Source organism: Scyliorhinus torazame, chromosome 13, assembly GCF_047496885.1.
Source record: "Scyliorhinus torazame isolate Kashiwa2021f chromosome 13, sScyTor2.1, whole genome shotgun sequence".
NCBI lineage: Eukaryota > Metazoa > Chordata > Chondrichthyes > Carcharhiniformes > Scyliorhinidae > Scyliorhinus > Scyliorhinus torazame.
In genome coordinates, this window is record NC_092719.1 from 143430551 (window position 1) to 143717566 (window position 287016).

General features: G+C 47.5%; 1 protein-coding gene and 1 pseudogene across 6 annotated transcripts; both read left to right on the top strand.

Moving 5' to 3' along the window:
* The first annotated feature begins 22681 nt into the window (after positions 1 to 22681).
* On the top strand, positions 22682 to 196836 carry shq1 (SHQ1, H/ACA ribonucleoprotein assembly factor). Of its 6 annotated transcripts, XM_072472235.1 has the most exons (14): positions 22682 to 23048; positions 24748 to 24961; positions 45980 to 46159; positions 46383 to 46447; positions 53940 to 54062; positions 56535 to 56683; positions 72205 to 72317; positions 79716 to 79849; positions 84869 to 85023; positions 85690 to 85743; positions 88661 to 88784; positions 112591 to 112711; positions 155057 to 155176; positions 195951 to 196836. In XM_072472235.1, the coding sequence occupies exons 3-14, from the start codon at positions 46017 to 46019 to the stop codon at positions 196639 to 196641; spliced, it is 1992 nt and encodes a 663-aa protein (XP_072328336.1). In that variant the 5' UTR covers positions 22682 to 23048; positions 24748 to 24961; positions 45980 to 46016; the 3' UTR covers positions 196642 to 196836. The 6 variants fall into 6 exon arrangements, with proteins under 6 accessions (XP_072328336.1, XP_072328335.1, XP_072328341.1 ...); XM_072472234.1 differs by lacking the exon at positions 24748 to 24961; XM_072472236.1 differs by lacking the exon at positions 24748 to 24961 and having other exon boundaries at positions 22695 to 22786.
* Positions 196837 to 227916: 31080 nt separating this feature from the next.
* On the top strand, positions 227917 to 228185 carry LOC140387731 (large ribosomal subunit protein eL38 pseudogene; annotated as a pseudogene).
* The last annotated feature ends 58831 nt before the right edge of the window (positions 228186 to 287016 follow it).

Here is a 287016-nt window from a genome sequence, read left to right on the forward strand (position 1 = left end):
CTGGGCAGGAGGGTGCGGGGGTGTATTGAAAGGTATCTGGAGGCTAACGACAACGGGGAGGTGCAGGTGGGAGTAGTATGGGAGGCGCTGAAGGCGGTGGTCAGGGGAGAGTTCATCATCAGGGCTCACAGGGTGAAGAGAGAGGGCAGGAAGAGGTTAGTGGGGGAGATTTTAAGGGTGGACAGGAGCTATGCAGAGGCTCCTGATGAGGGACTACTCAGGGAGAGACAAAGTCTCCAGACGGAGTTCGACCTGTTGACCACAGGGAAGGCAGAGGCGCAGTGGGGGAAGGCACAGGGGGCGATATATGAATATGGGGAGAAGGCGAGCCAGATGCTGGCACACCAGCTCCGTAAGAGGATGGCAGCGAGGGAAATAGGTGGAGTCAAAGATGGCAGGGGAACTACGGTGCGGAGTGCAGGGAACGTGAATGAGATTTTTAAGGCCTTTTACGAGGAACTGTATAGGAAAAGAGGGGATGCGGCGATTCTTGGATCAGTTGAGGTTCCCAAGGGTGGAGGTGCAGGAGGTGGCTGGTTTGGGGGCACCAATTGGAGTGGAGGAGCTGGTTAAAGGACTGGTGAGCATGCAGGCAGGGATGGCCCCGGGGCCGGATGGAACTCCCGGTGGAGTTCTACAGGAAGTATGTAGACCTGTTAGCCCCGTTGCTGGTAAGGACCTTCAATGAATCAAGGGAGTGGGGGACCCTGCCTCCGACAATGTCGGAGGCGACGATCTCTTTGATCTTGAAGCGGGATAAGGACCCACTGCAATGTGGGTCGTATAGACCGATCTCGCTCCTTAATGTAGATGCTAAGTTGCTGGCAAAAATGTTGGCCATGAGGATTGAGGACTGTGTCCCGGGGGTGATTCACGAGGACCAGACGGGATTCGTAAAGGATAGGCAGTTAAACACTAATGTGCGAAGGCTCCTAAATGTGATAATGTTGCCATCGGTGGAGGGAGAAGCGGACATCGTGACAGCCATGAACGCGGAGAAGGCCTTTGATCGGGTAGAGTGGGAGTATCTCTGGGAAGTGTTGAGGAGGTTTGGGTTCGGGGGAGGGTTTATTAGTTGGGTTAAGCTCCTGTATAAAGCCCCGGTGGCGAGTGTGGTCACGAACCGGCGGAGGTCGGAGTATTTCCGGCTGTATCGAGGGACGAGGCAGGGGTGCCCCCTGTCCCCTCTGCTGTTCGCATTAGCAATTTAACCTTTGGCCATGGCGTTAAGGGAGTCGGGGAAATGGAAGGGGGTGGTTCGAGGGGGAGAGGAACATCGAGTGTCGCTGTACGCAGACGACCTGTTGCTGTATGTGACGGATCCAGTGGAGGGGATGGTTGAGGTAATGCAGATCCTACGGGAGTTTGGAGACTTTTCGGGCTATAAGCTCAATGTGGGAAAGAGTGAGCTCTTTGTGATCCATCCGGGGGCCCAGGGAAGAGGGATAAAGGACCTACCGTTGAGGAGGGCGGAAAGGAGCTTTCGATATTTGGGGATTCAGGTAGCGAGGAGCTGGGGGGCACTGCACAAACTTAATTTGTCACGGTTGGTTGGTGGAACAGATGGAGGAGGATTTTAAAAGGTGGGACATGTTGCCACTCTCGCTGGCGGGTAGGGTACAGTCGGTTAAAATGGTGGTCCTCCCGAGATTTCTTTTTGTATTCCAATGCCTCCCAATTGTGATTACTAAAGCCTTTTTTAAGAGGGTAAGCAGGAGCATTACGGGATTTTTGTGGGCGAGCAAGACCCCGCGGGTAAGGAGGGGGTTCTTGGAGCATAGCAGAGATAGAGGAGGGTTGGCATTGCCGAATGTGGGTGGTTATTATTGGGCAGCCAACGTGGCAATGATCCGTAAGTGGGTGATGGAGGGAGAGGGGGCGGCGTGGAAGAGGTTGGAGATGGCGTCCTGCAAAGGAACGAGCTTGGGGGCACTGGTGACGGCACCGCTGCCGCTCTCGCCGACAAGGTATACCACGAGCCCGTTGGTGGTGGCAACGCTAAAGATCTGGGGGAGACGGCACAGGGGTGCGACGGGAGCCTCGGTGGGGTCCCCGATCAGAGACAACCATCGGTTTGTCCCAGGAAGGATGTACGGGGGATTTCAGAGCTGGCATCGGGAAGGGATTAGAAGAATGGGGGACCTGTTCATTGACGGGACGTTTGCGAGCTTAGGGGCGCTGGAGGAGAAGTTTGGGCTACCCCCGGGAAGCGCTTTCAGGTACATGCAAGTGAGGGCATTTGTGAGGCGGCAGGTGAGGGAATTTCCGCTACTCCCGGCACAGGGGATTCAAGATAGGGTGATCTCGGGCGTATGGGTCGGGGAGGGCAAGGTGTCGGCGATATACCAGGAGATGAAAGAGGGGGAGGCTTTGGTAGAGGAGCTGAAGGGTAAATGGGAGGAGGAGTTGGGGGTGGAGATTGAGGAGGGGCTATGGGCTGACGCCCGAAGTAGGGTTAATTCCTCTTCCTCGTGTGCCAGGCTTAGCCTGATACAATTTAAGGTGGTTCATAGAGCGCATATGATGGGGGCGAGGCTGAGCAGGTTCTTTGGGGTGGAGGACAGATGTGGGAGGTGCGCAGGAAGTCCGGCGAACCATGTCCACATGTTTTGGTCATGCCCGGCACTGGAGGGGTTCTGGAGGGGAGTGGCGGGAACAGTATCTAAGGTGGTGAAAGTCCGGGTCAAGCCAAGCTGGGAGCTAGCACTATTTGGAGTAGTGGACGAGCCGGGAGTGCAGGAGGCGAAAGAGGCCGGCATTCTGGCCTTTGCGTCCCTCGTAGCCCGGCGAAGGATCTTGCTAATGTGGAAGGAGGCGAAGCCCCCCAGCGTGGAGGCCTGGATAAATGATATGGCAGGGTTTATCAAGTTGGAAAGGGTAAAGTTTGCCTTGAGAGGGTCTGCGCAGGGGTTCTACAGGTGGTGGCAACCGTTCCTAGACCATCTCGCGGAGCGTTAGATGAAGGTCGGACAGCAGCAGCAACCCAGGGGGGGGGGGGAGGGGGGACATCATTCGGGGGGGGGGGGGGAGGGGAGGGAGGGGAGTGGAAGGGGGGTTTCTCTGGGGGGCATTTGAGCAATAAAACACATGAATGATCCGGAAACTGACATGTACGGGAAGAATCCAATGTACAAAGTTTTGTATCTTATTGACTTGCCATGTTCATGTCTTGCCACGCGAGTTCTTTTTCTTTTCTTTGTTGGGGGGGGGGGGGGGGGGGTTTGTCTGTAAGGTGGAAAATATTGTTATTGAAAAATTCTTAATAAAAACATTTTTTTAAAAAAATGAAAGGTCTCTGGTAGCACTGCACTCACAGCTTCTACTTGTGCTTCTCCGACAGAACTATTCTGATTAAAGCTACTTCTGCAAGGAAATCATATGCTCCGTGATATATAAAAGCAAGACCAGGGATGTTGTTTCATGTGCAACATAAGAAAATGCAAAATTCAGAAGTTCATCTGCACCTGTAAGGAGAAAAAAATAGGTTGGCGTTGAATGTGTTGTAGATGTATCTCAAAACATAAAAGTAAAAGTGATGTACCGTCAATTTACCAACCGACGAGAATGGTGAAACAATCAAGGCTTTATTGCACAAGATGTTGTGCCTCCTGCAGCTGGAACCAAAATGGGAGCAGCGCAGGAGAGCAGACACTTTTATACGTTGCCTGCTGAAAGGAGCCAGCAGGCTGGGATTTACTGTGGTAATTGTAATACAGTGGCAGTACCGTAATACATGCAATGTGTTACCAGTGGTGTTTACCACATTCACCCCCTGTTTAAAAAGAAGTCTGGCGGGGATGAAGAAAACATTACAGATTGAGTCTGTCGGGGGCTCTGACCCTCCGCTGCGATCGCCTCAGTCCTCGTGGTGATGTGGGCGCCGATGTGGTCACCTGCAACTCCGGGAGCGTGTTGTCCTCTCCTTCATCACCCATTAGTGGATCCAGTGAGGGGACGGATCCTGCTGGGGTGGGGGTTGCAGTGAGGTTTGCTGGTGGGAGGGTGGGTGGCACAGGGGTGAACGAGGCAACCGGGGAGGGGAGCGGTATCAGGTCAGGGATTGTGGGTGCAGAACTAGTGGGTGCCAGGTCCCGGAGGGAGATTGTGTCCTGTCGCCCTTCGGGGTGTGCCACGTAGGCGTACTGTGGGTTTGTGTGGAGGAGGTGGACTTTTTCAACCAAGGGATCCGATTTATGGCTCCGCACATGCTTCCGAAGGAGGATGGATCCAGGAACTCCATGTTGGGAGCGAGACCCCGGAGGTAGACTTCCTAGGGAGGGGTCTCATTAGTAGCGGTGCACAGGAGAGACCGGATGGAGTGGAGCGCATCAGGGAGGACCGCCTGCCAGCGGGAGCCTGGGAGGTTTCTAGACCGAAGGGCCAGCAGGACAACCTTCCAGACCGTGCCGTTCACCCTCTCCACCTGCCCATTTCCCCGGGGGTTGTAGCTGGTCGTCCTGCTCGAGGCGATACCCTTGCTGAGCAGGAACTGATGCAGCTCATCACTCATCGCTATGGATGTAGGTTGGGAAACCGAACAGGGTGAAGATGCTGTGCAGGGCCTTGATGACCGTGGCAGAAGTCATGTCGGGGGATGGGAGTGCGAAAGGGAACAGGGAGCACTCATCAATTACGTTGAGGAAGTACACGTTGCGGTCGGTGGAGGAGAGGGGCCCTTTGAAGTCCATGCTGAGGCGCTCAAAGGGGCGGGAGGCCTTCACCAGGTGCGATCTATCTGGCCGGTAGAAGTGCGGCTTGCACTCCGCGCAGACCTGGCAGTCTCTGGTGACAGTCCTGACCTCCTCAATGGTGTAGGGCAGGTTGCGGGCCTTGACAAAATGGAAGAACCGGGTGACCCCCGGGTGGCAGAGGTCGTTGTGGAGAGCTCGGTGTCGGTCCACTTGTGCGCTGGCACATGAACCGCGTGACAGGGCATCTGGGGGCTCATTGAGCTTTCCCGGGCGATACAAGATCTCATAGTTATAGGTGGAGAGCTCGATCCTCCACCTCAGGATCTTGTCATTTTTGATCTTGCCCCGCTGCGTATTGGTAAACATGAAGGCAACCGACCGTTGGTCAGTGAGGAGAGTGAATCTCCTGCTGGCCAGGTAATGCCGCCAATGTCGCACAGCTTCCACAATGGCTTGGGCCTCCTTTTCGACAGAGGAGTGCCGGATTTCGGAGGCAAGGAGGATGCGGGAAAAGAAAGCCACGGGTCTGCCCGCTTAGCTGAGGGTCGCGGCCAGAGCTACGTCTGATGCATCGCTCTCCTCCTGAAAGAGGAGGGTCTCGTCGACCGCGTGCATCGTGGCCTTGGTGATGTCCGCCTTCATGTGGTTGAAGGCCTGGCGGGCCTCAGCCGTCAGGGGAAAAACTGTGGACTTGATGAGTGGGCGGGCCTTGTCCGCATAATTCGGGACCCACTGGGCGTAATATGAGAAAAACCCCAGGCATCATTTCAGGGCCTTGGGTCAGTGGGGAAGAGGGAGTTCCAGGAGGGGGCGCATGCAGTCGGGGTCGGGCCCTAGGACTCCATTTTCACTACGTAGCCAAGGATGGCTAGGCGGTTTGTGTGGAACACGCATTTCTCCTTATTGTAGGTGAGGCTAAGGAGTTTGGCGGTATGAAGAAATTTTTGAAGGTTTGCGTCGTGGTCCTGCTGATCGTGGCCGCAGATGGTGATGTTATCTAGGTACGGGAAGGTGGCCCGCAGCCCATTCTGGTCAACCATTCGGTCCATCTCTCGCTGGAAGACCGAGACCCCATTGGTGACACCGAAGGGAACTCTAAGGAAATGATAGAGGCGGCCCACTGCTTTGAACGCAGTGTATTGGTGGTCCCCCGGGCGGATGGAGAGCTGGTGGTAGGCAGACTTCAAGTCTACTGTGGAGAAGACTCGATACTGCGCAATCTGATTGACCATGTCAGATATGCGTGGAAGGGGGTACGCGTCGAGCTGCGTGTACTGGTTGATGGTCTGACTGTAGTCAATGACCATCCTGTGCTTCTCCCCAGTCTTCACTACCACCACTTGAGCTCTCCAGGGGCTGTTGCTGGCCTCAATGATCCCCTCCCGCAGAAGCCGTTGGACCTCTGACCTGATGAAGGTCCTGTCATGGGCACTGGTCCGTCTGCTCATAGTGGCGATGGGCTTACAGTCCGGGGTGAGGTTTGCAAAAAGTGAAGGTGGATCGACCTTAAGGGTCGTGAGGCCGCATACGGTGAGGGGGGGGCAGGGGTCCACCGAATTTCAAAGTAAGGCTTTGGAGGTGGCATTGAAAATCAAGACCTAGTAACAGGACCGCGCAGAGATGGGGGAGGACGTAGAGCCTGAAGTTACTGTACTCTACGCCCTGAACGGTGAAGGTCGCGACACAGCCCCCCCGGATTTGCACGGAATGGGATCCGGAGGCCAGGGAGATTTTCTGGGTGACGGGGAGTACCGGGATGGACCAGCGCATTACCGTAGCAGGGTGAATGCAACTCTCTGTGCTTGCGATTCAAAGAGGTAGGTCGTCTCGTGCCCGTTGATCTTTACCGTCGTCGTAGCGGTCGCGAGGTTGTGGGGCCGAGACTGATCAAGGGTGATGGAGGCGAGCTGCGGAAGGTGTTGGGAGGTCCCGGGCTGATCAGCGGTGGCGGAGGTATCAGCGGGCAGTGAATGGCTAGATGAGCAGGGGTCCTGAGGCGCAGTCCAAAATGACGCCGAAGATGGCGGCGCCCACGGGCCACAGGTGGCCTGTGGTGGAGAAGATGGCGGCGCCCTTGGATCGCACGTGGGGGGCTGTAGCAATGTCGGGCCTGGAAACAGCGGCGGCCGACCGGGCCTGGCAATCGGAAACAAAGTGGATGGCGGCGCCCACGGGCCACAGGTGGCCTGTGGTGGAGAAGATGGCGGCACCCTTGGATCGCACGTGGGGGGCTGTAGCAATGTCGGGCCTGGAAACAGCGGCGGCCGACCGGGCCTGGCAATCGGAAACAAAGTGGCCGTTCTTCCCGCACCCGTTGCAGGTCGCGCTCCACGTTGGGCAGCGCTGCCTGGGATGTTTGCTCTGGCCACAAAAATAACATTTGGGCCCTCCTGAGTTGGCTGGATGCCGCGCGGCGCAGGCTTGTGGTGTACTTGAGTCGGCAGTTGGTGTGGCCCACGATGCCCACGAGGGTGCCGCGCGCTCGGAGGTGTAGGCCTCCAGATTACGAGAGGCCACTTCTAGTGAATTAGCAAGCTGCACAGTCTCTGCAAGATCGAGCGTACCCCCTTCTAATAGTCACTGGCGAATGTACGTAGACTTAATGCCCGTGACATAAGTGTCTCTGATTAGTAGTTTGGTGTGTTGGACTGCCGAAACTGCCTGGCAGTCACAGTTCCTACCAAGAATCCGCAGAGCCCGCAAGAAATCTTCCTGAGTCTCCCCCGGGAGTTGCCATCTCGTGGCCAGGAGGTGCCTGCCGTACACTTGATTCACCGACTTAATGTATTGTCCCTTTAGTAGCGTCATCGCTTCTGTGTAGGTGGGCGCATCCCAGGTGAGGGGGAAAACTTGAGATCTCACCGTGAGTAGAGGACTTGGAGCTTCTGTGGGTCCAAGAGTTTTTCAGTGTTTGCTCTGACGTAACCTTCAAAGCAGGCTAGCCAGTGCTCGAAGGTGGACGTGGCGTTGGCTGCGTGAGGGCTCTGCTCCAGGTGATCAGGCTTGATTATGATGTTCATCTTTTAAAAGCTTGTGCAATAAATTGATGTACTGTCAATTTACCACGAGACGAGAATGGTGAAACAATTGAGGCTTTATTGTACAAGATGTTGAGCCTCCTGCAGCTGGAACCAGAATGGGAGCAGTGCAGGAGAGCATACACTTTTATACGTCGCCTGCTGGGAGGAGCCAGCAGGCTGGGATTTACTGTGGTACCTGTAAAACAGTAGCAGTACCGTAATACATGCAATGTGTTACCAGTGGTGTTTACCACAAAAAGGAGTAGAAAGCTCGGAGGGAAATTAATGGACCGGATATAATGATGGCGAATCAAACCGTGTTTACCATCATTGTTTGCACTGAGTGCTGAATTTGGTGCATTTGAGTGCTATAGTAAGAGTTTGGTGACCGAGGGAGTGCTGAATTTGGTGCATTTGAGTGCTATAGTAAGAGTTTGGTGACCGAGGGAGTTAGGTGAGGAGGGAGTAAGGTGCTCCTTATATTTTGTTTCCGACATTTCCGCAAAGAGTGAGAAGAGAGCCAGGAGTTTACAGAAAGTGTAGCTGACTGGGAGCAGAGTCGGAGGGCGGAGATCTAGTTAGTCCACAGGGCAGCTATATTCTGTCAGGTAAGAGGGGATGGAGGCGAGGCCAGTTGCATGCTCCTCCTGTAGGATGTGGGTAGTGAGGGATACCACCGATGTCCCCACTGTCTATACCTGCGGGAAGTGCACCCAACTTCAGCTCCTCAAAGACCGTGTTAGGGAACTGGAGCTGAAGATGGATGAACTTCGGATCATCCGGGAGGCAGAGGGGGGTGATTGAGAAGAGTTACAGGGAGGTAATCACACCCAAGGTACAGGACAAGAATAGCTGGGTTACCTTCAGGGGGAAAAAAACAAACAGGCAGACAGTGCAGGGATCCCTCGTGGCCATTCCCCTTCAAAACAAGTATACCGTTTTGGATGCTGTTGGGGGGGATGACCTACCGGGGGAAGGCCCTAGCGGCCAGGTCTCTGGCACTGAGTCTGGCTCTGGGGCTCAGAAGGGAAGGGGGAGAATAGAAAAGCAATAGTTGTAGGAGATTCAATGGTTAGGGGAATAGATAGGAGATTCTGTGGTCGCGAGCGAGACTCCCGGAAGGTATGTTGCCTCCCGGGTGCCAGGCTCAGGGATGTCTCGGATCGTGTCTTCAGGATCCTTAAGGGGGAGGGCGAGCAGCCAGAAGTCGTGGTGCACATTGGTACCAACGACATAGGTAGGAAAAGGGGTGTGGAGGTAATAAACAAGTTTAGGGAGTTAGGCTGGAAGTTAAAAGTCATGACAGACAGAGTTGTCATCTCTGGTTTGTTGCCGGTGCCACATGATAGCGAGGCTAGGAATAGGGAGAGAGTGCAGTTGAACACGTGGCTGCAGGAATGGTGTAGGAGGGAGGGCTTCAGGTATTTGGATAATTGGAGCGCATTCTGGGGAAGGTGGGACCTGTACAAGCAGGTCGGGTTGCATCTGAACCAGAGGGGCACCAATATCCTAGGAGGGAGGTTTTCTAGTACTCATCGGGAGGGTTTAAACTAATTTGGCAGGGGAATGGGAACCGGATTTGTAGTCCAGCAACTAAGGTAGCCGATATTCAGGACGCCAAAGCCTGCAGTGAGGCAGTGGGGAAGGGAACACTGACAAAGGAGAGTACTTGCAGGCACGGAGATGGGTTGAAGTGTGTACACTTCAACGCAAGAAGCATCAGGAATAAGGTGGGTGAACTTAAGGCATGGATCGGTACTTGGGACTACGATGTGGTGGCCATCACGGAAACTTGGATAGAAGAGGGGCAGAAATGGTTGTTGGAGGTCTCTGGTTATAGATGTTTCAATAAGATTAGGGAGGGGGGTAAAAGAGGTGGGGGGGGTGGCATTGTTAATTAGAGATAGTATAACAGCTGCAGAAAGGCAGTTTGAGGAGTATCACCCTAATGAGGTAGTATGGGTTGAAGTCAGAAATAGGAAAGGAGCAGTCACCTTGTTAGGAGTTTTCTATAGGCCCCCCAATAGTAGCAGAGATGTGGAGGAACAGATTGGGAAACAAATTTTGGAAAGGTGCAGAAGTCACAGGGTAGTAGTCATGGGTGACTTTAACTTCCCAAATATTGAATGGAAACTCTTTAGATCAAATAGTTTGGATGGGGTGGTGTTTGTGCAGTGTGTCCAGGAAGCTTTTCTAACACAGTATGTAGATTGTCTGACCAGAGGAGGGGCAATATTAGATTTAGTACTTGGTAATGAACCAGGGCAAGTGATAGATTTGTTAGTGGGGGAGCATTTTGGAGATAGTGACCACAATTCTGTGACTTTCACTTTAGTAATGGAGAGGGATAGTTGCGTGCAACAGGGCAAGGTTTACAATAGGGGGAAGGGTAAATACAATGTTGTCAGACAAGAATTGAAATGCATAAGTTGGGAACATAGGCTGTCAGGGAAGGACACAAGTGAAATGTGGAACTTGTTCAAGGAACAGGTACTACGTGTCCTTGATATGTATGTCCCTGTCAGGCAGGGAAGAGATGGTCGAGTGAGGGAACCATGGTTGACAAGAGAGGTTGAATGTCTTGTTAAGAGGAAAAAGGAGACTTATGTAAGGCTGAGGAAACAAGGTTCAGACAGGGCATTGGAGGGATACAAGATAGCCAGGAGGGAACTGAAGAAAGGGATTAGGAGAGCTAAGAGAGGGCATGAACAATCTTTGGCGGGTAGGATCAAGGAAAACCCCAAGGCCTTTTACACATATGTGAGAAATATGAGAATGACTAGAGCGAGGGTAGGTCCAATCAAGGACAGTAGCGGGAGATTGTGTATTGAGTCTGAAGAGATAGGAGAGGTCTTGAACGAGTACTTTTCTTCTGTATTTACAAATGAGAGGGGCGATATTGTTGGAGAGGACAGTGTGAAACAGACTGGTAAGCTCGAGGAAATACTTGTTAGGAAGGAAGATGTGTTGGGCATTTTGAAAAACTTGAGGATAGACAAGTCTCCCGGGCCTGACGGGATATATCCAAGGATTCTATGGGAAGCAAGAGATGAAATTGCAGAGCCATTGGCAATGATCTTTTCGTCCTCACTGTCAACAGGGGTGGTACCAGGGGATTGGAGAGTGGCGAATGTCGTGCCCATGTTCAAAAAAGGGACTAGGGATAACCCTGGGAATTACAGGCCAGTTAGTCTTACTTCAGTGGTAGGCAAAGTAATGGAAAGGGTACTGAAGGATAGGATTTCTGAGCATCTGGAAATACACTGCTTGATTGGGGATAGTCAGCACAGATTTGTGAGGGGTAGGTCTTGCCTTACAAATCTTATTGAATTCTTTGAGGAGGTGACCAAGCATGTGGATGAAGGTAAAGCAGTGGATGTAGTGTACATGGATTTGATAAGGTTCCCCATGGTAGGCTTCTGCAGAAAGTAAGGAGGCATGGGATAGTGGGAAATTTGGCCAGTTGGATAGCGAACTGGCTAACCGATAGAAGTCAGAGAGTGGTGGTGGATGGCAAATATTCAGCCTGGATCCCAGTTACCAGTGGCGTACCGCAGGGATCAGTTCTGGGTCCTCTGCTGTTTGTGATTTTCATTAATGACTTGGATGAGGGAGTTGAAGGGTGGGTCAGTAAATTTGCAGACGATACGAAGATTGGTGGAGTTGTGGATAGTAAGGAGGGCTGTTGTCGGCTGCAAAGAGACATAGATAGGATGCAGAGCTGGGTTGAGAAGTGGCAGATGGAGTTTAACCCTGAAAAGTGTGAGGTTGTCCATTTTGGAAGGACAAATATGAATGCGGAATACAGGGTTAACGGTAGAGTTCTTGGCAATGTGGAGGAGCAGAGGGATCTTGGGGTCTATGTTCATACATCTTTGAAAGTTGCCACTCAAGTGGATAGAGCTGTGAAGAAGGCCTATGGTGTGCTCGCGTTCAGAAACAGAGGGATTGAATTTAAGAGCCGTGAGGCGATGATGCAGCTGTACAAAACTTTGGTAAGGCCACATTTGGAGTACTGTGTACAGTTCTGGTCACCTCATTTTAGGAAGGATGTGGAAGCTTTGGAAAAGGTGCAAAGAAGATTTACCAGGATGTTACCTGGAATGGAGAGTAGGTCTTACGAGGAAAGGTTGAAGGTGCTAGGACTTTTCTCATTAGAACGGAGAAGGATGAGGGGCGACTTGATAGAGGTTTATAAGATGATCAGGGGAATAGATAGAGTAGACAGTCAGAGACTTTTTCCCCGGGTGGAACAAACCATTACAAGGGGACATAAATTTAAGGTGAAAGGTGGAAGATATAGGAGGGATATCAGAGGTAGGTTCTTTACCCAGAGAGTAGTGGGGGCATGGAATGCACTGCCTGTGGAAGTAGTTGAGTCGGAAACATTAGGGACCTTCAAGCAGCTATTGGATAGGTACATGGATTACGGTAAAATGATATAGTGTAGATTTATTTGTTCTTAAGGGCAGCACGGTAGCATTGTGGATAGCACAATTGCTTCACAGCTCAGGGTCCCAAGTTTGATTCCGGCTTGGGTCACTGTCTGTGCGGAGTCTGCACGTCCTCCCCGTGTCTGCGTGGGTTTCCTCCGGGTGCTCCGGTTTCCTCCCACAGTCCAAAGATGTGCAGGGTAGGTGGATTGGCCATGATAAATTGCCCTTAGTGTTCGGTGGAGGTGTTGAGTTTGGGTGGGGTGCTCTTTCCAAGAGCCGGTGCAGACTCAGGGGGCCGAATGGCCTCCTTCTGCACTGTAAATTCAATGATAATCTATGATTAATCTAGGACAAAGGTTCGGCACAACATCGTGGGCCGAAGGGCCTGTTCTGTGCTGTATTTTCTATGTTCTATTCCTGGAAATTGACAGCAGCGTCTGATGTTGGCACATAACAGTTAAATACAGAAATGTGATCCTTAGCGATTCCTCATTCCTCCACAGGATACACTGTTCAAGCCCTCACAGATGGGAATGAATTAGGATTATTGAATTAGCATGAACTTCCACTTTTTTACACTATTATCCTGATGGTTAAAAACACTTGAAAAGCTTTGCCTTGTTGAATGAGGTGCAACTGAGATTTCATTTCTTAAATCATGATGTGGAGATGCCACCGTTGGACTGGGGTGGGCACAGTAAGAGGTCTTACAACACCAGGTTTAAGTCCAAGGTTTGTTTGGAATCACTAGCTTTCGGAGCGCAGTTCCTTCATCAGGTGAATGAAGAGGTGAATTCCACAAACACATGTATAAATTATTTCGGTCACCAGTAGCCCAACCCTAATTGCCCTTAAACCGAGTGGCCTGCTGAGCCATTTCAAAAGGCAATGTGTCTGGATTCACATGTAGGCCAGAGAAGCAAAGGACAGCAAATTTCCTTCCTTAAAGGGCATTCGTGAACTAGATGGGGGGTTTATGACAATCAGTTATAGTTTCACTATTTCTGAGATGAGTTTTATCTTCATCATTTTATTTACTGAGGTCAAGTTCCACCAGTTGGTCCGGTGAGATTTGGACCCATCTCCCCAGTGCATTAGCATGCACCTCTTGGTTGTGAGTTCAGTGACATTACCACTACACCACCATCTCTGAACAAGCTCTCTGAGCCTGAAATAGCTAATTTTATATTTGAAATGACCGAGCAAGACGCTCCGTTCCATGGTTATTTTGGATGGGCAAATAAATTGCTGTCATTAACACCCGCATCCCACAAAGAATAAAAATATTTTTTCTCAATTCAGTGAAAAGAAATTCCATAGATTTATAAAATGGTAGAAAATACTTTTAAGAAATCTTTTTGTTTATGGTATTAAATGTCTGACTGTCATGGATTTGCTTAGTAACAGCAGTAACATGAATTTAACAATACATAATAGGATGCAATCTGCCTAACAACAGGTAGAAATCTACCTAGCGACAGCAGTATCCAGTTTTCAAAAGGTCGGATGAGATGTACCTTTCCCAGTAATGAGATTAGTAGGCATCTAGATAGAATCAGGTTTGAATCACATATTAGTATAAACAGCTTACTCGATGGGCCAAATGGCCGCCTTCTGCACTGTAAATTCTGTGATTCTATGATTCTTACCTGGACAATTGGAAAATCAATGTGGCATACACATGTTAATTTCTAGAGTCAAGGAATTTGATAAGAAGCAGACAGCCAAATACCCAGAATGCAATATCAAAGGGGAGAAATTGCATAATTATTAGCACCCTCAGAAGCAGTGAGGCCAATTTACATCTAGCAGCCTGAAGGTGAGTTTTACATCTAGCAGCCAAAAGGGCCAGTTTTACATTTAACTTTATTTAAGTCTTATTGCCAAAGCATTGCAGAAACCTTCGTAAAGGGAGTTTAAATATATTTGCTGGATCCGAAAAACTTGATCATCAACCCTGTATTGTGAGGTAAATATAATCTGGATTTGATTCATAGATTTATTTAATGTGAATGTTGTTTGGGGAAAGGGGATGTTTTAAGGAGTTCAGGGATCATAGATATGTTTTGGAACAAAGGGTATGTTCTACATAAACATCCTGCATGTTCAGTGATTCATATATTTAATGTCTCAGAGTAGTGTAGTCCTGTTCGTGTGTATTTCTCTTTTCTTTCATTTAATAAATATTTAATAAATAGTCTTTAATAATTGTTACACGATGACTGGGCTGTTAAGTTTCCCTGGGATCTCACTTGACCCCTAACACTATTCCAAGAAACAAAACTATATACCCCCACGAACCGGTGTTCCAAGTTGGGATACCCTCACAGATAACATCAGCATGGTTTGGGACACTACCTTAATCCCATGTGTATGGCCAAAACTTTATTTCACTTTTACAAAATCATAAAAAGGACATGATAAAACTTGCTTGCTACTTGCTGCTTGCTGCTTGCTGTCTTTGAGAATTCTTTGATGTGATTGTCAGCTTTACTAACTTAATATCATCACTGCTGCTGAATACCAGAGATCCCCTATAACTGGACCCTTATATCAGGAAAGGTGACATTCACACCACAGAGCTCACGTGTAGAAAGCTTTCTTCGAGGACACCAGCAAGTGCCATCACTCCAGCACTGGCCACATAATCTGGACAAAGTCTGTTTTCTTTGTGTAAAGAGAGACATTAGCAGCACAGATATATTTTCCTAGCATTTTATAGGAGGGAGGCTGTGAGTTTTCACTTGAGTTCACTTTGATCTACCCTTCCTCCCTTTTCCAACTCCTTCTCTCCTACCTCTTGTGTGTGTAATATGTATGTATATATAACCTGAAATAAGTAAGTGAATAAGCAAGTGCTGTAAGTTTTGTTCCACTGTTAACTATTGTTTCCCTATAACAAAGCCGATGGACTGATGATTCTTAGATGATGACAATGGTACCCAACCCAAAAGTGACCCATGGATGGACAATGCCAAGTGGAAGAATTTAAGATACTTAAAACAAACAACCATAACACAAAACTGGGTTAGGTTTTTCATTCAATCTTGCTTAATTAGATCTCTGCTGGAATGCAAGTTCATGAGTGTGTCAAGTAAAATTGGACTTACTTTAGTGAACAACACTGTGGTTCAACCTTTTGATATGTAATAAGAACATCTGAGCTGATTGACCACGTTAAAGAACTTGTTAACAGCCGTAGACATAAATAACTAATTATGGAATAGATACAAATAATGAAACTTTTGGGAGTTAGTTTGGTGGCGAAGATGTAATGTTACAGGGAGGGTGAAACTGGTCGGGATGAACAGCCTGAGATGCAGTATGAAAGGGAGTAATTAATCAAGGCCAGAAGGGATGTGTGAAGTTCTCAAGAAGCGAATGGCACTGCATATCACTATAGCAATAAAGGCTGGATTCTCAAGCCAAGGTTTAGACAAAAAAAAATTGTTTTATAAGGTACATTGAAATAAAGTAAACTATTACAGGGTGAAAATCCCTTGTCAGCTGTGTGTGCATGGCAGCTGTCCTATCTGATCTGTACAGGTACTTGCTATCGACATGGTCGTTCATATGTTTTTGCTGCATGACTAGCATGTTACTGTTAAGGAATGGGTTAAGAGACATTCCAATTAGATGTTTCATTTATTTTAAGTATCCAATAATTGGCACTGATATGTAAAGGAGTCACAGGTGGCTCTTGAGGCTTGTGATGTGGTGATAGAGTTTTGTATAGTGTTCAAGGAAAATAAAGATGTTTGTGAAAAGGAGCAAAACTTTTGACTCTTTACTCAATAGCAGGCAGAAGCTAACAGTTATCTTCTACTTACAGTAAACTCAACATCACACCCATAGTGCCTGCAGTTGATCCTTATTGATTAGATAGTGATAACATCAACTATCTATTGAAGATTAAAATTCATCCAGGTCTTCATCTGAATTCTTAGCAGACACCATTCTCATTCTAAGGAATACATGTGAATGCTCTGGGTTGGCTAATCCTCTGATTTTCCTTTTCATTGTTGAAGCAAGTTATGATAGATGAGTTTGAAAATTTTGACCATAAATCAATCAGACAATATCCCATGTGGATCATCCTCAAGACCCTGTGGAAAGAGGGTCTGGTGGATCTTGTTGGAAGGTTGCCTGAAGAGACTGCTCATCCCAGATCTGTCAGACAAGCATGAAGATAGTGAAGTGAAGTACCATTCATTGACACTAATTGAGTCTAATGCCATGGCACACTGTTCTCGAAGAGGCTGTGCTGAGAAAGCAACTACTGACTACCTCTTCATGGAATGTGCATTTTCAACAAAAATCTGGAATGATATGCAGTGCTTTTTGTAAAGTTTCACATGGCTCCAGAATGCATGTCTTTTTGTTCAGTTTACCACAAAGGAACCTCATTTCAGTACTCAAAGATTCTCAAAACTCCAATGGTCCCATTCCCCATGAATCTTGCTCCCAATGCTCCAACACTGTGACCTCCCCATTATCACCACAGCTTCAGACACTTTCTCCCATATTCCCAGATCACAACATCACTCCTCAGTACTACTCTCCCAGGACAGACACAACTGTCTATAGTATTCCACCCTGACATCATTGCCCACTCTATAACCCCTCTTAGAGTGCCCTCACAGCCCACAATCCTCATTCTGCCCCTGTTACATACCAGGGCTCTCCTACTCCTTTCAGACCACTGATGTCTTATACCCTGAGGGTTCCCTGTGTGTTTCACCCTTCCCAGTACTCTCGAGCATATAACCACAGAAATGGCTTCAGAATTCACACCCCAATACAATACTGCCCTTCTTAAATTGACACCATGTCACGCTTCAACATCACTTGCCCAACTTCCACCCCTCAGAAATTATCTCACACCAAGTGATACACTTGCCTAAAGGTCCCAGGCCATGCATGCTGCACTCACTGTCCAGCACCAGCCTTCAAGCTCTATCTAGCCATCATTATTACTACATAAGCAACTTGCTACCCCCTCCCCCACATGCATTCAGGAGCACATTTCCAACCATCTTCCTCTACATCCTGGGATTGAAAATAATGGAAGTGATAGAATTTGATACAAATAATCAAACATATAGATACAATCACAGCTAATAATTTACAGCTTCAATGCATAAATGAACACAATTATGGAATTTGACCCAAAACTTCCATTAATGTTCCACCGATACTGCATAACAAATACATTTGGATTATATCCTCAAACTCACCAGAAGTGCCAGGCGCCATTATATTAAAATTTCTGTTTATGGTATCCAATGTCAGTCAGTGTAAAACCTATTCCTGCAACATTTTTCTGTGATACTATTTTTCATGTTCATTATTATAATTTCCAGCCCAATTTCCTCTCCCTACTTTGGATTAGTTAATTTCTCTCACCAGTCCTCGCCTTCCCCAGTCTATTCCACCTCTCAAGTCGCCAAACTGAGATTGTCATTAAACCACTCATTTCCCTCACTCCACCTCCCTGAGCTTCATAATTACTGTTTCCCAACATGTACTCAGCAAAACAATAAAAGTACACAAAACATTTTAATACATCAATGGCCAGTGCTGGGATAATGGCTTTTGAAATTAATAAATCTTGGTTCCTTGGTCTCCAAACAACAAAATAAATAAATTATATGGAACTTCGGCTGCAAAGGAAAAATACAATAAATGAATAATAGAATAGGCGATCAACGGTTAAATAAATAAACATCAGTAAATATGGCTGCAAACAATTCATTCAATAAATAACTCAATTAATTGTAAAGCCATAAATGATAAATTAAGTAGAATTATTAAGAAATAAATATGTTGTGAATAACTAAATAATTAAACATGGATGACTGATACCAAAATAATAACATCATGAGGAAAGATCAAATTATTTTCTTTCCTCCCCCAACTTCCTCTCTTTCGCTTCCTGTATTCTGGTCCCACGACTTACTCAATTTCACATCTCCTTAACCATTCTGCCCATGTACACTTATATCCATCTTGGAGTAATGTTGCCCCTGAAATCAGAATCTTAAGTCAGATTCTAAGGGATCTACCAAGCCATGGGTGACATAAATAACACAAGGTAGGTTTTTTGACTTTCAAATACCAGAAGCAAATGCAGAGGTCACCAGAAGTGAACTGCTATCTTGTCCTGTGCTCAGTTAATATAATAGTTCAGAGTGCCAGGTTCTGTGTTAGACATGTGCAGCGAGGTAGCCTAGTGGTAGGAGCCAAAAATTGCAGTTTGTGAACACTTGATTGGAAAGTGGCAGAATAAGAGGCAGCTTTCAAAAGGGCTGTACAGGCACTTCAGCCTGTTGACATGCTTTCTGAAGACTGAAAAGGGAGACTGATAAGTCACAGCCAAATATGAATGGACAGATGTTGACAGTCAGAGGTATATTGTTAGCATAGTTCATTTTATTTCAGATTTGATTGTGTGGAAAGAAACTGGTGCCTGCTCTAAAGTTGGTAAAGTAAATAATTTGCCAAGCTCTCTTTCCTGATTGTAACTGATAGTCAATTAAAATACAATCTTCTGAATTCAGCTTCAATAACCCAACATTTTCTGATTGATTATTTGGAGGCTAGTCACTAATTAGATTTTTGGAACAGTAAAACTGTGGCTTAAAGCTTCAGCATTAATCAAAACTGTCTATATCTCCTGACTTGTCAATTTACTCTGCTGAACTGAACAATCTATTCTTTTTCAAAGGATATAAGATTGTCTAATCTGCTAAAATGGCATGTCTTGTGGCACAGTGAGTAGAGCCTCTGCCCTGAATCAGGAAGTCTTGGGTCAAGTCTCACTCAGGACCCGATGGCCAAGGAAAATGTGGCCAAACAGGTTGAATATCATAAGCAAAATACTGCTGATGCTGGAATCTGAAACATGAACAGAAGATGCTGGAAAAACTCAGCAGCTCTGGTAGCATCGGTAAGGAGAGAAAACTGAGTTAACGTTTCAAGCCGATTTAGCTCTTTGTCAGAACTAAAGAGAGGGAGAACGTGGTTTAAGGTGGAGGAAAAAGGTCACAATCGAAAGCTGTCAAACTCAATATTGAGTCCGGAGGGTTGCAACATGCTCAAGTAGAAGATGAAGTGCTGCTCCTCTAGCTTGTACCAGGCTTCACTGGAGAATTGCAGTAGGCCAAGGACATGAGAGTGAAGTGCTGGGTTAAAAATGGCACACAACAGGGAGGTTGGGGTCATGCCTGTGGACTGAGCGAAGATGTTCCTTCCAACTGGCATTTAGTCTCCCAATGTAGAGGAGACCACATTGGGAGCAGCAAATACAACACAATGGACCAAATTGAAGGAAGTACAAGTGAAATGCTGTTTAACCTGAACGGAGTATTTGGGGCCTTAATTGTGGGGAGGGAGGAGGTAAAAAGGCAGGTATTTCACCTTCTACAATTGCAAAGGAAGGTGCAGTGGGGAGTTGTGCATGGTGGAAGCGTGGACCAGGATGTCACGGAAGGAGTGGTCCCTGCGTAAATCAGGCAGGGCGGGATGAGGGGTGATTATCAACCTGCAAATCCTTCTATCACATGCCATTGGTCGGTAGTAAGAGTGGGAGAGATTCTTGGTCAGCCATGTGATGGAAAGAAATTTGGAGCCTCTCCCATTATGATCCAGACTACATCATGCATGTCAAAGTGCCATAGCAGTTTACACTCCTTGTGTAATCACACAACCACCAACCTACTAAGAAATGTGCTCTTACCCTCTCACTGCCATTTCATCAGCTGCAATTTCTGGTAGTTTGAAGAGTCTGTATTGCAAATAAACTCTTCTGTCAGCTTTAATTATGGTCAAATACAAGATGTACTAGACTGTATTTCCTTGGTGCAAGTGCAATCGGGATTTAATCATTTCAGAAATTAGACTATATAATTACAGATAAAAGTAATCTATTGAGAACTTATTTTACACAGTTAACAATACTCCCACAAGTGAGGCAAACCCAATAACTCAGAAGAAGTAGAATAGGAATAAAAATGGAGCAGAACTATAATAAACTAATTTGTGGGTTGAGTGACATCATGAAAGACACATCTTCTTGAAACAGATATCAAAATATTCCTTCTCCAGGTTGCTGATTGTAAAGATCTTTATGATTTGTTATTCCTTGATTGTTCACCTTAGTGTTCACTTTCACTTAGTTCTGATTGCAATCAGAGCATCTCCAGCAATGGCTTCTCTTCCTGTCCCCATTCAAAAAAGTGGATTGTTCACTGAGAGTCGCGGATCCAAATCAATATTCTTCTTAGGTAAGACCACCATGAACTGATCCTTAAGATTAGTATTGTTACAGGGGTAATTTGGCCTCTGTGACTGGACCATTCAAAGTTTCCTTAAAGCCACTGTGATGCAACACGGGACATGTTGCACAGGATCTACTGCCTTGTTGAACCCAATAGGGTACTCTCCCTCAAATTCACTCCCTCCACCCCTCAACGGTTAAAGTTTCAGCAGTACCTTCCAAGCCCATGACATCTACCACCAAGATGGACAGGGGCAGCAGATACATTGGAATACCACCAGCCGCAAGGTCCCCATCCAAGCCACAATAATTCTGACTTGAAATGTTCCTTTACTGTCGCGAGGTGAAACACTGAGAAACCCTCCCTAACAGCATTAAGGATGTACCTGCAACACATGGACTGCAGTTTGAGAAGACGGGTCACCATTACCTTCTCAAGGGCAATTAGGAGCGGACAGAAATGCTTGCCTAGCCAGCGACGCTCACATCCCATGAATTAATAAAATGTCAAAACTCCTTGGTCAGTGGCTTGTGGTCACTGATCACGTATACTGTCATTCCAGTAAATGGTGTTCTACTAGTTTCATCAGTATCACTGAAAATAATGTTTGTGTCTAGGCAGTCCTTTCTATCTAGCAGAGGTTGTACACTTGTGCTATCGAGGAGCTTATAGTACAATTTGTACTTATAGTCACCATGTGGGACCAGGATTCGTTCTTGTTATTATAAGGGAGACTTGTACCCACATAAATTCAGACTTAAATAGTTGAACCTTTGCAAGCTTAAAATCTCTTGTTCCTATTTGGTATACGTGAAGCAGAATTAGGTTACATTGTTCACTCCATAGAATCCCTACAGACTGAATGAGGCAATTCGGCCTGCACCGACCCTCTGAAAGAGCTTCTTACCCAGACCCACTCCCTTGCCCTATTCCCGCAATCCTGCACATTGATCATGGCTGATCTACTTAACCTGCACATCTTCGGACACTAAGGGGCAATTCAGTATGGTCAATCCACCTAAACTGCACATCTTTGGACACTAAGAGGCAATTTAGCATGGCAAATCCATCTAACCTGCACATATTTGGACTGTGGGAGGAAACCGGAGTACCCGGAGGAAACCCATGCAGTCATGGGGAGACGGTGCAAACTTCACGCAGACAGTCACCCAAATAAAATAACAAGTTACCTTGCAGTCATTTCAGAAGCTGCACAGTAAGCTGTATTCTTGTACCAAACAAGAGAATAGAATAAGAAAATGAAGAAATCCCCAGAGAACTCACATGATGAATCCCATGATGGTGCCGAAATGCACCTACAGTCAACAAGTTGCCTCATGTCACATTCCACTCACTTAATACCTCTGCCCATTGTCATAGTCATAGAGTGATACAGTACAGAAACAGGCCCTTTGGCCCAGCATGTCTACACCTACCACCAAATACCGTTGAGTAAATATTTAGTTCCTGTTCTTCTTACAAAGATCCCAAACCCTCCCGATCATTGTAAGCTTCCTCTCTGAGAACTCTATTCCGCCATGAACACTTGAATTCACTGGTGTACATTCATCCCCACTCCCTTTGCCCATTATTCGTGGTGTCGATTTATCTCAGGTCCCACATTCTGGAATTCCCTCCCTAAACTCTTCTGTCTCTCCAGCTCCTCCTTTAATATCTCTTCAGCTAGGCTTTCCAACACTCCCAACATCTCGCACTTTTCACCTTGAGGCGGAAGTTGTTTATCGACTTCTTTAAGGAGTATTGAGTTGTCAGGAGGGGGGTGGGAGTTTACTTTGGGTTTGGTGGGGGGATAGGCTGGAGAAGGGAGACGAGTACCAGGGCTTCAGGGGGGAATGCAAGGAGGGGTTTTGTTTTGTTCCCTGTAGCCGTGGTTGGCTTTTGTGAATATGTATATATTAAAAATGCTTCAATAAAATGTCTTTCAAAAACAATCTGTGGCTTTGTGTCATTTTTTTGTCTGATCACACCTCTATTATTTTAGTTAGAGGTGATATAAACACACGCGCACAGTTGTTAGGTTGGCTGTTAGCTTACAAATCAATGATGAATACATTTCAAAAGCAAAAACCAACACGGCAAAGGTTGTGGATATCTGAGAGTTTTTCAGGCGTGCATGTGAGGAGTGGAAGGCCATTCTAAAGTCAATTTAATTTCCTTGCGTGGTGGAAAAAGGATACTCCTCGCCTCTGGGTGGCGTGGTTGCCTACTCGACAGAGGTGGGTTCTTCTTTTTGCAGATAGTGTATCGTTGGAAGGAAGGACCGTGAAGCACTGAAGTGAACACGTTAGACGAGTCAGGTGGAGAAGAGAATCGGCGGTAACAGAACGCAGGACGTTCAGGTAATGGAACACTGAGGAGCAGGACATTCGGCTAATGGAACACTGAGGAGCGGGACATTCGGAGGGACAAAGGGAAACGGAACGTTCGGACAGCCAGACATTCCAGTCATGTCATTGCTTGCGGATCCACACTGAGGTTGGGAGCTGCTCGCTGACTCTGTGCTGGAGCTGAGGCTGAGGCGGCCTGCCGGCAGCGACTGGGCTCCACCGTCCGACACTGAAGCGTGCTGCAGTCGTGTGCTCGGGTCCGAGTTAATCGAAGGTAATGCGTTCGAAAGATATCGATATCACGCCGATTGCACTAGTGCAGGAGAGTAAACTCCGGGCACAAAGTTGTGAGATAGGAAGGTCTATTGAGTCGAAAGATCAAGAATGAAACCTGCACAGTCTCCGGTTTATATGCTTTCTGTTTGACACGCTTAAAAACCATTGGTGCAGCAGTGACTGTAAACTTAGCGCAGCTCACGATGCTGGCGTATAAAGAACGCTTAAAGTTAATAACTGGTAATGTCTTGACGTGTAATATTAAACTGACTGCTGTTCAGTCTTGGTGAATGGAATGCAAAATTGTCATGTATTTCAGTGAGGCTCAATGTGTCACAAGTCTCCCAATTCATTCATGATTTTTGCATTGACAGTCATTTGATCTTGTGGCTCCACCTTAGAATATGTCATCCTCATTTAATATCTGCTTCAACGACAAGCTGAGGAACTATATGTATGCATAATATGCTTAGTGTGAACTCTAATAATCGTTCCTCCAGTTTTTCATATTGAAAATGAGCATTTAAGTCCAGCACTGATATTTATTTTAGAAAGCAAAAGAACACAAGAAACAGGAGCACAAGTCGGCTGTCTGACCCTCGCCCAGCTCTGCCATTCAGTCAGATCATGGCTCACCTACCATGATTCTACTTTCTGCTGTAGCCCCAAACCTCCAGACTTCCCAAGTGCCTGAGCATCTGTCTGTGCCAGCCTTGAATATACTCAGTAACTGAGTATTCACAGTTTGCTGGGGTAGAGAATTCCAAAGGTTTCTAACCCTCTGAATGAAGAAATGTTTCCTCCTCCTCTCAATTCAAAATGACTGCATCCCTCATTCTGAGATGACTCTCCAGCTGGGGGAAGGTTTCTCAGCGCCTCCTCTGTCAAAGCCTCCAAATAATTTTCCAAGTTTCAATAAGGTAAGTGGAAACATATAATAGGTTCTAGTCATCCCAGCACAAATCTCTTTTTATTTTAGTGCCCCATCTTTGATGGCACTATTTTGATGAATTTTAACTTTAGCAGGGAGTAATTTGGCTTTTGGGATGGTGGTGGTGGCTTTGACTTTGGAATATAGTAATGGTTATAATTGTGAAATTTTGAAACATTTTTCTTTTCCAAATCACAGTTTATTGTTCAGTAAATATAGAATGCAAGGGAGGGGATTGTTTGAATACATTCAAAGTCTTTGATCTGCTCACGACCCAGAATGAGGCTTGCTGCATTTGGTGGCTGAATGGGTTTTCAGTGTCTGTTGTTGCTTTAGGACTGTGAGTACCATTCTCAAATCCTCTGCTTTCGCTCTCCAGATTTTCTGTTGGAATTGCTTTGGTGAGACCAGGCTGTCCATCTGATTTCCAGTCACTTCCACTACTTTGGTACACTTCTGCTTTGGGTCACAGTCCAGTTGGTGGCTTCAGTGCTGATGCATTACTGCATGACATTAGTGTAGGTGACCCTGGATAGTTGAAGTGAAATTGCGCTAAGTATTGGCCCTGCTTTCTTGGAGAAGGATGTTTGAAGAGATCCGTGCTGCAGTGTATAAGTCAAATATCACAGCTCCCACGATTTTCTCAGAACAATAGGCGAACACTTCTGTGAACATGTGATGCAAGAACTGGGTTCCATAAGCTTTTGTGCACTGTATTCCCTGTCCCCCGTCAATCATATAACAGACTGTGTCTTATCTCACACAGATTCTCCCTGCTTTTCTCACTCTATATCTTGAACAGCTGCTGTGTGTGTGTCAGTCAATTAAAATGGGCCGTGATTGTTTATTTCTGGTCCTTCAGTCCCTGGAGAGTGGTAAGGTCAATTCGTGTCACAGCTAAATCTGCTCATCTGGCAACAGTCAATATTTCCTTTGCCCACGACGGTGCTGGAGCTCCGGAGGTCCATTCTTGAATTGAGGTACGACCATATTTTAAATAACACGCGTCTTATCCGTTGGCTTCAGCCAGATGTTTATAATTCTAGACCGCATAATCGATCAGCATACATATGGGCTCACTGACTGGAATTGGGGCTCCCAGAGAACGATGCGTGTTTTACCCAGTTCGTATTTCACTTGCTAGCCAGTCTGAACCACTTGACTTGTTATTGATTGATTGTCAGATCCCCTCAAGCGTTTTTGGGATCCAAGATTTATTGCTGCCTCCCATTTCCTACATGTTGACATACCAGATTTGTTGTCCCTTGACTAATCCCTGCCCTGTTTACACTAATTACTCTGGAGGAGTAGCTTGAGATATTCCACTCGATGTAGTTGCAGCTAATCTTTGTCCCAGTATGTTGATGGTCAGGACCAGTACCATGTGGCTGACCTCCAGAGGCTCTTGATTCAACTCCAGAGCCTCTGCGAAGCCAGGAGAAAATTGCAGCAGTATTTTCTGAATCTCGTGGTAGATAAGAATACATTTGAAATTGTTTTCCTTTTTCGAGCAGCTTGCCATCAGCTATGTACCACATTAGAAAAGTGTGTACGGTAGAAATCGCTGTACGCATGCTTCTTCGGTTCTGCACATGTTGAGCACTGTGCTCCTCCGAAATTGACCAAGACTTTGATGAAACCTCCGCACACTCGAGAATTCATGACTACTTCCCCAAAATACACACGTCTTTGATCATTTACTCCTTTCTTAGTTTGCCACCAGGCTGTATGAGTGTAGCTTGAAATTTTTGTTTTCCGGTTCTCCAGAGTTTCTTCAGAGCAGTTTTTAGTTCTGCCAATTGTATTCCTCTTCGATTCAGCAGAAAGGGTGTATTCCACTGTCATTCTGGATTTCTTGGATTATCCTCTGACAGTTCATCCAATATTTTATTTTCCCGTCGGGGCAACACGGTAGCATTGTGGATAGTACAATTGCTTCACAGCTCCAGGGTCCCAGGTTCGATTCCTGCTTGGGTCACTGTCTGTGCGGAGTCTGCACATCCTCCCCGTGTGTGCGTGGGTTTCCTCCGGGTGCTCCGGTTTCCTCCCACAGTCCAAAGATGTGCAGGTTAGGGGATTGGCCATGATAAATTGCCCTTAGTGTCCAAAATTGCCCTTAGTGTTGTGTGGGGTTACTGGGTTATGGGGATAGGGTGGAGGTGTTAACCTTGGGTAGGGTGCTCTTTCCAAGAGCCGGTGCAGACTCGATGGGCCGAATGGCCTCCTGCACTGTAAATTCTATGATCTATGATCAAATGTGATGGGAGAAGACCGTCTGGTTCATTTTAAAACTTGCCTGTTCCATCATGGTACAGTGCAGATGGATTATCACCCCCATCCCCACCCCTCCAGCACACAATTTGTCTGTTCCATCATGGTGCAGTGAATATGCAGCATCATCCCCACCCCTCCAGCACGCAATTCCCTCCAAGAGACTCCGGGGGGGGGGGGGGGGGGGGGGGGGCAGAGGAAATGACGATGGGTCCAATCTAGAAAAAGAATACTCTGGGGAAATCCCCCTCATCCCACCAAGGTTATCTGGGCCTGGTTTAGCACAGTGGGCTAAATAGCTGGCTTGCAATGCAGAACACTGCCAGTAGCGCGGGTTCAATTCCTGATCCAGCATCCCCGAACAGGCGCCGGAATGTGGTGACTAGGGGCTTTTCACGGTAACTTAATTGAAGCCCACTTGTGACAATAAGTTCTTCTTATTATTATTATTATCATGAGGGATTGAACTGCAGCAATCAGTGATTGCTGATATGAGTTTTCAGTGATGCAAACACTGTTTCCAGGCTGGTGTATTGAGCACCACCAGGAGCTCAGCCAGCCCCTTTTTTGAATGCTTGGACTCGTGGGCTGGCAACTTACTCCAGAGGGCCAATTTTCATGTATGGAATAATCTGTCTGAACTGTACGGAACAATACTTTTCACTGTACCTCGGTGCACATGACAATAAACAAATCCAATCCAATCCAACCCTCTGAGCTGGTGTGAAGTCTTCCTGACAGCAAACTGGTATGCTTTTGGAACTTAGACTCATGTCGCTCTGTCCCCTTTTAGCCTATTTGGCTCAAATGCCTGCCCGTATGGACAGAATCAAATCCCTCAATACATTAAAAATCTCAAATCTGTGCTTTGGAAGTTTTCCCAAACGGAGTATAAAATGTGTGCTGAGTGACAGGAACGTCACGTTTGATGGCAGGATGAGCCCTAATGCACAGGACTATAGAGCAAGTGCCCGACTCTGACCCGTATTTCAACAGTGCACGACTGCCCTTGTATTTGACTGAACGATTGATCCTTCATCGTCGTCTTAGAGAATCAATCGCAGGCAAAGGGAGAGAATCCTTTTCCTAGCTGTTACATAATGATTTCCTTCCTCAGTAATTTGTCCGAAAATGTTCGGAGTGAAAGTCGAGTTGTGTTCGGTCCTTCGGCCCTCTTGACCTCTAATTTGTAACTTTTGAGAGAAAATCAAGGTAAAGCACTAAATCGTGCAGGAGGAGCCCCGGCAAAATTGGAAGGAAGGCTAATGAATGTGGACCCCGAGTGGAGAATGTGCCAGCTTCAATTTTAAAAGTCTCTCGGTTCCAGTCGGACAAATGAAGAGAATTTATTTGAGTAATACATTTGAAAATCGAAAAGACTGAGTTTGAGTCTTTATTTAACATTGCAGGAAAGGAAGCTGTGTTTGTCACTATTTGATGTGTATTGTATCAGTCATTAACCCCCTCCATTGAGCCTCTGCTAATTCCCCTATGGTGCTTTTAGAACTTGGCATGAAACGTATTTGTACCCTTGCAGTATTTGGTATTTTGTACCGGCAACTGAGCACAGTGATCGAATGAGCCAGCAGGCAGTGCTGAGCTGTAGTCAAGGAACTTGTCAGTTTTTGATGCATTTTTCCACATGTTCACCTGTCATATTTTATGCGTGTAGGAAGAAAGATGTGAGCTGAGAGAATCGTTGTGATTTATCTCACTGCTGCCAGTTGACTTTTGCTTCTGCTAATCTTTGTTCTAAAGACACCTGATTTGGAGTTGGAGCCTCGGGATATTAAGTGAGTGAGAGAGTTGTCAGTCAGATAGGTAAGCAGTCAGTATTTCCGGCGGGTGCATTGAGAGCAATCGGGTTAATTCTTCGCCTGGGAATGGTAGTTCTCACAATATATATTTAAGATCATGTTTCAGTTCATCACCCACTGTCTGTGGAACGTTTTCCTTGGACTCGGCTTGCCACTAAATATCTGGGGAGTGGATGATCGTAATGCATGTAACTTATGTCAGTCATCAAGAAGTCAAAATCTTTTCTCAAAGAAGCTGTTAAAACACAGATTTTCAACTCTTGAGCGTAGATTTGTGTCTGAAGGGAAAGAGGTTGACGCTGGTTAACTGCAGTGGCAAGCGCAAAATCTTCGGCTCTGTCGAGAGTCAGAAAGCAATGAAGGAGTGAGCAGGTTGAAGCTTTCTTTGGGGCAAGTTAAGGTTCACTCCCAAGATGTGACCGAGCTTTCTACAATTACTCAACTGGGAAGTACAAACCAAGCGTGGGATGTGACCTGTCCTCCTCATTTAAAAAAATAACTTTAAAGTGCCCAATTCATTTTCTATTCCAATTCAGGGTCAATTTAGCGTGGCCAATCCACCTAACCTGCACATCTTTGGGTTGTGGGGGCGAAACACGGGGAGAATGTGCAAACGCCACACGGACAGCGACCCAGAGACGGGATCGAACCCTGGGACCTCATCGCCGTGAGGCAGCAATGCTAACCACTGTGCCACCGTGCTGCCCTCTGTCATCCTTATTTTAACGCATTAAGCGCTGCTATCATTCTGGGCAGTCCGTGCTCGAAACCTCTCCAAGGCCAGTGTGTGTCAGCCTTTCAGAGATCCAATGTTCCCTCTCATTTTTTCCATCTGTGTGCAGAGTGTATTTTGGTCTGTGCATTGATATCAAGGTAATATGTAGATGTGTGCAACCGGTAGAAATATATAAAAATAATGTATATTTTTTAAAGTTGCTATAGGTATGGAAGAACAGGAACGATTCCTCCCATCGACATGGCAACATGCTAGTCCAGAAATTCCGATTTACTGAATTCAACATTCAATTTGCCATTGTGGCATTTGAACTCGACCTCTAGATTTTAACTCCAGTCCCATAACCACGACAAGACTGTACGTGAGGGAGACATTTGTTTTTATTTTTTTTTTTTTTTTTTTTTTTTTTTTTTTATAAATGTTTTATTGAAATTTTTTTCCCCAAACAACAATTTTTCCCCTCTTACAAAGCAAACGCAACAATAACAATACAGAAATTTTAAACAATACACAAGTAACAAAACCCCTTTATCTTTGACCTAAACTAAACCCCCCCTCCCCCCCCCCCCCCCCCCCCCTGGGTTGCTGCTGCTGGTCATCTGTCTTCCCTCTAACGTTCCCCTAGGTAGTCGAGAAATGGCTGCCACCGCCTGGTGAACCCTTGAGCCGATCCTCTCAGGGCAAACTTTATCTGCTCCAGTTTAATGAACCCCGCCATATCATTTACCCAGGCCTCCAGTCCGGGGGGTTTCGCCTCCTTCCACATGAGTAGGATCCTGCGCCGGGCTACTAGGGACGCAAAGGCCACAACGTCGGCCTCTTTCGCCTCCTGCACTCCCGGCTCTTCCGCAACTCCAAATAGAGCTAACCCCCAGCCTGGTTTGACCCGGGCCTTCACCACCCGCGAAATCACTCCCGTCACTCCCTTCCAATACCCTTCCAGTGCCGGGCATGCCCAAAACATATGTGCGTGGTTTGCCGGGCTCCCGCCACACCTCCCACATTTGTCCTCCACTCCAAAGAACCTGCTCAATCTTGCTCCCGTTATGTGTGCTCTATGTAGCACCTTAAATTGAATCAGGCTAAGCCTGGCGCATGAGGAAGAGGAATTTACCCTGCTTAGGGCATCAGCCCACATACCCTCCTCTATCTCCTCCCCTAGTTCTTCTTCCCACTTTCCTTTTAGTTCGCCCACCGACTCCTCCCCCTCTTCCCTCATCTCTCGGTAAATCTCTGACACCTTGCCCTCTCCGACCCACACCCCTGAAAGCACCCTGTCCTGTATCCCCTGTGTCGGGAGCAATGGAAATTCCCTCACCTGTTGTCTAGTAAATGCCCTCACCTGCATATATCTCAAGAAATTTCCCCGGGGCAACTTATACTTTTCCTCCAATGCTCCCAAGCTCGCAAAAGTCCCATCTATAAATAAATCTCCCACCCTCCTAATTCCCAACTGGAACCAGCTCTGAAATCCTCCATCCATTCTTCCTGGGGCGAACCTATGGTTGTTCCTGATTGGGGACCCCACCAGGGCTCCCCGCACCCCTCTCTGTCGCCTCCACTGTCCCCAGATATTTAATGTTGCCGCCACCACCGGGTTCGTGGTAAACTTTTTAGGTGAGATCGGTAGCGGCGCCGTCACCAGCGCCTCTAAACTCGTCCCTTTACAGGACTTTCTCTCCAGTCTTTCCCACGCCGCTCCCTCACCCTCCATCATCCATTTACGTATCATTGCCACATTGGCGGCCCAATAGTAATCGCCCAAGTTCGGTAGTGCCAATCCTCCTCTGTCCCTACTACGCTGAAGGAACCCCCTCCTTACTCTCGGAACTTTCCCTGCCCACACGAAGCTCGTGATGCTCCTGTCTATTTTATTAAAAAAGGTCTTAGTGATTAGGATAGGGAGACATTGAAATACAAATAAGAACCTCGGGAGGACCATCATCTTAATTGCTTGCACCCTGCCCGCCAGCGATAGAGGCTGCATGTCCCACCTCTTGAAGTCCTCCTCCATTTGTTCTACCAACCGTGTCAGATTAAGTCTGTGCAAGGTTCCCCAGCTCCTAGCGATCTGAATCCCCAGGTATCGGAAGTTTCTTTCCACTTTCCTTAGAGGCAAGCCTTCTATCTCTCTACTCTGGTCCCCTGGATGTATCACAAATAATTCACTCTTCCCCATGTTTAGCCTATACCCCGAGAAATGACATTTGTTTTTATGTTGTAGCTTGTACTTTAGTGGTTTGACAGAAGAGAGGTTGAATTGGTCGCGATGGCTTGAGAGAAGATGAGGATCGTTTTGCTTCAATTTGACCAGCTCCAAATAGGAGTTAAGGCTGTTTACCCTTTTGAATTGATGGAAAATGTGGAAAAGGCGACTTGTATTTTTATTCTCCTTTTATTGAATGCTTTCTTTGCTCAAAACTGCCATGAATAGTGAGGAAAATAGGTCAGCAACGTGCAGAGGTGAAGTGTTCCTGTGAATTTGGAGAGTGAAAGTCTGAGATGCTTTGTCCCTGTAAATCAAAAGAATATTGATCGGAAAACTGCATCTGGGAACTGGGGCAGAGAGCATTGTGGGGAAGAGAGAATGGGATCCCAGGAGGGAGAATGAGAGTTGAGGTGATTTTTTTGGGGGGGAAATTGTGATATTTATTCCACATAACTGTTTTATTTTTAAGATTAAAAATGCATGAATTGTGAAGTTATAAACCAGTTCACCATTTACTAATAAACTGTCTCTTGCAGTGCATACAAAATTAAGCTGGGGAGAGGTGGTATTTCGAAATATGCGTTGTTTAATATATCCCTTGAGATAATCATGCAACGCTTTGGGATTTGGGCCACGAATAAAAACAGAAAGTGCTGGGTGAATTCAGCAGGTCTGGCAGCAGCTGTGGAGAGAGAAACACGGTTAATGTTTTGAGTCCATATGACTTCTGTTTCTCTCTCCACAGCTGCTGCCAGACCTGCTGAATTCACCCAGCATTTTCTGTTTTTATTACAGCAAGAAATGGAGATTGATCTCTTCGGTTTTCTGAAGTATAAATCTATCCCATAGTGTTTACACCAGAAACTGTTAGTTACCCTGGTTGGCATGACAGTTGTGTCTTATTAGTTTTTTGAAAGAAAAAGTATAGACATTGGAGAGAAGTCATTGTCATGGTGACAGGATTGGGAGTGTGTCCATTCTGGCCGACTCTAGTAGAAGTCTGATTGATGTGACTGAGATTTGTCTTTCTGCATTGACCCTTTGAACAAATGGCTGGCTGCTGCAGTGAGTGGGTTTACAGCCGCTATTTAGAAAGAAGGTGCTGAGTTCCTGGCTGTGCTGAGTTCCTGGCTGTATGTTGATGTTACTGGGCAAATGGCGAATAGTTTATTGGACGATGTACCTCATTGTCACTGGGCTCCTGAATCTCAGTTTGGCTTCCTTTCGAAGGGTGAATGCCCAGGTTTTTTTCCCCCTGAGTTAACCACAGAGTCGTTCCCCTCCCACCCTGAATTAGCTGAGGATTTTTACCCCTGAATTCTCTTGGGCATAATGCCGCTTTATGTTTGGGCTAGGGGTGGGTGTTACCCATGGGTGTTATCCGTTTAATCTGTTAACTGCACAGTATCAATGCAGATTGTCACCTCCATGTACATCCCAACAATGCTGAGTTGCAACAGGGCTGTAGGGGATTGGGGCAACTTGTTTTTAAAAAAATGAAAAGTAAGTTTTCAACATGCAGGTTAAGACATCATAGAAGTTTTAGAATTCAGCCAGGAAAAATTGGATGTCATTAGAATTTATTCCAGTGATTTGTCACTGCAATTTTACAGTGGGTGGGTGGAAATGTTCCTGATGTTAAAGTGAGGCCTTTTTTTTGGCAATCGTCCAAAAAAGCTGGAATATTCGAGCCCATAACTAGCTCTGGTGGACTCTGCAGCCCTGCGAAGGCAGTTTGAATCTTTAGACATTTGCGGCCAGCAATAAATAACGGAGAGTGTAATTAATTTTGTGTCCGATCACTTCTCTAGCAGGACTCTTTAATTGCTGCCCTCGGGCAGCGTATTTTTTCACTTAGTTGGAAACCTGGTTGATTCTCAGGGGAAGTGTGATGGTGTCTGACTGCTGTCATTTTGGATTAGATGTTTTGAGAGGAGCTGGAGAAAGAAGCTGCTCTGCTGGAGTTTAATTGTGCGTGACATCTGTGTGATGATCCTGCCAACAGAAAGCAGATAGTTCTGTTATCAAGTGTTGAGGTGCTGCAAAAGCGTGAGCAGTAATGGGTTTAAATAAATTCTGCCTTTGCTTGCTGAATTGAGGCACTGAAATGTTTCAACGTTTTTAAAAGAAAAATGACCACCATTGGAAATAGAGGTGATTTGTGTGATTTACCCCAGTTTCAGCAACTGGTTGAGGCTTCTCCCCTTTTGGAAAGGTTATTCACTTCCATTCGAAATTTTGTGTGGTGAGGACAGAAGATAACCTACAATTGATTTGTTATGGAGTCTTCGTTCACTGACAATCAGAGAGAGTTTTATTTTTTTTGAATTTGGAGTACCCAATACATTTTTTCCAACTAAGGGGCAATTTAGCGTGGCGAATCCACCTAGCCTGCACATGCTTGGCTTGTGGGGGCGAAACCCACGCAAACATGGGGAGAATGTGCAAACTCCACATTGGCAGTGACCCAGAGCCGGACTCGAACCTGGGACCTCGGCACCGTAAGGCAGCAGTGCTAACCACTGCGCCGCCCTGCTGATCAGAGAGAGTTTTAGACCGAACGTTTTTGGCCTTGTTTACAATTTGACTTCAAGAAAACTGAACGCTCACATTTGATTGACAACACCAGTTTCAACATAGACACTTGTGACTCTCAGAATCTGCCTTGCCGCCATCTTGAATCCTCCATTATCGCTGCGCCACTAAGTGGAAATTCCTTCCAATTAACTATTCGGAAGATAAAAGTCATTAATTTGAGACTCTGCCACAGTTTCTGCTCCTTGCCACTGCTTCCGGCTGACTCAAAGTGTGAACATCCTCCGGTGTCCTGTTGGACGCGGAGTTGAGTTTCACACTCCATATTCTGTCAATCGCTTTCACCATTATAATATCACCTGCAGAATACCTGGCCTTTGATTTGCTCTTGCTGCCACAGCTTTTATTGTCGAATCCATTTGAGTTTCTGGCGTTGTTAATGAACATTGTCTGGGACAGGGTGGGATGTGAACCCTCAACTTTTCTTTAGGCCGTGCGGAGGCATTGCTCAAGTCCACCTGAGTCCGAAACTAGTACCCATCACTGGTGAAAAAACAGAAATGTAACTTGACGTTAACTGTTCTGTGTCACTAGATTTGCTTTTCTCTCCAGAATTTCCTGTTCCTTCCACCATGGACACTCTGTTTGAGGTATTGTCATCGACTTTGGCTGAAAATGAAGCTTTTCAGAGCGGGTTTGCCAGTATTATTGTCGTGGATGTTCTGAGCCTCCAGAATGTGGCAGCGATGATTGATTTGGCTTGACATAATTGATTACTTTCACCTTGGTAAATGACAGCAGTATGAGGAGCTTCAGCACTTCGGTATCCATCTACCGTTCCTGACCCTCCCCAGCCAGCAATTTGGAGCAGCTTTTAAGAGGCTGGGTTGGTTGACACGGAGCTGGCAGGAGTTGCATGAGCTGGTCAAGGGACCGCGGGCCACAGCTTGGCTGCTGCTGGGCTGTGTGTGGAAGTGCTGTTATGAAGCTCTTGAAATAAGTCACTTGGCATGATTTTAGATTAATTCCCTGGCTCAACCTACTGGCAGTGGAGAACAACAACGGGTCTGATCGCAAGAAGCTTTATGGCTGCACCCACCAAGAAGAAAACAATGTTTCAGTCGATCAGGTGAGGAAAAAGCTAAATTGCTGAAGTGATCTGGCCTGATCAGTGACTTCACAGCTGAGTGTGTGGAAGTCATGAAGGATCCTCGCTTGGTTTAATTTGCAGTGTGTACATTGACTTGGCCTCGACTAAAGAACTCTTTTTAGCAAAAGGATGTGGTTCTGTCCGATTTGATGATGCCCAGTATCCACCCAGAATGGAGCAACTGATTTCATAGAATTTACAGTGCAGAAGGAGGCCATTCGGCCCATCGAGTCTGCACCGGCTCTTGGAAAGGGCACCCTACCCAAGGTCAACATCTCCACCCTATCCCCATAACCCAGTAACCCCACCCAACACTAAGGGCAATTTTGGCCACTAAGGGCAAATTACCATGGCCAATCCACCTAACCTGCACATCTTTGGACTGTGGGAGGAAACCGGAGCACCCGGAGGAAACCCATGCACACACGGGAAGGATGTGCAGACTCCGCACAGACAGAGACCCAAGCCGGAATCGAACCTGGGACCCTGGAGCTGTGAAGCAATTGTGCTATCCACAATGCTACCGTGCTGCCCTGAATGGCGGTAGGAATTTGGTGTAGGCCCACAAAAGCTGGATTGAGCAATGGTCATCTGGTTCAGTTTTGGAATCTGCTACCAAGGCTGAATCATTAAAAGTGGGGAAGAATTTGTACAATGTTCACTCCCTAACCTACGTAATCAAAACTGTCAAAAGATATAGAAATTGGGATATACTTTCTAGTGCCCTCTCTACCTTGTGGGCGATGAGTGTTAATTGAAGTGGCTTTCTTCAGATAATGAAGTTTTGACACCCAACACAAATTGCGATTTAAAACAAAAACAAAAAATCTCATCTGCCAAATCTCAGCATGAATAATAACATCTGCAAGAGCTTTGAGCAATTACTATGGAGTGTAACATTAAATTCCATAGTGTTCCGCAGACTATACCTTCGCGACAGGGAGGTTTTGAACTTGATCAAATGCTAATTACTGTACACTGAAACTCCGTGCAACTCCAGTGCGAATTAGGCTGCCAGCAGATGTCCTAGAAAGCTCCGTGCAAGTACAGGATAATAATCCCCTCAAGAGATGCTGTACTCCTTGTTTAGTGAAGTGGCCTATCATGGACACAAAGCCAAATCCATTTAAAGGTGTGAGCTGTCACTATATTTGAGATCTGTTTATATCTGTGCTGACAAAGAGTGTCAAATTTCCACCTTGCAAATCGAAGATCCCGGAGTTTAGGTCGGCTCTCATTTTAGCATGTCTGTTATATTAATCTAGTGTTCAGGAAGTGTCGTTACTAGAAGTTACTGCTGTCAGTGGGAGTTGTTATTTGATAATTATAGATTACTCCACTCCACTGTCCTTTCACCTTTTGGGAACCATTTAGAAATCATGCTAAACCAATGGAATGAAAGATAAATACCTGTTTACACGGTCAACCACATGCCTTTATTCTTAAACTTATCAAGGCTGAAAATCCTTCTAATTGGATAGTGACGAGCTGGGACATATTTCTCTCCTGTTTGACACTAATTACCACTTTTCATATGCAAGCGCTTAATTTGAGCACAGGAATGATGTTACCCCAGTCTATTTGTGCTGTCCTCGTGTCTTTGTGGATTTCCTCGGGGTGCTCCACTTTCCTCCCACCGTTCAAAAGAGGTGCAGATTAGGTGGATTGGCCATGAACAATGCACGGGGTTTGCAGGGTTAGGGCAGGGAGTGGGTCTAGTTGGTGCGCTCTTTCGGAAGGCAGGTATAGACTCGATGGACCGAATGGCCGCCTCCTGCATTTTAGGGATTCTATGGGGGTTAAGCCGAGCACAATTGTTGCTGTGATTTTCTGAATAGGGCGACACAAACATCCAAGATAGCAAAATGAGAACTAAAGAATGAATTGACAGACCACGTGGCTTGGGCTATTGTTAGGAAAACAAAGATAGTTTTAAGGGATTTATATTTGCATTGGTAAACATTAGCCATAAGGGATAGTTTTAAGTGGTTTAATTTAACGTTTCTGTGCCTAGAAGGGTAAACCTATTGTTAAATTCATGCTGGACAATGATGTTTGTGTGTGTGGGGGTTGGTTAAATTCCATTGTGTTCTCTTGTGCTTCAAGAATGATATGGTGAAGAATAAGTAAACCTGCGGTGGTTGCTTAGCAACTGGGCAGAAAAACTTTTAAAGTTTCAGTTCAGCTAAGTTGATTACAGTTGAAGATGGGCAGTGAGAGAGAAGGCACTCTAGCAGCTCTGCTAGACCAGAAGCAGTTGGTTTTAGAGGGCTAAAGGGGGAACCTCTCGCTCAGCCTTGTGCGAAGAAGAGCCATACTATGGAGTAATGGTTAAGAAAAAGATGACAGAACCCCAAGTCCAGCTAGTTAAGGGAACTGGAGAAATTAAGAGGAGCTTCCAAGAAGTCTGAAGTTAATGGAACAGAGGAAACTGGGAGCCAGAACAGATTATTGTTCAGTAATGTCACACAGCTCGAAATGACATTGGATTGTGAGAGGCCGTAAAGGTACGTGCAGTATCTCTAAGGGTTGTGAGAAATTACTACAATTTGGGATACATTATTTGAAATGATTGTGGAAACCATTGGCTGGACCTCTTGTGTTTGTGTAAAAACCTTTTAAGACAAAGGAAAGCTGAGGGGAGAGGTGTAAAACCTGAAAGTAGAAACAGCGGAGGGAAATCATAATTTTAAAAGCAAGATTTGAAAGTGTGACTTTTGAAAGCAGAATTTGAAATCGTTCATGTGGAAGCTGAAGATCAGCGAGACAAGGTGGTTCATGGTGTAAGAATCATCTGGGGGATTTTGAGGAGAAATCCACAGACATTCGCTTGGGGTCAGAGAGGAGTGTGTTACCACAGTCATCTTGTATGCTTAAAGGGGACTTTGTCTTAATTAGACCATTGTAGTTTAAAATGCACTTTGTAATCCGTGTTAATCTTAATATCTGGGTGTAGTTGTTAAGTTAAGGGGGGAGTAAAGGAGTATTATATAATCTCATTTTTCATGTTCAATAAATGATTCTGTTCCACCACATTTTATTAAAAAAAAGGTTGTGGTCTTTGGAGCCAGGGTTTCATCCTGGGATCAACCACATCATCTTTATTGATTAAACAAAAAAGATTTGCAATTGTGGGAGCTCAGCAGAGTACATAGTCCTATATTGCATTATATCACACTTCACAATGATCAGATGTAACTCTTTGTAAAACCTTCCAATAATACTGAAGCCGGGCCAGCTGTTGCAGGTATTTTAACTGAACTCTTTCCTTGTGGTGGTTTTACCTGCTTCGTTCCTGATCAGTTGAACATCAGCTGGCCATAGCCTATTGGAAAACTTCCTGTGCCTGAGGAGGGAGCTGTCAGTCAGCGACTCTCTCCAGAGAAATCCTTTGACATGGTACCTGCCACCAGAACTCAAGATGACATGTTCCAGGCAGTCGCGGTTTACTCACCAATCAAAAGGTCTTCATGACACTTGGCAGGTTTCCTGCAGAGCAGATTTGACTTGACAATCCACGCTTCGGGCATGATACATTTGTAATGTCCGGTTCTTCTAATACCCTGCCAAAGGCTTGGGGAGGTTCAATAAACACTCCAACTCTTTGGGGTGACTGCCTGTTCACATTAACCTGAACAATAGGCCACCTCGGGCCTCAGTGATATTCCCACATGTACATGTCAATGCGATTTGATACTTGGGCAGAGGGAAACCCAGTTTACAGTCATCAAATTTGAAGAAGGTGCTCACAAACAATTAAAAATATATAATTTCCTGTGATCTCTACCAGAATAGCTCTCTCTTTTGTCAAAATGGATAGAATTAAAATAGCAAGTAAGCATGAAACGACGTGGAAGATGACATTTACCAGTTTCTGTGAATTAAATACATTCAGCCGAGTGGGTCTTCGCTGCTATTTATTCTCTCTGCAAACTGCCTCCTACTTCCTCCCTGACTTGTTTCTTCACCTACTCCTTAAATGCATCCAAACATTTAATCCCCGACGTAGTGAGTTCTGCATCTTCAGCAATTTCCCCATTTGGTTTCTTTGTGACTGTTTTATATTTATGATGCCCTCGTTCTGATCTCTCCTGCAGAAAGAAAAACGTTCTCAATGTCCACCCGATCAAATCCTTTTGTTACCATTAAAGACCTGTGAGATTGCCCCTTCACCCTTTTTTCCCCTTTTCTAGAGCAAAGAGCCCTTCTTTTGAATGGCTTGTGGAGATTCAAATGGAAATTCTCTGCTCCCTCTGGCTTTTCAGTTTGGGTATTGTTTCTTTCATCCTATTTTTAAGCTATCGAATCGGAGTGATTACGGCAAAGAAGAAGGCCATTCGGCCCATCATGCTTGTGCTGGCTGTCTGCGAAAGCAATTCCCCTCATGCCACTCCTGTCTTTTCCTCACAACCCTGCAATGATTCCTTTATAAGGCATGTTCAGTCTTTTCTTCATAAGTATAACTTCTCAATTGTGGAAGAAAATATTTTTTTTTTTCTTCTTTTTTTTAAAATATGTTTTATTGAAATTTTTTTCCCAAACAACAATTTTTCCCCTCTTACAAAGCAAACGCAACAATAACAATACAGAAATTTTTAACAATACACAAGTAACAAAACCCCTTTATCTTTGAACTAAACTAAACCGCCCCCCCCCCTCCTTCCCCCTGGGTTGCTGCTGCTGGTCATCTGTCTTCCCTCTAACGTTCCCCTAGGTAGTCGAGAAATGGCTGCCACCGCCTGGTGAACCCTTGAGCCGATCCTCTCAGGGCAAACTTTATCTGCTCCAGTTTAATGAACCCCGCCATATAATTTACCCAGGCCTCCAGTCCGGGGGGTTTCGCCTCATTCCACATGAGTAGGATCCTGCGCCGGGCTACTAGGGACGCAAAGGCCACAACGTCGGCCTCTTTCGCCTCCTGCACTCCCGGCTCTTCCGCAACTCCAAATAGAGCTAACCCCCAGCCTGATTTGACCCGGGCCTTCACCACCCGCGAAATCACTCCCGTCACTCCCTTCCAATACCCTTCCAGTGCCGGACACGCCCAAAACATATGTGCGTGGTTTGCCGGGCTCCCGCCACACCTCCCACATTTGTCCTCCACTCCAAAGAACCTGCTCAATCTTGCTCCCGTTATGTGTGTTCTTTGTAGCACCTTAAATTGAATCAGGCTAAGCCTGGCGCATGAGGAAGAGGAATTTACCCTTCTTAGGGCATCAGCCCACATACCCTCCTCTATCTCCTCCCCTAGTTCTTCTTCCCACTTTCCTTTTAGTTCGCCCACCGACTCCTCCCCCTCTTCCCTCATCTCTCGGTAAATCTCTGACACCTTGCCCTCTCCGACCCAAACCCCTGAAAGCACCCTGTCCTGTATCCCCTGTGTCGGGAGCAACGGAAATTCCCTCACCTGTTGTCTACTAAACGCCCTCACCTGCATATATCTCAAGAAATTTCCCCGGGGCAACTTATACTTTTCCTCCAATGCTCCCAAGCTCGCAAAAGTCCCATCTATAAATAAATCTCCCACCCTCCTAATTCCCAACTGGTACCAGCTCTGAAATCCTCCATCCATTCTTCCTGGGGCGAACCTATGGTTGTTCCTGATTGGGGACCCCACCAGGGCTCCCCGCACCCCTCTCTGTCGCCTCCACTGTCCCCAGATATTCAGTGTTGCCGCCACCACCGGGTTCGTGGTAAACGTTTTAGGTGAGATCGGTAGCGGCGCCGTCACCTGCGCCTCTAAACTCGTCCCTTTACAGGACTTTCTCTCCAGTCTTTTCCACGCCGCTCCCTCACCCTCCATCATCCATTTACGTATCATTGCCACATTGGCGGCCCAATAGTAATCGCCCAAGTTCGGTAGTGCCAATCCTCCTCTGTCCCTACTACGCTGAAGGAACCCCCTCCTTACTCTCGGAACTTTCCCTGCCCACACGAAGCTCGTGATGCTCCTGTCTATTTTATTAAAAAAGGTCTTGGTGATTAGTATTGGGAGACATTGAAATACAAATAAGAACCTCGGGAGGACCATCATCTTAATTGCTTGCACCCTGCCCGCCAGCGATAGAGGCTGCATGTCCCACCTCTTGAAGTCCTCCTCCATTTGTTCTACCAACCGTGTCAGATTAAGTCTGTGCAAGGTTCCCCAGCTCCTAGCGATCTGAATCCCCGGGTATCGGAAGTTTCTTTCCACTTTCCTTAGAGGCAAGCCTTCTATCTCTCTACTCTGGTCCCCTGGATGTATCACAAATAATTCACTCTTCCCCATGTTTAGCCTATACCCCGAGCAAACCCCGAACCCCCTCAAAATTCGCAAAACCTCTATCATCCCCCCCCGCTGGGTCCGACACGTATAACAATAGGTCATCCGCGTATAACGAGACTCGGTGTTCTTCTCCCCCTCTAATCACCCCTCTCCATTTCCTGGAGTCTCTCAACGCCATGGCCAGAGGTTCAATTGCCAACGCAAACAACAATGGAGACAGCGGGCATCCCTGTCTTGTTCCCCTATATAGTCGGAAATACTCCGATCTATGTCGACCTGTAACTACGCTTGCCGTTGGAGCCTCATAAAGAAGTCTAACCCAGCTAATAAACCCGTCCCCAAACCCAAACCTCCTTAACACTTCCCATAAATACTCCCACTCCACCCTATCAAATGCCTTCTCTGCGTCCATTGCCGCCACTATCTCTGCCTCCCCCTCCACTGGGGGCATCATTATCACCCCTAATAGTCGTCGCACGTTAACATTCAGTTGTCTCCCTTTTACGAACCCTGTCTGGTCTTCGTGCACCACCCCCGGGACACAGTCCTCTATCCTCGATGCCAGTACCTTTGCCAACAATTTGGCGTCCACGTTCAATAATGAAATGGGTCTATAGGACCCGCACTGCAACGGATCTTTATCCCTCTTCAAAATTAACGATATCGTCGCCTCCGACATCGTCGGGGGTAGAGTCCCCCCTTTCCTGGCCTCATTGAACGTCCTCACCATCAACGGGGCCAACAAGTCCACATATTTTCTGTAATACTCCACCGGGAACCCGTCTGGTCCTGGGGCCTTCCCTGCTTGCATGCTTCCCAGTCCCTTAATAACCTCGTCCACCCCAATCGGTGCCCCCAGGCCTACCACCCCCCGCTCCTCCACTTTCGGGAACCTCAATTGGTCCAGGAACTGCCGCATCCCCTCCTCTCTGGAGGTTGAGACCTATACAGTTCCTCATAGAAGGTCTTGAACACCTCATTTATCTTTCCTGCCCTTCGCACTGTGTCTCCCCTTTCGTCTCTAATTCCTCCTATCTCCCTCGCTGCTGCCCTCTTTCGCAATTGATGAGCCAACAGGCGACTCGCCTTTTCCCCATATTCATACCTCCTCCCCTGTGCCTTCCTCCACAGTACCTCCGCCTCTCTGGTGGTCAGAAGGTCAAATTCCGTCTGGAGTCGTCTCCTCTCCCTGTACAATTCCTCCTCCGGGGTCTCTGCAAATTCCCTATCCACCCTTAAAATCTCCCCCAGTAATCTTTCCCTTTCCTTGGCCTCTGTTTTCCTTTTGTGGGCCCCAATGGAGATCAGCTCTCCTCTGACCACCACTTTTAGTGCTTCCCATACCACTCCCACAGGGACCTCGCCGTTGTCATTGACCTCCAGGTATCTCTCAATACACCCCCGCACTCTTGCACACACTCCCTCATCCGCCATCAGTCCCACATCTAATCGCCAGAGTGTTCTCTGCTCCCTTTCCTCTCCTAATTCCAGGTCCACCCAATGTGGGGCATGATCCGAAACCGCTATGGCTGAGTACTCCGCTTCTTCCACCCTAGAGATCAACGACCTTCCCAAAACAAAAAAATCTATCCGGGAGTACACTTTATGGACATGGGAGAAGAAGGAAAACTCCCTAGCCCTAGGTCTAAGAAATCGCCATGGATCCACTCCCCCCATTTGGTCCATAAACCCCTTCAGTACCTTGGCCGCTGCCGGCCTTCTTCCGGTCCTTGAGCTGGATCTATCTAGCCCCGGGTCCAGCACCGTATTAAAGTCCCCTCCTAAAATCAAGTTTCCTACCTCCAGGTCCGGTATACGCCCCAGCATCCGTCTCATAAATCCCGCATCGTCCCAGTTTGGGGCATACACATTAACCAACACGATCTCCATTCCCTCCAGCCTGCCACTCACCATTACATATCTACCTCCGCTATCTGCTACAATGTTCTTTGCTTCAAATGCTACCCGTTTCCCCACCAAAATGGCCACCCCTCTATTCTTTGCGTCCAGTCCTGAGTGGAACACCTGTCCCACCCATCCTTTCCTTAGCCTAACTTGGTCCGCCACCTTTAGGTGCGTCTCTTGGAGCATAACCACGTCTGCCCTTAGTCCTTTCAAATGCGCGAGCACTCGGGGCCCTTTTTATCGGTCCGTTCAGGCCTCTCACGTTCCACGTGATCAGCCTCACTAGGGGGCTACCTGCCCCCCTCCCGTGTCGACTAGCCATTACCTTCTCTAGGCCAGTCCCATATCCCGCCTCGGCGCTCCCGCTCGCTCCCCCAGCGTCGCACACCATCCCCGCCCACCCACGCTTTAGCCATTTCCTTTTGGATTTCCGCAGCAGCAACCCAGTTGTCCCCCCCTCCCCCTCCCTCCCCCCCTCCCCGCTAGATCTCTTTCTAGCATGTTTGCTCCCCCCATATTACTTCCGTAAGTCAGCTGACTTCAACTGACCCCGGCTACTCCTGCTCACTCCTCGACCCCCCCGTGTGGGGAACTCCCATCTGCCTTGCGCCTGTCTTCCCGCCTTATTCTTTCTGGCGCGGGAACATCCCTTTACCTGACCCGCCTCTTATGGCGCAGCTCCCTTTCCCCTCCCCCTCCCCTTCCCCATTCTCCAACTATGTCCCGTCTTTCCCCCCTCACCGGCGCCCACATTTCCCCAATGTCTCCCCCCTTCCCAATTTACTTCTCAATTAACTTCAACCATAACATTAACAATAACATTTCCTGCAGCATCAGTCCCTCAGTTCCGATCCAATTTCTCTTCTTTGATGAAGGTCCGTGCTTCCTCCGCCGTCTCGAAATAATGGTGTCTCTCCTGATACGTGACCCATAGTCTTGCCGGCTGCAGCATCCCGAACTTCACCTTCCTTTTATGCAACACCTCTTTGGCTCGGTTGAAGCTCGCCCTCCTTCTCGCCACCTCCGCACTCCAATCCTGGTATACCCGTACCACTGCATTCTCCCATCTGCTACTCCGCACCTTTTTAGCCCATCTCAGGACCTCTTCTCTATCCTTAAGGCGGTAAAATTGCACGATTATCGCCCTGGGTGGTTCTCCCGCTTTTGGTCTTCTCGCCGGAATCCGATTTGCCCACTCCACCTCCAAGGGGCCCATAGGGGCCTCAGCACCCATCAGTGAGCTCAGCATCGTACTTGCGTACGCTCCACAGTCCACTCCTTCCACACCCTCAGGGAGACCCAGTATCCGAAGGTTCTTCCTTCGCGCTCCATTTTCTAGGGCTTCGATCCTTTCAGTACACTTTTTATGAAGTGCCACGTGCGTCTGTGTCTTAACCGCCAGGCCCAGGATCTCGTCCTCAATATCTGTCACCTTCTGCTCCACCACGCGGAGCTCTGTCTCCTGGGTCTTTAATGTCCCCTTGAGCCCCTCAATTGCCTGTAGCAACGGGGTCAGCACCTCCCTCTTCAGCAGCTCCACGCACCATCTCACAACTTCATCCTGCTAAGGCCCCCATGTCGCCTGCGCTCTCTCCGCCGCCATCTTGTACTTCTCGCTTTCTGACCCTTTGGTCGACGATTCCTCGCGCTGCAGCCGCCGCCGCCGGTTTTTTCCTCCTTCGTTTGGGGGGGGACTCCCTTCTCACACACCCCACACCGGGTTGCGTCGTCGAAAAATTCCCCGTTGGGGCTCTTAAAAGAGCCCGAAGGTCCGTCGGAGCTGGAGCCGCCGAAGCGTGCGGCTAGCTAGGCATCACCGCAACCGGAAGTCCCTTCAGTGGCCTTGATGAGGTCTTTTCACAGTTGTTCCCTCTGCTGCTAGAATTCACTTTTGATACAGGCCCTCAAGTCAGCTTGCAGCTTTAAGCTTGCCCTTCCCCCGCCTGCATGCTGGAAGAGGCCCTGTTTATCCTGCAGTTGCAGCCAAATCTTTTACTGTTTCTGCCGTGTCTGGCAACCCAGAGACATACCCTTCCTGGGGGACACTGTCGGGGGAATATTGCAACCTTCTTCCCACACCGGGAAATGTCAAACAAATGCCGTGGGGGCCCTGTAAAAGAGCCCAAAAGTCCGTTCCAAGCAGGAGCTGCCGAATATGCGACCTAGCTCTGCGTAGCCGCACCCGGAAGTCTGGAAGAAAATATTAAACACACCAAACAGTCAAGACGCAAATTCCGTTCTAATCTCATTCGATGGCCAAGTAACTGGAGTTATTCCAGTTTATTTCTGATCCTTTCAACCATCACTGCCAAAAAAGCCATTGGTTCAACTCAAATCTTTTCTGGACCTTGCCCACTATTTCTCCAATTACCATAAATTGTCAATTTAGCTACTGGTTCCATATTTCTAAGTGAAAGTACAGTGAACCTTTACTTAGAGTTTAAATGAGCTTACAGTTGAGCAAATTAGTTGTAAACCTAAATTTAGTCGGAGATGGAAAACAATGGATTGTTGTGAGGAAGAAACATTTTGGTCCCTCAGTTTCTTTGTGGTGGAGCCCTGGTTAGTTTTCCCCTTGTTCCCCTGCCCAAACTGATGGAGGAATGACCTGTGTTACCTTCACCGTTCTCTGGAAGAGTTAAGTTCGCCCCGCACAGACTGTTGATCATATGTCTGCTCTGCGCTGCTCTGTACCACAATGGGCAGTGTGCTGAGAAGCAGAGCCATTCAGGACCAACGTAGCTGTGACACATACTTGACACGACCTCATTAGGCATGGTGCAGGCTAAATGACTATCAGATCCTATTATTTCGGCTGGTTGCATGCCCTGAGCTATTTGTTCAACCTCTTGAACTTTGAATGGTATAGAGGTGAAACCCCCAAAGCAAATGGCATGTGGAGATTCAAGTGAAAATTCTCTGTTCCCTCAGGCTTTTCAGCTTGGGTTGTTTTTCACCTTGGAAATGTCATGTTTTTATTTAACATCTCCACACTCATTCCACTTTATACTTCGTGTTGACAGCTCTTTTAAATTTGGAGCAGGTTTCAGTCATCTTCCAACATAAGTGACTGCTTCTCCCAACATGATTTATGCTGTGATTTCTTACAGGAATTGTGCAATTTTCCTGCATTTATCTGGAGCAATTATGATCACGCCTGCCTTTGAATTAAGTCAAGAGCCTAATTTCCTCACCATTATAATCCATGTCCCGTATGCAAAAGTTAATGAAGTTGACCTGTATATTGATGGAGTGGACTTCAAATTTTATGCGAAGCCATACTTCTTAAGGCAAGTACTGCAGCAGTGGGATTTGAGTACATTGTTTTAATTGCTTCAGTCCTCTTGCTAAATTTTGTTGTGCTATAATTTTTGTTACTGTATGTTGGCAAGCTCATTTATCACTTTGCTAATGTGGGATGTATTATTACGTTTAAGGCACTTTATAAATATGAGTTGCTGACACAGCATTTTTAACCTTCTAACCTCGAGCATCTGCTCTCTGTGAAAACAGGTTAACTCTTCCAGGAAGGCTAGTGGAGGATGGCAGAGAAAAGGCTTCTTATGACGCTGATACAGGTAGGGGTGTCAAATATATCACCTGTGCTAGCTTTAATCTCTTAAAATGATTTCACCTGGTTGTAAGGATGTAAAATATGATAATGGAATCATGAACTGTTGTGCTATCATTGCTGGCTTTGATGTGTTTTGAACTCAGACCAAAAGCATCTGTGTCTTTATGATACGAGATATCTTTTCAGCTTTCTTCTAGAATTTGACCTGGAAGTAACTAATTAAACTTTTGGGCATGTTAACTGTGAGTTGACAGATTTATTATATCTCCAGTAGAGTTTTCTTACCGATTCATTATACAGTCTTTAATTAATGTGTGGGCTGTATATTTGTCCCCAAGGTGAGATACAGTAATTTTGGGGAAAGCACTGATTTCCGCCTTTAACTCCAGTATTGAGTTGAACCAATGGCTTTTTTGGCAGTGATGGTTGAAATAATCAGAAATAAACTGGAATAACTCCAGTTACTTGGCCATCGAAAGAGATTAGAATGGAATTTGCATCTTGACTGTTTGGTGTGTTTAATATTTTCTACACCGGCTCTGAGCCAATTGTGAGCAGGTTGTGTGTCTTTTGTTTCCAGTGCATTTCCATTTGAAATAACAACTAATCCTTCTAAAGAATGTTAGGATACTGGAGCAGACCCCAACTTTTGCAGAAAAGCAGACACCAACTTCTTGTTAGGATACGGAACGAGAACCCAAACAATTTTTCAATTTGTAAAACTGAACGGAAAGGATACTTCACCCCAGGAGTGCTGACTCTGACGAATGGGTATTTTTTATGTTTAAGAACCATTTAACCACATTAACATCAAATGAATACCTTTACAATTATCAGTCAAACAATAATTTAAAAAAATATATTTTTAATCAAGGTATTTTACAAATATATGCACAGAATATCAGCAGAATGACACACAAACCGCAACCCTCCATCCCCCCCCCCGACACCAACACCCTGTCATGTCCCTCCTTCCCCATTTGAACCCCCTTATCCCTCCCCCACCAAAAAAACACCGTCCCCCTTGCTGACTTCTCAATTCTCCTTTAAGAATTCGATGAACTGTTTCCACCTCCGGGGGCAAACCCCTCTACCGACCCCTGCAGAGTGAACCTGACCTTTTCCAACCTCAGAAATTCTGCCAGGTCGCTCACCCACACCCCTGTTTTCTGCGGGTCCAAGTTCCGCCAACCCAACAGAATCTGTCTCCAGGCTATCAGGCAGGCAAAGGCCTCCTCCCCCGACTCCGGGTCTTCAGACCCACCAAATATTGCCACCTCCCCCCCCCCCCCCCCCGCGCACCGCCCACTTCTATTCTCCACCCTGCAAAGAACCTACTCATCCTCACCACCGTCATGTGGGCCCTATGCACCACTTTAAACTGGATGAAGCTCAGCCTTGCACACAACGAGAATGCGTTCACCCTCTGCAAGGCCTCAGCCCACGTCCCAGCCCGTACTTCCCCACCCAGCTCCTCCTCCGCAAACAATTCTTAAATAAAAGGAACAGCTCGAACTTACTATCTACACCTGTACTAATTCCAGTACCACAAAACAGTTCAAATCCACTTATAAATAAAGTTAACAAAACAGGTTGCTTGCAAATCTGTGTAGAGACTTTGGGAGAGAGAAACCGTTTCAAGAGCACATCCAGTACATTTCTGCTCAATCTAACAGCATTTGGCAAAACTGCTGTTCAACGTAAAATCCTATAACGTACTTCAAAACTACAGACAGACCTGGCTCGTCCCATTAATTGTAGCCCACTAAGTTCCGTGACCTGCTTAGCTACGAGTAAATACTACTCCATCATAAATTATCTACATTCCAGGGAATGTCCAGCAACCACAACACTATCCCATTAACCTTTTTATCTGTAACCAAGCAAGTGATTGGAATGAATGATTACCTCACTTTTATGACTCTTTAATTACAACTTTTGTAGACACTGCATGTATGCATTTTATACCAGGGTTTGTAATAACATTACTGTCACAAATATGAAATATATAACAATTTCTACAGTTGTCCCAAGAGACATAACTCATTTGGTAGCACGGAACTTGAATATTGCAGAAAAAAAAGAGGCAAAACTTTGATTAAAAATGTCTTATTATTTTCAGCGACACATAATATGTTGACACCGGTGACACATCCCAAAGGGATCATTTTTCACTTTGTCAGTGAAGCAACTGGAGTTTTCCCTTCACCAAATGGATTAAAGCTGCTCAAGTCCTGGAATGGGATGTGTAAATAAAACTGGAGGAAATAAGGCAGCCGGTGATGTAGGCAGTGAATTAGGTTCCGAGAACTGAGCCTTATCATATTGAGCAGTCCAGACAGAAATGACTCCAACCCGTGCCTTCTGGCACAGTGGGGATAGAAGCAATTTGTTGGGCAGTTTAATTGGCAATACTCTCCCCAAGCCCTCATTAATTTCCTCCAGCTGGTGTCAGAGTGAACGAGCAAATGAGAAATGACAGTGAATGTTAGAAATGCTCATCCGCGAGAAAATAACTTGGATGAACATGCTGTGGATCACGATGTTGAAACACTATACCTAACTGTCAATCTGAAAGAGGATCTGCTTCTGCAACATTCTCTACTTTTCTGTGTTATAGTCTTTGCATGTCTTCAGTGGAATTAACAAATGAGTCTCCCTTTGTGTTGACTTTAAATTGTAGTGTGAAATGTGTTTGTGTACAGAACCAGTAGTTATCTTGTCACTATTCATGAAATTAGCTTTTTATTCCAACTTTATGTAATGGACTGAATGTACCTTCCCCAGCTGCTATGGTGGGATATGACCTCCCGTCTCTGGGACATTAGCGCAAACCTCTAAGTTACCAGCCCAGTGACATGAAGACTATGCTACTAGAGCCATAGTGAGGAAATACCACTAAACTCACTAAACAAACATACTTCCTTTTGTCCTACTCTTATCAATTTTGTCATTTAACAGTTTCCTATTCTCCACATAATCACTTCATGGATCATTCTTTTTCTTAGCCTGTGTATGCGGTCTCTTCGCTCTACCGCTGCCCCCCTTCCCCCTGATCACTTTTTCAATTGCTTCTTGTAAGCTGACCATCTGTAATATTTACTAGGCCTGAAAAGCAAAATGGCGATGTATCAACGTCTGACTATCTTCCCTTTTTCCACAATTGCTGCCTAGCCTGCAGTATTTTTCAGTTTGGGGCAGCCCTTTGGAATGTTTGATCCATGTTGTGCAACACAAGGAGCCTTTTAGAAGAAATGTGATCATTCAACACAGGAGCAGGAGATGGGTTGATTTTTCTGGGTGTGGGTGTGTGTATAAGATATCTTCATCTGGAGGACAGGAGCTACATTTCAATTTGAGAATTTACCTTCCTTTCTTCACCAAACTGATGCCATGTTGAACAGTAACCTCATGTAACTCGTAAATGGGGTGTACGATCAGGTTGAAACGGTTTTGTTAAAGCTGATGAAGCCAACAAAATGACTTGAAATGTACAATGCAGAATCAGACCACTTGGTCCAACTGAACCAAGCCAGTTTTTATAATCCACGTGTGGGGAATAAAGGCATTAAAACAGGTGATTATATTGAATGGTGCAGCAGGCTCGATGGGCTGAATGGTCTACTCCTGCAATGTTCCTATGGGCCCCCTAACACTTCATCTGATGCTGTTAGCAGCTTGAAATATTTAAGCTGCAATAGTTGTTACGGATTCAAGTCAGCTCCAGCAATGTTATATGGTCCCATAAGATATCTGAGCGTCTTTTAAGGGAATTGACGCTTGGATGATCCCAAAGGGTTGGCAACCCCCTACTTCCTTATGGCTTGAGCTTTTGAATGTGTAGCTATTGAATTTGTCTGAGAGTGCACCAAATAAATGCTTTGGGAGACCAGGTTTTACATGCACCACTAAACTGCTTTATTTCACAGGAACTCAATGCACAGGGAATCTGTTGCAGTCAAATTCACTTGAGGTACTGTGTATCTTGACATAATAAAAATCTTAAAGCCAAGATTTTGGCCATTGGTCCAAATGTCACCTTTAATTCAATGTCACTTTTTGGCTTAATTAAGCTCCTCTGAAGGACCTTGGGCATTTTACTACCTGAAAAGCACTACATAAATATGTTGTTGGAATGATTTAAAAAAAAAAAACAATGCTATACTTTCTCACACCCATGGGTTATCTTTATTAATGACTGTCCTCACAGCCTTGTCTGGATTACCTATTGGCACCACTCGATCAGCTTTGAGTCAAAACTGACTGCCAGTCCATTTGTGGAATTCTCCAGCCGAATTTGGCAATGACCCCAGCTGAGTTGTTGCATTGATCATTTTGAATGATTCTGGCTACATCTGAAGCTGAGCCAGATTGTTGGAGGGGTTGTTTGACCCTGTCATGAGTTTCTGGTCACATGTCTGCTCCATCACAATTAGTTGCATGAATTATACAGTTTTTCCAGCAATGATCACTTAGTTTTTCTTTTACAGCTTTTCTATCTATCTTTCAGATTGGCTCCCTCCTCTGCAATCTGGCCTGACTGTGGCCTTGGCCTAACTCATTTGCAGCTGAAGCCCTCATCCATGTTTCTACAGTCGTCAAACCTGAAAGTAACAGTGCCCTCCTGGCTCTTCCCACACCTCATTCTCAATCAACCTATGCTTCTCTCTCTTCTTCCCCCCCGGTGATAAAATCTTCATCACAGATATTAAAGCTCTTCATGCCCTCGCTTCACACTATCTCTGAAACCTCTTCCTGCAATACAAATCTTTGGTCTCCCTGTTCAAATTCTGCAATTTTGTGCATCCCCAATTTTTAATCGCTCCATAAAAATAAAGAAATAATCTTTATTGTCACAAGTAGGCTTACATTAACACTGCAATGAAGTTACTGGGAAAAGCCCCTAGTCGCCACACTCCGGTGCCTGTTCGGATACACAGAAGGAGAATTCAGAATGTCCAAATTACCTAACAGCATGTCTTTCAGGACTTGTGGGAGGAAACCGGCGCACCCGGCGGGAACCCACGTAGACACGGGGAGGACGTGCAGACTCCACACAGACAGTGACCCAAGCCGGGAATCGAACCTGGGACCCTGGAGCTGTGAAGCAACAGTGCTAACCACTGTGCTACCGTGCCACCTGCCATTGACGGCCAGGCTTACAGCTGCCCTGACTGTCGGGTTTGGAATTTCCTCCCTCAACCTCTGTGCCTCTACCTCCGTCAAGTCATTGAAGATGCTCATTTAAAGTTACCTCTTTTAGCAATCTTTTGATCATTTGTTTCTGGCCTGATATCTCCCTTGGCTTTTTTTTTATTGATAACACATACTTTTATCTTGGTATTATTTGCTACGGGCACTACACCAGTGTTGTTCGTTGATGGGCTGTCATCCGCTTTCTTCATGCATAGTGGTTCAGATGCCATGTTTGAATTGTAATTTGTATTCGTCAACCCTGCTGTCCGTTTAACCTTTTCAGAACTTTTTCACTCTATCAGCATTTTTAACACACCATTAGAACCACAACAATGAGTCATAAATTAAATTGTTGCATCGGAATAAAATAATTTAAAACTATGGATTTGAAAAGAGCAATGTTCTCGACCCCAACCATCTTCAGTTGCTTCATCAATGACCTTCATAAGGTCAGAAGTGGGAATGTTCATTGATGATTGTTGCTCAGCACCATTCAAGACTCCTCAGATACTGAAACAGTCCATGCCCAAATGCAGCAAGACCTGGACAATATCCAGGGTTGGATGGACAAGTGGCCAGTAACATTCATGCTACACAAGTGCCAGGCAATGACCATCTCCAACAAGTGAGAATCTGACCATCTCCCCATGACATTCAATGGCAGTGCCATCGCTAATTCCCCCATATAAACATCCTGGGGGCTACCATGGACCAGAAACTAAACTGGATGAGCCAAATAGATCCTGTGACTACAAGAGCAGGTGAGAGATTAGGAATCCTGTGGTGAGTAACGCCCCTCCGGACTCCCCAAACAAAGCCTGTTCACAATCTACCAAGGCACATTCAGGAGTGTGATGGAATACCTTCCACTTGCCTGGATGTGTGCAACTCCAACAATGCTCAAGAAGTGCAACACCGTCCAGGACCAAAGAGTCTGCTTGGCTGGCATCCCTTCCACAAACATTGAATCGCTTCACCACCAACGCACAGTAGCAGCAGTGTGTACCATCTACAAGATGCACTGCAGGAACTCACTAAAGCTTCTTCGGCAGCACCTTCCAAACCCATGACTGCAACCATCTAGAAGGGCAACAAACACATGGAAGGAAACACCACTACCCGAAGGTTCTGCTCCAAGCCACTCAGCATCCTGACTTGGAACTATATCGCCGTACCTTCATTGTTGCAAGGTCAAAATCCTGAAACTCCTTCCCTAACAGCACTGTGGGTGTACCTACGCCACATGGACTGCAGCGGTTCAAGAAAGTAGCTCACCACTGCGAGGGTAATTTGGGATGAGCAATAAATGGCCTAGCCATCCACATACCATGAATTAATTAAAACATCTATTGCTATTTAGTGATGTTTAAGAATTCAATAGCTTTCTAGGTGGTTCAAATGGCATTGCTATTTTGGCAGTAACCAAACAGCTGTGACTGCATTTTGACTTTAGATGAAAGATTAGAAAATAATTTTAAATAGATTACAGGAAAGAGAGAAGATTGTAAAATTATTAAACTGGATTTCAATGCAGAGCTGAATTGATGAAGGAAGTTCGGGTTCCTTCTGTTTAATATGTTTAAGGTTTTATATGGCAATAATGAATCTGCCTTAAGATGGCACCGTAGACATCCAAGAATGATGTTAGCGTAGCTAATTAAAGTTATTCATTTTTTTCTAGCACTTCTGTAAGGTTCCTTTGGAGCACATGGTGTCTGCTGGCACCATCGTGGCCTTCCATGCCCGTTGGGCACCACAGGGACTAAGGTGTTTTATCAACGCCTTTACTGACATTTTGATTATATTTTTTAAGTTTCCATTGCCATTTGTTTTTGTTCGATGCAGTATCACTTTAAGAACCAACCTGTTCCTTTAATTTCTCCTTCAGTTTGTTTAATTTGGTTTAATTGGTTTAACCCAAAGTAGTATAAGGTTCCCAGCTACTTAACAATTTATTTACCAGGCGACCTTCTGTAATGAAATGTAGTTCTTTAATCTCTTCTTATGGTTAGTGTAGCCTACACTTGTCAGTTAATACTGAAACACTATAAATCACTTTGGTGCATTAATCGCCCACCATATTTTCAGTGCTGTTGTCTTCAAATAGGAGTATTCTTCATTTGAAGTGATGGAGATTTTAAATCCTGATAAAAGGAAGAAATAACTCGACGTGGAAAACATGAGGCAATGGTAGTAAATGGAATGTCTCAGTTCTGTAATATAAATGAATTTCATTGTACTGTTTGCCAAAGGTTACCGTCCCTTATTCATATTGTTGACTTTTGTGCTTTTGTTTCTAGGGACCTTAACTATAAAGGTTCCAAAAGAGACTCCAGACGAACACTTTGAGGGGTTGAATATGCTGACTGTGCTTCTTGCACCGAAAGGTTCAAGATCTGCAAAGCCACTGCTGGAAGAGATCGGTATGTTTTTTGCAATCAGATGTGTGCCTTCACCTGACCCTCTCCCTCTCCATTTGATCTTTAAGTAAAACTGTTATAAAAGCTGCGACTGATTGATAATATCCACTGATTGGATAGTTACTGAAGTGCCCTTGCCCAGCCTCCGGAACATTATTGCAACGGGATTTGCTTGGTGGGCTATCAGTCGGTCAAAACGTTGATTGTTTCTCTTGACATTTTTGACAATTGCTGTGTGACATCTTGAACTAATTCAGTTAGTCCTTTTCTCCCATGAGATCAACTGGAATAATGGAACCATAGAAAATGATTTGTGATTGTGCCTTAGGGAGCCTATTTAATTTACTGAATTTGAGATGATGCAGTTAATTGTATTTAAAATTAGCTACTGGTACTGGCCATTGGAATTAGAAATGATACTGGCAGCAATGGCAGTAGTTGTGTACAAATCTCTGGTGCTGAATTAACAGACTCAAACTTAGTTTTAGTGACTGCACTCTGGCTTGGTTGATCTTTTCCTGATTTGTACCAGCTCCACCTCCTAAACTGACCTCCATTGACAGCATCACAATAAGCAGTGAAAGGAGGACAAATAGCACTGTGAATTGAATTGTGTAACAGTTGCCGCTTCCTTTAAAGGGCGATACACTTGAATGCTAGTGTCTGAGTTATTTAAAACTGTTTACCATTTTGAATTTAACCCTGATTGTTCAGTACCCTCTTTTGTAGGCAGGACGGCGGCGCAGTGGCTAGCACTGCTGCCTAATCGGGCCGAGGACCCGGGTTCGATCCTGGCCCCGGGTCACTGTCCGTGTGGCATTTGGACATTCACCATGCGTCTGCCTGAGTCTCACCCCCACAACCCAAAAAGTAGTGCAGGGTAGATGGATTGGCCACGCTAAATTGCCCCTTGGTGGGGGGGGGGGGGGGGGGGGGGGGGGGGGGGGGCGCGTGGAATTGGGTGCTCTAAATTTATTTTAAAAGAAGAATCCTCTTTTGCTTTTGGAGTTGGAAGGTGGCACCACAAAATTATGACCACATGATCCGCATATTAAGAAGTTATGCCTGACTCTGAATCCAATTTTATGCCAGGAAATTTAGGAAACCAAAATAAAATTCAATATTAGCCAGAGTCAACACGCAATTATTGAAGGAACCATTTTGTGTCAGAACATTTCACCCTGAGCATGCTAAGTACAATATGAGAATTGTCTATTTTAGTTTTTGAAATAATAGTACACTTTTTAAGTTCTGACAGTTCATACAAAGTTTCATCAGATTTCTCAAGCGTTCGGTTTAGTTACTAAAATTATGTTTTCTTAGTATATATTAGCCCATTGGATAATCTCAGGTATGTGATCATAAAGTTTTCATCCCATTGAGCTTCTTCTAAATTCCATTAGATCATGGCATTCGGAACCATGACTCCATTTAACCCCCAGTTGCTTCTTCTCCCCTGCTTCCCTTGTGTAATGCAAGTCTATTGGAAGTGTCTGAAACATTTCAGTTTACCCACAGTGGGGAGCTTTCTGAATGAAAGATTTCCTTTGTGTATTTTCTTTTAAGTATTCCCTAATTCCTATATGATCTGGCTCTACCTTTTAAGGTTATGTTCCATGTTCTGGCTTCACCAACACAGGAATAGCTTTTCTGTATTGCTGTCAAACGTCTTTATCATTTTAAATACTTTGTTTTGACCACCCCAGAGCCTTCTAAACTCGAGGGAATACAAACCAACTTTATGCAACCTGTCCTTGTAATCCAGCCTTTTGAGTCCTGGTATCCAGTAAATTTGCGCTGTACCCTGTCCAAGACCAGTACATATCATAGATTATCATAGCATTTACAGTGCAGAAGGAGGCCATTCAGCCCGTCGAGTCTGCACCGGCTCTTGGAAAGAGCACCCTACCCAAGGTCAACACCTCCAACCTATCCCCATAACCCAGTAACCCCACCCAACACTAAGGGCAATTTTGGACACTATGGGCAATTTATCATGGCCAATCCACCTAACCTGCACATCTTTGGACTGTGGGAGGAAACCGGAGCACCCGGAGGAAACCCATGTACACACTGGGAGGATGTGCGGACTCCGCACAGACAGTGACCCAAGCCGGAATCGAACCTGGGACCCTGGAGTTGTGAAGCAATTGTGCTATCCACAATGCTACCATGCTGCCCCTTAATATCTCTGATGTATGGTCTCCAGATAGAAGGTGAATCGGGGCGAGTGTTTGAATTTATAAATTACATAGTCCCATCAGAATTCTAAATAGGCATGCGTACTCTGTACCTGCACTCAGACCATTTGTTGGCATTTTGGATAAGTTGAAATATGCTCCCTGTGAATGTGTGGATGAAGTATGGTGGTTGCTGAGCTGTCGCTGCCTTGTTATAAAGTTACAATTGTTTTCCACCTTTGTTCAGTCTTTCCGAGCAGAGTGGATTGAAATGTTCTTGCAATTTCTTTTGCAGGACCCTCCATCATTGCCGAAGAGGAGGAAGAAGAATTTGACTGGGAAATTGAGCAAAGTCCCTTTGTTCATTTGGAAGGCAATGTTATAAACTCCAGCTGTTTCTATGGCTTTGCGAACCTGAGATCAGGAGTCTTCGAAAGATTGCAGGCAGGTTTTTAGTGTGCTATCAATCTGGCCGGATGACCGATACTATTGAGTGTTCACTCCTGTTTCACTGTGTTGCTGCCATGACTAGGACAAGTCTGTGGCTTCAGTCTTGGGAGACTGAGATTAGAGAGAAGTGTTTTATCAGATCGAATGCCATTGAGCAACACAATTTTTCAGAATCCGTGGAGAGCTGTTCATAGAATAGAATCCGTAAAGTGCAGAAGGAGGCCATTCGGCCCATCGAGTCTGCACCGGCTCTTGGAAAGAGCACCCTATCCGAGGTCCACACCTCTACCCTATCCCCATAACCCAGTAACCCCACCCAACACTAAGGGCAATTTTGGACATTAAGGGCAATTTATCACGGCCAATCCACCTAACCTGCACATCTTTGGACTGTGGGAGGAAACCGGAGCACCCGGAGGAAACCCATGCACACACTGGGAGGATGTGCAGACTCCGCACAGACAGTGACCCAAGCCGGAATCGAACCTGGGACCCTGGAGCTGTGAAGCAATTGTGCTATCCACAAGGCTACCGTGCTGCCCCAAATGTGCACATCTGACTCTTAAGGGGCAATTTAGCATGACCAATCCACCTAACCTGCACATCTTTGAACTGTGGGAAGAAGCTCCACACAGACTGTCCCCCAAGGCTTGAATTGAACCTGGGTCACTGGTGCTGTGAGGCAGCAGTGCTGCCCACTGTGTCACACCGTTACACTCAATGTCGTAAGAAAAGCAGAATTATATTACTGAATGTCAAAACACAGCATTATTTAAATGTTGAAGTATTTGTCTTTACACGCTGATAAATTGTGAGATTTAATCAATCAGCAAAACTTACATTGTGCAGTCTGAGAATGTGAGGTGTACCTGCTGTCTGAAGATTCATCTTCAGCTGTAATGTTCTTCATTTCAGTTCAATATCATTTTTCAAATGATTATTATGAACATTTGTGCCTCATTGAAGTATTATTCATTTTGAGTATTTGAAGTGGTTGTGTTAATCTGAGCAATCGGAATGTGCATATGACGGACTTGGTGTAGCTTTGGCAGTTGATGAATTTCATAAATGCATTCAGCCAACATTCATGTGTGCAACAGGCTGTGCGAGGGTCTGTGTTTTTTATAAATAAATTTAGAGTACCCAATTATATATTTTTCCAATTAAGGCGCAATTTAGCATGGCCAATCCACCTAACCTGCACATCTTTGAGTTGTGGGGGTGAAACCCACGCAGGCACTAGGAGAAAGTGCAAACTCCACACACCTGGAGTGACCTGGGCCGGGATCTAACCCGGGCCGTTGCCGCCGTGAGGTAGCAGTGCTAACCACTGCCCTACCATATTGCCCTGTCTTTTTTAACAGTACTGATACTTTTCAGCCAACTAATTCCTTTCCTCTCGATTTGTTGATGGTCAAAATGTTGGCGCAGAATGACTTTGCGTTTATGAAGCAGAGAAAGGGAGGAGGAGAGGACATTGCAAGGAGAAGCAGAAAGGGAGTGTTAGGAAAGAAGGGGGAGGTGAGAGAATGTTCAAAAAACACTAATTTGAAAGATGGTGTGAATTTGTTTCATTGTGGGGGGAAATGGACCACGGTTTACCGTCATTGGCTATTTTAACCACTGAAAAAATGCTTTGTCAGCTGAGTTTTTTAAACTTCTCAGAATTCAAATTATGTTTTGAAATTGTTGGGGAGGTGGTTAACTCATACCTTAAGAATGCTGAAAATAGTCTTGAATACAAATGCTCATCGTAATACAGATGCATTACTGTGTCATATATTCTTTAACAGCAGTCTTCCTCTCCTGTCTACTGGGCCTTGCAGGCACCCGCCCTTCTATTTTTCTCTCTCAGATGAAAAATGTGCATGCATCTCAAACATGGTACATGTACGAGGTGTTCAATTTATTAATGAACTAGATCTAAACCATGTTGATGTATGTCAAGAGACTTTGCAATGCCAATACCCACAGAGCACCACCTGGGGGAGCCAACGTGCAGATGGTGTTAAAACAGTAACTTGCATTTTATCTTGCAGCTTCAATGAAACAACATGTCCCTGGGGTGTAACACAAGAGGGCCAGCAATCAGACACTGAGCGGAAATCAGGGGCGGGGGGGGAGATGGAGGGCCTAACGGCAGGTGGCATCGCAAGGAATTTCGTTTCTGAGGAAGTTTTTTGTCGGTGAGGAAAAAAATTGTCAACATCTAACTCCAGAGTGCAGAACTGTGGCAATGCCATCGATCCAGGGGATTGCTGGTGCACAGCTGTCTGGACTCTGAAGCACGTGAATTGGGATACAGCATAGCTTGTACAGGTGGGGTGGAGGCAAACCAAGGTATGATTTTGCATGTGAATGTAAATTTGATAATGTGCGAACAATGAGGAGCCTGTAGAGATGATTACTTTTTATTTCTTCATGGGGTGTCGCTGGCTAGATCAGCATTTATTGGCCTTGAGAATATGGTGGTGAGCTGCCACAGTCCATGTAACTGTATGAACACCCACAGGGCGTTTGGCCTAGGTCGATGTCAACTGGTTTGTCCGGTTTTGTTCCTTCGAGCCATCAAAGCAGTTTGATACAACTGGCTTGCTCGGCCGTTTCAGAGAGCATTTAAGAGTCGACCACATTGCTGTGGGTCGGGAGTCACATGTAAGTGATGCAATATCAATTATCACAAAGACGAGAATAGTGGAACAATCGAGGCTTTAATGAACAAGATGTTGTGCCTCCTGAGCTGGAACCAGAATGGCTGCAGCACAGAAGAGCACATTTATACGCCGCCTGCTGGGCAGAGGCAGCAGGCAGGGATTTACCATTGTACCTCTAATATACGGGCAGTGCCGTGATACATATAATATACTACTAGTGGTGACTACCACATTCACCCCCTGTTTAAAAAAAGAGTCCGGCGGGGTGGTGGAAAATATTACAAGTTAAGTCTGTCGGGGGCCTTGACCCTCCTCTGCGATCGCCTCAGTCCTGGTGGTGATGTGGGTGCCAACTTGGTCACCTGCGACTCCTGGAGCATGTTGTCCTCGTCTTCGTCACCCCTGAGTGGAACCAGTGGGAGGACGGATCCTGCTGGAGTGGGGGCTGCGGTGAGGTTCGCTGGAGGGAGGGTGAGTGGCGCAGGGGTGAATGAGGCAGCCGCGGGGGGCGCAGTGTCAGGTCGGGGGTTGTGGGTGGGGTTCCCGCGGGTCCCAGAGGGAGACTGTGTCTTGGCACCCGTCGGGGTGTGCCACATAGGCGGACTGCGGGTTAACATGTAAGAGGTGGACTTTTCCGACCAAGTGGTCCAACTTATGGGTCCTCGCATGCTTCCGGAGGAGGACGGTGCCAGGAACTGTCAGCCATGTTGGAAGCGAGATCCCGGAGGTGGACTTCCTGGGGAAGGCAAACACACGTTCGTGAGGGGTCTCATTTGTCGGGGTGCAGAGGAGTGAACGGATGGAGTGGAGCGCGTCAGGGAGGACCTCCTTCCAGCAGGAGACCGGGAGATTTTTAGACCGCAGGGCCATCAGGACGGCCTTCCAGTCCGTCCCGCTCTCCCTATCCATCTGCCCGTTTCCCCGAGGGTTGTAACTGGTCGTCCTGCTCGAGGCGATGCCCTTGCTGAGCAGGAACTGACAAAGCTCATCACTCATGAAAGAGGATCCCCGATCACTGTGGATATAGGTGGGGAAACCGAACAGAGTGAAGATGCTGTGCAGGGCTTTGATTACCGTGACAGAAGTCATATCGGGGCATGGGATGGCGAAAGGGAACCGGGAGTACTCCTCAATCACGTTCAGAAAGTACATGTTGCGGTCGGTGGAGGGGAGGGGCCCTTTGAAGTCCACGCTGAGGTGTTCAAAGGGGCGGGAGGCCTTCAACAGGTGCGCTCTATCTGGCCGGTAGAAGTGCGGCTAGCATTCTGCGCAGACTTGGCAGTCTCTGGTGATGTCCTGACCTCCTCAATGGAATAGGGCAGGTTGCGAGCCTTGATGAAATGGAAGAACTGGGTGACCCCCGGGTGGCAGAGGTCATAGTGGAGAGCCCGGAGTCGGTCCACTTGTGCGCTGGCACATGTACGGATAGGGCATCAGGGGGCTCATTGAGCTTCCCCGTGTGATACAAAATCTCGTAATTATAGGTGGAGAGCTCGATCCTCCACCTCAAGATCTTGTCATTTGTTATCTTGCCCCGCTGTGTATTAAACGTGAAGGCAACCATCCGCTGGTCAGCGAGGAGAGTGAATCTCCTGCCGGCCAGGTAATGCCTCCAATGTCGCACAGCTTCCACAATGGCTCGGGCCTCCTTTTCGACAGAGGAGTGCCGGATTTCGGAGGCATGGAGGGTACGGGAAAAGTAAGCCACGTGTCTGCCCGCCTGGTTGAGGGTGGGGGCCAGAGCTACGTCCAATGCATCGCTCTCCACCTGAAAGGGGAGGGTCTCGTTGACCGCGTGCATCGTGGCCTTGGCGATGTCTGCCTTGATGCGGTTGAAGGCCTGGCGGGCCTCAGCCGCCAGGCGGGAAACTGTGGACTGAATGAGCGGGTGGGCCTTGTCTGCATAATTAGGGACCCCATGGGCGTAGTAGGAGAAAAACCCCAGGTATCGTTTCAGGGCCTTGGGGCAGTGGGGGAGAGGGAGTTCCAGGGGCGCATGCGGTCGTGGTCGGGCCCTAGAACTCCATTTTCCACGACATAGCCAAGGATGGCTAAGCAGTTGGTGCGGAACACGCATTTCTCCTTATTGTATGATGCTTGGAGGTCCCGGACTGGTCAGCGGTAGCGGAGGTAGCGGCAGGCGATGAACGGCCAGACGAGCAGGAGTCCTGAGGCGCTGTCCAAAATGGTGCCGAAGATGGCGGCGCCCACGTGGCGCACATGGACAGCATCAAAGATGGCGCCCACGGGCCGCACGTGGCTTGCGGTGGGGAAGGTGGCGGCGCCCACGGGCCGCACGTGGCTTGCGATGGGGAAAATGGCTGCGCCCCTGGGTCGCACGTGGGGGGTGTAGGTACACCTGGACTGGAAACCGGCGACTGACCGGGCCTGCCAAACAAAAGCGAAGTGTCCTTTCTTCCCACACCCGTTGCAGGTCACGCTCCGCACCGGGCAGCGCTGCCTGGGGTGTTTGTTTTGCCCGCAAAAATAACACTTGGACCCCCCAGAGTTGGCTGGCTGCCGCGCGACGCAGGCTTGCGGTGCGGTTCGCTGGAGGGAGGGTGAGCTGGTGTTGGTAGTTGGTGGGGCCCATGATGGTGCCGCGCGGTCAGGGGCGTAGGACTGAACTTTACGGGAGGCCACTTCTAACGAATTAGCGAGCTGCCTAGTTCCCGCAAGATCGAGCGTACCCCCTTCCAGTAGGCACTGGCGGACGTACACAGGCTTCATGCCCGTGACGTAAGCGTCTCTATTTAAAAGTTCTGTGTGCTGGACTGCTGAAACTACCTAGGATGTGCAGGGCATGCCAGAAATCGTCCAGAGAATCCACGGGGAGTTGCTGTCTCGTGGCCAGGAGGTGCCTGGCGTTTACTTGATTTACAGGTCGAACGTAACGTCCCTTCAGGAACTCCATCACTTCGGAGTAGGTGCCGCATCCCGGATGAAGGGAAAATGTCAGGGCTCACCCGTGAATAGAGGACCTGGAGCTTCCGCGAGTCTGAGGGTTCTTAAGCGGCTGTCCTGAGGTAGCTTTCGAAGCAGGTTAGCCAGTGGTCAAAGGTGGACGTAGCATTGGCTGCTTGGGGCTCAGCTGCAGGCGATCAGGCTTGATGCGGAGATCCATCGTTTAAAAAAAACTTGCTCAATAAATTGATGCAATATCAATTACCACAAAGACGAGAATGGTGGAACAATCGAGGATTTATTGAAGAAGTTGTTGTGCCTCCTGTAGCTGGAACCAGAATGGCTGCAGCACAGAAGAGCACACACATTTATACACCGCCTACTGGGCGGAGCCAGCAGGCAGGGATTTACCATTGTACCTCTAATATATGGGCAGTGCCGTAATACATATATACTACTAGTGGTGACTACCACAGTAGGCCAGTTAAGGGTCGCAGACTTCCTTCCCTAAAGGATGATAGTGAACCAGATGAGTTTTACAACAATCGACAATAGTTCCATGTGCCCCGTTACTGATTGAGACTAGTTTTTAACTCCAGATTTAGGAATTGAATCTAAATTCCATTGGGCATCCTGATTGGTGTGATTTGCTCCCTTGCCTGGGCCCCTGGATTACCAGCCATGTTGTGTTGCCACTATAATCCCACTTAAGTAAGTAATTAGAGTCAGAGAGCCTTGGTCTGAAACAGAAGGCCAGTAGCAAAGATCTGAATTGGCCACACTAAATTGACGCTTATTTTGGAAACAATATGAATTGAGTACTTTAAATGTATTTTTAAAAAAAGAATATGTGACGCTCAATTCGCTCGGAGTCATCCAGGCCAGGAATAGGTTGCAAACTGACCTAAATGGAAGAGTTACAAGTGAGAACTAAGCAAAACAAATTTTCATTTTTGCGAGATGGTTCATTCTCATACAGTTTTTAGTTTGACAGAACAACATGACAGCAATGTTGTCCATCCTGCCCTAGCCCGTATTCCCATAATCTAACCTGCACATCCCTGGGCACGAAGGGGCAATTTTAGTATGGTCAATCCACCTAACCTGCACATCTTTGGACTGTGGGAGGAAACCGGAGTTCCCGGAGGAAACCCATGCAGACACTGGAGAATGTAGAAGCTCCACACTGACAATCACCCGAGGCCCGAATTGAATCTGGGTCCCTGGCATGTGAGGCAGCAGTGCTAACCACTGTGCCACCATGCTGCCAATTGCCGGCATCTTGTGTGTGAGAAGCAACAATTATATGGGACATTTTGGCTCCATTGCTGCAGACATTAAAATTGTACCAGGGCTGTGCAATGGGAGGATAGGTAGTGGAGGACAATGAATTGCACAGCAGTCTTCTGGATATTGAACTTTTAAGTGAGTGATATTTCCTTTGTAGAAGCCGGGCTCTCTCCCTGAATCTAACGGGAAGGACTGGGGTGTGTGTGTGTCCCTTTTGTCGGGCCATTTCTTCTACTTTTTTGCTGTTGAGTGATTCTCCATTGGGCCTGATCGTAAAAATGGCTGCTGCTTTCTTTCTCTTTCACCCACCATTACTGAGTGCAAGAAATAATTTCCTGTCCTATTAACAGTACGTTAATATATTGTTAAGGTACACCGTTGAAGGACATTGTTTAATGAAGCACTTTGATCACCTATAAATAGGGGACAGCTGAGACACTGGGAGTTGGAAGGAGAGGTCATTAAATGATCAGTGAAGAGAAGCTCTGTGTCTTGGTTTTGACTTCATCAACAGACTTGAATTCTGTTGAAATGTGATTCTCAAAATGGATGGGAAAATCTTGATTAGAACAAGAACAAAGAAAAGTACAGCACAGGAACAGGCCCTTCGGCCCTGCAAGCCTACGCCGACCATGCTGCCCGTCTAAATTAAAATCTTCTACACTTCCAGGACCTGTATCCTCTACACCTCCAGGGCCCGTATCCCTCTATTCCTTTTCATGTGTTTGTCAAGATGCCCCTTAAATGTCACTCGTCCCTGCTTCCACCACCTTCTCCGGCAGCGAGTTCCAGGCACCCACTACCCTCTGTGTAAAAAAATAAAAAAAAACGTGCCTCGTGCACTCTTCTAAACCTTGCCCCTTGCACCTTAAACCTATGCCCCCTAGTAATTGACCCCTCTACCCTGGGAAAAAGTCTCTGACTATCCACTCTGTCTACACCCCTCATAATTTTGTAGACCTGTCTATGCCACTCATAATTTTGTAGACCCGGGAGCAGTATCTGTTTGAAATGATTTGTGAACAGTGATGATTCCATGAACTGGTCCACAATAACTTTGAGTGCCTTTGTCGTAATGAAACATCCCAAGGTGCTTTACAGGAGAATTATATGACACCAAGGCAAATGAGATAATTGGTCAGGTGACCACAAGCTTGGTCAAAGAAGAAGGTTTTAAGAAGTGCCTAAAGGAGGAAAACGAGTTAGAGAGGAGAAGAAATATCAGGAGGATATTCCAGAGCCTTGTCGAACATCTCGACCACCAATTGGTGGAGCAGTTAAAATCAAGGCCAGAATTCGATGAATGCTGATATCTCAGAGGATTGTAGGGCTGAAGATTCCAGCGGGAGAGAGCGTGGGGTGGAGCGGGTTTGAAGCAAGTAAAAGAGATGGGCAAAGGTGCTGAGTGGGCAAGAACCCCAAAAGGCATTCACCTGAGGAAGGAGCTGCGCTCCGAAAGCTAGTGATTCGAAACAAACCTGTTGGACTTTAACATGGTGTTGTAAGACTTATTACTGTGCCCAAAAGGGAAGGTCTGAGATAGGTTGGAATACAGGAGAGCTAAAATGACAAAGGTAATGATGTTGCAAATGATGCGAATATCTAGTTCGTGGTTTAAGTATATCATTTTTGTTTTCAAAATCCTAGTTTAACTGTAAAAATGGATAAATATAATGAAAGCAAGCTTAGTGCCTGTACATTTGAATAGTTGGGGCCATGTTGACTTAAAGGTTAACAGCTAGAGAGACTGAGCAGGTGGACTTACATAAGATGAGAACTAAGAGCAGGAGTTGGCAATTCAGCCCCTCGAGACTTCCGCCATTCACTATGGTCATGGTTGATCTCATCTCAGCCTCAACTCCACTTTCCTGCCCGTCCTCCATCACCCTTCATCCCGTTACTAATTAAAAATCTAATTATCTCCTCAAATTTTCTCAATGCCGTGGCATCCACTGCACTCTGGGGTAGTGAATTCCAAAGATTCATGACCCTTTGAAAAGTAATTTCTCCTCATCTCTGTTTTAAATCTGCTACCCCTTATCCTGAACCTCTCATTCTAGATTGCCCCACAAGAGTAATCATCCGCTCTACCTCCACTTTGTCAATAACTTTTATCATCTTGCATACCTCAATTGGATCTCCTCTCAGTCTTCTAAACTCGAGAGAGTTTGGACCTACCATGCTCAATCTCTCTTCATAAGACAAACCTCTCGTCTCTGGATTCAGTCTAGTGAACATCCTCTGAACAGCTTCTAATGCAACCTCATCCTTCTGCAAATATGGGGACAAAAACTGTATGCTCCAGGTGCAGTATCACCAATGCCATGTACAGTTGCAGCAACACTTCCCTACTTTCAAACCCTATTCCTTTAGCTATAACTACCAAAATTCTATTTGCCTTCCTTATTACCTGCTGTACCTGCATGCTAGTTTTCTGCAATTCATGCACGAGGACACCCCAGATCCCGCTGCACTGAAGCATTCTAAAGTTCCTCTCCATTTAGATAGTAAGTTGCCTTTCTGTTTTTCTGACCAAAGTGGATAACCTGTTTGCTGGGTGAGGTTTTGAGTTGCAGTTTGGACCTTGTGTGGTTTGCAGCTCGCTGAGAGAAGGTAGCCAAAATAAATGACGGTTGGACACATGCTGTAAGCAGAGTAAAACGCCAACTACTTTGATTGACTGGAAGGCAGAAGGGGCTTAATCTCAGTTTCAATTTTGAGGGAACTGAATCTGGACGATTGCCTAGTTTGAAGCTGCTGGCACATTCTAGACTGAGCCTCAAGTGTCTTACTGCAAAAGAAGGAAAGCAGCAGATTAGCTTGGAAGTATCGGCAAGTAACCAGAACAAGGGACGGAGGCATCCACAGTCAAAAGATGATAAATGAAAACTTTTCATCTGTGAACTTTGGAGCTGAGGAGAATTCTCCAGGGCACTGTGACTTACTGATGGGTGGTCCCTGCAGAAGTAAATGATTTAAGATTGATATGTCTTACAAGAGAATTCTTGGGGGAAGCAAGAAATAAAGCTAAGTGGTTATAAACCATATTGTTAAGTTAACAATGTTTGGAGTTTTTTTAAAAAATTGTTTTAATTTTTATACAATGGTGTTTTGCTTAAACAAAGTGAGATCCTGTGGTGTCTTTCTGTTGATTAAAATGAGGGTCTCAGATTATATTTGAAATGTTAACGATCCCTAACTGGATTTAAATAGGCTGAGGTTATGATGTGAAATTGTTGAAGTCTGTGTTGGGTCTGGAGGGCTGGAAAATGGCGAGTGGAAAGAGGACGTGCTGATCCTTGAACTAATGCTGAGCTTGGTTGGAACTGTGCAAGAAGCTGAAGTCTGAGCGGGAGTGGGTGAAGAATTAAAATGATAGCTGACTGGAGTCCTGTTTGCAGAATGAATGGTGCTGATCTCATAGTCATAGAACATACAGTGCAGAAGGAGGCCATTCGGCCCATCTAGTCTGCACCGACCCACTCAAACCCTCACTTCCACCCTATCCCCGCAACCCAATTACCCCATCTAACCTTTTTGGTCACTAAGGGCAATTTAGCATGGCCAATCCACCTAACCTGCACGTCTTTGGACTGTGGGAGGAAACCGGAGCACCCGGAGGACACCCCTGCAGACACGGGGAGAACGTGCAGATCCACACAGACAGTGACCCAGCAGGGAATTGAACCTTGGACCCTGGCGCTGTGAAGCCACAGTGCTATCCACTTGTGCTATCGTGCTGCCCACTGGATCTGTAAAGCGGTCTCTCCCAATCCATGTTTGGTCACCCCAGTGTCAGCTGGCCACACTCTGACCAGTGTGTGCAATATATTAAATTGCAAGAAGTACAAGTAAATCACTATCAGGACTCTATTCCATTCCCCCAGTTGCTCAACGACCTTTGCATTCATTTGGAGGATTCAACCTTCCATACCAGCGCTTCCAATATGTCTAAGAATGCACTGCTGAGGAATTTTTAAAAATTTGTTCATGAAATGTGGGCGACACTGTCTCGGCCAGTGTTTATTTCCCATCCTTACTTCACCTTGACGGCAGTGGTGAGCTGTCACCTTGAACCACAGCAGCACTCGCAGTGCTGTTGGAAAGGGAGTTCCTGGTTTTTGACCCTGCGACAGTGGAAGAACAGCAATATGGCTCCCAAGTCAGCAAGGTGAGTGACGTTCCATGCATCTGCTGTTCTTGTCTCTCTAGGTGGTAGGGGTTGTGGGTTTGGACGGTACTTTCGAAGGAGCTGCAGTGCGTCTTGTAGATCGTGCACACTGCTGCCACTGCATCAGTGCTGAAGGGAGTGTCTGTTCTCCGACAACCATCTTCCTTTGTGCTAGGTATGATTCCAACCAGTGGAGAGTTTTCCTGTTGGCTCCAGTTTTGCTGGAGCTCCTTGATGCCACACTTGGTCAAATGCTGCATTGATGTCAAGGGCAGTCATTCTGACCTCACCTCTTCTGTCCATCTTTGGACTAAGACTGTAATGAGGTCAGGAGCTGAATGACCCTGGCTGAAACAAAACCGCGTGTCAGTGAGCAGGTTTTTGCTGAGTAAGTATTGCTTGATAGCCCTGTCGGCGATGCTTTCCATCGCTTTGCCAATGGAGAGGTTGTGTATCGACAGGGAAAGCGTTGCACGTTTTGTTCTTTTTTTAATGCGTTGCTGCTAGCTCAGCAGTGTTGGGTGAGAATGAGAGGCAAACGAACACAGACTTCACCCACTGACTGGACGTAACCCATCTATCTGCTGAATTACAAACAGTCTTTTAAAAAACTCGAGAATGTCGACAAAAAATATACGGTAGTTGAGGCTGGCTTGAGCATTAGACCACATCATGGTGATTAGCTGTGACCAGACTTGCTACTGAGAGTGCATTTCCTGCCAGATGTAAGGTGCGGAGATGGTGAGAAGAACATCTTGAGTCTGGCTGGGCGCAGTTGAACCTATTGCATTGATTTGAAATTGTTTGTGTAATTTGTAAAGTTTGTGTTCTTTTTTGTGAATAAAATGTTTTTAATGTACGGCTGTATTTCAGACTAACTTTCAGTAAGATATTCATGTTCATTTGAGCAGCACAAGGTATCAGGTTATCGGAAATGCTGATACACAGTGCCTATTAATTGGTAATCCGTTTCAGGAAAGTAGATTTAACTGTTTATAACCTTAAGCTAATCATGCTTGTACTTGTCAAAGTTTCTTTTTAGTATATAAATTGCAGTTAATTGATTTGGGCTGTATCTTAAAGGAAATAATATCAGGGAGTAACTGAGCAGCTTGTGCAAGGCAGTTATGTGAAATCCTTGAGTGACTTTGTGAACTGCAAGCCTTTAAAAGAAGGAGAGTTTATAGAATCGTAATGCAGAAGGAGGCCATTCGGCCCATCGACTGCACCAGCCCTCTGAAAAAACGGCCCATTCCCCCACCCAACCTTTGGACACTTAAGAGGCAATTTAGCATGACCAATCCACATCTTGGGACTGCGGGAGGGAAGAAACCGGAGCACCCGGAGGAAACCCACACAGACACGGGGAGAATGTGCAAACTCCAGACAGTCACCCAATATCGGAATCTAACCAGGATCCCTGGCGCTGTGAGGCAGCAGTGCTCACCATTGTGCCACCGCGCCGCAGTCATTGCAGGCCTAATCATTGCAGGACCACATAGCTATGCAGGAAATAAACACTTGCATTTCTGGGTGTTGTTCATGTTCTTGGGGCATCCCAGAGTGCGTTTCTGCAGGTGAAGTACTTTTGAAGTAATAAAAATAATCTTGATTGTCACAAGTAGGCTTACATTAACATTGCAAGAAGTTAATGTGAAAAGCCCCTGGTCGCCACATTCCGGCGCCTGTTCGGATACACGGAGAATTTTGAATGGCCAAACTAACAGCACGTCTTTCGGGACTTGTGGGAGGAAACCGGAGCAGCCGGAGGAAACCCACGCAGACACAGGGAGAATGTGTGGACTCCGCACTGACAGTGACCCAAGCTGGGAATCGAACCTGGGACCCTGGAGCTGTGAAGCAACAGTGTTGAGCACTGTGCCACCCGTGTGTAGACACTGTTGTAATATCTGAATATTTAATATATATAGTACTTATTGTTCAGTGTGTCTCAAGTTAATGACCTGGAAAAGCATGAGCAAAAGGAAACTGGTTTATCAGTTGAGACTTTTTGCAACATTTATCTATCTGATATTTGCAGCTGTATGCCTATTGGTGTCTGTCATAATCTCCACGCATGTATATAATGAAGTGCAGAAGGCAGTGATTAATACACAGGATGACCAGTAAGCACACAGCACAGTGCAGCCAATCACCAGACAGGACACCACCACTATAAAACCAGAGGGCACTAGGTTTCCCGCTCTCTCTGGACCCAGCCACTGAGACAGTCAGAGTCCACCAGCTAGCCAGTGCAAACACCATGCGGTAGCTAGTAAGTCTGGTCAGGCTAGTACAAGGTCTCCAGTCAGTTATGTATAGAGTCGACCCACAGTTGAATATGTATATTCGTTCTATCGTTCAATAAAACAGTGTTGGATCTTCTACAGTTATAGAGGTCTGTTTCTCGCATCACTGTATCAAGTGCAGTCCACACCGAACCGACCTGCCTAACAAACCAGTGTCGTGATACTCTCATATGGTACAAAGTGTGCCATATCCTCGGGCAGCAATGTGCCCAGATCTGCCTTTTAACCTGCATGACGTGGGCAGTAGGTGCAGCTTCCTGTGAGCACTCAGTAGCTTCAAGCCTTCTTACAATTAAAATAATTTACTGCTGTTGTGTGCCTTGCCTGACTTCTAGCAAGGGAAACAACAATCTCCTGTTATTAGTCAGTCTGAGCTAAAAAGAGATTTGCACTTCAAAAAAAGAATCTTGTTACGTACATGGCGCTGTGCAGAGAGAAAATATCCACCCAAATTACACCAGTATCATCTGTGTAAAAAAAGAGAACGCTTAGTAACATTGGAAGTGCTGATGTTGATTGCACAGTGACAAAATGGGTGTGAGAACAACAAAAGAGTCAGCCAGGCTCCAAATGTTAGCTCTGTTCTTTCTCCACAGATGCTGTCAGACCTGCTGGGATTGTCCAGCGTTTCCTGTTTTTTTTTTTTTACCGTTTGTTTCTGTAATAGAAATGAACTGTTGTGTACAGCATTTTTAAACATTCTCTTGGTAATGTCCAGGTTACCATAGAGTTTGTAGGATTTGCCAGGGACAACACACTGTTCTTGTTACAGGGTTGTGTGTGCTTCTGTAAGTCAAGTCCAGTGTGTTCAGCTACTATTTGCAATATAATGTTGCCTTTAAAAAAAAACATACCTTCACGTCTTTGAAGAGACACTTTTTAAATTGGGCAACTTGTTATAAAAGGGTGTGGGAATTAGCAAGGCTATTGAAATGATTCTGCCAAGCCTGTTTTCAGAACTGTGGGGCCATAACGAATTGTCTCCCCAAAGTCACATTGGTGGGTTACCCGAAAGATGCGCTGGGGAATCCATCTTGGAAGTTCCCGCGTAAGGATTTACCCAGCAATTGTCCAGATGGGCCAACATTCCCTGGACAATTCGGCTGGGAAATCATTTGAGAAAGCAATTAAATTGCTAACTTTGGATGGTTTTGCCAATTTTGCACTCTGATATGTATTAAGACATAGAATTTGCAGTGCTGAAGTAGGCCATTCAGCCCATCGAGTCTGCACCCGCCCTTGGAAAGGGCACCCTACTTATGCTCACACCTCAACCCCCAACCCAGTAACCCACCTAACCTTTTGGACACTAAGGGGCAATTTATCATGGCCAATCCACCTAACCTGCACATCTTTGGACTGTGGGGGGAAACCGGAGCACCCGGAGGAAACCGACGCACACACTGGGAGAACGTGCAGACTCCGCACAGACAGTGACCCAAGCCGGGAATCGAACCTGGGACCCTGGAGCTGTGAAGCAACTATGCTAACCACTGTGTTACCGCGCTGCCCCTCATTGCTAACTTTGGATGGTTCTGCTAGTTTTGCACTCAGTCATTCTGTAAGAGTTTGAGGGTGGGAAAAAGCACCTCTAACCTTGAGAAACTATTTTAAAGACCCAAACTCAGCCTACACATGACACTGCCCCCCCCCCCCCCCCCCCAAACGTTGTACCCGACCCCCTGTCAATGTCTAAACCCCAGCCCGCCATCCTATTCACTTACCTTTCTGGCTTGCTATTTTCAATGGGACCTTTAAACTCACCTGCTTTATGGAATCAAGTACCATAAAAGGGGGGGGGGGTGTCCTCTCTGCTCCTTTTGAACTTTGCTACTGGAGTCACTGACCCGCTTCGCTTCTTCAGTCTCACCTGGCCTGAGTCAGGAAGGTCGGGCAAGACGGGCGCTTTGGAATTCAAGCGCCGGTAAGTCAACACAGAGCAAAGCATTGGCCCTTAACTTCCTCGGAGTGGCAATCTGCCACTGATTGCCACTTTGAGGGAGTTATGGGCCAATGTTTTGCTGACTGATGAGGCTTAATGTGATGCTAGTAATGATTTCTGATCTGCATTAAGCCATTGATAATCTAAAGATTTAATTTCAGTCGCAATTCTTGTAGCATGGTAAACAGACTGAGAGCATCTCACCAGATATCTTGTTGTCATGATGGCTTTGTGTACCTCACCAGCACGAACTCAGTGATGTGATTGACCTGAAGGAACCAGATCGCACAACAATAGTTGAACGTCGACAGAAACGGTTAACTGCTGAAGAGACAAAGTTTGATTCTGATCATTATCTGTAAGTGAATAACGTGAACTTAAACTGAGAACTTCAGGGATATTCACCCCAAGACTGATTTAGTTCCAAGGTATGGAACTAACGTCACATTCTCTCTCTCTCTCTCTCTCTCTCTCTCTCTCTCTCTCTCTCTCTCTTTCATCTTATTCTTTCTCTGTCTTCAGAAGTGTCCCTATTTGAAATTGTATTGCTGTCTGACCACCTTGTGCTCTCTGTCTTACTCCCTTTCTCCATACTTTGTTTCGCTTTCACTCTTTTTTTCCCTCTTTAATTTAGATTTCTTGTAAATGTGTGGATTATAATATGCACATATTCGGCAGAACTGGTGTTTATCAGAATTTCTGATCTCAATGCAAAGGAATGTTTGCCACTATCTTTCCCATCAGACCTCTGAACTCTACTATTCAGTATGCAGAGCAGAGCAGTCCTCAAATGCTTGGATCCAACTATGATTGTAACAATCTAAAATGTTCAGAAAAGAATCCAAGGGTTTTTTGTTCTTCCTGGTGATGTGTTGTAATTTTAATCTTTCAATCAACTGCAGCCAATTTGGTGGGTATGTTGGAGTTCAATCTCCGGTTAAGACTGGTTGTAATAGACTAGTTATGTAGCAAAGTTATGCAAGTGTGACAAGTAGTGAATAGATTCTGCTCAGCTGACATGCGTGATCAACTCTTTCTCTTTCCTCTTCTGTGTCTCATGTCTTCACGACCCTTCAAACCACCCAAGAATTACGGCAAGGGTCTACCTTGAGGCGATTCTGTGATACCTACGCACTGAGTCTCCCCAAAGGGGGGGGGGGGGAAGCTTGTCTTTCATGTCACCGATCTTCCATTAACTTATGGCTTTGCAAGTGCCTTTCTGATCAATCAAGCGTTTACATCATCCTTACCTTACTTCACCTTAAGATGTTCTCCCTGATCACTTCCACCCTCCCCAGAAATATTCCATTGCCAGTTGACTACTAACTTTGAGGTTTCATTATTCATGTGTGCCATTGTCATTTATTTATGCCTAAAGCTGTTCACAATAGCCGTTCAGTCCACCGGTCCTTATTTCCCATTAAGTAAGAATACTTAATATTCTTATCAAATAGAATCGTTGAACCATCTTGATTCACTAAAGTAATTCTGCTGCTGACATTCCAATAGGTTTGTACATTCCAGCTGTCATCCTAATTAAGCAGAGTCAAATGAAAGGTCTAACACAGCTTTGTGGTATGGCTATTTAAAATGTCTGTCCAGTTGGTTTCTCATGAGTGCAGAGGCCTGGTTTGAACACCGTCCTTCCCGGTCCATCTACAGCTGTCACCACCTGAGAATAATGATCCCACCAGCTTGCTTTCTACAGATACAAAACCATAAGTGCGCACGCACACACACACGCACACACACACATCTTTCTCTCTCTCTCTCGTACACAGCAGGGCAGCATGTGGTTTAGTGGTTAGCACTGGGACTGCGGCGCTAAGGACCCTGGTTCGAATCCCGGCCGTGGGTCACTGTCCGTCTGGAGTTAGCACATTCTCCCCATGTCTACGTGGGTCTCACCCCCACAACCCAAATATGTGCACGTTAGATGATTGGCCACGCTAAATTGCCCCTTTAATTGGAAAAATAATAATTGGGTACTCTTAAATTTATCTATAAAAGGAAATACATACATGAGCTAGAATTAATTTTGCTCGTAATTGCACGTTTAAAAATTGTTATTGTACAAGTCTGCACTGTAAATTTGCTTAAAACACACATGCTTGCTTCTCAAGTCAAACTGAATAATGTAAAATGATAACTTGCCAGGTCTTCACAAATATCCAAAGTTGTGTGATCCACCCAGCACATTATTGAGACTGGTTCTATGACGGCCCTCAGTAATATTTTGTGGAGATTTTTAGTGGTCCGGCTATTGATATCTAATACTATGTTTATATTACAAAATTAGAGTCTTGAAAAATTCATCCAGATTCTATTTGCCTTGTGTCACACCTTGTCTCCTGCAGAGTGCACTGGTCACCTGTTGACAGATAAGACTGTCGTAAAGTTTGACTAGGCTGATTTTTTGAAAGTATAATTTTTGTTAGGTATGTGTTTCAGTTGAGTAATGCTAATTGCAAAGTTGTTCACTCATCAGGGGAGTTGTGGGTGTTTCTTGTTTCCTAATGTTTTGCTAAAGAACTTAATTTTGAAGTTTTTTCCAAAAATATTTTTATCAAACAGATTTTCAACATTTTTACAATTTGCAACAACCCCACAGACCCCCCCCCCCACCTGCCGCGGCAACCAACGGTAACATACTCTCCAAAATGCAGGATAAACAAACCCCCAAAAATTATAGAACCCATCGCTCGCCCCCCTCCCTTTGAGCAGATCTCAATTTCTCCAGCGTCAAAAACTACAACGGATGCCCCGCCCGCCATGCCGAGGCACAGGGTGAAGACACTGACCCCCACCCCAACAAGACCAGCCTGCTAGCAAACAGCGAGGCAATGGCTAAAACATCTGCTCCCGCACCAGCCTACAGCTATGGCCAGTCTGACACCCAGAATATGGCTTCTTGGGTACCGGGCTCCACGCCCAAATGTAAAAGCCCCGAAATGGTGCTGAACACCATCCTCCAAAACCTTTTCGGCTTCGGACAGGACCAAAACATATATACACGGCTCGCCCTCCAGCAACGAGCAAGCAGGTGCTATCGGGAAGATCAAGAATACCTTCCTCGCAAAGTCCTGCACCTATACCTGAAACCTTCGCCCTGCGCCAGCCCAAACTTCTCGCCCAGCTCCTCCAGACTCGCAAATCGTTCTCCCAGAGACAGATCCTTTATTTCCTTGATTCTTCCTCCTCTCCCCATCCCTGGAACCTTGCGTCCATCCTCCCCCAACCCAGCTCCCAACCTAACCTACCTCCAAATATTCAGTGTGGCCACCACCACCGAACTCACCGAATACTCTCCTGGGGTCATCGGGAGTGGTTCCATTGCCAGTGCCCACCACCTCAACCCCCTGCAAGAGCCTGCCTCCATCCACAAAGCCCCCACTTCCTCCTCCATCCCTGAATCTTCTGCGTTTGTCGCCCTATAGTAATACATCAAATTTGGGAGATCTCGGCCCCTGGCCTGCTGTCCCGTCTACAATATCACCTTCCTAATCCTAGCTACCTTCCCCGCCCAAAGAAACAAGGAGGCCAGCCCGTCCATCCCCCATTTATAAAAAAAAAAAGACCAGCAGGCACTGAAAAAAAGAACAAGAATCGCGGCAAAACATTCATCTTTACTGCCTGCATCCGGCCCGCCAATGACCAAGTGAAATTCTCCCACCTCAGCAAATCAGCTTTCTCCGTCTCCACCAAGCTGGGAAATTAAATTTCCGAAGCCCTGCCCAATATCCGGGCCACCTGCACCCCAAAATACCTAAAGTGAGACGCTGCCAAACAAAATGACAGCACCCCCCCCCCCCCCCACCCCCACACCCCGAGGCAAACCCTCACCTTTCCCTAAATTCAATTTGTACCCTGAAACCGTCCCAAACCTCCGAAGCAACCCCATTGTGCTCCCCACTGATGAGCTCAGCTCTGAAATATACCACAAGAAGTCATCAGCATATAAGGACACCCACCCTCCCTCTATCTCCTTCCACAATCCCTAGCTCCTTAGCGTCAAGGGTTCTATCCCAATGCAAACTGGAGGTGGTATATGGGGCATCCCTGCCTCGTATCCTGGTGCAATGCAATATGCTCTGAATTCATACTATTCATGTACACGCTCGCCATCGGCTCCTTAAATAGCTGCTGCACCCACGCCACAAACTACGGCCCAAATGTCTACAATACCAACATCAAATAACTCCACTCCACCCGATCAAACGCTTTCTCCGCATCAAATGCCACCACCTCCTCCGTCTCCTTTCCCTCTGCTATGAAAGCACTACATTCACCAGTCTCCTCACATTCAAGGACAACTGCCTGTCCTTTATGAACCCTGTCTGATTCTTCCCAATCACCTTCGGAAGGCACCTCTCCAACCTTGACGGGAACGCCTTTGGCAATGTCTTGGCTTCTACATTCAGCAGAGATATGGGCCTGTATGATCCACATTCCACTGGATCCTGGTCCTTCTTAAGCAACAACAAGATGGAGCCCTGCCCCATCGTTTGCGGCAAGACACCCCTGTCCATCACGTCCTCTAACATTCCCACCATCAACAGTGCCAGCCTATCATTAAATCTTTTATACAATTCGACTGGGAACCCATCTGGCCCCGACCCCTTCCCTGCCTTCATCCTTCCAATCGCCACCTTCATCTCCTCCACCTCCTTCGGCTCCTCCAGCCCTGCCCTCCCCACCTCAGGCACTCTAACCCACCCAAAAAACTCCCTCACCTCCTGCTCTTCCTCTGGTGGCTCCCCATAGAACTCTTCGAACAGCTTATTAATCTGTTCCGGAGCCACCACCAACTCCCCCATCCTTTTTAAAAATAAAATTAGTGCCCAATTCATTTTTTTCCAATTATGGGGCAATTTAGCCTGTTCAATCCACCTAGCCTGCACATCTTTGGGTTGTGGGGGCGAAACCCACGCAAACACGGGGAGAATGTGCAAACTCCTCACGGACAGTGACCCAGAGCCGGGATCGAACCTGAGACCTCGGCGCCATGACGCAGCAGAGCTAACCCACTGCGCCACTGTGCTGCCCCAACTCCCTCATCCTGTCCCGCACCTGAACTATCCCCTGCGCCGTGGCCTCCGTATGGAACGGACTTGAAGTGACAATGCTACTATGCCACCGCCTCCCCCAAACTCCTTCTTTGCCAGGAGCCCCGGGTTTGGGTCTCCCACATACCTCCCATCCACCTCCAAAATCTCCTCGGTATCAGTTGCTGCCGTTCGTTCCTCCTCCTTATCCACCTTAGCCTTAAACAAGATCACCTCCCTCCCCCCACCACAGCCTTCAGAGTCTCCCAGACCTCCCCCGTGCAATTGAACCCCAAATACTCCTCAATCACCGTCCCTACCTTGTCACAGAAGTTCCAATCGGCAGCAACCCCACATCCATCCTCCACCCCAGCTTCTGGGCTGCCCCTTCTCCAATACTACGTCCATCAAATCCAAGATCACAATTACAGAGTACTCCGACCTTTTAATGCCTTCCAACTGCGTCTTTCCCACCACAAAGAAGTCAATCCTTGAAAACACCTTGTGCACCGGGGAGAAAAATGAATACTCCCAATCCCTTGGGTGTAAAAAATCTCCATGGGTCGTCCCCCCCCCCCACCATCTCATGAACCCAGCCAACTCCCCCCGCCGGCCGCTCCCCATAGCTGCGTCAGCGAGTGCGGCTGTGACCTGTCCACCCTCGGCGAAGCACTATGTTCCAATTCCCCCTACTATCAACTCATGGGCACCCAACACTCTCTTCACGAACCCCGCATCATCCCAATTGGAGCCATTTTTGCGTACCAGTGCCACCAACCTCTCCGCCAACGCACCCATCACTATCACGTACCCTCCCCCTGATCCGCCACCATCTTCTCTATCTGAAACCTCGCCCTCTTTTTTTTTTTTCCCTCCAAGCTCACCACTTCCCGAGCCTAACTATCAAACCCTGAATGAAACATCTGACTCACCCATCCATCCCCTCCTAAGCCTCATCTGATTCTTCACCCTCAAACGGGTCTCCTGCAACATCACTCCATCAGCTTTTAAACTCTTCAAATGTGCAAAAACTCTCACCCTCTTCACCAGTCCATCTAACCCCCTCACGTTCCACGTCACTATTCTGACCAGAGATTCACCCCCCACCCCTCATATCCGCCATCACCTTTACCCCAGGCCCTGCCCATCTGGCCAGACCTGCCTCGCCCTTTTGTTACCGTCGAGTTCTCTTTCTCCCCCCCCCCCCCCCCCCCCCCCCATCCACTTCCTCTTGCAAACACCTCACTCCCTCTTGCAATCATCTCACCCCATCATTCATGCCTCCCAGGTCCATCGAAACCTGCTCGATCAGGCTCCAGTGACTGCGGCCCCTCCCCCACCACACTCCCGTTCACTCGCCAATCTATGTTTCCTAGTGTGGTGATGCCTGCCAGGGCCTCCCCTTCCCCATCTCCCTCCCCTCCTCCCTCAAACCAAGAAACAATACAGAGCCGCACCCAAAAAGACAAGAAATACAACACGTGGCGCTAAATCCCCCCATTTAAGAGTCCGAAACAAAATCCTAATCAAATAGAAAATCACCCATAAGAAAACACTGTTGCCGTCCCCACCAACCAAGTCCTAATCCCAACTCTCACCTCGGTCCCAGTCCTTCAGCCTTAACGAACGCTCCGCTGTCTCAAAATAAAAGTCCTTTGAGTTGTGAGACACTCAGCTTTGCTGCGTTGACCATTCCAAATCTCACTCCACTTTATACAATGCCATCTTCACCTGTCCGCCTCCTCGGCAACTCCACCGTCAGTTCTTGGTATATGCGTATACCAGCGCCTTCCCACTTCACATTTCGTATCTGTTTCGCCCAGCTCAAAACCTTCTCCTTTGCGTGGTAGCCGTGGAAGCAGACTATGGCCACCCTTGGTAGCTCATTCACTTTAGGCTTTGGCCTTAGCGCCCGATGTACCCTGTCCAACTTGTAGCGGTAGGGTTTTTCTCCCTCCCCCATCAACTCAGCAAATATCTTTGCAAAGTACTCGGTCAGTGTCGGGGCCCTCCATCCCCTCGGGGAAGCCCAAGATTCTCAGAGTTTGTCTCCTCGACCTGCTCTCCAGGTCCTCCACCTTAGCTCCGCAACAGCAGCAGCCAGAGCAGTGGCACCTCGGCTGGCTCAGATGTTCAGCAGGGAGGGTCAAAGCGCAGAAGAGCAATAGTCATAGGGGACTCTATAGTCAGGGGCACAGATAGGCGCTTCTGTGGACGTGAAAGAGACTCCAGGATGGTATGTTGCCTCCCTGGTGCCGTTGGGTAAACCAATCCACCTAACCACATCTTTTGGTTGTGGGGGTGAAACCCGTGCAGACACGGGGAAAATGCGCAAACTCCACACAGGCAGTGACCCGGGGCCAGGATAGAACCCAGGTCCTCGGCACCGTAGGCAGCAGTGCTAACCACCGCCACTGTGCCGCCCCTTCGGCTGAGGTTATTGATAAAGGCCCCACCATCTCAGCCTTACCCCTCGTCTGAGGTGTGGTGATCCTCAGATTAAATTACCACCAGTCAGCTCTCCGGCTCAAAGGGGAACGCAGCCTATGGTCATCTGGGATTATGGTGACTTTACCTTACCTATAGCAGGTTGATAGACATTCCCAAAATGCCCTTATGACAAATAAATAGACATATAGAAAAAAATCATGCTCATAGTTTTAACTCTTCAGTGAAGTTCAGTTTACTGATAAATGTTTGTGTGCCTTCAGTGCGGATCTGTTTGAGGATGATGCGATTCAGCACTTACTGATGTATGAACCCTGGTGGGCGAACACTCTGGAGACAAAAGAAGTGAAGAAAACCCAAAATGAACAACATTTGATGGATCCAGGAAGCCAGTTTGGTGAGTGGGTGATGGTTACTCTAAACCAGCAAACAAACTGATCACAGTATATTTACTTCCTGTTTTGTACTGCTGCATCTGTCTTCGTCCAAGTTCAAGCTGGGCAACACCTAACGTTGGTGTCGAAATTGTAGAATAAACTCGCCGTATTTGTGTCTAAAGCTATAACCAAAACTTTCTGTGACAAAGATCATTCAGAACAATTTGTTGCAGCATTCAGTTAAGCACCTTGATCGATCCTGAAATTATATTAATCACAATTGCATCATTGGTTTTCAAATCCTGGCATGCCTAATTGTGATTAATTATACTTAATGGAAATACTCCTGAGCATAAGTGATCATTTCAAGCCCGAGGCTGTAACCTTTCTGGTGAATTGGCTTACAACATTGCACAACAGATGATTTTGAAGTAAGCAATCTGTTACATGTGCACTGCTGAACTATTTGCCTAATTATTGAGTTTTTCCTTCCAAGAGAATCTCTGGAACAGGCTGTGAAAATTGCAGAAAAAACCATTGCAGTAGTTTAGTCACATCTTCGTTTTATCTCTGTGAAAAGATTTCAGTTATTTACATCAGAGTTGGACAATTCGATACCAGCTAGGATGAACACAAAAGGTCACTAACCGTTCTGTTTCCAGTGTTTTAAAGCATCATCGCAAAACCTATGTTGATAGATCACAATATTTGTGAAGTGAAGTAGGTGCAAATGATCAAGTCTGTTAAATGTTTATAAAAGTCTTACTTGTTCACATCAGACCAGATAAGTTACCAACATTGCTGTGCTTACTGTATGTGACATTCCACAAGTCAGTAACTCAATGACGATTGTTAGCAATGCATTAATATTACTTGGTTCTCAGAGCAAATAGCTTCTGATTTAAGGTTTGCAGCTACATCCTATAAATGTTCAAAAGGGAGGTGATGGCATGGTAGTAAAGTCACTGGACCTGTAATCCAGAGGCCCAGGCTAATGCTCTGGGGAAAAAGGGTTCAAATCCCACCATGGCAGCTGTTTGAATTTAAATTCAATTAAAAAATAGAACATTAGAATTCCTACAGCGCAGAACCATTTGGTCCATCCAGTCTGCACTGACCCTCTGAAAGAACACCCCACCTAGGCCCATTTCCCTGCCGTAACCCCACCTAACCTGCAGACCCTTGGACAATAAGGGGCAATTTAGCACGGCCAATCCACCTAACCTGCACATCTTTGGACTGTGGGAAGAAACCGGAGCAGCTGGAGAAAACCCACAGATGCCCTTTCCATCATAAGGTCAGAAGTGGGATGTTTGCGGATGACTGAACAATGTTCAGCACCATTCACAACTCCTCAGATAAAGAAGCAGTCCATGTCCAAATGCAGCAAGACCTGGACAATATCCAGGCTTGGGCTGACAAGTGGCAAGTTACATTTGTGCCACACAAGTGCTGGGCAATGACCATTTCTTACAAGAGAGGATCTAACCATCGCCCCGTGACATTCAATGGCATTACCATCGCTGTATCTCCCAAAATCAACAACCTGGGGGTTACCATTGATCAGAAACTGAACTGGAATAGCCATATTAATGCTGTGGCTACCAGGGCAGGTCAAAGGCTAGGTATTCTACAGCGAATAACTCACTTCCTGACCCCCCCCCCCCCAAGCCTGTCCACCATCTACAAGGTACAAGTCAGGAGTATAATGGAATAGTCTCCACTTACCTGGATGAGTGCAGCTCCAACAACACTCCAGAATCTCAACACCAGCCAGGACAAAGCCTGCTTGATTGCGCCCCCTTCTGCAAACATTCAAACCCTTCACTGATGAACAATGGCAGCTGTGTGTACCATTTACAAGATGCAGTGCAGTAACTCACCAAGGTTCCTTAGGCAGCACCGTCCAAACCCACGACTACTACCATCTAGAAGGACAAGAGCAGCAGATACCTGGGAACCCCACCACCTGGAGGGCCCCCCCCCCTCCCCCAAGTGCATCACCACTCTGACCTGGAAATATATCACCGTTCCATCACTGTCGTTGGGTCAAAATCCTGGAACTTCCTCCCAAATAGCACAGTGGGTATACCTACACCTCAAGAACAGCAGCAGTTCAAGAAGGCAACTCACCACCTACTTCTGAAGGGCAACTAGGGACGGGAAATAAATGCTGGCCTAACCAGTGACGCCCACACCCCGAAAATGAATTTTTAAAAAAAACACTGGGAGAAGGTTCAAACTCCACACAGTCACCCAAGGTCGGAATTGAACCTGGATCCCAGATGCTGTGAGGCAGCAGTGCTAACCACTGTGCTACCATGCTGCATTGGAAAATCTGAAATTACAAGCATGCGTCAGTAATAGTGACCATGCCTCGGTGGCCACGAACATGCCCCTGGTATGTTTTAAAAGCGTTGGACCACATGTAAGTAGTGAAACAGTACGGTTGTAGTAACCGATTACTGGTGGCCCAATGTTAACATGCCTCGTTGCTGTATATATGTTTCCTATGTATTCATAACTAATTATTTTGTTTGCCCACTTGTTTTATTTTTCTGGTTGTATTTTTTATTAATTTGCTTTTTGCAATGTTGTCACAATCGAAACCAAAAATTTTTTTTTTTAAGGGGGAAAATGTAGCGCAGTGTTAGCATTGCTGCCTCGCTGTGCCGAGGATCCGGATTTGATCCCGGCCCTGGGTCACTGTCTGTGTGGAGTTTGCACATTCTCCCCGCGCCTGTGTGGGTCTCACCCCACAGCCCAAAAAGATGTGCAGGCTAGGTGGATTGGCCACGCTATGTTTGTTGTAACAAAGGGAATCCTGGGACTGGGAGAAGGAACCCAGAGAGGGGGGCCCAGTGAGAGAGGCACCGACAGGAACCACTTGGGAGAGAGAGACTACTAAGGTAAGGAACCAAGGCAAAGGCTCCAGGCAGCAATAACACTGCTGTTAGCAAGCTACAGGTAGTGAGGGCTCGGGAGAAGGCCTGGAGAGCTGGAATGGTAGCGGAAAGTCGGTGAATCCATGTTGGGGTGTTCTGTTCGGCCTGGCGGAAGAGCTGGAGTTACTATGAGGAGGTGCTGGAGTGCAGTCTTGGGAAGCGAGTGGAACAAAGTCGCAGGAGAAGAGATTAAACTATCAGGAGGCAAATATTTGTTGAGGCACACCAAGTCGGAACAACGTTTGGAACAAATTAAAGGGCCAGACCTTCAAGACTGAAGACTTGTAATCCTTCATGAGGCAGACCGAATTTTAACTTGCTTGTACAACTGACATCTGGGTAGATTGCTGAGAAATCAGTGTGATCTGTCTTGCTCGCTGCTGACGTCAACCAACGCCTGTCAATTCACATGTACCTCATGTTAGTTCTGAACATTAGAATTTAAAATAAATGTTATAAGTCGTTTTACTTTACTGACTTCAGAGTGATGTTTATTTTTTCTTAAAATCTGTGGAACCTTGTGGCTTTACTCTCGGTGAGTATCTGCAATCTCCAACTTTGTCTACTTCGAGCAACATATTACTGGTCCCCAACTGGATCTTAATACCAGTGAATTATTTATTGTATTGTATAAATCGGAGCCCTTTCTGGGAGGACAGACATCATTCACGGTTGCTGGATGCCTGAGGTGAATCTTGTTTAATTTGTTGTGAAGGCTGATTTTGCTGTGTGTCTTTGGGGAGAAGTATAAAATCAGACAAGCTGAGACCGATGTGTTTCCTTCTACTCAGCAGTGTTGTGGTGATGTGTTGTGTGCACTGTGGTGTCTTAATCTTTTGTTTCATTGGCTGGCATAATGCCTTGGATTGATTTCTTTAAAGGAAAGAAACAGCTAGAGGTGTAAAGATGCTGCATTTTAAAATGTTTTCAGAAGTAACCAAAGTGGATGCGATGGCACTTTGAGTTCCTTTTGATTAAAATTGTCTATCTGTGATGTATTCCAAAATGTAGAGAAAAAGGGTCCAAATTTGAGAAAGCAGGGAGAGGGAGAATGACACATTCTGCAATGTTCTTCATGCTGTTACTGTTGCAGACCGCAGACTTCATTTTTGCTGTAACCGACAAGCTTGTGGTCATAGCTTTTCACAAGTGGGGTTTCAATCATGTGACAATTGGCTTTTTAATTATTCATTCATAGGATGTGGGCATGGCTGGATCAGCATTTATTGCTCATCCCTAGTTGTCCTTCAGAAGGTGGTGGCGAGCTGCATTCTTGAACTGCTGCAGGCCCTGAGGTGTAGGTACACCCACAATGTTGTCGGGGAGGGAGGGGTGGCATGCAATGGGGGGGGGGCAATCCATATTAACAAAGGAGATTCGATCTCCCACGACGTCCTTGGCACCCGCCTGACATAACTTCCGTTAGTCCTTCTTTGTTCCCGGAAGTTTCTGGAGTCAGGAAGCCTGGTGGCTTATTGTCCTTATGCCTTGTAGAGTGTTCAGACAATGGACAGTGTGAAGTCCATCAAGGGAACTTCCCAGACATTTCCCTTGGTAATCCACATTGAGACTTCTAGAAAGCTGGCCAATTTATACATCAGGTTACTGCTTAAATTGGCTGCAACACCATTGGAATTTCTAGACCGCCAAAGGAACGTACTTTTGGTTGCCTCGGCCCTAGGCTCTGCTATTCCCTCTTTAAACCTGTCTGGCTCTCTCCTTCCCTTTGCTCCTTTTAAGGCATTTACCTCGTATCTCAAATGGCTCAATGACATATATTTTGATTTGTAATGCCTCTGTGAAGCACCCTTGGAAATTATATTAAACGGTGCTATATAAAGGACAGTTATTCTGCCATTTCAGTTAACAAAACTTAATGTTACTGGACACCTTTTAAAATGTTTTTTTTTAAAAAGAGGACTTTCTAAAACTTGGTTTAAAAACTGATTCGGGAGTGTTACTAAAAATGAGTGCAAGACGGAGAGCTTCAACAGTGATTCTTTTTATCAAAATATTCAGGTTCTTTATCAGCAATGCTCGGGTTTACACTATCGAATGACTCTTGTTAAAAATATATTTGTCTCTTACCCTCAGTCAAATTTTCTAAAGATGAAAAAGAGCAGTTGCGAAACTTCAGCAACAAGAGTTACCTGCTGGATAGAAGGTCTTGCCAGAATGTTTACCTCGGCCTGCTCGACATTCTCCTTGCATATGCTTATGAAGTCCGCAGTACTGAAGGGGAATCCAATGTGAGTCCAGCTGCTAATTCATACTTGTTAATTTTTTTTAAACTCCGGTTTGGGCTCATTAGAATGAGCAATGTCGGTGCTGGGGAAGCAGTGTTATTTTTCAGCGTTGGGCATCAACCGTCAACATCAGCCACTGAGAGTCAACTTCAAGGCCAGTCAGTTTATTTCCGACCTGCTTATCAAGTCCTTTGTAGAATTCTACTACCATAACCGTGCAAAGTTTTAACTTTATCTTTTAATGAAGTTTCTTTTCTGATGTCGTGCACAATGTACAAAGAGAACTTCAGTATTTATTTTCGAAAGCAGATCGTTGTAGCAACTCTTGTTCCATTTCTCACGTTGAGCCATTTTTATGTGCTGCCTGGCTGAGAGATTGTCCTGGTCCACCAACATAACTTAAGATTGTGTTGACATATTGCACCAAGGGCCCCTCATGGATCGCAGGGAGAGAGGGCAGTTGTCTCGTTGTGGGCTGGATTTCATTCATATTTCAGAAGGGGAAGGATTCAGGGCATTCTGTGCTACTTGTCTGTCTGCAGCTTCCTGCCACCCCCTCATTCGGACAACTGGTATTTAAGAAACATTTAGGATGTTCAGAGCAAAGTTAAAAGATGTTGAAGTGTTTCAAGTGGACAATCTTTTTATGCAGTCATTTTCTTTTTCCAGACTGAATCCTCATGGAACATCTGGAAACTGAGCGGGACACTGTGTTGGCTTGAAGTAAGAGAGATGCCTTTTTATGTCATTTGTGCTGCCTCGTGCATAGACTTTGGAAAATCAGTTAATTTAAGAGCTCCCAGCTGTACCCAGCAACTAAATAAATGTTCAGTCATCAAAGCTTATCTCTCTAGAACATTAACTCTGCAATCGTGGATATAAGAACCTAAATGGGTACCAAGTTGCTACGAGTCATTGATCGACTGGAGTGACAGATGGCAAATGCCTCTTTAGTTGTTGGATAAAAGCCAAAAGAGAGTCACTGAAGATTGATAATGCTTTGGTTATCTACTGTACAAGGTTGATATGGGAGAGTTTCTCAGAACAGCGAGAGACAACAGCCCATGTTTGAGTGCCTGTTTGCTTACCTTTTGAATTAGGTGAGCTGTGCACTTGCATATTTAGTTTTCAATATGGATGTGTATTCATTGGCCGTTGATCTGCGAGAAAAAAATATTTTCCCAATATATCCCCTTTCTCTCCAAGGAGTGATATTCCCAGGGTATACACCCCAAGACTTCCTTTATCTCGCCCAATTGACAATTATTCTTGTATGAGCATGGTCACTAACTGTGATCAGACTATTTGACTGTTGCAGGCTGTTTGCGTCCTCTCCTGCAATCTACGCGTTCTGCCGGTTTAGATTGTACCAGATGCTTCGGTCATACTCTACAGATTTAAATTGATTTGCAAAAGAAACAAAAGTGATGTGAGAAAAAATATATTGCACACCATGCGTGGTTCGGGTCTGGAAAGCAGTGTCCGGAGGACTGGTGGAGGCAGGTTTAATCAAGGCATTCAATGTTTCTGTTTGAATAATCAATGTGCGTGGGGTATGGGGAAAAGGCAGGGATTGGCATTAAAGCCATGATGCTCATTTGGAGAGCCGGTGCAGACATGAGGAATCAAATGGTCTCCTTCTGTGCTGTAACAATTCAGTGATGCTGTATACAAACTATGCCTGTGGGCAGCCACTCACTCCCTACAAACCAAAGTGAAATTTAGGAACACAATATCAACATGATCCTTCTGGGCATTTGTTATAATGGTTCACAAAATTAATTTGAGTCATCGTTTGCTTTCTCCATCTTCAAGTAACAGAAGAATAAACTGTGTGCGTTCAGGCTTCAAGTACAAATCCAAGTTGTTCAAAGTAAAAAGTAGACAGCAGTAGAAAACCAATAAAAGGTTTTGGTTGATTACATGGCCTTCGAATTGCATCTATTCATGAGCAGTCCAAAGCTTGGAGCTTGCTGATAGGTGCAAATACCTCCTTTTGAAATTCAGAAATTGCGAAGTCGAGCTATCCTCCTGGTAGTAGAACAAATCTTAAATTCAAACAAATGTTTTCTGCACTCCCAACTATTTGCAAGACCCAAACTTGGCAAACCATTATTGTATGCTGATTGTTTTCAGGACTAAACATGTCATTAGAGGCTTCAACTTGTTTTGCAATCAGAAAGTGTTTGCTTATCAGTAATGCCTCACTGCCTGACTATGAAAGGCCATGGCTGTTGTTTGATGAGAACTACAGCTCAATTGCCTGACCACGGAACCCGCAACGTGGGAACAGTAACTTGCATCATTTATATTCTACCATTAACATAATGAAATGTTCACCAGAAGCATTGCCAAGTAAAGGTTGTGGGGCTGAATGAATTTACAACGGTAGGAAGGGTGAGGCATGAGTGCATTTGGAAACCAGGTTGAGAAAAATTAAGGCATTGCCGGACCAGATGCCAGTATAGATCGGCAAGCACGGGGGGATTAGGTGAACAAGACTTGTGCGAGCTTGGATATGGGCAGTATGAACTGAAGTTTATAGCATGTAAGAGATGGGACGCTGGCCAAGTGTACATTAAAATATTCAAGTCCAGAGGTAACAAAAGTCTGGATGAAGATTTCAGCAGCAGATTGAGGTGGGCAAAGTTGGGCCATGTTTTGTATGGTGATGTTCTTGTGATTAGTAATAGGTCTCATTCTCTATTACTCTTCATATATTTGCATTTTTTAAGAAAAGGTCAGCAGATAATGAACAAGAAAGCTGCCTTTATTAACTCCATTTTCTTCTTGTAAAAGTACATGCTAATTGTTGTGCATCCACTGCTGTTACAGATAAAATCACCAGTGCCCGATAGGCCAGGGACCCAACTGAATTAGTTTGTACGACACTGTAGCCCACCAGCAGTGAGACAGTTCAGTGTTTTCCACATTTTTCCACTGCGCAGGAAGCTGCCTGAATTTGTTGAATTCAAATAGTTGGTATTGACTCCGGTCTCTATTTATGAAAGTGCGATTGATGTTGGAGCAATTAATGCAAATCTACAATTCAACTGCAGTGTAATGTGGCAGTGTGACACTCTGTGCTTCCCCCTGTTATTTCCAAAAAGCACCCTCCCCCTCCCCACCTCTTTGATCTAACCTTTGCACTGACAATGCGAGTGGCTGCTGGAAGGTTCAACAAATATCCTGAGAAAGGGGGAGAAATTTACGTTTTGTTTCCTTCCTCAAAATACATGGCCGGTGCTGGGCCTCTCCCTCAGATCATGTGACTTGAGTTCAGAAGTTCAATGTGAACCCAAGACTGTGCTGCCAGGTGAAACCCACTTGCTGTGCATAAACACAGCTGGAATAATTGAAACCCTCTGCAGTGTAACCCAAGGTTTTTACTTTTTTAATTCACGCATTCAAGCTTTTGGTGAATTAAGATTGGTCGTTTTCACATTGTTATTTCAGTCGCATGCAATGTCCTTGGTCGTATTTACAGTCTGCCATTGTAGATAAAAACCGTCATTCATCTTTACCTTTCCTGAAATAAAATTCTTGATGGTTGTACTTGACCTGGCTTGAAAGTAAACGCAGTCTGGTCTTTATGATACAGATGTATATCAATGGATATTTTTTTTTCTCTACAATACAGACGTACCGTTCTCTTCAAGAAGTTCTTGTATCCTTCAGCAGAAGAGTTTTGTGTTATCCCTTTTACAGACACTTCCAGTTGGCTTTGAAAGCTGTTGAGGATGCAGTGTTAATACTTCAGCTGGGTAAGAATCATTTGTAAAAGTGAACTGAACCTGTTAAAAAGGATAAGAAATTACTGTCACGGTTCGATCACCAAAGATGTTCAGTGTGTCTGTCGTATCAGTCTTGAAGTGAAGCATATTGATCTGTGTAGAGACCTTTTTCTTCTCTTTTAAAATTTAGAGTACCCAATTCTTTTTTTTCCCAATTAAGGGGCAATTATGCGTGGCCAATCCACATGACCTGCACACCTTTTGAGTTGTGGGGGTGAAACCCACACAGACACGGGGAAAATGTGCAAAGTCCACACACAGTGACCCGGGGCCAGGACCGAACCTGGTTCCTCAGTGCCCCAGGCAACAATGCTCACCACTGTGCCACCGTGCTGCCCTGATCTGTGTAGAGACCTGCCTGTGGGACTATAGTCGGGGCCCAATCATGGTCTACAGTGAGGAGTGGGGAATTGTTTGTTTTTTTGCAACATGGAATAAGAGCAGGATGATTCCTCCCTTTGATCATTTTGATTGAAGAGATTATGTATGATCGACATGCAGCTGACAGTCTAAAATTGCTATGTAGATAACAGAACTGTGTTTTTCATTCTGAAGAATGAATCTTATAGTTGGATACTTGCACATGTTTCCCATGCAACTGCCCCCACTCCCTATTTTCTCATCATGCTCCCCCCTTTTTGCTATGGGGGGATTCTTGTCCCATTTCTATCCAATAGTATTCCTCATTGAGACATTTGAATATAGAATTCCTGGTGAGGTTTAATGCAGAACCTATTCACTTGACTCGTGATCCTGAATAATTGGCTCAAAGAGGACAGTTCAAATCATGATGCTCGTTCAGATAGAAACAGGGTTAAATGTTAAAATACAAATGCTCCTGATTTAAAAAAACAAACAAAAAACAACAACTCCTGAATCAGAAAGGAAGTTTAGATCTTTTTAAATCTCGGTGTTACTTAGAGGGCAGTTTTGTTGGCATTGTTGATCTCTGTTCATTTCCTTTGCCAGCCTCAGTTGCAGGCATTGCGTCAGACACTAATGACACCCAGCATTATTTCCCCACTGCCTCTTTTAACCACGGCACTGCCTCTGTTCTGTCAGATCTTTTGTCTAATATCGAGTCTTGGAAAAGTTGCAGTATTTCCAGTTAAATATTTGTGAAGGCAGAAATCATTCTCTTTGGGCCCAGTCATGAACTCCATCGCCAATCCAATAGAGAACCATGTTACTTACCACCTTGCCATCCTATTTGACCCCAGTTTGAGTTTCCGACCTCCTACCTACTCCATCACCCAGGCAACCTCGTCCCACTTGCATTTCTACATCCGTCTTTTTGCTGCTCAATCCCTTATTCATGCCTTTTTACCTCCAGACTCGACCACTCCAGTGTTGTCCTGGCTGATCCTGCAGGCTTCCCATCTCCCGTAAACCTCAATTTATCCAACATATTCTGTCCCACGCCAAATTCTGCTTACCTAGCATCAATCCATGGCTTCCTAAAGCACCAAATTTACAACTGCGATCTTCATGTTTAAATCCCTCATAACTTTGAGCTTCCTTTTCTCTGTGACGTCCTCCACCCCTACCCCCACCTCAGACTCTGCTTGCCTCCAATGGTATTCTTTTCTACCTTCCTCCATCCCTTTGCCCCACTATTGGCAACCATATCTTCTCCTGTATCAGGGCCACCCTCTGGTATTCCCTGGACAAGCTCCTCTGCTCTCTGGTCTTCGTCTCATCATTAAGTCCCTTCTACACAGTCACTATTTTGATCACCTTCATTTGGCTCTGCCCGTTTCCTTTCTGATTATGCCCTGTTTAAAGTTTGTTACCTTAAAAATGGGTAATGGTGATGTCTGTAACCTGGTTTGTGGAACCAATTTCGAGGATAGCTGGGACAACTCCATGAACCAGTTCGCAAATGGATGTTTTGGTAAAAAGACATAGACAAATCTAAGTTAATTTTCCATACAGGATGAGGTATGTGACGAATGGCATTTGCTAGATTATGGAATTCTGATAGTTTGACTGCGTTTTTAATAAAGTTGACTAAATTAACAAGTTTGATTTCTTTGTAAAATTCCTAAAATTGTGAACGACGACATGAGTTTCAAGGTCCTGAATGCTGATGCATATTTGACAAAGCCTTTACCTAATTGTTATAGAAATTAATGTTTCTTGTATAAAGATGAAAAATTACCATCATGAAATCTGTGCAATGAGAGCTACAGAATTTAAATATAAAACAGAAAAAAAAGTCACTTCTATTTACGGTTTTAATGCAGCTGAAAGTGATATAATTTTGTTGTTGTATCTTATAATTATGAATATTCATAATTATGAATATTCTGTCAGTAAACAATGTAGTAGAAATCATGTTTATATGCAAAACTCTTTCTCTTAGAGTTTTAGAGTAGAAACCACATCTTACAAAGATCATTTGGCCACATTATTTCAGCTGCGCTTTGAAAGATGGAACCTTGGTCTTTTAAGAAAACATTTTGCGAATGTCTTTGCCCTCGTAATTAAACTCTACAGAAGTGCAGACTATGAGTATATAGACATAAGCCATTTGATGTTCCTCCAAGTACTTGGCCATGTCCCAGGTTAATTCACTGCTCAACTGAATAGCTTGCCCAAATACCCTCAAGAAATAAACTGCAAAAGCTCTGGGTCACAAGCAACATATTGTAGCTGAAAATATTAGGTTTCATGTTTAGATATTTTATTTGAAAGCGCTTCGGGTGCTTGTAACGTATAATGGCGGTTGTGTGCATTGTCCGAATGATGTACTTGGACATGACGATAGAAGAACACCCTCTTTTGTAATCGTTTTATTTCTTACATCGGTTGTCTTTGCAGCTTCTCTGATTAAGTGGCAAAAAAACATGACTTATGCTCGGTGCAGGCGCCACTGGATTAGCTCTGTGCCAACTCCTTTCACACGTACAGTGTTTGGTGTGGAGGTAATTTGCAGAGTTGTAAACATTGGCTCGTCTCAGAAGCAGACGAGGGAGGAAAGAAAATTAACGGCCCTGGTTCTGGACCTCTCATTTCTCCACCTGCCTGTGCACTGTGTCCGAAGCCTTAGTTCAGCTCGGTCTTGGAGAAGTGGGGAAAAGGAAAGAAAGTGATGCAGTGAGGGTAGCATAAAAGAAATGGCAGCATGTACAGGCTCAGTGAATGTTTTTAAAAATATGTTCTTGTATGTGAGTGCAATCAATTTCTTTATTCGCTCCTTCCTGTGGTGAAAGGACATGGAGGTCAACATCTTCACCTCGGGCAATAGCAACTGCCGAAGATGAGCGCAAGAGAGCCTGGAAATTAGAGGCTTGAATGTTCCATCCCCAAATCAGTAGAATTCAGATTATCAGTTTAGTAGCAGCAAGGAGGAAACCTACCTTTTCGTCAAGAAGCTGTTTATAAGTCCTTGGAGCATCCTGCAGCACTTCATAAGAACATAAGAAATAGGAGCAGGAGTAGACCACATGTTCTGTTGCGCCTCCCCCCGCCATTTAATTAAACACTGGCCGACCTTCTGGCACAACTCTACTTTCTCACCCACTCCCCATATCCCTTGACTCCCTGAGACCCCTCTTCACAGCTATTGAAGTGTAATCACTATCCCAATGTAGACCATCTTTTAATGGTTGTTTGGTAGTACAGAACTTGTGTATTACTGAAAAGAGAGACACAATATCAAAAGTTTTCATCTTGCACTCATTAGGACAGCTGTGCAACATGAGCTGAAAGTGAAGGGAGCAACAATTTATACTGCATGAGAAGAGAGTGATGATTGGTTGGCAAGTGAACTCTGCACTCGGTGGACTGTCTTTGCCTGGTTCATTCCCCATGACAATGCCTTTGACCGATCAGAGTCCAACCTGTCTGGTTTGAATTTGAAGCAAAAGCTTGGCAGTTAACTTTTCTCTACTGCATTCTCCATGGCAACATCTGTACCAATCACCAGTCCACTTGCCAACCGAGCAACATTCTCTTCTCATGCAGTATAAACTGTTATTGTTGGTTCATCTTGAACAGCTGCCCTGATGAGTGCAAGATGACAACTTTGATAATGTGCTCTTTTTTTTCAGCGGTCTTTTAATGCCGAGAACTTTTGATCATAAAACTTGCATTAAGCAATATGAATAACAGCCAAGCGGGAATTTGGTGCTGGAATTGCGATACACGTTCATGCTTATCCCTGCAGCACCTCAGCACAAGTTCAGGATAACAATGTTTTCTCTTTCACTGTACAGTCCGAATTAAGTTGCTTGTTTTCAACTCCATTTGACGGCAATAAACCATCTCGATTCAAATTGTTGCTGAGAACAATTCAGTTTTTCTGGTTCATGCTGTTATTTGGAAGGGGTCAAGAAGAGTATGAAAAACATGCAAAATGATCAATAAAGTACTGGTTCTAATTATACATGAATAGTGGGTAAGAAAACACTCGGAACACTAAATGACAACCTCTGGTTTTTTGGCCTTTAGTCTTGAGATTGGTTGAATTTTATATTCATGTTTATATTTGGTTCTCACGTTGTGATTGAAAACATGACTCAAAACTTGGTTAGTGACCGCTTTCAACAACAGCAACAGAGTGCGCTTGAGTGCTGCCCTAATGGTAGAGAGAAAACAGAAGCTAAAGTGAGGAGAGTAGTCCATTGAACAAATGAGTAAAGAATAGAGTTTTATATTTAAATGAATAAAATATCCCCCCCCTCCCCCACCACCACCCTTAAATGAGGTAAATTAGCCCTTAAAACAAAGTCATCCATGTGCTGACAGAAACCATAAGAGAGAAATACTGCATTGTGTGGTGACCAGGAATGAGCTTTATATAATAGTCCAGTCTGACTCTTGCATTATAGTCTCCGTTTAACCTCATGGGGCTGTATTCAATTTTACAAGCTACAAATCCTTGCACTTTATTAGCTTTATAAAAGAATTGCCTAACCCCAGTGACTGGATAGTTTTTTTAACTTGGTTCTCTTGAGATGATCCCAAAGTCTTCTGATTTGTTACAGTGAACCAGTTTCTAGATTTGGTGAGGAAACCCATGCAGACACAGGGAGAAAGTGCAAACTCTACACACAATCATCCAAGGCCGTGCTAACCACTGTGCCACCGGGCCGCCCCATGCTGAGTGCCACTACTTAATTTCTGTATCCGGTAAAACATCTTTTTCCTTCTGCAACGTACACTGGGTTATGTTGGTATTTACTGAAAAGTGCCCAAAGTTAACATTTGCGCAGGGACAGTGGGAGTGCACCTGCATTTCAATGTGTTTTACCTGAAGAAACCTTGGTAGACTAGTGGTCCAACAGCGCTGGATTGCCCCTTGGAGCCTTTCCCATCACTTGTGTGAATGCAGTTCCATTTAATTTTTGTTTTATTTAGGGGTGGCAGCACAGTGGCGCATTGGTTAGCATTGCTGCCTCATGGCGCCGAGGTCCCAGATTCGATCCCTGCTCCGGGTCACTGTCCATGTGGAGTTTGCCCACTCTCCCTGTGTTTGCGTGGGTTTCACCCCCACAACCCAAAGATGTGCAGGTGAGGTGGATTGGACACGCTAAATTGCCCCTCAATTGGAAAAAATGAATTGGGTACTCTAAATTTTTTTTAAAAATATTATTACAATAACCCAATTGAAGTAATTGCAGAAATCTGGTCTTTGAGATGTTTGATTGTGATGTATCAAGAATGATTCCCTGGGACTCAGAAACATATGAGGTCAGCGGACAGTAATTTTGTGCCTACTGGGGCAAGTAGAAATTAAGCTGAAGGGAAGTGGGCAACTAATTGCCCTACTCTTTGACAAATGCCCCGGATGTGTTTTATTTTCATTTCAGATGTGCTACTAGATGTGCCGTGAGGCTAGGCAGTTCTCATTGGTTGAGGGGGAAGATTGAAAAGCAAGAATTACAGAGGCGTGCAAAAAAGTTTCGTCCATGAAAACCTAAGATCGACAAGGGGGAAATCGAGTAATCAACTTAACACGAAAATATCCATCCTGCTTTTCATCTCCCTCTGCCCACGTGTTCTCCTCCCCATTTATATTGAAAGGACTTTTTTGGTGCAGTGAGATTGAACCATTGAAGAATTCATTGGTGGGGTGGAAAGGTGCTGAGATCTTATTAATTTTTCCTATCTACCTCCTGAATAATTGATCATCTATTGCAACGAGCTAAGATGGTAATAGCCATCAAAATGACTCACCAGAGTCTTCATTTGTGGTTGTGTACTGTTTGTCCGCTGCACAACACCACTGTGCAAAGGGATGGCCATCTACAGATGTCGGAAAGCCATCAAATTGAGAATTTCATCCCATCTACAGCTGAAATGGACAGGTTCTTTATGACGCTGCAGAAGGAAGCTTGCCAGTGGGACTAACTGTTCCTGCTACCTGAACCAGTGGAGAGGAACCCAGCATCCCAAGCATTTCCTCTATTGATTGATATCTTTACATGCTCAAAGAAATAAGTGGATGAATTTCCTACTCACACTCACGCTGGCACGTCAGAAATTGATGTCTCAGAATCGACAGAAACATCAGTGACAAATGCCCTCCCCCAAAACTGAACGTTCACTATGTAAATTTCCAATGGTACACTGCTGCCTTGGTTTAAAAGTTCAAATCTGCTCCGAATGTCACATTTGGAACTGGTGACGAAAGCTTTCTGCTGAATCTCATTTACCTGAGCCAGGAAACCAAGCAATTAGGAGTGTCACAGCCAGTGACACAAACAGGAAGGTGGCTGCAATAATGCAAACCTGCAAAAGAATCCTATTAAAGATCGCAATGCGTCAGTTTTAATGTTTTCTATGAAACTGCAAATACTAATTTATTTGAGAAAAGTGTTACTTGTTGGGAGTAATTTCAAGAGAAACAAAGTTGAAAGAATTTCTCAATAATAATAATAGTGCTACAATTAAAGAAGATGCGATGCGCTTCTATTGAGTTTGTAGTCCTGAAGCAAAAGATATGTAATGGTTTTGGACTGTTCATGACTCACGGTTCAGCGGACAGATAATCAACCTGGGAATCCTTCCGCCACTTACCTATCATTGCCCTAGGGGGAAAAGTGTGAGAAGATATTCAAATCAAAAATCAGATCAACCATGATCTCATTGAATGGCGGAGAAGACGCGGTGGGCCAAATGGCCGAATCTTATTTCTTATGATCACTTAAGATGACACCTCCAGGGAGCATGTTGGCGCCCAGTGGTTAGCACCGCTGTCTCACGGCACCAAGGTCCCAGGTTCGATCCCGGCTCTGGGTCACTGTCCGTGTGGAGTTTGCATATTCTCCACGTGCTTGTGTGGGTTTCACCCCCGCAACCCAAAGATGTGCAGGGTAGGTGGATTGGCCACTCTAAATTGCCCCTTCATTGGAAAAAATTATTTGGGTACTCTAAATTTGTATATTTTTTTAAATGATGCTTCCTAATTTGTGATTAAATTCCCCTTGATGGTCTCCAATCATTCTGTCCATTTCTTAAGGTGGGAAGGCAAGTGGTGAGGATGACAGAGTCTGCATAAAGATATAGACCGGTTAAGTGAGTGGGCAAAAATCTGGCAGATGGAACATAATGTAGGAAAATGTGAGGTTATGCACTTTGGTAGGAAGAATAGAGAAGCTGAATATTATTTAAATGGAGTAAGCTGCAGCATAGAGAGATTTGGGGTCCTCATTCATAAATCACAAATAACAAACAGCGAGGAAAGGGGTGTAAAATAATGATGCATAGGATTAGAGTCTTTAACTCGTAACTTCCTCAGAGTGGCAATCTCTGGCAGATTTTCACTCTTGACTGATTTACCAATGCTGGGATTCTGAAGCTGCTGTCTTGCCTAATCTCCCTCACTCAGGCTGGATGAGACAGGAGCAGCGATACGCACCCCCGGCAGCAACGTCATGGAATAACTGGGGCGCAGACAAAGAAGTCACTTTTACGGAGGGTGGGCGGTGTCTGCATCCTGTGCGAGGCTGGGTCTGGGTGTTTAAATAATTATTCTGGAGTTAGAAGTGTAGAAGTGATATTTTTCTCTCTAACTCTTTCAGAGTAACTATCAGGGTAAAGCTGACAGAACCATCCAAAGTTAACCATTTAAATTGCTTTGTCGGATGATTCCCAGCCCAGCGCAGTTGTCCAAAGGAAGTTAGCACTTCTGGGAAATTGCCGGATAAACCCTCACTTGGGAACTTTCTAAAGGGATTCCCCAGCACATCATAGAGAGACAGAGAGAGAGAGAGAGAGAGAGACAGAGAGAGAGAGAGAGACAGAGAGAGAGAGAGACAGAGAAGAGAGAGAGAGAGAAGAGAGAGAGAGAAGAGAGAGAGAGACAGAGAGAGAGAGACAGAGAGAGAGAGACAGAGAGAGAGAGACAGAGAGAGAGAGACAGAGAGAGAGAGACAGAGAGAGAGAGACAGAGAGAGAGAGACAGAGAGAGAGAGACAGAGAGAGAGAGACAGAGAGAGAGAGACAGAGAGAGAGAGACAGAGAGAGAGAGACAGAGAGAGAGAGACAGAGAGAGAGAGACAGAGAGAGAGAGACAGAGAGAGAGAGACAGAGAGAGAGAGACAGAGAGAGAGAGACAGAGAGAGAGAGACAGAGAGAGACAGAGAGAGAGAGAGACAGAGAGAGAGAGAGACAGAGAGAGACAGAGACAGAGACAGAGAGAGACAGAGACAGAGAGAGACAGAGACAGAGAGAGACAGAGAGAGAGAGAGACAGAGAGAGAGACACCGAGAGAGAGAGACACCGAGAGAGAGACACCGAGAGAGAGGGAGACACCGAGAGAGAGGGAGACACCGAGAGAGAGGGAGACACACCGAGAGAGAGGGAGACACACCGAGAGAGAGAGAGACACACCGAGAGAGAGAGAGAGACACACCGAGAGAGAGAGAGAGACACACCGAGAGAGAGAGAGAGACACACCGAGAGAGAGAGAGACACACCGAGAGAGAGAGAGAGACACACCGAGAGAGAGAGAGACACACCGAGAGAGAGACACACCGAGAGAGAGACACACACAGACACACACACAGGCGCACACACAGACACACACACAGACACACACACAGAGAGAGACACAGACAGAGAGAGAGACACACACACCGAGCGAGACACAGACACACACACAGAGACACAGACACACACACACACAGAGACACACACAGAGAGAGACACAGACACAGAGAGAGAGAGAGACACAGACACACAGAGAGAGAGAGACACAGACACACAGAGAGAGAGACCGAGACCATCTTGATGGTCCAACGGCTTCTGCCGGGTTCTGTCCGGAAAAACCTCACCTGGCAGGACACAATCACTGTCCCTGGTCAATCGATTGGCCACCAGCCAACCAATCAAAATAAACCCCTCATATCTCCCGTGTGCCATCAAATTCTGTGCTCTACTGCCCAAAATATACAACTTCATAACGCAGTGTACCATTTTGCAACTTTTAAGTTCCATACTTCCTCTAATCGACTTAAAGGTATGTCTCAATTTGCGATCCATGGACCAAAAATTATAAAAAAGTATTGGAACTAAAGGAATCAACGGGAAACGCCCTTACAAAGTATACTGGCATTGGAAACAGTCCAGATAAGGTTCACTAGGTTGAGCCTCGTTATGGAAGGATTTTAATCTGAGGAGGTTGAGTACGTTGGGCCTGTACTCATTGGTGTTTAGAAGAATGAGAGGCAACCTTATTGAGACATGAGATTCATAGAATTTACAGTGCAGAAGGAGGCCATTCGGCCCATCAAGTCTGCACCGGCTCTTGGAAAGAGCACCCTACACAAGCCCACACGTCCACCCTATCCCCATAACCCAGTAACCCCACCCAGCACTAAGGGCAATTTTGGTCAATAAGGGCAATTTTAGCATGGCCAATCTACCTAACCTGCAGATCTTTGGACTGGGAGGAAACCGGAGCACCCGGAGGAAACACACGCGCACACGAGGAGAACGTGCAGACTCCGCACAGACCGTGACCCAAGCCGGGAATCGAACCTGGGACCCTGGAGCTGTGAAGCAATTGCGCTAACCACTTTGCTACCGCGCTGCCCTCAGCTGCTTGACAAGATCGATGCTGAGTTGCTTCCCCTTGTGGGAGATTTTAGGATCAGAGTGCACAAACTCAGAGGAGTGGGTCGCCCATTTTAGACATGGATGAGGAAGAATTTCTTCTCTCGGAGGGTAGTGAATCTGTGGAATTCTTCACAGAAGGCTGGAGAGGCTGGGTCGTGAAGTATGTTCAGCATTGAAATAGACAGGTTTAAATCAGTGAGGGATTCCAGGGTGATGAGAACAAGGCGGGAAAGTGGAGTTGAGGACTATCATCCGATCAGTCATGATCTTATTGAATGGCTGGCGGGGCAGACTCGATGGTCTGAATTGCCCATTTCTGCTCCTACATATAATGGGCTTGTGGCATGTTCCCCATGAATATTACCAGACTATTTAACTTTGGGCATCAGAGGCCAGATTACTCACCTGAAATGCACATGCTCGTCCTTTCCTGCTCAAGCTAACAGGGCCATAACAAACCGGAAACCTGGCTAATGGTCTGTCCTTAGATGGGTATCACAAAGGAGATCTGTGCGGCCTCATATACTGCTCAGCTGAGATCAGCTAGCTCAGCAGAGCGTTCTGTATTTGCAGATAACTGTATGCACTCTTCTGTTTACTACCTCAGTTACTTGGGGATTTAAGCAATTAATTAATCTCAAATAAAAGTAATTATCAAGTCCCTCGTTTTGCCTTTTCCAGACCTTGCTTCTCTTCAGGAAAGACGACATGACCACGCTATGACCTGCCAGGCATTAGGTTTGAGTGGCAGTAACTAGGTTCTTCTTGAGAGCTAATTTATTCTCTCAATCATGCTGAAAGTAATGAGACTTGACCTGTGAAGGAAGCCTGTGCACATGGCTGTAGATCGATCTTTTGCCACTCAGTGCATGAATGTATTGTTTGAATACCAACCTCTTGTGTTTCCGTGCTTGGCGCAGGGTTTTTACATGAAATAATTAAGCAGTGATCACTTCTAACGAGAAAAATAGCTGCCTTGTTTCTTCCCAATATGAATGTCTAGGAATTGCCCACTAACTAGAAGATTTCCATTCGTCCCTGGTCTCTCTCGCCCTGGAAATTTGCTAAGAAATACTGTTTATAAAACAATCATTTTTTAATCTTGAGCTTTTAAGTTATAACAGACCAAAGCTTTCTAAAGCAGGGCACCTTCACTGTGCGGTCTGTTGAGACTTTTTCCTGCGACCTTTGGTGTGAATAAAATTTGTGCTGCAATTTGCAGGAAGTGAGTTAAATGATGGTGAGGGCAAGAGGTTGTCTTAATGAACGAGAGCACCGACAGTGTGTCTTCTCAAACTGAGATTTGAAGATTGTGAAAGAAATGGAAGAAAAACTGAGAAACAATGTAATCAAATCGAATCTGGTACAGAAAGGTAGATAGAGAGGCGGGGGGGGAGGTGGATTTGCTTCAGAGAGAAAGGAGACAAAGGAAATATAAGAAAATGCATTTAAAATTTTACGACAAGTCAGATCTCTAACCACAAGAGTGGGACTCTGGTTTAAATTGTTCCCTTTCTTGACAGGACAGATGGATTGGCAATTCAGTAACAATTATTACATTGGCGAAAGGACACTTGCACTATTAATTATAAGCTGTAACTTTCTGCAGTGGATTTAATAGGCAATTAACGTGAAACTTGAGCCAGGTCTTAAAAGTAACGAGGCAGTTTAGGGGGAGAAGCTGCGTGTGCGAGGCAAATGGGAGAGTGGCACTCATCAACCAGCAACATACAAAATAGGAGCAGAAATAGGACATTTTGCCCTTGGAGCCTGCGGCGCCATTCAATAAGATCATGGCTGATCAGTTTGTGTTTCGAGTTTTACATCACCATCACCCCCTGATACCCTTTTATTCACTTGGCTAACAATCATCTTCCTCCTCCTTAGAAATATTCAATGGCCCCGTCTCCACTGTCTTCTGAGAGAGTTCCAGAGTCTCACAACCCTCTGAGAAAGAATTCTGCAGTTTTGCAACTCGTATCTTCATGGCTTGAATTGCTGGCATGTTAATTGTATACTGGTTGTGTATTTAATTGTGTTCAGGGCTTGGGAGTATTAACTAGGGATTCACTTGTTCCCCTTAAATAAGGACTGCTATATTTTATTGATCCCTTTGATCACCTTTCGTTTTAATCTTTTAAGTTTCTTTTGCAATTTTATTTGATGCAATATCTCTTCTTTTTTCCCACCTCCCGCCCAATTCTCTGACACATTCTCCATCCAATCCTCCAACTCTCGTGTCCCCCACACTCCGCCGATTAGTTTCCCTCCCCCTCCAACCTGACCAAACACACCGCTGCTCCCCCCCCGCCACCAGACATCCTCCGACTCGTCCCGTTCCCCCACCACCCCCATCCTGATCCTCCGGCTTGTCCTGTTTCCCCACCCCCATCCCGATCTTCTGGCTCGCTCCACCTTCCATCCTCCGGCTCATTTATCCACCCCGCCTTCAAACTCGCTCCCGCCTGCCAAACCCTATGACGTCCTCTTTCCTCTCTCCCGCACCCCCCCCCCCCCAAACTCTTTCTCTCGTTTCCACCCACCACGCCCCTGACTCGTTCTCTCCTTCCCCCCCCTATTGCACCTCCTGACTTTACCCCCCCCCCCCGACTGTACCATTTTACCACCCTACCCAGATTGGACCCTACTCTCTTTTCCCCCCCCCACACTTCTGCAACCTAGCATCTTGCCACCTTACCCACCCTGCCAGCCTACGCACTCATTCACTAACACAGTAGAAAGCTATTTAAATGTCCCAAAGATTTTTGGGGTAATTTTGATTGAAGAGTTGCTGAAATACAGCAGATAATGTGGTCAAAAGGGAATGCAGCCTGATTTCCTCATGACCCTACCTCATGAAGAGATGGGCACTTCAAATTTTTGAAGAGGCCCAGTTCCGAAGCCTGAGGGAGATTAGAGGAGCTACAGCACTGTTTAAAAAAGGAATAGGAGTGACGTCACTGCTCAGCAATGATTTTCACTCCTTAGAAGTTTTGGCCTAATTACTAACGTTAAATGTGATTCTGTGTTTGGGCAGCACTTATTGAACAATCTGTCGTGCGCTAACAACCTATTTCAGGTTATTGGTGGGGCTCACAATGTAGCTCACTCCTGCTTGGTCGGAACTAAAAACATTCATCTGCAGGGCCCTGTCCTCTGTAGGCAAAAAGAATATGTCCAGACATTGCACCTTTTATGAATAAACAAAAGCATGGAACGACAATAGCTCCCTGACGCATTTACCATAGCTATGCCTCAACCAATCAGAGCCAACTTGCTAACCAATCAGCATCCCTTTTCACATGCAGTACAACTTGTTGCTCCCTTTGAAATGGCATCCTTGCATCTTACCTGATAAGTGCAAGATAAAAATATTCGACGGCATATATATTTCTTTTCAGAAATGCTTGTTCTGTATTGCCAAACAACTCTTTGAACAACATGTAAATAAAAAAAATACTGCCCATCTAAGCTTGACTAGTTTGGAGTATAATGTAAGCAACTGTGAAATTGTCCATTTTGACAGGAAGAATTATGAAGAAGCTTATTGTCTAAATGGTGAGAGATTGCAGAGGGATCTGGGATCCTAGTGCATGAATCGCAAAATGCTAGTCTGCAGGTATAGCAAGTAATTAGGAAAGCTAATAGAATGTAATTGTTTATTGCGTGGGGAATTTAGTGGAAAAGTAGGGAGGTTCTGCTTCAGTTGTACAAGCAGTGGTGACATCACATCTGGAGTATTGTGTACATGATTGATCTCATTTAAGGAAAGATGTAAATGCATTAGAAGCAATTCGGAGGTTTCCCAGACTAATATAAGAAATGGGCAGTTTGTCTTATGAGGGAAGGTTGGAGGGGTTAGGTTTGTATCCACTAGTGTTGAGAAGAATAAGAGGTGACTTGATTGAAACCTTTAGGATTTTGAGGGTTATTGACAGGGTGGATGTGGAGAGGATGTTTCCTCTTGGCGAAGAATCTAGAACTAGGGGTTATTGTTTAAAAATAAGGGGTCACTCATTTTAGATAATCTTTTCTCTTGAGGGCAGTGAGTCTGGAACTCTTCCTCAAAAGGCAGTGGAAACAGAATCTTGGTATAATTTTAAGGCAGAGCTAGATAGTTTCTTGATGAACAAAGGGGAGGTGAAAGTTTCTTGATTAACAAGGGGGGGGGGTGAAGGTTGCAATCAGATCAGGCATGATTTTATTAAATGGTGTAGGCTCGAGGGGCTGAGTGGCCTACTGCTCCTAATTTATATGTTCGTAATATTGCAGAGCTGTTGTGCTGGAATAATTATGCTTAGGTTGTGTAAAAAATGACTTCTAGATGTGGCAGCCAGCCAGAGACTCTTAAACACATTATTCAATTGATCTTTATTGATTGGGACATCCTGACGTGGCTACTCCATGAATCTACTTCTGAATAGGGTAGTTGAGTGTGACTTTCTCAGGTATTAGATGTTTTTGCATTAATCTTTTGAGCAATTTCCCAAGCAGACGTTATCCCACCTCCTTCAATCCCACTGATGACTTGTAAGTTCACTCTGTCGGGTGGCATTGTGTTTGGTGAGCTATGAAGAAGATCGAGCCAATCCCTGGTTATCAAATGAGTGGATTCCAACCTGGGACGATGGCAGCCCTAGTAATGGTCTCAACAAACAGGCGAGGGTTCCCATTGCTGGTTCCTATTCGGTGACCTTTCCTGGAATTACATGCATTGGTATTGGAGGAAGAAAGTATTGTGTTCTGATAATCACCTATCAGACAGGAAAGCTTTTTTGCAGAAGGAAGCACTTAATTACCTTAGCTTGACAGACTCTCAAAACGTTACTTGGGAATTCACATAGCGTTTTAGACATCCGGAGGTGAAGGTGGAAAGATTTGAAGACCCACTTTGAGATTTGACCATGAGCTGTTCATGCCCAGTCCATGGCAGGCATGAGGTGTTAAAAATGCACTTTGTAATGTGTATAATTTAGAACCATATCTGAACTGTTTATAGTTGGGTTATTTGCTAAATAATCTCTTGATGGATGGAGCTTTTACTGAAATCAGTTCCGTTTTGGGTCGAATGATCAGATTTTGCTAACTAATTCTGAAGTTAAGTGGTTTTGTTTCCTGCTGAAATAACATGTACATTTAAAGATTTTTGACGTGGCATTTGTTCACCTATATCTTTACCAGATAAGCAAGATTAATGGATGCACCATGTCTCACCCGTCCCTGCTCTAATTTGTAAAGAATCCCACAATGTTACCTGGGAGAGTGCCTCAAAATCCTTAAGGATAATTTGAAACTGGCTCTTAGTGTATATTTGTTTGGCATGTACAACCCAGTAAAGGAACCACACTAGTCATTGCGTAAACAATTAATACAGAACATTTATTAAAGTAAAAGAAAAGGAAAAGCACGTCAAAAGACAAATATACACAAGGCCACTTAAGTATATGAATAAGTATACACACTGTTTTATCTGAAGTTGCTTCTTGTTCTCACAATATACTTGGGTTCCCTGAACTCACTGAGGCATCCCTTTTCCCCAGTATCCAACTTTAGTAACTCTGTAGTCAAATTTAGCTAATAGTTACCAGACAATACCCCTTAGGTGACCAAGTATGGGAAAATGCTTTTTCCTTGTTTATCTGAGGCACAAAACTGCTAATTTTAGAGGAGAATATCTGCTGTGGCCAAGTGTTAGATGGAACAGGCCTCGGATCATGGATGGAATTGGCCTGTCTGACATGTGGGTGCTAGCAGTTATACTGTTATACTCTTCAGCCTCTTTGATATCCCACTCTGTGGATTTCGTTGTCTGCATGTCTCATTGTTTGCTTTTAGAAGTTATCATTTGTTTATTCCCACATATCTCTTGTAAACACTGTTTCGGAGATGACCATTCACACCTCAATGTAACAATAATAATCTTTATTCGTAGACTTGTATTAACATTGCAATGAAGTTACTGTGACAATCCCCTCGTCGCCACACTCCGGCGCCTGTTCAGGTACACAGAAGGAGAATTCAGAATGTCCAATTCGCCTAACAAGCACATCTTTCGGGACTTGTGGGAGGAAACCGGAGCACCCGGAGCAAACACACTCAGACACTGGGAGAATGTGCAGTCTTCAAACTCCAGTGACCCAAGCTGGGAATCAAACCTGGATCCCTACTGCTGTGAAGCAACGGTGCTAACCACTGTGCTACTGTGCCGCTCCATTGTCTCTAGATGCCTGCTAATCTTGTTACTGGTTACAAACCACATTTCATTAGTCCTCGAGAAGCCTGCTAGGGTTGTTACTTGTCTGTTATTTTGTTTTCACCCGAAGTTCGCTGTTCACCTCGTTAGTATGCCAAATTCCTAACAAGTTACAGTGGCTACCTACGTAATATGAAAACTACTTTTCTTCATTTACAGGATGTGGGCTTCACTGGCGAGCCAGCATTTGTTGCGCAGTCCTATTAAAAAAAAAAAAATTCCAATTAGGGGCAATTTAGCATGGCCAATCCACCTACCCTGCTCATCTTTTGGATTGTGGGAGTGAGACCCACGCATTCATTGGGAGAATGTGCAAACTCCACATGGATAGTGACCTCGGGCCAGGATCGAACTTGGGTCCTTGGTGCCGCGAGGCAGCAGTGCTAACCACTGCGCCACCGTGCTATCCTGTTGCGCATTCCTAATTACTCTTTAAGATGGTGGTGACCTACCACCTTGGACCTGTGCAGTCCCTGAGGTGCAGGTATACCCACAGTGCTATTCGGGAGGGAGCTCCAGAGTATTGACCCTGCAACAGCAAAAGACCGCCAATATATTTCAAAGTCTGGATGGTGAGTGGCTTGGAGGGGAACTTCAGGTGGTGGTGTTCAATAGCTGCTGTTTAAGGAGCCTTGGTGAGTTCCTGCAGTGTATCTTGTAGATGGTACCCACTGCCAGGTTTGACTTCTATTTTGGGTTAATGTTAACAGTATTGGCTTCTATGAAGCTGTTTGAATAATCTGAATGCTGCCTGATTGAGTGCAGATTGGCCAGAATGCAAAACTCCTGTTGCTGAATCACTAGTAGGTAAGGTAGGTAAACTAGGGCATGGTTGAGTTTGTGACAACCTGGCTTCTCCTTACCGAATGCACTTCATACATACATGTGAATTAGGAGCAGGAGTAGACCATTTGGGCCCTTGAGGCTACTCTGACATTTTATGAGATCATGGCTGATCCGATTGTGGCCTTGACTCCACTTTCCTGTCTACGCCTAATACCACTTGGCTCCCTTATCAATCAAGAATTTATCTAACTCGGGCTCCAAAGTGGTTTGTTACCTGTAGAGAAAGTAATCTGCTACTCAAGTTAGTTACAGTATGCGCTCTGGAAGAAGGCTCGAAGTCGTCCCAAAGTTTTATAGAAGGTTTATTGAGCAACACAACTTAAATAACTGCGTGAGCTCTTACTTAAAGAACTGCACTAATAGAAAGGTTGCAACTTTTCTAAGCTCTACAACTAAGCCTGACCACACTAGCAGCCCTGAGCTAAATTTCTGTTCCTGTTCTCCCCTCAGTCAAATCAGCCAAAGAGGCAGAGGGCTGTCTGCGTCCTGCTTTTATACATGCCTGTGCTGCCCCCTGGTGGTCTTTCCATTACCCATCAGCCCCTTCTGTACATACCCATGTAAAGATCACTACATCCCCCCTTTTCACTTTTTTTTTCATAGTTGCCGAGCTGTAACTAAAAACAAAAATCAAACACAGTTAGTTTCTTGCACAAATACAGAACAGAGAGCAATGATTGTATCAGTCCATGTTCACAAGTTCAGGCGGTTGGGTGCCGTCTGATTCGGGTAGACCTCCTGAGCGGGCATGGAGACCCAGAGGTTTTTATGTCCATTTGGCACCAACTGCTGGAGTCCCAGGATGTCGCATGATAAAGTCCTGCAGATCTAACGTCGGAAATACAGGTTGACGAGGTGGAACCTTTAGCAGGTCTTGCCGATTGCGCCGAAGCAGTATTCCATCATCAGACTTCACAACGTAAGATCGTGGGGATACTTGGCGGAGCACCATCGCCATGTTAGTCCAGCCAAGTGTCGCAATCTAACCCTGTCGTTGAGCACTAACGGATGCAGCACTTTTGCATGCCGGTCTGCTTTTGTCCATGATGTTGGTGATGCATCTTGTCCAGGACTGGCAAGTGATCTGGATTGGCGAAGTGTAACGCCGGTAGCGTTGTTCTCACATCTCGATTGATGATTGAAGAGCATTTGAGCCGGTGACAGCCCAGAGCTCAAAGGCGACGAACGGTATGACAATAGGGCCAGGTGTATGTCGGACTTCGAGTCGACGGCTTTGCTGATCAGTTGCTTAATAATGTGGACACCTTTCTCCAGCCTGCCATTCGATTGAGGAAAGTGTGGTCTCGACGTCACGTGCTTGAAGTTGTACTGTTTTGCGAATTCCAACCACTCCCAGCTGGCAAAGCAAGGACCATTGTCGGACATGACCGTCTGTGGAATGCCATGCCGCGAGAAGGTTTCCTTGCAGGCTTTGATAACCGATTGTAATGTGAGATCTGGGAGTTTCAGTACTTCTGGAAAGTTGGGAGTAATAATCGATGAGAAGAACATAGTGTCGACCCATGGAATGAAACAAGTCAATACCAACTTTGTCCCACGGTGACGTAGCCATCTCATGCTGCTGTGGCTCCTTGCATTGTGCCGGTCGATGTTTCTGACACGTGTCACATGTGAGCACCATGTTTGTTATGTCCTCGTTTATCCCAGGCCAATACATGGATTGCCGTGCTCTGCTTTCGCACTTTTTGGCACCAAGGTGCCCCTCCTGAATCCTGCGGAGCATGCCCGCCCGGAGCGCCAGTGGAATGACTATTCTGTCATTTCGTAGTATGATGCCATCCACCACGGACAGTTCAGTTCGGATGTTTTGGAACTGTGGGCACCGCCCTCTTGGCCAGCCATGCTGAAGGTTGTGCATGACCTGAAGCAGGGTCGCATGTTCCCGTGTCGCCTGACTAATTTGCTGCAGCCTCTCGTCCGTTGCCAGGAGTGTCTCCCTGCACCATTGTGCATGAGCTTACACATCATTAATGGAAGCCGGAGGCGGACTGTCAGCATCAATGGCTCGGGATAAGTGGTCCGCTATTATTAGGTCCTTCCCAGGAGTGTAGACCAGCATGAAGTCGTACCTCCGCAACTTCACCATGCGTTGTAGGCGCGGCGTCATGTCAGTGAGATCTTTGTTGATGATGTTGACCAGTGGCCTATGATTGGTCTCCATGAGAAATGTGGGAAGACCATACACATAGTGGTGGAATTTTGCCACACCCGTGATCAATCCGAGGCACTCCTCTATTTGTGCATACCTGCACTTGGTGGCGGTCATCGCTCGAGAAGCGTAAGCCACTGGTACCCAGTCCTGATCATTCTGTTGAAGTAGCACCGTACCAATTCCATGTTGACTGGCATCGGTGGAGATCTTTGTGGGTTTTGCTGGGTCAAAGAATGCCACCATTGGAGCTGCCACTCATTCGTATTGGTGACGTGGAGTCCAGTCAAACTCCGTGTCCTTCCATATCACTTGCCATAACGCTGTAGTCCGTGCTGCTAGGTTTGATATGAACTTGCCTAGGACGTTGATGAGTCCCAGAAACCAGAGCACCGCTTTTTTGTCACGTGGCTGCTGCATGCTCTGAATTGTTGCGATCTTCTCAGCGTCTGGCTTCACCCCGTGCTCTGATATCGTGTCACCCAGGAAGGTCAGAGACGAACGTGCAAAGGTGCACTTGGCTTGGTTGAGCTTCAGCCCAAATTGGTGGATTCTTTGGAAGACTTGTTTTAACCTAACAATGTGGTCTTCCTCTGTCGTTGACCATATTATGTTGTCATCAACATGTACACGGACGCCATCAATGCCTTCCGTCATCTGCTCCATAATTCGGTGAAATATTTTGGATGCAGATATAAATCCCGAAAGGCATTCTATTATAACAATATCATCCAAACGGCGTGTTGAAGGTACACAGCAGTCGACTGGAATCATCGAGCTGCATCTGCCAGAAGCCTTGTGAGGCATCAAGTTTGGTGAATATGCGAGCCTTCGCCATTTCACTCATTATCTCCTCTCGCTTGGGAATAGGGTAGTGTTCCCTGAGAGATTTTTTGTTCAAGTCCTTGGGATCTAAACCGATTCTGAGTTCACCGGACGGCTTCTTGACACACAACAACGAGCTGACCCAGTCAGTCGGCTGTGTGACCTGTGAGATGATGCCTTGAGATTGGAGACGTTGGAGTCCTGCTTTTAGCTTGTCTTGCAACGGAGCTGGCCCCCTCCTTGGTGCATGAATGACCGGTGTTGCATCGTCTTTGAGCAGGATTTTGTACTTGTAGGGTAACGTACCCATGCCAGAAAAGACGTCAGGATACTCACTGAGAAGCAGCTGGATGGCATCGGCCAGTCGTGATGAGTCAACCGTGTTCATGAAAATCCTTTGTATCAGCCACAAATCCTTGCAGGCTTGAGCACCTAACAATGACGTTCTTTTGTTGTCCACGAACTCAAAACGTAGTCCTTTCGTGACTTTCTTATGAACTACTTGTAGGTGGCATGATCCTCTCGAGGTGATCTGGTTGCCATTGTAGTCTGTTAACTTGCATGCAGCAGGTATCACCTCGTGTGTCCCTGGGATGATGCGAGATCTTTGCTTGTCATCAAGTTTGCGGATGCTCCCGTGTCAAGCTTGAATGTAATTGGGAAGTTGTTCACTTGCACCGTGGAACTCCATTCGCTTGTGGATTCAACGGTATGCACGTATTGAGGCTGTGTGATCAGTTTGTGCGGTTCCTCTGTGGCATTTATGATTCCAACGCTGTAAGTGTTCTCCCAGGAGTGGAACACTTGGTGGTCGGAAAAATTTTCTTCGGGTGTCTTCCATTGCATCTACTGTACGAACCTTGAAGTTTCCATGCCTTTGCATTGGAGAGAAATATTTGGCTGTGGACTGACACTGGGAGGCAAAATGATTCATCTTGGAGCACTTTTAACACCTTTTCCCTGGTGCAAGACATTTCCCTTTTAAATGGGTGGTGCCACATCGCTAGCACGTCATGACCTCCGTGACATCACGCGTCGGCAGCGATCGCGCATGCGCAACTCGCTCTTCTGGCTGGGGCTGGTACTTTGCATATTGCATGCGCAGCTTCATGCGCATACCGGGTTCTTGCGTGATCGCGTTTCTCCTGACCGCGCACTTTCTCCATGTTTTTTTTTCAAGAAACTCTAGGTACTGTTTTTTCTGCTCTTGCTGTAAGCATTTTGCTATTGTGGTTTTTAAAGTTAAATCCTTTTGCTGCATTAAAGATTCCCTTAATTTTCGTCTGAAAGACCATAGATTAATTGATTCCTGATGATGGAATCTGTTACATCAGCATAGTTACAACCTTGTGCTAGCAAGCGGAGATCTGTGACATAATTGGAGATTGTTTCCCCATTTTTTTGGAATCTGTTACGCAGGTTAAATCGTCCCATGATTTCATTTGATTGTGATTTACAGTGCTCATCAAATTTTGCCATTATCACTTGATATTTAGTTTTATCTTCAGTATCACCATACATAAACGAGTTATAAATGTCTACCGCCTGCCGTTGAGAGTAATATTCCAATCTTTCTCTCGTTGGTGGCTGCATTTAGGGCAGTAGCTGCCATGTATATCTGAGCACAGTACAAAGTCTTACAACACCAGGTTAAAGTCCAACAGGTTTGTTTCAATGTCACTAGCTTTCGGAGCGCTGCTCTTTCCTCCGGTGAATGAAGAGGTATGTTCCAGAAACATATAGAAAGACAGATTCAACCTACCAACTGTCCTGGCTTGACACAATTCACACCTCTTTAACCTGGGGTTACCCCATCTCTGGATCTGTCAAGATTTAATCACCTGCTAATGCTCGCATTCCAAGCATTGTCTGGCATCTTTGAATCTGTCTATATATATGTTTCTGGAACATACCTCTTCATTCACCTGAGGAAGGAGCAGCGCTCCGAAAGCTAGTGGCATTGAAACAAACCTGTTGGACTTTAACCTGGTGTTGTAAGACTTCGTACTGTGCTCACCCCAGTCCAACGCCGGCATCTCCACATCATGTATATCTGAAGTTGCTGTTGATACATTTTCCAGTTACTATTTAAATTACCGGTAGTTTACAGCAACTCTGGAAGTGGCGTGTGGTCCATCGCTTCGGTAGGTTGTTTGGAATCAAAATGCTGCGAAGTCTTCCACTGTCGAGCGGCCGGCTGGTTGCTTTTGCTGCTTGCTTTGGTTCTTTCTGGTCTCTAACCTAATCTATCTAGTGCTGTCCAATTAGAGCCACTCCAGTACCATGTTTTGTTACCTGTAGAGAAGGTAATCTGTGCTACTCAACTCCGTTACAGTAGACGCTCTGGAAGAAGGCTCAAAGTCATCCAGAAGTTTTATAGAAGGATTATTGAGCAACACAACTTAAATAACTGTGTGAGCTCTTACTTAAAGAACTGCACTAGTAGAAAGGTTACAACTTTTCTATGCTCTACAACCAAGCCTGACCACACTAGCAGCCCTGAGCTAAATTTCTGTTCCTGTTCTCCTCACAGTCAAATCAGCCAAAGAGGCAGAGGGCTGTAAACGTCCCACTTTTATACACGCCAGTGCTGCTCCCTGGTGGTCTTTCCATTACCCATCAGCCCCTTCTGTACATACCCATGTAAAGATCACTACACAAAGTATTCAATAACACAGCCCTCGCTGAGCAGTAGAATGTCACAGACCCACTGAGAAGGAAAAAACTTTTTGTTACCTCTGTCTTAAATGGGAGATTTCTAAATTGTTTCCCCCCCATTCTATTCTCTCCCATTAGGGGAAACATCCACCCAGCATCCACCCTGTCAAAACCTTTCAGGATCTTGTAAGTTTCATAAGGTCACCTCTCATTCTTCTAAACCCTAGTGGCCACAAGCCCACCCTGTCCATCCTTTCTTCATAAGATACCCACCCCCGCAAGCCCAATCTCAAGAATTAGTCGAGTTATACACGATGGCTGTTTGTAGAAAGTGCACTTTGTGGAGATTTGAGATGACGTAGCTCGAACTGCAGAATGATGAACTGAGAAAAATACTACCGGAGTTCTCCATTGCTCTTCAGTTAAATTTGGGAATAAAGAATGCAATGAAACACTTTTATGTTATTATAAGGAAGTTAGATTTTCAGAAATGTCTAGATGATAGTAGGCACCATGAGGTGTCCACGTCTTTACGGCTAAAATGAAAATAATTGGAACTATTTTGAAATTCGATAGAGCCTGATATCTTCTGAATTTTTCTTTCCATCTTCAAAATGCACGATTAAGTAATCTTACCCCCGCAAGGAACAAAACGCTGCGGAAATCTTGTTCTGTCAGTTCTGCAAATCCTCCCATTACATTGATGTAAAACCACGCCACCAAATTAGAAACCAACTGACTGGAAAATAACCCCCATTTATTTGAACATCCGAAAGCTGTTTATCTCTTTATCGATTTTTGTGGTTTAGTTGTGAGCAAAGCACCTTGATTTTATCTGGTGTTTGATCGTGCAAATGATTGGTTCAGTGGAAATAGCATCTCAAACTTTTTTTAAATGTTGCTGAAAATAGTGTTGTTTATTCAGAGTTTTACTTAAATACTTCTCTTTGCACCAGGTAAGTCTGCAGTTCTGAAGTGCCTGCTAGGCATCCATAAGATCTTCCGCGAGAGTGACCCTGCATACCTCCTTAATGACCTCTACATCACGGACTACTGCATTTGGATCCAGAAAGTCAAGTGAGTTTCCTAACTAAATGGTTACAATTTAGTAGTTGGAGTAAGCTGCAAGGGCATTTCCATAGCCAACCGACAGTAAATTTGTGACCCACCTTGCATAAGTACTTTTAGTCACTTGCATGGCTCTGTTGGGTTGCTGGGTGACGCTGTTTACCTTGTAGCATATGTATAAGGAAAGGTGGCTGCCAAAATATGCCATATTACATTTATTGTTGCACTGTACCACATAATTTTTTTCAAACTGGTTACTTTTTTTCTTTTGAGGACTGCAGGTTTTATTTCTGTTCAAGTTGCCTTTTTTTCTCTAACAATTTACTGCTGTCTTGAAAATCCTTCAAACATTTTGACGTTCCCTTTGCTGCACAATATTTTCACACAAAATAGGCATGAGAAAATGTCACTTTGCTCTTCAAACAGCTGTCTACCATGTGACAATATGAAGGTTCTTTATGAAATTGAGAAATGTGGCAGGTAGCCAAGTCTACAGCCAAAGGTTCCAGTCTTGCTGTCAGATTGTGCGAGAGACGAAGCTCGAAAGTGACAGTCTTGGAAGGCTGCTCACAAGATCCTTGCAAGCAGACTTCAGTTTTAAGTTACTGGCCATATGTTGGGAGTATGAATGAATACTTGCAACAACAAATAAAAAGAAGTTTGATAGTTCGACCGTCAGAATGACGTGTAGCACCTCGGAGGATAAATTGTTCTTAAATCTGAAACTTTATTATGTTCAATATGAAGTACGATTTTATTGCTTAGTGAATTGGTACTTATGTTTTAACATTAATGACATTACTTTCACATCAGCACATAATTCCATATCATGGTATAATTAATGAATCATTGAATTGGCTGGTGCATGTCAGAACTTTCATCTGTCTAGTATGGATTTGATCTGCTGCCTAAGTCTACAATTGCCCAGAATAATATAGACTTTAAAGTTGATCATCAGAGCATTCGGTACAAAGTGCGTTTGTGCACTTGTGTGTGCGTGTGTCTGTGTGAGAGCAGCCACTCCAGTTACACATGCAAAAGTGACTTTTGGTTACACATTCCTGTATGTAAATAAAATGCCATTTCTAGAATGGTGAAGCCTTTGTCTCTCCGATTTTGAAGACCTGGTGTTGCTCATGGTAAACCAGGTAAGTTGTCACATAACAAGAAGAACATTAAACCGTATTTTCTGTCAACAAATTTGCCATCATCAATACCATACAAAATGAGACTTCCGGTGGCATTTGGTGGCTCCCGCTCGAGGTGGAATTTTCTAGTCCTTTTCCACCGCATTTGAGGGCTGTTTGATGGTGAATGGTGTGTAAGCACTGAAGGATTGCAATGCTCCTCTGGTGGGGCCCGTTTATGGCTTATCGGACGAGGAGTGTAACGAAGAAGAGGCAGCAGCTTGACCGTGAGAAAAGTCATGGTGCAACACAGAAAAAGATGGCGGTAGGCCCTGGGGCATTGTTGCCCGCCTTGTGGTCTACTGAGCAGCTCGTGGTGGATCAGGTACACAGGGCTGCGGGTGATCTGTCGAGGGCGATGGTGGCGACGCTGCATCATTTTCTTGATCAGGAGAAGATCATGAAATGGACGAGACATGGAACGCATGGGAGGGCCGGACCCGTAGCGGTTTGGGAGGCCGAGGGCAAAGGGGTTTTCGTACTTTTCACATGTGCACTGGGTGTACCCCCGGACAGATTTCTTTGTGCTGAATAAGGCGCTGTTGGCAGGGTGGTTGGTTTGGAGTACTCGTCTTCTGCTGCACTGGGTGGATCTGTGGTGGTGCATGGGGGAGGCTCAGCAGCCACAGTGGAGGCTGGAGGTGGAATTGCTGGCGGACAAGGGAGTCTGTGGGAGGGTCAGGCGGCCATTCGAAATTATGTGGAGCTGAATAATATAGGGGAGGACACGTCCTCCTCGCTGTGGGAGCCATTGAAAGGGGTAGTAAGGGCAGAATTTATGTCATAGGGAGTGAGAACGGGAGGAGAGGCGAAGGTTAGTTGAGGACATCCTGAGGGTGGACCAGAGATGTTCGGTGGCGCCGGAGGAGGCGTTGCCAAAGGAGAGACAGGCTTCAAACGGAGTTTGGGCTGGTGTCCACGGGGAAAGTGGTCGGGCAGCTGCGCAGGACCAGAGGGGCAGTCTGAGTATGGGGAAATGCGAGCAGGATGTTGGCGCATCAGTTGAGGAAGTAGGTGGCGGCGAGAGACGGGTGAGGGATGAGATAAGCATGCTGGTGTCAGAGCCAGTGGGGGTGAATAGGATCTTTGAGGCCTTCTATCGAAGGTTGTATGAATCGGAGCCTCCGACCGGGGAGGAGGGTGAAAGGGGAGGAGTGTATGAGGCAGTTCTTGGATGGGCTGAATTTCCCAAGAGTGGAGGAGGAGAAATGCAGGGATTGGGGGCCCCGATTGGGCTGGGGAGATGATGGACTGTGTGGTTCAATACCGGGGGAAAGACACTGGGCCCATATAGGTTTCCAACCAAGTTTTATAAGGAGTTCGGGCTGGACTGGAGCCTCTGCTTGTTATAATAGAAAGGGGAGAAACTCTTTCCAGCACCCCCACCCCCCAAGTTGTCGCAGGCCTCAATATCACTGAATTTAAAGAAGGACAGGGAGGGGCAGGAAGTGGAAGTGGCAATGGGCGCAGAGAAGATGTTTGACCGGGTTGAGTGGGCATATTTGTTGGAGGTGTTGGGTTGGTTTGGGTGCGGGCAGGGGTTTGTGGATTGAGTTTGACTGTTGTATAAGGCACTAAAGGCTAGTGTCCGGATGATTAGGATTAGTTTGAAATACTTTGGGCTACAGCAGGGGTCGGGGCAGGGGTGCTAGCTCTCCTGCTGTTTTTTGCTCTGGCGCTAGAGCCCTTGGCAATGGCGTTTAGGGCATTGATAGGTAGAGGGGGGATTGAGTGTGGAGGGGTTAAGCACAGTCTCTCTGTATGCAGATAACCTCCTTTTGTGCACTTATGACCCGATGGGGAGTTTCGATAGGATCATGAGGATCCTGGGAAAATGGCTATTTTGGCAGACAGATGGTGCGGAGTTGGGGCTGCATAAGTTGAACTTGCGGTGGTTGGTGGAGAGTATGAAGGTGGTCTTCAGGAGGTGGGATGTGTTGCCTTTGTCTTTGGCAGGACATGTACAGACTGTGTTTCTGTTCGTATTTCAGAACCTCCCCATCTGTTAGTCCTTTTTTAGAAAGATGAATGGGATGATTTCTAGGTTTGTGTGGGTGGAGACGGCCCCTCGGGTGAGGAGGGTGTTTCTGGAAAGGGATCGGCTTTGCCGGGCCTGTTGAATTACTACTGGGCAGTAAACATTGTACCGCTTAGGAAATGAGCGGTGGAGGAGGGGTCAGTCTGGGGGCAGGTGCAGGCAGCAATGTGTAGGGGGACCAGTTCGAGGGCACTGTTGGTGCCCCTTACGTTCTCGTCGTTCCGATACTCCGTGAGCCCGATGGTAGCATAAGCGTTGAGGGTTTGGAACCAGTGTAGGCAGCATTTCAGATTGGAAGGCCTGTTTCTGTGGGTGTCGATGTGTGACAACCATAGGTTTGCGCCGGCGGGGCGAGACGCAAGGTTCCAGGGATGGCGTCAGGTGGGGATAGAGTACTTCAGGGACTTGTTTGTGGGAGGAATGTTTGCAGGCCTATATGAGCCTGAGGAGACTTTATCAGTTGCCTGGGAAACCGGTTCAGGTACCTGCAGGTGAGGGACTTTGTAAGGGAAGAGGTGCCGTCTTTTCCGGAGCTGCCACCTCTGGTGCTGCAAGACAAGTTGTTGTCTGAGGATAACTTTGGGGAGGGGAGATATATATGGAGAGCTGATGGATAGGGAGGGCGCTCCTGTGGAGGAAGTCACACGCAAGTGGGAGGAAGAATTGGGGTTGGAGTTGGGGGCTGTGGTGTGGAGGGAAGCTCTGCAGAGGGTGAGTACTTCCTCGTCGTGTGCGAGGTTAAGTCTCATCCAGTTTAAGGTGGTGCACAGAGCCCACATGATAGTCTCGAGAATGAGCCGGTTCTTTTTGGAGGTGGATGATAGGTGTGTGCGGGGGTAGGGGGGGGGGGGACACACGGACCATGCGCGCGTGTTTTGGGCGTGTCCAAGGTTGAGGGGGTTTTGGAAGGAGTTTTCAGGTGTGATGTATCCCGAGTCCGGAGGTGGCGATATTGTGTCTTGGTCTTTGCCTTCCTGATAGCCCGGAAACGGATTTTATTGAGTTGCCGGGACTCTGAGCCACCAAAGGCGAGGGTTAAGTTCAGTTTGCCATGCGTGGAGTGGTAGAGGGGTTTCCCTGAGGGGAAAGCTGTTTATCGACTTCTCAGTGAGATGACGCAAAATGTGCTAACCGTGAATTTAAAATGACGCATGGAGGCAAAATAGGACAAATGTCTCAATTTTCTATAGAAGCATCTATACTATGCTGATGCATTTAGCTGAAGCCTAAAACTGACGAGCTTTAGTGGAGTGATATCAGGTTATGTTTACTATCAATAATTCAAATATAAGACCAACAGGAAGTCCCTGTTTCCGCTTCCCATTGCAAGTCCCCATGGCCAGATTTTGGTGCAACAGGGGCACCTAACAGCAGCCACTGGTTAAACCTGCCACTGCAGTCTTCAGTTGAAAAGTCAGTTGCCCATAATGTGTGAACTGTGGGAAATGGAGCATCTGGGACCTGACTGAACAGGGTAACTAACATGATATCTCCTTAACCAATCTGATTTAAGAATTGGGAAGTAGACAGGGGAAAGACTTGAGAATGAGGATAAGTTTTAAGGCGGGTGTGGTCGTCCCCACTAGTGGTATATTATATGTATTACGGTACTGCCTGTATATTAGAGGCCCAGTAGGCAGAGTATAAGTGTGTGTGCTTTTCTGTGCTGCAGCTATTCTGGTTCCAGCTACAGGAGGCACAACATCTTGTTCAATAAAGCCTCAATTGTTCCACCATTCTTGTCTTGTAATTGACGATGCATCAATTTATTGAACAAGATTTTTTAAACGATGGATCTCCGCATCAAGCCTGATCGCCTACAGCTGAGCCCTCAAGCAGTCCACCTTCGACCACTGGCTAGCCTGCTTCGAAGGCTACCTCGGAGCAGCCGCTGAAGAACCCACGAACACGCAGAGGCTCCAAGTTCTCTATTCAGGGGTGAGCCCTGACATTTTTCCCCTCATCCGGGATGCGTCCACCTACTCCGAAGCGATGGTGCTCCTGAATGGACATTACGTTCGACCGGTGAACCAAGTGTACGCCAGGAACCTCCTGGCCACGAGACATCAACTCCCCGGGGAGACTCTGGACGATTTCTTGTGTGCCCTGCAGATCCTAGGTAGGAACTGTGACTGCCAGGCAGTTTCGGCAGTCCAGCACACAGAACTTTTAATTAGAGACGCTTACGTCACGGGCATGAAACCTGCGTACGTCCGCCAGCGGCTACTGGAAGGGGGTACGTTCGATCTTGCGGGGACGAGGCAGCTCGCTAATTCGTCAGAAGTGACCTCCCGTAACGTTCAGTCCTACGCCCCCGACCATTCAGTCCTACACCCCCGAACGCACAGCACCCTTGTGGGCATTGTGGGCCCCACCAGCTGCCGACTCCAGCTCACCGCAAGCCTGCGCCGCGCGGCAGCCAGCCAACTCTGGGGGCCCCCCAGTGTTATTTGTGCGGGCAAAGCAAACACCCCAGGCAGCGCTGCCCGGCGTGGAGCGCGACCTGCAACGGGTGTGGGAAGAAAGGACACTTTGTTTCTGTTTTCCTCGGCCCAGTCGGTCGCCGCTGTTTCCAGGCCCGGTGTGTCTACACCCCCATGTGCGACCCAGGGACGCAGCCATTTTCCCCTTCGCAAGCCACGTGCGGCCCGTGGGCGCCGCCATCTTCCTCACCGCAAGCCACGTGCGGCCCGTGGGCACCGCCATCTTCGGCGCCATTTTGGACTGCGTCTCAGGGCCCCTGTTCATCTGGTCGTTCATCGCCTACCGCTACCTCCACCACCGCTGACCATCCCGGTACCTCCCAGTATCTTCCGCAGCTCGCCTCTATCACCCTGGATCAGTCCCGGCCCCGCAACCTCGCGACCGCGACGCCGATGACGGTGAAGATCAATGGGCACGAGACTACCTGCTTCTTTGACTCCGGGAGCACAGACAACTTCATCCACCCCACTACGGTAAGGCACTGCTCCCTCCCGGTACACCCCATCACCCAGAAAATCTCCCTGGCCTCGGGATCCCATTCCGTTTGTTGTTGAAAACTCACCACTATTCTTAGAAGTTCTCCATACCAAAAAGGGCCGACATTCTGAATGGTGAACAGGGATTCTCACTCCCTGACTCCGACGCAGGCTTCGGTGGGTGCTATTCAGGTCGAACTATATTTTCAAGTTACCCCCCCGGTATAACCCATACCTTCACCGAAGAATTCATCTACTTACCACTTAGTAGCATCGATCCTGGGTCCCGCATTGCTAAGTAAGTAAAGTAGACTTTGGAATAACCACTATTTCAGGTTAAATTAAGTTATTTTAATATTATATATTTTTTTAAAGCTGCAATTACTGTCTTTTCAGAAAAGTGAAAAGATCTTGCTTCTGGATCCTTCTGGTTGGTTGAAGGGACCTTCAGGGCCCAACTTGACAATCAATCTTTTTAAAATCTGGTCTTCTTTCGATGTATTCGCTAGTGAGCTTGGTTGCTGTGTCCTATCTTTCCCATGTACCGAGCTGTGAGAGCTGGCTCTGCTGGCTGTCTCTGAGCTGACGTTGCCTACTCTTTAAATTCTGGTCTTCCTTAGATGTATTAGCTATTTTAGCTCGGCTGCCTTGCCCTGTCCCATTCCCATGGCCGAGCTGACTGTAATCTGACTCTGAGCTGCTTGTTCCTGCTCTGCTTCTCCACCTCTCTGCTTCTCTCTGAGTTCTGGTAGTTCCTGCTCTGGTCGCTGGGTTTATATTCTCTTTCTAACAGTTATTAAGTTTTTCTGACTTTATTATAAAGTAACTTTTATTTCACTTTGAATGTAAAAGGTACCTTTAATCTAAATTTTTCTAACACGACTAAGTATTCATTTTGACATGACCTCAGCTCATACATCTCTGATTGTATTGTTTCCTTTGTGATGTTCAAAGTTCCTTTGTGATATTCAAAAATGCTTTAGTTTCAAGAGAGGTGTGAATTTTGGTTCCTGTCATTTCTATAGTTTTATTTTCCAATTGTGACCCCAGCTCATAATTTTGACTTTGATTTTGGCTTTAAATTATGTCTCTCGTAGACTGATAGTCTCCAATTTTCTTTTAATTTACCTGGTGTTAGCAGAATTTCACACTTATATTTTTGCCCCCCTAGTCATTCTTTTCCATCTGCTGATTTTACTTCAATGAAGGTGTGAATCATTGCTTTTAGCGTAATGCTGAAAATCCACTTGGTTATAACTTGAGTACATTTATCACCTAGCTCAACTGAAACCCTCATCCATGCTTTTCCAGATGCTTACTAAGATGGTTAATTTCAATGAAGGTGTGAACCATTCTTTTTAGCTTCATATAAAAATCCTGTTTGTTTTGTTTGCTTAGCCTGCTTGAGAGAGAGAGAATCTGCATTTTACAATCCTGCTCTTTGCAGCTGCTGTTAACCCTTCGTGGGATCTTTTGCTGTATCCTCTCATGTTTCTCTCAGACCAGATATTGCCAGACTTCCATGTTTCAAATGACACATCTTTCCATATTATCAATTACAGTTGAAATCCGGGGGTACGCGACCCTCACTGTCCAGGGTGTAGAGTTCAGCAACTTCCGGCTCTACGTCCTCCCCCACCTCTGCGCTGCCCTGTTACTCGGCCTGGATTTTCAGTACCATCTCCAAAGCCTGACTTTAAAATTTGGCGGACTCCTACCCCCCCTCACCATCTGTGGCCTCACGACCCTTAAGGTCGATCCACCTTCCCTGTTTGCGAACCTCACCCCGGACTGCAAACCCGTCGCCACTAGGAGCAGACGGACCAGTGCCCAGGACAGGACCTTCATCAGGCCAGAGGTCCAACGGCTTCTGCGGGAGGGGGTCATTGAGGCCAGCAACAAGTGGGGAGCTCAAGTAGTGGTAGTGAAGACTGGGGAGAAGCACTGGATGGTCATTGACTACAGTCAGAACATCAATCGGTACACGCAGCTCGACGCGTACCCCCTCCCACGCATATTTGACATGGTCAATCAGATTGCGCAGTATCGAATCTTTTCCACAGTGGACTTGAAGTCTGCCTACCACCAGCTCCCCATCCGCCCGGAGGACCGCCAATACACTGCATTCGAAGCAGATGGCCGCCTCTATCACTTCCTTCGAGTTCCTTTCGGCGTCACTAATGGGGGCTCGGTCTTCCAGCGAGAGATGGACCGAATGGTTGACCGGTACGGACTGCGGGCCACTTTCCCGTACCTAGATAACGTCGCTATGTACGGCCACGATCAGCAGGGGCCACAACGCAAACCTCCAGAAATTCCTCCAAACCGCCAAACTCGGGCTGTTTAGCACAGGGCTAAATCGCTGGCTTTGAAAGCAGACCAAGGCAGGCCAGCAGCACGGTTCAATTCCCGTAACAGCCTCCCCAAACAGGCGCCGGAATGTGGTGACTAGGGGCTTTTCACAGTAACTTCATTTGAAGCCTACTTGTGACAATAAGCGATTTTCATTTCATTTCATTTTCAACTCCTTAATCTCACATACAATAAGGAGAAATGCGTGTTCCGCACCAACCGCTCCGCCATCCTTGGCTGTGTAGTGGAAAATGGAGTCCTAGGGCCCGAAATCGACCGCTTGCGCCCCCTCTTGGAACTCCCTCTTCCCCCACTGAAACGATGCCTGGGGTTTTTCTCCTGCTATGCCCAGTGGGTCCCTAATTATGCGGACAAGGCCCGCCCACTCATTCAGTCCACAGTTTTTCCCCTGACAGCGGAGGCCCGCCAGGCCTTCAACCGCATCGAGGCAGACATCGCCAAGGCCACGATGCACACGATTGGCGAGTCCCTCCCCTTTCAGGTGGAGAGCGATGCATCGGGCGTAGCTCTGCTGCCACCCTCAACCAGGCGGGCAGGCCCGTGGCCTTCTTTTCCCGCACCCTCCATGCCTCTGAAATTCGGCACTCCTCTGTCGAAAAGGAAGCCCAAGCCATTGTGGAAGCTGTGCGGCATTGGAGGCATTACATGGCCGGCAGGAGATTCATTCTCCTCACTGACCAACGATCGGTTGCCTTTATGTTTAATAATACACAGAGGAGCAAGATAAAAAATGACAAGATCATGAGGTGGACGATCGAGCTCTCCACCTATAATTACGAGATTTTGTATCGCCCGGGGAAGCTCAACGAGCCCCCTGATACCCAATCCCACGGTACATGTGCCAGCGCACAAGTGGACCGACTCCGGGCTCTCCATCATGACTTTTGCCACCCGGGGGTCACCAGGTTCTTCCATTTTATCAAGGCCCGCAACCTGCCCTACTCCATTGAGGAGGTCAGGACCGTCACCAGAGACTGCCAGTCTGCGCAAAGTGCAAGCCGCACTTTTACCGGCCAGATAGAGCGCACCTGGTGAAGGCCTCCCGCTCCTTTAGACGCCTCAGTTGGACTTCAAAGGGCCCCTCCCCTCCACCGATTGCAACACTTATTTCCTGAACGTGATTGATGAGTACTCCCAGTTCCCTATCGCCATCACATGCCCCGATATGACTTCTGCCACAGTAATCAAATCCCTGCACAGCATCTTCACTCTGTTCGGTTTCCCCACCTGTATCCACAGTGATCGGGGATCCTCTTTCATGAGCGATGAGCTGCGTCAGTTCCTGCTCAGCAAGGGCATCGCCTCGAGCAGGACGACCAGTTACAACCCTCGGGGAAACGGGCAGGTGGAGAGGGAGAACGGGACGGTCCTGCTGGCCCTGCGGTCTAAACATCTCCCAGTCTCTCGCTGGCAGGAAGTCCTTCCCAACGCGCTCCACTCCATCCGTTCGCTCCTCTGCACCGTGACTAATGAGACCCCTCAGGAACGCGTGTTTGCCTTCCCCAGGAAGTCCACCTCCGGGGTCTCACTCCCAACATGGCTGACAGTTCCTGGACCCGTCCTCCTCCCGAAGCATCTGCGGACCCATAAGTCAGACCCTTTGGCCGAAAAAGTCCACCTCTTACATGCAAACCTGCAGTACGCCTACGTGGCACACCCCGACGGGCGCCAAGACACAGTCTCCCTCCTGGACCTGGCACCCGCGGGATCCCCACCCCTGACCTGACACCGCCACCCCCCCTGGTTGCCTCATTCACCCCTGCGCCACTCACCCTTCCTCCAGCAAACCTCACCGCAGCCCCCACCCCAGCAGGATCCGTCCTCCCACTGGTTCCACTCGGGTGACGAGGACAACACGCTCCCGGAGGTGATCAGTTAGACACCCACATCACCACCAGGACTGAGGTGATCGCAGAGGAGGGTCAAGGCCCCCGACAGACTTAACTTGTAATGTTTTCCACCACCCCTGCCGGACTCTTTTTAACAGGGGGTGAATGTGGTAGTCACCACTAGTGGTATATTTTATGTATTGCGGCACTGCCCATATATTAGAGGTACAATGGTAAATCCCTGCCTGCTGGCTCCGCCCAGCAGGCGGCGTATAAATGTGTGTGCTCTTCTGTGCTGCAGCTATTCTGGTTCCAGCTACAGGAGGCACAACATCTTGTTCAATAAAGCCTCGATTGTTCCACCATTCTCGTCTTGTGGTAATTGACGGTGCATCAGCGGGTAATTTCAGTGTTGAATAAGGTACAGAAAGAGAAGTCAAAGAGGAAAAGACGGGATTGACTTAGGGAGAGTGGAAAAGAAGTTTTTGAAGTACAAGGGACTGACAATTTGATAATTTAAAAAACCTCCTCAGAAGTTCAAACATTGAGGCCCAAGGCATTCGCTGCTAATTATATGTAAATAGTGCAGCAGCTTCAAGTGAGGAACCGATGCACAGTTAGATATGAACATCCAAAAGTTGTACATCAAGTTTCACCGTTCTGCCGCAAGCTTCACGACAACCACGCCTCCCTGTTCGCCTCTCCATTGGAATGTATTGACTGTGAAGGTGCCATATTTGTCTGGCTGAAAGCAAGGAGCGATATAGGATCAGAAGGCATAGAATCTGTGTGGGTAGAGTTGAGGAATCGCAAAGGTAAAAAGACCCTGATGGGAGTTATGTACAGGCAGGATGTGGGGCAGAAAATAATTCAGGAGATAGAAAGGCATGTAAAAAAGGCAATATTACAATAATCATGGGGGACTTCAAAATGCAGGTGGCCTGGGAAAATCAGGTTGGTAGTGGATCCCAAGAAAAGGAATTTGTGGAATATCTAAGAGATGTTTTTTTCATGCAGCTTGTGACAGAGTCTACAAAGGAACAGGCAATTCTGGATTTGGTGATGTGTAATGAGGCAGATTCGGGAACTTAAAGTGAAGGAACCCTTAGGGAGCAGTGACCACAATATGATAGAATTTACCCTGCAGTTTGAGAGGGAGAAGCTGCAATCAGATGTAAAGGTATTACAATTAAATAAGGGTAACTACAAAGACATGAGGGGGGAGCTGGCCAGAGTTGATTGGATAAGGAGCCTAGCAGAGAAGATAGTGGAACAGCAATGGGAGGAGATTTTGGGGGTTATTAGGGAGGCACAGCAGAAATTCATCCCAAGGAGGAGGAAACATGCTAAGGGGAGGACAAGGCATCCATGGCTGACGAGGGATGTCAAGGACAACATAAAAGCTAAAAGAAAAAGGCATACAAAGTGGCAAGAATTAGTGGGAAGGTAGAGGATTGGGAAGCCTTTAAAAGCAAGCAGTAGACAACTAAAAAAGCAATAAGGGGGGAGAGGATGAAGTATGAGGGCAAGCTAGCTAGTAATATAAAAGAAGATAGGAAGAGTTTTTTCAATATATAAAAGGTAAGAGAGAGTCAAAAATAGACATTGGACCACTGGAAAATGTGGCTGGAGAAGTAATAATAGGAAACAAAGAAATGGCAGATGAACTGAATAGTTACTTTGCATCAGTCTTCACGGTGGAAGACACCAGTGGGATGCCAGAGCTCCAGGAGAACCAGGGGGCAGAGGTGAGTGCAGTGATCATTACTAAGGAGAAGGTTCTGGGGAAACTGAAAGGTCTGAAGGGGGATAAGTCACCTGGACCAGATGGACTCCACCCCAGGGTCCTAAAAGAGATAGCTGAGGAAATTGTGGGGGCATTGGCATTGGTGATGATCTTTCAGGAATCACTGGAGGCAGGAAGGGTACCAGAGGACTAGAAAGTGGCTAATGTATCACCACTGTTTAAGAAGGGAGGGAGGCAGAAGACGGGAAATTATAGGCCGGTTAGCATGACTTCGATCATTGGTAAGATTTTAGAGTCTTTTACTAAAGATGAGATAGCAAAGTACTTGGAAGTGCAAGGTAAAATAGGACTGAGTCAGCACGGCTTTGTCAAAGGGAGGCCGTGTCTGACAAATCTGTTAGAATTTTTTGAAGAGGTAAGAAGGAAGTTAGACAAAGGAGAACCAGTGGACATGATTTATTTAGATTTCCAGAAGGCCTTTGACAAGGTGCCGCATAGGAGACTGTTAAAAGCCCATGGTGTTCAGGGTAAGATCCTGGCATGGATAGAGGATTGGCTAACTGGCAGAAGGCAGAGAGTGGGGATAAGGGGTCTTTTTCAGGATGGCAGGCGGTGACTAGTGGTGTGCCTCAGGAGTCTGTGCTGGGACCACAACTTTTCACAATATACATTAATGATCTGGAAGAAGGAACTGAAGGCACTGTTGCTAAGTTTGCAGATGATACAAAGATCTGTAGAAGGACAGGTAGTATTGAGGAAGCAAGGGGGCTGCAGAAGGATTTGGACAAGCTAGGAGAGTGGGCAATGAAGTGGCAAATGAAATAAAATATGGAAAAGTGTGAGGTTATGCACTTTGGAAGGAGGAATTTAGGCATAGACTATTTTGTAAATGGGGAAATGCTTAGGAAATCAAAAGCACAAAGGGATTTGGGAATCCTTGTTCACGATTCTCTTAAGGTTAATGTGCAGGTTCAGTCGGCATTTAAGAAGGCAAATGCAATGTTAGCATTCATGTCAAGAGGGCTAGAATACAAGATCCGGGATATACTTCTGAGGCTGTATAAGGCTCTGGTCAGACCCCATTTGGAGTATTGAGAGAAGTTTTGGGCCCCGTATCGAAGGAAGAATGTGCTGGCCTTGGAAATGGTCCAGAGGAGGTTCGCCAGAATGATCCCTGGAATGAAGAACTTGTCGTATGAGAAACCGTTGAGGACTCTGGGTCTGTACTCGTTAGAGTTTAGAAGGATAAGGAGGTATCTTATTGAAACTTATAGAATATTGCGAGGCTTGGATAGAGTGAACGTGGAGAGGATGTTTCCACTTGTCGGGAAAACTAGAACCAGAGGACACCATCACAGACTAAAGGGACGATCCTTTAAAACAGAGATGAGGAGGAATTTAGGAAGTACTTCAGCCAGAAGCTGGTGAATCTGTGGAACTCTTTACCGCAGAAGGCTGTGGAGGCCAAATCACTGAGTGTCTTTAAGACAGAGATAGATAGGTTCTTGATTAATAAGAGGATCAGGGGTAATGGGGGTGAGAAAATATCAGCCACGATGGAATGCTGTTGTAGACTCGATGGCCGGGTGGCCTAAATTTGCTCCTATGTCTTATGGTCTTATGATACAAACTAACCCTGCCACAGATATTGTGGGCTAGTAATTAGTAGTGTAAGCACCTTTTTAACAACATGGTTAATTACTGCCAACCGACCCCTCTGACACTGAAAATTAATTAGTACTGATGTACCCCCTCATTCCCCTTCAAGTGTTTTTAAAGTTTTCAAGGAGATTTTAAAAATGTCAAATTTTAAGTGCTAGATTTTCATTTAATATTTCATGAGTTTTTCCTTTCTTTCTCTCCCTGATACTGATCCTTCTCTCTCTCGCTCTCTCTCTCTCTCTCTCTCTCTCTCTCTCTCTCTCTCTCTCTCTCTCTCTCTCTCTATCTGTGCCTTATTTGGCATTGAACTTGCCCTCTCTGCATCGCCCTCCGTCTCAGTGTCTACTTCCCAATCATGAAGTCCGGTTTGTCAAGAAAAGGTACCCTACTCGCCCAGGTGCCCTGTTTCACTCGTCGCACCATTATCAACAACTTTGCAGGCAAATGGTTTTAAAGTTGAAGGATACAGGGACAAATCTGCCGACAGCTGTTATACATTTGACTACACATTGCCATGGGCCAGAATTTGGTATATTTACTCAGCGGATAAGGTGTGGCTTTTTTTAAGATGCTGCTCACTGTTGGTCCGAAGCTTTAATTACTGTAAATAGACATGAGCTAAGATCACTCCGCTTAATTGTTGTTTCTGGGATTGGAATATGTTTCACAGTTTTAGTGTTCTATCTAAAGCACCAGCAACGTGAGACATTTGTACTCTGGGCATCACATTTTAAATGTATTATTGCCATCTTGTATGTGCTGATGGCAGTAAGTTGAATGACCTGTTTCACGGTAAGGCCAGCAAGCCTCATTGTTGCATAATTACTGGATGGAATTTTGTTGCTTTCAAGGTGCAGGCCACAACTTTAACTTAATCTTTATTTTGTTATGTGTGTTTTGGTACGGATAAGTGGCCGCAGGCATCTCTTCTCCAATACGGCACGGTAGCATGGTGGTTAGCACATTTGCCTCACAGCTCCAGGGTCCCAGGTTCGATTCCCAGGCTTGGTTCACTGTCTGTGCGGAGTCTGCACGTTCTCCCGTGTCTGCGTGGGTTTCCTCCGGGTGCTCCGGTTTCCTCCCACAGTCCAAAGATGTGCAGGTTAGGTGGATTGGCCATGCTAAATTGCCCTTAGTGTTCACAATTGCCCTTAGTGTTGGGTGGGGTTACTGGGCTATCGGGATAGGGTGGAGATGTGGACTTGGGTAGGGTGCTCTTTCAAAGAGCCGGTGCAGACTTGATGGGCTAAATGGCCTCCTTCTGCCCTGTAAATTCTAATAGATTTGGTTTGTTCTTTTTTTGAGTTTGACACAGTGCGACAGGCAGGAAATGGACTATTTATATTGTGCTGTTCAAAGATGTCATCTGGGTTTGTTGACTACAAGTTGGAAGAGAGGGCAGTTAAATAACAGGAGAGATATTGCAGATTAATTGTCCAATATTTGATCGCGGTCTTTGATTTCTTACGACTGGTATTCTGAGATTTTCACACTTTGAACGTTAAAATGCACAATTCTGTGATCCCAGAGCACCAGTAGTCTGCTCAGAATCCATATAGTAAAGACATAAATCAGTACTTACAACTCCTAATTTAAGCTCTTCAGGTCTGCAGTATTTGCTCCTTTTCTGGGAGTATGTTTTGGCGATCTTTCAGGTTTTGCACTTGATTTTAGACCTGTATTCTTTCTACTTGGAGGAGAATTCTGGAAGCGTTAAGAATTTGGCGTTGAGTTTCAGTAAGTGTTAATCTCAGGAGAAACCCAAATGCTTTCTGGCTGAACTCCACACTTCAATACAGATATCAGAAGAACACCCCTTGCTCCTCAGTTGTGACATTTCCATTACCTATATGAGTGGGTCGAAATTCATATATTTCATATTCTGCTGTGATCAATTTAGTAGTAAGACTTTTTTTTGCCGTGAATTGATCTATTAGGTACTAAATAATCACAATGGATATGACTGCATCAATTTGGGATGGATTGAAGCTAATTGAAAGAGACGTTAAGGAGGCTGATGAATACCTCACGTTAATACACAAGCCACCCCAGAATAAAAAAGAATACTGTATTTAGGAGGAGTGATCTACTCTTAACACTTAAGAAAATGCAGTTCCTATTGGAAAATATTAATTATAAACTGTGGGTAAATTTAAATCTGGTCCAAGTTCAATGGGACTGTAATCTTTTTCCTTCTATCTGGGTGGCACAGGGGTTAGCACTGCTGCCTCCCAGCGACAGGAACCTGGGTTCAATTCTGACCTTGGGTGAATGTCTGTGTGGAGTTTGCATGGGTTTCCTCCCTCAGTCCAAAGATGTGTAGGTTTGGTGGATTGGCCATGATAAATTGCCCCTTAGAGTCAGAAGTGACCAAAGGTTAGGCAGGGTTACGGGTTTGCCGGGCAGTGGGCCTAGGTAGGGTAGGCTTTCAGAGGGTCGGTGCAGTCTTAATGGGCCGAATGGCCTCCTTCACTGTAGGGATTCCATGAAAGTCAGTGTTTTGTGCTGATAGTATTCTGGAGGCTTGGTTAACTTGCCAACTTGTTCGACTGAGGTTGGCAGGACTCCATTCACAGTTTTGTGCTGAGTTCGGATTATTATCATTGTCACTTTGCCGTACTTGAGAACTTGCTGTGTGCAAATTGGTTGCCAAGTTTCTACCTTATAACCGTGACCATGCTTTTGTTTGTTGACTGTACAGTGCCGTGGGACATCCTGTGGTCGTAAAAGGCAGTAAATAAAAGTTGACTTTTTTTTTTTTGCATCTGTGATAGTGACTGTTTGTTTCTGTATTTTTCAGGGATTTATCCACAAATGTGGTGCACTTTAGTTTGTTTCTAACTTTCCAACTTCGCCTCTTCCACTTTTATCAGTTAAGAATTCATCTTTCTTGAGCTTTTACAACTGTCTAGCCTTCGAACACCTTCTGGTTTTGGCATCAAAGCATAACCGTTGTTGTCCTTCATTTCACAATGTCCATTTTCTACTTATTTGTTATTTTCACGAACCAAATGGTGAATGTTTCCCATGTAGATTGATCCTGATATGACATCCAAATATGACAAGTGTCAGGGGCAGCAATGGTTATGTTTTAATTGGTTTGTTGAAAGCCAGTGTTATTTTGATGTTGCACTTCTTGTCTTTGCAGTTAAACAATAATGAGGCAGGTAGAATTGTAATGGATAATTTCTCTTCCTTATCTACAAATTCATATCCTATCGACTTTGTAACCTCTAAGTCTGATTTTACACTACCAAACGCTGATTGGAGCATTTTGTTTGTTCTGAGAATCATGGGTAATTTGCCAAATTATCAGTATTTTTAAAAAATATGTTTATTCAAATTTTCCAACAATTTTTAACCAGCCCCCCCCCCATAACAAAAAGAAAGAAACACAAACACAACAGTCAAAAATTATACTAAACTTATACATTGGGTTTCCCCCATATACAGTAACCCCCCCATATGACATTCCAAGGTACCCATAGAGAAACCCCCCCCATCCATCCGAATTCCCCCCCCCCCCCCCCGAAAGAGACCCCCCCCCCCTTGAGTTGCTGCTGCTGCTGACCTCCTCCTAATGCTCCGCGAGATAGTCTAGGAACGGTGCCACCGCCTGAAGAACCCTTGCACCGACCCTCGTAAGGCAAACTTTATCCTCTCCAGCTTAATGAACTCTGCCATGTCATTTATTCAGGCTTCCACACTGGGGGGCTTCGCTTCCTTCCATAATAACAAGATCCTCCGCCGGGCTACCAGGGATGCAAAGGCCAGGATACCGGCCTCTTTCGCCTCCTGCACTCCCGGTTCGTCCGTTATCCCAAATAGTGCCAACCCCCGACTCAGCTTGACCTGGACTTTCACCACCTTGGACATAGTCCTCGCGAAACCCGTCCAAAACCCATCCAGTGCCGGGCACGACCAGAACATGTGGACATGATTCGCTGGGCTTCCCGTGCACCTCCCACATCTGTCCTCCACCCCAACGAACCTACTCAATCTCGCCCCTGTCATATGCGCTCTGTGAGTAACCTTGAATTGTATTAGGCTGAACCTGGTGCAAGAGGAGGAAGAGTTAAACCTACTCAGGGCATCAGCCCACCGACCCTCATCTATCTCCTCCTCCCACTGGCCCTTTAACTCCTCTACCGAGACCTCCTCCGCTTCTTTCAGCTCCTGGTAGATCGCCGAAACCCTGCCTTCTCCAACCCATACACCCAAAATCACCCTGTCCTGAGTCCCCTGTGCCGGGAGCAGCGGGAATTCCCTCACCTGCCGCCTCACAGACGCCCTCACTTGCATATACCTGAAAGCATTTCCCGGGGGTAACCCAAACTTCTCCTCCAGCGCCCCTAGGCTCGTAAACGTCCCATCTATAAACAGGCCCGCCATTCTTCTAATCCCTGCCCGATGCCAGCTCCGAAACCCCCCATCCATCCTTCCCGGGACGAACCGATGGTTCTCCCGAATCGGGGACCAAACCGAGGCTCCCACCTCGCCCCTGTGTCGTCTCCACTGCCCCCAGATCTTCAACGTCGCCACCACCACCGGACCTGTGGTGTACCTTGTCGGCGAGAGCGGCAGCGGTGCCATCGCCAGCGCCCTCAGGCTCGTGCCCATATAGGACGCCATCTCCAACCTCTTCCACGCCGCTCCCGCTCCCTCCATTACCCACTTGCGGATCATCGCCACATTGGCAGCCCAATAATAGCCGCACAAATTCAGCAGAGCCAGCCCTCCCCTGTCCCTACTACGCTCCAAAAACACCCTCTTTACCCTTGGGGTCTTATTTGCCCACACAAAACCCATGATGCTCCTACCTACCCGTTTGAAAAAGGCCTTGGGAATCATAATGGGAAGACACTGGAACACAAAGAGAAATCTCGGGAGGACCATAATTTTAACTGACTGCACCCTGCCCGCTAGCGAGAGTGGCAGCACATCCAATCTTTTGAAATCCTCCTCCATCTGCTCCACCAACCGCATCAAATTGAGCTTGTGCAGAGCCCCCCAACTCCCAGCCACCTGGATCCCTAAGTACCGAAAGCTCCTTTCCGCCCTCTTCAACCGAAGGTCGTCTATCCCCCTTTCCCTGGTCCCCTGGATGCACCACAAAGAGCTCACTTTTCCCTACGTTGAGCTTATAGCCCGAGAAGTCCCCAAACTCCCTTAAGATCCGCATGACCTTCGCCATCCCCTCCACTGGATCTGCCACATACAGCAACAGGTCATCCGCATACAGCGACACCCGATGTTCCTCTCCCCCTCGGACCAGTCCCCTCCATTTCCTGGACTCCCTTAGTGCCATGGCCAGAGGCTCAATTGCCAATGCAAACAACAAGGGGGACAGGGGGCACCCCTGCCTCGTCCCTCGGTACAGCCGAAAGTACTCCGACCTCCGCCGATTTGTAGCCACACTCACCACCGGGGCTCTATATAGCAACCTGACCCAGCTGATGAACCCCTCCCCGAACCCAAACCTCCGCAGCACTTCCCAAAGATACTCCCACTCCACCCGGTCGAAGGCCTTCTCTGCGTCCATAGCAGCCACTACCTCCGCTTCTCCCTCCACCGAGGGCATCATAATCACATTGAGGAGCCTCCGCACATTGGTGTTTAGTTGTCTGCCCTTTACAAATCCCGTCTGGTCCTCATGAATCACCCCCGGGGCACAGTCCTCAATTCTCGTAGCCAGCACTTTTGCCAGCAACTTAGCATCCACATTGAGGAGCGAGATCGGTCTATACGACCCACATTGCAGTGGGTCCTTGTCCCGCTTCAGGATCAGAGAGATCAGCGCCCGGACATTGTCGGGGGCAACGTCCCCCCCCCCCCCCCCCCCCCCGCCTTATTGAAAGTTCCCACTAGCAACGGGCCTAGCAGGTCCACTTATTTCCTGTAAAACTCGACCGGGAACCCATCTGGCCCCGGGGCCTTCCCCGCCTGCATGCTCCCCAATCCTTTAACCAGCTCCTCCAGCCCAATCGGCGCCCCCAAACCAGCCACCTCCTCCTCCTCCACCCTTGGGAACCTCAGCTGATCCAAAAATCGTCGCATCCCCTCTTCCCCCGCTGGGGGCTCAGATCTGTACAGATCCCCATAGAAGTCCATAAATACCTTGTTTATTCTCTCCGCACCGTATTCCCCCCGCTATCCTTGACGCCACCTATCTCCCTCGCTGCCTCCCTCTTACGAAGCTGGTGTGCCAGCATCCGACTCGCCTTCTCCCCATTCTCATATGTCGCCCCCTGTGCTTTCCTCCACTGTGCCTCTGCTTTCCCTGTGGTCAACAGGTCAAAGTCCGTCTGGAGGTTCCGCCGCTCCCTGAGTAGCCCCTCCTCGGGGGCCTCTGCATATCTCCTGTCCACCCTTAAGATCTCCCCCACCGAGGACTTCCGGTTGCGGCGATGCACTGCTAAGCCGCACGTTTCGGCAGCTCCCGTTCTAACGGTCTTTTTGGCTCTTTTCGGGAGCCCCAACGGAAATTTTTTCAGACCAAACCCAGTGTGGGGTGACGAAGGAAGGTGTCCCCCCGGGTGTGTATGGAAAAGACCAGTGGCAGTGGCCAGATTGCGAAGGATCCTCTGGAGCAGCGGCAGAGAAGAGAAGGAAGAAGCAAGATGGCGGTGGATGGAGCCCAGGCGACATGGGGCCCAGGCGACATGGGGCCCGGACCAGCAGGAATTCCTCCGACGGTGTGTGGAGGAACTAAAGAAGGAGGTGCTGGCGCCGATGTTATTGGCAATCGATGGGTTGAAAGAAACACAAAAGGCCCAGGCAATAGAGCTCCGTGGAGTAAAGGTAAAGGCAGCCGAAAACGAGGATGAGATACTGGGCCTTGTGGTAAAAACAGAGACGCATGAGGCGCTACATAAGAGGTGTATCGAAAGGTTCGAAGCCTTGGAGAACAGCTCGAGGAGGAAGAACCTCCGGATTCTAGGTCTCCCCGAAGGAACGGAGGGAGCTGACGTTGGGCCCCCTGGAGGTGGAAGGGGCTCACCGAGTCCTTGTGAGAAGACCAAAGGCTGGCGAACTACCAAGGGCGATAGTGGTGAGATTTCACCGCTTCACGGACAGAGAGGCTGTCTTGAGCTGGGCCAAGAAGGTACGGAGGGGAGGCAGTTGGGAGAATGCGGTGATACGAGTGTATCAGGACTGGAGCGCGGAGGTGGCGAGAAGGAGGACGAGCTTCAATCGGGCCAAGGCGGTGCTTCACAGGAAGAAAATAAAATTTGGGATACTGCAGCCGGCGTGATTGTGGGTCACGCACCAGGGCAAGCACTACTACTTCGAAACGGCGGATGAGGCATGGACCTTCATCCAAGAAGTGAAACTGGACTAGAACTGAGAGACTGATGTTGGGGGGAGAGACAACAAAGTTGTTGTACAGAAATGTAAATTGGGGAATGGGAGGTTTATAGTATTGAAACGATAGACAGGGAACTTTTCTCCTCTTGGGGGGGGGGGGGGTGAACGGAGAAATGTGGGCGCCGGTGGAAAAAGGGACGGAGAGGGGGGATGGAGAACGAGCGAACTGCGCCAAAGGGGGCGGGGCCGATAGGAAAGCGCGGGTTTTTTTCCCGCGCTATGGAGATGATGGCGGGAAGATAGGCGCAGGAAGGAAGAGTTCCACGCACGGGGGTCAAGGAGAGAACGGGGAAGCCGGCGTCAGTTAAAGTTAGCTGACTTTCGGAAGCATCATGGGGGGAGTAACCATGCTAGATGGGGATCTAGCTGGGCGGGGGGCTAACTGGGTTGCTGCTGCTGAGAGCAAGGGGGAGCTGGCAAGAGAAGAGGTGGTCGGGACGGGAAGGCGCTGCCTGGGGGATGGGTGGGTGCGCGGGACCCGGACGGAGGGCTGGCCTAGAATAGGGGATGACTAGTGGCGGGGGGGGTGGGGGGGGGGATGGTTTCCCCAATTACGTGGAATGCGAGAGGCCTGGATGGGCCGATTTAAGAGGGCCCGAGTGTTCGCGCACTTAAAAAGACTGAAGGCGGATGTAGTCATGCTTCAGGAGACGCATCTGAAGGTGGCGGATCGGGTTAGGTTAAGGAAAGGATGGGTGGGACAGGTGTTCCACTCAGGGTTGGACGCGAAAAATAGGAGGATGGCGATATTGGTGGGAAAACGGGTGTCGTTTGAGGCTAGGGGGGTAGATACGTGATGGTGAGTGGTAGATTGCAGGGAAAGGAGGTCGTGCTGGTAAATGTATATGACGCGGGATTTATGAAGCGGATGCTGGGACGTATCCCGGACCTGGAGGTGGGAAGCCTGGTAATGGGGGGGGGGGGGGATTTCAATACTGTGCTGGATCCAGGGCCGGAAGAAGGCCGGCAGCGGCCAAGGTGCTTAGGGGGTTCATGGAGCAAATGGGGGGAGTGGATCCGTGGAGATTTGCTAGGCCGTTGGCCAAAGAGTTCTCCTTTTTCTCCCATGTTCACAAGGTATACTCCCGGATAGATTTCTGTGTTTTGAGTAGGGCACTGATCTCGAAGGTGGCAGGAACGGAGTATTCGGCCATAGCCATTTCAGACCATGCCCCGCACTGTGTGGATCTGGAATTGCGAGAGGCGAGGGAGCAGCACCCACTCTGGCGACTGGATGTGGGTCTATTGGCGGATGAGGGGGACTGTGGAAGGGTGCGGGGATGTATTGAGAGGTACCTAGAGGCCAATGACGATGGTGAGGTCCAGGTGGGGGTAGTATGGGAAGCGCTGAAAGCGGTGGTTAGGGGAGAGTTGATCTCCATTAGAGCTCGCAAGGAGAAACAGGAGGGCAGAGAGAGGGAGAGATTAGTGGGGGAGATTTTGAGGGTGGATAAAAGATATGCGGAGGCCCCAGACGAAGGACTATATAGAGAGAGGCGAAGACTTCAGACGGAGTTTGACCTGCTGACCACAGGAAAGGCAGAGGCACAGTGGAGGAAGGCACAGGGGATGAGATATGAGTATGGGGAAAAGGCGAGCCGGCTGCTGGCCCACCAACTTCATAAGAGGATAGCGGCGAGGGAAATTGGGGGAGTTAGGGATGAAACGGGAACTACGGAGTGGAGAGTAAGGAAGGTAAATGAGGTGTTTAAGACCTTTTATGAGAGGCTATATAAGTCCCAACCCCCTGAGGGAAAAGAGGGGATGCAACAGTTTCTGGACCAACTAAGGTTCCCGAGGGTGGAGGAGCAGGAGGTGGCAGGTCTGGGGGCGCCAATTGAGGTGGATGAGGTGACTAAAGGGCTGGGGAATATGCAGCCAGGGAAGGCCCTGGGACCAGATGGGTTCCCGGCGGAATTTTACAGGAAATATGTGGACTTGTTGGCCCCGCTGCTGGCGAGAACCTTTAACGAGGCCAGAGAAGGGGGGACTTTACCCCCGACAATGTCGGAGGCGACAATATCACTGATCCTGAAGCGGGATAAAGATCCGCTGCAATGCGGGTCATATAGGCCTATCTCACTCCTGAATGTAGACACCAAGCTGCTGGCAAAAGTGCTGGCGACGAGGATTGAGGATTGTGTCCCAGGGGTGGTGCATGAAGACCAGACGGGGTTTGTAAAGGGGAGACAACTGAATGTCAACGTTCGACAGCTGCTGGGGGTGATAATGATGCCCCCAGCGGAGGGGGAGGCAGAGATAGTGGTGGCGATGGATGCGGAGAAGGCATTCGATAGGGTAGAGTGGGAGTATTTATGGGAGGTGTTAAGGAGGTTTGGGTTCGGGGAGGGGTTTGACAGTTGGGTCAGACTCCTATATGGGGCCCCAGTGGCAAGTGTAGTCACAAACTGGCAAAGATCGGAGTATTTCCGGTTACATAGGGGAACAAGGCAGGGGTGTCCCCTGCCCCCATTACTGTTCGCGTTGGCAGTTGAACCACTGGCCATAGCGTTGAGAGACTCTAAGAAATGGAGAGGGGTGGTTAGAGGGGGAGAGGAACATAGAGTGTCACTCTACGCAGATGACCGACTGCTATATGTGGCGGATCCTGTAGAGGGGATGTCAGAGGTTATGCAGATATTGAGGGAGTTTGGAGTTTTTTTGGGATACAGGCTAAATATGGGGAAGAGCGAGCTTTTTGTAATACACCCTGGGACCAGGGAAGAGGTATAGACGCCCTGCCGTTAAGGAGAGTGGAAAGGAGCTTCCGATATTTGGGGATCCAGATAGCTAGGAGCTGGGGAACTCTACACAAACTTAATCTGACGCGGCTGGTAGAGCAGATGGAGGAGGATTTCAAGAGGTGGGATATGCTGCCGCTCTCACTGGCGGGCAGAGTGCAGGTGGTAAAAATGATGGTTCTCCCAAGGTTTCTTTTCGTGTTTCAATGTCTCCCCATTCTGATCACGAAGGCCTTTTTCAAGAAAATAGACAGGAGCGTTATGAGTTTTGTGTGGGCAGGGAAGACCCCAAGTGTAAGGAGGGTGTTCCTGCAGCGTAGCAGGGACAGAGGGGGACTGGCGTTGCCGAACCTGGACGACTACTACTGGGCTGCCAATGTGGCGATGATTTGTAAGTGGATGAGGGAGGGAGAGGGGGCGGCGTGGAAGAGGCTGGAGATGGCGCCCTGTAAGGGAACGAGCCTAAAGGCGCTGGGGACGGCGCCGCTGGCGCTCTCCCAGAAAAGGTATACCACAAACCCAGTGGTGGTGACAACCTTAAGGATCTGGGGGCAGTGGAGGCGACACAGGGGGGTGACGGGGGCCTCGGTGTGGTCCCCGATCAGGAACAACCATAGGTTTGTCCCAGGAAAGATGGACGGAGGGTTCCAGAGCTGGCAACAGGCAGGAATTAGAAGACTGAGAGATTTGTTTATAGATGGGACGTTTGCGAGCCCTGGAGCGCTGGAGGAAAAATATGAGTTGCCCACGGGGAACAATTTTAGATACATGCAAGTGAGGGCGTTTACGAGGCAACAGGTGAGGGAATTTCCGCTGCTCCCGACACAGGGGATGGTATGGATGGGGCAGTGGTGGCAGTTAGAATTGGTCGATTGTTGAAATAACTTTTGGGGACGTGTTGGTCTTCTTCGTGTTGTTAAGATCCCATTAGAGAGAGGATTTTTAAGAGCTACGAATTCCCCGTGACCTATGCAAAGAATTACATGGCAAGATTTCATGTATTAAGTCTTTCATTTTAACAAACCAACTGAAATCAACTTGACTAAACATTATTTAATAACCAATTAATACACTAACTACAGAAAAGGTAACTCTTAACACAACCAAAACCCCCACACAACTTTTAGACATTAAGCCCAAATCTGAAGCAGAAAGGTGGTCTTGCTTTTAAAGTTCACAACTCCTGGCTTTTCAACAGACTCTCTTCTCCATTTTACATTGGATTTTTCAAGAATCCTTTCAAAAGCCCCTTCACTCATTCCTCCTCTGCATAATTAAATTGACTTCCATTAGCAAGGCATCCTGTGGCGACTTTTGGTTTTTAAATCTCTACAAATTACATCTCTTCAAACGGGGAATGCAATTCCTCCAGAATTCTGCACTCACAGCAATAGCTTTCCTGCTCCTCTCGCCCTTCTCTCCAACTCTCGCCCTTCTCTCCCTCGCTCCCCTTCTCTCCGTCACTCTCCCTCTCTCGCCCTTCTCTCCCTCTCTCGCCCTTCTCTCCCTCTCTCGCCCTTCTCTCCTACTTTCCCTCTCTCGCCCTACTTTCCGTCTCCCTCGCCCTTCTCTCCCCCTCTTGCCCTTCCCTCCCTCTCTCCCCTTCTCCTACTTTCCCTCTCTCGCCCTACTTTCCGTCTCCCTCGCCCTTCTCTCCCCCTCTTGCCCTTCTCTCCGTCACTCGATCTCTCGCCCTTCTCTCCCTTCTCGCCCTACTTTCTGTCTCCCTCGCCCTTCTGTCCCTCGCTCGCGCTCTCTCTCGTGCGCTTTCTCTCCCTCTCTCGCGCTTTCTCTCCCTCTCTCGCGCTTTCTCTCCCTCTCTCGCGCTTTCTCTCCCTCTCTCGCGCTCTCTCTCCCTCTCTCGCGCTCTCTCTTCCTCTCTCTCGCGCTCGCTCTCCCTCTCTCGCACTCTCTCTCCCTCTTGCGCTCTCTCTCCCTCTTGCGCTCTCTCTCCCTCTTGCGCTCTCTCTCCCTCTTGCGCTCTCTCTCCCTCTCTCGCGCTCTCTCCCTCTCTCGCGCTCTCTCCCTCTCTCGCGCGCTCTCTCTCTCTCTCTCTCTCTCTATCTCTCTCTCTCGCGCTCGCCCTCTCTCGCGCTCTCTCTCCCTCTCTCACGCTCTCTCGCGCTCTTCTCTCTCCCTCGCTCTTCTCGGTCCCTCGGGCTTTTCTCTCCCTCACTCTTCTCTCTCTCTCTCCCTCGCTCTTCTCTCTCTCTCCCTCGCTCTTCTCTCTCCCTCGCTCTTCTCTCTCTTTCCCTCGCTCTTCTCTTTCTCTCCCTCGCTCTTCTCTCTCCCCCTCGCTCTTTCTCCCTCGCTCGCTCTTCTCTCTCCCTCGCTCGCTCTTCTCTCTCCCTCGTTCGCTCTTCTCTCTCCCTCGTTCGCTCTTCTCTCTCCCTCGCTCGCTCTTCTCTCTCCCTCGCTCGCTCTTCTCTCTCCCTCGCTCGCTCTTCTCTCTCCCTCGCTCGCTCTTCTCTCTCCCTCGCTCGCTCTTCTCTCTCCCTCGCTCGCTCTTCTCTCTCCCTCGCTCGCTCTTCTCTCTCCCTCGCTCGCTCTTCTCTACTCCCCTTTGCGCTCTGCTCGTGCTCGCTCTTCTCTGTTCGCGCTCGCTCTTCTCTGTTCGCGCTCGCTCTTCTCTGCTCGCGCTCGCTCTTCTCTGCTCGCGCTCGCTCTTCTCTGCTCGCGCTCGCTCTTCTCTGCTCGCGCTCGCTCTTCTCTGCTCGCGCTCGCTCTTCTCTGCTCGCGCTCGCTCTTCTCTGCTCGCGCTCGCTCTTCTCTGCTCGCGCTCGCTCTTCTCTGCTCGCGCTCGCTCTTCTCTGCTCGCGCTCGCCCTTCTCTGCTCGCGCTCGCCCTTCTCTCCCTCTCTCGCCCTTCTCTCCTACTTTCCCTCTCTCGCCCTACTTTCCGTCTCCCTCGCCCTTCTCTCCCCCTCTTGCCCTTCCCTCCCTCTCTCCCCTTCTCCTACTTTCCCTCTCTCGCCCTACTTTCCGTCTCCCTCGCCCTTCTCTCCCCCTCTCGCCCTTCTCTCCGTCACTCGATCTCTCGCCCTTCTCTCCCTTCTCGCCCTACTTTCTGTCTCCCTCGCCCTTCTGTCCCTCTCTCGCGCTCTCTCTCGTGCGCGTTCTCTCCCTCTCTCGTGCTTTCTCTCCCTCTCTCGCGCTTTCTCTCCCTCTCTCGTGCTTTCTCTCCCTCTCTCGTGCTTTCTCTCCCTCTCGCGCTTTCTCTCCCTCTCTCGCGCTTTCTCTCCCTCTCTCGCGCTTTCTCTCCCTCTCTCGCGCTTTCTCTCCCTCTCTCGCGCTTTCTCTCCCTCTCTCGCGCTTTCTCTCCCTCTCTCGCGCTTTCTCTCCCTCTCTCGCGCTTTCTCTCCCTCTCTCGCGCTTTCTCTCCCTCTCGCGCGCTTTCTCTCGGGCTTTCTCTCGCGCTTTTTCTCGCGCTTTCTCTCCCTCTCTCGCGCTCTCTCTCGCGCTCTCTCTCGCGCTCTCTCTCGCCCTCTCTCTCGCCCTCTCTCTCGCCCTCTCTCTCGCCCTCTCTCTCGCCCTCTCTCTCGCTCTCTCTCCCTCTCTCGCACTCTCTCTTCCTCTCTCGCAATCTCTCTCCCTCTCGCGCTCTCTCTCCCTCTCGCGCTCTCTCTCTCTTGCGCTCTCTCTCCCTCTCTTGCGCTCTCTCTCCCTCTCTTGCGCTCTCTCTCCCTCTCTCGCGCTCTCTCTCCCTCTCTCGCGATCTCTCTCCCTCTCTCGTGCTCTCTCTCCCTCTCTCGCGCTCTCTCTCCCCCTCGCGCGCTCTCTCGCCCTCTCTCTCCCTCTCTCTCCCCCTCTCGCCCGCTCTCACCCTCTCTCGCCTGCTCTCCCTCTCTAGCGCGCTCTCTCTCTCTCTCTCTCTCGTGCTTTCTCTCCCTCTCTCGCGCTTTCTCTCCCTCTCGCGCTTTCTCTCCCTCTCACGCTTTCTCTCCCTCTCGCGCTTTCTCTCCCTCTCGCGCTTTCTCTCCCTCTCGCGCTTTCTCTCCCTCTCTCGCGCTTTCTCTCCCTCTCTCGCGCTTTCTCTCCCTCTCTCGCGCTTTCTCTCCCTCTCTCGCGCTTTCTCTCCCTCTCTCGCGCTTTCTCTCCCTCTCTCGCGCTTTCTCTCCCTCTCTCGCGCTTTCTCTCCCTCTCTCGCGCTTTCTCTCCCTCTCTCGCGCTTTCTCTCCCTCTCTCGCGCTTTCTCTCCCTCTCTCGCGCTTTCTCTCCCTCTCGCGCTTTCTCTCCCTCTCTCGCGCTTTCTCTCCCTCTCTCGCGCTTTCTCTCGCGCTCTCTCTCCCTCTCTCGCACTCTCCCTCGCGCTATCTCTCCCTCTCTCGCACTCTCTCTTCCTCTCTCTCGCGCTCGCTCTCTCTCTCGCGCGCACTCCCCCTCTTGCGCTCTCTCTCCCTCTTGCGCTCTCTCTCCCTCTTGCGCTCTCTCTCCCTCTTGCGCTCTCTCTCCCTCTTGCGCTCTCTCTCCCTCTTGCGCTCTCTCTCCCTCTTGCGCTCTCTCTCCCTCTTGCGCTCTCTCTCCCTCTCTCGCGCTCTCTCTCCCTCTCTCGCGCTCTCTCCCTCTCTCGCGCTCTCTCTCCCTCTCTCGCGCTCTCTCTCCCTCTCTCGCGCTCTCTCTCCCTCTCTCGCCTGCTCTCCCTCTCTCGCGCGCTCTCCCTCTCTCGCGCGCTCTCTCTCTCTCTCTCTCTCTCTCTCTCTCTCGCGCTCGCCCTCTCTCGCGCTCTCTCTCCCTCTCTCACGCTCTCTCCCTCGCTCTTCTCTCTCCCTCGCTCTTCTCTCTCCCTCGCTCTTCTCGGTCCCTCGGGCTTTTCTCTCCCTCACTCTTCCCTCTCTCTCCCTCGCTCTTCTCTCTCCCTCGCTCTTCTCTCTCCCTCGCTCTTCTCTCTCCCTCGCTCTTCTCTCTCTCTCCCTCGCTCTTCTCTCTCTTTCCCTCGCTCTTCTCTCTCTTTCCCTCGCTCTTCTCTCTCTCTCCCTCGCTCTTCTATCTCCCCCTCGCTCTTTCTCCCTCACTCGCTCTTCTCTCTCCCCCGGTCGCTCTTCTCTCTCCCTCGCTCGCTTTTCTCTCTCCCTCGCTCGCTCTTCTCTCTCAACTTCGCTCGCTCTTCTCTCTCCCTCGCTCGCTCTTCTCTACTCCCCTTTGCGCTCTGCTCGCGCTCGCTCTTCTCTGCTCGCGCTCGCTCTTCTCTGCTCGCGCTCGCTCTTCTCTGCTCGCGCTCGCTCTTCTCTGCTCGCGCTCGCTCTTCTCTGCTCGCGCTTGCTCGGTCGCGCTCAATCTTTGCGCTCCGCTCGCGCTCGCTCTTTGCGTTCCGCTCGCGCTCGCTCTTTGCGCTCCGCTCGCGCTCGCTCTTTGCGCTCCGCTCGCGCTCGCTCTTTGCGCTCCGCTCGCTCTTTGCGCTCCGCTCGCGCACACAGTAAGGCCAGCTTGCCCTCCTTTTCTTTCTGGTGTTGAATCGGGAACTTGACTTTAAATACACTTTGATTTGAGCCTTTAACCCCAAAGTAACCAGGTCAAATGGACTTACTGCCGGACATAATTAGTAGGAGGTCATGTGCCCCTCTCCACTGGCTCATTTTGCCTTGGATTAACAGGGACAGTTTAAAACATAACCATCTTATGATGTCCAGCAGTCATAAGTGCGTTGCAAATCCAATTGTCAATCTTTTACCGTTTTATATGATGGAAATATTATTTATTCTTAATGGTAAAAGTGCTTGAAACTAGTCAGAATGCTCGTACTTTAAATCCCACATTCAACATCTTTTGGGAGCAACCTGATCTGCTTTCTCTTCATAATAATAATAATCTTGATTGTCACAAATAGGCTTACATTAACACTGCAATTAAGTTACTGTGAAAAGCCCCTAGTCGTCACATTCTGCCACCTGTTCGGGTACACTAAGGGAGAATTCAGAATATCCAATTCACCTAACAGCATGTCTTTCGGGATTTGTGGGAGGAAACCCACACAGACACGGGGAGGACGTGCAGACTCTGCACAGACAGTGACCCAAGCCGGAATAGAACCTGGGACCCTGATGCTGTTGAGCAACAGTGCTAACCACTGTGCTACCGTGCCGCCCATTGAAATGCACCTGGCGTTTAGTGCCGTCCGCATGTGGAATTACTCTTCACGCTTTTCTGAGCAAATGAAGATATTCGGCTGCACAAAGTCTGCACAGTGGCATGTTTCACATTCTGCTGTATCACCCCTTTTGGAGTTTGTGCTAACCCTCTTTGAAATTGTTCATCGGTTTTGGCTTTTCTGAGTGACGGGTGTATGCATCACTTAATGCTCTAAGGAGCACATTGGAAATTTGTCAGGCAGCCCATCTGTCCAGATCTTGGTGAATATGTTCACAATACAAAACTGCCTGCCCTTCACTTCTGGGGAATAAATAGCGAATGTCATTCAGAGGCAGTGCAATTATGACTGGCGTGGGAAGTGGATCAGGAACAATCATACAGTGAGATGTAAAGCTCTGAAGTTGGTATTGAAGCACCTTGTTGGGGAAGAACAGAGAGAATGTTGCGCCTAATCTGTGCTGTGCCCAGGTTAGATGCCAATGGGAGCTAGTGTGTGCCAAATGAGGGGGAAATATTCTGTTGCCAGTATGAGGACGAGAAGGGGATAGTTAATGGGACACATAAATTTAGTTCCTAAATCTGAAGCAGTGTGCAGCAGTTATGAATCCTTTAGCTTGTTCTAGATGCTGGAACAAAGTGGGGCAAAGGGCGCGCCAGGCTTCAGAGACAGGACAGAGCTTGGCAGCTCAGCCAACTATTTCTCCAGTGAATCTATTTATGCTTGATAGTTGCTGTACCAGGATTATACAAGCCCTGGATTGGTATTCGATTTGGGCAGTTCTGCAGCATCGGTGCCTTTACTGGGATTTCTTTGCAACAGCCTGAAAGGTCAGCCTGGTGCTGTTAGCGGGGCTGGTTTAGCACAGTGGGCTAAGACAGCTGGCTTGTAATGCAGGACAAGACCAGCAGCACGGGTTCAATTCTCGTTCCAGCCTCCCCGAACAGGCACCGAAATGTGGCGACTAGGGGCTTTTCACAGTAACTTCATTGAAGCCTACTTGTGACAATAAGCGGTTATTAATTAATAACTATTTTAATTGATAGTGGTTAAATGTGGAGACAACGTTCCATTGTACCAAATTGATCATCAAAGGCAGAGGATTTACAGCCAATTGGCGCTTTAATGTTGTTCAGCTGCTTATTTTACTTTCTGGGTTTTGTTGTTGTAAACTCACCACTTTTCTTAGACATCCCCCTATACCAAAAAGGGCCGACATTCTAAATGGTGAACAGGGATTCTCACTCCCTGACTCCGATGCAGGCTTCAGTGGGTGCTGTTCAGGTCAAACTATGTTTGCAAGTTATCCCCCGGTATAACCCATACCTTCACCGAAGGTTTCATCTACTTACCACTTAGTAGCACCGCTCCTGGGTCCCGCATTGCTAAGTAAGTAAAGTAGACTTTTGAATAACCACTATTTCAGGTTAAAAGTTATTTTATTATTATATTTTTTTCTTTTAAAAGCTGCAATTACTGTCTTTACAGAAAGGAAAAAGATCTTGCTTCTGGTTGGTTGAAGGGACCTCCAGGCCCAACTTGACAATCAATCTTTTTCAAATCTGGTCTTCTTTACATGTATTCGCTGATGAGCTCGGTTGCTGTGTCCTATCTTTCCCATGTACCGAGCTGTGAGAGCTGGCTCTGTTGGCTGTCTCTGAGCTGACTCTGCCTACTCTTTAAATTCTGGTCTTCCTTAGATGTATTAGCTATTTTAGCTCGGCTGCTTTGCCCTGTCCCTTTCCCATGGCCGAGCTGACTGTAATCTGACTCTGAGCTGCTTGTTCCTGCTCTGCTTCTCCGCCTCTCTGAGTTCTGGTTCTGGCTGCTGTTCCTTTTCTTCGGATTTATATATTTTTCTAACAGTTATCTAGTTTTTATGACTTTATTGTAAAGTAACTCTTATTTTCTTTGATTGTAAAAAGTATCTTTGATCTAAATATTTGATCTAAATAATACAACATAGATCTGATTACATTGTTTCCTTTGTGATGTTCAAAATGCTTTGACTTCAAGAGGTGTAACTTTTAATTCCTGTCATTTCTATAGTTTTATTTTCCAATTGTGTCCTCGGCTCATAATTTTGACTTTGATTTTAGCTTTAAATTATGTTTCTCGTAGACTGATAGTCTCTAGTTTTCTTTAATTTACCAGGTATTAGTAAAATTTCACACCTAGAATTGTCACCAAATTCAACTGAACCTCATCCTTTCCTTTCCAGCTGCTTACTAAGATAGTTACTTTCAATGAAGGTGTGAGCCATTGTTTTTGGCTTCATTCAAAATCCTGTGTGTTTGCTAAGCCTGCTTGACTAAAGCTATCTGCATTTTACAATCCTCTCCTGGCAGCTGCTGTTAACCCTTTGTGGGATTTGCCCTGTACTCTCTCATGTTTCTCTCAGACTAAGATATTGCCAGACTTCCATGGTTTGAATGACACACCTTTCCATATTTTCAAAAACAGTTTGGACTCTGTAAGGTTTTAATTTCATCAAACCTTTCATCAGAGTCATGATTGAAAGACATTGAACCCTTGGTCCCTCTCTTCATAGTTATTGCATCAGGACGGATCTTGTAGAATTGAGATGCACCATTACCGAATCTTCTGATTTGTCCTTGTATCTGCATGGTCTTATTATCTGAAAAATCTTGATTAGCAGATTTTAGACCATCCAATCTGGCCTGCCAGTATGACGTTCAGCACTAATTTCAAGAAGTCGAGAGAACCACACTGAACATTTCCAAGCCTTGCCTCAACACTCGAATGATTCAGTGTTCACCGCTGGCACTCAAACCTTCACGTATGCCCCGCAATCTCATGTACAAAGCCAAGTTTTGGTTAATGGTTTTGGTTCGAAAGCTGGCTTTTGCTTTCGGGATTTGTTCACCAGCATTGGAAAGAAACGTGAATTGTAATGGGGACCTCACACAGGGGATTTCGGAAGAAAAGCTGAAACGCAAACATATTGGCCAGGTCAGTGAGGCAGAGGTACTGATTTGCTGTGGGAAAGTTTCGGGTCGATGTTTAGAAGTATTTGTTAACACACAAGGCGCTCAAGGTCCAGAGTGGTTCGGATGGAGCTTGTTTGAGGCCAACAAATCAAACAGCTAGGGAGGAAGATTGTAGAATTGGTACGTTGGAAGGATGATTAAGTTGAAAGCTTCTCTGATTACCTCCTCTTGTGCAGAGAGGAGAACAATTCATGAGTGTAATTCTGTGATCTGTCCACAGATTTCAAAATTGAAAACTCCAAATTGACTGCAAGTTGTTTGTTTTGCCAGGAAAATATAATTATTGTAAAGAACCCTAATCTCTGCAATCTGCTCTTCTCAATCAACGACGATTGACTGCAAAGTTGGCAATGCCAATTGATTTTTCACATTTATATGCAGGCATTGCCCAAGTGTTTAATGTTTAATGTATGTCAGCCCTTTTTATTAGCAGTATTAACATCCAGGAAGTCAGTGTCTGGAAGACTAATAATTAATTCTCTCTTTTTCTCTCTCTGCCCTTGGAATGCAGCCAGTGTAGTGCCCTCAAAGCCATGCTGACTGTGACCAAATCTTTCCACAGGCATAGTCCAAGTTCAAATTTTCTGCCCTGTAGGGATTTGCAACTACTTCACTATGTGGCTCTAATATATTTAATGCATACCTCCCACAGTCCAAAGACGTGCAGGTTAGGTGGATTGGCCATGATAAATTGCCCTTAGTGGCTAAAAAAGGTTCGGAAGGGTTATTGGGTTACGGGGATAGGGTGGAAGTGAGGGCTGAAGTGGGTTGGTGCAGTCTCGATGGGCCGAATGGCCTCCTGCACTGTATGTTCTGTGTACACTCCATCTCGTAGTTATTGACAGCTAGGGGCTGCATGCGGCGCAGTGGTTAGCACTGGGACTGCAGCGCTGAGGACCCAGGTTCGAATCCCGGTCCAGGGTCGCTGTCCGTGTGGAGTTTGGATGTTCTCCCTGTGTCTGCCCCCACAACCCAAAGATGTGCAGGTCTGGTGGATTGGCCACACTAAATTTCCCCCTAATTGGGGAAAAAAATAATTGGGTACTCTAAGTTTAAAAGAAAAAAATAGTTATTGACAGCTTGTTGCAAATAAGTTCCATTAGGTTTCACAAGGATAGGTTTGCTCCTGCCTGTCTGCAACTAGATATCTCAGATCCGCAATGAGAGGGTCTAGTTTATTGTACAGTACAAAGATTTGGGTAGGGATCCAGCGTTGCAGCTCCTGGCTGGCTTGTATATTAATGATGTGGAGATGCCGGCGTTGGACTGGGGTGAGCACAGTACGAAGTCTTACAACACCAGGTTAAAGTCCAACAGGTTTGTTTCGATGTCACTAGCTTTCGGAGCGCTGCTCCTTCCTCAGGTGAATGAAGAGGTCTGTTCCAGAAACACATATATAGACAAATTCAAAGATGCCAAACAATGCTAGGAATGCGAGCATTAGCAGGTGATTAAATCTTTACAGATCCAGAGATCGGGTAACCCCAGGTTAAAGAGGTGTGAATTATCTCAAGCCAGGACAGTTGGTAGGATTTCGCAGGCCAGATGGTGGGGGATGAATGTAATGCGACATGAATCCCAGGTCCCGGTTGAGGCCGCACTCATGTGTGCGGAACTTGGCTATAAGTTTCTGCTCGGCGATTCTGCGTTGTCGCGGGTCCTGAAGGCCGCCTTGGAGAACGCTTACCCGGAGATCAGAGGCTGAATGCCCTTGACTGCTGAAGTGTTCCCCGACTGGAAGGGAACATTCCTGCCCGGTGATTGTTGCGCGATGTCCGTTCATTCGTTGTCGCAGCGTCTGCATGGTCTCGCCAATGTACCACGCTTCGGGACATCCTTTCCTGCAGCGTATGAGGTAGACAACTTTGGCCGAGTCGCACGAGTATGTACCGCGTACCTGGTGGGTGGTGTTCTCACGTGTAATAGTGGTATCCATGTCGATGATCTGGCACGTCTTGCAGAGATTGCCATGACAGGGTTGTGTGGTGTCGTGGTCACTGTTCTGAAGACTGGGTAATTTGCTGCACACAATGGTTCGTTTGAGGTTGCGCGGTTGTTTGAAGGCAAGTAGTGGGGGTGTGGGGATGACCTTGGCAAGGTGTTCATCGTCATCAATGACGTGTTGAAGGCTGTGAAGAAGATGACGTAGTTTCTCCGCTCCGGGGAAGTACTGGACGACGAAGGGTATTCTGTCGGTTGTGTCCCATGTTTGTCTTCTGAGGAGGTCGGTCCGGTTTTTCGCTGTGGCGCGTTGGAACTGTCGATCGATGAGTCGAGTGCCATATCCCGTTCGTACGAGGGCATCTTTCAACGTCTGTAGATGTCTGTTACGCTCCTCCTCGTCTGAGCAGATCCTGTGTATACGGAGCGCTTGTCCATAGGAGATGGCTTCTTTAATGTGTTTAGGGTGGAAGCTGGAGAAGTGGAGCATCGTGAGGTTATCCGTGGGTTTGCGGTAAAGCGAAGTGCTGAGGTGACCGTCCTTGATGGAGACGAGTATGTCCAAGAATGCAACTGATTTTGGAGAGTAGTCCATGGTGAGTCTGATGGTTGGATGGAACTTATTAATGTCATCGTGTAGTCGTTTCAGTGATTCTGTATATTAATGGAACCTATCTTGAGAGACTTTAGTCTTCAGTTTGGCTGATAACGGTTAAGGTTCGAACTGTAAATAAAGATGAAAATGGTTTTTGAGAGTATTTTTATCTCGACAAACTGAGTACTTACAAGCATTGTGTATGAGAAATAATCAAACCAAAGGGAAACTTTCAGTCATTTAGGCTGCAATTTGAATATTTATCCGTTGAGTCTCAGCGCAGCACTTCTAACTGGCATCTTTTTGCTGCAAGACTGAATATAACACAGACCACATTTTCTTAAAAGGGTCAACGCTTTCAGGATTTCTTTTTTGACAGGATTGTTGGGAGAGGGGTCAGGAGACACGTTGTATTGAAGGGCTGTGTCTTAAAGAAAACTGCGCCCACGCAAATCTTTTGAACTTTTCAAAAGGTAAAGGCACCGAGAAGAAAGGTGGTTGCAATGGCCATCAGCCGGTCTATGTAACTCCCCCAACGATTGTAACCCCGAATCAGCAACAGTAAACCCCCTTGCATCCATTGTGTTGGCATGACCCTGTTCATGGGTGCTTGCTAAGTGCTTGAGTGGTGAATACCGGGAGAGAGTTGTTTGCTGTCAGATCCATCAGAGGCTGACTAAATCAGCTGTGGCTGGAAAGAGAAAGCCGTTCGAAAGGATTTCTTGCTCGGCAGGAGGATAGTTCGGAGTCTTTTCATTGTCAAACAAGAAGACGAATGAAGTGGGGCAGGGGAGCCGCCTGTTTGTTCCTTTTGTAATTTCACGTGGCAACAAGTTGCAATAAGTCCAATCCTAATCATTCATGTCTGACCTGACCTTTTCAGGTGTTTTCTCTGTCCGCCTTTGAGAACTATTGACAGGGCACATGCACACAACTTTTAAAAATCTGGTTCAGATTACAAGGGGGCTTCATGGATGCACTCTTGGATCAGATTATCAGATTCTTAGCAGTGAGAATCTTTCAGATGTTTGGAATGTCCAGTCCACTTGCGGGTATAACCGATGCAATTGAGCCTGACTGTGTATGCAGGAGTCCCAAATTTCTAACAGAGGATTGGCTTACATTGAGTGTATGTGACTTGACCAGACTTCCAGAATGGGGGACGCCTACGGCATCATTTAATATCAAAGCCTCTTTATATAAAAATAACACTGATTCACCTTTTGATTCACCTTCGCTTACAAGCTAAATATTCTCTCAATATGGAATTCCTGCCGGGGAGTGCTTATTGCCGGCATTGAATGAAGAAAGGTTTCAGCTGAGTTTGAGATGCTTAGGTTCCACTAAAGGGTGGCCATTTCACATACTCACTGCATGACCGCTGGAGCTGGGCTGAGGATGAATCATTGCTTCAGTGGAGGAGGTAATTTAAAAAGAAAGGTCACTGCAAACTTGCTTGCAAACTTGGTGAATTGTCTTCATCTGGAATATTTCTCTTTCAAGTACTGGAAGGTATTTTACTGGCACACGTTTCTGTTGTCTGGCTGAATCACCACTTCAATTTAAAATGGTAGCATGTGGAATATAAGGCACATGCCGTCCCATTGCTTAAATCGATAAACTAACCATTTGCAGTTGCATTTTGACGCACATTCTTGTGCAGTGTTAACTTGAGTTAAGGACGCAGGTGCATATGGGAAAGGGGCTTCATTCCATTGCTCCCATCAGTTCACTAAAAGCATGTCTGGTGAAATAAGTCTCTATTGATTGATGGAAGTACTCACTGAGTGTGTTGCATATAAATCAACGAGCTGCCCTGTTCCTGAGGGAAGCTGTTAATCTTGTCTGTGCTAATCAGGCGCCAGGTTGCCGATATCTGTTTTCTGGTATCTTTTCTGTTCAGTTTGACATTATCATTCATTTAAAAGGAAAGTACTTCACCTTTATATCAAAATGGATTTAAAAGCGGTAATAAATCAACTTTGAAAATATAAGGTGTATCAACGTGTTGAGTTATGGCCACTGTTATTTACTGGAGAAGAAGATTGAGATTGTAAATCTATTATGATGTTGCATTTACCTCTTTTTGTTTTTACAGGTCATTTTTTGCTATTTTATTACCATAGAGAGCAAAGTTATGCTGAAGGAGAATATTTTGACTCGGATGAAGCTTGTTTTTTTTTAATTCTTGCCTGATGTAGTTGAATGAGAGCAACTAGAATAAATGGGGAGGGGTTGGGGGAGATGGTTTGCGAGGGGGGGTGAGGAGGAAGGTGAATATACAGAAGTGAAAAGGGAATAAAATAATTTATTTGGATTTAAGACCCTAATGATCAATCTCATCGTATTGTGAGCAGAACCCGCCCTCAGGTGCACAATAATGATGTGGTTTGAAAAGAATTAGCTTTGACACGGCTACAGGTGGATCTATTTGCTAATCAGGTTAATGGTTTTGCGAAGATCGAAGTCACTCATGGCACTTTTTTTTTTGAAGTTGCGAAATATTTTTGTATTGCCGTTGTATTTTCTCTCCAAAATAAATTGGAGTACTCCCTTTTTTTTTCCTCCAAGAGATCACTCAACACATGAAGAATGGGTGACCTGTGTGTATTTTTCTTTTCTTTTTGGCTTGATTCTCCCAATATCCAAACAGTAACTGAAATGTTGCAGTTCCCACCTCCTGACAGTGGAGGTCCTCAGTGAATTACAATTTCTTTCTTGGCTCAAATTCATTGTTGATCACGAACACCCATTCTTGGCATTCGATATTTCCTTTGTTTCCTGCCTCCCACACCCACACTTTTTTAACACACTAAAGACAACTTGGGGATACTATCTGGAACACTGGAGGAACCAAGACTGCTGTTGGGCATGTTGTTGCATTGTATGCGTGATATGCCTTCAATAAGCACACAACGAGTGATGAATGTAACTGAGGTTTTAATACACGAAACAGCAAGCCTCCTGGCCTCTGACCCAAACTGGGTCAGAGGCGGAGACTTGCCACATTTGTCCATGAGGAGGAGCCACAGGCGGAGCCAGCCTGGACAAGCCCAGGCATGTACAACACAACACAATGCAATGCAATACCATGGTTTACCACATTCACCCCCTGTTTAAAAAAGAGTCCGACGGGGGTGAAGTGGTCTTAAAGGTCAAGTCTGTCGGGGACCTTGACCTTCCGCCGTGATCGCCTCAGTCCCGTCTGTGATGTGGGCACCGGTGTCGAGACCTGCGCGTCCGGGTGCATGTTGTCGTCTTCTTCACCCAGATGTTGAGCTGGTGAAGGGGGGGGCGGTGTATGGGCGGAGGTGGTGGTAAGGTCGCCGGTGGGCCTGCGGTTGCTAGTTCGTGAGGTAGGTGGGCAAGGGCGGGGGAAGACGGTGTAGGGTTGGGGGTGGTGGTGATGGTCGCTGGGGAACCTGCAGGTGCCAAATCCCGATGGGAGCGGTGTCCTGTTGCCCGTCCTGATGTGCCATGTCATATTGTGGATTTGCATGGAGGAGCAGGACCTTCTTGACGAGGGGGTCGGTTTTATGGCTCCTCGCATTCTCCCGGAGAAGGAAGGGCCCTGGGACTGCAGGCCAGGACGGGAGCGAGACCCCGGAGGTGGATTTCCCGGGGAAAGCAAACATACGCTCGTGAGGAGTCTCATTGGTGGCTGTACACAGGAGCGACCGGATGGAGTGGAGCACGTCGGAGAGGACCTCCTGCCAATGGGAGACTGGGAGACTTCTAGACCGTAAGGCCAGGAGGACGGCCTTCCAGACCGTCGCGTTCTCCCTCTCCACCTGTCCGTTTCCCCGGGGGTTATAGCTGGTCATTCTGCTGGAGGCGATGCCCTTGCTGAGCAGGAACTGACGCAACTCGTGGCTCATGAAGGAGGATCACTGTGGGTGCAGGCGGGGAATCCGAACAGGGTGAAAAGACTGTGCAGAGCCTTGATGACGGAGGCAGAGGTCATGTCAGGACATGGGATAGCAAAGGGTAATCTTGAGTACTCTTCAACGATGTTGAGGAAGTACAGGTATGGTCAGTGAAGGGGAGGGGTCCTTGGAAATCGATGCTGAGGCGCTCAAAGGGGCGGGAGGCCTTTACCAGGTGTGCTCTGTCTGGCCGATAGAAGTGCGGTTTACATTCCACGCAGACCTGGCAGTCCCTGGTCACGGACCTGACCTCCTCGATGGAGTAAGGTAGGTTGTGAGCCTTGATGAAGTGAAAAATACGGGTGACCCCCGGGTGACAGAGGTCATTATGGAGGCCCTGGAGTCGGTCTACCTGTGCGCTGGCACATGTACCGTGGGATAGGTCATCTGGGGGCTCATTGAGCATCCCGGGTCGATACAAGATATCGTAGCTGTAGGTGGAGAGCTCGATCCTCCACCTCAGAATCGTGTCAGTCTTGATCTTGCCCCACTGTGTGTTATTGAACATGAAGGCAACCAGCCGTTGGTCAGTGAGGAGAGTGAATCGCCTGCCGGCCAGGTAATGCCTCCAATGTCGCACAGTTTCTACGATGGCTTGGGTTTCCTTTTCGACGGAGGAGTGTCGGATTTCGGAGGCATGGAGGGTACGGGAGAAGAAAGCCACGGGCCTGCCCGCCTGGTTGAGTGTAGCGGCCAGAGCAGTCAGACGCATCGCTCTCCACCTGGAATGGAATGGACTCGTCCACAGCGTGCATCGCGGCTTTGGCAATATCGGCCTTGATGCGATTAAAGGCCAGTCGGGCCTCAGCCGTCAGGGGAAAAACGGTGGATTTGATCAGTGGACGGACCTTGTCCGCATAATTGGGGACCCACTGGGCATAGTACGAGAAGAACCCCAGGCATCTCTTCAGAACTTTGGGGCAGTGGGGGAGGGGGAGTTCCAGGAGGGGGCGCATGCGGTCGGGGTCGGGCCCTAGGACTCCGTGTTCCACAACGTAGCCGAGGATGACTAGGCGGGTTGTGCGGAAGACGCATTTCTCTCTATTATAGGTTAGGTTCAGGGGTTTAGCGGTGTGGAGGAAGCGCCGGAGGTTCTCATCATGGTGCTGCTGGTCATGGCGCAAATGGTGACATTGTCTGAGTACGGCAAAGTGGCCCGCAGCCCGTACTGGTCAACCATTCAGTCCATTTCCTGTTGGAAGACCGAGACCCCATTGGTGACGCCGAAGGGGACGCTAAGGAAGTGGTAGAGGCGGCCATCTGCCTCTAAGGCAGTGTATTGTCGGTCCTCCAGGCGGATAGGGAGCTGGTGGTACATGGACTTCAAGTCAACCATGGCGAAGACTCGATACTGCGCAATCTGATTGACCATGTCAAATATGTGGGGGAGGGGGTACGCATCGAGCTGCGTGTACCGGTTGATGGTCTGGCTGTAATCGATGACCATCCGGTGCTTCTCCCCAGTCTTGACGACCACCACTTGGGCTCTCCAGGGGCTGTTACTAGCCTCAATGATCCCATCTCGCAGGAGTCGCTGGACCTCCGACCTGATAAGGGCTCTGTCCCGGGCACTGTATCGTCTGCTCCTGGCAGCGACGGGCTTACAGTCCGGGGTGAGATTTGCAAAGAGCGAGAATGGGGTGACCTTAAGGGTCGCGAGGCTACAGACGGCGAGTGGGGGGCAGGGGTCTGCCGAACTTTAAAGTAAGGCTCTGGAGGTGGCACTGGAAGTCGAGCCCCGGTAATAGGGCAGCGCAGAGATGGGGAAGGACGTAGAGTGTGAAGTTAGCGTACTCTACGCCTTGTACAGTAAGGGTGGTGACACACTACCCCCGGATTTCTACTGCGTGGGATCCGGAAGCCAGGGAGATTTTCTGGGTCACGGGTAGGATTGGGAGGGAGCAGCGCCTTACCGTGTCTTTGTGTATGAAGCTGTCGGTGCTCCCGGAGTCGAAAAGGCAGGCCGTCTCGTACCCGTTGATCCGGACGGTCATCGCAGACTTCGCGAGGTGGTGCGGCCGGGACTGATCGAGCGTGATGGAGGCAAGCTTCGGAAGGCGGTTGGTAGGCCGGTCGGAGGTAGCGGCGGCCAGGCAGTCGAGTGATCTGGGCTCCTGGGAGGCTGTGGAGTGGTCCCAAGATCGCGGCCCCCACGAGTCACGCGTGGTGGGTGGCAGCGGCGATGGTGTCCATGATGGCGGCCCCCATGGCAGCGGAGATGGCGGCCCCTGTGGGTCACGTGTGGCGGTTGGAGGATGCGTTAAAGTTGGCGGCCCCCACGAGTCGCACATGGCGGGTGGCGCGGCAGCTGGGTGCGGCCCCGACAGGCAGCAGGCAGCGTTGCTGGGCCTAGAAGTTTTAGGGGGAGATCGGGCCTGGCAGGCTTTTGCAAAGTGGCCCTTCTTCCCACAGCCGTTGCAAGTTGTGTTCCGTGCAGGGCAGCGTTGTCTGGGGTGATTACTTTGGCTGCAAAAGTAGCATCTCGGGCCTCCAGCGTTGGCAGGCCGCTGCGCGGCACAGGCTTGAGTCGCACCCGGGTCGGTTGGTGGCTATGCCTACGAGGGTGCCGAGCGGTCAGAGGTGTAGGCTTCCATGTTTTGGGAGGCCACCTCCAGCGAGTTGGAGAGTTGCAGTGTCTCTGGGAGGCCGAGTGTCCCCCCTTCTAGTAACCACTGGCGGATATAGTTTGATTTCATGCCCCCCGACATAGGCGTCCCTGATAAGCAGCTCCGCGTGTTGGGTAGCCGATATCGCCTGGCAGTTACAGTTCCGGCAGAGTATACGCAAGGCACGCAGGAATTCTGCAAGGGATTCCCCAGGGCGTTGCCATCTCGTGGCGAGGAGGTGCCCAGCATACACCTTGTTAACAGATTTCACGTTTTGTCCCTTCAGCATTATTGCGTCCGCATGCGAGGGGGCGTCCCTGATGAGAAGAAAGACTTGCGGGCTCACCCGTGCATGGCGGATCTGCTTCTTCTGGAGGTCTGTGAAGTCTTCGGTGAAGGATGCGAGGTACGCTTCGAAGCAGCTTAGTCAGTGCTCAAAAGTTTCTGTGGCGTCGGCTGCCTGTGGGTCCAGCTCAAGGCGATCGCGTTTATCTTAAAGTTTAGTGTATTAAATTGATGTGCCTTCAATAAGCACACGACGAGTGATGAATGTAACTTTAATACACTAAACAGCAAGCCTCCTGGCCTCTGGTCCCGAACTGGGTCGGGGGCGGAGACTTGCCGCCTTTATACATGAGCCCGAGGGGAGGAGCCACAGGCAGAGCCAGCCTGGACAAGCCCAGGCATGTACAACACTATGCAATACAATGGTTTACCGCAATGTGCACCTTGTCCTCAAATGTCTGATCTTTCATAGAAGAATCCTGACAGTGCAGAACGAGGCCATTCAGCCCATCGTGTCTGTACCGACCCTCCGAATGAGCACCCCACCCAGGCCAACTGCACCACCATATACCCGTAGCCCCAGTTAACCTGCACATCTTAGGACACTAAGGGGCAATTTGACATGGCCAGTCCACCTAGCCTGGACAACTTTGGACTGTGGGAGGAACCCGGAGAAAACTCACGCAGACACTGAGAACGTGCAAACTCTACACAGTCACCCAAGGTGGGGATCAAACCCGGGTCCCTGGCGCTGTGAGGCAGCAATGCTAACCTTTCAATCTGGGAAGATGATTGATCTCGTGCTAGCGTTTTCATTTACGTTCAAACGGGAATTTTGGAAATTTCTAAACTTTGTATAGCTCCTTGTTCACTTTCGGATTTGAGAGAGAGCTTCCAACTCTGATAAGCAGGGACCTCAGCAACCAGAGCGGATGATGGCCCTGCTGATTACTCAGAGATCAAAGAATTGGATGTTCTGCTGGAGTATCGATGAGTAATAGACTTTCTATTATAGTCTAGAACGTGGCCAAGCAACCCAGTGATCAAGTTGTTAATTCTGCTTTTTGATTTCCAAGTGTCGAGCAAATTTCCAAGCTCAGCAATGTTGGAACAATATCCAGACGCAAGGAGAGAATTCCAAGCTTCACTGCTGGTATTGTTTGGTGATTTTATGGATTGTTGAAGAATGCTGTTTAATGCATCTGCTTTTGTATTCATGACATGAATGCTGTTTCTGGCTTAAATCCGATCGTTTCTTACAGAGCTAGCTCACTGATGGCTTATTTCCCAAATGGGACTATAATATCAACAGCGTACAATTATACAGCACAATACTATAGAAATTGTTCCCAAGTGCTTCATAGAGGTGAGGGAAATAATGGACACAGAGCCAAGACCCAGCAGATATTAGAAGAGGTGACTTTTCTGGTGGTCCTTAATGGAACAGGCAGTGGAGAGGCAGATGGATTGCAGGTGGGAATTCCAGAGCTTGGGATTTTGGTGACTGATGGCACTGCCGGCAGTTTCTGGATAAATAGGAGGAGAACGGCATCAAAGGTTAGCCAGGTTTGGAGAGCATGAGGGGGAAGGAGTTGTAGTTGATAGAGGAGGTTCTGAAGTAGCAATGAGAAAGGCCAAAGAGAAATCTAATGGTGTGAGTATTAAATCTTTTGTTGTTGGTTACCAAGGGCAGGGGTGATTGGTGAGCAGGACTTGTTGCAGGAAAGGATATGGGCTGAAGTTTGTGGAGAGAAAAGGCTAGATGGGAATATTGAAGTAGGCAGGTCTGCAAAGAACAGTACAGCACAGGAACAGGCCCTCCAAGCCTGTACCGGTCATGATACCAATCGTGAAGGTTTCTGCAGCAGATTAGCTGAAGCAAGGATGGAGGTGGGTGTTGCTGTGGAAGTGGAATTAGGTGGCCTTTATGATGCAGAGACTTTGGGCTAAAACCCGAGTAGGATGACAAGGTTGCAAAGAGTTTGCTTCAAAGTGAATTTAGCAAGGGGTAGGAATGGGTGTAGAGGGTACAGACTGTGGTGTAGGAAAAATGCCATGACTGTGAGCTCATCTGTATTTAGCTGGAGGAGATTGTAACCCATGCCTGACTGCAAAAAGGGAATTGTTGGAGGGGTCGAGTTGTGTGTTATAGGTGAATCAGTGGAAGCTGGCCCAATGTCTGCAGAAAGCTCCAGGTCACAAGAGGACACAGAGGGCAGTGTGAATGATGAGGGGCCTTTGGGGGCGATGGTGCCTGGATGAGAAGAGATCTGTCAGAGAAAGAGAGCGAACCCTAACTCACTGGGCAGTGACGAAGAGTAGCAATATCTGTTGTGTTTCTTGTCCCTTTCCACACAAGGATACTGAGGCCAATTGGAACACTCCAATTTACACAGTCGCCTGCTTGAGATCATCTTTGTCAGTCAGTAGAGTACAAGTGGAACTGGAGACTTCCCTGATCTGTATGACACAGAAATGCACAGGGAAGGTTAATGGTATTAAATTCTACATTTGCCACATTGGAGGTTTGCAGAGTCCGAGTTATTACAGCACAGAAAGAGGCCAATCAGGCCGCAATGACTGCATGGGTTCTCTGCAGGAGCAATTACATAGTGCCACTCTCTGCCTTCCGTCCCATAGCCTGGAATATTTTTATTTTCAAATTAAAAATCCAATTCCCTTTGGAATGCCTCGATTGACCCTGCCTCTATCACACTCTCAGGCAGTGAATTCCAGACCTCGCTGCATGAAAAATGTTTTTCCCCACATCACCACTGTTTCTTTTTCCAATTACCTCACATCTGTGTCCCCTCGTTCTTATCCTTCCACCAATGGGAGCGGTTTCTCCCTAGCCACTCAGCCCAAAACCCTCGTGGTTTTGAATGTCTCTATCAAATCTCCTCTTGGCCTTCTTTTCTCCAACAAAAACTGTCTCAACCTCTATGTAACTGAAGTTCCTCATCCCTGGAACCATTCTCCTGAATCTTTTCTACACCCTCTCTAGAGCCTACACCTTCCTTAAGTGTGGTGCCTGGAATTAGACAAAATACTGCATTTGAGGCCAGTGTTTTACAGAGGTTCTGTATAAACTCCTTCATTTTATACTCTACACCCCTATTCATAAATCCCAGGATACTATGTGCTTTATTAACCACGTTCTTAGCCTGTCCTGTCACCTTTAATGTTTATGGACATACCCATAGAATCCCTACAGTGCAGACGGAGGCCATTTGGCCCATCGTGGCTGCACCGATCCTCTGAAAGGCTCCCACCCCATCCCCCTAACCCCACCTGAGCTGCACATCTTTGGATTGTGGTGGTGGGGGGGGGGGGGGGGGGTGCAGAGCACCCGGAGGAAACCCATGCAAACTCCACATAGACATTCATCCAAGGTTGGAATTGAACCTGGATCCCTGGCACTGTGGGGCAGCAGTGCTAACTGCTGTGCCACCATGGCCACTCTGGTCACTCTGCTCCTGTACCCACATGGAATTGTACCCTTTATTGTTGTCTCTTTATGTCCTTCCATCAAAATGCCCATTCCACCAAGTCGTCCGTGTCCCTTTGAAGTTCTAATCCACCTTCCAAGTTCACAATGCTCCCAAGTTTCATATCACCTATAAGTTTTGAAATTATGCCTTACAAGGGCGGCATGTGGGGCACAGTGGTTAGCACTGCAGCCTACGGCTCTGAGGACCCGGGTTCGCATCTCGGCCCTGGGTCACTGTCCGTGTGCAGTTTGCACATTCTCCCTTTATCTGCATGAGTTTCACCCCCACAACCCAAAGGTGGATTGGCTACGCTAAATTGCCCCTTAATTGGAAAAAAAATAATAATTGGGTACTCTAAATTTATACCTTATACACAAAGGTCTTGGTCATTAATATATATCTGGAAGAGCAAGGGTCACAACACTGACTCCTGGGAGCTTCCACCTATCATTCAGCCAATTTTGTATACATGTTGCTGCTATCCCTTTTGTTCCATGAGCTCTAACTTGGTGAAAAAATCTGTTGTGTGGCACTCTGACTTTTGGAAGCCCATGAACACCACATCAAAGGTACACCCTCATCAGATCTCCGTGTACGTCATCAAAAACACAAGCAAGTTAGTTCAGCAGGCTTTGCTCTTAACCAATCCATGCTTGCTTTCCTTAATTAACCCACGGTTGCGTGCATAGAATGTAGGTCAGTGAACTATTACTATTGTACCAAAAGAGATTATAGCCAGGGTTTGATGCAGCCATGACAATGGGTTCGTCTGTTATGAATAACTTGGCTCCTATCAGGATTTTCAGAATTTACAAGAAAGCTTCATTATTTGGTTTGAAGGTTGCAAATGTTTCTCTCGAGTAAATCTACAGCCTTTCTGCATGAACAAATGTTCACTTACTAACAGTGCAGCCTGAGGCCATATCCCATGCTGGGTGGAGCAGGAAAAGAGGAATAAAAGAAAACAACCCTAATTTCCGCACCCCCCCCCCCCCCCCTCCCAAACACACTCCTCATGCACTCACCATGCCCCTTGCCCCCCATGCCAACCTATGGCCCTTGACATGGTCCCTCATATGCCCCATGCCAAACTATGCAGCTTTGCCCAATCCCCATAGCCCTTGAGAGCCCCCATAACAAAGTAGTGCAAACTCATGCCATCCCATGGCCAGCCTTTGCCCTGCCCATTTACCCAGTATCCACCATGGGCAAACCTCAGGACCCCATATAGTAACAAGCATTTGATTTCATAGTCCCACTTCAAAGTCTTCATAAACACTTGGAGCTGTCAATCAAACTGTGAACTGGCAGGCAGCCAGCTGTGATAATAGGTTGTGAAATTAGTCATGCAGCACTGATCCTGTAGTGGAAGCCCTAAGGCTCATGTCAACAGAGTAAAATCGCAAGCCCTGATTTTTCAACCCTGCATATTTTTTTTGCCCAAGTATCTAAAAGCCTTGACAGCTTGTGGGAAACCACTGTATTGCATTGTATTGTATTGTTACATGCCTGGACTTGTCCCGGCTGACTCTGCCTGTTGCTCCTCCCCTCGGGCTCATGTATAAAGGTGACTAGTCTCCGCCTCCGATCCAGTTCGGGATCACAGGCCAGGAGGCTTGCTGTTTAGTGTATTAAAGCCTCAGTTATGTTCACCACTCGTCGTGTGTTATTGATGGTGTATCAATTTAATACACTAAACTTCTAAGATGAACTCGCCACTCAAGCCTGATCGCCTTGAGCTGGACCCACAGGCAGCCGACGCCACAGAAACGTTTGAACACTGGCTAAGCTGCTTCGAAGCGTACCTCGCATCCTTCACCGAAGACTTCACAGACCTCCAGAAGAAGCAGATCCTCCACGCACGGGTGAGCCCAAGAGTCTTTCTTCTCATCAGGGACGCCCCCTCGTATGCGGAGGCAATAATGCTGCTGAAGGGACAATATGTGAAGTCCATTAACGAGGTGTATGCTCGGCACCTCCTTGCCACGAGATGACAACGCTCTGGGGAATCACTTGCAGAATTCCTGCGTGCTCTGCGGGTACTCTGCCGGATTGCCAGGCAATTATAGGCTACCCAGCTCGCCGAGCTGCTGATCAGGGACGTTTATGTCGCAGGCATGAAATCAAACTATATCCGCCAGCGATTGCTAGAAGGGGTACACTCGACCTCCCACAGACAGTGCAACTCTCAAACTCGCTGGAGGTGGCCTCCCAGAACATGGAGGCCTACACCTCCGACCGCGCGGCACCCTCGTGGACCTCGTGGGTGCCGCCATCATCCGACCCGGGTGTGACGCAAGCCTGTGCCGCGCAGCGGACCGCCAACGCCGGAAGCCCGAGCTGCTACTTTTGCGGCCAGGGTAATCGCCCTGAACAACGCTGCCCTGCACGGAACGCGACTTGCAACAGGCGTGGGAGGAAGGGCCACTTTGCAAAAGCCTGCCAGGCCCGATCTCCCCTTAAAACTTCTAGGCCCAGCAGCGCTGCCTGCTGCCTGTTGGGGCAGACCCCAGCTCCCGCGCCACCCGCCATGTGCGACCCTTGGGCGCTGCCACCTTCACCGCCATCTTCAATTTCGGCCGCCGCATGCGACCCATGGGGGCCACCATCTTTAATGCAATTGTGTTCTCCACCCGCCACGTGCGACCCACGGGGGCCGTCATCTTGGACGCCATCGCCGCTGCCACTCGCCACGCATGACCCATGGGTGCCGCCATCTTGGGACCACTCCGCAGCATCCCGGAAGCCCGGTTCACCCAACCGTACGCTAGCTGCCGCTACCTCTGACCGGCCTGCCAATTGCCTTCCGAAGCTCGCCTCCATCACGCTTGACTAGTCCCGGCCTCATTGCCTCATGAAGTCTACGATGACCGTCCGGATCAACGGGCACGAGACGGCCTGTCTTTTCGCCTCCGGGAGGACAGACAGGTTCTTACACCCAGATATGGTAAGGCGCTGCTCCCTCCCAATCTTACCCGCGACCCAGAAAATCTCCCTGGCTTCCAGATCCCATGCAGTAGAAATCCGGGGGTACTGTGTCGCGACCCTTACTGGACAAGGCGTAGAGTATGCTAACTTCAAGCTCTTCGTCCTTCCCCATCTCTGCGCTGCCCTATTACTGGGGCTCAACTTCCAATGCCACCTCCAAAGTCTTACTTTAAAGTTTGGTGGCCCCCACACCCCCCACCGTCTGTATTTCGCGACCCTCATGGTCGCCCGCTCTTCGCAAATCTCCCCCGGACTGTAAGTCCGTTGCTACTAGGAGCAGACGATACAGTGCCCGGGACAGGGCCTTTATCAGGTCGGAGGTCCAGCGACTCCTGCGAGAGGGTATCAGTGAGGCTAGTGCCAGCCCCTGGAGAGCCCAAGTGGTGGTCGTCAAGACTGGGGTGAAGCCACCGGATGGTCATCGATTACAGCCAGACCATCAACCGGTACACGCAGCTCGATGCGTATCCCCTCCCACGTATATCTGACATGGTCAACCAGATTACGCAGCATCGAGTCTTCTCCACGGTTGACTTGAAGTCCACGTACCACCAGCTCCCTATCCGCCCGGAGGACTGCCAGTACACTGCCTTCGAGGCAGATGGCCGCCTCTATCACTTCCTCAGGGTTCCCTTCGGCGTACCAATGGGGTCTTGGTCTTCCAAAGAGAAATGGACCGAATGGTTGACAAGTACGGGCTGCGGGCCACATTCCCGTACTTAAACAATGTCACCAACTGCGGCCATGACCAGCAGGACCACGACGAAAACCTTCGGCACTTCCTCCACACCGCTAAACTCCTGAACCTCACCTGTAATAAGGAAAAATGCGTTTTCCGCACAACCTGCCTAGCCATCCTTGGCGACGTTGTCGAAAACGGAGTCCTAGGGCCTGACCCCGACTGCATGCGCCCCCTCCTAGAACTCCACCTTCCCCACTGCCCCAAGGCCCTGAAGAGATGCCTGGGGTTCTTCTCGTACTATGCCCAGTGGGTCCCCAATTATGCGGACAAGGTCCGTCCACTTATCAAATCCACCCATTTTTCCCTGACGGCTGAGGCCCGACTGGCCTTCAATCACATCAAGGCAGATATTGCCAAAGCCGCGATGCACGCTGTGGACGAGTCCATTTCATTCCAGGTGGAGAGCGATGCGTCGGACTGTGCTCAGGCCGCTACCCTCAACCAGGTGGGCAGGCCCGTGGCTTTCTTCTCCCGTACCCTCCATGCCTCCGAAATTCGACACTTCTCTGTCGAAAAGGAAGCCCAAGCCATCGTAAAAGCTGTGCGACATTGGAGGCATTACCTGGCCGGCAGGCGATTCACTCTCCTCACTGACCAACGGTTGGTTGCCGGCATGTTCAATAACACACAGCGGGGCAAGATCAAGAATGACAAGATTCTGAGGTGGAGGATTGAGCTCTCCACCTACAACTACGATATCGTGTATCGACCTGGGAAGCTCAATGAGTCCCCAGATGCCCTATCCCGCGGTACATGTGCCAGCGCACAAGTAGACCGACTCCGGGTCCTCCACAATGACCTCTGTCACCCGGGGGTCACCTGTTTTTTTCACTTCATCAAGGCTTGCAACCTGCCTTACTCCATCGAGGAGGTCAGGACCGTGACCAGGGACTGCCTGGTCTGCGCAGAGTGCAAACCGCACTTCTATCGGCCAGACAGAGTGTCACCTGGTAAAGGCCTCTCGCCCCTTTGAGTGCCTCAGCATCGATGTAAAAGGGCCCCTCCCCTCCAAGGATCGTAACGTGTACTTCCTCAATATTGTTGGCGAGTACTCAAGTTTCCCCTTTGCCATCCCATGCCCTGACATGACCTCTGCCACCGTCATCAAGGCCCTGCACAGTCTTTTCACCTTGTTCGGGCTCCCCAGCTACATCCATAGCGATCGGGGTTCCTCCTTCATGAGCGACGAGTTGCATCAGTTCCTGCTCAACAAGGGCATCGCCTCCAGCAGGACGGCCAGCTACGACCCCCGGGGAAACGGACAGGTGGTGAGGGAGAATGCAACGGTCTGGAAGGCTGGCCCTATGGTCTAGAGGTCTCACAGTCTCCCCCTGGCAGGAGGTCCTGTCCAATGCACGCCACTCTCATCTGGTCGCTCCTGTGTACTGCCACCAACAAGACGCTTCACGAACGGATGTTTGCCTTCCCCAGGAAGTCCACCTCCGGGGTCTCGCTCCCGTCCTGGCTGACAGTCCCAGGGCCCGTCCTCTTCCGGAAGCATGAGAGGAGCCATAAATCAGATCCCCTCGTCGAGAAGGTCCTGCTCCTCCATGCCAATCCACAATATGCCTACATGGCACATCAGGACGGGCGACAGGACACAGTCTCCCTTCGGGATTTGGCACCTTCAGGCTCCCCAGCGACCATCACCACCACCCCCGACCCTACACCGTCTTCCCCCACCTCTACTCACCTACCTCAAGAACTGGCACCCGCAGGCCCACCAGTGACTATCACCACACCTCCGCCCATACACCGCCCCCCCCCCCCTCCACCGACTCAACAACTGGGTGAAGAAGAGGACAACACGGTCCCGGACGCGGAGGTCTCGACACCGGTGCTCACACCACAGCCGGGACTGAGGCGATCATGGCGGAAGGTCAAGGCCCCCGACAGACTTGACTTTTAAGAACACTTCACCCCCGCTGGACTCTATTTTTTTTTTTAAAACAGGGGGTGAATGTGGTAAACCACTGTATTGTATTGTGTTGTTACATGCCTGGGCTTGTCCCCGGCTGGCTCCGCCTGTGGCTCCTCCCCTCGGGCTCATATATAAAGGTGGCTGGTCTCCGCCTCTGATCCAGTTCGGGATCAGAGGCCAGGAGGCTTGCTGTTTAGTGTGTTAAAGCCTCAGTTACATTCATCATTCGTCGTGTGTTTATTGATGGCATATCACCGCTCCAATGAGTCTTTATGCACATTCATGTCCACTTTTATCAATCCCAAAGGTATCGCTGGACCATATCCAAAAGAACTCCAATCAGTTTTGACCTTCTCCTCTCAGGTGTAATGTTCACATGTTGTAATTTCCATTTGCTGCTTGCAAATATCAGGTCAGACTGAAGGCAGCCGCACATTAACATGGCCAGCTGCCTCCCTGAACCACAGATGTGCATGGTTAAATTTTGCCCCTGTTCCCCTCCCCCCATCCCTCAAAAATGGTGGGGGCTGTGTTTTGGGGGTGGGATTCAGGCCACTGGAGCCATTTTCGCCAAGACGGAGAGCGTCCCAAAGCAAAAGTCGGGCCCTGGTATTCTCTTGGCACTTCTTGAATGCGTTCGACCCCCTGGAACAAATCTGAAAGTATGTTGACATTTGGGCATCTCTATAAATTGCCATTGTCGCATAAACATACCACCACATCTTGTACCTTAATCTTTTCCTCTTCCCAGAGTGTTGCCCACCCCTTTCACATCAAATTAGAGTTAATAGACTAGTTTCATCTGTTTTATGGATTTTTTGTTTTCGACTATGATCAGGTCTGCATCTCTCTTTCATTGTGGCTATTTCTGCTGCCCATGCTTTGGATCTGCTGCGTACTCTTCTCTCTTCAGTTAGAACCTTTCCTTCCAAGTCTCACCAGGTTACTGAGTGAAAGGCAGGGAGCCAAGGCAATGTTTAGCAGTAAATTCAATACTGCAACTAATGTTACATTTGCTATTTCAAAAGGATACTCAATTAGCGTGTTATTAGCGAGCTGGCCTTGAATGGATACTAACAGATGGGAAATGATATTTTTGGAGCTGGCAAGTTATAGGATCTATTGCATAAGTGTGTCCGATGTGCTCCAAGTTCCAGATGCAGGTGCTTGCAACACAAGTTTGTATTTTGGATTCGGGCAAAACTTAACTTGAGCAAAAAGCTGTTTGATGAACCTTGTTCATATTGTCAGAACTTTGGGGAAAGTGTTTTGCAATGATAGCCATGTAATAAAAGTAGAGAAATATAATTTAATCAAATTATATCAAGTACCATTGTGGAATTGAGTTGAAAAGATGGATCATGTGATTTTAAGAGGCTAATGAGCAAACGTGGTAATTGAATACAACAGCATGAGGTGTTCTCCAATTGATGCCACAAATGGGATATGTTTACTGTTTGTAAGAAGCAAGGGATGGACTAATAGCTCGTGTTACGGAGCAGTATTATGCTCTTGTAACTATAAACTGATGTGTAAACGTTTTTGTGCTATCTGGTTTCGATCAGTGAGAGAGAAAGCAGGTTTGTGCTGTAATTTTCTGATCACAAAGCCTTGGGAAGCTGAACCCAGAAAATTCCTGAAATTATCCAGGAATCGCCTCAAAACTAACCTTTCACCAGAATGTCCGGGTTTGGGATCCAACTGGCTGTTGAACAGAGGCAGCGTTCAAATCTGGCAAACTGGTTTATTGACACTGACTCTTGCTTCCTTATATGGTTGGTCGTCTCTGCTGAATAAAGTGAAGTTTGAAGCCAAAACCAGTTCATTTGTGACTGGTGGGACATGAGGGAAACTTGTGTACGGTGGTAACCCTAAGGATTCTGGGGGTTGGGACACTTCCTTCGAATTTAAATGCAGTAACTAAAGCTCCAAAAGGAGATTGGATTTGGATAAATTCGCAACACTGTTTTGAAATATTGAATCCATCATTAAAATAATGCTTATTGCGCTGTTTCAGTTTTGCTTCCTTGCTGTAGAATTTAGTCTCCATTTCCTCTCCTTTTTCCGCATCCCCTTGTGCTCCCGAGCTGCATCCTGAAACATCCAAATGTTTGTTTAAACCTAATTTGTGACTGGAGAACCAGGAATCAAATCTGTGCAGGTACATAACAAGACCGTGGGTGGGTGGGGAGGGTGAGAACTGCCCTATTTTGAGTAACATCTGCCATTTGGCCATTTTTTTCCCCCCCAAAATAAAATTCCTCTAATTCAGTGGAGCCATGTTTAAATTTGTGTGGAAAAATGGCTAATCTGGCAGCATTGTTTGGCTAATCTGGCAGCATTGTTTGGCTAATCTGGCAGCATTGTTCGGTAATCTTGCAGCATTGGCTCAGATATCGGACAGCATGGCAAAGTCTAAGGACCACCCTCACTCCTCAGGCTATCTCCATTCATGTAGGCCTGACATATAGCAGAACTAATTTGAAACTTTTAGTTAGGACCTGCTAATTTATAGTGACAAATTATTTTGGAATTCATGAAGAAAGCATGAATTTGAGTATAATTTCTCGCATATAGAGTCATTTATGGGGGAGACTGTGACCGTTCGGCCCATTGAATCCATGTTGGCTTCACATAGAGCAGCCCAGTCAGTCCCACTTCATGCTTGGTACCTGTAATCCGATTTATTTCCAACAAGCACGCATCCAATTTTCTTTTAAATCATTGTTTCTGCTTCCACCAACCTTGTGGGCAGCCAGTTTCAGATCATCGCCACTCGCTGCGTGTAAATGTTCTTCCTCTCGTTCCCCCTCCATTTCTCACCCAAAATCTTAAATCCGTATCCCAAAGTCCTTGTACAATCAGCAAGTGGGAAGGGTCTTTCCTTGTCTACCTTATCGAAGCCTGTCATAATCTTGTACACCTCTTTCAAATTTCCCTTCAATCCCCTTTGTTCTAAGAAGAATAATCGCAGCCATTCCAACCTAAACTTACAGCTAAAACTCCCCATCCCTGGAACCATTCTGGTAAATCTCCTCTTCACATCTTCCCTACAGTGTGGTGACCAGACTTGCATGCAGTACTCTAGTTGGGGCCTAACCAGAGCTTTTATATCAGTACAACAAAGCTTTCCTGCTTTTGTACTCAATGCCTCGAAATCCAAGATCCCATATGCTTTGCTAACCACCCTCTCTATACCTTCAAAGTTTGATGCACATGCACCACCAGGTCCCTCTGTCCCTGTACAACTACAGAATGCTGCCATCTTTGGCCTCTTCTGCCAAAATACATCACCTCACGATTCTCTGTATTCAATTCCATCAGCCACTTGTCTTGTCTGTTCTGCTAACTTATTCATGTCCTGTTGCAGGCAATTCGTATCACTCTCATTGTTTGCCACCATCTATCACCACCCAGTACTTTCTGTCCTTGTATTAAATGTCTTGCCCTCGTCATATCAAGCCACTTAAAACACCAAATTGGGCTGTGCAGGCACATGCAATTTTGTACGGTGCTGGAATTTCGGGTGGAATGCACGTGTCTGTAATCACTGATTTAAAAGTGACTTTTCCAGTTATTTGTCCATTTTTCGTACTTTATCGTGTATCAGTCAGTTGCTTCAGTGGGATCGATGTTTTTCTACCAAGTTTGTGCAAATTCCTGTAGTGACTGCCTTTTCATCTGGCACTCTAACCACTGAAATCTGATCTTGGATTTTACAACATAACTTGCTGGCGTTCAGCCAGCAGAGTACTTGTTCATTGTCGAGAGTGTGGAGCTTCTTAAATAAACAGAGGATTAATTGTATTTGTGGCATGTCATTCAAGTGACAGGAGAGGTTGTAATCAGTCAACACTTGTGTTTGCCCTCCAGCGAGGTGAATTACAGCAGCCTGAGTAAACACAAACGCTGGAGAGAGGCGCCAGTATCTTTTCACACCATTGCTTTGTATAACATTGAAATATAGCTGCTTTTGTTTTAAATTGAAGGGCGGGTTAGCAAGTTCAGATTTTTTTTCAAGGACACTGGAAGACTGCAAAGGATTTGCCTGGTTGTTTTCTTCCAATTATATACTTTTTTATTGAGTCAGTTCTAATCATGCTGCATTGCAAAGTGTGGGAGTGCAAAGTTTAAGGATGCTTTTGCACAAGGCCAAAGTCAGGTGGGCATAGCTGGACCCACCTGTATTGGTGCCACATAACTGTTTTTAACCCAGGGGTAAAATATGCTGCCCGAGTGGCTGGCAGATGCCAGGCGGATCCGGACATTGGTATTGGGCAATCGGCCGCTTATCTCCTGGTTGCAGCCAGTTGCACAAGATCAGAGATTTCGGGACCTGTTATTGTTTTTTTTATATAAATTTAGAGTACCCAATTATTATTTTTTTCCAATTAAGGGGCAATTTTGCGTGGCCAATCCACCTAACCCGCACATCTTTGGGTTGTGGGGGTGAAGCCCACGCAGACACAGGGAGAATGTGCAAACTCCACACGGACAGTGACCCAGGGCCGGGATTCGAACTCGGGAGCTCAGCGCCTTAGGCAGCAATGCTAACCATTGTGCCACGTGCCGCCCCTGGGCCTGTTATTGTTGGCCCAAACCTTGCACAGTGAGAAGGCAGTTAAAGACACAAGTAACATTTCTACTGATGCCTTATTGCACAGCTCAAAAAAGCCCAAAGCACTTCACACAAAATGATTGAATAACCTTGAACTGTTGTATATGTTGTGTTGTTTACTCTGTTACTCCATATGCGAGGATATTTACTTCCAACTTTTAAGTGCAAGCTAGTTTTTCAAAGCTTCTGTAGCTCTTTGACAGGGAATTTTTTCCTCTTAAAATGTACCTGGGACAGGCACTGCTGGCTAGTCTTTTATTGGAACCTCCCTGCATCGGCCAGCATTCTGTTAAAACCTGGAAGCTACTATTTTGCCAGTTCCTGTCACGTGTTGTTTTCCATTGGCCTGACAAAAGGTCAAATGTTTTTGAAGAATAATTTTTATCTATTCTGTTTTTGTGGTGTAAATGGGAAATGGGTCATCGACAAGAAAAATGGGCAACTCCTCTCCCATTTGTCTTTGCATTCATATTGAAATCATATTGACCCCTGTCACAAACTCCTATTTTCTACCACAACAGTAACCCCTCCCTGATCACTATCTCAGGAGAACCATTTTATTCATATTGTTGTTCTCTTATTCCCCTCCAAGCTGCGTTTCCATCCCCATAGCCTCTCCCGTCATGGTGCCCACCAGTTTCCAGATGTGTAACATTAGCTGATTACCGAATATCTCAACTTTAAAATTTTTATCCTGGTGTTTAAATTCCTCACCCCTATCTCAGTAACCTCCTTCGGCTCTAGAACCCTCTTGACTGCAGAGTCTGTATATCCACTTTCGCCCATCGTTGAAGGTTGTGCTTTCAGCTGCTGAAGCGGCATGCTTTTGGAATTCCCTCCCTAAATCTCTGCACATCTATCCGCTTCTTAAAGAATTCCTTAAAGCCCGTCTCTGTGACCAAACATTTGGTTACCCCTTTTCAATGTTTCTTTTCAGTGTCCGTATTCCCTCATACCTCAATGATGCATTTTGGAATTTTTTTGCATCTCTGTAAATGCGAGTTATAACTATCTGGAATAGTAATAAAGCTCGGGCTCTCAACAGCATGAGTGTTGGTATTTATAAAGGCTTTACCAGCACCCCCACTTCTACGCTGAGTAGCCCCTAAAAGTTCCAAAGCAGTCGTTTTGCGATGCAACAGTAGCTGCTTGTACTTTATTGGAGGGTGAGGGGGCTTGGTGGCACCACAAAAGCAGAATTGTGATTCATGTCACTGCACAGACGTCACTCAGACCAGTCAGTCATCCCCATTTTTTAAAATTAAAAAACAATAATTTTAGAGTACCCAATTATTATTTTTTTCCCAATTAAGGGCCAATTTAGCGAGGCCAATCCACCCACCTTGCACATCTTTGAGTTGTGGGGGTGAAACCCACGCAGACGCGCGGAGAATGGGCAAACTGCACACGGACAGTGACCCAGAGCCGGGAGGCAGCAGTGCTAACCACTGTGCCACTCTATCCCTTTTTTTTTAAGCAGAAAGAATACAGAGTGGTGGCACAAGAAGCCACATGGGGTTTGTTTTCCAACTAAAGGAAATTAAAACTGAAATGGCTGTAACATAATTTTGCAACTTGCACAGGGGAAAGAGTTCTCACTTGGTTCAATGCATGGAAGTGGGTACAGACAACCAGTACAGCATTTTGAGGTTGGGTCTGTTTGAATGATGTTGCTTGATGGACGGGCAGGAATATTTTTTTCCCCTCCTGTTGGTATCTTAAAAAGTTCAAATGGAACAGTTTCATCAATGATCGAAAGTGCAGCATGTTTGGAACTGCATTCAAGCATTTCTGATCCACATTGACTAATTCTTGAAGACTGCTACGGTTTAGCACCCATGCTGTCTCAGAAATGTGGTATGTTTGGACTATGTAAAGGCGTACTATAATCCAATTGCTTTATTTTTACAGGACTTTTTGTGAACCGATGATACTTTAAATGAAATGAAATGAAAATCGTTTATTGTCACAAGTAGGCTTCAAATGAAGTTACTGTGAAAAAGCCCCTAGTCGCCACATTCCGGTGCCTGTTCGGGGAGGCTGATACGGGAATTGAACCGTGCTGCTGGCCTGCCTTGGTCTGCTTTCAAAGCCAGTGATTTAGCCCTGTGCTAAACCAGCCCCTAATCCCTTTTAAGTAACTATAGACCAGTGAGTCTTACTTCTGTTGTGGGCAAAATCTTGGAAAGGTTTATAAGAGATAAGATGTATAATCATCTGGAAAGGAATAATTTGATTAGAGATAGTCAACACGGTTTTGTGAAGGGTAGGTCGTGCCTCACAAACCTTATTGAGTTCTTTGAGAAGGTGACCAAACAGATGGATGAGGGTAAAGCAATTGATGTGGTGTATATGGATTTCAGTAAAGCGTTTGATAAGGTTCCCTACGGTAGGCTACTGCAGAAAATATGGAGGCATGGGATTTAGGGTGATTTAGCAGTTTGGACCAGAAATTGGCTAGCTGGAAGAAGACAGAGGGTGGTGGTTGATGGGAAATGTTCAAACTAGAGTCCAGTTACTAATGGTGCACCACAAGGATCTGTTTTTGGGCCACTGCTGTTTGTCATTTTTATAAATGACCTGGAGGAGGGCGTAGAAGGATGGGTGAGTAAATTTGCAGATGACACTAAAGTCGGTGGAGTTGTGGACAGTGCGGAAGGATGTTACAAGTTACAGAGGGACATAGATAAGCTGCAGCGCTGGGCTGAGAGGTGGCAAATGGAGTTTAATGCAGAAAAGTGTGAGGTGATTCATTTTGGAAGGAATAACAGGAAGACAGAGTACTGGGCTAATGGTAAGATTCTTGGCAGTGTGGATGAGCAGAGAGATCTCGGTGTCCATGTACATAGATCCCTAAATGTTGCCACCCAGGTTGAGAGGGTTGTTAAGAAGGCGTACGGTGTGTTAGCTTTTATTGGTAGAGGGATTGAGTTTCGGAGCCATGAGGTCATGTTGCAGCTGTACAAAACTCTGGTGCGGCCGCATTTGGAGTATTGCGTGCAATTCTAGTCGCCGCATTATAGGAAGGATGTGGAAGCATTGGAAAGGGTGCAGAGGAGATTTACCAGAATGTTGCCTGGTATGGAGGGAAGATCTTATGAGGAAAGGCTGAGGGACTTGAGGCTGTTTTTGTTAGAGAGAAAAAGGTTAAGAGGTGACTTAATTGAGGCATACAAGATGATCAGAGGATTAGATAGGGTGGACAGTGAGAGCCTTTTTCCTCGGATGGTGATGTCTAGCACGAGGGAACATAGCTTTAAATTGAGGGGAGATAGATATAAGACAGATGTCAGAGGTAGGTTCTTTACTCAGAAAGTAGTTCGGGCGTGGAATGCCCTGCCTGCAACAGTAGTGGACTCGCCAACACTAAGGGCATTTAACTGGTCATTGGATAGACACATGGACGATAAGGGAATAGTGTAGGTGGGCTTTAGAGTGGTTTCACAGGTCGGCGCAACATCGAGGGCCGAAGGGCCTGTACTGCGCTGTAATGTTCTATTAAGTATTATTGAAATTCCACCATTCTTCAAGAAAGAAAATGTAATGCTGCATGTTACTCAAAAGGTTGCATGTTACTGCAGTTCTGTAGGGCATTGGTGAGGCCACACTTGGAGTATTGTGTGCAGTTTGGTGTCCTTATCTGAGGAAGGATGTTCTTGCTGTGGAGGGAGTGCAGTAAAGGTTTACCAGGCTGATTCCTGGAATGAGGAACTGTCATATGAGGCGAGATCAAGCCTGTTAGGATGATATTCATTGGAGTTTAGAAGAGTAAGAGGGGATCTCATCGAAACTTATAAAATTCTAGCAGGATTAGACAGAGTAGATTCAGAAAGAATGTTCCTGATGGTGGTGGGGGAGTCCAGAACTAGGGGTCATAGTTTGAAGAAAAGGGGTAGACCTTTTCGGACTGAGGTGAGGAGAAGTGCCTTCACCCAGGAAGTGGTGAATCTGTGAAATTCATCACCACAGAAAGTAGTTGAGGCGAAAACATTGTGTAATTTCAAGAAGGAATTAGATATAGCTCTTGTAGCTAAAGGGATCAAAGTTTTTTTGGGGGGGGAAGACGGGATCAGGGTTTTGAACTTAATGATCAGTCATGATCATGATGATTGGCGGAGCAGGCTCGAAGGGCCCCCTCCTGCTTCTACTTTCTATGTATGTTGCTATGTAAAAGATTAATAGCTCGCGGTATATTGATTGTGACTGTTGAGTCAATTTAATTCAAACTGTTATTTTAATGATTTAGCAGGTCAACACTGTGGGACATATTTGCATTTTAAAAGGCTCTGTGCCATGTGCGATCTAAAATTCAATGCTGCTGATTATTCATCTCAGAACAAATTAAAATGATATTTTTGTGACATTAATCCCTGAATGTAGTTGGCAGTCAAGAAGGCATAAAATGATGGAAAGTGGGAGGGCAGGAAATAATTGAATGAAATGACAAACGCCAGCAATTAAATGAAGCAAATAAACTTGGATATCACAGAAGGTCCAGCAACATCTGCAAAGAAAATGGGATAACATTTCAGGTGTGGGGACCCTCCATTAGAATTGGAACTTGGGAGAGGAGTAAACTTCTAATTAAGCAACGACCAAAGCAAGCTGGGTGGAAGGCAACAGGCAGAAATCAGATATCAGGAAAGCTCACTCCTCTCACAGAGTAGTTAATGACTTAACTGAATCGCCAATCGGTCTGAAGAAGTGATTATTTCCAAGGCAGTGCAAAGCCATTAAATGAGCGGAGGATGGATAGCAATTCCAAAAATGGGAATTGTAGCACATCGGTATAAGTAAGAATTATACCCATAGCACAGACCAACATCCGAGCTGCGGGAGGGTGTTCATCGAAACCACTAATCCACAGCCCTTCGCTGTGCTGATGGGCCTACCATGCTCCTGAGAAAATGGGGCAAATAATTAAGACCCGAGTTTGATAAAGGTAAAGTGTGCTCTCTGGATGCCGAGAGGTAAATGGACAGGTATTGAATCTGCACTAATTGCCCAGGAAAATGCCAGAGGAGAGGTAAATGGAAGATGGTAAAAGAATGCACATGGTCTGCTGGATGGGCTGGCCTGGCCAATCGACCAAGAGGAGAAGACGAGATGTGCCTTATGATGGTGTACTGTTGTCGGCAGAAATGATGGAAAATCATCTGGTGAATCTCGAACCTTTTGGTTGAGGATGAGACAGTCACTATCATTGTTCTGAGGGAGAAAAAAATCAGAGGCAAGGACGAACAGTGAAGTGAATGTGAGAGGAATCACCGGGAGTATGTAATCACTGGCACCCTGCGAAGCAATGGTGTTTACTTGAGGGTTGTGGTCGAGAGAAAGATACGGTTGTTGATCAGAAGGAGATGGTTAGTGTCCAGGTAGAGAGGTCTTTTCAACATATGCCAACAGCGCCACTGCTGCCATTCTGATATTCAGCTAAGAGCAGAGGGCTGGATTCTCCAAAAATGGAACTATGTCCCCACGCTGGTGTATGAACGCTGGCGTTTTACTCCAGACTTTACTGAAAAAAATATAGAACAATTCACCCACCTGCAGGGGGCTAGCAGGGACCGGGGGGCTTGAAGCAGCTTTGGCTGTGGATATGGGCCCCTGCACTTCCGGTTCAGAGTCTGTGCATGCGCACGGCACACACCATGGCGGACTTGGACCGCGGACCATCACTGAGAAAGAAGGTCCCCCCCGATCGGCCTTGCGTCGCCTCATCCGCCCCGCCCGATTGCTGCCCCGGCCACCCATAAGGACCCCCCACCAGGGCGGCCGTGGACTGAGTCCCGACCGGCCAGACGTGGTTAGAACCACGACGTCGGGAAATCAGCTGGTCAGGATCGGAGTATCGCTGGGTGGGGCTCTGGCAATGGCCGCACGCCGTGATTCGCAGACGAGCGATTCTCCGGGGACCGGAGAATCGCGGGAGCGGCGCCTGGGGAGTGGCGCTGGGCCCGATTCGTGCATGAAAGTCGATTCTCCGCCAACCTCGATTTCGCTGGGGGAATCCAGCCCAGAGAGTTTGGAAAGAGGTCAGTTCAGAAGCAAGTAGTTTAGGGTGAGTAAGGGTGCTGAAAAACCTGGGTGGTCTATCTTATGGCAGTTTCTACAGGAAAGGTGAGCAGATGAGGAAGTGAAGGAGAGGTCTAGGAAGACTGAGCAAGTTGGGGATTGTGAGGGCTTAAATTTGCACAGAGAAGCCACCTTGCTGAAGATGAAAGCAGAAACATGAAGGGAGCAGCAGAAGGGCTGAGCACCATGTCACTCATCCATGGCTACAAATTTACTCTAAGTGACATGAATCTACAATTTTATTTCTAATGCTTAGAAACGAAAATTATAGCATTTGGATTGTAATGCAGAACCAGCAGAGCTTCGTTTTTGTAAATCGGGAGTTCAAATAGTCAAACATATTGCCCTTTTCATTTGTCCATAAGAATATCAATCACTTGAGTAGGGCTCTTGAGACGGATATTAACATTTCACAAAGCCTGTTTCATAATGCAGTAGTCATCGTGTTTGTCCAACTAGTGAAGGTCCCTTGTTCGATATAGAAAGACACTTGATTACCTGATAGAAAGGTGAGGTGATTGCATAAGTCAGTTGCCAGCAGTAACCAGATTTCGCAGTTTTGAGCACCCATTTAAGAGAGGATAGTTGAGCCATGGAAACCAGGCTGCTATTCGTGACATCAGTATTGCTGCCCTGAATGGAGATAATTTGGTAATTGCTCCATCACGTCAATCCGGTTTGGAGGCTGCACTGCTGCAAATCCCACATCATTACTATTATGTAACTCTCCTCCACTCACTGTTCTGCTGGGGAAGTCACCCTGCTTTTATTGGCAGAAGTTGCTATGATTTTGGGCATGCATTTGTTTTGTAGCATTTTGTGGAGTATTTTTTCAAAAATAAGCTTTATTTGCCTCGCTGGTTGCCGAGGAAATGATTTTGCTGTACAATACACTGTTTGCAGTGAGTCTTGCTGTGAGTTCCACCCCGCCTCCAGCTCATTGTGTGATGCTAATACAGGTGGAGTGCCTCAAAATCGGCAACCTCGGCACCGAATCTTTGCCGGATTTCGGACCTTGATGGGGTTCTGGATCGAGCAGTTTTTGCCAAGTCAGGTCGGATCAAGGGTTACTCAGACCACTATCCAGCTTGGGAAAAGACAGGCACACAAAGCCGATAACAAAGCCCCCCAAATGTCCGATGGCACCCATTTCTTGAAAGTGCAAGATAAACAATGCCCATGAATTGTAGAACCCTTCCATCCTCCCCCTCAACTCAAACTTCACCTACCCGAGTGCAAGAAATTCCAGCAGGTCCCCCCTCCAAACCAAGGCACGGGGTGGAGAAGCTGACCTCCACTCGAACAGGACATGAAAGCTAAAGCATCTGCCCCTGCACACGCCTGCAGCCCGGGCTGGTCTGACACCCCGAAAATGGCCTCTAGGGACCCTGGTTCCAAACTCACATGTACCACCCCGGAGGTGACGTTAAAAACCCCTCTCCAATATCGCTCCAGCTTCAGGTAAGACCAAAACATGTGAACATATTTTGCGGGGCTCCACCCACAACGCTCACATACATCCTGCCCCCCTCAAAGAGTCGACTCATCCTCGCCCTCGTGAGATGCGCCCTATATGTGACCTCCAACTGTATCAGCGCCAACCTCGTGCACGAGGTTGAGGCGTTTACCCTCTCCGCGGAGCGCCTCACACGACAGACCGTTGTCCATAACTTCCCCCAGCTCTTCCTCCCATTTGGCTTTAATCCCCTCCAAGTATACCTCATCTTCCCCCAGATTCACCCCATAAATCGGGGACACCACCCCTTCTCCATTCCCCCTGTCGTCAATACCACTTCCAACAACGTGGAGGCCGGTGTACTAGGGAAGCTCTGAACCTCCTTCTTGGCAAAATCCCGGAGCTGCAGGTATCCAAATATTTCCCCCTGCCCTAGTCCATATTCCCCCCCCAACTCCTCAAGCCTCGCAAAACGTCCTCTCAGGAACAGGTTTTTAAATACCCTGACTCCCCTCTCCTCCCATCTCTGAAACCTCCCGTCCCACTTCCTTGGCTCAAACCTATGGTGCCCCCTAATCGGCATCTTTCTTGCCCCGCCCACAAATTGAAATGCTGCCTCAACTGCCTCCAAATCCTCAGCGCTACCACCACACCGGACTCCCAGAATAATTACCCGAAGCCATCGTAAGAAAAATGCCTGGTTTTCAGATATTGCCGGTCCTTGAATAGCCAGATTTGAGACACTACCTCTTGATGCTTGTCAACAAACTCTATGTAGTTTCCATGGAATTAAGTTGAGGATAAATGGATATGGGTGGGATAAATGGGGGGGGGGGGGGGGGGGTGGAATCTATGACTGCATTCATTGGAGTTAAGGGGATGCAAAAATGTAACAGAATTACAATATTCCAAATGTTTGTATGATATTATAGGTTAACTGATAATCTGAGAGTACCATTGATAATCAAATGGGTAATATTCGCACAGAATTGCCAAAAGGTGTAGAAAAAAAAAATTTGACAAAATAATTTTCACTAAAAACGATTGGGATCTGGAGTGCGGCTAATCGAGAGATATGGGGAATTAGCTGACCATTTCAAACAGAAAGATGTGCTACCAGAATCAGCAGGAAATGGGATTGGAGTAGGTGGTTATTGGCACAGAAAGGGTATAATGGATGCTTGATCACTGATCACCTGCTGTGCCCAAATTGCTATCATTCAATTCGTACAGACCTGACCTAATTTGACTAATATTTACACATTGTTCATAATATTCAGGCCAGGGAAACGTCTGAGATTGATCCTAAAATTGAGCTCTCAAAATCTGGGTTAAGAACTTGTGTATACATTCTCCCCGTGTTTGTGTGGGTTTCCATAAGACCATAAGACATAGGAGCGGAAGTAAGGCCATTCGGCCCATCGAGTCCACTCCACCATTCATTCATGGCTGATTTCAACTCCATTTACCCACTCTCTCTCCATAGCCCTTAATTCCTCGAGAAATCAAGAATTTATCAACTTCTGTCTTACAGGCACTCAACGTCCCGGCCTCCACCGCCTTCTGTGGCAATGAATTCCACAGACCCACCACTCTCTGGCTGAAGAATTTCTCCTCGTCTCTGTTCTAAAGTGACTCCCTTTTATTCTAAGGCTGTGCCCCCGGGTCCTAGTCTCCCCTGCTAATGGAAACAACTTCCCTACATCCACCCTATCTAAGCCATTCATTATCTTGTAAGTTTCTATTAGATCTCCCCTCAACCTCCTAAACTCCAATGAATATAATCCCAGGATCCTCAGACGTTCATCGTATGTTAGGCCTACCATTCCTGGGATCATCCGTGTGAATCTCCGCTGGACCCGCTCCAGCGCCAGTATGTCCTTCCTGAGGTGTGGGGCCCAAAATTGCTCACAGTATTCTAAATGGGGCCTAACTAATGCTTTATAAAGCTTCAGAAGTACATCCCTGCTTTTGTATTCCAAGCCTCTTGAGATGAATGACAACATTGCATTTGCTTTCTTAATTACGGACTCAACCTGCAAGTTTACCTTTAGAGAATCCTGGACTAGGACTCCCAAGTCCCTTTGCACTTCAGCATTATGAATTTTGTCACCGTTTAGAAAATAGTCCATGCCTCTATTCTTTTTTCCAAAGTGCAAGACCTCGCACTTGCCCACGTTGAATTTCATCAGCCATTTCTTGGACCACTCTCCTAAACTGTCTAAATCTTTCTGCAGCCTCCCCACCTCCTCCATACTACCTGCCCCTCCACCTATCTTTGTATCATCGGCAAACTTAGCCAGAATGCCCCCAGTCCTGTCATCTAGATCGTTAATATATAAAGAGAACACCTGTGGCCCCAACACTGAACCCTGCAGGACACCACTCGTCACCGGTTGCCATTCCGAAAAAGAACCTTTTATCCCAACTCTCTGCCTTCTGCCTGACAGCCAATCGTCAATCCATGTTAGCACCTTGCCTCGAATACCATGGGCCCTTATTTTACTCAGCAGTCTCCCGTGAGGCACCTTATCAAAGGCCTTTTGGAAGTCAAGATAGATAACATCCATTGGCTCTCCTTGGTCTAACCTATTTGTTATCTCTTCAAAGAACTCTAACAGGTTTGTCAGGCACGATCTCCCCTTACTAAATCCATGCTGACTTGTCCTAATCCGACCCTGCACTTCCAAGAATTTAGAAATCTCATCCTTAACAATGGATTCTAGAATCTTGCCAACAACTGAGGTTAGGCTAATTGGCCTATAATTTTCCATCTTTTTCCTTGTTCCCTTCTTGAACAGGGGGGTTACAACAGCGATTTTCCAATCCTCTGGGACTTTCCCTGACTCCAGTGACTTTCGAAAGATCATAACTAACGCCTCCACTATTTCTTCAGCTATCTCCTTTAGAACTCTAGGATGTAGCCCATCTGGGCCTGGGGATTTATCAATTTTTAGACCTCTTAGTTTCTCTAGCACTTTCTCCTTTGTGATGGCTACCATATTCAACTCTGCCCCCTGACTCTCCGGAATTGTTGGGATATTACTCATGTCTTCTACTGTGAAGACTGACGCAAAGTACTTATTCAGTTCCTCAGCTATTTCCTTGTCTCCCATCACAAAATTACCAGCGTCATTTTGGAGCGGCCCAATGTCAACTTTTGCCTCCCGTTTGTTTTTAATGTATTTAAAGAAACTTTTACTATCATTCTTAATGTTACTGGCTAGCCTACCTTCAAATTTGATCCTCTCTTTCCTTATTTCTCTCTTTGTTATCCTCGGTTTGTTCGCCCCCACAACCCAAAGATGTGCAGGCTAGGTGGATTGGCCACGCTAAATTGCCCCTTAATTGGAAAAAATGAATTGGGTACTCTAAATTTAAAAAAAAAAAGAACTTGTGTATATGACACTCACTGATGAATTTGTTTGCTATATTGTAATGTATGTCATTTCTGGGCATCCAGATTCCTTCTTAATTGCCCAAAACATTCAGTGTACAATTGGTGATTTATAACTCTAATTCTGACCATATGAAACCAAGATGAAAACCTAATTGCTAGTGTACAAATATCTGCATCATGCTGCTAGTGTACGTTGCAGTCTGATCCGACATCAGGATTTTGGCTGCTATTCCGTTTTCTACATCTTGAATGATAGCATTCCATAAGGAGATGGTTTTGTGGAAAGATTGGAATATTGAGCTCTTCTGTGTCAATGATGTGGAGATGCCGGCGTTGGACTGGAGTGAGCTCAGTAAGAAGTCTTACAACACCAGGTTAAAGTCCAACAAGTTTGTTTCGATGTCACTAGCTTTCGGAGCACTGCTCCTTCCTCAGGTGAATGAAGAGGTATGTTCCAGAAATATATAGAAAGACAGATTCAACCTACCAACTGTCCTGGCTTGACACAATTCACACCTTTAACCTGGGGTTACCCCATCTCTGGATCTGTCAAGATTTCATCACCTGCTAATGCTCGCATTCCAAGCATTGTCTGGCATCTTTGAATCTGTCTATATATATGTTTCTGGAACATACCTCTACATTCACCTGAGGAAGGAACAGTGCTCCGAAAGCTAGTGACATCGAAACAAACCTGTTGGACTTTAACCTGGTGTTGTAAAACTTCTTACTGTGCTCACCCCAGTCCAACGCCGGCATCTCCACATCATGGCTACCATCGACACCGCAAACTGCCGGCTCAAAGTGGAGAGGATCTCCAGGAAGATCGCGCATATAGACACTGACATTAAGTTTCTACAAAGATGCAAGAAAGCAGACAAGATCCCGAAAGGGCAACAGATCACAAACCCACTCAAGTCGACCTACAACACAGTCTACGCTGAGAGAATCTGCCGTCGCACCTCTCTCACACTCCTCAACCACCTTGTACGCCAGCTCTACAGCAGACGACGCAACCTGGAAACCAAGATAGAGGCCACATTCTCAACTTGTGCTCAGGACGCAGCAGACCAGCTGCGGAACACCGCCAAACAGATGAGACAACAATACTATGCCACCGATATGCATACTAAAAACAGGAAGCTTGAGAAACTCGGCATCACCACCAGCAGCAAGCAAGCCACCCCCGGTACCACAGAAGAAAACAATACAGGGAAATCTATTGTCAACTTGTCAGACTACACCCTTCAACCAGACGAAATCGATGTCCTCAGCAGAGGGCTCAATTTCTGCACCACCACCAAAATGGACCCCATCAGTCTCGCGGCAGACACTGAGGAATTCATCAGGCGAATGAGGCTCTGGGAATTCTTCCACAGACCCCAAGAGGCCAACAGCGAACCCAAGCAGACTATCAATGAACCAGAACAGCAGACCGAGAGATCTGCGGTGCGGCAACCGAAGAGGAAAGAGTCGAATTGGACCCCTCCGGAAGGCCGCTGCCCTAGACTCGACATGTATGCTCAAGCCGTCAGGAGTCGCGTCAATGCCAGATTCATCAGTCGCATTCACAAGGCAGCCCCGAACGTCACCCAAGCACAACACAATGCCATCCACGCTCTCAAGACCAACTGCAGCATCGTCATCAAACCAGCAGACAAAGGAGGGGCCACTGTCATACTGAACAGAACGGACTACTGCAAAGAAGTATACCGACAACTGAACAACCAGGAACACTACAGACAGTTACCCGCAGATCCGACCAAGGAACACATACGCCAACTTAACAGACTGATGAAGACCTTGGATCCAGATCTTCAGAGCATCCTACGTGCTCTCATCCCACGTACTCCCCGCATTGGAAATCTCTACTGCCTACCGAAAATACACAAGGCCAACACACCAGGCTGTCCTATCGTTTCAGGCAATGGGACCCTGTGTGAGAACCTCTCTGGCTACATCGAGGGCATTTTGAAACCCATCGTACAAGGTACGCCCAGCTTCTGTCGCGACACGACGGACTTCCTACAAAGACTCAGCACCCATGGATCAGTTGAACTAGGAACATTCCTCGTCACAATGGACGTCTCGGCACTCTATACCAGCATCCCCCATGACAACGGCATTGCTGCAACAGCTCAGTACTCAACACCGACAACTGCCAATCTCCACACGCAATTCTGCAACTCATCCGCTTCATTCTGGATCACAATGTCTTCACCTTCGACAACAAGTTCTTCATCCAGACACACGGAACAGCCATGGGGACCAATTTCGCACCCCAATACGCCAACATCTTCATGCACAAGTTTGAACAAGACCTACTCACCGCACAGGACCTTCAACCGACATACACCAGATACATCGATGACATTTTTTTCCTTTGGACCCACGGCGAAGAATCACTGAAACGACTACACGATGACATCAATAAGTTCCATCCAACCATCAGACTCACCATGGACTACTATCCAAAATCAGTTGCATTCTTGGACACACTCGTCTCCATCAAGGACGGTCACCTCAGCACTTCGCTTTACCGCAAACCCACGGATAACCTCACGATGCTCCACTTCTCCAGCTTCCACCCTAAACACATTAAAGAAGCCATCCCCTATGGACAAGCTCTCCGTATACACAGGATCTGCTCAGACGAGGAGGAGCGTAACAGACATCTACAGACGTTGAAAGATGCCCTCATACGAACGGGATATGGCGCTCGACTCATCGATCGACAGTTCCAACGCGCCACAGCAAAAAAACCGCACCGACCTCCTCAGAAGACAAACATGGGACACAACCGACAGAATACCCTTCGTCGTCCAGTACTTTACCGGAGCGGAGAAACTACGTCATCTTCTTCACAGCCTTCAACACGTCATCGATGAAGATGAACATCTTGCCAAGGTCATCCCCACACCCCCACTACTTGCCTTCAAACAACCGTGCAACCTCAAACAAACCATTGTTTGCAGCAAACTACCCAGCCTTCAGAACAGTGACCACGACACCACACAACCCTGCCATGGCAATCTCTGCAAGACGTGCCAGATCATCGACATGGATACCACCATTACACGTGAGAACACCACCCACCAGGTACGCGGTACACACTCGTGCGACTCGGCCAACGTTGTATACCTCATACGCTGCAGGAAAGGATGTCCTGAAGCGTGGTACATTGGCGAGACCATGCAGACGCTGCGACAACGAATGAACGGACATCGTGCGACAATCACCAGGCAGGAATGTTCCCTTCCAGTCGGGGAACACTTCAGCAGTCGAGGGCATTCAGCCTCTGATTTCCGGGTAAGCGTTCTCCAAGGCGGCCTTCAGAACGCGCGACAAAGCAGAATCGCCAAGCAGAAGCCTGTAGCCAAGTTCCGCACACATGAGTGCGGCCTCACCCGGGACCTGGGATTCATGTCGCATTACATTCATCCCCCACCATCTGGCCTGCGAAATCCTACCAACTGTCCTGGCTTGAGACAATTCACACCTCTTTAACCTGGGGTTACCCCATCTCTGGATCTGTAAAGATTTAATCACCTGCTAATGCTCGCATTCCAAGCATTGTCTGGCATCTTTGAATCTGTCTATATATATATGTTCCTGGAACATACCTCTTCATTCTCCTGAGGAAGGTGCAGCGCTCTGAAAGCTAGTGACATCGAAACAAACCTGTTGGACTTTAACCTGGTGTTGTAAAACTTCTTACTGTGCCAATGATGACAGCTTTCTTGATACGAGGTAACTCACGGTTTATATTTGGGATTGGAATGGAGGGCATGTTAAGAGTTCAGGCCCTATCAAGTGAATTTTTAGAATGCGAAAGTGTTATCTGCAGCGAAAACCTTTGCTTTCCGTGATCACTTGGGCAGACAGCAATTAGTCTCAACAGAAGCCTAATAAAAATTATTTTAAATTCCTCACTAAAGATGTGTCCAAAGATGTGCAGGTTAGGTGGGGTTACAGGGATAGGGCAGGGGAGTGGGCCGAGGGAGGGTCCTCTTTCAGAAGGTCAGTGCGGACTAGATGGACTGAATGGCCTCCTTCTGCACTTTAGGGGTTCTATAATGTGATACAGTGTGTCCGCGACACTCGTGGTTCTTTCGTTTTTATGAGTTCCTATTAAATTTGCTTGCATGAGAAAAAATGGGGTGGTGTAATGGTGGGTCATGTAATAGAGAAAGGCTCCATGGTTCAGATCCTGGTCAAAACGGAGTTGACTGATCTCCGCTAAGGCAGGCAGGAAACCTACAGTTCTTGTACTAATGCCCTTGCTTTTTTGTGACGCTTGATTGAAGACCGGAGTGGACACTTCTCTGAAGCCCCAATTGTCAAATGAAACTGTCAACGCTGATCGTTGACTGTTCAATGAGTCATTGCTTTCAAGCACTTGGAACCTTCCAATGCATTGTCCATGAAAGTGTACCTCAGTGTTGGTCACTGCTTTCAGGAAGGAAAAAAAGAAGAAAATGTGAGGGGAAAATTACTTTAGTGGTAAGAGGTTAGGATTTTACAGCCCCTTGTTCTGGAGAAATCAAGTTCCTTTTCATTTCTGTTGCTCATTTTCCAGTCATGAATTACCTTGTCAGTTTGCTGCAGTCTCTTGGCCGTGCTCTGTGGATATGTTGTGCCTTGTAGGTTACTAGACTTAAAGAGAGGAAATGAAACAGTTGCTGTGTATTTTATAGTCGTGGTGGCTGCTTTCAGGAAGTGGTGAAAAGTTGATTGATGATGTGAGTTGGAGCAGTGCTGCAAGAAACCAGATGTAGTAACTATTTATATCAATCTAACTGTGACATCGCACGATCCTCTCTGAGATACTGCATTCAGAAAATATATTTTCTGTTAACTTCTAGCTATATAAAACCAAAGTGCTGCCATGTTTTACATTTGGGTTGTACTTCACTGATTATTAACCTACGTTAACTGAAACCTTTCAAGGGAAAGTTTTGATTTACAAATCGACCAATTGGAAACGGAAGTAGACCACTCGAGCCTGCTCCGCCATTCAATAAACTAATGGTTCATCTGATTTTCTCCTCAACTTCACATTCCTGCCTACCCCCGATAACCTTTCACCCATTTGCTTATCAAGAATCTATCTACCTCTGCCGTAAAAATATTCAAAGACTACTCCCCCCGCCTTTTGAGGAAGGGCGTTCCAGAGCGTCTCGACCCTCCGAGAAATGATTTCTCCTCGTCTCTGTTCCAAATGGCCAACCCCTTATTTTTAAACAGTGGTCCCTAGTTCTAGATTCTCCCACAAGTGGAAGCATCCTTTCCACATCCACCCTGTCAAGTCTGGGAAATTCACTACACCAGATTGTGATGGATGCCAGGACATTGATTAAATTTAAGGATGAGATGGACAGATATTTCATTAGTAATGGGTTGTAGGGTTATGGAGAACGGACAAGATAGTAGAGTTGAGGCTGAGATGAGAGCAGCCATGATCGTGTTGAATGATGGAGCAGGCTCAAGGGGCTGAATTGCCTACTCCTAGTTCTTATGTTCTTAGGATCTACTATGTTTCAATCAAGTCAACTCTTATTCTCCCAAACTTGGGCAAATAAAAGCTGAGCCTGTCCATTCTTTCCTCATAAGACAACCTGCCCACTCCAGGTATTAATCTAGTAAACCTTGTTGAATTGCTTCCATTGCATTTGCATCTTTGCTTAAATAAGGAGACTGGTACTGTACACGGTACTCCAAATGTGATCTCACCAATGTATGACTGAAGCACAACCTCCCTGCTCTTGTATTCAATTCTCTTGCAATAAATGTTAACATTCTATTAGTTCTCATAATTACTTGCTGCAGCAACACTAACCTTTTGCAGTTCATGTACTAGGACACCCGGATCCATCTGCACCTCAGCTCTGCAATCTCTCACCATTATATAGGAGGCGTTTTTTATTCATCCTGCCAACATGGGCAAGTTCACATTTTCCCACGCTATACTCCATTTTCCAGACCTTTGCCCACTCACCTAACCCTTCACCCAAATCATTTATATAAATTGTGCGCGTTGGGGGCCATAGCACTAATCCCTGTGGCACACCAATCATCGCATCCTGCTAATCAAACAATTACCCATTTATGCCCACTCTCTTTCATGTTCGCTAGCCAATCCTCTTTCCATGTGCATGTTGCCCTCCACACCAATTAACTTTTATTTTCCACAATAACCGTCTGAAAATCTAAATACACTACATCCACTGGTTCACCTTTATCCATAGCACCTATTACTTTTTCAAAGAACTCTAATAAATTGATTCCCTATCACAAAACTATGTCAACTCTGCCTAACTATCTTGAATTCACCTAAGTTCTGTAACATCTTTAATAAAAGCCACTAGCATTTTCCCAATAACCAATGGCCTAATCTTTGATTTGCTTCCCCCTGTATTAGTGGTGGTGTATTTCCTAAACCCCTGCCTCCCAATTTTAGTGTGATCCAATTTTCTGTTGATAGCCCCACAGCAAACAAGTGATAGGACGAACTCAAAGGGTTAGTTTATTTGCCCGCACACAAAACGCAGGAGTGGAGGTCACCACGTAATATCCTGTGCATTCATACAGAAAACAAGGGGTAGAGAAAATAAAGGTTTACAGGGCAAAGACCACAGAAGAAAGAACTATTGTTTTAAGTATGTCCAGAATCAAAGTCAGTGAGGTATTCCTTCATGGAGGTCGACAGACTGAGTATCAATGCTGTATAATCACTTTCCAGTAGAGTTGACATCACACCATCAAATGGGCATACAGAGATGAATCAGTCTCGCAGGTGAGGTCCAGAAGTTCCAGTAGAAACCGTGTAGATGGGGCCAGGTATTCAATCTATGCAGATCCCCTTTCTTCTGCTGTTTCTAGGTCAATAAAAAACATGGCAGGCTGAGGTTGTTTTAGTACAGCACAGCAATATTATTAGTTACACATGCCAGAGGGTTCCATGTCACATGACTTCCCACCTTTTCACAGTGTCTTTGACAAAAGGGTGTGCGAGAGGGCTAAATGTTCCACCTATTAAGACGTGAAAGGAAGTTTGTATGGTCCTTTGTCCTAGCAGTTGGATAGGCTCAGGTTGTCCAGTCCTGGCTCATGAAATGCATTTGGTCTTTGTTAATTCTCTTTGAATTTGGTCTCTGCAGTGCACGGGGTCGTTTGTGTCACTTGAGAGATAATGAAGCACACGTTTCTGTGATGTCAGAGAGTTCCTTTGTTCAGGGCCACAGACAGCCATTTTAAGGTCTTTGTCTGTTTTTTCAAAAAAATTTAATTAACTATATGGAACCTTAGAATCCCAACAGCATTGAAGGAGGCCATTTGATCCATCGAGTCTGCACCGATCCTCCGAAAGAGTACCCTATCTCGGCTCACTTTACAAGGAATCTTGCAGTTCAATATGGAAGGCAAACAAGGTCTCTTCAACCAATCAAATTGAATAATCCTTATTAAGGCACCCAGGATCTGAACCAGAAAGTGTCAGTTAGAATAATTTATTCAATGTCAAATTGTATAGTCGTGATCTGCTTAAAGGGAAAGCCTCGACTTATTTCATTCAGCTTGCCTTGCGGTCGTGTGTTTTTCTCTTCAGTAGCTTATAAGAGTTTCCCTTTTTCAATTTGAAATTGTCTGACAGGATCATCCTCTTTCTCCCTCGCGGCCTATACCCCTTTAATCTTCCTGCAGTCACCTTCAGCAAGTTATCATCCTTTTGATTAGGCTTGTCCAGTCTTTTTACTCCAAGGGGCATATTTGCATTTTTTTACCTCACTCAGCAATGAGCAGATTTTGGGTGATTGTGAGTGGGTGCGTGTGCGAGTGGGTGCGTGTGCGAGTGAGTGGGTGCGTGTGCGAGTGAGTGAGTAGGTCCGTGAGTGAGTGGGTGCGTGTGTGAGTGGGTGCGTGTGCGAGTGGGTGCATGTGTGAGTGAGTGAGTGGGTGCGTGTGTCTGAGTGGGTGGGTGCGGGTGTGACAGGGTGGTTGCGTGTGCGAGCGGGCGGGTCGGTGCGCGGTGGTAAGAGTGAATAGAAAACCTGACACTGGGCATAAGGCCGACTCTTCTCTCCCCTCTTCCCCCCCCCCCCCCCCCCCCCCCCCCCCCACACTCCACCCTGCACTTTCAATCCTGCACACACTCACCTCTTCACTCATACTTTCACAACACACATGCATGCACACATTTGCGTCTGCACTTACACCCACACTCGCTCGCCCGCCAGCACGTTCTCACCCCTGTCCCCCTCACTCACTAGTCCGCCCTTCAGAAGCAAAAGTGGGAGAGAAACAGCCCGTGATTGGAGGAGCAGATGTTTTAAGAAACATCCATTGAAACTCTTTGACCAGGATTTTGAAAACATGGCGTCGGGGGCTGTGTTAAGGGGCTTTGTGGGCCGTCCTTTGAACAAACCTGATTTAGAATATGGCCAGCCTAACCTGGAATGCCTTTGCTTGATGACATTCACCAACTATCTTCTCCACTGTCCCAAGACAATGTCATTGCTCTTGGGTTCTCTTCAACCGACCATCTTTGGGCTGTGGGAGGAAACTCATGCAAACACAGAACGAATGTGCAAACTCCGCACAGACAGTCACCCGAGGTCGGAATCAAATCCGGCGCCTTGAGACCACTGTGCCATCGTGCTGCCCCTTACATGAACTTCCCACCCATACTTCACATGGGTTTGCCAGTGAGTTACGAAGCAAAGCTTGTGGAGGAGCAGGGCTGCAGCTTTCTGGCCTCGGCATCTAACTTCACTTGTGATGTCGCCAGAAGCTGCTGTCCAATCTGCTCCAGAATAAGGTGAGCACTGACCGCATCACTGTTTTTCCTACCATAGGGCCTATGCCTTGGTATCATGTGATGGGAGATGTCAGTAAGTACAATGTAATCTGCCCACACTCAAAATTCACTTGGACAGACCAGTGCATTTTAGTATTCCAATCATTTTTATGTGAAATGTTTTCATTTGGGATGAATTGAATTGAATGAATATTTAAATGTGCCATCATTCATAGATTTGCAGACGGGCTATTTTTAACTCCAGTTTGTCGAAAACTCGTTCCATGTGTAACCTTTGGGTAAACCTAGTTATGGTGTTTATCTGAAATGAACAGTTGTATACTCAAATATGCACGGTTGCTATGGTGCTCATACATTGGTTGCCACTTAATTGGGAATCCAATTTGGTTTAAAAAATCTCCTGCATTGTCAAGGTTAAGACTCATTACTTTCAGGTTATTGGCACTTTTGAAGAGCTGTTTTTTTAAGGGTTTCAATTTTAAAATGTAGATGATGTAATGTGACTTTCTGAATCGGCACTAGTCAATATTTCACTGCAGTACAGATATATTAGCACGAAAGACTGTTTAAGAAATTAAGAGATAATTTACTCCTTTTTCCACACAGAATGGGGAACAGTAGGATCGTGATTTCTGGACTAATAATCCAGAGGCCGAGACCAATTACCTGGCGGCAGGAGTTCAATTGTCACCCAAAATAGCAGGGGAATGAAAATTCACTTAATTAAATAAACTTGGGTGATAAAGTTAGTATCTGTAATGGTGAGCTTGAACTTACAGGATTGTTGTAAAAACTCATCTGGATAAAATGAAAGCAGAAAGACGTGCATTTCTATAGTGCCTTTTACAGCACTGATGGCAAAAGCACTTTACAGCCAATGAAGTACTTTTGGAAGTGCAGTGACTGTTGTACTGTAGGAGACACAACAAACTCCCACAAAAGTGGTCAGATCATCTGATTTGGTGATGCTGGTTGAGGCATAAATGTTGGCCTGATCCTCCAAATAGTGCCATGTAATCTCTTGCATCTGCATAAGAGGGCAGACCAAGCCTCTGTTTAATGCATCACTCAATATTGCATTGGAGTGCCAGCCATGATTATCATGTGCTGTGTTTCAACACTCAACCTTTTTACTCAGGCAAAAATGCTGCCAACCGAAGCAGAGCCGGCTCAAAGGACATCCCCATCCTTACCTGATCTGCTCTGTGTACATCTCTAGATGTACCTGAGGAAGGAGCAGCGCTCCGAAAGCTAGTGATATCGAAACAAACCTGTTGGACTTTAACCTGGTGTTGTAAGACTTCTTACTGTACATCTCCAGAAGCACAGCAACGTGGCTGACTCTTATCTGCCCTCTGGAATGGCCTCGCAAGCAACTCAGCTGTATCTAACCACTACGTGAACCTCTAATAAAAATAAAGCCAGACTGACTACCCACCATTGACCTCCCAGACACAGCTGAGGCACATCCAGTCCAGTTGACCAGCAAAATCCTCCTCCCTTAACAGCTGGGGAGTTGTGCCAAAACCAAGAGCAATTCCACAGACCAGTCAAGCAACAGCCTGGCATAGCCATAATCATAGGATCATAACATTCCACCAATGATCCTCGATCACAATCCCTGGGTCTGGTCTGTCCCACGACCAGGAACATCCACCAGAAGTGGCGGGATAACGGTATAGTTGGGAAAGAGTGGCCTCGGTGTCCTCGAGCAAATCAGAGGCTGGATATTCTGTGATGAGTAACTCAACCCCCAACCGCATCTACAAAGCTTGAAGCTGGTCACCATCTAGGCCAAAGCAACCTGCCTGATTGGCAGCCCAACCACCCCCTTGAATATTCATTCACTCCATAGGCACGCCCTGTGGCTGCAGAGTGTACCATCTGCATAGTGCGCTGCAGTAACTAACCAAAACTTCTTCAACAAGATCTGCCAAACTCAATGATCTCTGTCACATAGAAAGACGAAGGAACACCCCCACCACCTGCAAGTTCTCCTGCCATCCACTCTTGAGAATATATTAGCGTCCTTCACTATTACTGGGTCAAAACCCTGGAACTCTCTACCGAACGGCACTATGGATTAATCACGTGAACTGCAGTAGTTCAAGAATGTGGCTCACCCACACCATCTCGAGCAATCACCGGTGGACAATAAATGCTAGAGATGCCCATATCCCATGAATGAATGAATAAAGCTTTCTGCTCTCTCCTAAAGACATTGACACTTTGTCACTCCAGTTGCATCGTCACTTTCCTGTCCACTCAATGTCTGTCTCTGCTGCGGCATCACTCCCCGAACAAGTACTTGCTGCTCTTCCTAAATCAAAATTGCATACCCGCATGAAGGTTATATCTTCAATTTCCATGACGTAATATTCTTTTGTGGGGCACTTTAGTCTTTTTGAAAATCTAAGTGCGCAATGCCCATTTGGAACGTGATGCTCTCAAAGACGAGTTAATCAGGAAAAACCTTGCCTTTCTAAAATGGCATTGGCTATTACATGTGAGATCAATCTCGTATCGCTAGCTCTCGGGTTTACCCGTACCGCGTTTCCATTATTCTTTTCAAGCATTGATATTAATTTGATGAGCCTGGTGTATCTCAGCCAGACTGTTTAAGGGGAGGAGGGTGATCAGTAAATGCAAGATTCTAGCTTGCAGGCAGCTGGAGAAAATCAGCCCTTATGTGCTTCACAACAGCTGGCTATCAAATAGCACTGGCAGGGCCTCGCAAACGTGGATCTTAATTCCTGAATATTATTTGGGGAAAGATCAAAATGAGAGAAAATAAATAAAAGTGGAAGGATTTGAAAATCTATGCATGCAGAAACAAATCCAATAGTGGAACTTAGAAAATCTGCTGTCCATTAACCCTGCCAATAAGGGGTCTCCCATTTAACTTTGAAATGAGGAGGAATTTCTCCGAGGGTCATTAATCTTTGGAATTGCCTTTCCCAGAGGGCAGTGTGGAGGCTGGGTCATTGAATATATGTATTCGAGGCTGAGTTAGATAGATTTTTTGATCTACATGGACTCCAGGGTGATTGGCCACAGTCTGATTAGCCATGATCTTGTTGAAGGGTGGACCAGACTCTGAGGGGCAAATGGCCTCTTTCTTGCTCCTATTTCTTATGATCTTATGCCAACAGGCCATATCTCTGAGGTTTTCTTTCAGTTCAGGTTTGTCTTCTGAGATGATGTTCTATGTCGAGGTTCTCCCACACCCCCGCCCCCTCATGCACTGAGGACATCATAAATCTTAGAACTCAGTGGGTGGTAATTTTACAGTAATGTTCTGGAACAGTTTCAACATTCGCTCTGGTGAACTGAAGTTAAAAGCATTTTAAAGCATATTTTATACTATTCTTGGAGTCCCTGCTTGACAGATTTCCATTTATATATTTAAACCATAAGGCAAGTGTATCGGGGTGATTTAAAATATGCAAATTTGAAGAAGGCAAGAAATGTTGATCCATCCTGGACCTTTTAATGAATTTTTAATATGGAAATATTCTGTCTGGAAAGGAATTTGTCCTAAAAATCTCTACAAAATATGAAGAGGCATGAACAGCTCGCCTGCAATAGAAGTACAGCCATTTGTCACTGCTGTTATCTTAAACATTCTCCCTTGCTTGCAATCCATTTATATTGCTTTCAAATGGCTGTTGTGGGGTTTGTATCGTTATCAGTCAGACTTGTAGCAAGTCATCTCATTTGCTGAATGGCCACAGCCATCACAAAATCTATACTCCAAGCTATGAAACGTAATCTCTCGATTAACCTGAAACTGCCTCCTGATAAACAGGCTGCCCAAATACTTAGTTCCTTTTGCAGGGAGAGATGGGCACAACCTGTGAAGTGACAGCATGTTCAAGGGCTTTGAAAAGGAGATTGAAGAGGGGGCGAGGACAGAATGATCAACGGAAATGCAATTTTTCACTCGTTTATACACCCAATTAAAAGTAATGTAGAAGTTAAACATCCACTTTAAACATGGGCAGCACGGTAGCACAGTGGTTCGCACTGTGGCTTCACAGCACCAGGGTCCCAGGTTCGATTCCCAGCTTGAGTCCCTGTCTGTGTGGAGTCTGCGCGTTCTCCCCGTGTCTGTGTGGGTTTTCTCCGGGTGCTCCGGTTTCCTCCCACAATTCCCGAAAGACGTGCTGTTAGGTAATTTGGACATTCTGAATTCTCCCTCTGTACGTGAACAGGCACCAAAATGTGGCGACTTGGGGCTTTTCACAGTAAATGCATTGCAACGTTAATGTAAGCCTACTTGTGACAATAAAGATTATTGTTACAAGAATTTATGAAGAATCTTGTACTAAAACTACTGTTAACTTTGCAATTAACTGAATTAAGGAGTGAACGAGTGCTTCATCCTGAACAGTTGTTTAAAAGTGTAATGTCCACGCTTTGTACAAGGCCTCATGAGTTGAGGCAACTCTTTCCCTCTTGAGGAATTCAATTTCAGCAGCGCAGAATGGGCAGGATGTTTGGTGGGGAGGGGAGGGGGTGGTATAATGGATGGCAGATGCATTCCAGCTGATCGTTCTGTCCTTTGACATGAATCTGTCCGGAGACAGCAGGAGACTATATTCAAAAATTATTATGCATCTCTCCGGTAATGAGGTTAAAATGGCAGTTTAGACAATCCAAGTGTGAATAGCTTTCTGGAGGAGAAACAGATTCTAGACGATTGGGAAGGCCCATGAGATTATACATATGTTAATGCATAGTCCAGGAAGTTGATGGGGGCAAACAGCTAGATAAACAAAAGGCACAAGAAAGGTGCCCGGACCCTGAAAAGCTGGGAGAGGCAGTTACCTTCTAAGAATGACCCCTGGAATGAAGAGCTCGACATATGAGGAACAGTGGAGAACTCTGGGTCTGTACTGGTTGCAGTTTAGAAGAATGAGGGGGGATCTTATTGAAACTTAACAAGATACTGAGGCCTAGAAAGACTGGATGTGGAGAGGCTGTTTCCACTAGAAGGAGAAACTAGAACCCGAGGCGACAGCTTCAGACTGAAGGGACGATCCTTCAAAACTGAGATGCGGAATTTCTTCAGCCAGAGGATGGTGAATCTGTGGAACTGTTTGCCTCAGAAGGCTGTGGAGGCCAAATCACTGAGCGCCTTTAAGACAGAGATAGATAGGTTCTTTATTAATAAGGGGATCAGGAGTTATGGGGAGAAGGCAGGAGAATGGGGATGAGAAACATATCATCCATGATTGAATGGCGGAGCAGACTCGATGGGCTGAATGGCCTAATTCTGCTCCTATGTCTTATGGTCTTACAGCAGTCTCAGAAAGCAGACAGCCCATTTTCCAGCCACCAAGCCTGAAGGCCAAGTTTACAGCAAACAAGCTTCTAAGTGGATTTGATCCCGGCCCCGGGTCACTGTGTGGAGTTTGCACATTCTCCCCATGTCTGCATGGGTCTCACCCCACAACCCAAAGATGTACAGGGTAGGTGGATTGGCCATGCTAAATTACCCCTTATTTGGGGAAAAAAAGAATTGGTACTCTAAATTTATTTAAAAAAAACAAGTATCTAAGTCTTAGAGCCAAGTCAATGCAGAAAACCTTTGTAAAAGTAGTTTTAAAGAATCTCATCTGGACCAGGAAAAAGACGGTTCCCAGATTTTGAGTATCAGTCCTGTATTGCGTGGTAACTATAGCTGGTTATTCAGGTTAATTCAATTTGGATGTTGTTTGGGGAACGGCGGGGGAAGGTCTTCCAGAGTTCAGGTATCATTTTGTAACAAGGGCTATGTTCTATATAAATTTTGTGTGTATAGTAATTGATACATCTTAATTGTGTGAGTAGAGTAGTCCTGTATGTATATATTTGACTTTCCTTTAATAGTCTTTAATTGTTACACGATGACTGGGCTATTTATTCTCAGTGAGATTTCACTTGTCTCTTCACAAACAAAACAAAATTATACACCCCCACAAGCCGGTGTTCAAGTTGGGATAACCTCACCGATAACATCAGTGTGCTTTGTAACAGCTTGCAGCATTTTCAATCACCTATTCTTCTTGCTAGCAGTGCCCACGTCCCATGTAGAATTTGTTAAAAATCCTTGAATAAGCCCGCTCCTACTGGATCCGCCCTGTTCTATTTCCAGCAGGGATAATTTGCTAGTGATCAGAGGCCAAGAAATGGTTGGCTCCCATTGCCGCCTTCCTTCCCAAGTCTGTCATCACCGAGGTAAATTTTCTTACAGGAAACAGGGAATTTTGCTGACTAGATCAAAATGCAGAGTCTGAGCAAATCCAAGTTGGACGATTCTAGTTTTGTGCAACACGTGTACATATATCTATCCTGTGATTAGACAATGCTCAAATTTATTAATGTCATGTAACCATGTGCAATGCTGTTCTTTGAGTTTTCCTCATGATGCACATCAATGTTTTTTTATTTATTTAGAATACCCAATTCATTTTTTCCAATTAAGGGGCAATTTAGCGCGGCCAATCCACCTAGCCTGCACACCTTTGGGTTGTGGGGGCGGAACCCACGCAAACACTGGGAGAATGTGCAAACTCCACACGGACAGTGACCCAGAGCCGGAATCGAACCTGGGAAGTCGGCACCGTGAGACCCACTGCGCCACCGTGCTGCCCAATTTGTTTTATTTTAATCTTCCCATTTTTCTCCCCATACGCTACCTTCCCCGACGGAGTGTGATTCACAGGACATGGCAGCGCTCCACTTTGGACAGTGGCTGAAGTCAGATGAAGCGGTCCTTCGATTGGTTTACAAAGTTTCACACCATCTACCTCTGCTGGTGTCACTTGAAGTGTTGCTTTGCCATAATGATCTGAGATGATTTTCATATATATATATATAAATATATGGAAATCTCTAAATAGTGAGATCTGCAAAATAGCATCCATAATCGGTGTTATTCAAAATTGGCACTGATAGTTGACACAGGCATTGCAAAGCTAATGAGATATCCAAACTGCTTTTAAGCTGCCAGAGAGCGTTTATACCTGGCAAGTAACTTATGAAATTCATGGATCTAAGGTTGGATGTCGATTTGAGATACAGGAGTTGTTTAAACATTCTGATTTATACAGGAATTTGGTTTACTGTCAATATAAAATTGTCCATGTAATTGGAGTTTGAATTGCCCTGAATTAGTTAAATGTGACGAGGGAATTCTCTGTTCGTCTGCAAATTGTTGGTAAAAGTAATGCTTAAATAAAGATCGTGGATGATCCTCATGCTCAATTTTTAATTTTCAATGATCAATATTGTATAAAAGAAGAGTGAATGTTGCAGCTAAGAATATTATCGTATTGAAATAGTGTGGTACAAAATTGTTAATTAATGGGGAAGTTGAAACATTTTTATTATTTTTCCCTGTAGGTCAAAGAAACTTGCATCCCTGGCTGAGTCACTGCAGAATTTAAAAGTCACTAAGAATGATTTGGGCTTCGAACTGGAGGATCTGGAGAAAGCAGCACTATTAGTTCAGGAGGAAGAAAATGAGATCAAACCAGGCAAGAGTGGTCTCCAATCACTGGCATCAGAAAGTGAGACAGAAGAGGATAATGGCTCCGAGGAATTAAGTAGCTCACCCTTTGATGGCGGGGAGTCTGATTCAGACGAAAGCGATTCGTCTAAGTGCAGTAGATCTGAGGAATTGTGCGGAAAGGGTTTGTGTCGCAGAGCAGAGGCTGACTGTAAAACTGAGGTGAAAGCTAAAGAGGATTTTATCAACTCGAACTGTGGCGAAGAAACTGTGCATACGGATGCCACATGGGATCCAGATAAATGTCCATTGGGGGAGACTTCCACTGCTAAATCACCTCCGAGAAGATTGATGGAAGAACTTGCAGATCAGTTGCAGTCAGTAGGGTTTTCAGAGCCCTGTGAAAAATCTGCTGCTGAGAATTCAGAGCACAAACCCACAAGCCTGCCTCTTCAGAGTTTGGCACAGTATCAGCATTCACAGACGACCTCACAGCAGACTTTCTTAGAGGTGTCTCCTAAGAGGAATTGCCTGCTGCTCGTTGCAGATCCTGTTAATACTGAGGATTTTACAAACCTGGCATGAGTCCAGGTTGCGTGCTCGAAAAGAACAAACTGATTTATGTGCAAGTGGCTGATGCTAGTCAGTGTACTTGTTAAATCGCTTCAGAAATGGCGAATTTGCCCTTAAATGCTTTGGACTTTTTTCATACATTATCAGATTTATACGTGCGGAACTAGATTACGCTTGTCTTCAAAATAAAAAAAGCTGTTGTCGTAATTGTCTCCTCTGGTGCATTGTGTCGTGATGTTAAATCATCATGCAGCAAGTTTAACAAAGTGTTCTTCATTTTATCATACATATTAGATATGATTTGGATCACAGCTCTAGTTATTGTATCTGGCCTGCAATTATCTTCTATGATTACCTTTGTCCTCAAACAAGAGCATTCCTCAAACAGAATCAAATGATCAGTCTCTGGCAGCCCCATAGGCAGCATGTCCTCCTATTAATGAACAGTGCTGTGGAGTGAATATGGGTTTGAGACAATGGATTCCCTTTGCGCTTAGATGCTCATCCCATGTAGGATGGTGCCTGTGAGCAGATTGCCACCTCATTATCTAGGGAATTGTGTGAGGAAAGGAAGACTTGAAAGACGGGAGAAATAATTAAAAATTTGAGGGGTGGGTAACCTGACAAATAGAATTTACAATGTAACGTGGAATTGCTGGGCAGGAGCTGAACAGGCAATCCATTTGCACAAATGGTGTCACTCAAATTTCAATGTTGAGAAAGGTGCAGTGCTCGTTAAAGTTGATGTCAGAGCAGACTGGAACCTGTAAAGCACTCATTATTGAGGAAGATACGAGGGATAGCGAGAGGTGAACTGCACCCATCTCATTTCCACCCAAGTTTAACCATTGAAACCGCATTATGGAATGAAACCTCGTGTTGTTCAGACTGACCGTAAAATCAACTAATTTACACACAGTGAAACCTGTCAGAAATACCTTGCATGCATCATAACCACTTAACAATTATCCTCGCTGTCTATTAATGATTCAGACTGAAACAGACATTAAGAAACAACCTCTCTCTTTAAAGATTGCCTCAAACCTGTCCCCAATTATGGCTCTTGAAATATTTCCAAAGAGTTTACATCATGCACCTTGAATCAGAACAGCTGTAAATCTTTACATGTTGGAATCGTGAGGAGGCGGTGGGGTAGTGGTAATGTAACTGGACTAACAATCCAGAGACCAAGGCAGGTTCAAATCCCACCATGACAGCTGGTGAAATAGCAATTAAAGTAATAACCTGGAATTAAACATTTGTCTAATGGTGATCATAAAACCATTGTCAATTTTCAGAACCCATCTGCTTCACTGATATCTTTTAGGGAAGAAAATCTGCCATGTGACTCCAGACCCAGAGTCATGTGGATGTCTCTGAAATGCTTTTTGAAATGGGCGAGCAAGCCAGTTGTATCAAAACATTACAGACATGTTGATGCGGGATAAAACTAGACATACCACCCGGCATCAACCAAGGCACCAAAAATGACAGTTCCACACCCAGTTCTGCCAACCCAGAAAAGCCCTCCTTACTAATATCAAGAGCCTTGTGCCAAAATTGGGAGAGTGTCTCACAGATAGGTCAAGCAATAGCCTGGCATAGGCATACACACCAACAGATTATGATCCCAGACTGCAACAATGGCTAGGATACTGGACAGAAACCCCAATATTTTAATTTAATTTTGTACGCCTGTGAGGAAGGATACATAAGTCCAGAAGTGGTTACATGAAGAAATAGGGATATGGTATATTTAAAACAAACTTTTAGCTGACACAGTATTCAAATCTTTATCACACCAGAAAATAGCAGTTATCCCTTAAACAATTCTACTCAATACAGTGATTACAATACCCTTAATTACTATCTTTATTCCCACTTGAACAATAATATCACCTCTCAAACCACTTTAACTGCCAATGGCACATAAGAATACTTCCTTTACAGAAATGTTCTTGGAGAAGGAGAGATATCTTAGTACTGCTTTAAAGACACGATCTGACTCCTGTCAGACCCATGCAGCAACACTATGTATGTCTTCAGAAGATGCTTGAGTTTGTTTCAGCTCCCCCTCATTCTCGGAGAAGTCTGCACTGCTTTAAACAGTATTAAACTCTTTTAACTGAACTGCAGTGAGAGCAAAACTGCTTCACTCTGAACATAGCTTCAGTCAGCTCAGAACTGAACTGCTTACTCAAAATACCTGGTACCTTAGTTCCATCCAGCAACGACATCACCGTACCAAGCTGAAATCTAATTCACCATCTGAATCCTCTGAATCAAAACAAAACTCCATTAGCCCAAGCATTTTACGATGGTTTAATTGCACTCATTTGGCTCCCAACCTTTCAAAACCAAGATTATTTAAAAAACATAACTGCACGGTGGCGCAGTGGTTAGCACTGCTGCTTCACGGCACCAAGGTCCCAGGTTCGATCCCAGCACTGGGTCACTGTCCGTGTGGAGTTTACACATTCTCCCTGTGTTTGCGTGGGTTTCGCACCCACAGCCCAAAGATGTGCAGGCTAGGTGGATTGGCCACGCTAAATTGTCCCTTAATTGGAAAAAATGAATTGGGTACTCTAAATTTATTTTAAAAAAGACGATTTGTGCGGGTCTCCATCGCCTCTAACTGATTGTGGGAGCTAGGGCTCAGAGGGCTGGGGGTAGGCGGAGGAGGAAGAGGGAGAAGACTGATAGTGGGTGAAAGAGAGGCTAAGGCTGAATCCGGGGTGGGGTCCTCCACACTAGTGGGAATGCTAGCGCCGGGAGGTACGATTGAGGGGCGGTCACAGCGCATCTTCCGCCGGGGTGAGAGCGCCTGGCGACAGGGTGGGATGAACACCAACAGGGGGGGAACAAGAATAGGGATAAGGAGAGAGGGGTCTGGGAGAAGAAACCGATCCAAAAGGGGAACAAAGGAACGGGGGAGGGATGGGCTCTAGTTTGGCTGTGACAGATCGCACATGGTAACAAAAAACACACGGGCACCGTAAACACCCACTATGGCCCAAACGGCGTACACCGAGTTGACGGCCATGTTGGGTGGCCGCTGGGCAAAGGGAAATCCTGGAGCGCAGGGTCCCAGCCTCATGGTGAGTGCGGTGACTGCGGCCCCCTAACAAAGAGAAACCCCAGAGTGCAGGGGCTCATCCACAAGGTAAGTTTGGTTGATCCCGCAGGAGTGGGGGGGACAGAAACCTCCATCAGAATAGTCACCTGAAACATGAGGGACCTTAACGGCCCTGTAAAAAGATCCAGAGACTTCGCCCACCTGAAAAGTATGAAAGCCGACATAGTCTTCCTCCAAGAGGCACACCTGAGGGAGAAGGACCGACTGCGGGTAAGGAAGGGATGGCTGGGACAGACGTACCATGCAAGATACGGGACGAGAGCAGGGGGGGGCGGGGGGGGTAGTCATACTACTTGACAACAGGGTGGTGCTTACATCAACAAAGATGGTTACGAACCCAGGGGATGGTACATCATGGTCACCGGTGCCCTGGACGGGGCACCAGTGGTCCTTGTGAACTTGTACGCTCCCAACTGATACAATGCGGAGTTACTGATGACCTGATAGAGACACGCAATGACTCATCTTGAGGGGGGGGGGACTTTAGGGCGGCATGTGGCGCAGTGATTAGCACTGGGACTGTGGCGCTGAGGACCCGGGTTCGAATCCCAGCACTGTCCGTGTGGAGTTTGCACATTCTCCCCATGTCTGCGTGCGTTTCACCCCCACAACCGAAAAGATGTGCTGGTTCGGTGGATTGACCAATCTAAATTGCCCCTTAATTAGAAAAGAAAAATAATTGGCTACTCTAAATTTATTTATTTTTTATTTAAAAAATGAGGGGGGGACTTTAACTATGTACAGGACCTGCGGACAGACAGATCGAACCCCAAATCGTTGAAAACATCAAACATGGCCAAGGAGCTAGACACCTTAAAGAAACAGATGGGGAGAGGACCAGTGGAGGTTCACACACTCACAGGAGGAGTTCTACTTCTCCTCCCAGGTACACAAAGTATTTACCCGGATTGACTTCTTTGTAGGGGGGAAATTGGTGCTTCCAGCGGTAGTAAGAGCAGAATAGTCTGCAATTGTAATCTCCGACCACGCTCCACACAACATGGATGTGAGGTTGGAGACGGACCATGCCCAGCATCCACCCCATGGAGGTGGGACATGGCCCTCCTTGCCGAAACGATATCACAGGCAATAGACGGGTACATTACCAATAACCAGGCCGGTGAGGTCTTATCCGCCACATCCTGGGAAGTGCTGAAGCCATGATCAGGGGCGAGATTATCACTTACAATGTATGCAGAGACAGGAAACACAGGACAGCTAGACAGAAGCTGGTCGACTCCCTATTGGAGGGGGATCGGCAATACTCCGAGGTCCCGAACGTAGAGCAGCTGGTGGAGAAAAAAGCTACAAATGAACTTTGACCTCTCCATTAGGAAAGTTGTGCACCAACTCTGCCAGACACTGGGGCCTTTTATTTTTTATTTATTTATTTTAATTTTTTATAGAGTATCCAATTCATTTTTTCCAATTAAGGGGCGACTTGAAATTAAATGAAATGAAAATCGCTTATTGTCACAAGTAGGCTTCAAATGAAGTTACTGTGAAAAGCCCCTGGTCGCCACATTCCGGCGCCTGTTCGGGGAAGCTGGTACGGGAATTGAATCGTGCTGCAGGCCTGCCTTGGTCTGCTTTTAAAGCCAGCGATTTAGCCCTGTGCTAAACCAGCCCCTTTTAGCATAGCCAATCCACCTAACGTGCACATCTTTTGGGTTGTGGGGGTGAAACCCACTCAAACACGGGAGAATGTGCAAACTCCACGGACAGTGACCCAGAACTGGGATCGAACCTGGGACCTCGGCGCCAGATCCAGCTAATCCCAAGAAAGACAAAGACTCGGACCGAATGTGGGTCCTACAGACCCATCTTGCTGCTTAATATAGATGTGAAAATCCTGGCTAGGCAACTGGAGAACTGCGTACTAGATATGGTTGGAGAGGACCAGACGGGCTTTGTCAAGGGTAGGCAGCTAACATCGAATGTCAGGTGCCTGCTGAACGTAATAATGACCCCACCCAGGGAGAGAACACCAGAGGTGATCAACTCCCTGTATGCAGAATAGGCCTTCGACAGAGTCGAGTGGAAGTACCTCATTGAGGTACTGGAGTGGTTCGGGCTTGGTTCACGGTTCACAGCCTGGGTGAAACCTCTGTGCAACGCTCCCATGGCGAGCATGTGGTCTAACACCACCAGCTCTAAATACATCCAGCTACACAGAAGCACAGGCAGGTATGCCCACTGTCTCCGCATCTGTTCACCCTAATAATTAAGCCATTGGCAATCGCCCTCACCACAGCGAAATGTTGGAGAGGTATCCAGAGAGGGGACAGAGAGCACAGAGTCTCACTCTTAAGTGGATGACCTGCCCCTCTACGTCTCGGAACTGCAAGCCAGCAAAAAAGGAATGAAGAAGCTCCTGGAAGAGTTTGGAGCCTTCTCACGCTACAAACTCAACCTGACCAACAGCAAATTTTCCCAGTGAACCCACAAGGGAGAGGGGTAAAGTTGGAGGGACTACCGTTCAAACAAGCACAAAACAAATTCTGCCACCTGGGGGTCCAAATTGCCCACGACTGAACATGGATCCACTGGTGGAGGAAGTAAAAAAGTACCTGCAGAGGAGGGACACACTCCGACTCTCGCTGGTGGGGAGAGCGCAGGCAATCAAGATAAATGATCTCACCAGGTTCGTCTTCCTGTTCAGATCCCCACCAATCTACATCCCTAAGGCCTTCTTCAACATGGTAGACAAACTGATCACGGCATTTGTGAGTGGGGGGGGGAAGAACCCAAGGATTCCAAAAAGGGTCTAGCAAAGGAAAAGAATCTTGGGGGGCCTGGCCCTCCCAAACCTACCACTGGGCGGTCACAGCAGAGAGAGTGAGGGGATGGGTGAAGAAGCTGAGAGCAGAGTGGGTGAAGATGGAGGAGAGTTGCTGTACGGGGACGTTCCTCGAAGCCCTAGTCATGACAGCACTCCCATCCCCGCCAACCAAACACTCAAAAGGCCCAGTGGTGGTAGCCGTGCTCTGGACATGGTACCAATTGAGGCAACACTTCAGCCTGACCGAAATGTCCACCATGGCTCCCATCTGCAACAATCACAGGTTCACGTCAGCAACAATGGACGCCACCTTTAAGAGGTGGAGTCAGGATGGGAGGACATTAACAGTTAGCAACTTATACACAAATGATGGACTACTGACGCTGGATGAATTTACAGAGAGGTTTCAACTGCCAAAGGAAATGAGTTAAGACATATACAACTTCAAAACTTCCTCTGTAGGGTCATGACAATGTACCCATAGAGGCCGAGACACTCACTGGTAGAGGAACTGTTGGACATGGGTGACTTAGGGAAAGGGAACTGCGGGGACCTGTGTAGGCAACTGTTGGAGGAGGCATACTCCCCCCGCCCCCCCCCCCCCCTCCCTAGATGAGACGAGCTGAGACGAGAGAAAAATGGGAGGAAGAAGTAGGGATGGAAGTAGGTGGGGGGGTCTCTGGTGCAAAGCACTGAATAAGGCAAACTCCACCTCCGCATATGCAAGGCCTAGTGCAACTAAAGGTGGTGCTCAAAGTGGTCCTAACCAGAACCCAAATGTACAGGTTCTTCCAGGAGGTGGAGAACACATGTGAACGGTGCCAGGGAGGCCGGCCAACCGCACCCACTTATTTTGGGCCCGCCAGTCGGGTTCTGGACAACCTTTGACGGAAGGTCCAGGGTAATGGGGGTGAAGGTGGAGCTATGCCCACCAGCCAGAACTCTTCATGGGGAGGGGGGCTGATGCCTCAGCCTTTGCCTCTCTGATCGCCCGCTGAAGAATCCTGCTCAGCTGGCAATCGGCAAAGCTGCCGACCGGCTGTCCAACCTGTTTGTAACCAGCAGCCAATAGAGCGAGGGTCCGAGGCGTAGGGGAGCAGGTCACCCGTCAGAGGGAAATGGGGGTGGGGAGGGAGAGCAAAACGAAGACCTACATGGCAGATCACAGAACACAGGGGGCAGTTCAGGTCCTCCTCCAATATCCCCTAAAAAACAACCACCCCATCCCTTCTGGCCCAATCTCCCCACCAACACCCCCAAAACCCACCTCATTAACAAGTTCCTTTCCCTTCGAAAACACATAAAACCACCCACTCAACTTTATTAACCCCCCTCCAAACAAGGTCAAAACGCATAACTCAAAAAGACATAATTACAGAACACAAGCATCCCTCCTTCATACACAAAGTTCCAAACAGTCCATCTCACAATGACCCCAACTTCTTCTCCCTGATGAAGGCGTCTCCCTGCTTCGGTATATCAATAAAATTATCCTTCAAATCCATGGTGAGCCACAACCTCGCCTAGAACACCACCCCAAATCACACGCCCTTACTGTAGAAAATAGCCTTCACCCTGTTGAAGGCCACACGCCTCTTCGCCAGCTCAGTTCCAATGTCCTGATATAGCCAAACATTGTGCCCATCCCAGTCGATATTCCAGAGCCTCTTCGTCCCCCCCCAAGACCCGCTCCTTCTGTTGGTAGCTATAAAAATGAATAATCATTAGCACTGCTGCCTATCGACGCCGAGATCACATGTTTGATTTTGGCCCTGGGTCACTGTCCGTGTGGAGTTTGCACATTCTCCCTATGTTTGCATGGGTTTCGCCACCACAACCGATAGATGTGCAGGGCGGATGGATTGGCCACGCTAAATTGCCCCTTAATTGGAAAAAATGAATTATATTCCCATCCTGAATGATGGGGGAGCTGAGAACATCAGTGTAAAAGGCAAAGTTGATGCATTTGCAACCATCTTCAGGCAGATTATCATCTTGGACTTCTTCTGCAGACCCAGCATCAGAGATGCCAGTCTTCAACCAATTTAATTCACTCCACATGACTTTAAAAAATGTCTGAAGGCTCTGGATACTGCAAAGCCTCTTGGCCCTGACAATAGATTGATAACTTGTGCTCCAGGACTAGTTGTGCCCCTAGCCAAACTGTTCCAGAGTAGCTACCACATCAGCATCTACCCAACAATGTGGAAACAGGTGCAGCAGGCGATAAAGAGGGCAAATGGTATGTTGGTCTTCATAGCGAGAGGATTAGAGTACAGGAGCAGGGATGTCTTGCTATAATTATATTGGGCCTTGGTGAGACGATATCTGGAGTACTGTGGGCAGTTTTGGTCTCCTTGTCTGAGGAAGGATGTTCTTGCTATCGAGGGGGTGCAGAGAAGGTTCACCAAACCAATTTCTGCGATGGCGAGACTGGCCTATGAGGAGAGATTGAGTTGGTTAGGATTATATTCACTGGAATTCAGAAGAATGAAGGGGGAATCTCCTAGAACCCTATAAAAGTCTGACAGGATTAGACAGGGGAGATGCAGTAAGGATGTTCCCGATGCTGGGGGAATTCAGAATCAGGGGTCACAGTCTAAGGATATGGGTTAGACCATTTAGGACTGAGATTAGGAGAAATTTCTTCACTCAGAGAGTGGTGAGCCTGTGGAATTTGCTACCACAGAAAATAGCTGGGGCCAAAACATTGTCCATTTTCAGACAGGGTTATAGCTCTTGGGCCAAAGGAATCAAAGGATATGGGGAGTCAGCGGGAACAGATTGATCAGCATTGCTAATGAATGGCAGAAGAGACTGGAAGGGCCGAATAACCTACTCCTGTTCCTATTTTCTATTTTTCTAGAATAAAGCAGCCTGGTTGATTGCACCCCATCCACCAACTTAAACATTCACTCCCCCCCCCCCCCCCCCCCCCCCCCCCCCCCCCACCAATGAAGCAGTAGCATAAATGTGTACCATCTACAAGATGCGCTACAACAACTCATCAAGGTTCCTCTGCCAGCACCTTTCAAACCCATGACCTCTACCACCTAGATGGTCAAGGGCAGGGGGTGCATGGGAACACCACCACCTGAAAATTCCCCTCAGAGCCACACACGATCCAGACTTGGAACAATTATTGCTGTTCTTTCACCGTGCCTGAGTCAAAATCCTGGAACTCCCTTCGCAACAGCTCATGAATTGCAACGGTTCAAGAAGGTGGTTCACCAACACCTTCACGAACGAGGGCAATTAGGGATGGGCAATAAGTGGTGGCCAGCGACACCCACATCCTACGAAGTAATACGTTAAAAAAATCCTGGTAATACATTTCTAGGTTTTTCTGATTTCACTGCCCTTTCGTAAGCACTGGTTGGAGGCAAGAAAAATGTGTATCACAAGTAACTAATTTCCCTTTGTGAGAATGCTGACTATTGCATGTCATGTAAAAAAAAGATGATCAAGCACCTGACATTTCTCCCTTTTTTAAAAATTATAAATTTAGATTACCCAATTATTTTTTCCAATTAAGGGGCAATTTAGTGTGGCCAATCCACCTACTCTGTACATTTTTGGGTTGTGGGGGCAAAAACCACGCAGAATGTACAAATTCCACACGGACAGTGACCCAGAGCCAGGATCGAACCTGGGACCTCAGCGCCGTGAAGCAACTGTGCTAACCACTCGGCCACCGTGCTGCCCTCTGGCATTTCTCCCGTATCCTGAGGTGACACTTTACAGTTCATTGAGTATTCTGAGAGCCAATGCTCGTTTGAGAAAATGCAGAAATTTTGTTTTTTTCATCCTCCGGAAAGATAATAATCTTTATTGTCACATGTAAGCTTACATTAACACTGCAATGAAGTTACTGTAAAAATCCCCCAGTTGCCACACTCCGGCGCCTGTACGGGTACACAGAGGGAGAATTCAGAATGCCCAAATTACCTAACAGCATGTCTTTTGGGACTTGTGGGAGGAAACCAGAGCACCCGGAGGAACCCCACGCAGACACGGGGAGGACGTGCAGACCACACAGACAGTGACCCAAGCTGGGAATCGAACCCGGGACCCTGGAGCTGTGAAGCAACAGTGCTAACCACTGTGCTACCATGTTGTCCAGATTCCCAGCGTTCTGGCAATCTTGCATTTTAATATTGGAATGTGAGCCGTTTTGTCATCCTACCACTGGATGTCACACTTGTAGCTTTACAAAGCTCATCACAGACATGGTGACACTGAAACAATCCACTTTTCATTGTGACATTGTTGTTCCAATTGCTGTATTTGTAATAGCTTGTGTACACCTGACTGTTGATAGCCCAGGTTACTCTCCAGTTTGGTGGCTGATTCGATCTTCATAGCATTCAACTTGTAAATTAATGCCTGTAAACCATATGTGGAAAATCCAGAAATGTTATTAAACATAACGAAATGGCCACCATTAGAATGTAACTGCTGCTATTGTTGCCCACTCTACATCGTGAGTTTAAAATCACAGATAACAAATAAAATGATAATATTCCTCGATTTACCCAGCCAATATTGTTACAGCTACAACAGATGCCTTGCACTTAGTTAGCACTTTTGACATAGTGTAACTCCCATGGTCATATATAAGATTTTAGCTGTGGCCAGGTTGGTAACGTTCTTGTATCTGAGTCAGAAGGTTTTGGGTTCAAGTCCCACTCCAGAGACTTGAGCACAATATCTGGGCTGACAATTGGGACAGGGCTATATCTGAGGTGCCATCTTCCAGATGGAATGTTAAAACATATGCCTCCCCTTCCATCTTAGATGGCATAAAATGGCATTATTTTGAAGAAGAGCAGGGGAATAATATTTTACCATTTTTACCTGTTAACGACGCTAAAATTAGATTACCCAGTGATTAGCATATTGTTGAATGAGAGACCATGCTTTGTGTAAATTGGCTGCTGTTTTTCTCACATCACAGCCACAACTACACTTCAAGAAGTAGCTCATTGTGGCAGCACGGTGGCGCAGTGGGTTAGCCCTGCTGCCTCATGGCGCCGAGGTCCCAGGTTCGATTCTGGGTCACTGTCTGTGTGGAGTTTGCACATTCTCCCTGTGTTTGCGTGGGTTTTGCACCCAGAACCCAAAGATGTGCAGGCTAGGTGGATTGGCCACGCTAAATTGTCCCTTAATTGGAAAAAATGAATTGGATATTCAAATTTTTTTTTTAAAGTAGCTCATTGTTTGCAAAGAGCTTTGGGGTATCTTAAAGTCATGAAAGGCGCTACATAAATGTAAAGCTTTCTATTTTTGCATTAAAATGTGACCCTCTGTCTCATTACCTGGTGATTCTGCCTTGTTTTATGTGCATGTTTCCTGCACTCTCTTTGGAATCGGATGAAAATAAAGCATCTTTTTACCCATTTAAATGAGTGCCAGTTTGTTTCATAATTGGTTTCCTGTGTAGCTGGATATGATTGGTAATGTTGTAGTTAAATGTTAAACCAGCCCACTACATCCTTAGAATGTATGTGTGTTGCTCCATAACATATGCTACTGTATTAGCTTTCTATTTGCAATCTCATTTATTCTGCGCTTTGTGGAAGTTAGTTTAGTCGGTAAATCAGTGGAAATCTATCAAATTAGTATCAACGATAAACCAGTTTTCAAATCCATTGTGGAATAGATTCATTGTTGTAGTGATGCCCTCACCTGCACAGCTTCACTTAAGCCCACAGTCCAAACCTGAACTAGTGGCAACAGCCTGCTTTACAAGTTTCATACTCGTGCTGTAAATTGCACATCAAAGTGATTGAAAGGCTGCTGAAGCATCCCAAATTGACTTTCACCGAGGCCCATTTAAAGGCGCAGTTCTTAACAATGGAGCAAATATAATTTTGCTGGGTTCAATGCATGATGTAATACACATTGAAACCATCCTATCCTTATCCACTAATGTGAATTTTGCCCTTTTCTATCTGCACATTGTGCACTCAGGCGTAGTTCTAGCACAAACTGGAGAGTTGAGTGTGCTCGCTGACTCTGAAATGAGGCACCATGAGTTAACACGACAGTCTTTTGCGAGTGGGGCGATTCTAAGTGCCACAATACAGTGACTACTCAAACAGTATCAAGCTCTGGGAGCTTCGACCACTCCAGAATCAGATGGAACCTACTTCAAAATATATAACTCTGGTGGTTTGTTTCGGAATGGGTCTGGACCAGAATCAGTGACAGCAACAAAAAAAGTGCATTTGATTCATTTCCCCAAAATAAATTGTGCGGTGCCCTCACATCGCACAAATCCATTTGGAGTCAAGCCATTAAAGGTGCACTTAATGCTGGAACTCCCCCAATGGGTCTGCTAATGATGATGACATGTAAACTTGTTTAGTAACACGGGACCATGCAAGCAAGGCACAACTTGATGTGTTGGGTAGGCTGGGTCGATGTGGACTGCACTTGATGCAGTGAAGCGAGAGACAGGCCTCCAACACTTGATAAGATGCAACACGATTTTATTTAACATCTAAACTATTATACATGTTCAACTGTGAGTTGACACTATGCTGACTTGACTGGAGACCTGATACTAGCCTAACCAGACTTACTAGCTACCACATGGTGTTTGCACTGGCCAGCTCACTAACTCTGACTGTCTCAGAGGCTGGGTCCCGAGAGAGCGGGACAACTGGTGCCCTCTGGCTTTATAGTGGTCGTGTCCTGTCTGGTGATTGGCTGCTCTGTTCTGTGTGCTTACTGGTCATCCTGTGTGTCAATCACTGCTTGTCTGCACTCCATTATATACATAGATGTATATTATGACATCTCTCCCCTTTTTTTTCCTGTATTGTGTGTGTTGAGATAATAAATATTAAGGTGCATGTGCGTGTGAATGTGTATATGTGCGTGACTATATACAGAATGTGCCAAAATGAAATACATAGGAAGGTGTCGCTAGTGCAGATATAGGGCAGATGAAATGGTAAAAAACAATATTTACAGAGGTCAGAACGATAACGTAACACAGTTGTGCAAAAGTTCAGTCTATAAGTTTAGTCTCTGTGGCAGGCGACGAATTCTGGTTGACCGCCTCAAGGGTGGATCAGGGGCCGCCTGCACTTGGATAGGCGGGACCACCACCAATGCGGTGGTCGCAGAGGACGGCAGGATTACCTCGTGGTAGGGCACGCCTGGAGGAAGCATTGTGTGAGGCGGGACATCATGGTTAGGTGGCGGGCGCGGAACTCTCCGCAGCGCTCGTCTGTTGCATCGTAGGAAGGAGCCATCAGCCATGCGGACGAGGAACGATGTCGGGGCCACTTGCTTGACCACCACAGCTGTGGCGGACCAGCCGCCGTCAGGCAACTGCACATGAACATGATGAGTTGGGACCAGCTCGGGGAGATCCGTGGCATGAGCGTCGTATGCTGATTTCTGTTGGGCCCGAAACTGCCGCATCTTTTGTATGACCGTGAGGTGGTCAAGGTCTGGAACATGGATGGCTGGAACCATGGTTCACAGAGTGCGATTCATGAGCATCTGCGCGGGAGACAACCCAGTGGACAGCGGGAATGCTCTGTATGCCAGCAGCGCCAGGTTGAAGATGGAGCCTGCAGGCTGCAGCCTTGCATAGTAATCTCTTGACGATATGGACCCCTTCTTCGGCCTTCCTGTTTGACTGCAGGTAGTGGGGGCTGGAGGTTACGTGACGAAAGTTGTATAGGCGGGCAAAATCAGACCATTCCTGGCTGTAAAAACAGGGACCGTTGTCACTCATCACCGTGAGTGGTATCCCATGCCTGGTAAACGTTTCTTTGCATGTTTTAATCACCGCCTTCGACGTGAGGTCGGACAGTTTCACCACTTCTGGGTAATTGGAGAAGTAGTCGACCAGGAGGACATAGTCATGCGCCTTGGCGTGGGAAAGGTCGACACCGACTTTGGACCATGGGGCGGTCACTATCTCATGTTGCTGCAGAGTTTCTTTGGGTTGAGCTGTCTGAAATTTCTGACATGTGGGGCAGTTGAGTACCGTGTTGGCAATGTCCTGGCTGATGCCCGCCCAATAGACTGCCTCTTGAGCTCTGCGTGACATTTCTCGACCCCCAGGTGACCCTCATGGAGTTGGCCGAGCACCATAGCTTGCATGCTCTGCAGAATCACAATCCTATCGAACTTCATGAGGATGCCGTCGTCCTTGACGTTGTAAAACTGGGGTCACTGTCCCTTCTGCCAGCCATTCGTGAGGTGCTGCATCACACGCTGTAGCAGAGGATCCTTGGCCGTTTCCTCACGAATTTGGATGACCCTCTCATCGGTGGCCGGAAGGTTGGAGGCACACAATTACACCTGCGCATCAATTTGGCAGACAAAGTCAGTTTGTTGACACGGTGTGGTGATAGACCTGGAAAGGGCATCTGCAACAATGAGTTCTTTACCTGGTGTGTAGACAAGTTCAAAGTCATAGCGGCGTAGCTTGAGAAGGATTCATAGTAACCGAGGCGTCATGTCATTCAAAACCTTCCGGATTACGTGGACTAGTGGCCTGTGGTCCGTCTCAACTGTGAATTTTGGGAGGCCATACACATAGTCGTGAAATTTGTCGATTCCCGTTAGGAGGCCCAGGCATTCCTTCTCAATATGAGTGTACCGTTGCTCAGCGGGCGTCATGGCTCTGGAGGCATACGCAACTGGGGCCCATGAGGTGGTGTCATCCCGTTGGAGGAGCACCGCCCCAATACCGTCCTGGCTCTCGTCAGTGGATATTTTGGTCTCTTTGGTAAGGTCGAAGAACGCCAGAACCGGGGCTGTGGTGAGTTTTGCCCTCAGCTCACGCCATTCGTTCTCATGAGCGGGCAGCCACTGGAATTCCGTCGACTTTTTGACGAGATGGTGGAGGACTGTGGTGTGTGCCGCCATGTTGGGAATGAACTTCCCGAGGAAGTTGACCATCCCTAGAAAGCGGAGGACCGCCTTCTTGTCCTCTGGGATCTTCATGGCGTTGATCGCCGAGACCTTGTCAGCATCTGGCCGCACGCCTTGCTGCAAGATGTGGTCACCAAGGAATTTGATTTCTGATCGACCGAATGAGCACTTGGCTGTGTTGAGTCGGAGGCCATGCTCATGGATTCTGTGGAATACCTGCTTGAGGCGATTGATGTGTTCTTGAGGAGTTGTGGACCAGATTATGACATCATCAACATACACGCGCACCCCCTCGATACTCTCCATCATCTGTTCCTTGATGCGGTGAAATACCTCTGAGGCAGAGATGATGCCAAAAGACATCCAGTTGTAGCAGTAGCAACCGAACGGGGTGTTGAATGTGCACAGCTTGCGACTGGATGCATCCAGCTGTATTTGCCAGAACCCCTTGGAGACGTCCAGCTTCGTAAAGAGTTTGGCATGAGCCATCTCGCTGGTCAACTCTTCTCGTTTTGGCATCGGGTAATGTTCCCTCATGATGTTGCGGTTTAAATCCTTGGTGTTGATGCAGATTCAAAGCTCCCCTGACGGCTTCTTGACGCAGACCATGGAGCTGACCCAATCCATGGGTTCTGTGACCTTTGATATGATGCCCTGGTCCTGGAGGTCCTGTAACTGCTGTTTGAGGCGGTCCTTGAGGGGTGCCGGCACCCGACGTGGTGCATGGATCACAGGGGTAGCGTTTGGTTTGAGCAGGATTTTGTATCGGTATGGGAGTGTGCCCGTTCCGTTGAACACGTTGTGGTACTGCGTGATGATGTCATCAATTTCAGCCTGGAAATTCTCATCAGGTGAGGCCGTCGCCTGTGAGGATGATATGGTGTGGACTCGCTGAACCAAGTTCAGGAGTTTGCAGGCCCGAGCACCGAGCAGGGATACTTTGTCAGGTCCCACGATCTCAAATCGCAGTGTCGCTTTAAATGACTTATTGGAAACTCCGAGTTGGCATGAGCCACTGGCAGCTATGGCATTGCCATTGTAGTCAAGGAGCTGGCAGGCCGGTGGAAGAATGCTTGGTCTGACGCGGATGGTGTCGAGATCGGATTTGGAGATGAGGTTCGCCGATGAGCCGGTGTCCAGTTTGAACCGGATGCGAGCCTTGTTGACTAGGAGGACAGCACATCACTCGTCGTCAGGATCCACGCTGAGGATCGGGAGGTGCTTCGCTGTCTTGGAGAAAGGCAGCGCATGCTTCATAATGATGCCCACCCGGTATGGAGATTTGAGGCACGCAGCATCAGGATCTGTTGGGCTGTCGGGGTCAGAGTCTGGCATGGCCTGCTGTATTGAACGGCACTTCTGCGCTGCGGCTGAGATCGCTGGATGCTGGGCAGTGGAGCAGATCTGCAAAGGGCTGCGTAGTGGCCAAGCTTGCCACACTGTAGACACCGTCGTGATTTTGCTGGACATTGCCGCTTTAAATGGGCGGAGCCACAATTCGGACACGTCATGATGCCAACGTCAGCGCGTTCCGTGCGCCATCGCGCATGCGGAGTGTGGTCAAACGACGTACGCACCTGCGCAGTCTGGTCGTCGGTCTCGCCGTCCCCTCAGTCGTGGTGCGCATGCGCAGGGGCCTGGGAAAAGCGCGCGGAATGGCCACTCTCGTCGATACTTATGTCCTGCATTTGTGCGATGGCCTGCACCCGTTCCGCCTCGTGGGTGGTTAGCTTTGCCGTTTCTGCCGCCCTGATGTGGGAGTACCGATTGTTAGCATGTTCGTGGAGCACGCACGTTTCGATGGCGATGGTGAGGGTGAGCTGCTGGACTTTCAGGAGCTGCTGGCGAAGGGAATCGGAGTGGACCCCGAAAACGATCTGATCCCGGATCATGGAATCAGTGGTCGAGTCATAGTTACATGACTGCGCGAGGATGCGGTGATGGGTCAGAAAGGATTGAAAAGGTTCATCCTTACCCTAAAGCCTCTGTTGGAAAACGTACCGTTCAAAGCTCTCATTCACCTCAATGTCGCAGTGGCTGTCGAACTTCAGTAGGACTGTTTTAAATTTTGTCTTGTCTTCGCCTTCAGCGAATGTAAGGGAGTTGTAGATGTGGATGGCGTGGTCCCCGGCTGTGGAGAGGAATAGTGCGATCTTCCTGGCGTCCAATGCGGCCTCGAGGTCGGTGGCTTCTAGATAGAGTTGGAACTTTTGTTTGAAGATCTTCCAATTTGCACCGGGGTTGCCGGCGATGCGGAGCTGCGGAGGAGGGCGGACGTTTTCCATGTCACCGGATGGCTGTTTGCTGGTCAACGCTGATTCACTCAAGGTAGGTCCATCAATGTTCAGCATCACTCACTGGTACCATGATGTGCTGGGTAGGCTGGGTCGATGTGGACTGCACTTGATGCAGTGTAGCGAGAGACAGACCTCGAACACTTGATAAGATGCAACACGATTTTATTTAACATCTAAACTATTATACATGTTCAACTGTGGGTTGACATTATGCTGACTTGACTGGAGACCTGATACTAGCCTAACCAGATTTACTAGCTGCCACATGGTGTTTGCACTGGCCAGCTCACTAACTCTGACTGTCCCAGAGGCTGGGTACCGAGAGAGCGGGAAAACTGGTGCCCTCTGGCTTTATAGTGGTCGTGTCCTATCGTGCTCTGTTCTGTGTGCTTACTGGTCATCCTGTGTGTCAATCACTGCCTGGCTGCACTCCATTGTATACATAGATGTATACTATGACACAACTCAAACATGACCCCTGGTTTAGATGGTGATGGGAGCACTGCAATTAGAAACAAGACATCTTGGAAACACACAGGAGATCAGCTCGTATCTACAGAGAGAGGAGGGAGAGGTTAATTCAGGTCGATGACCGCTTGTCAGAAATACTGATGTAAGGTCATCGATCTGAAATATTGGCCTCATCTTCATCAATTTTTAAAACTTCCAGGAAATTTTATTTTCAGTGGAAAGTGGTGAGTGTCTCAAATCTCTCTTCGCTGTAGTATCCCTGTCAACATTCTGTTTGATGTGGAGATGCCGGCATTGGACCGCGGTGAGCACAGTAAGAAGTCTTACAACACCAGGTTAAAGTCCAACAGGTTTGTTTCAAACACTAGCTTTCGGAGTACTGCTCCTTCCTCAGGTGAATGAAGAGGTGGGTTCCAGAAACATATATCGACAAATTCAATTTGTTTAACATGTGACACCCTTTCTTTGACTTTTGCTCTATAGCTTTTCTATAATGGGGTTCTCAAAATGACACATGGTTTTGTGACCTAACCAATATTGGTGAACTCTCTCCTTTGATTTATTTACCCCACTCCATCTTATCCACCTTTCCTTACCCTTTCTCCCCTTTGCTTCCCCCTTCACCTCCCCCATATCTACATCTGTCACAGTTTACCCTCTGATGGTAGTTTCTCTGCAGTTTGGCCGTTCACGCCTTTTGCGCTCTCTGCGGGCTGCCATTAGCACTCTTTCCCTTGCTTTCTCTGGCTATTAGCACCCTGTCTCCCTGGGTTTCTGTGGCTATGACTCATTTTTCATTCTCACTCCACAGTGTAAATATTTCCCACTTTCTCTGCCTTTAGCTTTGACAAAGGGTCACCTGAACAAAAAATGTTAGCTCTTTTCTCTCCCTGCCAGACCTATTGAGATTTTCCAGCATTTTCTCTTTGGTTTCTCTCCTTTGATGACTGTACAGCTTGAATATAAGCAGCCTCCAAGTGTTTTTGATTTAGATTGGCTCCACAACATAAACCCTTCATCATTCAGCATAAGCTGTGAGTTGAACCTGGAACATCATGGCTGGTGTGAGAAGAAATATAGCTGCGTTTAAGAGGGAGATTCGCTGAGGATGGTGCGCAGTGTTACGGTGCAGTAGACGGAGCTTTATCCTGAATACAAAGTGCATTCCGTAATGCAGGAATAATTGATGATGATTTGAGGTAACATAGAAAAATTTTCCTTTGATAACACTGGCAGCTGTCTGATTTGTTATGTTGTAGGTGTAACATAAGCGGCTTCCTTGTGGTGCACTTGACAAAGGAAGGTTCAGACGTGGAGATTACTTCAACATGTTTATTAAACTATTTACACTTCTATTACTTGGGTTCGACACTACTGCTAATCCTACTATAGCTACCTGACTGACTAACCAGTTGCTGCAATCCACGTGATGGGAGTGATATTGAATCAACCCTGTGTCTGTCCTCACTGACTGTCTCCACTGGAAAGAGGCAGTTCATGTGTGTGATGTCCTTTATATATGGGTTGGTGTAATGCCCTCTTGTGGCCGTGTCACCTCTGTGTGTATTGTGAATGTCCATTGGTCATGTCCTATCTAACTGATCTATTGGTTGAGTGTGTGTGTGTGTGATATCTCCGGTGCTCCCTCCAGTGTCTAGCTAGCCTACATGCATTTACATTGATGCACATCACCACACTGTCATTCTCATTTCACGCAATAAATAACTGGAATCGCTTAAGCAGTTGAACCACGCAGATTCCTGGGCAACCGCAACTCATAGTTGAACTTCATATTAGAAACCTTACTTAGTTTGTTTAGTTCCGTTTTCCATACTCAATAATAATCCTGCCAAGACACAGGGGACATCGATCAGGATGAAACTCGCTGCGGGCAGCACGGTGGAACAGTGGTCAGCAATGCTGCCTCACGGCGCTGAGGTCCCAGGTTCGAACCCGGCTCTGGGTCACTGTCCCATGTGGGGTTTGCACATTCTCCCCGTGTTTCGCCCCCACAACCCAAAGACGTGCAGGATAGGTGGATTGGCCATGCTAAATTGCCCCTAATTGGAAAAATTGAATTGGGTTCTCTAAATTTATTTTAAAAAGGATTAATCTATCTGTGATTTCACTGACTGCCTTCAGTAGAGGATGTGCTTCCCTCCCTCTCTTTTTTTAAAATTTAGAGTACCCAATGTGCAAACTCCACATGGACGGTGATCCAGGGCTGGGATTCGAACCCGGGTCCTCAACGCCGTAGGCAGCAGTGCTAACTACTGCACCACCTTGCCGCCCATGTTTCCCTCCCTCTCTAATGCAGTAATTTTTTAATTTTTAATTTTTTAAAATTTAGAATACCCAATTAATTCTTTCCAATTAAGGGGCAATTTAGCATGGCCAATCCACCTAGCCTGCACATCTTTGGGTTGTGGGGGCGAAACCCACACAAACACGGGTAGAATGTGCAAACTCCACACGGACAGTGACCCAGAGCCGGGATTGAACCTGGGATCTCAGCGCCGTCTGATGCAGTAATGATAATTTTTATTAGTGTCACAAGTCGGCTTACTTTAACACTGCAATGAAGTTACTGTGAAAATCCCCTCGTCACCACATTCCGGCACCTGTTCGGGTACACTGAGGGAGAATTCAGAATGTCCAATTCACCGAACAAGCACTTCTTTCGGGACTTGTGGGACGAAACTGGAGCACCTGGAGGAAACCCACGCAGACACATGGAGAACGTGCAGACTCTGCACAGACAGTGACCCAAGCGGGAATCGAACCTGGGACCTTGGTGCTGTGAAGCAACAGTGCTAACCACTGTGCTACCGTGCCGTATTGTAGTGTGTGTATGATCTATCTACAGGGTGAGATATTGCTTTTTGCATGACGATGTGAGCAAAAATCGAAACTCGTGGAATTGGAAGCAACCTTTTGACATGGGCTCAGAATTGTTTAGGATATAAGAGGCAGAGAACAGGGCATTAGTGGAGTTAAATGAGCCGAGTTCTTCGGACCGTATGAAACTTTAACAAAACAACTTTTAATGCCACATGCATGCGGGAGAACTAAACTCAGCTGCTGTAACTGCAGCTTGGTCGAAGTCGCTCTGCCTGAACAAAGCCCCATGCAATTCTTTATACTGTTTTGACTCGCTACAGAGTAATTCAAAATGAGTGATTCAACTAGTACAATGCAACCGATTATCGGTACCGGAAGCGTGATGGGATTACAATCATTCTCGATTAGATGACGCGGATACACTGTTTTACATACATTACTCTGAATCGTTTTGGAGATACATCTTGTCCACCTGCTTTATAATACAAAAGACCGTGTCTAAGCAATCGGTCCGTGATGAGGTGGTAACTATTCCATGTCCTTGATATTTGCATATAGCTACCTGTACAATGTCTCTCCTATACAGGCCGGAGCCAGGCTGTTCGCTTTCCTATTAGTTCCTGTTGCTGAAGGGGAAAATGGGTTACCTGTGGCCTGCTGGCTTGTACTATGCTAATTTGGTTAGATTCTTGGAGAAGTCAGTTTAACCCTTTCCAGGCTGGTTTTTCCCTGCTGTCCCAAGTGTACCTCTGAGGCTCCATTTTCTCTACAACACAGGGATTATGGGTATGTACTCCAGCGTTCAGATTATGACTCGTGATGTCCCTTAGGGTTCTGCCCTAGGTCTGCAGCTTTTCTATAAACTTCTATAAATGATTTAGATGAAGGAATGGAGAGATGTATATCTATTTTTGCTGACAACAATAAGTTAGGTTGCATTGTAAATAACGTCAATTAGAGCAGAGCATTCCACTTCATTTCATTGATTAAGTGAATGAGCTAAACTAGCAGATGGTGTTCAATAACGGGAAGTGTGAAGTCATCCATTTTGGGCCTAAGAAAAATAGACCAGAGTATTTTCTACATGGGTAGAAACTAGTATCTGTCGAGGAACAGAGAGATTCAGTGGACAATGTGTATGAATCAGTTTTAGAAAAACTATTAGAATGCTTGCTTCATTTCAAAATGTTTGGAACACAAAAGGATTGGACGTAATACTATATTTGTATGAGGCTCTAGTTAGGCCATACCTGAGTACTACACTCAGTCCTGGGCACCAAACCTCAAGAATATATTTGCCTTGGAGTGGATGCAACACAGATTTAGCAGAATAGAAATAGGGCTAAGAGGGTTAAATATTAACGAGCATACACTGGGCTCGAAAACTTGAGTATTGATGATTAAGGGGTGAGCTAAGTGAGAAGTTGAAGATATTTCATGGATTTTAAAGGGTCGATCGAGAGCGCCCATTTCCTCTGCGGGTGCCAGATCGAGGCAGCATAACCTTAAAATTAAGAGCTCATTGAGGCAATGTCAAGAAACACTTCCTCCTCGAACTCTTTCATCAAAAGGCTCTTGAGTCTGGGTCTTGAAAATGTCAAAACTGAGATTGATCATTTTTGTTGGGAAAATAAGGACAGCACGGTGGCGCGGTGGTTAGCACTGGGACTATGGCACTCAGAACCCATAAGACCATAAGACATAGGAGCGGAAGTAAGGCCATTCGGCCCATCGAGTCCACTCCACCATTCAATCATGGCTGATTTCAACTCCATTTACCCGCTCTCTCTCCATAGCCCTTAATTCTTCGAGAAATCAAGAATTTATCAACTTGTGTCTTAAAGACGCTCAACGTCCCGGCCTCCACTGCCCTCTGCGGCAATGAATTCCACAGACCCACCGCTCTCTGGCTGAAGAAATTTCTCCTCATCTCTGTTCTAAAGTGACTCCCTTTTATTCTAAGGCTGTGCTCCCGGGTCCTAGTCTCCCCTGCTAATGGAAACAACTTCCCTACGTCCACCCTATCTAAGCCATTCATTATCTTGTAAGTTTCTATTAGATCTCCCTCAACCTCCTAATCTCTAATGAATATAATCCCAGGATCCTCAGATGTTCATCGTATGTTAGGCCGACCATTCCTGGGATCATCCGTGTGAATCTCCGCTGGACCCGCTCCAGTGCCAATATGTCCTTCCTGAGGTGTGGGGCCCAAAATTGCTCACAGTATTCTAAATGGGGCCTAACTAATGCTTTATAAAGCTTCAGAAGTACATCCCTGCTTTTATATTCCAAGCCTCTTGAGATAAATGACAACATTGCATTTGCTTTCTTAATTACGGACTCAACCTGCAAGTTTACCTTTAGAGAATCCTGGACTAGGACTCCCAAGTCCCTTTGCACTTCAGCATTATGAATTGTGTCACCGTTTAGAAAATAGTCCATGCCTCTATTCTTTTTTCCAAAGTGCAAGACCTCACACTTGCCCACGTTGAATTTCATCAGCCATTTCTTGGACCACTCTCCTAAGCTGTCTAAATCTTTCTGCAGCCTCCCCACCTCCTCCATACTACCTGCCCCTCCACCTATCTTTGTATCATCGGCAAACTTACCCATAATGCCCCCAGTCCCGTCATCTAGATCGTTAATATATAAAGAGAACAGCTGTGGTCCCAACACTGAACCCTGCGGGACACCACTCGTCACCGGTTGCCATTCCGAAAAAGAACCTTTTATCCCAACTCTCTGCCTTCTGCCTGACAGCCAATCGTCAATCCATGTTAGTACCTTGCCTCGAATACCATGGGCCCTTATTTTACTCAGCAATCTCCCGTGAGGCACCTTATCAAAGTGCCTTTTCAGCATTGCAATTCCATACAAATTCAAATCTATATACAGCAGCTGATATTCATTCAAAATAAACAGTGGCAAACATTGCTCTCCTGCTGAAATGCATCCAATTCTGTACCACAACATGCTTTGTAACTGGGGAATTTAACAAGGCATCTGAGGTGGGTGGGGAAGTGGTGGACATAGGGTGGCTAGTGGGTTCAGTGACACACACCCAATGTTGTTCTTCTTTTAACGCATGCATATTTCCACCCAGCAGATGCCTTAAGAATGACCCAGGTATAAATATGTTACAAATACTGGTCATTGACAGAAAAGGAGCATGGGAACAGAAGTAGGCCTTTCAAATCTGTTCTACAATGCAATCAGATAGTGACGGTTCTGCATTTCCATCTGCCTGTCTTGTTTTAATGTCCGCTCATACATTTAAAACATTTTTTATTTTATTTTTTATTATAAATTTAGAGTACCTAATTCATTTTCTACAATTAAGGGGCAATTTAGCGTGGCCAATACACCAACGCTGCACATCTTTGGGTTGTGGGGGCGAAACCCACGCAAACACGGGGAGAATGTGCAAACTCCACACGGACAGTGGCCCAGAGCCGGGATGGAACCTGGGACCTCAGCGCCATGAGGCAGCAGTGCTAACCACTGTGCCACTGTGCTGCCTATCTGCTCATAGTTCTGGTTCACTGTCCATGTGGAATTTGTACATTCTCCCTGTGTCTGCGTGGGTTTCACCCCCACAACCCAAAGATGTGCTGGTCAGGTGGATTGGCCACGCTAAGTTGCCCCTTAATTGCCAAAAAGAAATAATTGGGTACTCTAAATTTAATTTAAAAGAACCAAATTTTGTTGGGCAAATGTATGAGCAGATAGGCAGCACAGTGGCGCAATGGTTAGCACTGCTGCCTCATGGCGCTGAGGTCCCAGGTTCGATCCCGGCTCTGGGTCACTGTCTGTGTGGAGTTTGCACATTCTCCCCGTGTTTGCGTGGGTTTCGCCCCCACAACACAAAGATGTGCAGGCTAGGTGGATTGGTCACACTAAATTGCCCCTTAATTGTAGAAAATGAATTAGGTACTCTAAATTTATAATAAAAAATAAAAAAAATGTTTTAAATGTATGAGCGGACATTAAAACAAGACAGACAGATGGAAATGCAGAACCGTCACTATCTGATTGCATTGTAGAACAGATTTGAAAGGCCTACTTCTGTTCCCATGCTCCTTTTCTGTCAATGGCCAGTATTTGTAACATATTTATACCTGGGTCATTCTTAAGGCATCTGCTGGGTGGAAATATGCATGCGTTAAAAGAAGAACAACATTGGGTGTGTGTCACTGAACCCACTAGCCACCCTATGTCCACCACTTCCCCACCCACCTCAGATGCCTTGTTAAATTCCCCAGTTACAAAGCATGTTGTGGTACAGAATTGGATGCATTTCAGCAGGAGAGCAATGTTTGCCACTGTTTATTTTGAATGAATATCAGCTGCTGTATATAGATTTGAATTTGTATGAAATTGCAATGCTGAAAAGGCACGGAGCAGCTGCTCCTCCCATGGTTAATTTATATACAGTCCAGAGGGCAGATGTAAAACTTAAAGCAAAAAACAAAATCCTTTCCTTTTTTCACATAAGAACATAAGAACTAGGAGCAGGAGTAGGCCATCTGGCCCCTCGAGCCTGCTCCGCCATTCAATGAGATCATGGCTGATCTTTTGTGGACTCAGCTCCACTTTCCGGCCCGAACACCATAACCCTTAATCCCTTTATTCTTCAAAAAACTATCTATCTTTATCTTAAAAACATTTAATGAAGGAGCCTCTACTGCTTCACTGGGCAAGGAATTCCATAGATTCACAACCCTTTGGGTGAAGAAGTTCCTCCTAAACTCAGTCCTAAATCTACTTCCCCTTATTTTGAGGCTATGCCCCCTAGTTCTGCTTTCACCCGCCAGTGGAAACAACCTGCCCGCATCTATCCTATCTATTCCCTTCATAATCTTATATGTTTCTATAAGATCCCCCCTCATCCTTCTAAATTCCAACGAGTACAGTCCCAGTCTACTCAACCTCTCCTCGTAATCCAACCCCTTCAGCTCTGGGATTAACCTTGTGAATCTCCTCTGCACACCCTCCAGTGCCAGTACGTCCTTTCTCAAGTAAGGAGACCAAAACTGAACACAATACTCCAGGTGTGGCCTCACTAACACCTTATACAATTGCAGCATAACCTCCCTAGTCTTAAACTCCATCCCTCTAGCAATGAAGGACAAAATTCCATTTGCCTTCTTAATCACCTGTTGCACCTGAAAACCAACTTTCTGCGACTCATGCACTAGCACACCCAGATCTCTCTGCACAGCAGCATGTTTTAATTTTTTATCATTTAAATAATAATCCCTTTTGCCGTTATTCCTACCAAAATGGATAACCTCACATTTGTCAACATCTGAGATATTCATTTGACTGTTCTCTCCACAGATGCTGCCTGACCTGCTAAGCTTTCACAGCATTTACTGTTATTATTCCAGCATCTGTAATATTTCTCAACAAGATTAAAACATTACAAACTCAGAGAGGCAACAGTGATTATATGTAGCATCAGCATCTTTCACTACCTGTGTGAAATTCAGTTTCTGAGCTATCACAGGTGCTATTCTACATACTTGGCATTATCACAGAAGATTATACTTCACTGATGCCAGAACTGTACGGCTGAAACACAAGTCAGTGTTGTTTGTCACCTAGAGAGATAGTTTGTTATAGTTAAGTCTAAATGGATTTTTGTGCTGGTGAACGACGCACAAGTACAATTTGAATTAGCTTGTGATTTACTGTAGTGTTTAATTTGATTCTTCCCTAATGGTGAATGCAACGCATGAACAATTGATTAATACTTCAAAGTGGGAAGAAGCTTAGTTGTCCTCTGCATTTTTTATTGCCAGCTTTCTCCTTCTTAGCCCAGCCTTTGTAGCAATCCCTATTTCCTGGATTAGGAAAAACATATTGCAATTGGGGTTTGCCCATGGCGCTATTCCTTACAGCGAATGGACTAATTGAATAGCTGTTTCAAAGAGCCAGAACAAACAGAATCATAGAATTTACAATGCTGAAGGAGGCCATTCGACCCATCGAGTCTGCCCTGGAAAGAGCACCCCAACCAAGCCCACACCTCCACCCCATCCCCGAAACCCAGCAACCCCACCTAACCTTCTTGGAACCAAGGGCAATTTAGCATAGCCAATCCACCTAACCTGCACATCTTTGGACTGTGGGAGGAAACCGGAGCACCCGGAGGAAACCCACGTAGACACGGGGAGTACGTGCAGTCTCCGCACAGTCAGTGACCCAAGCCGGGAATTGAACCTGGGAACCCGGAGCTGTGAAACAACTGTGCTAACCACTATGATACCGTGCTTCCCTGGTTGGCTGAATAGCCTTTGTGCTGTATGACTTTATGAATAGAACATTGTTTTAGTGTTCAGCTGTGGTATGTAGTACATATAATTTCCATAATTTTATTGTACGGCCCTAGCGTTCCATTTCCTTCAATTGCCTAGTTACATTTTTGTGATTTTTGTATCAACCATAAAATTAGCAAACCAAAATCAGTGGAGTGACAAATTTTCATTAACCAATAATCCAGACAGGTGCCAACTGGATTTCCTCAATCCTTTTTACTTGTTTCTATATACCAAAACTGATTTTCAGTCATGGTGGGAACTGTTTAATTCATTTTTTTTAAACATAGGAAGATCTCATTATTTTGAGGAGGAATAACAGCATCAATTAGAAGCTTACAGTTTAAATAAGCTCAGCTCCTTCTAAATCTCATCATTCACCAATGAATCAAATTGCAGCAATCCTTTTGAAGGACAGAGTTCCTAAAGCAGAGAGGGCAGCTTTAGTGTGAAACATATCTCCCTGAACCATGAGCCTCAACTTCACTTTTAATTCATTATGGTCAAATACCAACTGTGGTAATGTCACTGCACTATGGTAGCTGGGGGAGTTTAATAATATATATACTATTATTAAAGATTTTACAATAAATTTAACAACAAAACCCATATTCCACAGCAGATGACACACAGAAGCCAACATAACAAAAAATCTGATCGATCCCCAGCAACTGACAGTGACTAATTTCTTAAAACAGGCAATGAATGGCTGCCACCTCTGGTAGAACTCTTCAACCAACCCCCTAACGGTGTACTTGACTTTTTCCAGGTGAAAGAATTCCATTAGATCACCCAACCATACAATGGGCTCTAGGCGGAGACAAGGACCTCCACCCCATCCAGCAGAACTTGCCTCTGGGCAATCAGCGAGGCGAAGGGAAAGACATCTGCCTTCACTCCCATCTGCAGCCCTGATGAGTCCGACAGCCCAAAAATGGCCACCAGGGGACATGGCTCCAGTTCAATATTCAGAATCGGTGACATGGTGTTGGCGAAGGCGACTAAAAAGCTGGCCGGCCCACCGGAAGACCATTCTCACCTGCCTTCTACATCTGGAAAAAAAAATCTCAACCTAGATTTGGCCAGGTGTGCCCTGTGCACCACCATAAACTGGATTAGACCAGGCCTTGCACAGGAAGATGTGGAGCTCACTCTATGCAGGGCCTCACTCCACACCGCCTCATCCACTGTAGGCCCCAGCACCCTCTCCCACTTCGCCTTCACTCCATCCGCCGAGTCCAATCCTCCGACACAATTCACCCACAAATACCAGATGTGTCACCCTCTTCCAACCCCGCCAGAGATTACCCTTTCCAACAGAGACCGCGGTGCCTCGGGAAATGTTGGGAAGGCCACACGCACAAAATTCTTTATCTGGAGGTACCTGAACGAGTTTCCCCCCCCACCCCTAGCTCAAATTTTGCCGTCAATTCCTCCAAGCTGGCAAACCATCCTTCTATAAACAAATCCCCGAATCTCACCAGCCCCTACCCTTCCCACACCCCGAACGTGGCTTCCAATCTCGACAGTTCAAATAAATGATTGGCACAGATAGGGGCCAGCTTCGACATGACTCCAAGCTTAAAGTTCTGCCTGAATTTACTCCATATCCTTAAAGTAGAAATGACCACTGAGTTCAAGGAGTTACTAGCTGGAGAAAAAGGAAGCGAGGCCTTCACCAACACCCCCAGAGCAGACCCCGAACACGACCTCGCCTCTATCTGTCCCCATACAGAATCTGGGTCACTGCACCACTCGCACACCTTCTCAGAATTGGCCACCCATAATAATAAAGCAAATTCAGCAGTGCTAGGCCCCCCGACTGCCTATCTCATTGATGAACTACGCTCGGAGCCTTAATAGACTGGATTCTGCCCACCAGGGAGAGAGGGAAGATTGTCCCACTTTTGCAAATCGGACTTAACCTTGTCAACCAGACTTGTGAAGTTCACTTTATGCAGCCGGGTCCAACTATGGGACATCCAGACTCCCAGATATCTGAAGCTGGAGCTGGCCAAGCGAAAAGGCAACACTCCCAAGTTGGCTCCCCTCCCCGGGGAGTTAACCACAAAATATTCACTCTTTTCCAGATTCAGCATGTCGCCCGAAATGAACGAAAGCTCCTCAATAGCTCCATTATCTCACCATAGTGGGGACCGGGTCCGTAACATAAAGCAGCAGATTGTCCGCATATAGGGACACCCTTTGGTCCACCTCCACCCTCTTTACCCCTTCCACATACCCAAAGCCCTCCAAAGCTATGGCTAAGGGCTCAATCGCCAGCGCAAATAAGAGAGGAGGCAATGGATACCCCTGTCTCGTCTCCCTTTTCAAAAGAAAGTATCCCAAACTCAGGGTATTGGTACAAACACTGGCCATGGGTCTCTATAAAACCACTATACCCGGGAAATCAATTCTGTCCCTCTTCAAAACTTTGAACTGGTACTTCCACTTCACCCTGTCAAATGTCTTCTCGGCTTTCAATGACATAATTACCACAGGCTCGGGCTCCTTGGATGTGGGGAGAACCACAGTCAGCAGCCTCCGAATATTGGCTGACACCTGCTGGCCCTTGACAAAGCCTGTCTGATCCTCCACAATCACCTCGGGGAGGCAGGGCTTCAGCCTTTCTGCCAATACTGTTGTGTTATTCACCCTGGGATAACATGGACTGCAATTGGATGCAATTGTACTGGAAAGCAGACACCAAACTTAGACGTTGGTTCAATACGATTTATTGAACTTCTGTAACAGTGCACACAGCTTGCTGTGGGTTGACACTCTACTAATCTAAGTGTACTAACTATAACTAACTAGACCAGACTAGCTCTGAGCCACGTGTAGAAGGTGCTAACTGATATATACACCCTGACTGTCACTGCAGTTGTCACCAGTGGAAAGAGGCAGAGTGCTGATGCCTCGTGTGTTTTATAGTGGGAAACCCTCGTCTAGTATTGTGCCTGGTGATTGGTTGTGTTCTGTCCTGTGTGTTGATTGGCTGTACTGAGTGTCTGTCACTGCCTGTCTGTATCTCATTATGTGTACAAGTGCATATTATGGCAAATACCTTGGCCAATATCTTGGCATCCACATTTAGCAGCGAAATAGGTCGGTATGACTCACACTCCATTGGGTCCTTATCCATTTTCACCAGGAGCAAAATGGAGGCCTGCGAAAGCGTAGCCGGCGGGGGATCCCCGGGATAGAGAGTCATTAAACATGTCTACAGCAACAGAACCAACTGATCTGCAAACTTCTTATAGAATTCCACTGGAAACAGATCTTGTAAAGACACTTGAAAAAGCCTCTAATGCTGGGGCGGAAAGTAAATACCACGTAAATTCTTAATCTGAATAATCTCCCAAGTGGCCACCTGCCGCCTCAGCTGAGGAGCTAACAGGTGGTTGGCCTTCTCCCCATACTCATAAAAGACCCCCTTGAATGCTGCAACTGTCTCACTGTCTTCTCTGTAGACAACAGATCAAACTGTTTCTGCAGCTTTTTCCCGCTTACCAGGAGCTCTGGGATAGGGTGGCACAAGTACCTGTGGTCCACCTCCAAGATCTCATCCACCAACTTCTGCCATTCTGCCCTTACCTCCCTCTCCATATGCACCTTGTATGATTTAATCTCCCCCTAATCACCGCCTTCATAGCCTCCCAAAACATAGAGGGTACGGCAGAATCATTCCTATTGAATACTGTGTACTCACCACTGGCCTTGGACATGCCTCCACAAAACCCCAAATCTGCTAATACCCCTACATCTAAACCCCACGATGGGCGCTGAACAGGGCCCAACTCCAAAACCAAATCCACCAAATGTGGGGCATGATCTGAGATGACAATGGCTGAATATTCTGCCTTCTTCTGTAACCGTCATGTACCTACCGGCTGGGTCCGCCACTATCTTGTCCACCGAAAATCAAACCCGTTTGTTCATTAAAATTGCCGCCCCAGCTGGGGAAATTAAAATTCAATTTATAAATCTGGATTAAAAATCTACAGTAATTGTGACCATGGATCTGCCAGAGTGTTGCAAAAACCTATTTGGTTGTCTGATGTCCTTTAGAATAGGAAATCTAATCTTCCTTTCCTGGTCTGGCCCACAAGTGATCAAAGACCTACAACAATGTGGTTGACCCACTGAAATGGCCCAACAAGCTACTCATTTGTATCGGACCATTCTAGAAAACTCAAAAAGGAGGTGGAGCGACCAGCATCAACTTCGGCACCAGAAGCGACAAGAGCATACGCTGCCCTGTTGACTCTGCAGTCATCCTTTCTAACATCCCACTGACTAGTCGAGCAACAGCCTGACACAGTCATATCGACCCTACCATACATTACAGCCAATGTCCCGGACTCCCCTCTCATTCCTGTGTATGTCCTGTCCTACCGGCAGGACAGACCCACCAGAGGTGGGGGGGTACAGTAATGTACAGTCGGGAGGAAGTTGTCCTTTGAGTCACCAAAATTGACTCCAGATCGCATGAAACCTCGTGGCATCAGGTCAAACATGGGCGAGGAAGAGCGGCTGAGCCTCAGAGTGCAGTTTGTCTCCCCCGCCGCTCGACTCCTCGTAGCCATGCCTCGGATGATTGCAGAAATCAAAGACTTTTTGTTTACAGCTAGAAGAAAGGATGCAAAATCTGTGAAAATTAAGAAGAACAAGGGCAAGGTAAAATTCAAAGTGTGGTGCAGCAGGGACCTATATACGCTCGCCATCACGGCCATCTTAAAGAAAAGGCTGAAAAACCGAAACAGTCCCTGCCTCCAGGTCTGGCTGTGAAAGAACTGAATTAAGGAGTTGAAATCTCTAGATGTTGTTTGGGTTTTATTGAATAAAAAACAACTACAAAAAAAAACATGGGCAAGGAAACCTCCCGTGGATCACCACCTCCCTCAGCTGAAGTATCAGTACTCCTCCATGTTGAACACCATTTGGATGAGCACCGAGGATGCAAGGACACAGAATATACTCTGAGTGGGGGACCTCAACGCCCATCAGCATGGGTGGCCCAGCTCTGAGGGTCATATCTATTAAACTGGGTTTGTGGCAGGTAGTAAGGGGACAAAGCAAATAAGAAATCTACGTGACTTTGCCCTCATTGACCTATCAGTGCAGATGCATCTATTCTTGACAGTTATAATAGGAGTGACCTCTTGGAGTCAAAGTCCTGCATTCACACTGAGGATACCATTGATCGTGTTGTTTGGCAATACCTTTGTGCTGAATGGGTTAGGCTGAGAGCAGATCTAACAGCTCAAAACTGGGCACCCATGAGATGCTATGGACTATTAGCAGCAGAATTGTATTCAATCACGATCTGTAACCTCATGGCCCAGCATTTGTCTCACTCTACTGTTATCATAAAGCCAAGGTATCGTTGCACATTCGCCCCGTGTTTGTGTGGGTTTCGCCCCCACAACCCAAAGATGTGCAAGCTAGGTGGATTGGCCATACTAAATTGCCCCTTAATTGGAAAAACGAATTGGGTACTCTAAATTTATTTTAAAAAATAAAGCCAAGGTATCAACAAGGGAATCATTAATGCAGGGAGAATGCCAGGCATTCCTTAAAATCAGGTACCAATTAACCTGGTGAAGTATAATGCAGGATTATAGGCATATTAACAGTGGAAGCAGCATATAATAGAACTATGCAATTGAACAACCAATGGATCAGATCAAAACTCTACAGTCTTTTTTTAAATAGATTTAGAGTACCCAATTCATTTTTTCCAATTAAGGGGCAGTTTAGCGTGGCTAATCCACCTAACCTGCACATCTTTGGGTTGTGGGGGCGAAACCTACGCAAACACGGGGAGAATGTGCAAACTCCACACGGACAGTGACCCAGAGCCGGGATCGAACCTGGGACCTCGGTGCTGCCCTAAAACTCTACATTCCTGTCGCATCCAATCAAAAAATGCAGTGGAAATATTCTGCGTGAGGCAGGGGCGGATCTACTATGAAACTAATGAAGCTTAAGCTTCAGGGCCCCTAATCCCGGAGGGGCCCCAGAAGCGACTTTAGTCCACATTGCTTAAAAATTTTGGGTTTACTGGATGAGAAGTGGTTTAAAAAAAAAAATAATATTAATAATATAGTGTAATTCAATACAAAATAATAGTTAAAATAAAAATTAAAAGGTTATTAAAGTATCATGTAGGCTAGCCGTAAATAAAAAAATGTTCAAATTAAGGATGTTTCATTCTAAATATATTTAATATAAAATAATTATAAATAAGTTAAAACGCTATCAACATTTATGACAGAAATACAAACAGTAGATGACGTGTCGTAACAAAAAAGGGGAGTCGTTGAAAAGGCAATCAGAATGCTAACGTGAATTTTCAACGTGATATCACTCATGATAGCGATCTAGACAAGAATTTTTTTCTATAAAGTGTTCATAAGGATACAATATTTTAATTACCCCTACTCAAAAATAAATGTTATATTTAGAAAAGTAAGGTAAGCAATAAAGGTGAAATAGCGTTAGATTAGCCTAAGCCTATTGTTTTTATGAAGAGGTGAACGGAAGGTAGGCTATGACCCCATAGGCCTAGGCTAATACTATATTACAAGTATTTATGAAAAAGTAATAAAAGGGAGAATTTGTGTTAACTGACAGGGGTTTATTATGAAAAGTGTTCAAATAATGGTAAAATTGTGTTACATTACCTTAACCTATGAGTTTTGGTGGACTAGTCTTGCCTAACTTAATCTAGCCTAGCATAGGCTAGCTTGAACATAGCCTAGTTTAGCCTATTTAGCTTATTTATTATAAATCTTAAAAAATGGCGCTTTACTTTCTGAGGAGTTTTTAAAAAAATCCTTTCTCAGAAAGTAGACCTAACATTTTTTCCTTTCAAAGCATGCGACAATATTTTGCACACTATGAAGCAGTCCGGGCAATTAAAAATGGATATATGGGTATTTTACAAACTCTCAAACATATTTTTGAAGACTCAGAAGAGAAGCCTGAATGAAAACGAGAAGCAAAGAATTTATACCACAAGTTGGTAAAGCTGGAATATGCTATTTTAACAGTCGTTTGGGAAGAAGTGCTGGAGCGTATCAACAAAACAAGTAAGAAACTCCAAACCCCTGGTTTTGATGTATTTGAAAGTTATCTTCTGCTGTCATCTTTACTTTTGTTTGTTAAAGAACTCAGAGAAAATTCAGCCGATAGGATTGCACACTATGAATCAGAAGCAAAAGGTTTGTGTGAAGATATCACCTCAAGTTATTCTGATGCTTCCAAATACATTGTCACAAGGAAATTTTCAGATGGAACAAGTGGTATTGCTTCTTTGAGAGGAGCTGACACATTTAGGATAGAAGTTCTATATCAACTCTATGACTGCTTGATAATCCAGTTACGCAAGAGGATTGACCCATATGAGCAGATTGCGAAAAGGTTCAAGTTCCTCTCAGAATTGGTGAACAATTCTGAAATTGATGAGGACAGTATTAAATTTATAATGTCGTATTACAAAGATGATATTGACCACAAATTAGCAAACGAGTGTTATCAGTTCAAAGAATATTTGCACCTTAGGAAATCCCAGAACACAGAAGAAAACACGCCATCTAAAATGCAATGCGCAGAAGTTCTTCAGCTTATTTGTGAGCAACACCTAATTGAAGTGTTCCCCAATATTACTACTGCGCTTAAGCTGTACTTGACAATGCCTATCACGAGTTGTGAAGCAGAAAGGAATTTTTCAAAGCTATCCTTTATAAAGAACAAATTTCGGTCTACCATGACTGAAGGGCGCTTAAATTCTTTATGCATATTGTCTCTAGAGAATGACATTGCAAGGAAGCTCTCATATGACAAAACTGTACGTGAATATGTTGCTAGAAAAAACAGAAAAAAGAGTATTTTGTAAAATGTGCTTCATGTAGTATGTATTCTCATAGGTGTCTAAAATAAAAGATTATATTGGCTTTTCTATTTTTTATTTCATCATTCTATGATGCATCATGCATGTATGTAACATTTCCCTAATTTTCATCTCCCCATAACTCGAAAACTAGAAGGCATAGGAAATTTTTATTCACGCCAGTGACTTTGACATGTGAGATAATCCAGTACAGCAATTTTAATCAAAATCTGAGATGTAGTGGTTACATTTTAAAATAATTTGTGGTGATCTGTCGTGGAACAACCCCATTGAAGAAGATAACAGTGGTTACCCAGAACTCGTTGCTGGTTGCGAAGGGGCCCCCATAACAGTTCAAGCTTCAGGGCCCCAAAAATGTAGGTCTGCCACTGGCGTGAGGCAATGTGTCTTCATTGGATGCTGTGCTATTTGGTTACTCTTTTATGAAAGCTCCCCTAGTGGATCAACAAGATTGCCCTGTAAATAGCTCAGCCATACAGACAAGGAAGCACTCAGGTGCAATCCCCAATCTGTGCTGTTAACTGCTCTTGGATAAAGCCGCAAATGGGGGAATATTGGTTTGAAGTTTTCTCTTCATTTCTGATTTGAATGGTATGGTGCTGCCAAGAAAATGAGCTATCTGGAGTTGAATGCCTTAAAATGGTAAGGAGAAATATTTGCGATCGTGGATCTGTGTCAAGAGGATGTGCATTTTGAAAATGATTTCGGTATTTTTTTTTTCCAGGCTGGATTTTGAAATGGAACCCCGAAGAGAAAATGTTGCACTGGCCAAGCAGGCTGAACTGCTGCAAAACAAAAATCCACATTGCACAAAGTTGGAATGAAGACAGGCAGTCAACACCTGGGAGCGTGGAAACGTCACATCCTGACTTCACGCCACATTGAGACTTTGCAAATGTTTCTGAGACATCAAAATTCTATGTCACAGCCCTTCCTGTTGATTCCTTTATTTCCTATTTATTTAAATTTGTTGTTATCATTTTTAGTCCATGGATCTTTAATAGAGACATACCTTTAAGTTGAGCAGAGGAAGTGAGGAACTCGAAAGTTGCAAAATATTACACTGTGCTCTGAAGTTTTGAATTTTGAACAGCAGAACTCAGACTTTATGACACCCAAGAGATTGGAGGGATTCAGTTCGATTGGTTGGCCGGGGTGGTCAATGGATTGGCCAAGGTTAGTATTCCGCCCGGAAACCGACAGCGATGCAGGTGGGGTTTTCAGAGGACCCAGAAGAAAGCTTCTGGACTCCAAAGGGTAAGTTGCCTCTCTCTCAATTTCTCTCTCTCTCTCTCTTTCTCTCTCTCACTTTCTCTTAAATGTTGGCTGCTTGCTGTTGCTGTGAATTTACAGAGAAGCCACTGGTCCCTCAAGGTGGAAGCTGCTCTCTCTCTCTCTTCTCTGCTGTCTACTGTGCAAAGGCAGAAGTCTCTAGACCCTGATGAGTCTGCAGTGAAAACCATTACAGACTGAAGACAAAGGTATCACCCAACAGTAGGCCTATTCTTAAGAAATAATCTAACTGGAGGACGTCTCTCTGGATAAAAACTTTATCCTTTTATTTTTTTTACACCCCTCTTTCCCTCCCCTCTGTTTGTTTGTCTTGTGTGTGAGTAGATGGTAGGGCAAGTTAAAGAGGGGGGTGGTTAGAAATTAGACAGTATTGACCAGTTGTATTTGTTGCATATTTAATTATAGTTACTGTTAGTAATAAAAGCTAATTGTGTTTAAATTTAAAAACCAGGGGCGTCATTCTCCGACCCCCCAGAGGGGCGGAGAATGGCCGTTGGCTGCTGTGAATCCCGCCCCCGCCGGTTGCCGAAGTCTCCGAAGGGAGAAAAGTCGGCGGGGCGTTAATGTCGCCGCTGCCGCGGAGAATGTCACGGGTCTGCGCAAGGCAGCCGATTTTCGGCCTGCCGATATTCTCCCTTCCGGATGGGCCGAAGTCCCATCGACGTGATGACCGTTCACGTCGACGTGAATCAAACCTCCTTTTCATCGGCGTGACCCTGTGCTCCAGGTTCACGCCGACCAGCGTGGAGGTGAGTGACGGACTGGGGGGTTGGCTCTGGGCAGGCAATGGCGTGGCCGCAGTCTGAATGCGTGAGGAGAGGTGTGTCTCGGCTTGTGTGTGTGTGTGTGTGTGCGGCGGGGGGGGGGGGGGGGGGGGGGGGGGGCGGTGGTTAGAGTAGGCTGGGCTCCGGGGGAGTGCCGGGAGGGGGTCCGTGCCGGGGAGGTGGATGGGGGGTCCGTGCCGGGGTGGAGGTTGGGGGGGGGGTCCGTGCCGTGCCGGGGTGGAGGTTGGGGGCGGGTCCGTGCCGGGGTGGAGGTTGGGGGGGGGGGGGTCCATGCCGAGGAGGGGGATGGGAGGGCAAGTGAGTTGGTCCACCTGGCCAGGTGCCAGCCTCCAACAGTTGGACCCATGCGGTCCATGCCACCTGGCTGGGGGGAGGAGGGGATATGGGCAATGATGACATGTCGTCGTTCCCCTCCCCCCCACCAGGCCGTCATGTTTTCAGATCATCCAGCGATGTTGGCCGCCGTGGTGGCAGCCGCTCATGTCTATGTTGCCCTGGATGAGGAGGAGGAGGAGGAGGAGGAGGAGCGTTCCAGAGAGGCGGCGCAGGCTGCCGCAGAGGGGCAGGCGGCAGCCGCCCAGGCTGGAGGGACACCTGACCGACAGGACGAGGAGGGGGAGGAGGACGTCGCGGCAACGGAGGCACCCGAGGGCGCCCCGTGTGTACCGGCCCTGGCAGTCATACCAGGACCTCGCGGACCGGGAATGCAGGAGGAGACTCCGGATGAGGCGGGAAACCGTGGCACACATCTGCCACCTGCTGGCACACCTGTCACCGCGTGGCACTGGCAGGGGACACCCTCTCCCCGTGTCCGTCAAGGTTACGGTGGCCCTGAACTTTTATGCAACGGGGTCATTCCAGGCACCGAGTGGGGACCTGTCCGGCATATCGCAGACTTCGGTGCACCGGTGCATCCGGGCAGTGACAGATGCCCGATATGCCAAGGCGCACCGCTACATCCGCTTCCCCGTGGACCGGGCCAGCCAAGGTGCCCGGGCCGTGGGCTTCTCTGCCGTGGCCGGGTTCCCCATGGTCCAGGGCGCGATCGATGGGATGCACGTCGCCGTGCGGCCACCTGCAGATAACAGGGCCGTGTTCACTAATAGGAAGGGGACCTATTCGATGAACGTACAGGTGGTCTGCGACCACCGCATGATGATCCTGCACGTCTGCGCCCGTCACCCAGGCAGTGTACACGACTCATTCGTGTTGTCGCGGTCATCCATCCCCGGCATGTACGAGGGACGCCATCCCCGGCTGAGGGGCTGGTTGCTGGGCAACAGGGGCTACCCATTGCGATCGTGGCTGATGACGCCTATACGGAGGCCACGCAATGAGGCGGAGAACCGCTACAATGATGCCCATGTAGCGACAAGGGGAGTGATCGAGAGGTGCTTTGGCGTGCTGAAGATGCATTTCAGGTGCCTGGACCTCTCTGGGGGCGCCCTCCAGTATCGGTCAGATAGGGTCGGCCGCATCATTGTGGTGTGCTGCGTCCTGCACAACATAGCCCAGCAGAGGGGCGATGTGCCGCAGGCAGAGGAGGGCGGAGTGGAGGAGCCGCAGGAAGAGGCCCAGTCCTCCCCAGATGAGGGGGATGGGGGCAATGGTCAGGGCAGACGGGGTAGACACAGGCGGGTGGCTGTCCACCGTTACCGGCTGGCCCAGCGGGCACGGGACAGACTGATAGACGCCCGCTTCACTGACTAGATGGGCGTGGGAATCGGGTAGTATGGCCACAGACCGCACACCATGGCAACAGCCGACCACCCACACCCCCCACCCATCCACCCACCCAGCACCCTCACCCCCCTCCCCAACCCCACCCACCCCACCCGCATGCACACCAACCCCCCCCATTGCCGATCCACCTGCGGCACAACGGGCCGGGCTCACACAGTTGCGGGTGGACGCGTGTCTATCGCAGGCCATGGAGGATGATGACAACCCGCCCTGCGATGAGCTCCTGGCTCTACATCGTTGGACTATGTCTGACCCATGGCCACAGTACCACCATCCACCCGGACCATCCCTGCATGCGGCTGTGACACTGCAGCGCACGGTCCCGTCCTCTGCCCGGGGGATGTTGATGGCGGCCCAGGGGGAAGGGGGCAGACTCACCTGGGGCTGAGGTAAGACCACCCCTCACACACACACTTGCGCTCAACGTACATGACACCCCCGCACACTTTGGACAGAGCACAAAGGCAGCTTCTGTAGGTGTAACATTGACTTTAATAACCAAAGGAGTTCATGCACGTGCCCTAGCCCCTAAAACTCATCTGTGCCCTGCACCCGTGCCAACTTACTCAGTGTCTAATTGTTTGGCCTTACGGGCCCTTTGACTACGTCTACGTGGTTCCCCAGACGGTACAGCAGAACTGGAGGTGGACTCCTGTGATTCCTGCCCTCTGACACTGGATCCCTTTGGCGGCCGTTTCCTGGGGCGTCCTGGCCTAGATGGGCCAGGCTGCGGCCCGGGCGACTGGGATGGCGAGCTGCCAGCCTGTCCTGCCCGTTGCCCACCTGATGCACCTGGGACGGAAGGGGGGAGTCCGAGGTGTCGCGGTGTACCGGGACCTCCCCTACAGAGGGAGCCGGGACGGACCACACCACCTCCTCCTCCCTCGGGGTGCCCGATGGCCCCCAGGCCTCTACATGAGTGGGGGATGCGAACGGACTGGCCATCCGACGCCCCCCCGACATCTGGCGCTGCCTGTTCTGGAGGCCCGTGCTGGTATCGACAGGGGTCTGCAGGTTTGCAGCCATGGAGCCCAGGGGGTTGGCAAACCCTGTCTGTGACAGTGCGACGCCAGCTCGCACATGGCCACTGGCGCCGATGCCCTCAGCGATGGCCTGCAGAGACTGGGCCATGGCCTGCTGAGACTGGGCCATGGCCTGCAGAGACTGGGCTATGGTGTTGAGCGCCTCTGCCATCTGGTGCTGGCACTGGCTCATGGCCTCCTGTGAGAGGGCAGCCATTTCCTGGGCCACAGACGCCGCCTGCACGGAAGGCCCCAGGCCTCGCAAATCGTTCCCCATGTCTGACACCGTCGCACCCATTGCCTCCACCGCGGACGCCACCCGTGCGGTGTCGGCCTGGGTGGCACGCATGACCGGCACCACTCCCAGCTCCTGGACGCGGGTGGACTCCTCCACCTGCGACCGCAGCCGCCGCAAGCCGCCCGTCACCCTCTTCGCTCGTCTCCGGGTCGGTGGTTGCATCGGATCTATGTGTGGGTGTGGTAACTGCAGGAACCCGGGATCCACCTGGGCAGCAGATGTTCGCTTGGGCTGGGCTGCCCTCCGACCGCCCGGTCCCTCTGCTGCTCCTACCTCCACCTGCTGTACCGGGACGGCTGTGTTGTGCGCACCAGTGAGTGTACCAGACGCCTCATCACTAAAGTGCCCAACCGTGGTGAGTGTTTCTGCGATGGTGGAGGGTGTTGGTGACAGCAGTGGCGTTGTGTCGTGCTCTTCGTCCCACTCTGAGTCCATGGCACTTTGGGGTGGGGGTTCGTCTCCACCCATCCACTCTGAGTCACTGTCCGGTATTTCGTCTTCCTGGGTAGTGCTGTCCCGGGTAGGGGGGTCCTGGGTAGTGCTGTCCCGGGTAGGGGTGTCCTGGGTAGTGGTGTCCTGGGTAGTGGTGTCCTGGGTAGTGGTGTCCTGGGTAGTGGTGTCCTGGCTCGGATGTGACGGGGGCCTGTGGCTACCCCCCTCGTCGCTGGGTGGTCGCTCCTGCACGTGACGGGGGTGTCGTCTCCCTGTTGCTCCAGGTCTCTCCGTCTCCCGTGGTGTGCGAGGGGCATCCTGCGGGCGTCGCATGCTGGAGGGTCCGGGTCTCTCCGTCTCCCGTGGTCTCCGAGGGGCATCCTTGCGGGCGTCGCATGCTGGAGGGTGCGGGTCTCTCCGTCTCCCGTGGTCTCCGAGGGGCATCCTGCGGGCGTCGCATGCTGGAGGGTCCGGGTCTCTCCGTCTCCCGTGGTCTCCGAGGGACATCCTGCGGGCGTCGCATGCTGGAGGGTGCGGGTCTCTCCGTCTCCTGTGGTCTCTGAGGGGCATCCTGCGGGCGTCACATGCTGGAGGGTGCGGGTCTCTCCGTCTCCTGTGTTCTCCGAGGGGCATCCTGCGGGCGGTCTGCATCTGCGGGGATGGGTGCCTGGACGTTTGGTCCTGCGATACACAATGAAGCATGCATGGTTAGACATCAGGCAGTGATCAGGTGATACGGGGGAGGGGGATATAGGGGAGGGGGGATATGGGGACGGGCTGTCGGTGGCTCACTCGCTAGTACGCCCCCGACCTCTGCATCAGCAACCTCCCGGTCCTCAGGTCCGCCAGCCAGTTCCAGGGCCCTTTCCTCGTGTACGGTCAGTGGCCTCTCATCAGCGGGCCCTCCTCCAGTCCTCACATGCTCCCTATTGTTGTGTGCGCGCTTCTCCTGTGGGGGGGGGGGCAGGGGTAAAAGGCAACAGTGTTAGGCAGGTATATGAATGGACGCCATCGGTTGCGCGTGCATTGCAGAGGTTAAGGTTAGGGCTGGATTCACTTGGGGATATGGGGGAGGGGGGATATGGGGGAGGGGGGATATGGGGGAGGGGGGATATGGGGAGGGGGATATGGGGGATATGGGGGAGGGGGGATATGGGGAGGGGGGATATGGGGAGGGGGGATATGGGGGATATTGGGCAGGGGGGATATGGGGGAGGGGGATATGCGGATATGGGGGAGGGGGGATATGGGGGAGGGGGGATATGGGGGAGGGGGGATTTGGGGGATATGGGAGGGGGGATATGGGGGATATGGGGAGGGGGGATATGGGGGAGGGGGATATGGGGGAGGGGGGATATGGGGGAGAGGGGATATGGGGAATATGGGGGAGGGGGGGATATGGGGGAGGGGGGATATGGGGGATATGGGGGAGGGGGGATATGGGGGATATGGGGAGGGGGGATATGGGGGATATGGGGGAGGGGGGATATGGGCGATATGGGGGAGGGGGGATATGGGGTAGGGGGGATATGGGGGAGGGGGGTATATGGGGAGGGGGATATGGGGGAGGGGGGATATGGGGGATATGGGGGAGGGGGGATATGGGGGAGGGGGGATATGGGGGATATGGGGGAGGGGGAATATGGGGGAGGGGGGATATGGGGGAGGGGGGATATGGGGATATGGGGGAGGGGGGATATGGGGAGGGGGGATATGGGGAGGGGGATATGGGGGAGGGGGGATATGGGGGATATGGGGGAGGGGGGATATGGGGGATATGGGGGAGGGGGGATATGGGGGATATGGGAGAGGGGGGATATGGGGGAGGGGGGATATGGGGGAGGCTCACCCTGCCTGCTCTGACGAGGTCGTTCACCTTCTTGTGGCACTGGGTGCCTGTCTGTGGTGTCAGGGCCACAGCGGTGACGGCCTCTGCCACTTCCCTCCACAGACGCCGGAGGGGGGACTTTCCGCCGATAACGGAGAATTTCGCCCCTGGTTACTGTAGTTATTGGGTAGCCAAAGACTTCGGGTATTTTTTTTAATTAAAAGTTAATTTCAACTGTGTTGCTACTCTGGGTCAAGTGGGGCTGGAATTGACCACTAGCCCAGGATGTCGTTACATCAATGACCTGCTTTGAAGCAATAACTACAGCAGATATATTTAAAAAAAATTTAGAGTACCCAATTCATTTTTCCAATTAAGGTGCAATTTAGCGTGGCCAATCCACTTAGCCTGCACATTTTTGGGTTGTGGGGGCGAAACCCACACAATACGGGGAGAATGTGCAAACTCCACACAGACAGTGACCCAGAGCCGGGATCGAACCTGGGACCTCAGCGCCGTGAGGCAGCAGTACTATCCACTGCATCACCGTGCTGCCCCTTACGCGGATATGAACTGATCAAGCCCCTCTGGAACATACAACAGGCAAGATATTTCGAGGGGAGCCCTGTCAAGCAGGAGAAAGGAAGAAGTGGAAGGCCAAGTTGGGCGGCACGGTAGCACAGTGGTTAGCACTGTTGCTTCACAGCTCCAGGGTCCCAGGATCGATTCTCGGCTTGAGTCACTGTCTGTGCGGAGTCTGCACGTTCTCCCCGTGGCTGTGTGGGTTTCCTTCCACAGTTCAAAGATTTGCAGGTTAGGTGATTTGGCCATCCTAAATTGCCCTTAGTGTCGAAAAACTGGTTAGGTGGGGTTACTGGGGATAGGGTGGACGTATGGGCTTAAGTAGGGTACTCTTTCCGAGAGCCATAGTCATAGAGTCATAGATGTTTACAGCATGGAAACAGGCTCTTCGGCCCAGCTTGTCCACGCTGCCCAGTTTCTATCACTAAGCTTGCCAGCCCCACTTGCCTGCATTTGGCCCATATCCCTCTATACCCACCCTGTCCATGTAACTGTCTAGAGTTTTTTACAGGAAAATCATTATTTTACAGACCTCAATAAGTTCACCCCTAAGTCTCCTACGCTCCAGGGAAAAAAGTCCCAGCTATCCAGCCTCTCCTTATAACTCAGACCATCAAGTCCTGGTAGCATCCTCGTAAACCTCTTCTGCACGCTTTCTAGTTTAACAATATCCTTCCTATGATAGGGTGACCAGAACTGAAACAGTATTCCATGTGTGCTCTTACCAATGTCTTGCACAACTTCAACAAGACGTCCCGGTGCAGGCTCAATGGGTCGAATGGCCTCCTTCTGCACCTCATTGGAGTCGGCAATTGGAGCCATGTGCCTTTTCTCGCTCTCTGAGAGTACTGCGTGCGGTTTGTAAAGTGACCACCCCGAGAAAAAACGGGCAGCAAACCAAGATCTTTTAAAACATGGACTTCAGCTCTGTATGATTGCAGTTAAACCAAATGGCCGCAACATTGAATCACTGCAACGAGACCCATCAAGAAACAGCTAACTGTGTACGCCATCTTTCGTGGACAGTAAAAGCCTGACAAGCCTTTAGTCTTGTGTATGCTGGTGTGTGTGCATGTCCAAGTGAATATCTGTGACCATGCGAATGTTGTCATATTTTTCTTAATTTTTTTACTCGGAATAGTTTCAATAAACTTACCTCACTCTCGATAAACTTACCTCGCTCTTTGTTTAACCTAATAAAACCTGTCTGAGTAATCCACAACCTTGACATGTAAATAATGTGACACTGACAGAATTGGCAAAGCACATCCTCTCTCTATTCTTAAAATACAAATCCCGTCAGAGTCAAACGAGGAGTGGGGGAATAAGGGAGTAATTTCACCCCTCCGCACCTGCTCGTAATAAGAGCAACATTGTCAAACCAGGATGTGAGTTCTTTTGCATGTTTCAGGATCTGTCCTTGAGGGAATATATTTTTTCAAAGTTGCCATAAATTTACAAAAGACTTCCGAGTTCTTGATGTTTTAGTGGTCAGCCGTAGGTGGAACCTTCTCACTAAGTGAAATCCAACTTCTCTGTTGCACTTGAGTATATTTTGAGTAGCGAGCATTTAGTTCATAGACATTTCATTGTACAGCTTTATCTGACATTGAAGTAAAAATTAGCTGCCCGATTAAGTGCTGGTTTTAAAGCCTTTGGTTTCTCTTAAATGTTTTGTTTAAAGGCCACACTGTTTTAATTCTCTCAGCTTGTGCTATCATTGCTTCATTCAAACACTTCCTGTTCACTCAGTAGGAGCTTGCATTATTATCCGCTGTGATAATGTCCTTCTAGACAGCTTATTAGTACCCTATCCACAGTGTCTGGGCGTTGGTTGAATTTGAGCTTTGAAGTTGAATTTTACTTGGAGACTGTCAGCCATAAAAATGGTGAGAAGGAAGCTGCAGGATTCTGTGAAATGTGACTGATGATTATATGCTTTGCTAGGTTCTTTTTCATCTCTTAATGTTGTGCGTTTAATGTGGATTGTATATTGTTTATTACATACATTTGAACTCTTTTGGAGCTGTATCATTAACTTTGCTTACAAAGGCAACTAAGACCGAACCAAATAGCAAGCACTACCTGCAGGCCATTTAATTTCTTTGACATGTTGCCGAATGCAAATCTACTTTTGGCTCATCCTTATTTTTTTAACTTCCTAACTTTGACAACAATATTTATTTGGTAGTCTTAATGGTGTGTGTAACAAAAGCAAAGAATATGCATTTTTGAAGCTGTGAGCAGTGTTTTTGAAACATCACAGTTTCAAAAACAGTGTTATTTGCAGGTGTAATCCCCATCCTCAGACCGGTTTTCTGCCCTCATCCTCAAAGTTTCTGCGCAGACGTTCTGTAGGTGCCTCTGTCCCTTGCCTAATTTGTTATGTTTCAGTAAGTATGGGCATGCTCGTGGCAGCACGGTGGCGAAGTGGGTTAGCACTGTGGCCTCACGGCGCCGTGGTCCCAGGTTCGATCAGGGCTCTGGGTCACTGTCCGTATGGAGTTTGCACATTCTCCCTGTGTTTGCGTGGGTTTTGCCCCCATAACCCAAAAATGTGCAAGCTAGGTCGATTGGCCACGCTAAATTGCCCCTTAATTGGAAAAAATGAATTGGGTACTCTAAAAAAATTTTTTTAAGGTATGGCCATGCTCAATCCTGTCCTCTCTCAACCCTGTCCTCATCCAATATCCACATTCTGTAGTGATCACAAGTAGGAACATTTGGGAACAAGCTGCATTCTATCACAATCTCAGGTTCTACAGCCAAGCGAGTCACATGCATTTGACACTTGTAGTTTGGGGAATGTTTTTCAAACCTTTTTTCCCGGGACTCACTTTTTCCAACCTTCGCGACCCATTCCAGCCGACTTTCGCGACCCGTGTCGACCAACCTTCATGGCACATGCCACATTCACTTACCTTTAATACGAAAGGGGACCTCACGATCTCACTTGAATCAGGTTCAAAGGAGGAGGAGGCAATGTGCATATCAGCTGTAGGCTTCAGCCAGTTCCTTTGTGCCGTCTTCACCTTTATGAAAACAACAAATCCAACCTCACATATGTAGGTCGTTGTGAAGGGCAATAACAACAAAATGTATGTTTTACTCAGTGCTGGATACTCCTCGGAGATGCTACTTTAAAATACTAACAGCCTCATGGGCTTTTGGCATGTTTATAATGTGGTATTAAAGCTATAGCAGCGTAGTCTTTTAATTTGGAGTCAACTCTAGTTTTAAAAACTGACTCTGGGATCTCAACCTCCAAAGTAATTTTTCACCCACCACTTCTCTTTTGAAATCTGAAACTTCTCCTCTGATTTGCCGGCATATAACACACATTGGCTTTGCACCCTTATTTGCAATGGCATATTTTTTCAAAACCATACCTCAAGAAATTATCTTTATACTGCTTTGTTCCCAAGTTAAGTTTCTTCTTTGTAGTTGTGGTAATACCAGGTATTACGGTACCTGAGAGGTGGATGACCATTGGTTAGACCCAGGAGTCTACCATTGGCTGATGTACATAGCTCCGCCCTGAGAGGCGGAGTATAAGAACCGATGCCGTCCCAGCAGCCTTCACTTTCTGTATCGAAGCTGCTGGGGAACAGTTCTAGCGGATTAAAGCCTATTAGTTATGACTCACCTTGTCTCGAGAGTAATTGATTGCGCATCAATAGGCTGTTAACCAGAGGTCCTGAAGCTCTGTACAGAGCTAACACTAGTACTGCTACGCCCTGCTTCCTCAATACTACCTACCCCTCAACGTATCTTTGTATCATCTACAAACTTAGCAACAATGCCCTCAGTTCCTTCTTCCAGATCGTTAATGTATATTGTGAATAGTTGTGGTCCCAACACTGACGCCTATGGCACACCACTAGTCACCGGCTGAAAAAGACCCCATTATCTCCACTCTCTGCCTTCTGCCAGTTAGCCCCTTAATGCTAAATTGCCCTTTCATTGGAAAAAAATAATTGGATACTCTAAATTTATTTTTTTAAAAGGGGGAAAAAAAGAAATAAGACCATAAGAACATAATAACTAGGAGCAGGAGTAGGCCATCTGGCCCCTCGAGCCTGCTCCGCCATTCAATGAGATCATGGCTGATCTTTTGTGGACTCAGCTCCACTTTCCGGCCCGAACACCATAACCCTTAATCCCTTTATTCTTCAACAAACGATCTATCTTTATCTTTAAAACATTTAATGAAGGAGCCTCTACTGCTTTACTGCGCAAGGAATTCCATAGATTCACAACCCTTTGGGTGAAGAAGTTCCTCCTCAGTCCTAAATCTACTTCCCCTTATTTTGAGGCTATGCCCCCTAGTTCTGCTTTCACCCGACAGTGGAAACAACCTGCCCGCATCTATCCTATCTATTCCCTTCATAATTTTATATATGTTTCTATAAGATCCCCCCTCATCCTTCTAAATTCCAACGAGTACAGTCCCAGTCTACTCAACCTCTCCTCGTAATCCAACCCCTTCAGCTCTGGGATTAACCTAGTGAATCTCCTCTGCACATCCTCCAGTGCCAGTATGTTCTTTCTCAAGTAAGGAGACCAAAACGGAACACAATACTCCAGGTGTGGCCTCACTAACACCTTATACAATTGCAGCATAACCTCCCTAGTCTTAAACTCCATCCCTCTAGCAATGAAGGACAAAATTCCATTTGCCTTCTTAATCACCTGTTGCGCCTGTAAACCAACGTTTTGCGACTCATGCACTAGCACACCCAGGTCTCTCTGCACAGCAGCATGTTTTAATATTTTATCATTTAAATAATAATCCCTTTTGCTGTTATTCCTACCAAAATGTATAATCCCACATTTGTCAACATTGTATTCCATCTGCCAGACCCTAGCCCATTCACTTAGCCTATCCAAATCCCTCTGCAGACTTCCAGTATCCTCTGCACTTTTTGCTTTACAATTCATCTTAGTGTCGTCTGCAAACTTGGACACATTGCCCTTGGTCCCCAACTCCAAATCATCTATGTAAATTGTGAACAATTATGGGCCCAACACTGATCCATGAGGGACACCACTAGCTACTGATTGCTAACCAGAGAAACACCCATTAATCCCCACTCTTTGCTTTCTATTAATTAACCAATCCTCTAGCCATGTTACTACTTTACCCTTAATGCCATGCATCTTTATCTTATGCAGCAACCTTTTGTGTGGTACCTTGTCAAAGGCTTTCTGGAAATCCAGATATACCACATCCATTGGGCACATCCATTGGGCAGCACGGTAGCATTGTGGTTAGCACAATTGCTTCACAGCTCCAGGGTCTCAGGTTCGATTCCCGGCTTGGGTCACTGTCTGTGCAGAGTCTGCACGTTCTCCCCGTGTGTGCGTGGGTTTCCTCCGGGTGCTCCGGTTTCCTCCTACAGTCCAAAGTTGGGCAGGTTAGGTGGATTGGCCATGCTAAATTGTCCTTAGTGTCCATAATTGCCCTTAGTGTTGGGTGGGGTTACTGGGTAATGGGGATAGGGTGGAGGTGTGGGTTTGGGTAAGGTGCTCTTTCCAAGAGCTGGTGCAGACTCGATGGGCCGAATGGCCTCCTTCAGCACTGTAAATTCTATCTATGATTGGCTCCCCGTTATCTAATGCACTGGTAATGTCCTCAAAAAATTCCACTAAATTAGTTAGGCACGACCTGCCCTTTATGAACCCATGCTGCGTCTGCCCAATGGGACAATTTCCATCCAGGTGCCTCGCTATTTCTTCCTTGATGATAGATTCCAGCATCGTCCCTACTACCGAAGTTAAGCTCACTGGCCTATAATTACCCGCTTTCTGTCTACCTCCTTTTTTAAACAGTGGTGTCACGTTTGCTAATTTCCAATCCGCCAGGACCACCCCAGAGTCCAGTGAATTTTGGTAAATTATCACTAGTGCATTTGCAATTTCCCTAGCCATCTCTTTTAGCACTCTGGGATGCATTCCATCAGGGCCAGGAGACTTGTCTACCTTTAGCCCCATTAGCTTGCCCATCACTACCTCCTTAGTGATAACAATCCTCTCAAAGTCTTCACCTGTCATAGCCTCATTTCTATCAGTCACTGGCATGTTATTTGTGTCTTCCACTGTGAAGACCGACCCAAAAAACCTGTTCAGTTCCTCAGCCATTTCCTCATCTCCCATTATTAAATCTCCCTTCTCATCCTCTAAAGAACCAATATTTACCTTAGCCACTCTTTTTTGTTTTATATATTTGTAGAGACGTTTACTATCTGTTTTTATATTCTGAGCAAGTTTACTCTCATTATCTATTTTACTCTTCTTTATAGCTTTTTTAGTAGCTTTCTGTTGCCCCCTAAAGATTTCCCAGTCCTCTAGTCTCCCACTAATCTTTGCCACTTTGTGTGCTTTTTCTTTCAATTTGATACTCTCCCTTATTTCCTTAGATATCCACGGTCGATTTTCCCTCTTTCTACCGTCCTTCCTTTTTGTTGGTATAAACCTTTGCTGAGCACTGTGAAAAATCGCTTGGAAGGTTCTCCACTGTTCCTCAACTGTTTCACCATAAAGTCTTTGCTCCCAGTCTACCTTAGCTAGATCTTCTCTCATCCCATTGTAATCTCCTTTGTTTAAGCACAAAACACTGGTGTTTGATTTTACCCTGACTACCTCCAATCTACTATTTCAACCCAACAACCAGAATGGAAGGGGTGGGCAGAATCTTTAGCTCCACTACTCCACAGGTCGCACCGTAAGTGTAAATGTTTTATCCATTCACCAAAATAAAGGAGACTTTAACCAGACTTCTTTCAATAAACTGAAAATGATTGAATTATTCAGAAACAATTTTAAAAAATCAAATTGCAGAAACTGGTTAACAATTTTGAATCCTTTAAATCCTAACACACACACACAGGACAAAAGGGTTGCTGCAGAGGTTGGTATACAAGGTGGGGGGGGGGGGGGGGGGGGGGGAGCATCCTTTGGCCAATGGGAAAACTGTATGAAAAAGGATAAAATTCAGAGTCTTGATGCTGTTAATCTGGTGTTCCCTTGTATGAAGACGGATTACTAGTCACAGTAGTTGTCTGGAGGTTCTTGCCAAAGGATCTTCTGTGTGGGGAAGCACAGAGTGGGATTAATGTCCGTGGGATCTCTCTCTCTCTCTCATCGCAGGCTTCTAATTACAGATGAGTTATACTGAGGTGAGGATCTCTAGCTGGATTTTGATAACCACACTGAATTTCAGGCAAAAGCAGGGAGAAAGGTAGTTTTGAGAATAAACAGAGAAAGAAGGTTTTCCCAACTGAGTCCAAAAGTACAGGTTCCAGATGGAATACTCCTCTCAGTCAGATGTTTTCTAGAAAATTGCCTGGACCACTTCACAACCTGAAAGCAAGAGTTTCATCTATCCGGCAATTAAAGTCCCAGTAAACAAATAGTTTATGGGAGCAATCTATCGGCCTCGCTGCACCGAGAGCAAAAACGAGTGGGCCGCCTCACCGTACTGGGCGCGAAAATGGGCAGGCCGGTTACACAGTTGCAAGCTGATCCATAGTGTAGAATAACATGATGGAGGCTACATATGTCTCGGGTGTAACGTGTTTTAGTGGTGTACAAGTAGAATAATGACCCCAGCTGTACCTCATCTCCGATGTTGCCGCCCCCTCCCACCCAGTGTTCTATCAGTGATCCTCAATGTGCTTAGCCCTTCATGCTCTACCGCTGCTTATAGGTGTGTTCCCAGGTGTACCAGGGGTGGAGGCAGCCTGCTGCTTACTGCGTCCTGCGGCTTTTGATGCCCCTGCTGGGTGTCCTCTAGAGGGCTTGGGGACGGAGGGCCCCGCCAACTTGGCAATGGCATATGCCTGGCCGTGGCCCCGAGCATCTGGGACATGCTCAGCAGCAGCTCGGCAATGACCACTTGAGACTGGGACATGCTCCACAGTGACTCAGAAAGGTTCACCTGCATCAAGGACACAGCCCCCAGCATCTGGGACATGTTGTCATGCCCCTCAGCCATGGCCATCACTGACTAAGCCTTGGACACCACCACCCATGGTATTGACATCATGCTCCAGGCTCTCCACTCGGTTGCCACCCTAGCAGTGTTGGCCTCGGTGCCACTCATTGCTAGCGCCATCTTCTGTGCCCTTAGACTTTGTGATTCCTTCAATGGGCTATGGACTTGCTGGAGTGTTGCTAACATTCCCCTCTGAGGGCAGCACGGTGCCGCAGTGGGTTAGCCCTGCTGCCTCACGGCGCTGAGGTCCCAGGTTCGATCCCGGCTCTGGGTCACTGTCCGTGTGGAGTTTGCACATTCTCCCCGTGTTTGCGTGGGTTTCGCCCCCACAACCCAAAGATGTGCAGGCTAGGTGGATTGGCCACGCTAACTTGCCCCCTAATTGGAAAAATGAATTGGGTACTCTAAAGTTAAAAAGAAAACATTCCCCTCTGAATCTCATAGCCACACCCTATTGACTGCAGCAGCTCTGGGATAGCCAGGTCCAGAGACTCAGCATCAGACTGGGACTCAGCTGGGTCCTGGGATCCAGCAAACCTCCAACTGCTGTCTCCCCTGGACGTTCCTGCCTCTAGTGTGCATCTACAACTGTGAGGTGCTCACCAGAATGTGCCCCAGAAGCCTGTCCACTATTTCCTCCCACTGAGGTGTGCGTCTCTGTGCTGGTGGAGGGTGGGATTGACAACCATGACGCAACAATGGTGGCATCGTCGGAGCTCTCCTCCGAGGTGTTCTGTTGGGAGGAGGCGGGGAGGGGGGTACCCATCGGGGAGGGGGTACCCACCCTGGATGAGGCGGCACTGCCAGCTGGAGCTCCTGTGGGAGATAGGACATGTGGTCAGTGAGAGGGAAGGATCATCATGCTGGCATGAACGACTCATGTGTGATAGCTCATCTGGGTTGGTGCCAGTGGATATTCATCTCTGCGGCATAGGCCAAGCTCGACTTTGTTGACGGTCTGTCCTCAGCTACCTCTGCGACCTTCAGGGCTTGTTCCTCGTAGGGGGTGAAGACCCTGAGGTCTGCCAATCCACTGCCCGTCTGGGCCCTTTCCCACCGATTGTGCGACAGCTTCTCCTAGGGGGTCATAAAGTGGTGCATCATGAGCTGATCACTGCACACTTCGCCGGTGACGATGGGGGCATGATGGGGGACACGGATGGGTAGCATTGCTGGGCATGGGTGGAGTGTGCATGGTGTGCTGGGGCACTGGCGCGTCATTGTGCTGATGGGTGGAGCCAGGGATGGGGGTGCCAAGAGCAGAGCTGCTGGGGGAGGGGGGGGGTCAGGATAGCGAGGGGGGGTGGCAAGTGTGACCAGTGCCGAGCTCACCCACGCTGCCCAGTGGAGATCATTGAGTTTGATGTGGCACTTGGTTGGTCCTCCTGATCACACTCCACGAGCTGACGGCCGCTGCCACTGCCTCCCAGGTGGCACTGGCTGCCCTGTGGCTGAGCCTCTGGCCCCCTCTGGGGAACAGGGTATATCCGTCCTGTACTCGACCATGTCATGAACCTGGCCAGGACGGCATCCCCGAATCGCGATGCTGGTCTGTGTGAGCAGAGTAAGAAGTCTTACAACATCAGGTTAAAGTCCAACAGGTTTGTTTCGATGTCACTAGCTTTCGGAGCGCTGCTCCTTCCTCAGGTGAATGAAGAGGTATGCTCCAGAAACATATGTATAGACAGATTCAAAGATGCCAGACAATGCTTGGAATACGAGCATTAGCAGGTGATTAAATCTTTACAGATCCAGAGATGGGGTAACCCCAGGTTAAAGAGGTGTGAATTGTATCAGGCCAGGACAGTTGGTAGGATTTTGCAGGCCAGATGGTGGGGGATGAATGTAATGCGACATGAATCCCAGGTCCCGGTTGAGGCCGCAATCATGTGTGCGGAACTTGGCTATAAGTTTCTGCTCGGCGATTCTGCGTTGTTGCGCGTCCTGAAGGCCGCCTTGGAGAACGCTTACCCGGAGATCAGAGGCTGAATGCCCTTGACTGCTGAAGTGTTCCCCGACTGGAAGGAAACATTCCTGTCTGCTGATTGTTGCGTGATGTCCGTTCATTCATTGTCGCTGCGTCTGCATGGTCTCGCCAATGTACCACGCTTCGGGACATCCTTTCCTGCAATGTATGAGGTAGACAACGTTGGCCGCGTCGCACCGCGTACCTGGTGGGTGGTGTTCTCACGTGTAATGGTGGTATCCATGTTGATGATCTGGCATGTCTTGCAGAGATTGCCATGGCAGGGTTGTGTGGTGTCGTGGTCACTGTTCTGAAGGCTGGGTAGTTTTGCTGCAAACAATGGTTTGTTTGAGGTTGCGCAGTTGTTTGAAGTAGTGGGGGTGTGGGGGTGACCTTGGCAAGATGTTCATCTTCATCGATGACGTGTTGAAGGCTGTGAAGAAGATGTCGTAGTTTCTCCGCTCCGGGGAAGTACTGGACGACGGAGGGTATTCTGTCGGTTGTGTCCCATGTTTGTCTTCTGAGGAGGTCGGTGCGGTTTTTTGCTGTGGAGCGTTGGAACTGTCGATCGATGAGTCGAGCGCCATATCCCGCTCGTACGAGGGCATCTTTCAACGTCTGAAGATGTCTGTTACGCTCCTCCTCATCTGAGTAGATCCTGTGTATACGGAGAGCTTGTCCGTAGGGGATGGCTTCTTTAATGTGTTTAGGGTGTGATGGCATGGTTGCATGCTGTCTGGGATTTGCTCTGCGGGATTGGTTTAAGTGCTGCTCCCCCTTGTCACGGGAAGATGCCGGGCGCGGTCCCAGCAAATCAGGTGGCAGGACAGTCATTTGCAGCGAAAAACACGTGGGGCATCATTAAGAGCCCTAATTGACGTTAGATACCAGAGATGGCCTGGCTGGGTCAGCCATTGGGAAACACCCAGCAATTCCCAATCCACACTTGGAACAAATTTGGTTAGAGCGTGCCCGATATCTTCTTAGGCATCTTGCTGGTCATTTAGCTGAGGTCATGTGACTTCTTGGAAAAGGCAGCTTGTTCCAGTCCAAAGTGAACTTATAATCTTTTCAGAAAAAACTTAGGCCATACACCAGGTCACCAAGAAAGTGTTCAAACTAATTCAATGTCTTTCCAATATTTTAAAAGCATATACTTCCTGGGGATATGTATATCCAGCTGACCCAAAGCATTAACAGTGAAAACTACCAAATTCATGAAGTAGAATTTTAAAAGGTTCTTTCACAGGATTATGGCTGGGAATGTATTTATTTCCCATCTCTGTTTGCTCCCTTGAGGGGGAGTTTAAGATCAACCACACTGTGGACCTGGAGTCATGTGTAGGTCAGACCACGTAAGGACGGCAGATTTCCTTCCCTAATGGACATTAGTAATCCAGATAGGTTTTTATGACAATCACAATTACACTTTTAATTCCAGATTTTTATTCAATTCCCATCTGCTGTGGTGGAATTCGAACCTGGGTCCCCAATGTGTTACCCTGGGTCTCTGGAATACTAGTCCAGTAACAATGCCACAATGCTGCTGCCTCCTCATAACCTTGAATCTACAATCGTGTGTGTTCTTCCAATCTTCAAGATCATTTATTTTGTATACATGACAAAGTTGTAAAGCTACACTCGCTACACTCTCTTACAACTGCTCCAGACTGCATAAAACAATGAAGTGTGCCAACCACACTGTCGCTTTTAGCAGGCTAGCTGAACCAAACTGCCCATTAGCTTAATATCAACAAGTCTACGGTCACTCTATTTGTCTCCTGTCAGTAAATGTCTGCCTGGATTCCATGAACCTGCTTGACTGCCAGCTCAGGCTAGGTCTGGAGATTTGGTCCATTGACTTCCTATTTGATCCATAACTATGCTTCCTCTCACACATCCATTCCCTTACCAAGGCTGCCTGCTTCCACCCTTGTCTTTTCCTGATGTTGAATCTCTAATCGATCCCTTTATGAGCAAAAAGGTCCATTCTCAAATCCTCTCGGAGTTATTCTCCACCTTGCACAAATTATCTTCATGCAGAATTCCTCCAGTATGCTCAACTACATGAAGTCACACACAACCTTATTCTTGCTCATCCATATTGCTCCATGTCCCTGCAAATTAATTTCATAATTCTCACCCCCTTTATGCTAATCTCTGTATGACAGTGGTGGGCAACTTGTGGGGCCTGGGGGCAACATGCGTCCCATCAGGGTTCTGGGTTTGGCCCACAAGCCCTGTTGTTGACCGTTGCCCACACACAGGGTTGCCACATTCCACTGATTTCTGTCCGCGTAGTTTTTCCCGATTGCTATGATTGCAGTAATACGCCTGTAAAGTAAGGACAAGCAAAGTGAGGTGCGTGCTGATTGCTCACAACATTGATAGCGAGGGATACCCTGGGTCTCTGGAATACTAGTCTAATGACAATCCCACAATGCTGCTGCCTCCCCATAACCTTGAATCTACAAGTTGTCATGATATGCAAACATGCAACCAATGAACATTCAGAATAGGACACAACCAATGGGCAGTCAGGACACTCAGAAGTGGCATCACCACAAGGGGGCATTACATAAACACTATAAAAGGGATGAGGCACTCACACCCTGCCTCTTTCCACAGACAGACATCTAGAGAGTTAGACAGGGTGTGTCCTCAGCATCACACCCCAGCACGTGGATTAGAGCAGGCTGGTACAGTTAGACTGAGTTACTACAGTTAGATTAGCAGAGAGTCAAACTCATTTGAGAACTGTGTTAATAGTTCAATAAACACGTTGAACTCATTTCAGCGTCTGGAGCATCCTTTAGTTAAGACTGCATCAAGTAGCAGCCTGTGTTATCCGAAGCAGCATAACACAACACAAGTGTGTGTTCTTCCAATCGTCAAGCTCATTTATTTTGTATACATGACTGAAAGTTGTAAATCTCCACTCTCCACTCTCTCTTGCAACTCTTCCAGACTGCGTAAAACAATGAAGCGTGCCAACCACACTGTCACATTTAACAGGCTAGCTGAACCAAAATGCCCATTATCTCTTGTGCTCCCTCTAGGTCCAAAGTATAAATATTTATTTTGTTTTTCTCATTTGAAGTTATAGTTCTAATAATATATAAATAATTAAGCATTTTCTATTACCCATTATGAAATATTCAACGTATATTAAATGTATTTAATCTTATTCCTGGGGCTATGATTAGTTAAAAAAAAGCCTCATTTCAATCAACTGAGATGAAGGAGGGCCACTAATGTGGCCTGCTCACGAGCCTAAGTTGTCCATAACTGCTGTATGACCTTGCTACATAATAATAGTAATAACTATTTTCTTGTTGTCTTGTTCTGAACTTAACAATCCATTTGTGACCAGAATTGCTCCTGCAATGGTTTGTCTTCCTGTTCCTGGATCATTCCCTCTGTATTCCCCCAAGGAACTATCATTGACCTGCTCCTATTGCGCAACTCCATGTTACTTCCCACAGTACAGAACTTCAACATGTTCTGGTCTGCCAAGGTTCAGACAGGGGAGGCGGTGGCGTAGTGGTCATGTCATTGGATTAGTAATCCAGAGACCCAGGGCAAGATCTGGGGACCCGGATTTGAATCCCACCATGGCAGATGGTAAAATTTGAATTGAATAAAAATCTGGAGTGAAAGTCTAACGATGACCATGAAACCACTGAGCTCTGGGGTTATGGGGAGAAGGCAGGTGAATGGGGATGAGAAACCTATCAGCTATGATTGATTGGCGGTGTAGACTCAATGGGCCGAATGGTCTAATTCTGCTCCTATGTCTTACAACGAAGAGTCATCGAGACTCAAAACGTTAACTCTGTGCTCTCTCCACAGATGCTGCCAGACCTGCTGAGATTTTCCAGCATTTTCTGTTTTGGTTCATGAAACCATTGTCGATTGCCATAAAAACCCATGTGGCTCACTATTGTAATTTAGGGAATCTGCCACCCTTATCTGGTCTGGCCTACATGTGATTCCCACAGCAATACAGTTGACTCTTAAAATGCCCTCTAAAATGGCCTAGCAAACCACTCAGTTCACAAAAAATTAGGACTGGGGCAATACATGCTGGCCTAGCCAGCGACACCCACAACCCCTGAATGGATTTTTAACAAAGGCATCCTTTGTACAATGCTCACTCTGTTCTATCACTGTTGACTAATCTTGTCAGTCACTATGCAACCTCTTTTACCCTGCCACTGACTTTCCTGTTTTCAAATACTTTCTGATGGTGTCTTTTTTCAATTTTCCCTTTTCTCTCTACTTTGTGACCCACTGTTTATTGACCTGCAAAGTGATTTGAGGAGCCTTCTCCACTCCTGTGAAGTGCAATGGGACTTTAAACCGTCGCTGCCCATTGTTCACTGCATTTCAATGGTGGCTTTTGAACAGAGAGTGCTTTAAAGTGTGCAAATTAATTTGATGTAAATTGTAATTGGACAACTGGCTTCAGTGCATTGTGTATTCCAATGTAATTACTTTGAAAAGCTCTACAAATTGATCATTACAATACTTTAAAAAATCCAGGCAGAAAATAACAGAAGGTGAACTGACTTTGATTTTTAATTTCCAAACAAATGAATTTTATTGTCTGCTCAAAAATAAGAACGCATCTCTGATTTCTAGTGCGTTCCTGGAAAATCCACTAAAGAAACAGATTGAAATTTCAGTGGTGTGCTGCGGTAGAAGGATGGGTGGGGGTGCGATTCTCCGAAATGGAGACAGAGTGTTCGCGCTGTTGCGTTTCACGACGGTGCGAAACGGGCATGGGCAGTAGCGATTCTGGCCCCCACAGTGAGCCAGCACGGCGCTGGAGCAGTTCACGCTGCTCCAGCCTCCCTTCCCGGCACCGCGCCAACCCGCGCATACGCAGTTGGGCCGCGCCAACCCACGCATGCGCAGTTGAGCCACGCCAACCCACGCATGCGCAGTTGGGCTGTGCCAACCCGCGAATGCACGGGGGACTTCCTCAGCGCGCCGGCCCCGACGCAACATGGCGTGAGGGTTCAGGGGCCGGCCGCGTAATAAAATAGGGCGGGGCTGGAGAGGCCGGCCTGCCGATCGGTGGGCCCCGATCGCGGGCCAGACCCCATCGGAGACCCCCCCTGTGAAGGAGCGCTTTTCCCCACCCCACAGGCCGCCCCCTGACCCTACGCGCAGAGTTACCGCCGGCTGCGAGCAGGGTGAACGGCGGCGGCGGGATTCTGCCGTTTCCCGCGCGGCCGCTCAGCCCATCAAGGCCGGAGAATCGGCGGCCCAGCCCCAGACAGCGGCCCGCGACCGGCGCTGCACCAAACGCGCCAGCGCAAATGGCGCCCTTTCTCCGCTCCTCGGAGAATCGCCTGCCGGTGTCGGACTGGCGCCGCGGGAAAATATGACGCGAACGGCGATTCTCCCATATGGCGCGGCATGGGAGAATCGTGCCTGGGGTGTTTGCAAATGGTTCGCATCCTCTTCTCTAGGGCCCTGTTCTTTACAAGGAGTTGTTCACACTTTGTGCTGTCACACAACACTGATTATATAGTCGCTCCCGCTGAAAATATCTGGTGTTAACATGATCTGCCTATTGTAGACAGTGGTTGGCAATACAAGAAGCAGGAAGCCGTTGACTGTGTTATTGTGGGATTTGAGCATGGACTTTCTTTCCATACAAACACGGGAGTACCAAAATGGTCGAGCTGGAAAGGAAAGTGAGAGAAAGATGAAGAACAAACTGTCAGGCAGCTGTCAGAAGGCATGAAGTGGGCGAGGGACGAAAACCTGCACAGATGTTTCAACTTGCAGAGCCAGAACTAGGGACCATAAATATAAGATGGGTACTAATAAATGCTGACGGGAACTCAAACAAATCTTTTTCACCCCGAGAATAGTTAGCAAGTAGAAACTTGCTGCCATAAAATTAAATGAAAATCGCTTATTGTCACAAGTAGGCTTCCAACGAAGTTACTGTGAAAAGCCCCTAGTCGCCACATTCCGGCGCCTGTTCGGGGAGGCTGGTACGGGAATTTTACCGTGCTGCTGGCCTGCCTTGGTCTGCTTTAAAAGCCAGCTCTTTAGCGCTGTGCTAAACCAGCTCCACTTCTAAAAAGGAGTTGGGATGAATAATGTAGATGCATTTAAAGGAAAGCGGGATAAATACATATGAGGGAGAACGTATAGAAGTATATATATTGACGGTTTGAGATGAGGAACAGTGGGAGGCTGCGTGAGTGGTGCATAAGCGATAGCAATGATTTATTGGGTTAAATGACCTCTGTACTGCAAATACGTTTTGAATAATTTGTGACACTTAACTGCAGAAATTGAATAATCCAGCAGTCAGGGTTTGCTGACTATATCTGAGTTTCTTCTATTAGATCATTATTTCTCCACATACCCCAATGATGGTGAGGATTTTGTACTGTAACCCTATACATTGTAGGTCTTTATTTGCACTGTTCATTTGATACAGTTTGAATGTGACATGTTTCCCACTGTTGTTTTCACTCTTAAGGTGTGAGATTTTATCACCAGTGTCATTCACAGAAACAGACTTGAGCATGGACTTTCTTTCCACACAAACAGGGGAGTACCAAAACGGTTGAGCTGGAAAGGAAAGTGAGAGAAAGATGAAGAACAAGCTGTCAGGCAGCTGTCAGAAGACATGAAGTGGACGAAGGACGAAAACCTGCATGTCATGATATTCAGGGAAACATCATGGTACAAACACACATACATACTGATGGACAGATCAACGGACCAATCAACACACACACAACACCACGGCCAATCACAGGCAAGAGCATACACAGTACAAAACAGGGAACACGACACTTCCCGGGCATTCCAGCAGGAGACAGCTCAGGGCACAGAGCTCACAGCAAGTCACTCAGACATCCACCATGTGCTGAGTGCCTCTCCAAGATAGTGTTAGGAATAGGTCCACAGATTCTAGGGTTATGATCGAACCTCAGTAACCAGTTTACCACTGTAAATAAATGTTAGTAATAAAACTGAGTTGTACCATTCGCAACCGTGTTGGTTCGTCTGTGTAGCAGAGTACACAACACATCATAGTACCAGGATTGGAACCCGGTAACTGTGGGACCTACCTACGAATCCTCCGGAATCTGCCATCCTGCGCCATGGACACCGTCAGCACACCGCAGCCGCTACAAGTCACTGGAAACCTCGGCGTCAATTGGAAGCTGTTCAAACAGCGCTTCCAGCTCTTCCTGGAAGCCAATGAAAAGGAGAGCGCTTCGGACACCAGAAAGATCGCCATCCTCCTCTCCACGGCAGGTCAACACGCCATCCATGTCTACAACTCCCTGGTATTCGCGGAAGGTGAGGACAAGACCAAGTACAATACGGTCCTTCTCAAACTCGACCAACACTTCAACGTCGAGGTCAATGAGAGTTTTGAGAGGTATCTCTTCCAGCAGCGCCTGCAGGGTAAGGATGAGCCCTTTCAATCCTTCCTTACGCACCTCCGTATCCTCGCGCCGTCCTGCGGTTACGATACCAACTCCGATTCACTGATTTGGGACCAGATTGTTTTTGAGGTCACCTCGGGCACCCTATGTCAGCAGCTCTTAAAAATTAAAGGCCTCCCCCTAGCCTCCGCAATCGAAGCCTGTGTCCTGCATGACAACGTGACTAGCCGCTACTCCCAATTTCAAGCGGCCGAATCGGCGCGTCAGGGGTCCTACGCGGCCGGATCTGCGAGGCAGGCGTCCTACGAGGCCGAACGGGTCCAGGCGATCGAGTTCCTCCCGACCTGCGGCCTGGATGAAAGCGGCCATTTCGCGCGCTTTCCGAGGCCTCCCGCGTTTGTGTGTGCCAAAAACAACATCGACACAGAGGGACGTGATGCGCAGGTGCGCTCGACGCAAGACCGAACTGCGCATGCGCGGTGGCGCAACGAACGCCATGACGTCACGACGTGCGGCAACTGCGGAGCCGCACATTTAAAGCGGCAATGTTCGGCAAGAACCCGACAATGCCTCCGCTGTGGCAAGATGGGCCACTACGCTGCCTGCTGTCGAGCAGCTCAACCTGCCAATGTTCCCCAATTCCGATAACCTCGCAGGGACGTGCGGACCATTCAGCCTCCTTACTACGAGTCGTGCCCAGACGATATCCAGACCAGTGACACAGGCGACCGGGACGCCTTCCGTGTTGCGGTCATTGATGGGAACCTGGGGCGAAATTCTCCGTTATCGGCGGAAAGTCCGCCGATCGGCGCAAAAAACGGCGCAAATCCGACTTGCGTCATGTCGGAAAAATGGGTCGAAAGTCTCCGGCCCGAAATGGGCTAGCAGCGACGTAACGGGATCCGCGCTTGCGCAGTGGTTCACGCCGTGCAGCGTCATACGCGCCGCACGGAGTGACGGCTCATAAGGGCCACGCTGCTCCCCCCCACCCGACCGGAACACCCGACCGCAACACCCGACTGGATGGCTGGCCGCCGCTCAGCCCCGAGGTTCGAGTCACGGGATGTGGAGGCGCTCCTGGACGCGGTGAAGCAGAGGAGGGACGCCCTGTATCCCGGGCATGGCCGCAGAGTTGCCCCACGCCACAGCCGGCGTCTGTGGAGGGAAGTGGCAGAGGCCGTCACCGCTGCGGCCCTGACACCACGGACAGGCACCCAGTGCCACAAGAATGTGAACGACCTCGTCAGAGCAGGCAGGGTGAGCCTCCCCCATATCCCCCCTCCCCCATATCCCCCCTCCCCCATATCCCCCCCTCCCCATATCCCCCCTCCCCCATATCCCCCCTCCCCATATCCCCCCTTGCCCATATCCCCCCTCCCCCATATACCCCCTCCCACATATATCCCCCTCCCCCATATCCCCCCTCCCCCATATCCCCCTCCCCCATATCCCCCCTCCCCATATCCCCATATCCCCCCTCCCCCATATCCCCCCTCCCCATATCTCCCCTCCCCCATATCCCCCATATCCCCCCTCCCCCATATCCCCCATATCCCTCCTCCCCCATATCCCCCATATCCCCCTCCCCATATCCCCCCTCCCCATATCCCCCCTCCCCCATATCCCCCTCCCCCATATCCCCCTCCCCCATATACCCCCTTCCCCACATCCCCCCTCCCCATATACCCCCCTCCCCCATATCCCCCCTCCCCATATCCCCCCTCCCCCATATCCCCCTCCCCATATCCCCCCTCCCCCATATCCCCCCTCCCCCATATCCTCCCTATCCCCCCTCCCCCATATACCCCCTCCCCCATAAATCCCATATCCCCAAGTGAATCCAGACCTAACCTTAACCTCTGCAATGCACGCGCAACCGATGGCGTGCATTCATATACCTGCCTTTTACCCCTGCCACCCCCCCCCCCACAGGAGAAGCGCGCACACAACAATAGGGAGCATGTGAGGACTGGAGGAGGGCCCGCTGATGAGAGGCCACTGACCGAACACCAGGAAAGGGCCCTGGAACTGGCAGGCGGACCTGACGACCGGGAGGTTGCTGATGCAGAGGTCGGGGGCGTACTAGCAAGTGAGCCACCGACAGCCCGTCCCCATATCCCCCCTCCCCTATATCCCCCTCCCCCATATCACACTGATCACTACCTGATGTCTAACCATGCATGCTTCATTGTGTATCGTAGGACCAAACGTCCAGGCACCCATCCCCGCAGATGCAGACCGCCCGCAGGATGCCCCTCGGAGGCCACGGGACACGGAGAGACACGGACCCTCCAGCATGCGACGCCCGCAGTACGCCCCTCGGAGACCACGGGAGACGGAGAGACCTGGAGCAACAGGGAGACGACACTCCCGTCATGTGCGGGAGCGACCACCCAGCGACGAGGGGGGCAGCCACAGGCCCCCGTCACATCCGAGCCAGGACACCACTACCCAGGACACCACTACCCAGGACACCACTACCCAGGACACCACTACCCGGGACACCACTACCCAGGACACCACTACCCAGGACACCACTACCCGGGACAGCACTGCCCAGGACACCCCTACCCGGGACAGCACTACCCAGGAAGACGAAATACCGGACAGTGACTCAGAGTGGATGGGTGGAGATGAACCCCCACCCCAAAGTGCCATGGACTCAGAGTGGGACGAAGAGCACGACACAACGCCACTGCTGTCACCAACACCCTCCACCATCGCAGAAACACTCACCTCGGTTGGGCACTTTAGTGATGAGGCGTCTGCTACACTCACTGGTGCGCACAACACAGCCGTCCCGGTACAGCAGGTGGAGGTAGGAGCAGCAGAGGGGCCGGGCGGTTGGAGGGCAGCCCAGCCCAAGCGAACATCTGCCGCCCAGATGGATCCCGGGCTCCTGGAGTTACCACACCCACACATAGATCCGATGCAACCACCGACCCGGAGACGAGCGAAGAGGGTGACGGCCGGCTTGCGGCGGCTGCAGTCGCAGGTGGAGGAGTCCACCCGCGTCCAGGAGCTGGGAGTGGTGCCGGTCATGCGTGCCACCCAGGCCGACACCGCACGGGTGGCGTCCGCGGTGGAGGCAATGGGTGCGACGGTGTCAGACATGGGGAACGGTTTGCGAGGCCTGGGGCTTTCCGTGCAGGCGGCGTCTGTGGCCCAGGACATGGCTGCCCTCTCACAGGAGGCCATGAGCCAGTGCCAGCGCCAGATGGCAGAGGCGCTCAACGCCATAGCCCAGTCTCTGCAGGCCATGGCCCAGGCTCAGCAGGCCATGGCCCAGTCTCTGCAGGCCATCGCTGAGGGCATCGGCGCCAGTGGCCATGTGCGAGCCGGCGTCGCACTGTCACAGGCAGGGTTTGCCAACCCCCTGGGCTCCATGGCTGCAAACCTGCAGAACCCTGTCGATACCAGCACGGGCCTCCAGGACTGGCAGCGCCAGATGTCGGGGGGGCGTCGGATGGCCAGTCCGTTCGCATCCCCCACCCATGTAGAGGTCTGGGGGCCATCGGGCACCCCGAGGGAGGAGGAGGTGCTGTGGTCCGTCCCGGCTCCCCCTGTAGGGGAGGTCCCGGTACACCGCGACACCTCGGACTCCCCCCCTTATGTCCCAGGTGCATCGGGTGGGCAACGGGCAGGACAGGCTGGCAGCTCGCCATCCCAGTCACCCGGGCCGCAGCCTGGCCCATCTAGGGCAGGACGACCCAGGAAACGGCCGCCAAAGGGATCCCGTGTCAGAGGGCAGGAATCACAGGAGTCCACCTCCAGTTCTGCTGTGCCGTCTGGGGAACCACATAGATGTAGTCAAAGGGCCCGTAAGGCCAAACAATTAGACACTGAGTAAGTTGGCACGGGTGCAGGGCACAGATGAGTTTTAGGGGCTAGGGCACGTGCATGAACTTGTTTGGTTAATAAAGTCAATGTTACACCTACAGAAGCTGCCTTTGTGCTCTGTCCAAAGCGTGCGGGGGTGTCATGTACGTTGAGCGCAAGTGTGTGTGTGAGGGGTGGTCTTACCTCAGCCCCAGGTGAGTCTGCCCCCTTCCCCCTGGGCCGCCATCAACATCCCCCCGGGCAGAGGACGGGACCGTGCGTTGCAGTGTCACAGCCGCATGCAGGGATGGTCCGGGTGGATGGTGGTACTGTGGCCATGGGTCAGACATAGTCCAACGATGTAGAGCCAGGAGCTCATCGCAGGGCGGGTTGTCATCATCCTCCATGGCCTGCGATAGACACGCGTCCACCCGCAACTGTGTGAGCCCGGCCCGTTGTGCCGCAGGTGGATCGGCAATGGGGGGGGGTGGTGTGCATGCGGGTGGGGTGGGTGGGGTTGGGGAGGGGGGTGAGGTTGCTGGGTGGGTGGATGGGTGGGGAGTGTGGGAGGTCGGCTGTTGCCATGGCGTGCGGTCTGTGGCCATACTACCCGATTCCCACGGCCATCTAGTCAGTGAAGCGGGCGTCTATCAGTCTGTCCCATGCCCGCTGGGCCAGCCGGTAACGGTGGACAGCCACCCGCCTGTGTCTACCCCGTCTGCCCTGACCATTACCCCCATCCCCCTCATCTGGGGAGGACTGCGCCTCTTCCTGCTGCTCCTCCACTCCGCCCTCCTCTGCCTGCGGCACATCGCCCCTCTGCTGGGCTATGTTGTGCAGGACGCAGCACACCACAATGATGCGGCCGACCCTATCTGACCGATACTGGAGGGCGCCCCCAGAGAGGTCCAGGCACCTGAAACGCATCTTCAGCACGCCAAAGCACCTCTCTATCACTCCCCTTGTCGCTACATGGGCATCATTGTAGCGGTTCTCCGCCTCATTGCGTGGCCTCCGTATAGGCGACATCAGCCACGATCGCAATGGGTAGCCCCTGTCGCCCAGCAACCAGCCCCTCAGCCGGGGATGGCGTCCCTCGTACATGCCGGGGATGGATGACCGCGACAACACATATGAATCGTGTACACTGCCTGGGTAACGGGCGCAGACGTGCAGGATCATCATGCGGTGGTCGCAGACCACCTTTATGTTCATCGAATAGGTCCCCTTCCTATTGGTGAACACGGCCCTGTTATCTGCAGGTGGCCGCACGGCGACGTGCAGCCCATCAATCGCGCCCTGGACCATGGGGAACCCGGCCATGGCAGAGAAGCCCACGGCCCGGACATCTTGGCTGGCCCGGTCCACGGGGAAGCGGATGTAGCGGTGCGCCATGGCATATGGGGCATCTGTCACTGCCCGGATGCACCGATGCACCGATGTCTGCGATATGCCGGACAGGTCCCCACTCGGTGCCTGGAATGACCCCGTTGCATAAAAGTTCAGGGTCACCGTAACCTTGACGGACACGGGGAGAGGGTGTCCCCCGCCAGTGCCACGCGGTGACAGGTGTGCCAGCAGGTGGCAGATGTGTGCCACGGTTTCCCGCCTCATCCGGAGTCTCCTCCTGCATTCCCGGTCCGTGAGGTCCTGTTATGACTGCCGGGGCCGGTACACACGGGGCGCCCTCGGGTGCCTCCGTTGCCGTGGGGCCGCGACGTCCTCCTCCCCCTCCTCGTCCTGTCGGTCAGGTGTCCCTCCAGCCTGGGCGGCTGCCGCCTGTCCCTCTGCGGCAGCCTGCGCCGCCTCTCTGGCACGCTCCTCCTCCTCCTCATCCAGGGCAACATAGACATTAGCGGCTGCCGCCACGGCGGCCAACATCGCTGGATGATCTGAAAACATGACGGCCTGGTGGGGGGGAGGGGAACGACGACATGTCATCATTGCCCATATCCCCTCCTCCCCCCAGCCAGGTGGCATGGACCACATGGGTCCAACTGTTGGAGGCTGGCACCTGGCCAGGTGGACCAACTCACTTGCCCTCGCATCCCCCTCCCCGGCATGGACCCCCCCCCCCCCCCCAACCTCCACCCCGGCACGGACCACCCCCCATCACCCTCCCCGGCACGGACCCCCCCAACCTCCTCCCCGGCACGGACCCCCCCCCAACCTCCACCCCGGCATGGACCCCAACCTCCTCCCCGGCACGGACCCGCCATCCCCCTCCCCGGAACGGACCCCCCCCCCCAACCTCCACCCCGGCACGGACCCCGCCCCATCTACCTCCCCGGCACGGATCCCCCCCCAACCTCCTCCCCGGCACGGACCCCAACCTCCTCCCCGGCATGGACCCCCCATCCCCCTCCCCGGCATGGACCCCCCCCCCCAACCTCCACCCCGGCACGGACCCCCCCCAACCTCCACCCCGGCACGGACCCCCCATCCCCCTCCCCGGCACGGACCCCCCCCAACCTCCACCCCTGCACGGACCCCAACTCCTCCCCGGCACGGACCCCCCATCCCCCTCCCCGGCACGGACCCCCCCCAACCTCCACCCCGGCACGGACCCCCCCCATCCCCCTCCCCAGCACGGACCCCCCCCAACCTCCTCCCCGGCACGGACCCCAACCTCCTCCCCGGCTCGGAACCCCCATCCCCCTCCCCGGACCCCCCTCCCGGCATTCCCCCGGAGCCCAGCCCACTCTAACCACCCCCCCCCCCCCCACCCCCCGCCGCACGCACACACACACAACCCGAGACACACCTCTCCTTACACATTCAGACTGCGGCCACGCCATCGCCTGCCCAGAGCCAACCCCCCAGGCCGTCACTCACCTCCACGCTGGTCGGCGTGAACCTGGAGCACAGGGTCACGCCGATGAAAAGGAGGTTTAATTTACGTCGACGTGAACGGTCATCACGTCGACGGGACTTCGGCCCATCCGGAAGGGAGAATATCGGCAGGCCGAAAATCGGCTGCCTTGCGCAGACCCGTGCCATTCTCCGACGGCAGCGGCGACATTAACGCCCCGCCGACTTTTCTCCCTTCGGAGACTTCGGCAACCGGCGGGGGCGGGATTCACGGCGGCCAACGGCCATTCTCCGACCCTCTGGGGGGTCGGAGAATGACACCCCTGGTGTCTCCAGCCAGGACCCACCAGCCGTTGCAAGTAAACACTGTCAATCTGGGTGATGAATGGTGTGCCACCCTAACGGTCAACCGATCACCGATAACATTCCGTCTGGACACTGGCGCCTCCGCCAACCTCATAGCATGGTCAGCCTTCTACGCCATGAAGGTCAGACCACCAATTCGGCCATCCCGTTGCAAGGTGGTCGACTACAATGGGAACGTTATCTCGGCTATGGGATCCTGCCAGCTCCAGGTGACACACAACACATACCCACACTCTCATTCGAGATAGTCGGGTCATCAAAGGACTCCCTGCTCGGCGCACAGGCATGCAAGGTTCTCCACCTCGTGCAACGAGTCCACGCTCTGGCTCCAGAAGGCACATCTGACTTCCCGGATGCAGAATTCAGGGCACAGCTCCAATCGCTCCTCGCCCACAACCAGGAGGCATTTGAGGGCATGGGAACACTGCCCTACACCTACAGAATACGGCTCAAACCGGACACCACCCCGGTCATTCACGCACTTCGCAGGGTCCCAGCGCCACTCAAAGACCGCCTCAAGCAGCAGCTGCAGGATCTCCAGGACATACATACTGATGGACAGATCAACGGACCAATCAACACACACACAACACCACAGCCAATCACAGGCAAGAGCATACACACTACAAAACAGGGAACACAACACTTCCCGGGCATTCCAGCAGGAGACAGCTCAGGGCACAGAGCTCAGAGCAAGTCACTCAGACATCCACCATGTGCTGAGTGCCACTCCAAGATAGTGTTAGGAATAGGTCCACAGATTCAAGGGTTATGATCGAACCTCAGTAACCAGTTTACCACTGTAAATAAATGTTAGTAATAAAACTGAGTTGTACCATTCGCAACCGTGTTGGTTCGTCTGTGTAGCAGAGTACCCAACACATCACTGCACAGATGTTTCAACTTGCAGAACTGGATCTAGGGACCATAAATATAAGATGGGCACTAATAAATGCGAACGGGAATTCAGACAAACCTTTTTCACCCCGAGAATAGTTAGCAAGTAGAAACTTGCTGCCACAAGAATTATTTCACAGAGTAACATAGCTCTCATTTTTAAAAAAAAGATTGCAAAAGAGTAATTTTGGATCACATAATGGTGCAATGTATTGATGCAGCATCATAGTGTACGCTTTAAGCAGAAGACTTATGCGTGTTTAGGTTGTGCATGTTCCAAGCCAATTCTTTCCTGACAGTTAGACAAATGACAAGTCGCCACCTGAGAACTGTGTTCAGAACAGCAAAAGTCTGGGAACGTAGCACTTGCTACGTTTACAGTAGGTTGTGGAGATGGGGAGGGGTGATGGAATATGAAGAGGGGAAATTTGTGTTATACTGTTTTACTTATGAATAATATTTTCATTCCATTGGAATAACATTGTGTGGATAAATCAAGGGAGAGTCCTCTGATGTTGGGTGTAACAATTTGTGTTTTAAGTTCCCATCTTCAAGAGCTCATTCAATCACCTGGATTGTCCTAAGGCTTGAGCATGTTGCAAACTGTAGCCTTGATTGTCAGGATATCATCATGTCTATTCCTACATTACAACAGTGACTACAGTTCAAACGTTCATTGGCTATAAAGTGCTTTGAGACAACCACAGAGTTGTGTCAGGCTCTATATAAATGCAAGTCTTTCTCTTGCTTTTATTATGTTTTCAGCAGTGTTAATGAAAAATGAAATGAAATGAAAATAATTGGTTGGTATATTTCGTTGATTGGTCCTTCGAAGGATATGAATTAATAATAATAATCATAGTAACTGCATTAACTGCCATAAACATAACGCAAATACAAAATGGACAGTAGTATCCTGTACAGGAAATATTTTGGTTAGAATGGTTTAGCTGAGTGAATAAAATCTGCCTGGTAAATGGAGAATGCCAATGGGTACTGGTCAAATATGTGACTTAATTAATGATTATTGAAGTTAGGATTGTTTTTCTTGGAACGGACAAGATTTAGAGGTGACCTCGGAAATTCTCGAGGTGATGAAAGGTTTTGATAGAGAGGAGAAAGGAAAATGATTCCCTCTGGTGAGTGGCTCAACAGCTGGAGATCATCAATTTGAAATCCTTGGCAAAAGCTCTGGGGAAGGAGATATGGCGGATTATTTTCCTTATTGGGCTGTCGGGATCGGACAAGCTCAACTTGACAAGGCATTGGGAGTTGATCCCATGAATGATTTTTAAAAATAAATTTACAGTACCCAATTCATTTTTTCCAATTAAGGGGCAATTTAGTGTGACCAATCCACCTAGCTTGCATATCTTTGGGTTGTGGGGGCGAAACCCACGCAAGCACGGGGAGAATGTGCAAACTCCACACGGACAGTGACCCAGAGCGGGATCAAACCTAGGACCTCTGCGCCGTGAGGCAGCAGTGCTAACCACTGCACCACCGTGCTGCCGTACCCATGAAGGATTTTAAAGAGTAATTGGTCATGCACTTGAGGATGAGGAACTTGGCGTGCTGAGGGTGAAAAAATGGGTTTAGGGGATTAAGAATGATTCCTCGTTCAAAGAGCCAGCACGTGTACAATGTGCTGTGCTTTGCATTTCTATGATTATACGGAAATAAACCAAGCATACAATGTTGTGGAAAAATAATACTGATTGCCAAAACTTAGAAAGATTTTTTAAAAGTCTCTAGTAATTAAGAAGTGCCAAACCTAGATTGAACCACCCAGAAAAGGCCACCACATGCAAGATGGCCTTATTGCCTCCTCTAGTGTTCTATCATTCTCTAAGAAATTGATGGAAATAATTCTCAGCATTTTCAGTTGTGTAGTTCCATTGGATCTCATAGTGTGTGCATTAATGATTGCCTTGTGCATTGTCAGCTCTACTAATAGGGGGCCAAGAATTGGCAGACGAAATGTGTGCCATGTTCATCTGGAGGATGAAAATACTGAACTAGCATTTCTATCCCTCAAAACATTCATGCAGCAGAAATCCATTATCCATGATAACCCTGGGGTGGAGAATGGAAATTGGCAAATAAATAGGTATCTCACAATTTTGGTGTTGCACATAATTCTCAAAATATGGATGTACCTAGGCTGGGCATGAAATTAAATGCAATACAAATAATAGAAACTGGATTTAATAGTCCTTGAGCTTATGTCAGACAAAAGCAAAGGGAGGCAAGTCAGCTATACATTGAGGCAAGGCTTTCGCCTTGTAAGTACTTCTGGATAAGCAGAAAGCCTGGAGATTTGAAAGCTGAAAGTCACTATTTGCTGTAAGTTGTCTGTTAAAACCTGCACAAATTGAGTGCAGTAATATCCTTTCATGGACTGTTCAATGCAGCATATCATCTGTACTATTCATCTGGCCCTGAGAATGTTAAAAACAAATGAAGATTTGATTTGAACCTAAAAGCCAAACATAGAGCTTTTAGGATATTCTGACAGCATTTGCCCAAGAATCCAAAGGAACGCTTGCTGGGATCTATAGACGTAGAAGCAGCCAGAATCAGTTGCTCGTGTTTTTATTTCTTGTGTGAAAGCTCTCATTTTCCTTTTTGTCACCGCTGAACAACAGCGAATGACTGAATTTTGAACTGTGCTGCTTTCAAAAACCATACCATTGAGTTTATAAAAATAGTTATTCCATTTTTAATTGTCTCATAAAATGCTGATCCTTCATTTAGCTCAGGATAGAAACATAGAAAAAAGGAGCAGCAGTAGGCAATTGGGCCCTTCGAGCCTGCTCTGCCATTCATTATGATCATGACCAATCATCCAATTCAGTAACCTGTTCCCACCTTCCCCCATATCCTTTGATCGTTTTAGCCCCAAGAGCTATCTAACTCCTTCTTGAAAACATACAATGATTTGGCCTCAACTGCTTTCTGTGGTAGTGAATTCCACAGGCTCACCACTCTCTTGGGTGAAGAAAATTTTCCTCATCTAAGTCCTAAAAGGTTTACCCCATATCCTTACCCCTGGTTCTGGACACCCCCACTATCGGGCACATGCTTCCTGCATCTACGCTGTCTAGTCCTGTCAGAATTTCATAGGTTTCTCTGAAAACAGCGCGAGAGGTGAGTGAGCCGGGACAGTGAAAACAGCGCGGGAGCTGAGTGAGCCGGGACTTTGAAAACAGCGCGGGAGCTGAGTGAGCCGGGACTTTGAAAACAGCGTGGGAGCTGAGTGAGCCGGGACTTTGAAAACAGCGTGGGAGCTGAGTGAGCCGGGACTTTGAAAACAGCGCGGGAGCTGAGTGAGCTGGGACATTGAAAACAGCGCGGGAGCTGAGTGAGCCGGGACTTTGAAAACAGCACGGGAGCTGAGTGAGCCGGGACTCTGAAAACAGCTCGAGAGGTGAGTGAGCCGGGACTCTGAAAACAGCGTAGGAGATTTAAAAAGCACGGGAGCTGCGAGTCGGAGCGGAGATTTTAAAAGATCGCGGCCTAGTTTCGGGAACCGTTCGGAGAAGGAGGAGCAGTCTCTGTCAGGGAGAAAACCAGAGAACATCTCAGACACTCAGAGGGTAAGAAGGTAAGTAAGTGATTTTTACTCATTTTTACTTTTATACCTTTTTCAAATTGTGTATGTCGGGGGGAAACTGAAGTGACATCACAGAAAAGCTGTGACCTGAGTGGCTGGTTGGGAATCTACAATAAATTAAAAAAATTAAGCATTGGTAACTAATTAAACATAATTACTTAATTATAATTTAGAGGGATATCTAAGCCAGAGATCGGAGAGTACTATATTTAGCTTTCGCATTTCTATTAGAAATCTAGTGCTAGGAAACAGATAGTTAACAGTAACTTTGAAAAATTTGTAAAAATATATTTAAAATTTTTTTTATTTTTTTATTTTAATTTTAATTAATTGATGCAATGTCAGTTAGAGGGGTGCAGTGCTCTGACTGTGAGATGTGGCAGGTCTGAGAGGCTTCCAGCGTCCCGGATGGCTTCATCTGCAGAAAGTGCACCCAACTGGAGCTCCTCACAGACCGCATGGTTCGGTTGGAGCAGCAATTGGATGCACTTAGGAGCATGCAGGTGGCGGAAAGCGTCATAGATCACAGTTATGTAAATGTGGTCACACCCAAGGTGCAGGCAGAGAAATGGGTGACCACCAGAAAGGGCAGGCAGTCAGTGCAGGAATCCCCTGTGGTTGTCCCCCTCTCAAACAGGTATACCCCTTTGGATACTGTCGGGGGGGATAGCCTATCAGGGGAAAACAGCAGCAGCTAGAGCAGTGGCACCATGGCTGGCTCTGATGTTCAGAAGGGAGGGTCAAAGCGCAGAAGAGTAATAGTAATAGGGGACTCTATAGTCAGGGGCACAGATTGGCGCTTCTGTGGATGTGAAAGAGGCTCCAGGATGGTATGTTGCCTCCCTGGTGCCAGGGTCCAGGATGTCTCCGAACGGGTAGAGGGCATCCTGAAGGGGAAGGGCAAACAGGCAGAGGTCGTTGTACATATTGGTACTAACGACATAGGCAGGAAGGGGCATGAGGTCCTGCAGCAGGAGTTCAGGGAGCTAGGCAGAAAGTTAAAAGACAGGACCTCGAGGGTTGTAATCTCAGGATTACTCCCTGTGCCACGTGCCAGTGAGGCTAGAAATAGGAAGATAGAGCAGCTAAACATGTGGCTAAACAGCTGGTGTAGGAGGGAGGATTTCCGTTATCTGGACCACTGGGAGCTCTTCCGCGGCAGGTGTGACCTATATAAGAAGGACGGGTTGCATCTAAACCGGAGAGGCATAAATATCCTGGCCACGAGGTTTGCTAGTGTCACACGGGAGGGTTTAAACTAGTATGGCAGGGGGGTGGGCACGGGAGCAAGAGGTCAGAAGGTGAGAGCATTGAGGGAGAACTAGGGAATAGGGACAGTGGGGCTCTGAGGCAGAGCAGACAGGGAGATGTTGCTGAACACAGCGGGTCTGGTGGCCTGAAGTGCATATGTTTTAATGCAAGAAGTATTACGGGTAAGGCAGATGAACTTAGAGCTTGGATTAGTACTTGGAACTATGATGTTGTTGCCATTACAGAGACCTGGTTGAGGGAAGGGCAGGATTGGCAGCTAAACGTTCCAGGATTTAGATGTTTCAGGCGGGATAGAGGGGGATGTAAAAGGGGAGGCGGAGTTGCGCTACTGGTTCGGGAGAATATCACAGCTGTACTGCGGGAGGACACCTCAGAGGGCAGTGAGGCTATATGGGTAGAGATCAGGAGTAAGAAGGGTGCAGTCACAATGTTGGGGGTTTACTACAGGCCTCCCAACAGCCAGCGGGAGATAAAGGAGCAGATAGGTAGACAGATTTTGGAAAAGAGTAAAAGCAACAGGGTTGTGGTGATGGGAGACTTCAACTTCCCCAATATTGACTGGGACTCACTTAGTGCCAGGGGCTTAGACGGGGCGGAGTTTGTAAGGAGCATCCAGGAGGGCTTCTTAAAACAATATGTAGACAGTCCAACTAGGGGAGGGGCGGTACTGGACCTGGTATTGGGGAATGAGCCCGGCCAGGTGGTAGATGTTTCAGTAGGGGAGCATTTCGGTAACAGTGACCACAATTCAGTAAGTTTTAAAGTACTGGTGGACAAGGATAAGAGTGGTCCTAGGATGAATGTGCTAAATTGGGGGAAGGCTAATTATAACAATATTAGGCGGGAACTGAAGAACATAGATTGGGGGCGGATGTTTGAGGGCAAATCAACATCTGACATGTGGGAGGCTTTCAAGTGGCAGTTGAAATGAATTCAGGACCGGCATGTTCCTGTGAGGAAGAAGGATAAATACGGCAATTTTCGGGAACCTTGGATAACGAGAGATATTGTAGGCCTCGTCAAAAAGAAAAAGGAGGCATTTGTCAGGGCTAAAAGGCTGGGAACAGACGAAGCCTGCGTGGAATATAAGGAAAGTAGGAAGGAACTTAAGCAAGGAGTCAGGAGGGCTAGAAGGGGTCACGAAAGGTCATTGGCAAATAGGGTTAAGGAAAATCCCAAGGCTTTTTACACGTACATAAAAAGCAAGAGGGTAGCCAGGGAAAGGGTTGGCCCACTGAAGGATAGGCAAGGGAATCTATGTGTGGAGCCAGAGGAAATGGGCGAGGTACTAAATGAATACTTTGCATCAGTATTCACCAAAGAGAAGAAATTGGTAGATGTTGAGTCTGGAGAAGGGGGTGTAGATAGCCTGGGTCACATTGAGATCCAAAAAGACGAGGTGTTGGGTGTCTTAAAAAATATTAAGGTAGATAAGTCCCCAGGGCCTGATGGGATCTACCCCAGAATACTGAAGGAGGCTGGAGAGGAAATTGCTGAGGCCTTGACAGAAATCTTTGGATCCTCACTGTCTTCAGGGGATGTCCCGGAGGACTGGAGAATAGCCAATGTTGTTCCTCTGTTTAAGAAGGGTAGCAAGGATAATCCTGGGAACTACAGGCCAGTGAGCCTTACTTCAGTGGTAGGGAAATTACTGGAGAGAATTCTTCGAGACAGGATCTACTCCCATTTGGAAGCAAATGGACGTATTAGTGAGAGGCAGCACGGTTTTGTGAAGGGAAGGTCGTGTCTCACTAACTTGATAGATTTTTTCGAGGAGGTCACTAAGATGATTGATGTAGGTAGGGCAGTGGATGTTGTCTATATGGACTTCAGTAAGGCCTTTGACAAGGTCCCTCATGGTGGACTGGTACAAAAGGTGAAGTCACATGGGATCAGGGGTGAGCTGGCAAGGTGGATACAGAACTGGCTAGGTCATAGAAGGCAGAGAGTAGCAATGGAAGGATGCTTTTCTAATTGGAGGGCTGTGACCAGTGGTGTTCCACAGGGATCAGTGCTGGGTCCTTTGCTCTTTGTAGTATATATAAATGATATGGAGGAAAATGTAACTGGTCTGATTAGTAAGTTTGCAGACGACACAAAGGTTGGTGGAATTGCGGATAGCGATGAGGACTGTCGGAGGATACAGCATGATTTAGATTGTTTGGAGACTTGGGCGGAGAGATGGCAGATGGAGTTTAATCCGGACAAATGTGAGGTAATGCATTTTGGAAGGTCTAATGCAGGTAGGGAATATACAGTGAATGGTAGAACCCTCAAGAGTATTGAAAGTCAAAGAGATCTAGGAGTACAGGTCCACAGGTCTTTGAAAGGGGCAACACAGGTGGAGAAGGTAGTCAAGAAGGCATACGGCATGCTTGCCTTCATTGGCCGGGGCATTGAGTATAAGAATTGGCAAGTCATGTTGCAGCTGTTTCGAATCTTAGTTAGGTCACACTTGGAGTATAGTGTTCAATTCTGGTCGCCACACTACCTGAAGGATGTAGAGGCTTTAGAGAGGGTGCAGAAGAGATTTACCAGAATGTTGCCTGTTATGGAGGGCATTAGCTATGAGGAGCGGTTGAATAAACTCGGTTTGTTCTCACTGGAACGAAGGAGGTTGAGGGGAGACCTGATAGAGGTCTACAAAATTATGAGGGGCATAGACAGAGTGGATAGTCAGAGGCTTTTCCCCAGGGTAGAGGGGTCAATTACTAGGGGGCATAGGTTTGAGGTGAGAGGGGCAAGGTTTAGAGTAGATGTACAAGGCAAGTTTTTTTACGCAGAGGGTAGTGGGTGCCTGGAACTCGCTACCGGAGGAGGTGGTGGCAGCAGGGACGATAGTGACATTTAAGGGGCATCTTGACAAATACATGAATAGGATGGGAATAGAGGGATACGGACCCAGGAAGTGTAGAAGATTGTAGTTTAGTCGGGCAGCATGGTCAGCACGGGCTTGGAGGGCCGAAGGGCCTGTTCCTGTGCTGTACATTTCTTTGTTCTTTGTTTGTTCTATGAGATTCCCCCTCCATTCTTCTGAACTCTAGCGAATATAATCCTCACCGACATGATTGCTCCTCATACATCAGTCACCCCATCCCAGGAATCAGTTTGGTAAACCTTCTCTGCATTCCCTCTAAGATAATCCGTCCTCAGATAAGGAGACAAAAACTGCACACAACATTCGAGGTACGGCCTTACCAAGGCCTTGTATAATTGCAGCAAGTCATCCCTGTTCCTGGATTCGAATTGCCTCGCTATGAAGGCCAACATACCATTTGCCTTGCATCGCCTACGAGGACACCCAGGTCTCATTGCAAACTCTCTTATGGCCATTTAGATAATCTGTCTTCCTGCTTTTGCTACCAAAGTGGATAACCTCACCTATATCCATATTATACTGCATCTGCCATGCATTTGCCCACTCACTCAGCTTGTCCAAATCGCACTGAAGCATCTCTGCATCCTACTCATAGCTCACCCTTGATGTGTTGGGTACTCTGACACACAGACGAACCAACACGGTTGCGTATGGTACAACGCAGTTTTATTTCATTGAACTAGAAACATAGTAAACTCTGGTATTCAGCACATGGTGAACCTCTGAGTGGCTGGCAATGAGGTCTGTGCCCTGCTCTCTCTCCTGCTCGAGTGCCCAGGAAGTGTCGTGTTCCCTGCTTTGTACTGTGTATGCTCTTGTCCGTGATTGGCTGTCATGTTGTGTGTGTTGATTGGTCCGTTGATCTGTCCATCATTATGTGTGTATGTATGTGTTGTGATGTTCACCTGAATATCATGACATCGCCCCTTTTTTACAGGATTATGTGCCTATGTGTTTATAAATAGAGATGCGTACTGAGTGTAGCTAAATGTGTGCGTGTGCAATATTTACAGCATGTACATGGGGTTTAACTATATACAAGGGGCGATGTCGGGTGTGACTTAACAACGAGGTTGTACCATAAACAAAGAATGGGGAGGTGTTGAACTATAAAGCGAATTCCTGTAACGATAAGAACATAAACATACTAACAAAGTGGTTGCATGAGTTCAATGTATAAACAGTCTCATAAGTCCAGTCTAGTAGGTGGGCAATGAATTCGGGTTGACCGTCTCAAGGGTAGGTCTGGAACCACCGGTTGATGAACGGGCCTGGCCACGGGCGACGACGGAAGGGGCATGGTAGCAGGCAGCTCCACAAAGTCGAAATCAGGAACAACAGGAGGGCACGGTGTCGGTGTAAGGTCTTGTAGCGAGCGTGGAAGCAGGCGAAGAGCCCGGCGATTGCGCCTACGAACGGATCCATCAGGCATGCGAACCAGGAACGAGCGGGGAGCCACGCGTCGGAGAACTTCGGCAGGTGCTGACCAGCCTCCTTCTGGTAGGTGGATGCGGACTTCGTCTCCAGGGGCCAGGGCGGGAAGATCAGTTGCCCGTGTGTCATATGACCTCTTCTGGCGACCACGCTGCAGTTACATCCTGTGCAGTACCGGAGCATGGTCTATTGTGGGTGCCAGGATGGAAGGCACAGTGGTCCTGAGGGCGCGACCCATCAGCAGCTGGGCTGGTGAGAGACCAGTGGCTAGTGGGGCCGAGCGATAGGCCAGCAGGGCGAGGCAGAAATCCGATCCGGCAGCAGCAGCCTTACAGAGGAGCCGCTTGACAATGTGAACGCCCTTCTCCGCCTTTCCGTTGAACTGGGGGTGCAGAGGGCTAGACGTCACGTGTGTGAAGCCATACGAGGCAGCAAACGATGACCATTCCTGGCTGGCAAAACAGGGCCCAGTGTCTGACACGACCGTCATCGGAATGCCGTGGCGAGCGAAGGTGACTTTGCAAGCCCTTATGACAGCGGACAACGTCAAATCGTGCAGGCGTATGACCTCTGGGTAGTTGGAGAAGTAGTCAACGACGATGACATAGTTCCTGCCGAGCGCGTGAAAGAGGTCCACACCCACCTTCTCTCATGGGGACGTCACCAGCTCATGGGGCAGAAGCGTCTCAGGAGGTTGCGCCGGCTGAAACCTTTGGCAGGCTGGGCAGTTGAGCATCATATTGGCAATATCGCCACTGATGCCCGACCAGTATACCGCCTCTCGGGCCCTCCGTCTGCACTTCTCGACCCCCCAGGAGGCCTTCGTGTAGTTGGTCTAGAACCAGCTTGTGCATGCTGTGCGGAATCACAATCCGGTCCAGCTTCAGAAGGACACCATCAATGACGGCCAAGTCGTCTCGGACATTGTAGAACTGCGGGCACTGCCCTTTGAGCCACCCTCCCATCATGTGGCGCATCACACGTTGTAGAAGGGGGTCGGCCGCAGTCTCTTGGTGAATACGGGCCACATTGGAGTCGTCAGCTGGCAGATTTGTCGATGTGAAGGCCACCTGCGCCTCGACCTGACATACGAACCCCTCCGAATCTAGCGGCGTGCTCACTGCTCTCGATAGGGCATCCGCAATGATAAAGTACTTCCCTGGGGTGTAGACCAGTTGGAAGTCATACCTCCTGAGTTTAAGTAGGATGCGCTGGAGGCGAGGGGTCATCTCGTTCAGGTCCTTGTTTATTATGCTGACCAGGGGGCGGTGGTCAGTTTCAACAGTGAACCGGGGAAGACCATACACATAATCATGGAACTTGTCTGAACCGGTTAGCAAGCCCAGGCACTCCTTTTCGATCTGCGCATAGCGCTGCTCTGTGGGGGTCATGGCCCGTGAGGCATAGGCGACCGGGGCCCATGACGCAGTGTCATCCCGCTGCAGGAGCACTGCCCCAATGCCGGACTGGCTGGCATCAGTCGAGGTTTTCGTGGCACGAGACGTGTCGAAAAACGCCAGTACCGGTGCAGTGGTGAGCTTGAGTTTGAGCTCCTCCCATTCCTGCTGGTGTGTGTGCTGCCACTGGAACTCCGTGGACCTTTTGACGAGGTGGCGCAGAGCTGTTGTGTGGGAGGCAAGGTTGGGAATGAACTTCCCCAGGAAGTTGACCATGCCTAGGAAGCGTAGTACTGCTTTCTTGTCTGCCGGCTGCGGCATGGCTGTGATGGCGCTCACCTTGTCTGCATCCGGACGGACCCCTGACCGGGAAATGTGGTCCCCCAGGAACTTCAGCTCGGTTTGGCCGAAAGAACACTTGGCTCGCTTGAGGCGCAGGCCGTTTTCACGTATGCGTGCAAAGACGCATTGGAGACGATAGATGTGCTCCTGTGGTGTGGTGGACCAGATGATGACATCGTCCACGTAGACGTGCACCCCTTCGATGCCTTCCATCATCTGCTCCATGATCCTATGAAAGACCTCGGATGCCGAGATGATGCCAAATGGCATTCGGTTGTAGCAGAACCTGCCGAAAGGGATGTTGAAAGTGCACAGCTTTCGGCTGGACGGATCCAGTTGGATCTGCCAAAAGCCCTTAGAGGCATCCAGGTTTGTAAATATTTTCGCCTGGGCCATTTCACTCGTGATCTCTTCCCGTTTGGGTATGGGGTAATGTTCACTCATAATATTGTTATTGAGGTCTTTTGGGTCAATACAGATCCGGAGCTCGCCGAAGGGCTTCTTGACACACACCATGGAGCTGACCCACGGCGTGGGCTCCGTGACCCTGGATAGGACCCCTTGGTCCTGGAGATCCCGCAGCTGCTGCTTGAGGTGGTCTTTGAGTGGCGCTGGGACCCTGCGAGGTGCGTGAATGACCGGGATGGCGTCTGGTTTGAGCCGAATTCTATAGGTGTATGGCAGTGTTCCCATGCCCTCAAATGCCTCCTGGTTGTGGGTGAGTAGCGATTGGAGCTGTGCGTTGAACTCTGCATCCAGGAAGTCAGACGTTCCATCTGGAGAGAGCGAGTGGACTCGTTGCACGAGGTGGAGAGCCTTGCATGCCTGTGCGCCTAGCAGGGAGTCCTTCGATGAGCCAACTATCTTGAATGAGAGTGTGGCTGTGTGTGTGTTGTGTGTCACCTGGAGCTGGCAGGATCCCATAGCCGGGATAACGTTCCCGTTGTAGTCGACCATCCTGCACTGGGACGGCCGAATTGGTGGTCTGACCTTCATGGCGTAGAAGGCTGACCATGCTATGAGGTTGGCAGAGGCGCCAGTGTCCAGGCAGAAAGTTATTGGCGATCGGTTGACCGTCAAGGTGGCACACCATTCATCACCTGGATTGACCGTGTTAACTCGGTTCCCATCAATGACCGCAACACGGAAGGCATCTCGGTCATCTGTGTCACCGGTCTGGATGTCGTGTGGGCAAGATTCGTAATGGGGAGGCTGAATGGTCCGTACGTCCCGGCGAGATTGTCGGAGTTGTGGAAGATTGACAGGTTGAGCTGCTCGACAGTAAGCAGCGTAGTGGCCCATCTTGCCACAGCGTAGGCATTGTCGGGTTCTTGCGGGACATTGCCGCTTTAAATGTGCAGCTCCACAGCTGCCGCACGTCGTGACGTCATGACATTCGTTGCGCCACTGCGTATGCACAGTTCGGTCTTGCGTCGGGCGCGCCTTCGCATCACGTCCCTCAGTGTTGCCGTAGGTTTTGACGTGCACAAGCGCGGGAGGCCTCGAAAAGCGCACAAAATGGCCGACGTCGTGCGGGCCGGGAGGAACTCGATCGCCTCGACCCGTTCGGCCTCGTGGGGCACCTGGCTCACCGATCCGGCCGTGTAGGACCCCCGCCGCGCCGATTCGGTCGCCTGAAATTGTGCATAGCGGCTAGTCGCGTTTTCGTGCAGGACACAGGCTTCGATTGCGGAGGCTAAGGTGAGGCCTTTTATTTTTAAAAGCTGCTGGCGTAGGGTGCCCGAGGCGACCCCAAAAACGATCTGGTCCCGAATCATGGAGTCTGAGGTGGTGTCGTAACCGCAGGACTGCGCGAGGATGCGGAGATGGGTAAGGAATGACAGAAAGAGCTCATCCTTACCTTGCAGGCGCTGCTGGAAGATATATCTCTCGAAGCTCTCGTTGACCTCAACGTTGAAGTGTTGGTCGAGCTTGAGAAGGACCGTCTTGTATTTGGATTTGTCCTCGCCTTCCGCGAACACCAGGGAATTGTAGATATGGATGGCGTGCTGCCCTGATGTGGTGAAGAGGATGGCGATCTTTCTGGTGTCCGAGGCGCTCTCTCATTCGTTGGCTTCCAGAAAGAGCTGGAAGCGCTGCTTGAACAGCTTCCAATTTACGCCGAGGTTCCCAGCGACTTGCAGCGGCTGCGGTGTGCTGACGGTGTCCATGGCGCAGGATGGCAGATTTGTGGGTAGGTGTCGATTTACTCCTGGTATCATGATGTGTTGGGTACTCTGACACACAGACGAACCAACACGGTTGCGAATGGTACAACGCAGTTTTATTTCATTGAACTATAAACATAGTAAACTCTGGTATTCAGCACATGGTGAACCTCTGAGTGGCTGGCAATGAGGTCTGTGCCCTGAGCTCTCTCCTGCTCGAGTGCCCAGGAAGTGTCGTGTTCCCTGCTTTGTACTGTGTATGCTCTTGTCCGTGATTGGCTGTCATGTTGTGTGTGTTGATTGGTCCGTTGATCTGTCCATCATTATGTGTGTATGTATGTGTTGTGATGTTCACCTGAATATCATGACAACCCTCTCACCCAGCTTTGTGTGATCTGCAAATTTGGAAATGTTACATTTAGTTCTCTCATCTAAATGGTTAATATATATTGTGAATATCTGGGGTGCCAGTACTGATCCCAGCAGTACCCCACTATTCACTGCCTGCCACTTGCCAAAAGACACGTTTATTCATACTCTTTGTTTCCTGTCTGCCAACCAGTTTTCCACCCATCTTAATACACTATCCCCCAATCCCATGTGCTTTAATGTTACACACTAATCTCTTATGCGGGACTTTGTCAAAAGCCTTCTGAAAGTCCAAATAGCCCAATTGCTGTGGCTCCCTCTCATCAACTCTACCAGTTACATCAAAGAATTCCTGTAGATTTGAAAAAAAAAGTTTTCTTTTGGTAAATCTGTACTCACTCTGTCTGCTTCTACCACTGTTTTCCAAGTGCTCTGCCATAAAGTTTTGATAATGGATTCTAGAATTTTTCCCACTACCAATGTCAGGTTGACTGATCTATAATTCCCTGTTTTCTCTTTACCGTCCTCTTTAAATAATGGGGTTACATTAGCCGCCCTCCAATCTGTAATAACTGTTCCATAGTGTAAAAACCTTGGAAGATGACCACCAATAATGAGAATAAGTTGCTAAAATCTGATCAGTGACACAAGCACAGAGAATGTATTCTGTCACTGGGCTGGTAATTTTGTTGGCAAGCCACTAGTACAATGTAATACAGTATTTGTTTGCACTATTAAATGAATGCAATTACTGTAACATGAATGTTTGGCTTCAGTGTTTCATTCTACAGGTGATTTAAGCAAATCCTGGGTTAAATAAACATTCCTCCATTTTTATGCTTTGTGTAATGTTCTCCCAAAGCTGTAGCAAAGTACACAATGTTCTAAACAATCTTTAAATATCATTTTGACATTCTGACCTGCACTCACAACAGTGATTATGTTGTGTCATCAAAACATCAGCTCTATCCACTCCAACTGTAGGGCGTCTGGAAGTTCTTGTGTAATTTGGAGTCAGTTCAACAAAGCAAGAGGCTTATATTACCAAAGATAGTAAAACATTCCCAAGATGTAATTTACTATTTCCAAAGCAGTTTACTGCCTAAATTTGATTAGGTTGATTTTCAAAATTGCTAAATGCTGTGGCATTGACTTCTTGTTTCAGTACTTTATATAAAAGCTTGCAAGAACCCTTATTGGTGCCAATTACCAGCAAGGATCAACTTGACCTTGATCACTAGGCTGATAAGGTTCCGCAAACAATTCCATGCTGAGATGATCAAGTACCACGATGTCAAGTGTATAAGTTGCACTTCTGTGTAAGATCTATTTTCTGTTTCCCAACCTCGTTAAAGTATCCACGTCTGTATGCGATCATTTGTATTTTGGAAATATGCAGCAATGTATTAGTCACTAAGTCCAGCAATCACACTGAAATATTCAGCTCTTTCCTCAGAGAATGGTCACAAGCTGGGTATTAGTTGCCTTGTATATATTGTAGTGGTGTTTAATATTCTCTTCTATCATTATATGGCTGTGAAAGAGACACAGAATTATAAGTTGTCAATGCAATTTACAGTGTTAATTGCTTTAAGGGGTCTAGTTTTATTTGGAATAATGTGAGGAACAATGCACAGACCCGTCATTGTGTAAACAATTAATACAGAACATTTTTTAAAGTAAAAGAAAAGAAAAAAAACATGACAAAAGATGAATATGCACTATGACATTTAAGTATATTAATAATTAAATGCAAGTTTTATCTGAAGTTACCTCTTGTTCACAAAATGTACCCACACTCCTTGAACTCACTGAGACATCCCTTTTCCCAAGCAACATTCAATTTTAGTAACTCTATAGGTCAAATCCAGTTACAGTTAATAGTTATCACACAATTCCGCTTAGGTGACCGAGCCTGGAACAACATCTCTTCCTGGTTCAGCAAATGCACAAACCTCCGTCTTTTAGCAAAGAATATTGGCAATCTGCCGTGGCTCTAAATGTTAGTTGGAACAGGCCTCTGTGGCTCGGATCACAGATGGAATTGCCTTGCTGGCTGTTAGATGGAAAACTAGTGTCCTTCCCCAATGAGGGTGCTAGCAGCTACGCTGATCAGTCTCTTTAATATTCCCCTCTGTGTATTCTGCTGTCTACCTCACTCAAATTCCTTGCCTTTAGATGTTATCATTTGTATAGCCTCGCTGATCTTTGGTAAACAATGTTTTTGATATGACAAATTGCAGTTCAATGTCTCTACACTCCTGCTAATCTTGTTACTGGGCAAATCACATCTCCTTATTTGTCTAAATACCTGCTAGTGATGTTACTTTTCTGTTATTTTATTTTCATCTCAAGTTCATTGCTAATCTTTTTACCTTTCCACATTCTTGACAATATCCATCATTGTGTTCATTTGTATTTTGGAAATATGCAGCAATGTATTAGTCACTAAGTCTAGCAATCGCACTGAAATATTCGGCTCTGTCTTTAGATAATGGTCTCAAGCTAGGTAGCAAGTTGTCTTGTATACATTGTGTTGTGTTTAATATCCTCTTCTATCATTGTATGGCTGTGAAATAGACACAGTTAAGTTGTCACTGTAATTTACAATGTTAATTGCTTTAACATCATTGGGTCTAGTTAAGGATTTAGTTACAATTTCAACATGATTTCAGCAAATTGAATGTTGCCTAAACTCAAATCGAACAATGTCCTTGAAACTGGACTACTTTCAATTAGAACATGGTAGCAAAAGCATAACAGAGCTCGCTTAAAGGATTTCTAAAGTACAAAGTAAATAAAATAGTGTGCAACTATGTACTGTCCATTAAACACCGGAAACTGATTCTGTCAGCACGGTCAACATGTTTGTTGCAGTTTGGAAACTGATCGAGTGCTACAGCAGCTGGTCGCTAAATACAGATGGAGATAAAGAACATTAGAGAGTGCAGCTGAGCAAAAAGCTTAGCGGGCTGAGGAAGAACATTAGTGAGGTTGGAGAAGGAAATGGGGAGAGTACAGGTCCAACACGCTCCATATAGGGGGAAATGTAGGAGCAGTAAGTTTACGGAGCCCTGGATGTCTCGGACAATCCAGGACTGGATAAGGAGGAAGAGAAACGCTTTTAGCAAGTCCATTGAGAGAAATTCAACAGCGGCCCCTAGAGGAATATAGGAAGTGCAAAAGAGAACTTAAGAAAGCAATTAGAAGAGCAAAAAGGGGGCATGAAAAAGGACTTGTGACTAAGATTAGGGAGAACCCTAAGATATTCTACAAATATACTATGGGGAAGAGGTTAACCAGGGAAAGGGTAAGACCAATTAGAGACCAAGAGGGCAATCTGTATGTGAAGCTGCAGGATATTGCTAGGGTGTGTTGCTAACTTTTGGTTGGTTCAATTGGCTCTGTTTTATAACCTTTGCTCTCGAGTCGCCAGGTATCTTTATGATACCGCCACGAGGTTCAAGTTCAAGTAATGATCAATAACTCAATACACCGATTAGTAAGATTCAAATCAAAGCACATTTATTATACACAGTAATCGCTACGCATGCACAAATTCTACTTCTAAGCTACTTCTGCAACTAACAGGCCTATACTTAGCTTTAGACTGGCCCACCAGGTCAGGGGAATAAATGGCCTTTCGTTCGGGTTCTGAGTCTGCGGGATTCGAAGTTGGTATGGATTGGTAGCTAGGAGAGCCTATCTCGTAGCGAGCATTGACTTAAGACTTACTGAATACTCGGCGGCAGCTGCACCGGTCACGGTCAAGGTTGGTTCGCGTTGCTGAGTGACCCGGTCAAGAAGAACAATTTGAACTTGGGGGTTTAACTTATAGTCCCCAGGGGCTTCCCGCCTTTTGGGGCGGACCCCGTACCTGGTTCCAGGTGATTGGACTTCATTCCAATCGCTTTGTTCGATTTCTCCAATACAGGAGCGGTTCCCTGGTCGATGGGCGGTCTTGAGGTGTCCGGTAACCTCTTTTGTGTTGGCTCCTGCTGGCGCCGGGAAGTCTGGCTTGGCTTTGTTTGTCCCAAATGTTGCGATTGTTCCCGAGGATCGCGTATTAGTATGTAGTAAGCTGCTACATTATTATGCAGATGGCTGCTTGTAGCGATGCTGTCTGAGATTTTGCAGAGTTTAATCCACAGTAACTTGCACCTGCTGGTTTCTGCCTGTGTTGGCTGAATTTCCCCGCAGCCTTTGCTGTTCTCCATTTTACATCGGGTGTTGGCCAACCCAGGTGGCTACAGGTGTGAAATGAAAACATCTCATTGGTCTTCACTCATGAGAAGGAGGATGTAGGTACAGAATTCAGGAAATGGGACTGTGAGGACCTTGAGCAATTTAACACAGGAAGTGAGGAAGTATTGGAGGCTTTGACAGGCTTAAAAATAGACAAATTCCTAGGCTCGGATGAATTGCATCCCAGGCTGCTGTGGGAGGCGAGGCAAGAAATTCCAGGGGCTCTGATGCAAGTTTTTAGTTCCTATCTGGCCATGAGGGATGTGCCAGAGGACTGCAGAACAGCTAACACTGCTCCATTTTCAAGAAGGGTGGTAGAGATAAACCAGAGAATTACAGACCAGTGAGTCTCACGCCAGTGGTCGGGAAACTATTGGAGAAAATTCTGAAGGAGAGAATTCCTTTCCACCTCGAAAGGAATGGGTTGATTAGGGATAGTCAGCATGGCTTTGTCAGAGGGAGGTCATGCCGAACTGATTTGATAGACTTTTTTGATAAACTGACTGAGTGTGTGGATGAAGGAAGTGTAGTTGATGTAGTTTATGTAGATTTTAGCAAAGCCTTTGACAAGTTCCCACATGGGAGACTGATTGAGAAGGTTGAAGCACATGGAATTCAAGGGAACTTGTTGAGGTGGATCCGAAACTGGCTTAGTAATAGGACACAAAGGATGGTGGTAGAAGGCCAGTTACTGGAGGCCGGTGTCCAGCGGCATATGACAGGGATCAGTCTGGGTCCCTTATTGCTTGTTATATATATAAATGATATCGACAAGAACATGGGGGAATATAAGTTTGCAGACGACACCAAGATTGATAGGGTGATTAACAGTGAAGAAGAGGGTCGTAGGTTACAGGAAGATATAAATGGGTTTGCCAAATGGACAGAGCAGTGGCAGATGGTTTTTAACCCTGATACGTGCGAAGTGATGCATTTTGGAAGAGGAAACAGGATAAGGGAGTATGTAATGAATGGCAGGACACTAGGAAGCTCAGAGGAACAGATGGTTCTTGGGGTACTTGTTCACACATCCCGGAAGGCAGCAGAGCAGGTGATAGGGTAATTAAGAAGGCATACGGGACGCTTGCCGTTATCAGTCGTGGCATAGAATATAACAGTAAGGAGATTAAGTTGGATCTGTACAGAACATTGGTTAGGCCATAGTTGCAGCACTGTGTGCAGTTCTGGTCACCTCACTATAGAAAGGATGTGATTGCATTGGAGGGGGTAGAGAAGGGTTTCACCAGGATGTTGCCTGGGATGGAGCATCTGAGCTATAAGGAGAGATTGGATAGGCTTGGATTGGTTTTTATTAGAGCAGAGAAGGCTGAGGGGGGGATATAATGGAAGTGTATAAGACTATGAGGGGTTTGGACAGGATAAGTAGGAGCCAGCTGTTCCCCTCAGTTGAATGGTTGATTACAAGGGGAATAGTTTTGGTGTGAGGGGTAGGAGATTCCAAGGAGAAAGTAAATTTCACTCATAGGGTGGTGAAAATCTGGAATGCACTGCCTGGGAAGATGGTGGAGGCTCAAAACCTCACAACCTTTAAAAAGCACTTGGATGAACTCTTGAAACACCATCACATTCAAGAATATGGGACAAGTGCTGGTATGTGGGATTTAAAAAAAAATTCCAATTCAGGGACAATTTAGCATGGCCAATCCTCCGACACTGCACATCTTTGGATTCTGGGAGTAAGACCGACGCTGACACTAGGAGAATGTTCAAACTCCACACGGACAGTAACCTGGGGCCAGGATCGAACCCAGGTTCTCGCCGCTGTCATGCAGCAGTACTAACCACTGCACCACCGTGCTGCCCGTTAAGTGGGTTAATGCGAGATTAGGGGTAGTTATTGTCGGTGCAGGCTCGATGCGCTGTATGACTCTATGACTCAATTAGAGAATGGGACTGTGGAAGAATATTGGAGAGTGATGCTGGTTATGAGCATTAGAGAGTAACTAGGAAAGACCATGAGAGTGAGGCTGGGGAAGAGTATGAGAGTGTGAGGCTGGGGAAGAGTATAAGAGAGTGTGAGGCTGGGGAAGAGTATAAGAGAGTGTGACTGGGGAAGAGTATAAGAGAGTGTGACAGGGGAAGAGCATGAGAGAGTGAGGCTGGGGAACAGCATGAGAGAGTGAGGCTGGTAAGAGCATAAGAGAGTGAGGCTGGAGAAGAGCATTAGAAAGTGAGGCTGAGTAAGAGCATAAGAGAGTGAGGTTGAGGAAGAGCATGAGAGAGTGAGGCTGGGGAAGAGCATGAGAGAGTGAGGCTGGGAAAGAGTATAAGAGAGTGAGGCTGGGGAAGAGCATGAGAGAGTGAGGTTGGGGAAGAGCATGAGAGAGTGAGGTTGGGGAAGAGCATGAGAGAGTGTGACTGGGGAAGAGCATGAGAGAGTGAGGTTGAGGAAGAGCATGAGAGAGTGAGGCTGGGGAAGAGCATGAGAGAGTGAGGTTGGGGAAGAGCATGAGAGAGTGAGGCTGGGGAACAGCATGAGAGAGTGAGGCTGGGGAAGAGCATGAGAGAGTGTGACTGGGGAAGAGCATGAGAGAGTGAGGCTGGGGAAGAGCATGAGAGAGTGAGGCTGGGGACGAGCATTAGAAAGTGAGGCTGGGGAAGAGCATGAGAGAGTGAGGCTGGGGAAGAGCATGAGAGAGTGAGGCTGGGGAAGAGCATGACAGAGTGAGGCTGGGGAAGAGCATGAGAGAGTGTGACTGGGGAAGAGCATGAGAGAGTGAGGCTGGGGAAGAGCATGAGAGAGTGAGGTTGGGGAAGAGCATGAGAGAGTGAGGCTGGGGAAGAGCATGAGAGAGTGAGGCTGGGGAAGAGCATGAGAGAGTGAGGCTGGGGAAGAGCATGAGAGAGTGAAGCTGGGGAAGAGCATGAGAGAGTGAGGCTGGGGAAGAGCATGAGAGAGGGATGCTGGGGAAGAGCATGAGAGAGTGAGGCTGGGGAAGAGCATGAGAGAGTGAGGCTGGGGAAGAGCATGAGAGAGTGAGGCTGGGGAAGAGCATGAGAGAGTGAGGCTGGGGAAGAGTATGAGAGAGTGAGGCTGGGGAAGAGCATGAGAGAGTGAGGCTGGGGAAGAGCATGAGAGAGTGAGGCTGGGGAAGAGGATGAGAGAGTGAGGTTGGGGAAGAGCATGAGAGAGTGAGGTTGGGGAAGAGCATGAGAGAGTGTGACTGGGGAAGAGCATGAGAGAGTGAGGTTGAGGAAGAGCATGAGAGAGTGAGGCTGGGGAAGAGCATGAGAGAGTGAGGTTGGGGAAGAGCATGAGAGAGTGAGGTTGAGGAAGAGCATGAGAGAGTGAGGCTGGGGAAGAGCATGAGAGAGTGAGGTTGGGGAAGAGCATGAGAGAGTGAGGTTGGGGAAGAGCATGAGAGAGTGAGGCTGGGGAAGAGCATGAGAGAGTGAGGTTGGGGAAGAGCATGAGAGAGTGAGGTTGAGGAAGAGCATGAGAGAGTGAGGCTGGGGAAGAGCATGAGAGAGTGAGGTTGGGGAAGAGCATGAGAGAGTGAGGTTGGGGAAGAGCATGAGAGAGTGAGGCTGGGGAAGAGCATGAGAGAGTGGGGCTGGGGACGAACATGAGAGAGTGAGGCTGGGGAAGAGCATGAGAGAGTGAGGCTGGATAAGCCGCAGTGTACTACTTCAATGCAGGGCCAGGTCTAGGTTTGCAACCTAAAGATCAGAAATTCTCCATATCTTTGCGGGCACCAAAAGCATTACTAGCCACACCATTTCTCTGGTCTATTATTGCTCAAGTCTTCTTGTGGTTCACTTTGTGTCTTCATTCTGCCAATATACAAGGGTTCTGAAGCGGTGTCAAAAGCGATTTCAACAGCGTGTCCCTTATCAGTCAGTCTGAGTGTGAATTGCTCATATTACTTAGAAATAGGGAAGATACTAGATTGCCCAAGTGTATTGGTTTTGTGGCAGTTTCAGGTTTCGAGGACATGTACATTATTATCTGGCAGTGATCATATAGCAGTGGTATGTTAGGGAAATGGTACTTTTCGCTGATAAGGGATTGTACTGTGATGATGCCCTTCTGTCCACATGTGCAGTCAATGGCTACCTGTACTTGGGGAAATCATCCATTTGTGCTAACCCCACAGTTCTTTTCTGATAGCTCAAGATCCCCATAGGGAACCTGGATGTACTCATTATTAACTTATTGAAACATGGGTTTGTTTGGTGTCTCTCTTATGAAAGCTTGAGACTTGTATTTAAACATGAACACTCATTGGTCATCTTTAAATATGTACAGGTCCCAGTTATTGCCATGTTTAGTGCTGCTGCCATGCGGATTGAGTCTATTACCATGTGACTCTATGCACCATACCTGGGGCCGTATTCTTCCCAAGTCCCACGTTATCTCTTGCTCTTGTCAGGTGAGAGTACCTTTAAGAAATGGGTGTTTATCGAATAGCTGTAGTGGGTGTACCTTTAAGAAATGGGTGTTTATTAGATAGCTGCAGTGATGTCAGAGAGTGGGTGGAGCTAGGCTGTCTGTCTGCTTTTACTTTCGCTTTGGACTTACAGCTACAGGGTGTGTTTAGTTTTGTTTTGCAGATTGGAAGCAGCATCCAGCAAAACCAGGTGTAATTCTGATTTCTTTCTGCATGAAAGGAATGTCTTCAAATCACTTGCTAGTTTAAAAGTTATAACTGCTCACAGTAGTAAATTTAAACCTGATCTCTGTGTTAAAAATGGTCTTTTATGG

What these genes read in the sequence shown, in the direction of transcription:
- shq1 (XM_072472235.1), top strand. Translation starts at nt 46,017, where the DNA reads ATGATCACGCCTGCCTTTGAATTAAGTCAAGAGCCTAATTTCCTCACC. An exon ending in GCCACTGCTGGAAGAGATCG is followed by an intron (nt 54,063 to 56,534) that starts GTATGTTTTTTG and finishes TTTCTTTTGCAG; the next exon opens with GACCCTCCATCATTGCCGAA. An exon ending in GGATCCAGGAAGCCAGTTTG is followed by an intron (nt 79,850 to 84,868) that starts GTGAGTGGGTGA and finishes TCTTACCCTCAG; the next exon opens with TCAAATTTTCTAAAGATGAA.